The sequence below is a fragment of the Pelodiscus sinensis genome, chromosome 6, assembly GCF_049634645.1.
Source record: "Pelodiscus sinensis isolate JC-2024 chromosome 6, ASM4963464v1, whole genome shotgun sequence".
Lineage (NCBI taxonomy): Eukaryota > Metazoa > Chordata > Testudines > Trionychidae > Pelodiscus > Pelodiscus sinensis.
In genome coordinates this window covers 30,529,841-30,818,198 of record NC_134716.1, presented here as the reverse complement: position 1 = coordinate 30,818,198, position 288,358 = coordinate 30,529,841, and the positions used below count along the sequence as shown (strand labels likewise).

Sequence of the window (288,358 nt, the reverse complement as noted above, 5' to 3'; positions counted from 1 at the left end):
CGTGAGGAGTTGGCCACAGGGTAACTTCTTCAACAGCGCACATTTCTTTAATCCAGACAAGTGCTGAGGGAGATGGGGGCACTATCAACAACAGTGTTAAAGGACGCAGAAATGCTGTTCTCAGTGGGGTTGGAGTGATTCAGTAGTGCTACTTTGCATCAACACTGGCTTGAGATCAGATAACCGGTCACAAAACAGCATGTCGTCAGGTTCCATTTCAAATTCTGAGGTAAAAAGCAGTCTTATGATTGTAAAGATAACCCTCCAAATGTGAACCTGGGGAGAGGCCAGTGGTCAAGATGTAAGCAATCATTCTTTTAATGTAATTATCTGGTGAGCTGGCCGTTCAGTTTATTTACGGATTTTAAAAACGTGCATCTTCATGCTGTGCTGCAATATATAACAATAGTGTGTGGGAGTTTTTTATTGTAGTCTGTCAGATTTTTCTATGTCCTTTCACTATCATTTCCTTGCTTTGAAGTGCCTAGATTTTGTAAAAGACGTCACTGAGCAACTTTAAATGTTTTCTTTAAAATATAGGTCTGGTTTAAAAAGCTTAATTGACACGTGTCATTTTAGGGGAAAATTCCATCAACCACGGGACAAATAACAGACACTTATTTTCCACACTCCGTCTCTCATTGTCTTCCCCATTCTTGCTTAGTATCCTAGAACTCTCTTTACTGTTTCAGGTATCACGGGCTGGTTTGCTAGTCATATGCATACAAAGAAATTATTAAGGTAGCATTAAAAGTTGCCTAGTGTTTTTCATGCCCTTCCAGAACAGAAAAGTGTCATCCCTAAAACTCAAGTGTTGCAAAGCCAGGACAGTCCCATTACTTATCCCTACAATCATTAAAATTAAAAGAAAAATAAGCTCAAAATGTTAGGAAAAAGCAGGAAATTGACAAATCTTAGGCTCAACTCTTATTTGGTGTTAAGGTGACACTGCCCAAAAACACAGCCATGAAGACTTTACTGTGTCCACATAAGAATGGAAATAGGAATTGTGAATATAACCAAATCTGCCAATGTGGGGGGCGGAGGGGGGGGGGGGGGAGAGGAGGAGGGAGGAAGGGAGCAATTGGCCTGGGTCCTGGTGAATCCAAGAGGCCCAGGGCTCTGGCTGCGGCTGCCACTGCTGCTGCTACTGTGGCCCTTTAAATCACTGCCAGAGCTCCAGGCCGAACGCTCTGAGTAGCACTAAAGGCTGGTGGGGAAGGGGGACGCGTCATGCTCCAGGCAGCACTGAAGCCAGCTGCCCTCAGCCCCACCAGTAGCGTGGGGACAGGTGTCCCTCCCCCCCCCCAAAACACACACATTGCCCATGAGCCTGCAGAGGCTGTCAGTTCCTTTGAATGTAACCCTCCCTTTTCCCAACATATATAACTAACAGGAATGAATAGGATCTTATATTTAATTATTAAAGAACATCACAACCAACCTCTGTAAACCTTTGACAGGAAGAATCTCCTTCTGTAAACACTTATGCATCAGTGGTCCCATTGCCTTCAATGGGACTATATACCAGTGTAAAGTAAAATATGTGCATAATTCTAGAAAGCAGAACAAATTAAAGGATGTTAGGGGTTCTCTATATTGGGACACTCAGAAAAATTAGTCCAAATTAATTTTTAATGTGGATTAGTTAAACTGTATTAACCCCCCTGTGTGGATAGTTTTATTCAGAATTGAAGTGGCCTTAATTTGATTTAGAGGAAAAAGTGAATTAAAATCAATTGAATTAAGTATTAAAAAGTGAATTTATGGGACCAGATTCTGGCATCCCTATTCTGATTAGTAGCATCTTACTCAATTTACTGTGTTGGAGGAGGTACGAGTCAGTGTTATTAAGACTGCTAGAAACCACCTCCTGGATTTTAGTCTACATATTACTGAAGCTACAATGTTCGTGTACCTTAGTAATAGAACGGGGAAGAGAAGTGACACTGGTGGATTCCATTTCTGACTCTGCCACAAATTTTCTGTCTGATTTTGAGCAAGTGCACATAGCCTATATATGCCTTAGTTGCAACATTTATCCCACAGATTTCATTTGTCAATGTTTTTTTAAGGACCTTGGCTTTTGACCACAGAAGGCATCATAGAAGTTAAATCAGTTTTATTATATATGAAAGATACCTCATAGTGACAGATTTCCAGTAATAATTGCATTTATTAAGAGGACATTAGAAAGGGTGCCAACTCATTGGCTGACTAATATTTAGGAGACACAAGTCTCACTATCAAAAATATCATGGGCTCAGCACCTTAGTATCTACCAGACTGATCCTGTATCCAGCTACTTATGGTAAAACCAATGGGACTATATAAAAAGACACTACTCAAAGTGGGAAAGGGGGCAGAGCATGGCCGTCAGGGCATAATATTCAATATGATGGAACAACCCAGAATTTATTAGGCAATTGTTGCATACACACAAGCAATAATTTTCTAAAAAGTGCCAATATATTGAAGAACAGTTATATGTAGTCACTTTGCTCCAGTAGTTGAAACTCAGCATTGTCTGAAATTCAGCATATTCATTCATTCACAGTCCTCCCTGTGGATTTCCCAGCAAACTTCACACCATCCTATGTGCTGTTGTCTTTCAGTGCTGTTGTATTTTCAGTACTCCACCATCCTTAGTATGCTAAGGTCAGGTAGGCAAGCGACTTGGCTGGCACTGTAATGCTCATGAAAATGTATTATTGTTATTATTATTGCATGCATTCCTAAGGTGCCCATTATTAATTTAACATTTATATGATACAATAACTTTAGATAATGTTTAAGACATAATGCCAAAGATCTTCCAGTCCAACTCTTATTTATCTGCAGCATTGCACCTTTGTTCTCCATACGCCAGACTGATTTTTCCATTGTTCATGCTTGCAGATACCTTTGACAGACAAGAACCTTGTTGGTCTGTTTAAGATGCTGAATTGTGATGATCATTGTCATTTTTGTAATTATTCCTCAGCTTTCCTATTTCAATGTGTCTTTGATGGGGTGCATAAAGCAGTGCTTCTTGCCTGGTATTCTCAGCTGTTGATAGTTATTGTGGAGTCCTGATTAATCCTCCCTGCTCTCTCGCACAGAAGCGGTTGCATTCTAATACAGCCTTTATTATTTTGCAGCAGATCCCACACTTCTCCATGCAAAAAATGTATAAATCAAGGAAGAAATATTGGAGCTGTAAAAAATGTAAGACTATGAATATTTCATCATTGTACATTTTATTTCCCTGACTCCTCTGGTTCTCCAAAATCTTGTTAGCTTATTTATGGGTGTACTGTTCATTTGGGATACCTAATTCTTTATAGGGGGGTCTAGCCAAACTTCCAGATCCAGTTTCTGGTCTGGATTATATTTGAAAGTAGTTATTTTAGCTTCTGACTCCAGATGTAAGGTCAAATCCATCTGTTTGTCTCACTGGAAAACTTACAACATGCACCAGCACTGTAACTGTGTTCATTCTCAAATCTTGCAAAACAATTTGTAACCATAGTTTGGATAAACTCTGTCTCATGTTTTATTATTTTTTTCAGCTATCTACCCTATTTTTGTTTAGCTGAAGTAGGCCTTTGCAGGCTTCTTTTCTTGACAATGAAAATCATATTGCACAATTATCTTCACTCCCAGGCCCATCATGAGTGATTTGCATGAACCAGCTTGCCTTGCAAAAAGTTGCAGCAAAGCCTTTATTTTATTTATAATAACATTCCTATTAATGGCCAGGGATTCCTAGTCCCAATTTAATGGGAGGTTACAGCCTCATTCATACCACAGGGTGTAATAGATACAAGCATAACTTTTGGTTCAGTCTGCAAAAACAATGTCAATTATATCTCTTCGGTAATGAACAATGTTGCTGTTTCTTTTACTCTATGGTCATCAGCTTAATAGCAGCCTTTGGGACTTGTAATTTCTGGCTGTAAACCCTTCTTTGGGGTGTATGATGAAATGCTGCCAGATCAGTTTCAACAGCTGTGAGAAAACATCTCGATTGAAATATTGCTTTTAATATTATATTGGGATAGATTCTTCTCTTAGTTACACTTTAATATAAATCTGGAGTAACTCAGCTGGGTGAGTGGAACTATTCTATATTTATCCCTCTTGAACTGAGAGAAGAATATAGTCCACTGTCTTTGTCCAGCATGGATAGCCAACCTATGTATAAGTGTGTGTGCATGCATTTGTGCACGTGTATGCATCCACACAGCCTGCATGTTGACAATCTTTACTTGGGCAGATCCATTCACTACATCCCCAGAGTCTCCCCTCCTTCACAAATATGGAAATGATTAAACATCCCTCTAAGAATGCTAGATGAGGGGAAAATGAAAAAACAACAATTAAATCAAAAGAGAAGGCAGCTATACCAGGTTACTTTTTAAGAGGTAGAAGGATCCTTGAATAAAGCATTCTGAGTGATTCTTCAGAACCTATTTATTTTGATAGCCAAGACAAATATCACACCTTATTTCTAATATTTGAAAAGCTGGGTCACATAAAATGATGGATTAATAAAACCAAGGGCACAATAGTAGAGAGAAAATATAGTATGGGGAATGATGTCAGTACTACTCCAAAGGAGAAAGAGAAGCTGGAATGGAAATAGAAAGAAAGTGCATGATAGTAACCCTATGTGGAAAAATCCTGCTTGCTGTTTACTCTAAATATTAATTAATGTTCAGCAAACTCTTTGTTGATAGCAGTGCTTCATTGATAGTTATCTGCAGACAATTTGAATTTCTTTTTGTTAAAACCTATACTATGGGAATAACTGAGTAACAGGTAAAATGTACTGTATGTACCAATATAATTACTGGTAATAATATCCAGCATGCATTTATGTTCTCCCTCCTCATAGTGAATATGATTAAGTTAATCCAGTACTTTCTGCTTGAACTGTTATCATACCCAAAGCAGTTGTAAAATACATTATCAGCTCTGGGTGTGCTGATAGAAAATCTACTGTAGAGTTCACTTATAGGAATATATCACTTTGTGGGTGATGTAAATACCGAAGGAACTGCAACACAGGCACCTGTCACACTGTCAGAATCATACCTAATTCAGAGTGGTGTGTTTTAAAATATTAGGTATACAAAGCAATCATTAGGCACCATTGTGATTTAACCCTATGAAATGTAACACAGAGTAAGAATGCTAACAGAAAAGATTTATATTATTATTATCTTTCAAAACTCCCCAACATGGCTTATCACTCATATAGTATCTTCAAATGCCATCCTGACATTGTATAATATGTTATGCATATGCAATAATGAATTGGCAGGAAAAGCTCATCTTAAACTAAAACTCACAAGACATGGGGCCAGATTTAGATCTGGTCACTCTGTAAATGCACAAGGAGTTTATGTTCCAATATATCTGTTAGTCTGTAAGGTGCCACAAGACTTCTCGTTGTTCTTGAAGATTCAGACTAACATGGCTAACCCTCTGATACAAGGAGGGGAAGGTGCTCAGGGACAGGGGACTGTGTGCTTAGGAAGGAAAGCAGGCCCAGTTCCACTCTTGTGCTTTTATCAGGGCCAGCTGCCTGCAGCAAAGCAGATGAGGGAAATCTATGCCCTCTTGCTCTCCAGCAGAGCGAGCCTCACCTCAGGAAGGACATGCTCTGCGCCCTGTGTTGTGGCCAGTTGTCAGGCCAATATGAGCTGCCTAGGGGTCCCTAAGAGAAAAAGTAGCAGGGCTGTCAGGCCACCATTACTGGCGTGATTTGATTCCTTCCACATGACCCTAAGGTGTGAACCCTCCACTAGACTGTCACACACAATACTGGAGGGAATACCAGGGGACAAGCACGGGGTCAATCAGAGTGCAGGCCAGGAGTGACATTTGGCCTAGGCTTTCAATTTAGACATTTATTAAAAGTTCTTCCACAGAAAAAGGCTAGAAAAGCTAGGATTGCCAGATACCTTCACAAAAAATACCGAACATGGCCAAAGTTGTTGAGAAAAAAAAATGCACAAAAAGAGTTACTGCACCTTTAAATCCCCACGCTCCACCCGCTCACCCCTCCACTGCCAAACACGGCAGGGGAGGAATGTCCCAAGCACCGTTCCATCTGAGAAAAACAGAAAATACTGGACATTTTACATGTCCGGTATTTTCTGGGTTTTTTTACCGGACAGAGGCCGCAAATACCGGACTGTCCGGTCCACTATCGGACACCTGGCAACCCTAAGAAAAGCAAACAATTCAGATTGTGTCTCCCTCTTTTTTGTTGCATTATCTTGTTTTCATGTGTGGTAATTTTTTATTTTTATTATGGCTAGTGGCCTCAAAAGCTGGAAATGGCCCATAGCTCTTTGGACCCCTGAGAGGACCTGCACAAGCTAGTTCATTGTGGATAAGCAGAATTACCGATGAGCCACTTAAATTATTGTTTGCCTGATCCAACCATAATCTTTTTTTTTCTGGTCCTCAAACAATGCTTCAAAAAAGGAACTAGTTCTGAAAATATTTGCATTGCTGTGCCACTGCATTTATAACCATGGCAGGAGGCAAGTGTCAGTCCTTAAAATGACTTCCTTCCAAATTCATATTGCCTATTTTCTGCTATACTTGTGACATAACTTTAGCAGCTAGTTTCCAAAGTAGACTTAAGTAGGATTTAAGCACATACTTAAGGTTAAGCATGTGCTTACATGCTTTCCTAAATAGGGCCACAGTTCCAAACCCATCCCTGAAGTAAGCAGACATATCTGTATCAAAATGGAAAACGTCTGCTTTCAACAGGAAGGGATTTTAAAGCTGCTGTTCCAAATTTGCATACTAGCACTGATCTTAGCTCAAACTATTTAATAAAAAGTGGCTGCTAAAACCACAAAATGTCAAGAATGAAGTGTGGGGGTAAGAGAGCAAGACGGTAATCAGAGAGAAGTGATTTTACAGACTAAAAAGCCCAGGGGGACGGGACTGAAACCAAAGTGGAAATTACTCTGCCAGGCCAGCAGCCCTATCTCTTATAAAGCAAAGTCAATGCATGTTCATCAACTGATCTCAGGTCCTGCAGGATGGCATAGGGGAAGATGTATCTCTCAGGTAGGTAGATCCCAGGCCATTTGAGGTCAAAAGCAAAACCTTAAATTCCTTTTGTATGCCTACAGTGCAGTTGGGTGGAAGGTGTGAGGCATACCCAAACAAGCCTTAATCTAGCTACCTAGGTGCTGTGGCAGTCTGGGTTTAGCATAAGTAAACCAACTGAATTCAGGCCCAACCAGGGAGCCCAGATATTTGGACATCAGTGCTACCATCACTCCACTGCTGTTGGTACCCACGCCAGCTAAATTAAAGCTAGCTTGCGTATGCTTACATGTGCTGCAATCACACACCTCAATTACAGTGCACATATTCCCTACATTTCTAGTTCAGTTCCAAACACATGATTTAAAACCAGTGATTATCAAACTGCTTCTAATTTTTTCCTGGTCTGTTTTCCACCTTCTGAACTTAAATTACATGATGAAAGCCATCCAGCTCACTGGTGTGTCGCTATAATTCATTCATCTGCCATTTAATCACACAGTTATCCTAAGAGTGTTTCTAGTACTATCTGATATGTGGCAGCTATATTTCAGCAGTCCTAGCGCACCATATGAAAATAATCACCAGTATTAATGTCTGAAGCTCTGAGGAAGAGGTATTTCCTGTACTTAATATTTGTAGTCCATGCTAAACCAGCCATTTGTTAGCTTTCCTTTTGAGTGCTGAAATGTGTATTTACTGTACTTATGTACCAGTGTTATCTGCATCCAGTGACAATTTGACAGAATATAGATTACAGCACAGTAATCCAAGCAGAATAAGAGTAAAATTATTTCTTAGCTTCCCCAAGAAGGAAATGGTTAAATTTTTGTGTGTTCTGTGATAAAGTGCACCCAAGGTAGTGCATTAATGGGTAACTGCATAACACACTAATGTAAGCAGTTATTGGGAAATGTTTCTTATACAACAGTACTGTATTGTGGTAAGATTGCACTGTACTTAAAGTAAATACAACTGGCTTCTCTCCAGAACTTGGAGAAGGTAGTTAAATTCCAGCAGCTGCTCATTCAGCAATTGCGTCTTATAATAAATTAGAGTAAAAAAAATTCTGGGCTTTGTTTTCAAAAAGGGAAGGTGAAGGAGTAGTTTTCCCAGCTGCTCTTTGTCCTCAGAGTGGTAAGCGTCAATAAGTGGTAAAATATTAAACTGCTTTAATAATGTAAATGTGTTAATGCCCTGCATATTGTAAAATTTTAGTCCAGTAGAAATGTAATTGTTATCACACACTGTCATTATGGAGGTGTTGGACACAACTTAGTCGTTAAACTTGCAGCTAGGGTTTTTCTGGAATAAAGCGCACACACAAAAGAAATGGTGGCTAACTGAAGAGCAAGTTCAGAAATAATTGATTTGTGTGAAAGGGCGTTAATATGTATCTACAGAGGAGATGGTCTGCCAATCCTCACTCTGACCTGTTTGTTTGAATAGTGTAATATCACTTTCTGCCAGCTTTCCTCTTTCCCTCTCTTTAGGCCTCAATCCTGCAAGCTCTGTGTATGTGAGTAGCTCCATTGTATGTTTGGGACTATAGATTGTATTTTCAGTCTGGGAACATCTTCCTATATATCTTTACAGGACTTAGCACACTTGTCCCTGCAACCCGATCCACTAAAGCAGAGCCCCAGTGACTTGAGCAGGTTACTACACAAGGACAGAGGTCCATTTGCATGGCTCTAATAGCGGGACTGGGGCCTTTGAGTACTAACATAATGTAATATTTCTCCTCCTTCAAACATTTTCCTCTGAAAACATGTATACAGCATTGGGGAGGATAAGTCTATTTTTTTTAGCTAAATAAAGCAAATAGTTTCCGAAGTTTGGAATGATTTCTTTTAACATACTACACAAATTGTCGCTTGATTTTTTTTCAGCCCCTCTCAGTGAGGAATTGAACTGTTTGAAAACTTGCAAGGATTTAATTGTTGTAAAAGACAATGGATTTTAAACAAAAAGCTATTAACATTCTTCCTTATTCCTGACGCAATCTCTGTCACTGAATGTGCAGTATAATAAGACTGATTCATAGCTCATCACCTACAGGTGAGGAGAAATAAGGGGGAGCCAGGCGTACAGGGATTCTCCAAGGCGGCTTAGCTCTGTAGTGCACTCCAAGCCCTGGTCTACATTAGGGAATTATTTTGAAATAACCAGCGGCACATCCACACTACCAAGCTCATTATTTCAAAATAACGGGCTGGTTATTTGAAAATCTTTACTCCTGCTTTCCTGGGGGAGTAAAAGACAATGGATTTGCATTACTTATTAGCATTAGTGTGGCTGCTCCACTGCTGCTAATTCGACGTAATTGGCCTCCAGAGGCCTCCCAGAGCTTCACTTGTGGATACTCTGGCCACACCTTCCATCTCCACTACTCACCTTCTCCTGCGGCTTAAATCTCCAGGCTGCAGGAGAAGGGCCATGTCCTACAGCAAGAGCCAATGGAACCATCGTAGACCTCAAAGCTCCCTCAGAGCCTCCCATGGCTGCCAGCACTCCTGCAGCACCCTCAGCTGTCATTGGCCAGGGATGCAGAAGAGCTCCAGCCTGGACTGGTGTGGAGACCTTGGACCTCATCGAGGACTAGGGGGAGGAGACCAGCCTCCAGGATCTCTGCACCATGAAAAGGAATGCCAAAGTCTACTGCTAGATGGCCACCAGCCTGGCCCATAAAGGCCCCATCTGGACCCTCAACCAGGTCTGGATGAAGATTAAAGATCTCCAGCAGGCATATAACAAAGCTAGAGACCAGAGTGGACATTCCTAGGTGGCACTACCTCTGCTGCTACCACGAGCAGCTGGATGCCATCCTGGGTCACCTCTCTCCCTGTTGTTGTATAGCCTGGCCAGGACACACCTGGGGTCAGCCTACAGGATGGCAGGGTTGCAGACAAGGAGGAGGAGGAAGAGGAGGCAGGCCAGCCAGGCAACCATGCTCACCAGCCAGGACCTGCTCCTCACCCTGGAGCCAGCCCCCCACTTTCAGGATATCTCCCAGGCCTTGGATGATCCAGGGGAAGGCACTTCAGGTGAGTTCTATAATTTTCCCTATGTACACATGGGAGCAGGTAATGGACTGTGTGGGGCTGCAAGCTCCTCGCTCAGCCTACTCAGCTGGGGAGGGAGGCAGAGGTGTCACACAACAGCCTGTGCATGTGTGTGCACATGGAGCACCAGTCTGGAGGACTCTCACACAGGAAACCCTTGGTTCTTCTCATGAGGTTCCTGAAGAGGCCTGCCTTACTCCAGCCTTCATAGTGGGACACCTTCCCATGATAAGCCACCACTAAGGAGTCTGGGGTCATGGAACCACACAGCAGTGCCACACATGGCACAGGCTCATGCCTGCATTCAGGCAACATCTGCTCCCGGTGAAGTGCGGCGATGTGGAGGAGACTGATCTCGTGCATGAGAAGCTGCTGGGGGGAGGAGAAGAAGGGGACCCCAATAGCACTCTCTCTGGCAAGCTGTGTCTGCCTCTCACACATACCTCCCCCAACACAGCCCCCCTTTTCCAGCAGCCCGGGTTCTCTCTTTGGAATGCCACCAGTGCTGGACCTGGCATGTGCAGGTCATGGAAGGAAGCCAAGCCACCTCATCCTGCCTACAGGTTGTCCCCGGGCCGTGGGTGAAGTGATACACCCCAGGGTCATCTGTAACCCTGCAGGAAAGTGCCCACTGTCTAGGCAACACATGGCCTTTCTCAGACTACATCACCTTCTTCTGAACTGAGACCTTCAGTGTTGGCTCAGAGATTAGGGCTAAGCTTCATACACAGTGTCTCCTGGGATGACTGCCCTTGCAACTTTTCTTCACAGTTGGGCCAGCTGGAAGCTTGGTGTTTCCACCACTTCCCATGCCATCTACCTGACTCTGTGGGATCCCGAGGAGGAAGACAACCTGGGAGGACCTAATTAGGGAGCTGATGGCCTGGAGTTTCGGTGTCTGTACTGCTTCTCAGTGGGGAAAGGGATCTCAGTTCAGGGCCTTGGCTGGGGGAGACCAGCGGGAAAGTGTGTGGCAGTGGCCATGTCTGCACCCTGGGAGCCACCCCGGAGGGGTCATCTCTGACTGCACCCCGTCATAATCAGTACAGGGTAGAATGGAATAATGACTTCTCATGTCTGGCTCACAACACTCCTATTAATGCAAGTATCATACTGTTGACTCATATTTAGCTGGTGGTCCACTACGACCCTGTGATGGGGTGTATTAACCAGGAGAAAAGAGAACCTCCTGTCAATTATAGTATCTGTGCTAACTGAGGCTAATAGAGTGGGCTGTAAGTGTCTGATACTTAGTTTTTGATGTGATTTGGGTATTTAATATAGCAGACCACCCAGTTAATATCTTTGTTCAGTCCTTGCAAGAAGGTGTCAAATTTGCATGGGAAGGCCAGTTCCACAGTCTCTCTCTCTAGTTGGTTCCTGAAATTACTTTGCAAAAGAATGAGTACTTTTAAATCCAGTCATGAGTGCCTAGGCAGGTTGGTTAATCCTTTGTATCCATTAATCTTTTGTTGTAGAGACTGCCTAGTTAGGCACAGGGGCATTGCTGTCACCTGATGGCATATACCACATGAGAGGATGTGCAGTTGTATGAACATCTGATGTGCTGGCTCATGTGATAGTGTCACCAGTATAGATATGTGAACAGAGTTGGCAGTGGGGTTTATTGCAGGGGTGGGTTCCTGAGTGAGTATGTTTGAGGTGTGATGCATGGTTGCTGGAAAAATTTACTTCAGGTTAGGGGGTTGTCTGTAGGCAAGGATTGGCCTGTCTCCCAAGGCCTGCGAGAGTGAGGGATCGTTTTCCAGGATAGGTTGTAAATTAATAATACACAGGAGGGGTTTAAGTTAGGGGCTATAGTTGATGACTAGATTCACCAAGCCATTTTCCAACCTTCACATTATAATATAATATTTATATATAAGTAAAGTTGAGCTTTATATCCCCAGTTCACTTATCATAACTGAAACAAATAGGTTTAATTTGTTCAGTTTAGCTCTACCCTATAACTTTTCACTAAATGATTTGGACTCAGTAGGGATAATTTCACAGATGAGGACAATGGGCCAAACACCTTTGAAATCACTGGAGTTGCATCTGTTTACCATAGGCCTAAGTCTATCCCATAATGTTTATCAACATTTTCCAAGTGTCAGTAGCTCTGGGCAACTGGATGACTCAGAAATCTCTCTCTCTCTCTTTGGCTATGTCTAGACTACATCCCTTTCTCAAAAAAGGGATGTAAATTAGACACTTCAAAATTGCAAATGAAGCTGGGATTTAAATTTTCTTTTCTGAAAGATCCTGTACTCCTGAAAAAATGGAGGTCAAGACACACACACACACCCCTTTCTCCCCTTCCCCCACCCCTTTAGCTATCTGTCCATTTATAAAATGCCAGTTGCTCTGGTACCTGAGCACCATCAGCTAAGCTATGCTCTACACTACCAGTTTATTTCAAAATAATAACTCCTGAAATAACTATTTTGAAATAGTGCGTTCGCATTACAGGGAATCCTTGAAATTAGTCTGAGGTAGGCTGTCTTAATGTGGATGCACTACCTTGACTTAGAGCCCTAGGAAGCACTGGGGAGTAATTACTTTGTATGACTTTGGGGAGTAGTTATCATATATATAGTAGCCCAATGTCTGTGACTCTGTAACGCTGAAATGCTGGCTGTTCCCTCTGGGCAGTGCTGTTGCCTCAGTCACTTCCTTCACCTCTTGCCATGGTGCTCGGCTGACTTCTGTGCCACTCAGCCAGGCTGCTGCGGGGGAGCAAGCAGCGCAAGTGGCCATTTGGGTGCTGCACTGCTTGCGCTGCTTGCTCCCCTGTGGCAGCCCGGCTGAACAGCGCAGAAGTCAGCCAAGTGCCACAGCGGGAGGCGAAGGGGGGTGGGGCAGTGACGTGCAGTGTGACAGCAGCTCCAGGCCCCACCCCCTGGTTGTGAACATCACTGCCCTGCCCCCCTTCACCTCTCTCTGTGGGGCTTGGTTGACTTCTGCGCCGCTCAGCCAGACCATCTTGCAGGAGCAAGCGGCCGTTTGGGCTCCGTGCTCCCATGCAGCACGGGGAGCACAGAGCCCAAACGGCTGTTTGGGCTCCACAGTTCCCCGAGTGAGGGGCAGGAGGGGGAGGAGAAGAGAAAGAGAGAGACGGAGAGAGAGGCAGGAGGCGGAGGAGAGGTGAAAGGGGGGGAGGCAGGAGGAAGAGGAGGAGGAGAAAGAAAGACACAGACGTGGAGAAGAGACCCAAAAATCCCGTCTTATGACGGGCTATGGCTAGTTTTGAAATAACAGCTGCTGATCATCCACACTAATCCTGTTTTGAAATAGCAATTTCAAAATAGGGGCTATTCCTCATAGAATGAGGGGTTATTATTTTGCTATAGCAAGCCTATTATTTCAAAATCATTTCAAAATAAAGGGCTTGCTGTGTGGATGCTCGCCTTGTTATTTTGAAATAAGGGAGTTATTTCGAAATAACTCTATAGTGTAGACATGCCCTTATACAGCATTTTGTTGCTGGGCTTCTATCTGAATCTAGCCCAGGTCAATGCTGTGGGTTGTTGCAATATGATAGCTCTCCAGGGACACATGAAATGAGTTTGGTAATCTCATTCCAATTTCCAACGAACATCATAAAAACACTGCTACGTGAGCTCAGATTAAATGATCATGATGGCCCCAGCTGACCTTGGTGTTTATAATTTGCATTAAAAGGCATCTTTGTTGGCAGCCGTACTAGAGAGGCCAAGACCTGACTAGACATAGAGTCTGAGGCTGAGCTTAGTATCAGAACAAGGGTAGGAGCAGTGTGCAGATGCTTACAGAGCCAGTGCCCAAGATGTAGACGGTTCTGTGGATAAAAAGGAGATTTTAGTCTGTAGGATTGGCAACCAACCCATCATCTTTCATTAACTATCAGGGTCACTAGATCTTTAATCAAATGAGTTGCCTGATTAGTCTGTTCCATGTTGTTATAGTTTGCAGAGACTTTAGGTTTTTTAAAAATGAATGCTGAGAAACACTAACCCCAAAATTTTGATTTTTCATTTTATCTAAAATTGTTTTGTCAATAATTGCCAATTAAAATCAATCTTCATAAAAATCCCATGATTTCTTGAAGAAGAAAATAAAATGTTAACATGTTCAGAGGGGATGCATATCCCATGTAGCTGGACTGGGACATGACCTGCCTGTATCCGCTTTTACTAGGTACATTGTGCTAGGGCGGAAGTGGGTCAAGATACAAGCACATACTACAAAAGCGGTGAGGAGTGCTGTGGCACCTTATAGACTAACTGAAGTGTTGGAGCATAAGCATTCATGGGCAAAGACCCACTTTGTCAGATGCATGTCTTGATAGATTTCCACTCTATACGTCTAAATGCAGTGCCTTGCATGGTGTCATGCATCTGACAAAGTGGGTCTTTGCCCATGAAAGCTTATTCTCCAACACTTCGGTTAGTCTATAAAGTGCCACAGGACTCCTCGCCGCTTTTGCAGATTCAGACTAACATGGCTACCCCTCTGATACTCGGCACATACTATTTTGTGTTTGGACCTATCTTACAGGATGATTGAATAGTTCTGACCGTTTTGAAGTCGATTTCTGCAATGTTTAATTTCAACTTTAAATGAGTTCATTACCAATGTAACCACACAGTACATTAAAAAAAAAAAACGTTTCCACCTGTTATGTTTCACCATCCGATTTAAGAGTATCTTGCATTTGATGAATTCAGTCATAAGTTTATCCTCTTCTCCATGGGCTGACGACTCAGTGGCCTTTTGGGTCAAAATACAAGATAGATTGGGCATCAGAGAATGAGAGGAACTCCGTGCTGGATCAGGGAGGGAAAGGGAAGGACATGATGGTGTGGATCCACATGGACCTCTTTAAAGCAGATTGTGGATGGCATCTCAGTATCTCCTTTCCAAACCTATGGGCTACGTCTACACTGGCCCCTTTTCCGGAAGGGGCATGTAAATTTCACTAGTCGTCGTAGGGAAATCCGCGGGGGATTTAAATATCCCCCGCGGCATTTAAATAAAAATGTCCGCCGCTTTTTTCCGGCTTTTAAAAAAGCCGGAAAAGAGCGTCTAGACTGGCCCCGAGCCTCCGGAAAAAGTGCCCTTTTCCGGAGGCTCTTATTCTTACTTTGAAGTAAGAATAAGAGCCTCCGGAAAAGGGCACTTTTTCCGGAGGCTCGGGGCCAGTCTAGACGCTCTTTTCCGGCTTTTTTAAAAGCCGGAAAAAAGCGGCGGACATTTTTATTTAAATGCCGCGGGGGATATTTAAATCCCCCGCGGATTTCCCTACGACGACTAGTGAAATTTACATGCCCCTTCCGGAAAAGGGGCCAGTGTAGACGTAGCCATGCTCTATAGTGGGAACTGTGGCCCATTTGCAAAGTAATACTGGGTTGGGTAGGAGCTGAGTATTTCATGCAAGAGGTGTTGGATTATATTTTCCCATGTCCACAGTCTATTTCCTGGGGCTTTACACACTTTTCCAAGATTTGGCCCCTGAAACTATTTCACTTCTTGGGTTTTTTTTTTAAATGTACTTTGACAGCTAATTTATAAAAATAAGGCCTTTTGTACAGTGGGAATTCACACTGATTTCAGTCCCTGGTATAGCTTTGCCAGTACAAACCCCTGCTGAAGACCTTGCAAAGCTGCTATTTGTACCTACTTGAAGAAGGCTAACTTCCACCAGGAGAAATAGCAGCTTTGCTTATATATGCCAGTCATGTGCAGTACTGGCAATCAGGACAGGTAATCAAAATGGTAATCAGGCCATTCTCCCCAGGCCTAAGACGGGGAAAATTCAGAAGTATTGTCACTGTGGTGAGTACAGAGATTTGCTTAGTTAGGAAATTGTGTCTAATGGCTAGACTACAGGACTGGGAGCAGGATTTGTAGATTCTGTTTCTCATTCTGCTGCTGATGTGCTGTATGACATTGGGCAAGTCTCTTAATCTTTGTGAACCTCATTCATATTACGCACATAGGAAACTAATACCTACCCAGGAATTAAAAGAAGAAAAATAAAGAAAAAAGTGAAACCATTAATGCCTGAGAGAGATTTCACATAAGGAATAAGTTAATATTACGACTGCACATGTTCAACACATTACTACATATATATGCTTATTAGTACACAGTGTATGGTGTACTGCATGGTATTTTATGCCCTGCAATATTATTATATACTATTATGAATCATCTTTGCTATGGTAGTGCTGAGGAATGATTCAAATACAGGACCCCCATTGTACTAGGTGTTATACAAGCATAGAGTGGTACATGGACTCTGCCCCAAAGAGCTTACAAGCTAACTGGATAAGACAGACACAGGGTGTGGGCAGAGGTATCACACTCAAAGGGAACACATGGCAAATATATTAGTTTCTCAGTTTTTTCAGGGAGGGAGGACAGTGTTTAGTCAGGAGGGGATAAACTAAGTGGAAAGAAAAATGAAGGGAGATGGGCCATTGAAGGGAAGACTGAGTGGGGGACATGGCAGGGAAGAACAGAATAAGAGGGATAGGGATGGAGTGAAGCTTGACACTGTGAGGGAGGCTTGGACAAACAGCCAATCAGCAGAGGGCAGAGAAAGTCCAGTCAGAACTGTAGAAAATTCTCTGAAAATGTCAAAAAATTTGCTTCTGCTAATTCTGGTGCTCCTACCAGCTGTCATCTGGCTGGCTCCTCTCTGCAGTTTCTCCCCAAAGCCACAGGAACTGAGAGGGGGGTTCTTAGTTTCCCAGAGTGGGTAGGGGGTGGGGGAGGGCCCTTTCCCATAAGATTCTGAATCTAAGGGTGCTACTGGGGCTGGGGGGCAGCTGGTCCTCATTTTACTCCTACCCCTCCAGTGCAGCAGTCCTTGCTTTAGTTGTTTCTGCTACTGGCTGGAGTTCCTGGCATGTGAGATTCAATCACGTTACCAAAGATACCATATGTACATAGGTATTATATGACACATACCTTCTTAAAGTGTCTTTCCTGCTATCAAGAACTGAACTCTAAGGGAAACAAATACTGTACTAGATATGACACAGTGGCTGCGTCTAGATTGGCATGATTTTCTGGAAATGCTTTTAACGGAAAAGTTTTCTGTTAAAAGCATTTTCGGAACAGAGCGTCTAGATTGGCACGGCTGCTTTTCCGCAAAAGCAAAAGCATCCGTGCCAATCTAGATGCGTTTTTCCACAAAAAAGCCCCAATCGCCATTTTCGCGATCGGGGCTTTTTTGCGGAAAACAAATCTGAGCTGTCAACACTGGCCCTTTTGTGCAAAAGCTTTGCGCAAAAGGGACTTTTGCCTGAACAGGAGCAGAATAGTATTTCCGCAAGAAGCACTGATTTCTTACAGTAGGAAGTCAGTGCTTTTGTGTAAATTCAAGCGGCCAGTGTAGACAGCTGGCAAGTTTTTCCGGAAAAGCGGCTGATTTTCCGGAAAAACTGGCCAGTCTAGACACAGCCAGTGTGAGGATACTAACAGCCCACATCCGTGGTGGTGGTGGGGGCGGTAGGGTGTGTTTCTAGTCTCAGAAACTGGTTGAGGTTAGGATGTGCTTAACTAATGCAGTTTAGCTGGCTGAGGCTGAGTCTATTAGGAAGCATCTCAGGCTAAGTTCCCAAAATCCCTAGTCACCACTTTAAAAAAACCTTAGCCATTATTTGAGACATCTTTTAAATCTGAATCTTTGTTGGGGGTGTGTTGCTGCATGCAGTATGACTATTTTGTGCCACCTCCAGCCTTGCCAGCATTTTACCTTACAGCTTGTTTGTGCATGTACTGTACGCTCCCCTGAGTACCACCTAAACTGCCACAAACAATGGAAACAAGATGAAAGAATCAGTCTACAGGTTTTCATCCGAATAGTTTGCCGGCTCAGCTTAAATAGGTTCTCAGGAGAGAGATCATAAACCAGCACTGAATGTGTTTGCCCCCAGAGCCTCTCGTGAATTTGTACCTCTGAGCTCAAACATCTCTCTTTCTCTCTATGGGCATGGAGAGGGGAGGAGACAAAAGTGGGGACATGGAAATTTGCCAGTATCTACAGCCTGATAATTTGTGTAAATATCATAAATAATGAAAATTGAGTTAAAATGTTGGTTAGCTTCACAGCCACAAGCAAACCCCAGGGCAGGTCACACTGGCAAACTAACAACTAATTATAGTGGCTATCCACTTATTGCAACTGACCACTTTAAAAAAGTGAAAACTGTTTTAAAATTTTTTTGTGCCTCATTAGTCCGCTTTTCTAAAGATGAGAAATTTGCTTTAACTGCATTGTTTTGAATCGCTGAGGGAAGAATCTATCAGCCACAAGGTGCCCTGCTGCTGAACTCAGCCAAAAAGCTGTTAATAACTCCAGCAGATGTTTCTGCTTTTGAGGCAATAGACTCCCTTGCTCTCCACTCTTCCTTTTTCAGAATCAGATGCCAATATGACAGAACTCCAGAATCCTCTGCTGCTGTTGCTAAAGAAAAAAAAATTTAACCAGCCAGTGGTAGCAGAACTTTTAGTTCTTGAGTTCAGCAAATTAGTATTCAGACTTCCAGGAGATTTACATTTAGGTGTGAAAACAAAGCAGGAAAAATTTCAAGCACATAATGGGTCTTCTAGGTGTGCCACTTTCTGAAATTTAGACCAATGTAATTGAGATCCACTTCCTTTTAATGAGAATAGTTAGTAGAATGAACATTTATACTTGCATGAAGTTTTAGGATTGGATCCTATTATTTCATTATCAATATATTCCCATTTTAAAAATCAAGAACTGTATTGCTCACAGTAATTGAAGATCAGGTTACTTGCTAATGTATTATTTGTCAATGGTTCAGCAACTGCTCATTCATTTAACATCTTGTTTAGAACACTGAATAGGTTCCATTCGATGCACAAAAAAATGTTGCAGGGTTTTTTACCACCTGGTTTTGCACGATCTGACCTTCGCAGTTCTGCAATATTAGAAGCTTGTTAAATAATAAGATAAATAATACTGTATCACTCTGCTGTACATATTGTACAGAAGCAAGTCTTGACTCTACAGTGCCTGAATAGTTCTTGTCAGCATCTCTGTGCTGTTGTGAACCTGAAATCTTAAATTAACTCTGTATTCTGTGCTTTTCCTAATGAGAAGCAGCAAGCAATCACCCCCTTTCTTTCATTTTGGAGCACAGAGATTAAAAAAACAAAACAAAAACAAAAACCCAAGCAACGCTGTGACAAGGCAGTGTGACCAAGAAAACACAAGTGCAACACATTTTATGGATAATCATCTATGCCATGGATTGCACACCCACAAGCAAAATAGCAGACTTTTGCCATTTGAAGAAGGGCAGAATGAAAGACCAAGTGCTATCTGAATAAATATTCTGTTTTTATTTTATTCTGAAAACAAACTATTCTGGATTCAGCATCACCAACTGTAGTAATTCAATATAAGAGTCCCCATTCTATAATATCATCACACTGCTGTATTAGCTGCTAAAGGTAAGATGTGTTTTCCTCATGCTTCTGTGACCAATCTGCTCCTACTTAAGTCTGTCTAAATTAGGATTTTTTTTTTCTTTCAAATGTCCCAGCCTTGCTAACACTGGTGGGAGCAAGAGTGATAGTGCTAGACTATGTTTATGCTACAGATACTACCCCGTACAGCGGCACAGCTATGGAGTAGCTATCTGGCTGTAATGTGACAGTGTAGAAAAAAGGGGTTTTTTCATTGCTTTATTTAATACACTCATCTGAGAGGCAGTAGCAAGGTCAACAGAAGGCATATATTTCAGGAGCAGATTGGGCCTTAGACAAGGCTTCTCTTCTGCCTTCTGGTGGTCTTGCCACCATTTTATATATATATATACTCTGAACAGCTGTCGGAGAGATGGTGCTTAAACACTGCTAACCTTTGAGGCCCTTTCTATGCTAGCATTCCCAACCATTGCCATACCAGGTGCAGCTGAACAGGTGTCAAAAGCAGAGCATATTCAGAATAAAGGATTGTATGGACTAATTTCACAGACAGTAACAGTCAGATAAAAAAAGAATTTACATCTTATAAACAGGACTCAATTGATAATTTTGGGCATGGTGGGCGCTCTGCTTTTCACATAGACCTGTCAGGTATTAATGGGAGCTGCCTGTGTGCCCTGAGGAAAGAACAACATATATGCATATGATATATTCTGACTTTCAAATCAGTCAGAGAGGGGCAAAGTTTAAAAATATTAAGGCCTTCAAGTTGTGGGATATATACAGAACATCTTGTACAGTAGTTTATATTGCAACCTTATGAATAATGAGATTCCTACTACGACATAAAATATGACCTTGTTATAGTCAAACTATTATTGTTTGTAAGAAGAATTAGAATGATTTAAATCATAAGTTTATAAAATGGCAGTAATCATTTTCCATTAATACAAGTGACACAACTCTTTAATGATACACATAATGCAATACAGATTACTAAAATAGCAAAATAGTCTGACCTGCATAAGTGAACCTGCACTGTCTGCAAATCAAGCTCTGGATAAACCAAAGGAGCTACAAATAACAAGTGAGTTGTGGCTCATGGTCAGTTTATTTATGAATGTTAGTACATAAATCTGGTGCCTGGAGATGTCTGGGAGCTGTATAAACATATGTCGTACATCATAAGCATCTTGCACTTTTTCTGGCAACTTGTAGTTGATGAATTCAAAAAGGCAAGCTATTCTTACTCATTTCCAACTAGAGCGAAGTTGAGAGTAGAAAGACTTCAGCACAGTTGGCTTTCTGGGCTCCAAATAGCATTTGATTAACTTCACAGTATATTAAGTCAAAATTATATGAGTGCCTGAGTGACTAGAGAAAATAACTTTATCAGTAACAAAACCAGTGATAAAATCAAAGAGAATGTTACAGCGCATCAAAAGACAATCTTTTATATTCTATTGATTTTTGCTTTTGGATCTGGTCTTGGAGAGATGACCACATAGAGTCAGATATGACTCAGAACATCAATTCACACATCATGTTACATGTGTGGGAGATGGATCCTTAAATGTTTACAGAATTTTGATGCCATCCCTCCAGAGGGGTGTTTTTCACACCAAACTGCCCTACAGAAGCACTGGAGGCAATATACCCTTCCTCTCTTTGTCCCAAGGAACTGTGGGCTTCATGTTTCAGAGAAGTAGCCATGTTAGTCTGTTTCCGCAAAATCAACAAGGAATCCGATGTCACCTCAAAGACTAACAAATATATTAGGGCATAAGATTTCACTAGATACAGCTCACTTCCTCAGATGCTTGAAGTGAAAAAAAGGCAGAGTTACAGAGATGGGAATATAACATCAATGCTAATCAGTGTTCATCTCCAACAGTGAGAAGAATGTGAGAGTATCTGAAGGGAAAATTACTTATTGTAATGAGAGAGCCTTTCTGTGTCTCTATTCAGACCTTCTGATGGTGTTAAGTTTGCACATGAATCTCAGCTCAGAAGTTTCACATATCAGTCTGGGTTCAAAGAGGTTTTGTTTTTTGTTTCGGGATTTTTTTTGGCCTACAAATGGCAACTTGCAAGTCACTTTCTGATTATGCTGAACATGCTTGCATAGAAAGCATAACATGGGAAGAATAAAACATATCTTTCTACCTATGTAGAGGTCTACATTGTGGTTGCTCAGTGACTGGCTCTACCAGATAGGAAGCTTGGTGTAAAATATATCAATTTTTATTTTTGAGAGAGAGAGAGAGAGAGAGAATGCCAGTCCTAGTATGCAGATCAGTGAAAGCCACACAATATGAGCACTTCATCTAACTGTTCTTCAGGATATTAGGCACTTTCTCCAGGAGAGCTTCTGTCCTGGACATGCTAAATTCATTCTTTGTAACAGATTAAAAAGGAATTTCTGGTTCATGTCCTCCAGGTTCTTCTGATACAATCCCTTTACCTCAGTACATAGCATAATAAGTTTCAGGTTCTATTTGAGATGCAGCAAATTAATCTGCATTGGTTTATAAAACATAATGCATAATAAAAAAAAATCTGTATTAGACTTGAGAAAATCTGCTGCTGTTACATCGGTGGCTGGATTTTTTTCTGATCTCGGTAATGACAAAAAGTTTCATCATGTGTCCTAAGAGCTCTTTATATAGCTTCATGATCACTGGCTGTAATCTGTGTATCACGGGATCTTCACTCTAGAGCATCATATCAAAGAATGCTTAATCAGAGACTTAGATGGATTTGTCAGAGCATTTTTTCAGAGGATGTAACCATTTGGAATCTATGGACATTTATCATTGACATGCTTCCTCTTAGGCATTCATATGGCAGCAACCTAGAAAACACCAGCATTTTACAGGTGAAACTGTATAATCAGCTTTGTTCCTGCTGTTTATTTCTGAAACTGATTTAAAAGGTTGTGTTGGACTGAAGTGGTGCTAAATGAGCTTCATTTCCAGCCCAGAACTTGCTGAAATCTATGCTTCTGATGAGACACTTCAAAACTTCTAGTTAAGACCCTCTAAACTGAACACTGAGAGTGGCGCCGGTTGGTGCTGGTACTCCTTGGTCATGAGAAATAAGGGAAGCTAACGGGATCATTTGCTCCTGTCAGCTTCTCTCTGTGAAGATGGTGCCAAGTTTGGCTTAAGGTAAGCCAACTCCAGCTACATATTTTACGTAGGTGGAGTTGCGTACTGTAGTAAAGTCAGTCCCACTCCTGGGTCCCAGACCCCAGTTCTGCCCACTAGCCCACAGTTTAGGTGCCACAGTACAAGTCTCATTCACCTTTTTCAGTGTATGGCCTTCTGTTCCTCGGCAAAACAGCAGAGTGTTGGGGATGATTCCCTGGGCCAGTCGGGGCTGAGTAAACAGTTCTCCTCTGGCCTCATGGGGTAAAGGGAACCTCCAAATATCCCCTGTTGGAGTCCCTCACCTCCCCCTGCAGTCTTTGGCAGGGCTGATGTTGTTCTGCTCAGCTTCTCTGAATCTCCTTATCGGTTGCTGGTTCCTCTCCACCTCCACTCTCCAAACTCCTTCTCCACTCTCCCCTACCCTTCCCCACAGGAAAGAGGTCATGTGGCAGCCTGAATCAGCTCACCTGGCTCTTAACTGATTTATGGCAGCCAGGGCCATTGCTGTTTATTTTTAAGAGCTGCCTCTCTCCCCTTCTATCAAGCCCTTTAACCTGCCCTGTCACAGAACCTTAACCCGGCCTTCCAGGTCTAGTGTAGACCTGGCTTTTGTGGATCTGCTGTACGGCAGGCTGCCCCTTTAAAATGCCACCTCCGCACCTTTCAAAGGGGAAGCCATGGAGCCCAGGGTCAGCTGATCCCAGGTTCCGAGGAAATGCCACGCGTAGCCCAGGGTCAGCTGGGAGTCCCCAGCTGACCCCAGGCTCCATGGCTGCCCCTCTGAAAGGCGAGGAAGCTGCAATTTCCAAGGGGAAGCCACTGCACAGCTGATCTCAGCTGTGTGGCGGCTGCCCTTTTGCAACTGCTGCATTCGTCCTTTCAAAGGTGCAGTGGAGCTTGGGGTCAACAGGGACTCCCCAACTGATAGGCTCTGCACGGCACTTCTAGCGGGGGGGGTCTTGTTCATTTCAAAGGAGGAATGGGGAAGTGCCTATCGACTAACCAATGGAAATTCCATCGACTAGTTGACAAGTCAATTAACCACATTTTAACATCCTTATTCTGCACTAAAGGGTGATACCAGGACAAATTTCTATACAATGCAGTTTAATGCCTCGGTGTTTTATCTTTTTTAAGGGGAACCTGTCCTGAGATCAGATACCCACAGTTAAATCAGAAACAAACCAACCAACACAAAAAAGTAATCGCTTTTGTAGCACGTGACTCAAAAGAATTACACTAACATTTTTTAAAATAAAACATTTTATTGTTAGGATTCCTTGGGGACCCTGGTCTTTCAGTAGAAATATGAAATGTGCCTTGTGCCACATCAGAAAAGTGAACTTTAGGCAAAAATGAATTTCAGGCAACAGGATGGCTAAAAGGCTCATTTTGGGTCTGTAAAACTGGACAACTCCTCTTTGCACAACTTGAACACACAAAGGAAAACATCATGAGCAGTTATAATACTAAAGATACAATATGGTACCTAGACAAATATGTACTGAATGATTTGGGCCTGATCCGAATCTCATCAAAGTCAAGGGATGTCCCAAAATCAGGGGAAAAGATTCTCTTTTCACTCACACCAGTATAATTCCATTGACACTAGTGTAAGAAGAGAATCAGACCCCTCATTAGGAGTTGAATTGGGCCCTATATTTATACATATATTTTTGTACAGGTTGTTGTGACGGATTTTTGCGGGTGCGAGCGCCTCGCTCCCTCCCCTTTCAGCTCCCGAGCAAGTCTGGGGAGGGGCGGGGCCCAGCGAACCCACCATCTGGGCTTGCCTCCCCGGCCCCTACCCGGAGTCCTAGGGTTGGCGTCCGGGTGAGGGGGCGATCACCCCTCTGCCCCTAACGGCTGAGGGGGGTCGGCGGCCCCTCCGTCGGACCCCTCCTCCTCCTCTGACTTGAGGAAGGGGGTCGCAGTGTCGTCCCAGGGCCTGACCTTGGACCAATGTCCTCCTGCGGTCCGGGCCACGCGGGTTTAAGGCTTGAGGGGAATTGCTTGTAGCTAGCAATGAGGAGGTAAGGGGACTGGGGGACCCGGGCCCTCCCTCACCTCCGGGTCTCAGCCCGAGGCCCTAAGTGGAGGTTGGCGACCAGCTGTCGCCCTCCACGGCGGACGGGGCTGCTGCCCTCAACTCGTCCGCCCACGGGCACCAAAAGGGCCCCGCCTCGGGCTCCTTCCACTCCCCACTGACTTGCCCCGGTGGTGGAACAAGGCTGGGGTCACTCACCATGCCGAAGTCGTCGGGCGCGTTCTAAGGCGAGCCGCCAACTGCCGAGCCCGTCTCTCCTCGTCGCCCGGGGGGCCGTGGGCTTGGTATTCCTGGACGGCAGGACGCCTGCCGCTGCCCTTCCCCCCCTCCTGCCGTGTCGTCCCTGGCCTTTGTGGTCGCTGGGGGATGACGTCTGTGCGGGGAGCCCCGCCCCCGCGGCGTCCCTGCCCCCACGCCTGCACCGACGTGCTCCCGTGCCCCGCGTTGGAGCGTAAGCTGGGGCGGCAGAGCCGGCCGCTTCCCCGCAGCCCGCGTTCTGCCCCGCCTCTCGCTCCCAGTTCCTGCCGGCAATGCCGGGTGCCCGAACCCCGGTGCTGCCACGCTGGTGCGCTCGCCGCCCGCGGCGGCCACTTTTCCAACGGGGGGGGCTCTCTCCCGGCCGCCAGTGCGGACCCCGCTGGGTCCGTCACACACCTCCCCCCCTTGGAGGGGTGGGTCCCGGGGGTTGGTTGTTCCCCTATCTGGGAAAAAAAGTCTGCATTTTGGTGGGTAATCCCTGGCCGGTGTGCCACGTCAAAGCAGTACGGCTGTAGAGCCAAGTACCACCGCATTATACGTGCATTTGTCTCTTTCATTGAATTTAACCAAACTAAGGGTGCGTGGTCAGTCACCAACTTAAATTTATTCCCCCATAAATAGTACCGTAGTGCGTCAATCGCCCAGTTCACCGCAAGTGCTTCCTTTTCAATCGTGGCGTAGGCCTGCTCAGCGGGTGACAGCTTTCGACTGAGGTATAGGACCAGCTGATCTCCGCCCTGCTCTTCTTGGGCTAGCACCGCCCCGAGTCCCACCTCTGAGGCATCTGTATAAAGGATAAAAGGTTTATCAAAGTCCAGCTGCCTCAGTACCGGAGCCGAGGCCAGTTTTTCTTTTAAAGTTTGGAAAGCGAGCTCGGCCTGGGGGTTCCACCGCACCCTAGCCGGTTCTGTATTCTTTACCAGTTCGGTCAGGGGGGTAGTCAAGGAAGCAAACTGCGGCACAAATCATCTGTAGTAGCCTGCCAGCCCCAAGAACTGGCGGATCTGTTTTTTTGTTGTCGGGGTCGGGTAGTCTTTCAGGGCTTGTACTTTGCTATAGATTGGCTTCAATTTTCCCCGCCCCACCATGTAGCCCAGATAAGAGACTTCCCGTTGCACAAAGTGGCATTTGTTGGGGTTGGCCGTGAGGCCCGCCTTACCCAAAGTTGTCAGTACTGCTTCAATGTGGCTTAGATGGTCCCTCCACGCCCGGCTGTAGATGACAATATCATCTATGTAGGCGGCGGCGTACTCCTGGTGGGGTGCCAGAACTTGGTCCATCACTCGCTGGAAGGTCGCGGCCGCCCCGTGAAGTCCAAAAGGCATGGTTCGAAACTGGAACAGTCCAAAGGGTGTTGAGAAGGCTGTCTTTTCCCGGGCCGGGGGGTCCAGCGGGATTTGCCAGTAGCCCTTTGACAGGTCCAAAGTTGTTATATAAACCGCCTGCCCCAGCCGTTCCAGTAGCTCGTCCACCCTTGGCATCGGGTAGGCATCGAACCGGGATACGGCGTTTACCTTCCTAAAGTCTATACAGAACCGGGTTGACCTGTCGGATTTAGGGACCAGGACGATCGGGCTGCGCCACTCGCTGGCCGATTCCTCTATCACCCCCCACCACTGCATTAGTTGTAACTCCCGCTTGACCGTGTCCCACACCTTCTGGAGGAGGGGGCGGAGGGGCTCGCGCACACTTCGGCCCTCTTCGGTGATGATCCGGTGTAGCCCCACGGTCGTACGGCCCGGCCTCGTTGTGAGGGTCCCCCGGTGTCGCTGGAGGATCTCTCTTAGCTGTTCCTGTTGTGGGGGTGTCAGTTCGGGGTCCCATGGGGGCTCTGGCTGTTCCTCTTCTTCCTCCCCTCGGGGCCCCAGGTCATCTCCCTGAGAGGGTGGTGCTATCAACAGGGTCTCTCGGGGTACCCATTTCTTCAGCAAGTTGATGTGGAAAAGCTGTGTTCCTTGCCTGCTTCCTGATAACTTCACCTCGTAGTCGACCTCCCCCACCCTTTTAACTACCTCAAAAGGTCCCTGCCACTGCGCTAGCAGTTTGGACTGTGTCGTGGGGAGGAGTAACATGACTCGGTCCCTCGGTTGAAAGTTTCGCTGACGGGCGTGGGCGTCATAGTACCTTGTTTGGCGCTTCTAGGTCTCTTCCAGGTTTAATCGGGTGTACTCGCCCAGCCGACTCAATTTCTCCCGTAGCTGGGTGATGTACTTGACTGTTCCCCGTCCGGTGGCCGACGACTGTTCCCAGCCTTCCCTCAGGAGGTCCAGGATCCCTCGGGGTTGCCGGCCGTACAGCAGCTCGAATGGTGAAAAACCTGTGGAGGACTGAGGGACTTCCCGCACCGCAAATAGGAGGCTGGGGAGCATCAGGTCCCACCCCCGGGGGTCTTCCTGTATGAACCGGTGCAGCATGCCCTTAAGTGTCTGGTTAAACCGTTCCACCAGGCCGTCCGTTTGGGAGTGGTAAACCGAAGTCTGTAGCCGTTTGATTTTCAACATCCTACAGAGTTCTTTAATGACTCGAGATGTCACATTTGGTCCCTGGTCGGTGAGGATTGCCTGGGGTAGCCCCACTCGCGAGAAGATCTGCAAGAGTTCGTGGGCCAGGGTCGGGGCCTTTGTATTTCAGAGGGGCACTGCCTCCGGGTAGCGGGTGGCGTAGTCTATCACCACCATGATGAAGCGGTGCCCCCTCCCCGAAGGTTCTAAAGGTCCGACCAGGTCCATGGCTATCCGCTCGAACGGGACTGTTACCACGGGGAGAGGTACCAAGGGGGCCCTCGGCACCCTAGCCGGGGCGGTTTTCTGGCACTCGGGGCAGGATGCACAAAAATCCTGTACGGCTCGGAAGACCCCTGGCCAATAGAACCGCTGTAGGACCCGGTCCAGTGTTTTTTTGCACCCCAGGTGTCCCGCCCAGGGGTTAGCGTGTCCCAGTTCTAATACCTCCCGGCGGAATCGGGTGGGGTCCACCAGTTGCCTCCGCTCCTCCCCCCCCCTTTTTCTATCGTGACCCGGTATAACCGATCTTCCCATACCTGGAATGAGGTCCTTGAGTTGGTCCGCTCGAGTCTTGCTCCGTCCCTCCTGGCGCGACAGCTTGGTCCCAGGCGTTCTGCAGGGAGGGATCCATCCTCTGCTCCGTCATGAAATCAGGCTCTGTTCCTAACTCCAGACAGATTGCCCCCCCGCGGGGCTCCCTGCCCTGCCCCCGATCTCGGGACTCCGCTGTACGTCCCTGGGGCGTCGGGGGGGGGGTCCAACTCTGCAGCAGGGCCCCAAATCCGGGCCAGTCTCGTCCTATAAGGAGGGGGTAGGGCAGGGCTTTCCCCAGCTTCCATAGTAGATCCTGGCCGCCCGCTGTCAGGTGGACTTGGGCGGTGGGGTATGCGCGGATGTCCTCATGGACGCAGTGCATCCAGACGGGTTCTCCCTCCGGTTGGCTGTGGGGGACGAGGTTAGCCCTAATGAGCGTCACCGACGACCCGGAATCTACCAGAGCCCTAACAGGTCGCCCTTCCACCAACACCTCCCGGATGATGCGGTCCCCTGCGCCAGTTGTCTTCGCCTCGGCACCGGCGGGTCCCCCTTGGTTCAGAGTGCAGTCCATCATGGGGCAGTCCCATTTAAAATGGCCCTCCTTCCCGCACTGGAAGCAGGGTCCCCGGGGTCCCACTCGGGCCTCCCTCTGGGCCCGCTCCGGCGGCTCTTCCTCGTCGGTTTTCTCCGGACGCTGATGTGGCCAGACCGGGGCTAAGCAAGGGACATTATCCCGCCCTCAGCGTACCCCGGGGTGGGGGGGTTCCTGCACTACGGGTTTTCCCGAGGGCCGGGGTCCTCCTGCCTTTGGGCCCGGCAGTACTTCTCGCCGGCCACCACTCTCTTCTCATTCGGCCAGGAGATGGGCCTCCATCAGGGTCACTGCCTCGTGGAGGGTTGTGGGCTGGTTCCTTCGGACCCACCGCAGTCCGTCCCGGGGTAATATGTGCACAAACTGCTCCAGTTCTACCATTTCGGTGACTTGGACCCCCGTCTTTTGTTCCGGCTCCAGCAGTCGCCTGTGGTCTGTCCCCCGTCTTGAACCCCTCTTGCCGGAACTTTTGTCGGCGGGTCTCAGGGGAGTGTCCCATTTGGTCCAGTATTGCTTCTCGTACCTTGCAATAGTTCAGGGCATCCATGATCGCTAGGCTGCGGTAAGCCAGCTGGGCGGGCCCACTCAAATAGGGGGCCAGCAGGGTGGCCCACTGTTCTGGCGGCCACTGGCTGCCGCCGCCACCCTCTCGAAAGTGGTGAGGAAAGCTTCAGGGTCATCCTGGGGACCCAGCTTGCTGAGGCGAAGGGGAAGATTGGGTCCTTCCCCGGATCCTCCTGGTCCCCCGGTGGTTGTCCTCCATCGCCTCTCCGCGGTCTGCCGCCACTGATCCTGTTGGGCGGCCATCTCCTGAATTAGTTGTCTTTGTTGCTCTTGAAATTGGCTCGTCAGTTGCTGGACCAGCTGCGCCTGTCGTTCCTGCTGCACCTGGTTCTGCTGACGTTGGTTCCCTTCGAACCATTCCAGAAATTGCCGGGGCTCCATTGTTCCTTCCAGCTCAGTGGGGGACTCTGGGGAAATTGCCCGGTTTTCCCGATCTTGCTCGTCTGTGGGAAACAATGTTTATGCCCACATTCTCCACCAGTGGGACGGATTTTTGCGGGTGCAAGCTCCTCGCTCCCTCCCCCTTCAGCTCCCGAGCAAGTCTGGGGAGGGGCGGGGCCCAGCAAACCCACCGTCTGGGCTTGCCTCCCCGGCCCCTACCCGGAGTCCTAGGGTTGGCGTCCGATCACCCCTCTGCCCCTAACGGCTGAGGGGGGTCGGCGGCCCCTCCGTCGGACCCCTCCTCCTCCTCTGACTTGAGGAAGGGGGTCGCAGTGTCGTCGCGGGGCCTGACCTTGGACCAATGTCCTCCTGCGGTCCGGGCCACGCAGGTTTAAGGCTTGAGGGGAATTGCTTGTAGCTAGCAATGAGGGGGTAAGCAGAGTGGGGGACCCGGGCCCTCCCTCACCTCCGGGTCCCAGCCCGAGGCCCTAAGTGGAGGTGGGCGACCAGCTGTCGCCCTCCACGGAGGACGTGCCCCGCCTTGGAGCGTAAGCCGGGGTGGCAGAGCCGGCCGCTTCCCCGCCGCCCGCGTTCTGCCCCGCTTCCCGCTCCCAGTCCCTGCCGGCAATGCCGGGTGCCCGAACCCCGGTGCTGCCGCGCTGGTGTGCTCGCTGCCTGCGGCGGCTGCTTTTCCGGCCGAGGGGGGGGGGCTCTCTCTCCCGGCCGCCAGTGCGGACCCCACTGGGTCCGTCACAGTTGTACCTCCCTTACCTAGAACTCCCTGGTTCAGCAATATACGTGGTCTGGTATGGATCACGATAGTTCCTGGACCACAGCGCCTGGGAAAAGGGAGGTCTGGCAGTGGGGCAGGAGTGTGTTATGGGGCACCAACAGCCCAGTGGGGGAGGGGAGAGGTGGAGGAGGAAGGGGTGGCACAGTAGGGAGTTCTGGCCCCAGCAGCAGCTGTGGAACTCCAGCCCCAGCAGTGGCCAGGGAACTCTGTCTGCAGCTGTGGAGCTCCGGCCCTGGCTCTGACCCTCCACCCCAGCCCTGGCTGCAGAACTCCAGCCCCAGTTGTGGAACGAAGTGGCTGCAGAGCTCTGTCCTGGTTGCAGAGCTCTGGCTGTGATGCTCTGCCCGGGCAGCAGTGGAGCTGGCAGCATTTAGTGAGCCCCAGGAGGCTGGGGCAGCAGAGGGGACAAGATAGAGCCCTAACCTGGTGTCAGCACAGTCCAAAAGGGGAGGGACCTTCCCTGGTCTGGCAAATCCCCTCATTTGGGTGCCAAGGATGCCAGACCAGCAAGGTCCAACCTGTACTGTATATTCAAAAGAGTTTTTCACACAATTAGCCATTGGAGTTCCTGTTTTTCTCAGTGTGGAACTGCTTCATTTGGATTCCACCTCTACGAAGTTTTATCCATATGTTTATCTTTACACACTACGATTAATGATACTGAAGTCAAATGGACTATTCAGTGCACAAAGTTAAGTATGTGCTCAAGTCTCCGCAGGACTGTGGCATTAGTGAAGTGCTTCCCACTTGGAAACCCAGTCTAAAAAGGCAGACTAGAACTAAGAAAATTCCAATCCCATCATTAACCACTGGAAATTAGGGTATTCCAAAACATCTGCAGAAAGGGATCTAGGGGTCATAGTAGATCACAAGCTAAATGTGAGTCAACAGTGTGACACTTGCAAAAAAGCAAACATGATTCTGGGATGCATTAACAGGAGTGTTATGAGCAAGGCACAAGAAGTCATTCTTCCGCTCTACACTGCACTGATTAGGCCTCAACTGCAGTATTGTGTCTAGTTCTGGGCACCACATTTTAGGAAAGATGTGGAGAAGGCCCAGAGAAGAGCAACAAGAATGATTAAAGGTCTAGAAAACATGACCTATGAGGCAAGATTGAAAGAACTGGGTTTGTTTAATTTGGAAAAGAGAAGACTGAGCGAAGACATGATAATAGCTTTCAAGTACCTTAAAAGGGTGTTACAAGAAGGAGGGAGAAAAAATATTCTCCTTAACCTCTGATGACTGGTCAAGAAGTAATGGGCTTAAATTGCAGCAATGGAGGTTTAGGTTAGCCACTAGGAAAAACTTTCTGTCAGGGTGGTTAAGCACTGAAATAAAACACCCAGCGAGGCTGTGGAATCTCCATCACTGGAAATATTTAAGAGCAGGTTAGACAGACACCTGTCACGGTTTATCTATATGGTTCTTGGTCCTGCCATGAGGGCAGGGGACTGGATTTGTTGACCTCCTAAGGTCCCTTCCAGTCCTAGTATTCTATGGGTACGTCTAGACTACCGGGTTTTGTCGACAGAAGTTTTGTCGACAGTATCTGTCGACAAAACTTCTGTCGACAAAGAGCGTCCAGACACATTGAGTTCTGTCGACAAAGCAAGCTGCTTTGTCGACAGAACCCTGTAGTCTAGACGCAACCCTACAGGCAATAACACCTTCTGTCGACAGAACTCTGTCGACAGAAGGTGTTATGCCTCGTAAAATGAGTGTGACGGGGCAGGGGCGCCCCGCACTGAGATGACCCGGCCGACCGCGTATGCGGCGGTTCTCGAAGGTCAGGCCGGGAGCCCCGAGTGGGGCGCGCCACGAACAGCCGCCCGTGCGGCCCCTGCACGCCCCGCCAACCGCTGTGTCAGCTATTCGGCGGCGGCGGCCTTCCGGCTAGAAATGCCGGAGGATCCCAGGGAGGCAGCCAGGCGGATGACACCATCGCGCTACTCTGGCCGCCGACGGGAGACATCACCACGCCACGCCGGGTGGGGCCGCGGCAGCGGAGCAGATCCGGGGGATTTAAACGCCGCCGGCAGGGAAGGAGGGGGAAGCAGGCCACGAATGGCCTCCCTCCCCGGGGACGTTAGGTGGAGGGGCCCGAAGCCAAAGGGGTAAGCCTTGCTCAGCAGGGTGAACCGGAGTGGGGAGAGGAAGCAGCCCAGGGCGGGCGAAGGGAGCCTGCGGGCTGACGAGTTGCGGCTACAGCCCCGTCAGCCAGACCGGACGAAGGTTCTGTCTGAGTCCTTAGGGCCCTGGGCTGGGGTCCATGAGAGGGGGCGGGCCCGGACCCCCCTCTCCCCACCAGGAGGAAACCGTGCAGCCGACATTTCGGGGAGACCCGGCAAGTTAATGACCTGATTAGTTGGGACGCACATAGGCGACCGCGAGGAGGGGTTTGAACTAACAACCCCGTGGGTGTTGGGAAGGGGAAGTACCCCGTAACAAAGAGGGAGGGGTACCCCACTACAATGAGGTGTACCAGCGTCGACAAAACTGCTGAGTTCTGTCGACGTTATGTCGACAGAACTCAGCGGTAGTGTAGACGCTGGTATAGACTCAGTAGTCTAGACACACCCTATGATTTTTTAAATGCAAGTTCCATTATTAACATAGAAAATGAAAGGTGAGTTTAAAAGACACTTAATAAAAGAAGATCTTCTGTGTGAGGAGGTTGTACCCATTATGGTTTCAGCAAGAGCTAAGATTATCAGCTCAGAAATTATTAGAACAAAATCAGCTGATTGTTTGTTTATTTTGCAGACTTCTTCAAGTTTGTCACTTTGACAGCACTTAAGCCAATATTTTCCTAGTAGGGTACCCAAAATTAAGCAGTGAAGTCCATATTTAAGATCCTATCCTGCAAAAAATTGCACACATGCTTAACATTACATAAATCACTTCCATAAGAAGTAGTAAAGTCTGGTGGATAGGTTACAGGACTGGGCTCAGGAAACATGCATTCCATTCCCAGCTCTGCCACCAACTTACTGTGTCACTCTGGGTGAGTCACTTCACCTCCCTGTGCTATTGATTCTCTCATACTATTTTTGTTCTGTGTATTTCAGTTGAAATCTCTTTGAAGCAGGGACAATCTCTTACTGTGCATTTGGACAGTGCCTAGCCCAATAAGCTGAGGTCTCTAAGTGCTACTGTAATATAAGCAAGAGAAAATAATAATACATTAACATGCATAAGTGTTTGCAGGCGCAGGCTGTCATGCACTGAAATTACTGAAATGAGACAAGAGTACTGATTTCCACTGATTTCAATGGAACTTCTGGGTGTTCAGCACTTTTGACAATCAGGCAACTTATTCATATGCCTAAGTAAGGATTTCAGGGACAAACTTAAGGCCTTCTTAATTCAATGTAGTGACTAGAATATTATATTGTGCTTCAGTTTTCCTTTAACTATGTCCACAGACACACAAGTTGGCCATTGGTTTAACCTCTGCGATGTAAATTCGAGTTTGCCTCTTCAAGCCACTCCAATAGCCTGCATTATAGCTGACATTATCAGGAGTGCTGACCAGCACCCAGTAACTAAGGGGTTAACTAATATCTCCTGTATCTAGCCAGGTATCGGGTGGTCAGCCAATAACAATGCAGGTAGGAATTTCAAACTGGAAGAGAGGGGTTTTCTCTCTTCTTTGAGAGGGAGAGCAGTTTCTCCCAACTATTGAGAGAGATGGGAGACACTTCTCTCTCCAATAACTGACTTCTTACAATGCGTAAGTAGGGAAAAGATTAGGTAGTCTGTCAGGATTTATAGTTTTCCTTGGTTGGCGATTTGGAAATAATGTCTGAACTTGTTAAGTGGTTTTTTTTTTTCCTTTTGCAACTAAGTCTTTAGCCCAGGGACTTTCCCTGATTATATCAATTGGTGGCTCTTTCCATCTAGCCACTTACTATGCTTGCAACTGTAGTTTTGTTTTGATAATAAATTATTGTTTCTTTTTTCTAATTAACCGATATGAGTTGATTCTTGTGTCCTGGAAGGTCTGTCTGTGTATCTGCACGCCTAAGGGGTGAGCTACCAGAGACTGCAGCTTGTTTTTCTCTCTTCTCTTTCAAGCTCTTTTGGGGAAAAATAGCTTGGGGTACCCTTGCAGTTGGTTTCAAGTGTTCCCACCATTTGTGGGTTCAAAAGTATTTCATGGTGGCAGCGGATTCCTCAAAATTGGGGTATTAGGATGGGGGGGGCAGGGCATTTTTGTGCCTGTTAGAGGCAAGGTTTTGGAGTGCTCTTGCGGGTCCCCAACTTCTGAATTCATCGTGCCAGAGTGGGGAACAGCCTTGACAAAAGCTGAATATGCTCCTGAGGGATACATATTTGTGTAACAGAAAGATTTGGTATACACCCAATCTTGGCAAATAATTGGCAACAAATAAAAAAATTAACTTGTATTTTGATTCTCAGGATTCAGATTTCCTCAAATGTATTTATAATTCAGCATGATTGGATGGGAACAGAAGCACTTCCAATGCAAATACCAGTGCATGAATTAAAATATGTGGTGTGGCAAGGGCCCCTCTTCCCCAAGCCACCACTGGGTAGGCCTCCTCCTCCTAGCCCCAGCGGTTGGGGTTTTGCAGCAGGTAGGGAGCCCAGCCAGGTGCCCTCAGGCTCCCTCCCTAGGGCTATGTCTACACTTGCGGCTTCTTGTGCGAATAATATGCAAATGAGGCTAAGCATGGAATATCACTGAGTCTCATTTGCATACCTAATGAGCCACCATTTTTCTCAGAAGAGGCTCTTGCACAAGAAGGAGCGTTTACACTGCCCCTTCTTGCTCAAGAAAAACCCTCTTGCGCAATGCCGTTCTTCTTGAAAAGTAATAGGTGTAACGGCATTGCGCAACAGGGTTTTTCTTTCACAAGAAGGGGCAGTGTAGACGCTCCTTCTTGCACAAGAGCCTCTTCTAAGAAAAATGGTGGCTCATTAGGTATGCAAATGAGGCTCGGCAATATTCCACGCTTAGCCTCATTTGCATATTACTCACGCAAGAAGCCGCGAGTGTAGACATAGCCTAGTGCTGATTCAAATTGTTCACTCCAATTTCTTCCTCTCTGTCTCTCCTCCACCACCTTCCTTTCATCCTCTCACTCTTCCCCTCCCCAGCCTCCAACTGCTGAGGCTTTTAAAGGCCCTCAGTCAACCAGCAGAGAAGTCAGCTGGCCCCAGTTTGCCTGAGCCAGCTGCATCTAATTAGACTGCAGTTCTCTGCTTCTTCTTACAGGGGTTTTTACCCTTTTGGGCTGCATTTTCCCCTCTCTGCAGCAGCTCCCTGGCCTGACCCTGTCACAGTGGGTTCCAGGAACACTTGCGCATACATTTTTCTTTCTAAAATTTCTTGCCAATGGTCTTCAATTTGCATGAAAATTTGCAGAAAAGTTTGTTCTCAGATAGAACATACACATGTTTGAAATGAGTAAGATGAAAAATATGCATTTGTTGCAGAAATTATTCAGTTCTAGTGAACAAAAAGTTAAGCATCCTTGAAAGTCTTTAGAGATTAAGTAAAGGAACTTGCCTACTGTAAAATCTCACACTAACTGGTGAGGAGAGACAAATCTTTTCCAGTTCTGCATGACACTTATGCCTGCTACTCATTAGATGGACTTGCACATTGAGTATGTCACTATAGCAAAACACTACCACAGTGACTATGCCAGAAATGTTAGGCCCTTCTCTGAAGGATTGTATTGATTTTGCACTCTTGGGTGATTAAGAGGCATTAAAAGTGTTATAGCAGAGTGGTCATTAAAGCCTTGTCTACACTACAAAATTTTCAGAAAATGTTTGTGGACACCCAAAAGGCAACAAAACAAAAATCACCAACGACTGTTCACATTTGCTCCCTCTGTCAACAGATCATGTCCAGCTGGGGGCACCATCGTTGACAGCGTGAGCGATGCACTGTGAGTATGTATCCCACAATGCAATGTTGTAAAAAGATAAGGTTTAAATGGCTGCACATTTTGGGATTCCCTCTGAGTTCTCCCACAGCCTCCTCAGCTGTCAAGAGTGGCACCATGAATAGCTTTGTGAGGGTATGTCTACACTACAAAGTTAATTCGAACTAACAGCTGTTAGTTCGAATTAACTTTAATAGGGCCTACACATACAAACCACTAATTTGAATTTAAATCAAACTAACGGAGCGCTTAATTCAAACTAGGTAAACCTCATTCTACGAGAAGTAACGCCTAGTTAGAATTAAATAGTTCAAATTAAGGGCTGTGTAGCTACTTAATTTGAACTAGTTGGAAGCTAGACCTTCCCAACTTGCCCTGGTGGCCACTCTGGGCCAAACCAGGGAAACTCTTCTGCCCCGCTCCCAGCCCTGGAGCCCTTAAAGGGGCACAATCTGGCTACAGTGCTTGTGCCAGTTGCAAGCGTGCCAGCACCCATCCAGCAGACCCTGCACCTGGCACAGCATGAGCCAGCCACCCGCTGCCACCTAGCCCTCCGCCTCTTCCCAGGACCAGGCTGGCAGCTCCCAGGAGCCTGCCTGGGGCTGCAAGAGGCGGTTGCCCGCCTGGTCTAGTGCGGAGATCGTGGACCTCATCAAGGTTTGTGGGGAGGCCTCCAACATCCACGATCTCCACACTAGCCACAGGAACATGGCCATCTACAGCCTCATGGCTGACAGGCTGGCCACCAGAGGCAACATGCAGACCCAGGAGTAGGTCCGCTGCAAGATTAAAGACCTGCGGCAGGCCTACTCCAGGGCCTCCCAACCAGGGGCCAACCTGGAGGCCTGCCCTCATTATGAGGCCCTGAACCGCATCCTGGGGGCTCACGCAGTCCATGCCCCCTGGGTGGTGATCGACCCCAGGGCAGAGGGGGAGGAGGATGCAGAGAGCCAGGAGCCTGCAAGGAGCCTGCCCAGGACCCAGGATCCCCGAGGCATCCCACAGAACACAGTTGTGTCGTCCGAGGTCGGGGAGGGCTCCACATGTGAGTGCCATCATGCTTCCCTTATGTGTATGTGGGCGTGGGGGGAGAGGGAGCCCAGGGACCGTGCACCTGGGCCCACCATGGAGCAGCAGCTGGGTGTCATGCAGGGGCCCTGGCCCGTTCCCCACACACCGACCTCCACACACACTCTCCAGGGGGAGAGGCAAGGGGCTGATGTGCACCAGATGGTGCCAGGCAGCCTCCAGTCATTGCCGGCAGGCTTGCAGCAGCAAGTCCAAAAACTGGAGCTGCATGCCCAAGGCGAGCTCTGGCTCCATGGTGCCAACTGCGGCGGCTTCCCCAATGGGAGCCACCGACACAGGCAGGCGGAGAGGAAAACGCTTTTCTGTCCCTCGGCGAGGTAGGCAAGCAAGCGGAAAAGCTGAGTACCGGCTGTCCAGGGGGGTCCCTTTAAGCACGAACCTCAGATAACCTCAGACAGCAGCCACACAAAGCAACTACTGACCTGATGCCCTGTTGGAACCGTTTTCAGCTGCCCTTAAATGCAACCCAGCGTCCAATCAGTGTGGACGCGCTATTTCGAATTAGCAAAAAGCTAATTCGAATTAGTTTTTGGGTCTAGATGCATTATTTCGAATTAGCTTATTTCGAATTAACTAATTGGAAATAAGTTAGTTCAAATTAGCGCTGTAGTGTAGACATACCCTGAGATCTCGGTGCTGAGGAATGTCAAAGCAGCACAGCAGTCTGTCCCCATCCTCCTATGTCTATGTTCCTGGTGTAGCCCAGAAGGTTAGCAGTCCAATGATCTGCTCTTTGTTCCCCAAACAGAGCAACACACTCAGCTGTTAGATACTTCCTGGAGCTTTGAAAGGGAAGGTGTACAAGCCTGCAGGGCAGCAGAGATCTGGCGTTGTGGGATACTGGAGGAAGCCAGTTCTGTTGACAAAACAAAGAGCAGTGTCTATGACACTGGCTATTTGTGACAATAAAGGAAAGAGAAAAGAAAATATCTGTGGTAGGGATGGAAGGGTGTGTCTAGACTACATGCCTCCTTCGACGGAGGCATATAGATTAGCCAGATCGGAAGAGGGAAATGAAGCCGCGATTAAAATAATCGCGGCTTCATTTAAATTTAAATGGCTGCCCCGATCTGCCGATCAGCTGTTTGTCGGCAGATCGGGGGAGTCTGGACGCGATGCCCCGACAAAGAAGCCTTTCTTCATCGACACAGGTAAGCCTCGTGAAACCAGGTTTACCTGTGTCGATGAAGAAAGGCTTCTTTGTCGGGGCATCGCGTCCAGACTCCCCCGATCTGCCGACAAACAGCTGATCGGCAGATCGGGGCAGCCATTTAAATTTAAATGAAGCCGCGATTATTTTAATCGCGGCTTCATTTCCCTCTTCCGATCTGGCTAATCTACATGCCTCCGTCGAAGGAGGCATGTAGTCTAGACACACCCGAAATTTCGTGTTGCTGAAACGGCATTTTTCCTGACAAAAGTCACCTTGCAGTGCTTTTGATGTCACTTTTTTGTCACCAAAAGGAGGTTTTGGTGACAATTCTTGGTAGCATAGACAAGGCCTGAGACTAGGGGTGAAAGGAACTTAAATTTCTTACAGGTACTGTCCTATTGCAACCCGAATCCCTGTCAACTTTTTAAATAATTCCCTGCTAGCTTTTGCTGCAGCTCAGCCAGTTCTTGTGAGAGCTGTGCACAAGAGCATACCCCGGCTATGTCTAGACTACATCGGTCTATCGGAAAAAGGTACAGAAAATGCACTCCGCAATTTGCATACCTTTTTCAGAAGAGGCTTTTCCAAAATTTGGCCCATCTGCATTGGGCCAAATTTCAGAAAAGCCTCTTCTTTTGGAAGTGCCCTTCTTCCTCGTGGAAGGAGGAAGACAGGGCTTCTGAAAGAGCGTGTCTGCTTTTCCGCAAAAAGAAGCAGAAGAGCAGATGTGTTCCATGGAAGTCTAGACGTAGCCCCCCTATTCTTGATGGAGCTATGCACCTGAGTGCACACCCTCACTTTCACTTCTGCCTGAACCTGCATTTGAGTCATGATCAACTATCTTTCTCTTCCCCTCTCTTGTCACCCCTGTTTGTCACTCACCTTCTCCTCTGACATAGTCCTCGTCTCCTTACATCTGCAACCCTGGGCCACATTTTGATCAGTGACACCAGTGTCACTGACATCAGAAACTGGCTCTGAGCCTCTATATTTTTCTCTCCTCTTCGTGATTTGCCTTTTTCTGTTTCTCTTAAAACTCTCTTCATTGCAGCTTCCAACGCTTTGCAGGTATCCTTGACTACAGCTCACATTCCCCAGTGTCTGGCCAGCTGGAGCAGCTCCTGGTATGACATAATCTGAACCTAAAGCAGGTGGTCAATCAGCAAAAGAGTGATTTGCTGGCTCACAACAGAGGTGACTCACTCATTATTTGGTCTCTTATTTTTAGGCTTATGCCAAGAGCAGCTGTGATTGACAGAAGACAGTGGATCATGAGTGACAGTCAAAGGTATCGATTGAAAACTAAAATTGATTTCCCTAGCCCAGGACAAATAATCAGATTTGTCTGATCAGCAATTCAGTTGCCATGCCAAATGGGCACAAACTGACACTGCAGTCACAATAGTTTGGAGGTCTGTTGGAACTTTTTAATGCAAAAATTATTGTAGCTGGAAGGTACGCAACAATTTCCATGCAATTTAAAAGAAAATCGTCTCATAGTTTGACCTACCTTTAAAGTAGTTACTTGTACAATATTGTAATTGTAAAAATGAGCTTCTTCAGTTATTTAGAAGCCAGTTTTATATAGGGTCTACCCATATACCAAGCTGTTATATACATAATTATCTGAATTACCTTTAGTATTATTGTTTATATTTAGACTCTAACACCATCAACCTACAAACACTTACCATGTATGTGTGAAGTTATTCAAAAAGGTGTTTGTGGGATAGTTAAGAACAGAACTCATTTATTTTCATTATTCTGTCCTGGGAGGTTTGGAATAGACAAATACCTTACTAAAATGGAAATAGATGTGAGACATCCACAGAATTTAAAACCACAAATTCTTTCTTAACAATGGGAAACAATTTTGATCTATGGGCTAAATGTCTTGAAAATATTCCTTTGCAGCTGAAGCAGAGTTTTTGCTAACTCTACCCTTAATTGCACAAGTGAAGAAAATAAAATGTAAAACATACGTCATAATCTGTTACTTCATTTGTTGGAAGGGGCCATATTGGGGCGCACTCTACAACTATCTGGTGTAAAAACACTCTCTGCCCAATAGCAACATAGTTCATGCAATTAAGGCTGTTATCAAGAAGACATTTGTCAGGAAGATATCAACAAAGGTCTGGTGTCTCTGGTGGTTAGCACACAGGACTCAGGATGGATTTTTTGTTTCTATGCCTATCTCTGACTTCTTGAGTCCCCTTAAAGAGTTACTTAATCCCTCTGTGCCTTAAAAATTGGAATCATACCCATCAACCTCACAGGGATTTGTGGGTTTAATTAATGCTGTAAAGGTAAAGCACTTTGAGTGCCTTGGTTGAATGGCATTCTGTAGCTACAAGTATTATTTTTGACAAACTGTATACACAAAGAGACACTTAGGGAACCACGTTCACCCATACTGGAAATGGCAAATTTCACCTTCTTGTTGCCCTATAAATGTGTGAAAGAAGACCATTGCTAGGACCTGAACAGACATGCATAAGTAGTCTTACTTGTAATGGCACCTAAGCTAGATTCTGTTGTATTGTATACAGATTCTTGAACTGTACTCATAACAGTGCTCTCTGAGCACCTTCCAGTAGTATATTAAGCTACAGAACTAACATCAGTTGCAAATTGTTTGTTCTTTCATCCTTTCACTACAGGGAAAAGTGTATGCTGTGTATTAGATTGTTTTGTAGGTTATCTTTGTTTGGAGGATTTGTATGGTTTAATTGAAGGTTTTTGGTTTTTGTTTTTGAGGGGGAGGAGGAGTTTTTAAAAATATGCCTGTTATGCATTTATGTTATACATCGCAGGATCCAAAAAATGCAGCTTGCACTTGGAGCAGGAGGTGGTGAAGTTTGTGATGGTCCTTAGCTCCTTTGGGAATTCATTCCACAGTCACAGACCACCCCTCAGGAAAGTACTGTCTCTTCTATAGATGAGAGCTATCCAGAGGTGAAAGTAAGGTGATGTGTCCCAGAGCTCTGCTACTGTAAGGAGCCAGCAAGTGGAGGGGAACTCTGCTGCATGAGGAAGAGGCACAGCATGCTCTCAGCCAGGCTCCCAGGGCTCTCCTACAGGCTGGAGCAGGCTGCAGCAGTATGCTAAGCATCAGGCAGCCAGGCAGGTCAAGGGGACTGGCTGGAGGTGCACTGTAGAATGTGTGTGCACTCCTAGGTGGGCTCCCGGTAAGGCACCCAGGTTCCAGTCTGTGCTTCCCCTCTCTGGTTGTGCTGGCTGGATGCTGGGCAGCGCAGGAACATGAGCAGCATGGGGCAGGAACCTATCTACCAGCTGGGTAACCCAGCCATACCAGGACTTCTCCAGGCCAGCCCTGAGCCCCCCCCTTTTGCCCCTAGTCTTGGACTGCCCCACCTCTGAACTTCCTCTACAGACTAACCCCTCAGCTTATCTAGACTTGCTAAATCAAACTCTGGCGAGCTTCCATGTAGTGAAGACAAACCATAGTATCCAGAAATGATGTTTCTAAAAGTACATATATCTAAGGAGTTATTATAAAAATATTAAATGTTGTTATAGAAAAATTAATGGACCAATTACATAGCAAAATAGAGGACAGATGGACATATAGATATTTGATTACCATTTATTCGATACTCAGAAGTACTTACATTCATCTGGGAAAACCCCCCAGCACACCTGTCCAAAGTATTTTTTATATACTAACATTTGATAGACATGCCTGTTGTGTTAAATGTGCTATCAGAGATTTCACTTGGCTTAATGAAATAACTAGAAACTACATATATAGTTGTTGTAATGATGCTCATTCTGCAATGACATCCTGACGCACAGAGTTCTGATGAATACATTACTGTATGTCTCTTTAAACAAAAGATCACTATTGAAATGATTATTGTTTTGTAGCTGATATTTACATGGCTAAGATTTGTAAACCAATTAATTAATACATCCTAAATAAATAAATAGTTTTTTAAAAATCTATCCTTCTCTTATTTGTATTGATGTTAACAGGCACCACTATATTTAAATCTCTAGTTGACAAAGCCCTTTCCAACATCTAACCACAATCTGTTCTTAGTCTATTTTAGTTCATGGCAATGAGTCATGCTCTTATCTTTTAACCTAAACAAATTAATTCCAGGGTCTTTGTATAACACCCCCATCCCCTTAGATATTTGCATGTTATAATTAAGATACTGTGTCATCTCCCCTTCATACCTCACAGGAACGATGTTGCCCTTTTCTAAAATTTCTCCCAATACTTGAATGATCTTTTAAAAACTTGAGGACACAACTGTATTATGAAACAAACTTACAATGTATTTTCCCAGATCTGTTTTCTGGCCCGTTTTTGAATAGGTTCATAGCTTCATTTCATTGTTGCTGCCCTTGGCAGTCTAATTTACACATAACGGACTAAAATCTTCACTAAAGCCAACTAAGCCAGGAATCTTAGAGTCAGGCATTTCCAGGAATCAGTAACATTCTCAAATATGAGAGGTTTTCCCCTAACAGTATCTACCTTACTCAAACTAGGAAAAGCAAGAAAATCCTTTCTTCTCATAGTAAAGCACTAAATATAATCCTGACAGTTTCTAATAGAACCATTTAAAAATACCTACAGTTGTCTAGCTTCATCTTGCTGTTTTTTGTGTGTTATGGATTCAAAGTGGGTTATTTCACAGTTGTACAAACTAAGGACCAGATTCTGCAAATTCAGCCCCAACAAAGTGTAATAATCCATGTACCTGCAATACTAAGAACAGTTTTTGCACTAAACTGTTGCTCTGATACTACTCTACTATATTCTAAAAAGGGGCATTTCCATGCCTTCACCACAACATTGTTCTTTCCCTTATATATAACTAGAAGACTTACCTGGTATTGCTTGGGTCCTTCAGGTCAAGGGGCTGTGAGTGTAGGGTCTGCAGGAATCAGGGCAGGGGGTTGAGAATATGGTGAGGGGGCTCAAGGCAAGAGGCTGGCGGTAAGGGGGTGAGAAGGATCTCAGGGAAGGGGGCTGAGGTGGAGGTGGGGCTGGCCCAAAGCAGTTGTGGAGTGAGTGGCTTGCCCACCGGCTGCTCCTTGCAGATGGAGCACTTGCTGCCCCCTGTGGTTATTCAAGGGTATAAATGTCCCCCTGTGCATGCTGCCTACCTGCTATCATTTGTGTGTATAACTATCATATCCCTCCCTTTCCATTTAATGAGAAACAATTGCATTCCATGCACCTGCCATTGTCTTGACACAACCAAATCCTCACCTTAGTTGAAGGTAGGATAAGAAGAAGATGCATCCCAAATTTGGTGGTTGTAGCTCCTACCATTTAACAGGAGTTTTTGAACAAACGGACTCACAGATGGCTAGACAAACTCTCTAAAATATATAGTAGATAAACAATATACAAGAACCTTCCTCAGATGTGCTTGTAATACAGAACTTTCTTTCTTTCTTTCTTTCTTTCTTTCTTTCTTTCTTTCTTTCTTTCTTTCTTTCTTTCTCCTCAGTTTCGATTATTTCCATCAGTTTCTGCCATTTATTTTGTTTTTCTACTTGTTTGTTCAGGCTTGTGAGTGTCCATGTGTGTTTCAAAACTTCTCCTTTTTCCTCAGTGGATAGCTTTACACTGAGTAAAGACACAGACTCTGATGAATGTTTGACTCTAAACATTAAAATGGTGAGAGGAGAACAAACACAAAATGATGGCTTACACCAGAGTGGTTAACTCCTGAAGATTATAATATCTTGTATTCGTGTAACACTTCACAAATATTTTTATTTATTGAGCACAATCAGCACATGTGTTACCATACAAGATAGTAGAGGAAGAACCAGTCCTTTCCCCAAGACATTCTACCTAGAAGAGAAGAAAAAGTTCATGCACTAATTAATCAACACAAAACCCACAAAGAGGTAAAGTAGTAGTATTCAAATGTTATTCATGATGAGAGTGAAGCAGACAGCTCAGTGATTTTTCCAAATGCATTGCTGAGACTCTGGCTATAGGAAGAGTTGCACTGGTTTAACTAAAAGTGTGAAGTGATATAGTTAAACCAGTGTAACCCCTCTACAGTTCTATGCTTATATATTTTTTATGTGCGAGGGATCCATAAGTAAGCAAACTTTACCTCTTAACATAAATTATTTTTCTTGAGATGGTTTGGGGAGAACGTGCCAATAAATCTTCCAAAATTTCTGGTCTATCTTTGATTTATTGTAGTGTCCACAATGAAAAAAGATGGTGAGGTTGGAAGATGGTAAACAAATCCCTAGTGTTGGTTCAAAAAATTCTTGGAAAGAAGGTTTCTTTGTAGTTCGCCACTTATTGATCTAGGTTATAGAGTGCCTGTCACCATAGTATATGATGGTCTCCCAAAATGATAAGGTGTATACACAAAGATAGCTTTATCTCATCCTCTTCTCTCCAGTCAGCAGGATCTGAAGAAATTTTCCCCCTCTAGTGTCACTATTGTTCCCAGTGAGAGTATATCCCATCCTTTGGTGCTGTAGGCTAAGTAGAAGAAAATATACACTTAACAGGCATCTGTTGCATCTGTATCATTTGAAAGGACCAACCTCACACTGTCTGGGAAACCTGTGTTATATAATAATTACTGTGCCATCTTGGTCAAAGGTTATATAGTATGCGTCTGACTTAACGAGGTTTATACCTGGGATAAATTTAGCAGCATGCCACAGAACAAGAAACAATATTCTTTTCGATCTGACCAAACTTTTAAGTGAATGACAAGCACTAGACAATAAGGTGAACTTACATTGTTAGATAATACTAGTTCCATTTTGGAAGCTACCATCAGAAATATTTAATAACAGTAACAATGACATGCGCAGTGTTGTTAGGTACAGATCTGACTATGTAAATGGCTTCATGTTTGAAAGCCAGAGAAGCACAATGTAGAGAAAAACCACAGATAAGAAACTATACAAGGACAAAAACAAGTGTTGAAAACCCAGTCATTAAACCTAGATGAGCAAACATGCATAGCACATGACTCCCAAAGGCAGCTTAGAAGAAGGGAGAAATGTATGTAAAACAAAAGTGCAGTTCATGGCATGTTCTAGTGCTCCTAGTGTGCAACAATCCATCTAGTTTGTGATTGTTTGGTCACCCTGATGTGCTGAACAGTTACAAAACTGCCACATATCAGGAGGCCAAGTCATTTGTAACTTTGATCTATGAAGATTTAAGAGTATGTCATCCTTTCCAAAGTGACAATAGCCACTTTGTGCAAGTAAGTCCATCTCATTTTATAATTCTGAATTGCAAATTGATGTATTTAATTCAAACATTACTTGCGTGATTCTCTCTTCCCTGGCACTGTTTGGACCCCTTTGAACTTAGGAATAGCTCAGGGGAGGAGTAGGTCTTCAGTGTCCATTGCTGTCTTGAATATGTTTAGTCATCATATACATTGTAGGCATATGGAAAAAATGCATTGTGTTTTCTTCACTCCTGATCTTGTGTACTTTTTCTGTCCTATGGGCAAACTGTGTACCCTGGAAATTTTTAAGTCTTCCATTGTTGCAGTACAATCAGTGAAACTCCACTAGTGCTAGCAAAAGTGGGAGCCTGAGTGTTAACCAAGCACCCGCTTTTAATTGCTGTGTCTTCTAGCACTTCTCAGTGCCGTGTTAGAAGACACAGTGATTGTGTGTGGCCTGACACATTAGTACTCCCACTGCTGCCAGCCTACGTGCTAGAACAATGGTGGGAGTCCGCCCAAAAATTGCCAATATATGAAGAAGAGTTGTGTTTATCCCACTAAGAAAGAAGTGTTTGACCTTTTCTTCCTATTATGCATTGGTGTCAGCTAGATAGAAGTTTTCTGAATTAAGTTTTTGCCTGTCTGGCACCTTAAACAAATTTTTTTGAGATCTGCTCATTAAGTCTGGGGAGTTGTGAGAGAGTGGAATTACCTAATCATAATTAGAAGAAAGTAGAACTCAGTAAAAATGAAACAAATGATAACTGGGTGCCAGCTATGAACCAAAATATCATTTGGTAACTCACAGCAAAAAATTAATTAATGCACCTTCCAAACTCATTGGGCCAAAATGATACAGTAGTGATGATTTGGTCACAGAGCAAAATTCAAGCCTGATGCAAATATGTGAAACTTCTTTGGAGTAGGGCTGGTTGAAAATTTTACATTGAAATTATTTTTATGAGACGTATCTGACTTCCAAGAAAAGTATCAGTTGTTTTTTTTATCAGAATCAAAATGTGATTTGGATGTTGCCTCGGGTCCTCATTTTTCTCTATGGGCTGGCTCCTAATTTAGCTTCATCTCCTGTGATGCAATATGGCTGAATCTCATTATGTACTTTCACCTCAACAAAAAGTGCATCATCAGAGATTCTGCCTAACCAGTAAGACCAGCCTATATCAGAGAATAGGAGCATGAGGTACGCCAACTACAACTCCAATGAGTACCAAAGTGGCATTTTGGAACTGAATTATATCAGGTTTTGGCCAAAACATTGCATTTTTTGTTTTATTATATTTTACTATCCTAACAGTCAAAACTTTCTATGGAAAAAAAATTCTGACCATCTTCACATTGAAGTCAATGGCATTGCACAAGCTTACAGCAGGTCTAGATTCACAGTTTTTAATAGGCTTACCACTTCCATGAGAACTAATCTTTTATGGTGAAGAGAGACTCTTTCCTCTAGAACTGATGACCCACTTGAAAAAAATAGTGTTATTTGTAACCAAATTAAAGGACACGAAAAAGCAAGTTGCAGTCAGACAGTACCTCTGAAGTTGATTGTGTAGCAAGTTTTTCCAGGCTATTTTAAACTCAGTGACTATGAACATCAACTTTAAGACTACAAGCAAGAGTCAGAAATCTCAATTTCCAAAGGCCAAATTTTAATTTCTCCTGCTAGGGGTTTGCCTACATACAAACTTACAACTGAAAATAACTAAATCAATTTTAATTCATGCCTTTTTCAGTTGTTTATAATCTGAAATAAGTGTCCACACACAGACTTGAAAGAAAATGACAAAAAGTGTGAATTAAACACATTTAGGTAGTTTGGTGCTATGTTGTGTGAAGACAGGCCCTCAGTTTTGCTTGTTCCTTCTTAGTCACTGGGAGCTAGTCTATCCTATAGAGAAGATCAAAGCTGCTGCAATTGATCTTCTGGGGTTCGAATTAGCGGGTCTAGCGAAGCCACACTAATTCAAACTGAGAGGTGCGACCATCGGTGCTGGTATTTCTGCTCCTCACAAGGAGTAAGGGAACTCCTCAGAAGCGTGTGCTCCCATTGACCTTCTCCTATGAGGATGCTCCAAAACACAATTTAAGATACTTAGACTCCAGCTATCTAATTAACATAGCTGGAGTTACATCTCTTAAGTTGACTTTCCCCTTTAGTGTAGACCAGGCCTGGGAGCAGCGTTAGGCCATGTCAACAATACAAACTTTGGCTGCCTTAAGTTACAGCAACATAAAGCCACTGCAGTTAGTATATCATTTGGGCACATCCCTGCTTGGCTCCTAGCTTTAGCTCTCAGGAGTTCTTGTGCTGATCCATAGTGCAAGCATGCCATCGGTAGGAAGAGTTTGGCAACATGTTTGGGATAGGTATCTATGTGTTATCCACTGTCTTGTAAATATTTGAGGCAGGCAGCAATGCAGCCATTGCGAGCAATGGTGGTGTTTAGGGAGGTGACATCCAGAATGGCAAGCAGAGGTTTTTGAAGGAAATTTGTTAACGTTGCAGTTTCTGGAGAATGCTGGTAGTAGTATCATGGAGAAAGCTGGTCTTTTGTTTGGTGCATGATTTCAGGATGGTTTCTATACTTCTCTACATTCCTTTTGTAAGCATGCCACTGCCAGATATGATGAGTCTGCCTGCTTTCCTGAACTTGTGTCTTATGCGACTCATGTAGAAACTCATTGGCATCATGGCATGGGTTCATGGTGGATGAGGTTGTAGAGGTTCTCTTGGAGTTGTTTGGGGGAGTATTTGATGATATTCTTAAATTTCTAGATAAACTGTGGTGTGTGTCTTCTTTGAGTTCTTTAAATAGGTAGTATCAGAATTGTCAGCTGACCTTATAAACATAGACACAATGGTTGAGGACCGTGATGGAGTGCCCCTCCCAACTGGTTTGATCACTATCTGGTGATTGGATTTTAGGCACTGAATAGCACTGAAGAGATTGTGATGTTTATGAAAGATTTCAGTCAATTTTTTCCTTGATGCTATCAATGTAAGGATCAAGAGTGCAATTTTGTCTACTGGGGGTATTCAGGCAGATGACTCTTTTCTCTTATGACTATTTATGGAGATATGGCAATTGTGAGTACAGATGTTAAAACAGGTAGTCAGGTAAACGGTTACCTGGTAAGCATTAGCCTTAATGGGTGATTCTTACCCGTTAACCAGTACTTGGAAGCAGCCTCCCCCCCCCCAAAGTATGCCAGTAGAAGCAGCCATAGCAGCCCCTGAAGGGGGGCCAGGAGCTGCAGTGGCAGTCCCCATGGAAAGGGCAGTGGCCCCCATGGTGGGGTGGCCAGGAGCAGCCAGGTTCGAGCAGCCCCAGACCACACCTCCTTCAATTTGTTAACCGCAGTGCCAGCACTGCGTTTACCCATTTAACCAATTAAATGGGATTTTACATCCCTAATTGTGAGTGTGTCATCACTGTTGTGAAAGAATTCTTTGAGGTAGAGTTGTCAGAAGAATTAATTCTCCTCATTAGTATACTGGAGTCCCCATTGTCTCAAATAAAATCCGCTACGGCATGAATTCCAGCAAACAAAAGTAATCCATGCATTTACCCCTAACATCATTTGAACATTTTATTGTGCCTGGAAGATTAATTTCATATTATTTGCCCTCTCTGTATTTTTTTTAAGAGAAAGGTACAGCTATTTGTTTTGATTTCTGCTGAGTCCAAGGCCAATGCAGGTGAGCTGTCTTGTATGTGAGCTCTTCTCCCCTAGGCAAGCCTTTTCTCATCTTCACAGATAAAGAGCAGAATGTATGCATGCACATTTGCCCTGAATAAAACAAGAGACTGTATAGTGGGGGTGAGGGATAGGCAAAACATCAGTCCATTGCATCTGTACTGCTGTGAACACAAATAGCACCTCACAGGGGTGCTATTTTTGTTATCTCTAAAATGCTGGGTTGTAAATCATGGTCAGACACAAAAGCCAAGACTTTGATGTCCCCTTCTAATTAGATTAAAATAAAGTTATCAACATGTACATCTCTTGGACAGTTTATCCTGCCTAATCATAGCTTTACATTTGCATTCTGTACTACCATTTCACTAATTTTGTTCCCAAGTAAGTTTTTTCCATATAGGCCATTTTGAAGCTTATGACAACAATACCCACTTCTTTTTCATAAGGAACAACCTTTTTATTGGTTACTTGAAGCTTAATACTGATTCTCTTTGGTGCAGTTATTTTTTTATCATTTTCATACTTAGTTAAGAATAACTTAGGAGCTGAAGATCATGGAGAAAATAATAAGAATAAGTGATAATTAGTATTGTATACCCAGAATAATAATCCGGCCATTACAGATCTCAGCAAAAGTCAACCCATGTAAATAATGCCTGTCACTTAATCCAGATGGAGCATTTGGTGCTGTCACGTTGTTTCAGGTTCTTAACTACTACAGCTGGTTGCTAAGATCAGTAAAGGTCCTGCATTTCAAACACCATTGCTCAGAAATAGTCTGTACTTTTGAGAGCGAAATTTCTCTGAACATGAGATTTTACTCCAGGACAGAAAATAAAATCCCCATCAAAATGGTTGCACTGTACTTGGAATGACTAATTCAGTCTACCACATTATACAATAAGTAATAAATCATAAGTCATTTACTACTATCATGCTTGAATATAGCCAAATAATATCAGCTTTAATTTTAATAATCAAGCATCCACACTAGTCAAGAATTAAAATAATAGGTCTAACAATTTAACAAACAAGTAACTTTTTAATCTATTCACAAAACAGCAATTTTCTCTAGAAATATTGTGATAGATTTGTAGTTTTGCATTAGACTGCAGACAGGTAATTATGGGGAAGGGGAGACAACCACTACATAAAATTATTTCATCCCCACATAAGTGAGCAACTATACTGCAAGTTTTAAGGGTGAAAGGTAGGCAGAGAAAGGGAGTTAACACAACTACAAAATTTACTCTTCCTATTCCTAAAAACCAGATTCACCCCCAATTTCTCCCCAAACACAGTTGCAGTCTTTTTACATGCAGATTACATCTGATGAATAGTTTAATAGTTTTTCCCAGACCAATGACAAAACACAATCTCGGGTCATCTTGAAGGAATAGTTAGCAAAGAATAGTATATCACGGCTGGTGCTAGATCTTCATTAACAGGCATTTGGAAGTTGAAAGCCCAACTGACTGACAGATTTAGCTGGAATGTTCTCTGCAGCCTTCCTCTTTTCACAAATGGAAGGCCTCTGATCACAGATTAGGAAGGGAATAAAAAGTTTCAGCATGCATGACAATGCCCAGGGGGGCCTTTTAAAAACAAACAAATACCAGGTACAACAAGCAGCCTTCTGATCTCTCCTCCCCCTCTGTCTCGGCAGACGTGCACTGGCAGGCACAGGCAGCGTTAAATTCCAGCACCTTCTTCACCTACCCCCAAACTACTATGCTCACTATTGCTACTACACAATCCCCGTCTCCCCCACTGGGGCCCGTCAGTCTGTTCGGCTGCGACCCAAACACACGCCAGGAGCCCAAGCGAGGGGGACCGGGTCAAGAAACTCAGCCTGCAGCCGCCGTCTACCCCTGCACACCCATCCAGCCAGGCACAAACAGAGGGGGGACTGTATGGAGCACATTTATAGCCACACACGCGCATCTCGCTCCCCACGACCACATTCTTGTGCATCTCCTCCTCCTCTGGGGGCAGGCAGAGTGGCAGAGCCCGGCCGCCAATGCGCTCGGCCTTTCTGCAGGCGGGGCGGGCGCTCTGTCGGCGAGGAGCCACTGGCGGAGGCGCTTCCTGAGCGGTGGTGTCGGGCTGGGGAGGAGGAAGCAGGGGGCGGAGCCAGGGGCAGGAGTTTAGGAAGAGGAGGGAATGGCTGTCATCAATGAAGTCATATTCATAATCTAGCCCCTCTCTCTGTGGCGCTGTACTCTGGGTGACTCGGAGGGAGAGAGGGGAGCCCTCCCGCACGCCACACTTCTGGAGCCAGGTAAATCTCCCTGCTGACTCCCCTCTCGCCCCGGGGCTGCCCTGCAGCCGGCTGCTCACGCACTCGCAACCTGCACCATTCGCCCGTCGCCTTTGGTGGTGTTTACTGGTGGCACACGCACGCACGGAGCCCCCTTCCCCAAGACACGCGTCTCTCCCGGCCCCGGAGGCCGGGCACGGCCCTCTCCCCCCCGCGGGGAGAGAAGAAAGTTTAGGCGCCGATAATGGGGGACATTGCAATTACAAATAAAGGAACCCGGCGCCTGACTCCGGAGTCAGCTGCGCCGCGCCGAGGGGCTGGCAGAGGAGGGCACCGGGGACGCTCCTCGCCAGCGATGTGTTTTAAAAGGAGGCGACTGGCGAGCCGAGCCAGCCGTAAATAACAGTCACCAGCTGCTCTCGCAACCTTGGCGAGGGCCGCGGCTGAAGCGAGCCTTTGCAAAGGGCTCCGGGCAGAGACAGAAATAGACCCCGAGAAGCAACAGCCCCCCTGGAGGAGCAGCTTGGGGCCGGGGCGGCTGGACGGGGCTCCGCTTCCTCTCCCCGTCGGCGGCTCGGGCTGTGTTTTGGAGGGGAGATTGTGCCCCTTTTTCCGCCTCCCGGCAGCGGCATGCAGGGGGGTGAATTTGGTGCATGTGGCGGCGCTGCTGAGTGGTGCATGTTGAAGTTCACTGTGTCCTGCCCTGGGGAAGGGGGGGGGGGGGGAGTCGCGTTGCAGTTGGTAGGTGTTTTGCGGGGGGGGGGGGTCGCCCTTTGTGGGGGGTCCTTTTCTTAACGTAAATATTGAAAAGACGTCGCTGAGGAAGGGGGGAGGAGAAAAACGGGAGGGTGTGTGTGTGTGTGTGTGTGTGTGTGTGGCGGGGGGGGAGGGTGCTCGTTAGAGTAGCAGCGGTAACCAGCAAAGCCAAGGAGGCCATGATCCGGATAATCTCCCTGTCTGACTGTCACAAACATTACCCCCCCCCCCCCCCCGGGAGGGCGGGGAGAAGACAGAGGAAAGGAAGGTGGGGGCCGGGACTTCACGAGCCGGGGCTGCAGGTCCTGTTGGCTCACAGTTTAGTCACCGGGTCTCTATGCAATTACAAACAACACACCGACGCTTTTAGTCAGTCGCTCCTCTTCTGCTGTAAAGGTGTCGCGATTCACTTCCTAAAATAGCTTCTCTCCCTCCCCTTTGCCTGCAACCTCCCCCCCCCCCCCCTTGCAGCAGGCTAGGAAGCAGAGAGTGGCAGAAACGCTTCCAATTTTTATAATCACCTTCAAAGCAAACAAAAAACCATTTTATTTCCGGTATGCACCGAAAAATCTGTCAGTCATGGGGGGGGGGGGGTGTAGTAGGGGATTGAACATAGCCTAGATTTGTGTTGTGTGTGGAAAAAGGAGTCTCATCTCCGCACCTTGGGAGGGGCATTTTTTGGTTGCAAAAAAAAGTTTTCTGTTGATGATTAAGTGAAGAGGAGGAGAAGAGGGGGGCTTGCAGCAAATGTTGCAGTTTGTTACTGGTCGCTGTGCGTTTGAGTGAGTCTGGTGGAGGAGGCGGGCAGCTTGAGCTAGCTTCTCTGTGTCTGCTTGGAGAGAGGAAGAGGCGAGGTTTAGTGGTGGTTGGGGATTTTTTTTTTCCCTGTGTGTGTGATCAGCAGCGGAGAATCAGGAAGTCACAGCCGCCAAATACAGACTCTCGCTCTCTCTCACACACAGACATGTTTGATCAGCATGACATGATGACGGAGGGAAGAAGGGGAGAGACAGGCCTAGCTTTGCGGTGAAACATGCTCTCAGTCCCTGCATCTGGCTTCTAAACCACCTTGTGCGTGCCTAGATTTGTTGTTTGCCTGCCACTTCATTAAGGTAAAGGTCTCTTAACCCACCAAGCGAAAGCTCTGCAGCCATTGCTCTGTAAAGTAAGAGAAGGAAATGGAGCTGGCTCGTGCGAAATGGATTTTTAGCTTCTGTCGATCGGTCTAAAACTTTCCAGAAAGGGAGGAGGAAAAAATATGTCTCTGCTAAATGTGCTTGCTCGTGTTTGTGTCTTTTCTGTGTGTGTGTGTGTGACTTGAAGCACCAGGGTGTGTTGTAGATAAAAACTTGAGGCCTATGCAAAACTCCCGGAAGATTCTCTATGGGGTATTAAAAGCATATGCTTAAGATTTAATGAAGAAATCCGAGTCAGAAAACTTCCATTCACTAGCTGCCTCAAGATCTTGGGCTAGGGAATAGTTCAGTTTGGATTCCCTTTCATATTTTTAATCAGTAGTTTGAATGTGTGTACAATACTTGCTGTTTTCTCCCCCTCTCCAGTTTGATTAAAACCTATTTGAAAGCTTACTTTGCAAACAGAGGAGAGGAAATTTATAATGTTCTTGTTTTGGTTTCTCCAAACAGAATGATAGTTTAGCTACAAATACTACAGACTAGCAAAAAGATATTGGTGAATTAGGTTTTCACTGCAATAAATAATTAGGTTGACATAAATTAATGCCACTATTATTAAATGCGTATTTTGATTAAATCTTTGTAGATTGTATTTGATCTGGTTTTCCTTTTTGCTTGCAGTTTTACCCTTCCTTTTTACTAATGAAGATTTGCAAATGTTTGAGAGGATTCCATTCTTTTCTTATAATTATTTTGATTAAGATTTTAGCTAACTCTCTGTGCAAATTACTAACCAGTTAGATACAAAGGTTTGAAAATTATAGCACTGAGGTTAAAATTAAATACTGAGGTTAATTTTTTTATTAAAAAAGCACATTCCAGGTATATCATGTATAGCATTGTTTTCTTTCCATTAAAACACAACAACAACAATGTTGCTTCAGTATCCTTTAGTTACAGCCACTAACCCTGGAGGTCTGGAGCTGGACAATGAATGTTAAGCCAGAATTCCATTCCTTTGGTAGTATATACCAATTACACGTTAGGAGGAGGGGCAGCTTTTGTTGAGTGAGTTAGTGTATTGTTATGCAAATCAAGGCACACTTTCTCTTTGGGAACCTAATTGCCCTATTATTCTCATTGACTTTTTTCTGAGTCCTTTTGTTAATCAAAGAAAAAAATGGTGTACCAAAAGGACAAGATTACAGAATAGTTTTATGTCCATATGTAATACATCAGCAGTATGAGCAAAAAGATCTTACAATTAATGAGCATTTTTAAATAAATTCAAAGTTAGGAATATCATGTAACACATGTGGACTTGACAGAAGTGAAGGTAATGCTTTGTTAAATACAGTATGTCTCTTATGAGTTATGTCCCAGCTTCAGGAAAAGCATTACTATGGTGTTTCATAGAAAATATGCACCACAAGAATGTGTTCAAAGCACTCTTAGATCTTTTTCTTTTATTCGTTTCTAAAATGGTCTTTGAGCATTTCTCGTCAAGTCTGAAAAGTACTTTGACCAATGCCTGAGCTTGAGATTGACAAGAAAAAAGTGACCCAGCTAGCACTTTTATATTGTGAATGTTGGAATTCTATTTAATATATTCTTGACAGAATTGTAACTAAAATTAACATCTGCAAATGTCTTATTTTTCAGTTTTTGTTTGATGTTAAGATCAGAAGGTGCACAGTAGTAACTTTTATAAAAAAGCCTGCACTCTTTCTCAAATTATAGTCCCTATTGATGTAATCCCTTTTTACAGGGGAATTGTCACTAGAGAGCAAATGAGACTGCCTTCCACGAATCATTAAAATGCTTTCTGTGTATTTTTTGATGCTATTGATGATGATTGTGCATACAGAAAGCCTCCTAGACCTCTGCTCAATGTCTTTTTTTCTGATTTCTCTACTGAAGTGATAAATACAGGATTGTGACCTAGAGATAACTTGTAATGAAAATGGTGGCAGGCAAACTCTGGTTAACGATAAAATAGAGGATGGGAAAATGAGGGAGCAAATCCCCATTTTAACACACAAGTTTAGTAGTTTGCAAACATGAGGTGACAATGACATTGGGATGTGAATGGAATATTTTTGTTTGATACTTTTAAAGGCCCCTCTTCACATTCAAAAGTCTCTTTTACTCCTCCATCATCTTCTTTCTTATTTTGTAGGATAGAAAAGGCCTTTTGCGAAACAGGTTTCTGAAGGCTAGTGTATCTACCTGTAATTTTAACAATAGATTTGGGAAAGTACACAATCTATGTCTTCACCGGGAAAAATGGGTGAATACTTAATCTGAGTTAGCTAGTTCTCGGTAAAAGCTCAGCAAAGACTAAAAAGTTTGTTGAGTACCTAACTTGTGAAAATTACAAACTGCCTTGTCTTCACTTGACTTTGTTTTCACAGAAGAAAAAAAGGTTATGTTTAACTCAAGTTAGGAAATTCAAGTCAAAATCCTAATGAAGACCAGGCAGTTTGTAATTTTCACATGAGTTGTTTTCCCTCACCTCTATTGATGGCTCATTTCTTCAGAATCTGACAAAGGACATTCAATAACAGTGATGAATCTGTATAGAAAAGGTCATAGTATAGTAACTTAATCCTTAACCAATCAGCAAAGCCTTCAGTCCCCTTAAGCCAGGAGGGTGGAGAACCTAAAGCCTGGGGGCCACATGTGGCCCCCGGCTTGCCTGGATCTGGCCTCTGAGGATTGGGGCTCCCCCCCAGAATTGGGATGCCTATGGTGCTTCTGCCCCCCCCCCCCGCCATCCCTTTGGGGGGTTGGAGCACACAAAATCTACTAGCCTGGGTCCCCCTAACCTCTGCTGTGTGGGGGGATTGTGAGGAGCATCTTTCTGCTTCTCAGTCCTGGGCCGCATCAGTGAGGGTTTTTTTTTTTGTTTGTTTTTCACTTCTCACTTGTGTGTGACCCAGGATGTTAAATTGAGGGAATTTTCATCAACTACTTGATTAGTCGATAAGGGGGGAAACTGCAGAGCTGCAGCGGGGTTAGCTCCTGGCCTGGGAGCCAGCCCCTCTGCGGCTCTACTTTTTACATGCATTAAGAGTCACCAGGCTCTTAATACATTTAAAAAGCAGACACGAGCCAGGAATTAGATGTCCCAGCTCACTCCCAGTCCCCCCACTATGCCTCTGTCTTTTAAATGTATTAAGAGTTTCCGGGCTTAAAATCTGGTACCCACCTAGCACCATCTCTGAGAGGCAGGGGAGGCAGAGGTACAGTGGAGGGGACCGGGAGTGAACCGGGACAGCTGATTCCTGGCTCACTCCCAGTCCTCCCTCTTCCCTCCGCTGTGCTTCTGCTTTTTAAATGTATTAAAAGTGCGGTGGCTCTTAATACATTTAATAAGCAGAGGCGCATCTTCTGGGACCTGGTACAAGCCAGGACACCTGTGCCTCCTCTGTCCCCTTGGAGATAATGCTGGGGGGGAATCAGCTTTTAAGCCGGCTCCCCCCCAGCACTGGCCCCTACTCTCTTCCTTGCTGCCTCTCTCTGATAAAGGGTGGGAAGGGGAAGCGACTACTCGAGTCGCTACTCGACTACCCAATAAGCATATGCTTATCGGGTAGTCGACTGGTTCACTAGTTGCTTACATCCCTAGTGCGGCCCTGACTCATTTTTGTGTGGGTCAGCAGCCCTCGACCCAAAAACATTCCCCACCCCTGCCCTAAGTACAGTATAATCCACATGTGTATCACTGAAGAGTGCTACTAACTTCACATGCAGACTTTTTGTGGAGAGGACTTGATCTTAGAATCAGGCTAGGCAGTTAAGTTGACTTATTTCTGCCGGCAGCTTCACTACTTGCTGGATCAACGGGCAGAGATCAATCCAGTAGGAGTTGATTTATTGCATCTAGTATAGATGTGATAAATCCATAGCTGAGCTCTCTCCTGTTAACTCAAGTACTCCACCAAAATGAGAGTAAGTGTAGTCAATGGGAGAGTGTCAGCTGTTGACTTACCACAGGATCTTTACTGCAGTAAGCAGACCTGAGTGTGCTGATTTCAGCTATGTTATTCACATAGATGAAGTTGTGTAACTTAGTTTGACAGCCCGTGGTAGTGTAGACAAGGTCTAGCTCCTCTAGTTTGTACTTCAGACTGCAAGTTGTCTTCCAGAAGTGCTCTCTGTCATGAATTACTTAAATACAGCATCTTCCCGACTTACGAACCAGTTACGGACCAAGCAGTAGGTCCGTTTCGTTCGTAAGTCAGACCCCATAGAGTTACACACGACCGCGCTGTTTGTAAGCGCAGATCGCGTTTGTAACTCAGGGTCCGCCATTTAGACAGCTTCGGTCATAACTGCGAATGGTTCTAAGTCGACTGTTCGCAACTCGGGGACCGGCAATATAAGAAGCCAGCTCATCAGCTGGCATAAATGTGTTCCATTGGTATAAATGGAATTACTTTTGTTTACAGGGAAGCTGGTGATGCACTCTTGTATTGCTTTCAGTATAACAAACTATCATGATTTTCTGTTGTAGCTGTTTAAAACTCCCGCTGGCTGTGACTTCATTTGGGAGATGGTTTGATTGGTCATCATTTCCCTATAGAATGTTGTGACATCATAACATTGTGAGACTGCCTGGCATGGGTGGTTGGTATGGTAAGCGGGAGAAGGCACTGCCTTCCCACACCGCCAACCTGGCCCCACCTACACTGTGCCTCCAGGACACCTGCTGTAGGCATATTGAAGGTGGAGTGTGGCTGCCCCTAGCATCCACCTTCCTTGTGCTCCATAGCCAGGGAAGCTGGTGATGCACTCTGCCAGCCCTCTTCAGGGCTGGGGAGCCTGGGGGTGTGCCGCTGGCCCTCCCCGTGCTCCAGGGCTGAGGAGGCTGGAGACACACGCTGCTGGCTCTCCCTGTGCTCCAGAACTGGGGAGGCTGGGGCAAGTGCGACCTGTCCTCCTTGTGGTGTTGGGCTCAGGGAGGCTGGTGCCATGTGCCACCTGGCCTCCCTGTGGTGCTAGGGTTGGTAAGGCTGGGGCTGTGTGCTGCTCCATCTCCTTTGGTGCTTGGCTCCTATGGCGAGGGGGCGGGGAGGGAAAGCAAGGCCCAGGCAGAAGAGGTAGGGCTGGGAGCAGGTCTGGGGGCTTGCCCTATATTCAACCATTGCCCATGTACTGCTGACACTCAGTTTGGTACAGCCTTTCCATGAGTCTTTCTTTGCTTTTCCAAATCTGGCTGAGACCCAGTCTGGGTTGACTGGAGAAGATCAATTTTCTGTTGTTGGTGAAGGGCAGAGTATATCTGTTCCATGAAAAAGTGGTCTGTAGTTTCTGAGATCTTTAGAGACTCCTGCTATTCTTGGATTTCCTGGTCACAACAGTGGCTTGTTCTGCCTATTTCATTTGTTTCTGCCAGTTTTCCCTCTAAGATTTTCCATCTATGATTAGAGTGAGTTTTGTCTTGTGCTTCAACATTGAGGTCATGTGCTCTTCAGATGTGTGCCACCGTGGCACCCACCAGTGGTGCTGCTCCCTGAGAGACTTTTCCAGCAAAGACACCCTGAACCCTGCTCCCAGGTAGCACCTCCCCCCACCTTGTGGGGAGAAAGTGAGATGTGCTCGCCAACCCCCCCCCCCAGTAGCGCCTCTCCTGGGGCAGCCTGTAAGCAGGGCAGGGACTGCCCCAGGATGCTGGCTGTGAGTCCCCACCTGGGGCAGAGGGAAGCTGCTGACAGCGTCCTGTGTTTGCAGGGAGTGAGGTGCTAGGGGTGGGGCAGTGACGTGGGGCGCCGGGTGAGGGGGAAGACTGCAGGGAATGGGGAGAACAAGGGGCTTTGAAAGGGGAAAGAAAGGTGCAGGAGCAGGCAAAGAAGGTTGCAGGGGGCCTGAACCCCAGGAGCAGCTGCACCACAGTCTGGCCCTGGCCGTGACCCCAGCCCCAGGAGCAGCCGCACTGCAGCCCGCCTCCTGCTTTGACAGCCCCCCGCCATGCAGCCTGCTCAGAGAGCAGCCCGGCAGCCACTATGCAGCCCTGACCATGGCTCCAGACCTGGCAAAGGGCTGGAGCTGGCCCTTGGAGCAGCCCCGGGCCCCAGAGCGGCCCCAGAGCAGCCCCAGCTCCTGGAACAGCCACCTGCCAAGTAGGGATGTTAGGTACTATGTAATTGAATAATCGTGTAACCACACAGCTTAACATCAGTTACATGATTATTCTATAGTGTCCAGAGGTGGGGCCAGCAGCCAGTGCACTCCTGGACCCACTCCCGCAGAACTCCCTGCCATCCAGCACTGCTACTTGTGATACTGAGGGGGCAGCCCTTGTCTGCGGGGGGGAAAGGGGGAGTCCGCTCCCCATGGACAGGGGCTGCGCTAGAATCCCACGGAGTAGCCTGTGTCTGCGGCAAACCGGGACCCGCAGCGGACAGATGCTGCTCCGCAGCAGCCTCCCCTATCTCCCCCTACCACACTGCTGCCTCTTATAGGGGTAAGGCAGATGGCTATGTGGGATCTGGTGATTGTGGGGAGCTGGCTTAAAAGATGGCTCCCCACAGGCACTGACTCCTGCCTCTGTGGGCGGAAGGAATGTGTGTGATTGACAGGATTAACCAATAAGCCCCAGGCTTATCAGTTAATCATGTAGTCGATTACATGTTCACATGCCTACTGCTGAGCAGCCCAGGCCCTGCGCGCAGGTTCTTGCCATGTGGCCCCGGCCCCCAGAGTGGCTGCCCACCACACAACCCTCGCCCTGGCCCCCAGTGCAGCCTTGGCTCTGGGAACAGCTGCCCACCATGAGGCTCCAATCCACGGAGTATCCATGGATGCCAGAACAGCCGCCCACCACGTGGCCCCTGCATCCAGAGCAGCCCGGGCACCTGGAGCAGCCCTGGCTGCCATGGCACTTGCGCCATGCAGCTGCAGCTGTTGGAACAGCCATGGCCCCTGGAACAGCCTCCTGCCATGCAGCTCTGGCTGCTGAAGCAGCAGGGCAGCCACTAGGCAGCCCTGGCTGTAGCTCCAACCCTAAAGGGCCATCCGCTCAGAGCACCTGCGGGACTGGAGCAGCCCTGCCTAGGGTGGATGGGGGGATGCTCCAGCCCCTACCAATTAACCATAACTGCTAAGCCTCATCCTGTTAAGGGTGAGGCTTACCTATTAATGGGCTAACCTTTTACATCCTTTGTTGAGAGCTATTTGTGACTTTCATTGTGGACTATTTATCTTAATGTGGTGCTCTATGCATGATGTGTGCTCAGTTAGTACTAAGGGTGTTTAAACATCAAGTGCCATTGAAACTCTTACATTGTTCTTTATGTATTGGTTAGTAGCACCCAAGAACACTGGTGACAGTGCCAACCACATGCCTCCTCATAGCTAGAGTTGTCTCTGCTGTGCCCTGCACTTGTGTTACCCTAAAGTAGGGCTCCTGCAACAAACTCCATAGTCTCTTGATGTTTTCTTAAATTAACAAAGTTCTCAAAAACACACCCACAATCTTCTACTTAGGCTTAAGTTGGGCTCAGGTTTCCTGAGGAACTGTCTTTCCTTCAGGGATCACTACAGGAGACCCTCTTTCTATGTAGTGTCACTCTGAAGTTCTCTCACTGCAGGAGCTCCCTTCCTTCTGGCTTCCTGCTGCCTTTTTTATTTGAGATCACCTGATTCAACGTAGCTGTCCTATAATTGGGGCTAGGGTTGTGAACAGGTAACTGGTTAACTGTTTACTCAGAAGCATCACTCTTACCCGGTGATGCTTACTGGGTAACGGTTAACTGGTTCCCCTGGAGCAGACCTCTGCCCGTAGCCTGCCACAGGGCCCGCAGCTGGGGCCAGGAACCTGCAGTCAGCCCAATGTGAGACTGGGAGTGGGAGCCCCGCACACTGGGGGCTGCTCCAGCTGGTGTGGAGTGGTCCCCTGCCTGGATCCCGCTTAGTTGGTTAACTGATTAAGTGTTAGGTTAACCTAATGTTTAACTAGTTAACTGATTTATCGGGATTTTACGGCTGATGTAGCCCTTGGACAGAGGTAGTCAATGGGCATACTACAAGCCAAATCCAGATTGCCTTTTAAACAGATCCCTAAATCTTTTTATTTACCTATTATTTTTCTGGACTTTACTTATACCTTAACGAAGAAATTTGGACCTGGACGAAAAATAATTGACTATCTCTGTCTGTGCTTTCCCAGCCTTCTTGTTACAATCTGCATGAGTGAAGTCTTCTGGATGCACATAAAGCAGAAGTGTCAAACGTTTTGTGATCAAGGTATTTGTCCGGCCCTGGTAACTTGTGAACATCCTACAGAATACAAGCATTCTGTTCCCCAGGCAACACTGCCTGTTACCAAAAAGGCTGTAGGATCTGGCTACAGAACCGGCAGATCCCCAGGAGGGCTTCGCCTAATCTCTAGGTCCCTACCAAATTCTCCATGGTGAAAAATGTGTCAGGGACCATGAAATCTGGTCTCTACTGTGAAATCTGTTTTTTTTGTGTACTTTTAACCTATACATAGTACAGATTTCATAGGTGAGAGCAATAGTCTCAAACTGTATGGTTAGAGTGGCAGCAGCTAGCAGCACCCCTCCAGCAGCAGCACAGAAGTAAGGGTGGCAATACTCTATCATGCTACCCTTATTTCTGTACTGCAGCTGATAGTAGCACTGCATTCAAAGAGGGGCTCCAAACCAGCAGCTGCTGCTCTCTGGCCACCCAGCTCTGAAGGCAGTGCTGCTACCAGCAACAGTGCAGATGTAAGGGTGGCAATACGGTGACAGTCCCTTCCACCCCACAATAATCTTGCCAGTTGTCCACCCCCCACAACTTGCTTTTGGGTCAGAACCCCTCCAGCTACAACGCTGTGAAATTTCAAATTTAAATATCTGAAATAATACAATTTTTTTATTTTTAAAATCCTGTGACTGTGAAGTTGACCAAAATGAACTGTGAATTTGGTAGGACCCTACTCACCTCCCATCCTCATTTAGCTTAACAGGAGCCATACTGACATGAGCTCCTTCCTGTATCTTGCCTATGGTGTGGCAGATACAGATAATGTAAGATTAAAAGGGAGGATAGCATGCATCTCTAGGGTGAGACCAGTCACCACCTGCTTCCCAGTATAGACTGCAAACACAGAAAAGGAAATATATATTTGTGGGAAGGAAAGCCAGATTGCTTTCTCCCTCAGTCCATGAACATAAGTTTGCCACGTGCCATTCTCTCTTCTTCTATACGCAAGGGAAACTTCATCTCCAGCACACACATGAATACAGGAACTAGGGGTCACCAAATGAAATTAACAGGTTTAAAACAAATTGCACAATGCGGTCAACCTGTGGAACTCCTCGCCAGGGGATGTTATGAAGGTCAAGACTAGCAGGGTTCAAGAAAAAGCTAGATATAGTCATGAAGGATAAGTCCGTCAATGGCTGTTAGTTAGGATGGACAAGGATGGTGTTCCTAGCCTCTGTTTGTCAGAAGCTGGGACTGTGCAACAGGGAATGGATCACCTGTCCTGTTGATTCCCTCTGGGGCACCTGGCATTGGCACTGTGAGAAGATAGAATACAGAAGTAATGGACCTTTGGTCTGACCTAGTAGGACTGTTCTTATATAGACACACCAGAGCCCTTCCTGATTCTGCTGCGGTCTATGCAGTTTAGTACTTCCTTGGTAAAAGGCAGGGGGGCTGGCACGAGGGAGGGGAAAGGAGTCTGGGAGCAAAGCTAATACTGGGGGGCTCTGTGGACGGGGCTAGTACTGGGGAGCGCTGAGGGGTGGGCAGTTCTAAGAGGTGGGGGGCTGACATTGGGGGGCACTGAGGCATTCGGGGTGGGGATCTGGCACTGGAGGATTCATAGTAGTGGGGTCTGCTATGGGGGCAGAGCTGGTGCTCGCGGGCTCTGGGGACAGGGCTAATATTGGGATCTGGGGGCTGGCACTGGAGGGTCTGGTGGTGGGGAGCTCTAAAGGGCAGGGGCCTGGCACTGAGGCACTTGGGGTGAGGGACTGGCACTGGGGGGGATGAGTGCAGGGGACTCTGGGGTCAATGGTTGGCACTGGAAGGCTAAGGGGGCCAAAAACCCAGCCCCTAGAACTGCTGCAAACAGCTAGCTTCAGCTGTGGCAGCTGCCTGCCATATGACAACTGCTAGAGCTGAAGCTGGCTGTTTGTGGCGGCTTTGGGGGCTGGGGTTTTTGGCAGAGTGGTAATATTTTATTTGCATATTTGGATATTCATTATTTAAATGCAAATGAATATGCAAATGTGCAAATTAAATGTTACCTGCACGCCAAAAGTTTGTGCATGGGTTTGCTGGTCCACAGTATAAAAAAGGTTGGGAGCCACTGGAGTACGGCATGTGGGATTCACTTATGTAGTGATTGTTTTTTACAGCTTAGGCAGTTGGTACTCCATTAGAAATTAATATTAAATCTTCTAAGTTCTCTTACATGAACTTTTTAATGTACATATAAATAATCTTACAATTTACATGCAGCTGTATCTGAAGCCAATTAATTTTTATGAAAACTCAAAATTAAGTTTGAAATAAATGTGAATATAAAGGGAGTGCTTGAAATAGGGATGTAAGGATGTAATAGTATAGTTGATGAACCGATAAGCAAAAGCTCATAGCTTAGTGGTACAGACTACACAAGTTTCCTCTGCCAGTAAATTTTTTAGTAGGCTGGCCAGCAGCCTGGCTTATGCTGGGTCCAGGACCTGCCTCTACTGTGGGTCTGCATTTAAAATGTATTAGGAGCCAGGTGGGCAGGCAGCCCGGCTCAGTTCCAGCTCACTCTGGGTCTGGGAGCTCAGACCACCCCCTTGACAGGGGCTGTTGTCCGCAATGGGGAGCCAGTCTGCAATGGGGAGCTGGTTTTTAAACTGATATTGACCATTTCCTGCCTGGCAGCCCACTCTGCTGCCTCTTACAGAGCTGCAGCAGCATAGGGGGGCAGAAGGCTCCCCAGGAGTGGGGCCAGAGCATACTAGCTGCCAACCCCATCCCAGGGGATTATAGAATAGTCAACTAACCTGTAAGAATTCATGAGATTAATTGACTGTTCAATTAATTGATATTTAACATCCCCAGTTTGATATCCTATTTAATGGAAAAAGTTTAGGTACAAGTAATGCATGAGATACTGGATCTCAGGATGCTGTGCAAGGAAAATATTTATGGCACTTTTACATTGATTGCATAGTTTCTGTTAAATGCAGCGTAATCATGGTAGTGGTGCTGCTGCTGCTAGGTAGTAGCTTGTTAAAATGTGTCTGACATGCATGGTATAGGGACACAACCATAAAAAGGTCCTAATGCTGCATATTTCAGCATGGTGGATATCCCTTATACAAACTCCTTTTGCTGTGTGGAAATATCTTTGGTGCCAAGAACAATCTTATTGCAAGCCTCTAAGAAGCTGTATACAGCTGTGATCATTTACAAACATGATTCTTTTTGTGGACATGCCATGGGATTATAGAGGGACTAATTAGACCCTGTGGTGTTCTGTTGTTATCTTTTGTTTTGAACAGTAAAGCTTCAGAGATATCACTATGTCTCACTCTGCAAGGAGTGGGCTCCCAAGGTAGTTTATTTTAAGTAAGTTCAACAGCACTTGTTCCAATCTGTTGTCTTGTATTAAAGTAGAGAAATAAATAATAAAACATAACACTAGAGAGTTTATAAATAAAAGCTTGTAAAAACAACTCCTGACAACACCGAAATAAAGGGGAGAAATAGGGGAGTGCTCTCAGTGTAACAGACCTCTTTCTTATTTGCAATATTTGGTTTTATGAACTCAATGAAGTTTACAGTCCTAACAATCTTGCTCCAACAAACTAATTTCTTGTGCACAGAACAGAATAGGGAACAGCCAGAAGTGTAACCTTCCCCTCTTGCTTTGCTCAAGGCCTCCTGTCTAACGTAACTGTAGGATAATCTTCTTATGTCCATTCAGTCCTTAGGATCCCAACTAGCAGAAAACAATAGCGAAGTCAATTATGATTTAGAGCTGCCCTCTAGTAACTGGCTTGAGACACCTGAACAGCTACTTAAGGGTCTCAAAATCAATTTACCTTAGGGCCAGTGCCAATCCTCAAATCCTCCCAGGGGTCCTCCTCCTCTGGCAGGCCTCTTGGGTTCTCTGCATGTACTCCTCTTCCCCCGGGCATCTCCCAGCCCCTCCTCTTCCCATGCGTCTGGTGGCCCCACCTGACACGTCCAGCTGATTAACCCTCTTCCCCCTCGAGGAGAGGCTCATGCTACCCACCCTCCCACACACTCAGTAGGACTAGAGCACCTCCCAGCTGCTAGGTCCACATCACTGCCGGCATGTCCCTGTGATCTGGGGCAAGTGTGTGCAGAGCCATCCTGGCCATAGGATAGTTCGGGGCAGCTGCTCCAAACATCCTATCGATGGGACAGTCCCCCATGCTCAAGTTAGCCCATGGGTGAAGCAGAGCGACCAAGCTGATCTGGGAGATAGCTGCTGAGTGGAACAGGCTGCTGTGTCACTCCACTTCCCCACAGCTGCAGTGAGTGCAGGGTCCTGACACTGTTGCCAGCCTGCACCAGGTCTTCCCTCCCCCCTCCGGTAATCCTCGAGGCTGCATCCCTTGGGGGAGTGGGCTTGAGGGTGGGGGTATGACGTGGGGGAAGAAGGCAGAGCAGCAGTGCAGGAAGAGAGCAAAGTAGGGTCTGGGCTTGGGGAAGGGTACAAACTTTTTTCCCCTCATCCCCAGCTGCCTGATTGTGAAACTGCTTCCGCTATCGTGAGTTTGAGACTCCTGCGCTAGAGTGTAAGGAGATTGTGCTAGATCGGTGATTCCCAACTTTTTTTCCTATGGAGGAACCTCTGAAATAATTTTTCATATCCCAAGGAACCCCTACCTTAGATACAAACTGACCAAAACAAAACAAAGAGGCAGTTGGTAGCGTACAAAGATTACTCCAATATTGCCAATTGCCCGACAAAAATTCTGACGATATTTTGAGGGATATTGTTCGTGGTATTTCAAAATTTGTATTTATTTATTCCACGATTTCTTGTGGAACCCCTGATGATGGTCTGTGGAACCCCAGGGTTCTGCAGAGCCCTGGTTGGGAAACAGTGTGCTAGATGCTAGTTTGCATGTCTTTGACTCTAGACCTGGGAGATGACCCATTATCAGTCTTGTGATCCATCACTCTTTCTCCAGAACTTCATTGACTCCACTATATTTTAGTGCCATGCAGTAAAACAAAAGCACCTGATTTAAAAATGAGGCATTGTTTTTTGTTGTAGTCTTAGATAAGTTAATTACTACTTCTTGGCAAACCAGCAGGGAATGCCCTAATTATTTCCTTTCATTGACTTAGATGACATCCATGTCCTTATATTACAACAGGTTTTCACTAAAAGTTCTAAATGTTAGACCCTGAAGTGTGAGAGACAATGTATGATCCCAGATTATATCCTGCTATGTTTTGTTTTGTTAAGTACACAGATATAAATAAAATAGTTGGCTCTCCAGTAAGTTTGAAGGCCTCTAATTTTTTCTCTGGGCTCTTGTTATTTTTTAAGTCAGTTGAGCTGAAGTCTCATGGTTTCTGACATCAGCAGAACCCCTCGAATGAATTACAACTGTTTGCTCCAGAGCAGTCTGTCCTTTGTGAATTGCACTTGATATTGCTATTGCATATGAAGGTAATAAAGGTCTTAAATTAACGTCTTGTGGGGTTTTTTAAATTGTAAAATGAAACAATTATTCTACATTATTTTCAAAATTAAGCATGTCATTCCAATCAACTGCGAGGCATATAATGAGAGATTTTCAAAAGATATATGTGAATTAGGTGCCTAAAGACTTGTATTCCTTAGCACTCACTTCAGTAGAATTTAGGTTGCTCAGCTATGTGAACAAATCACCCCTCCCCCCACCAAGTGATATAAATTACATCGACCTAAGCATCAGTGTGTATAGTGCAATTTCTGGCCGACATAGCCTGCTGCTCAGGAAGATAAAGTTACTATGCTGACGGGAGGGATGTAGCAATTCTTCTATAGACTAGCCTTAGTTGTACATTTCAGTTATTTTCCCAAAGAAAAGTTGATTCTTACAGGTCAGTAACCATTCAGACATGTCGATTGACAACTAAGTGTGGTCTTTACACTTAATTTGGTGCATTTTACTAATCTGGAGGATAAATCTATATACAGTGTAGCTGGGCAATTGTTTCATAACTTGATATTTATTTTACAAGTTTTATCCTTGTTGGAAAATAGTGAATGGTACAGTCTCTGGTAAATCACTGTAAATAAAAAGTTAATCATTTTGTGTAAAACTCAAAATTAGAATTTCCATCCGAATAATTTAAAACACATATTTTTAGTTAAATAAAAGAATCTTTAAATGTGCTGGATTTCATAAGAAGAAAATTTATGAAAATGTTTTTTGCAATTAAAATTAGCTGATTTATTAAACAAAACTTACCTGTAGTTTGTGAATTGAATTGATTGTTTCTGTTCACCCTGTCCTTGAAAACTTGGAACTAATGGATCTCATCCTTTCACACACAGCTTTTATTTATAAATTGGAAGAAGAAAACAAGCTCTCTTAAATTTTCAATTTCTACTTGGTTACTTAACTTTTGAAAGAACTAGCCATTGGACTGAGTTAATTGAATAAACTAAAAGAAATACTCTGCATCTGCAGAAGAGGCTGCTGCTGTCAGAAGCTGATTTTAGCTCTTCAACAAATTCTGGTTATGGGTCCTTAGCCAAGGACTTTGACTGGTTGAGTAGTTGTACTTTTTAAAAATGTTGACAGCAAATGTGCACTACTTTACATTTTTGTATTTAAAGGGCTGTACTAACTAGATTATGAGCTTAGGCCTTAACATTGTCAAATTAAAATTCAGTTTTAAATAGGTTAATTTTAATAAAACTAATTTAAATAAATAAAATTCAAATTTTAATAAAAAATTCGGGATAAAAATCAGCCTTGCTTCTGTAGATGATATATAAATATATCCAGAATCTGCAAAATATGTCTCATTCCTCTAGTCTTCCACGGTCTTTTTGAAGGACAGGAGAATTGATCTGTCATGCTAAGGATCATTAAAGCATTTTTTTTGCTAATGATAAGTCACCTATGTCTGTGATGCTAGTAAAAAAAAAAAAAAAAAAAGTTTTATCAGGCATAGTTGCTTACTGACTCTGCTCCACTAGCCCTCATGTTATGTAAGATATAATGTTTTCTTTCTTTTTGAAATTAGAGCTGCTCTGTTGATTGGAAGAAAAACGGAATATAGATGTCCACACCAACAGATCCGGGCGCAATGCCTCATCCTGGCCCTTCTCCAGGGCCAGGGCCATCACCTGGACCAATTCTAGGACCTAGTCCAGGACCAGGACCCTCTCCTGGTTCAGTACACAGCATGATGGGACCGAGTCCTGGACCCCCGAGTGTCCCACATCCTATGTCTAGCATGGGGCCCACTGACTATCCACAGGAGGGCATGCACCAAATGCACAAGGTAATAGTGTCTCGGAATATATCTGCTGATAAAAACATACTTTTATACTGTCAGTCCCTGTCACCTTGTATTCTAATTTGTGGCTCACCAATGAAACTACCAGCTAAAAACTGATTCCATCTTTATTATTGGAGATGATGCATGATTCAGATTGCAAAGAACATGTTTTTGTTTTTATTTTTTTAGACATCAGTTCAAGCCTGCCATTGCTGGCAGTTAGACAGATCATCACTAGACATGAAAACTGCTCACATTTTGACATGGTAGTCCTCACTAGAAAATAAATATGTAACATCACAAGGCCAGTGTGGCAATCTTTATAATTATACCACACATTACATCTTAGGACAGATTTCTTTTCTAAAAGTCCATTTGTAAATATTCTATTTCCATGGTGCATTTTAATGAATTTTTCCCCTTTTTGTTTTATTATTACAGAAGGAAACTTCATGAACATGGAATTCTTGCCTCTTAAAGGCTTATGCTAACATAACTTCCACACTGATGAATTTTTTTTGGTTTCCAAGTTCAGTTCCATAAGTTACATTATTGAAACTCTTGAATGTATGTGTAACTTAAAGCAGGTGATTAGTCTGATCTCAGTGGGACTTGTGTGCTTATAGTTTTGCATGTGCTTAAATACCTTGCTCAGTCATTGCTATCTGAAAATATTTGTGTCTGGGATTTCTTCCTGAAACTTTCTTCCATGTGTTCCAATCTCTAATGAAGCAGCAAAGTTATTCTGGCACTAGGGTTGCAAAAAGTTTCACCTGTCAGGATTAGTTTCCCCTGTAGATACCCTATATCTTGTTCTGTAAAATATTTTAAGCATGAATTATTTTGGTGACTGTTTCTGAGGAGAATTAGAATTGTTGTGCTCCCAATTATGGGTTGATAGAATAGTTTTCAAATTACAGCTTAAAAAGTTACCCTTTTAAAAATAAATTTAAAAAAATTCCCACTTTAGAAGTGGAAACTTCTTGAGCTGGCCCAGTTTCCATTTCTGGATGTACAGGTTCTACCTCTGTAGTCCAGAATTCCATAGTCTGGCAAAATCTGTGGTCCTGAATCCCCATTGGTGCTCCTATGCTGGAGCTCTCATGGGAAAAGCAGGGTCCCATGCTCAGCAGCTCCTCACTTACCCTCCCAGAGCTTCTGGGGTGCTGCAGATAGCTCACTTGTGGCACTCAAGCTCAGGGAGGGATGGGGAGGAGTAGGGATGCAAGTTGCTCAGGGAAAGAGGCAGGATAGCTGTGAAACACCGGGCCAGGAGTGCAGCCCGGTGGCCATAAGGGTCGGTGCATTCCTGGTCCCTGACTGAGGGGCTCTGCAGCCATCCTGTCTCTTCCTCCAAGTGCTCCCTCCAGTCCCTGCTTGGTCACTGCTGGCCCCTCTGCTGTCTCTGGAGGGGAACCCTGCTGTGCCAGCAGCAGAGAGGCCAGCATTGACCTACCCTGGCCCAGCAGATTCTTGGGTTCAAGACTGGTCATTTGAAGCTAAGTTATCAGCTTTCATACTGACTGAATCACTGTCCATGAGGGTGCCATTTAAAATTATCAGCAGGACAATGACATTGGCTAACACCTTTGACATAAAAAAACTATCATTAAGACATTCATGACACAAACATGGGGTGGAGCGAAGCCTGGGGAAAGGGCCATGTGCAGTTTAAGAGCATGGCAGGTCACAGGTTGCTGGGATGCCCTTGTTTGTAAACACTTCTGAAATCTTAATGTTTGAAGAGGCAAACTGGTCTAGGGCTCAGTCGGTTCAGTGCTTACATTTCATGCACATAAAGCTTGAAGCTTTAAATTAACTGAACTCCAATCCAGTTTCTCTCCACAAATATCTCACTGCTGACAGTATTATGTCTGTAGTGTCAATGGTTGCCCTTCTCTGTCAGTGCCCTACTGAACACCAAAGAGCTGCTGGTGCTTGGACTTAGCCTCCCCCCATCTCTGACTGCTGCTTGTCTCCTGAGAGATCCTGAGGCTCACAAAAGCACAGAAGCATCTGTATAGTGCATCAGAAGAGCAGCTACACAGACTCTATTTCTGTAACATTTTTTAGTGCACAGTGTATGTCTAACTTTAAAATTCCCCCTTACTTCCCTGGTAGGGCCTTTCAGAATGCCTGGAAGAGCATTCACTACACAAACTCCATGTTCTCCTCTTCTGTAGAACTCAAGAACTTCACAGGAGAGGAAGTTATCTTCTGTTTTTTCCCCTGTGGACCACAGTAGCAGATCTGCTGTTCTGAGCATCTTTAGGATTGTCTTTGCTCAAAAATGTTATTGAGTTTGATCATGATTTTGGAGAATCTAGATAGCTGACACAGTGGTGACTAGTTGGCATAGACTGGGATAATATTTTCAGAAGCATCTAAGATTCATTTTCCAAAAGTGACTTAGGCACTAGGGAGATGTTGAGGATATCAGAACAGTCTTTGCTGCTTAATCTGAGCTATCATAAGCCTGCTAGCTTTGGTAACAATAGCAAAACACAGATAGTACTGCATAGGCTTCAGCATTATTAGTATAAGCACATCATGTCTCCTGGCTACACAGTTGGGTCACTAACCTGTTCTGAAGCTTTCACTGTTTTCACTGTTACCCATGCTGGCTAGATTTGAGCTAGTTTGGGGTAGGCTAGCCCAAACACAGCTCTAGATTTATGCACATACCCTGAGTCTCATTGCAAGCCAGTGAGATTTAGGCTTCTTAGGCTTTGAGGACCAGGAGTGAAATTTCCAAAATAATATCATATCCAGCATTTTGCCAGCTCATTCAGCATAATGTCACCTACTCATGATACACAATATCAACCACTCCTGATTTGTAAGCTAACACGACTCTTTGCACTTATGCTCAAATGCAACAGTGTGTTATTAGTGAGAAAAAATGCCATAGAAGTGTGGTGCTGGAGAATGTGTGACTGGCCTATCCATGTGTGGAAGTTTAAAAAAAAAAAAAAAACAACCCCAAAAAAATACCTGTAAAAATGCAGTTCCCATTTGGACATGTCATTAACTTACAGTGAATAACATACAAAATTTAAAAAGAATGTATTACAATACATGTTAATATTTATCAGTTATTTAAATTGGTGTTAATAAAGTATAACTCTTAACATTCATATATTTAACATTGCTGATGTGAAGATGACAGTTGTACATCCTATCAACTGGAATCCTGCCTACAAAAAAAGTACTATTTCATAGAATCAAAATCCTAGGGCTTGAAGACACCTCTGGAGGTCATCAAGTCCAACCCCCTGCCCAAAGCAAGACCAACCCCAACTAAATCATCATTTATATTTCTATAAATCAATCATATACAATGCATATAATACTTATGGTTAAGATTGATACAATAAATTAACTTTTCTGGAACAGTGAGTCAAAACCAACTTATTATGGTCAACCTTGAAGATTCAGAGCTCTGGAAAAATGAAATGGATTCTCCTTTGGCTCATATACAATCAACAAAATTGTTGGCAGAGACCCAGTTGCCAGGGCTACGTGTGCATCCCCATTGTCCTCCAGTTATGCCCTCAATTATTCCAGTGCAATTACATTGATGTCACGTATGTAACAACAATATTTGGCCTACAGAAATGTTATTTGCTAGTAATGGTGTATAAATAGAAATAACCCAGCTTTTCTCTCAGATCGCAGACTGAGGTTGCAGGTCTAGCAGTTAGGAGAGAGAAAAAGTTTTGTAAACTAAGGAGATTTGATCTTTAAGTAATTGTGATGAAATGCAAGTTGGGAATTAATGTGGTTACTTAAACATACAATAAAGGCAGTGTAGTTAAAGTACACATTCAACAAGCTTAGCTATTGCCTAAAATATGAGTCCTGCATATGGGAATGTCATATGGCCTTGCATGTAACTGAGGTCTCCCTCAGTTTTCCAAAAGCATAATTTATGACACACAGCCCATCTACACAAACATTTATTTATACAGAAAAATGGAAAGTGATTGTTTAAAATGGATCATTTAATAAAGGCCTTTATTTTCTATGATAATGAGTACTTTAAGTGAAATATTATCTCTACTCCCCAAAATGCAGAATAGCACTATTACATTGTTATAAGATGTTCTCTTCTCCCCAACAAATTCCTTGTGGGAAAAAGAGTATATAATTTAATAGGTATGGGACCAGTAGGAGTGAGGTAGGGTTAGAGATCTTTTCTCTAAGATTTTTTTTTAACCATTATGTGGAGTTGGTTATATTCTTGCTATGTAACTATACAATGATTCTATAGAAAAGATATGTAACTCTACTTAATTTTCGTAGACCCCCTCTTGGGTTTTGCTCCTGTTACATTTTCTAGGGCTTTTTTAATGGTTGTTCTATAAAGAGAAGCTGTCAGATTTAATATTATACTTAAGCAGACATTTTTCATTTAAGTTAGGAATACCATAATTGAAATTAATCTTTTACAAATGTTCATGCTGTTTAACTTTTCATAGCTTGCACAATTAAAAAAAAATAGACCAATCAGGTTAATTTGTGTTGGTAGTCAGTTTCTAGTGAATTTTGCTTTTATAATGCTTGGGTTGCTCATACTCACTCAGGGCAAACTCTGTCATTTATAGACTTTTTCCCCCCCACAACTGTATTTAAAAGTTGTGGAAATATTTGCATTTGCCTTGGATTTTGTAAAAGCTTTTTTTACAAAATAAATAAATAAATAAAATCTTTGGGTCATTTTGCTCCAAAAGCATCTTTTTATGTATGAAGGTGCTTTGCAGTTCCACAAGTGAATCTCTCACTTCATAATTGATGCAGAGACGTTCTGGTGTTACATTTATTTCTCTCCTGGTAACTACCAATCCTCTCTTCCTGTGTTTTAGTACTTTTTTCAAAATTGGGGACTGGGGAGGGAACCGCCTCAAAGGGCCCTTGCCTCTTCTGTCTCTTCTAACTGACCTACCAACTGTCACGGAACTTTCCTTTCTCATGCTTGTTAGTATAATGCAGTGTAATCACTCCAGTAACGCCAGAGTGTATGCTGTAATGGACCCAAGTGTTGCAGATGAGACCAGTTTCCAGTATAAATTACCCTGTGTCCACCTGAAAAGCTGGGACTAGAGCTTTGATCCTTCCGCTTCAAAACAATGTGGCTCAAATTCAACCATGGTGTGACTCGGACTCTAATGTATTTGCACTAGAGATGAATTTGTCCCTAACTTTAATGTCAATATAGCAACTGTATGTAGCATTTGGACTACCTGGATCTAAAACTGTCCTCTGCAGGGTTGATGAATTGCCCAAAACCAGAAGAGAGTGTCCCATAGCATGGGGAAAGACTGCATGTTCAGAATAGATAGGGGCTTTTGTTTTTTCCCTCTTCTGCTAGAAATAGCCCAAACTGAGTTTTTTAGACTTAAACATTACTTGAAATTTTCCCTGAGCTTTTTAATGAAAAACAGCTTTAAGTACCAATTTTCTCCAAGAGATATTTGCCTCATTCAAAATGAAGAGATGTGCTTTATATTGAACAAAACTTATTTACCTTCTCCTGTTTCCTTTTGTCATTTTTTAAATTCCTATTTTCAGGCAAGGGTAATTTCTGTGAAAATGTATGTGAAATGAAAGTGGCTTCATTTGCTTTGCATTTTTTGGGTGGAAAATATAGCTATTTTTGTCCAGCTCTATTAAAAACAGTGTTTATAAAGTAGATTTTCTATAAAGACAAACTCACCCCTTGTCTTTTTCTTTCCTTTTCCTCTTTATAGCTTTAAAGCACTGTTTTCCTACAGACAACTGAAAAAGAATGTTCCCCTCAGGCTAATTTTTCCAAAATTAAGGGGGAAAATTACCCACCAAAACGTATGTGTTTTGAGAGTTAAAAATTGCACATGGCAAGTGCTGCATTTCGGGTGGCTCCTACAAGAATTACAGTTTAGCCTCATTGAGGAAAGAGAGTCTTGCTCTCTGCTTCTGGGTGGGGAGGCCAGAACAAGGTGCCAATCTTTTCCTTGCTTGCCACAAGCCCTGCACATACTGTTAATGATTGGATACATCTTTTTGCGTGGTGACCTGCCAGGTTTCCTGTTTTCAAGGGTCTAATTTTATTCCTAAGACCCTTATCTCTGATTTGGCCTTGTTTCCATGACAAAACGTAAAAAAAGATGAATTTTTCGCTTTGATTCTCCCATGCTAGTCTCTCCCCCCAATCTCTCTGACCTTTAGTTGACTTCCTAGCCTTGGCCAGTTTGAAATGGGGCCACCATCCGCACCCTCCAAATAGAGGTGAGGAGTGTTGTGGAGTGGAGAGTGAGTGACAGGGATTCTTGAGGATGTGGCCAATTTGAATGTGGCCAAGAGGAGTTTGTTTCCTGCAGGGGAATCTTTATATACAAGGAAAAATGGTATTTGATTATTCTGTTATAGCACTGACTGAAAGGAAGCGAATGGGTTACAGCAACTAGTCTTAGTCCATCCTGAGCTGCAGAGTGTACTTTCATAAGTGGCTTTTTTTCAGCTTTATAGGACTACCTGGATCAACTGTCTGATTGGATGGTACCAAATACTGCTTGCCCTTCAGTTTGTAGGACTTGAAACTGCCCAAGTGGCTCAATGAGGACTTGAAAAGGGGGAGAGAAGGAGAGGTAGAGAGCAGTCTTTCAAAAACCAACATCCCAGAGTCCTGCTATTATTTGCAATAGGAAGATGTAGAGCAGGTGTCCCAAACTCAGTTTACCTTAGGGCTAGTGCCAGTCCTCAAATCCTCCTAGCAGGCCCCTCTGGCAGGGCTCTGGGGGTATCGCTGTGCATTCCCCTTCCCCATGGTGCATGTCCCGACCATGCCTGCTGGCCTGTGCGTTCTTTCCCACCCCACGCATCCCCCAGTCCCACCTGTCTCCTCCCCAGGCAATTTAAAACCCATTGGGGCCCCCTGCCACCATCACTGGCAGTGCAGTCAGGCTAGAGTGGTTTTTGGCTGCTAGCTCCATGCTGCTGGCATGTCCCTGTGGCCTAGGAGAGGTGTGTACTGAGCTATCCCATCCATCGGTGTAAATTGAGAAACTATTTACTCATTTTGTGAAACTGACTTGATATCAGTGTTGCCGATTCTCTTAATTTGATTTCAGGCTTCCTGATAATTGGGGCTTTTTCTTTTTTCCTGGAAAGCTCCAGCCATGTCCTCGCACTAGGATCCCTGCCTGGGGTAACTGAGTGTGAAATCCACTGTCCCCGCCCCGCTGGCTGCAGAAACATCTCAGTGGGGGTGGCTCCTTGGGTAGTGTGGTTTGCATTGTGGTGGAGGCAGATAGCATGGCTTCCCGGACCAAGCAGCTCCCTCTGTATCCGGGACTATGTGGGTCCTGGGGGCTTGAGTGCTGCAGAGAGCTGTTGTGTACTGTCTCCCTTCCCTCACCCCGTAGGCCAGCTGTTGTGCAGGCCTGATTAAAAACTTTTCTAAAATACTTTGCAGTCCACATTGGGGAAGTGCTCAAGCTGTATATGGCCCACAGTCCAAAAATCTGAGACCCCTGGTGTAGAGATTTTTACTTATTTTAGTCTATGTTTTATATATTTGGGTAAGCTTTTAACTTCTCTTGTCTAGTATGAAAGTTCATAAAGCAATATCTGTGTATAAATCTCTCTTTAATTTTGCAGTCTATTGATGGCTTGCATGAAAAAGGAATGGTTGAAGACATGCATTGTAGCTCCATGAAGAGTGCAAGTTTGAGACCACCTCACCCTGGAATGGGCCCACCGCAGAGTCCAATGGACCAGCATAGCCAAGGTTGATGCATATTATTCTTGTGATGTGTTTTGCAGCTGCCTACAAGACATTCAGAGCCATCACTCCCTTGTGATAGGTTTCCAAGTTTTCTTTTGGTCAGTTTTGGCATGATGAATTGAGAGCTTTGGAAAACTGTTTAAAATTCTTGCTTCCTTGAGTGTCCATTTGAGATGCCTACTGGCGTCTAGTGGTTATGATTTGGTCCTAGCACTTGAGAGGCTTGGGTTCAATTCTCTGCTTCCCCCACTGCTTTCTGTGTCACTGTAAGCATGTCCCTAAAGCTCTGTACTTCACCTCCCCCTCTGTAAAGTATGGCAGTAGTACCTTCCTACTTCAGTGAGACTAGGAGCTGCTAGGGGAATGTACAATATCTGAGAGAGATACTGGAGTAGCTTTTAATACTTACCAAATGATAGGCAAGAGCTGGATATAAGCAGTTTTAATACCTACCAAATTCTGAAAAGATCTGGATAAAGGCAGTTGCCAGGAAACCTGTGCCCAGCAACAGGCATGTAAGAGGGAAGTTAGCTTCACTCAAGACCTGCAGAGTCACTGCATTGCGAGTTGTGCTGGAGAAAAGGCCAAGGGTTAGAAAACATGGTTGATGTGTTTTGTGCACACACTTCTAACCTGGCAGTAGTCCTTTTCCTGAATATCCCGGGAACTGTGTTTGATCAGAAAGTGGGTTCACTCCTGTGGGATTTTTTTTGTAGTGCTCATGAAATTGTTGCTGGGGGGGGTGTGTGGAAGCAGCATTTTGTTTTTTTCTCAGTGTTTGGCCTCATAACTTTTGATTTTAGGGCCTTTTAGTGTGATTTTCTCAGTTCCTCCGTTACCATCAACTTGTAGCAGAGAAACGAGTCTGCTTACACGTTAAAGGGGGAGGTATTATATAAACAGCTGTGATTTAGTGTAGCTTTGCATATCATAGGCCCTTAGCTGCTTAATACTGTGTCATATAACTACTAGTATTTAAATAGCATCTCAAGATCAGGATTGGGGCCCCCCAGCATGCTAAGTTGATATACAAACATAAGAGATGATCCCTGTGGTGAAATGGTTACAGCCTAAATGAGAAAGGCAAAGCATTGGAGAAGTGATTTATCTGAGGACTATGGGTGAGTTGAGAATAGAACTCTAGCCTCTTGCATGCTAATCCAATGTCCGGTCCACTAGACAACACTTCTCTCCCAGCTTTGCCCTTGAGTAACTGCCATATTTGGGTGCAGTCTTAGAACTTATGTATGCAGTAAGAATATATGTATTAGCTAATAACAGTTCATCCAGAAGTTGAGTTGCAAGTAGCCGGTTAAGTTAGATTTAGTCTGGAATCCTCTCAGACAGAGATCCAAACTTGCAAACCACATAGACACTCATTTAAATACGGATATGTTGAAGTCAATAGAACTTCTTGTGTTTACTGTTTAAATATTTGTAAGTTTTCTTATGGGATCCCAATCATTGGAGGTTTTAAAGTACAGATTGGACCTCTTGAGGATGGTCTGCGTTTGCTTAGTTCTTTCTTAGCCCAGGTGCTGGACTTTGATGACTTCTTGAGGTCCTTTCCAGTCTTACATTTGAGTACATGGTCCTAATACCAAATGGTTTAACTGATCTGAAGGTTGTCCACTTTCATTGTACTTTCCTCTGAGGGCATTTTAAGAGTGCTGCAACACGTGTGTCAACTTTCCTTCATCATTTTCTACTTCTGGTCTCTGAGGCTACGTCTACACTGCAATGCTATTTCGGGATACCAGAGTATAATGGGCTTGCTATTTTGATGTCCCCGTAAACCTCATTCCACAAGAAGTAAGGAACGTTTCAGAATAGCGGGTTATTTCGAAATTTGGTGCTGTGTTGTGAAATAGGCTATTTCGAAATAAGATTGAAATAAGATACACAATTTGTGTAGCTCAAATTGCATATCTTATTTCGAGCTATGCTGCAGTGTAGACGCCCCCTGAAATACCACAGGCCACCCACTCCTGGCATCATGTGACCTGATTGTTTTACTCAAAATGTCCATTGAAGTTAGTGGGCATTCTAGCTGTGCATGGAACTGCTTGACGAGATAGCTTCTTTGCCATTTGTAATGCTCTTAGGTGTAAATTATCTGAACCATTAATGTTCACTTCTCCTAACAAATCTTGGAAGACTGGGGAAGTTCTAGGAGAATAGAAAAATGCTTGTCATACTGATATTTAAGAGAGGGTAAACAAAATGAACCCAGGGTAATTATAGGCAGGTTAACCTGACATTGATGCTGTGCAAAACCATGGAGAGGCTGATCTGGATTACAAACTATTAAAAGTGTGTAGCATAATTAATGTCAACATGTTTTTATGGAAAATAGGTGTTGTGAGAGGAGATGATAATTTTGGTTTCATTCCACATGACTATTAAATAAAACTATACAAAAATAAAAATTAGTTAATTGCAAGCTCATAAAAAATTTTATATGTAAGCCTGTGCTTTGGTTTTCCTTAGCCTCTGAGTGTGAGAAGCTATGAGTGGGTAATGGGATGCATCACTCAATGAGTATCTTGTCTGTTTACTTCCTCTGAAGCAGCTGACCTTGTTTACTGTTGGAAGACAGGATATTGAGCTAGATAGAGCATTGATATTGGTCTGACTACTGATGGGTATTTGTCCTCTAATACAGAGTTTCTCAACCTTTTTTTTTTTTATAAAGTACCCCTTTAAAAAAAAAATTATAAGTTCCCCAGTACCTACAGTTTTCAGACACAATTTTTTTTCATCATTGTGACACATTTGTTTAAACAACTTAATTGTAGCTGGGCAGGCGATGAAATTTTTGGGTGTAAAAAGTACAAAAATAATAAAGCACTGTAAAACTTAAAACAAAAATTCAGTTTTCTCCAAATTTCAGTTGTGCCGATGTACTCCCCAGACTTCTCTCAAGGACCCCTAAGGGTACTCGTACCACTGGTTGAGAAACACTGCTCTAAAACAGAGGTTCTCCAACTGTGGTACGTAGATCACAGGTCTTAGGTTAGTTTCTCTAAAGCACGCACCTGAGCAGTCACACATGAGACAATGAAGGACTGCCCACCTAATTAGTAGCTGTCCAGTGTGGCTCCACTAATTAAGAACCAGAACCCTGACATTTAAGGTGAGGTGGTGGCCTTGGGGGGAGGAGGGGATAGAAGGTAGGAGGGAGAGAGGCAGTGGAAGGAATTTATGAAGTTCAGGGCTGTGAAGGCCAGAAAATGAAGCGATTTTTCCCTAGCTCCAGAGCCACTGGGGAGAGAGGGCCCTTCTTCCCAACCTCAGCTCTGTGGGTGTTGTGCAGAGACCCCTACTGATTAGCTAATTAATTGCAACTTAACATCCCTAATCAGTAGTTGATGGAATTTCCATCAACTACTTGATTAGTCGATAAAGGGAGGGGAGAGCGCTTGCTACTCCCACTGTATCTCTGCAGTTTAAATGTCGAAGGAGCTGGTTAAAAAAAGTGTTAAAAGTATTAATTAGTAAGGGATTTTTTTTTTAAATCCAAAGTGTTTGCAATACAGGAAGCCCTCATGATTCATAGAATCGCTAATCACAGTTCTGTGTATTTGTGGGGTCCCCTATCCTGTCCGAGCATGGAGGCTTGGAGCCATAAGGAACTCACCAAGGCTCCTGGCCTCCACAGTGAGTTCCCTGCACAGGAGCTCACCGCAGGGGCCTGGAGCCATGGTCCCCAGTATTTGTGCATTTGCCATTCGAGGTGGATGTGAATGGTGAGAATTTCCTGTAGTTAGCTAATGGTAGAAACAACGTTTGGAAAGATCATTAAGTGGTCTACTGGGATCCTCAGCAATTTTCAAGTTGTCTGTGGAAAAAAAAGTTTGAAAACCAATGTTCTAATGGATTATTTCTAGTGGAGTCTCTGAGTGAGCTTTTCTCAGCCCACTGCTATTCACCATCTTCATCGATGATCTGGAAGAAAATATTATTTCTAGTAAAATTTACATGCCATGAAAATAGAGGAATGATAAATAATGATGGAGAGAGATTACTGATAAAGGCCAACCTGAATTGCTTGGTAAGGCAAGCTTATTTGAACATGTGATCTTGCACTTGTGTGTCTAAATCTAGGAATAAAGCATGTCACTGTGGGGCAGGGGCGGGCAGAAGGGCCTCTGTGGGCTGGATCTGGCCCGCCAAATGGGTTGATCCAGCCCATGGAAGTCCTGCCACTCCGCCACCCCCAGGCCAATCAGGGCATGGGGGCGGGAGGAAGTACACAAAGTCTCTTCCCACCCTGCAAGGGGCTCGACACGTAGAGTCAACCACTAGTCAGCCTTGCAGGGTGGGAGCAGACTTTGTGTGCTTCCCGCCCCCAGACCCTGATTGACCTGGGAGCAGGGTGGGAGAGTGTGCGAAGTCTCCTCCGACCGCCGGGGGCAGGCGCTGAGAGAGAACCACCTGTTGTTCAGCACAGCTGGTGGTTCTCACTGAAGCGTGGGGCAGGGCCAAAGATTTCACGTTCTCCCCCACCCCCAGACCAATTAAGGTCTTCCACGAGGCCCTGTCCCTTCCAGGAAGGCCTGGGGCAGCTTTAAAAATTTCTGAAGTGGCCCCCGGTCAAAAATTATTGGCCACTCCTGCTGTAGGGGATATGAGGCCTGGGGGAACTGTATTCTAGAATAAAGTGATATCGAAAAGGAATTGGTGATGGTAGGCACCCACTTGAAAGAGAACTCATATGATTCTGTAGCTAAGTAGAGGGCACAATCAATCCTTGGATATCTAAGCATGGAGTATAAAGGAGGAGGTGTGTCTTTACATACAATATTGGTGTGACTGTTACATGAATAATATGTCCCAATTCCAAAATCAGCATTTCAAAAATGATGTTGAGAAAATGGCAAAAGTTCAGAAAGGAGCTAGAAAAATAAGCTGAAGGCTGAAAAACATGCCTTTATGTTTGGAAGAAACTTAAGTTACGTTAGCTATGAGAAAGTTAAGAGGTGACTTGACCACAGTCTACAGGTACTTTCCTGGGAAAGAGATTTATTGTACCTGATGGCTCTTTAATTTACTGGAAAAAGGCATAATAAGATTCAGGAGTTGAAAACAAAAACTAGACAAATTCATACTGTAAGTAGGATTGGCACACTGTAGTTTTTTCAACTCTGATGTGTCATTGATTTGTAAGCTTTCTTCTTTTTTTTTCAATTTTTTTTTACAGTTGTGGGAAGTTAGGGGGGCTAAATTATTTAATAGCAGATGAGTTTAAAAAAGGAAGTGCTTTCACTGTTTAGATACAATATGTCAATATTACAAGTCAACTATACAAAGTAAATAACCTTAAATCAGAGCTAACTTCTTAAGCAGATTTTTTTTGGCTTATCAGTTCATTTTTGTCAATGGAAATGTCAATTTGTGTGTATATTGAAGTTAAAGTTTACTGACATTCACTAATAAATCTAAATGTTCCAAACCTAACTATAAATAAGGCAAAAAGAAAGAACAGTGAGGGTAATGAACCATTGGAAGATCTTGTGCAAGGATAAAATGGATTTGACATTACTTAGTCTTTAAATTAAGGCATGAGTGTCACTTAGAAATACTCTGTAGCCCATACAGAAGGCATGGGATTGGAAAAATTATAGGATGAGGTTTTTAGTCTGTGTATGCCTGAGGTACAACTAAAGTTATGGTCCCTTCTGGCCTTAAAATCTATAACCACAAACTGGGAGTATTAAAGAGTAAGTAGTCAGACACAGGCATGTACCATATGCTTAAGTTTTTGAAAGGAAAAAATAGATTTATCCAATGCTCCCTTCTTACAATTACTGTATTTGTTGAGAGCAAGTGCTGATAGATACATAGGATGTGATGAAGTGGTGGACAACTTGCAACCCATCAGGATTCTATGAGGCTACGTCTAGACTGGCCCCTTCTCCGGAATAGTCATGCAAAGCAGGTAAGTCAGAATAGGGAAATCCACGGGGGATTTAAATATCCCCGCGGGATTTAAATAAACATGTCCGCCACTTTTTTTCTGGCTTGGGGACATGTTTATTTAAATCCCGTGGGGGATATTTAAATCCCCCGCGGATTTCACTATTCTGACTTACCTGCTTTGCATGACTATTCCGGAGAAGGAGCCAGTCTAGACGTAGCCTGAGTGTACTGAGAGACATTTTGTTTACTGTTGCCCACAAGTAGGGTTGGCAGATTCCACTGGTTTCTGTCTGTGTAGTTTTTTTCCTACTGGTCAGTTTCAGCAGTGGCTGAATCAGGATGCCTGGGGCAGAGCAGCTGGGGTGCTGCTGGGTTGGTCCAGTAGCGCCGAGGAGCGGTGCTACTGGAGCAACCCAGCAGCACCCCAGCTGCTCTGCCCCAGGCGTCCCTAAGTCAGCCGCTGCTGAAACTGACCAGCGCTGACTACAGGAAGCCCAAGGCAGAGTTGCTCTGCCCCAGGCTTCCTGGAATCAGCTGCTGATCAGTTTCAGCAGCAGCTGACTTGGGGAAGCTTGGGGTTCTTAAGTTGAATCTGTATGTAAGTCAGAACTGGCAGTCAGTTTCAGCAGCGGCTGAATCTGGACGCCAGTTCCGACTTACAAACAGATTCAACTTAAGAACAAACCTACAGTCCCTATCTTGTACGTAACCCGGGGACTGCCTGTATACATATGCAGGAAGACAGAAACATAACAGGTCACTTTCATGTGTAACTGTGGCAATTACATATTCAATGCAAGCATGTAATTGCATGCGCAGTCTTGAACGGAAGTCCAGAGTATTTACTGGCCAGCAAAGATTATTGTAAAGCAGTTTGGTACAGTATCATGGGAGTAACTTTTCTTACAATAGGAAAGAAGGAAAACTGTCATTTGGCTTTTGATTTGCTCATCAAAAATACACATTCTAAAAAGCTAAATCTGCAGCTACTTTGACATTGGCTGATAAAACCTGTACGCTATCACAAAGGCATTTGCTCTTCTGTTTTTTTTTTTAACTAAACATAATTACAAAAATAAGTTATGCAGATTCATTATTTAGGTTCTGTTTTTCCTTAGATTTAGTGGAATGCTAGTCATGCAGAAAGAATCTCTCACTAGCTGAGACAGATTGTCACAGTTTTAATTCAGTCATACTGTGATAAGATGATTTTACAAAAATCTGACATTAATTTGGTGGGAAAAATGATTATTGAATTGGTATCCTTTTCTCCCACAGTTTCCCCTTCTTTCCCTGATATCAGAAGTTAAATTTGTTTCCTTAGTATTGTAGGAACTTATTGTGCTTGCATCATGCTTCCGTTTACTCTTAGTAGCTTTGTTTTGTTCTATTTAACATATTGATGCACTTTTTTGCTTCATATTAAATGAAATTATAAAAATAGCTACATTTAACTGAATTTGGACTGCATTAACAACTTTCAGACAGTATGTGATGTAAGCAGACAGTATTAATATTGACATTAGATGTACTGTGTTTTGCTGCTGTTTGTTAAACTGCTAAGCAAAGCAATGTACAGAATCAAATTTAAGACATCCCAGTCCTACCTCTTCTCTACACTTTTCCTCTCAAGAGGCAGGGGAAACCCTGAAGACTACAAGAGAACTCAAATGTTTTAGTTTTTGGAAAAGGAAAAAAGTAAAAAAGCTAAGAATGGACTGAAACATACAAACTCTGCTTCATGCCTTGGATTTTTCAAGGTCATAAACAAAATTATCACGGTATCAGTGACAGCTCGGCCAGTTGAAGAGAATATTTTTCAAGTGCCCTGCCTCATGGCTGATTAAATAACTCAAGTGAAAACATAAGCACTGTGACATTTTGACATTTCCCAAGGGATACATGATGAATCACTACTGTCTTCTTATAGTGCAAGGGAGCCTTGTTTGTGGGTACTGGAAGGAGGTGCCCAAAGCTGTCACCTGCTGGCAATAAAAGGTTCCCATTCCAGACTCTCAAGCCTGGGTTTTTCCCTGTGCAGGTTAGCAGTTTGCACACTCCAGCCCCTGGACTTGCTAAATGAGTCCTTGAGTCTGAGCAGAGGTAACCTGTAGCTAAGTCTGTGGAGTTAGTTAGCTCCTTGATTTCTGCTCTGGCCCTTGGGTTACAGGTTCCTCTCGCTTATTTGTACAACACTCTTCATTACACTTGGGTGCCCAGTACCTTATATTATGTACACAGATTTGCTACCTCCATGGAAGCAGAGCTTCTGCCTGTCCTCTCTCCTGCTGCCGAGTTCACTAGCTTTAAATCCTTAGCACACATCACTTAGCCATGCTTATCATAAACCCAAAGAGACCTTTATTTGGCAGATGTTAGGATGAAAATAGAAGTATAAGGATTGGACTGTGAACACTTGGATGGGGTGGATGGAAAGAGGTCAGTTGTTCCTACTCTTGATGAAGTTAGCTTTGAGAACCACTTCCAGCAGCTTTATAACAATATTTTATGTTCTATAACCCTTAAAATATTTTCTGCACAAATTGCAATAGCCATGACAACCAGCAAGTTCCCAGCTTGTGGCAGAAACCATCCATGGCCCCCCTTCAGTGAAATACCATGAAAATGGTTTTCGCAGGGGAATCACACCTGTCTGGGTTTGCCTAGCAAAGTTCCTGGGGATAGACTTGTAATTGTGTAGTTCCTGTGTGTTGCCACCTACATCACAAGTACCAAAGGATTTCTCAGATGCTAAGTCTTTATATTTCTTGTCACCACACATAACTTGCTGGCCTTTTTGTTCTTCTAAATCTACTCAGATTTAGGTTAACTCACGCCGTTCACCAAATTACCTGCACTTCAGAGAATATTGATATTCACCAGCCCAACTGTTCTTAAATTAGCTGCATTTTCTTTTGTGACCCTTTTATGGCTTATATAGAAGAGATCCATTAGGTCACTTTATCCATCTGCCTCCCAATGCAAGATTTTCCTCTAGAGTATATTACTCCAGTCATAATTTTTAATGATCCATGCATTTGGGACTTCCACTCCTGTCCTTCAGAGTTAGTGCTAGTATACTGGCCACATTCCAGTTGGGAAAACTTTATATGTTGCTGACCAAAAATTCTCCTTGTAGCTTTGGTTGGCTAAGGCATTCTGCACCACATGTTCTAAGTGGTTAGATGCTATTGCTGGGCATTGTGAAACATTTTTCTGATGCGGGTGTGTGAAATGTAATTCATCCTAAATTAACCCTTTATTTGAAGTTAATCCCATTTACTTACCTAGATCAACACCCTCTTTTCTATGAGCCTTGTCTGAGGTTTTGTGTGTGTGAGTGTGTGTGTGTGAAAGCGACGAGGAGTCCTGTGGCACCTTATAGACTAACTGAAGTGTAGGAGTATAAGCTTTCGTGGGCAAAGACCCACTTCATCAGATGCATGTGTGTGAAAAGTCTGTCATTTCTGTAGAACTGATGCGGTTATCTCAGAGATAGTCATGATGGGAGGTAGGGATGTAAGTGACTAATCGACTGCTCAACTGTCTGATAAGCAAATGCTTATTGGATAGTTGACACACTAGTGAACTAGTCGCTTCCACACCCTTGCTTCCTCTGTCACAGAGAGGCAGCAAGGTGTGTGTGTGGGGGGGGGGGAGAAGCAAGGGGTGCTGGAAAGCAAGCAGCTCTGGCTCTGTGTGTGTGTGTGGGGGGGGGGAAGGGGTGCAGCGTTGGCCAAATTTGAAATGTATAAGAGTCCCCAACGGGGGCTCTTATACATTTCAAAGGGGACTTGCCTGCCTGGGGTCAGTGGGGGACTCCCTGCTGGCCCCAGGCTCCACATAGCATGCCAGCTTTGAAATGCACAAGAGCTCCCACTGGGACTCTTGTACATTTCAAAGGCGGAATGTGGAAGTTCTTATTGACTAATCAAATAGTTGAAGGAAATCCCATCGACTATTTGATTAGTTAATTAATCAAAATGTAACCTCCCTAATGGGAGGATTAGTGTGAAGGTGGTGAAAATGCTTCTGGGCCCATGTTATGTGGATAACAAAATGGTAACAATATTCACCTTTGCCACAATTAGTGGAGCTGCACAGTTGTTAGTATGACAGTGGGAAGGAAACTGTAAGAAAACTAATTTGATACAGAGTCAGCCCTTTCCGAATTTCTTCCTTCCTCTGGCATTAGCTCCTGTCACATTTCTGCAGATACCTGTTGTATTTTTCTTTCACTTGTAATGTAGATAAGCTATTCAGATCCTTTCCTCAGTCTGTTTCTCTGGTCTGTTACATTTATTTGTATAACTACATTGCTGTTAATCAGACATAAGTATGGTGCATTGATTTTTGAATTGGTAATTTAAATCAGGAGCCAGGAAATCATTGGTTTTTTTTTAAAAAAATCTTGCTTTGTATATTTTTACTTTACTTATTTACCAAGAATGGTTCATTCTCATTTGTTGATATAACTGTTTAAAAGAGATTGATTTGAAACCAACCATTGCCTGTACATTAGATTTGGTTTTTGATAAGCAGCAAGATACATTGCAGCCATATGTAGTTATTTAAATGAAGTTTAATATGCATGTATTCAGAGTCTTAACGTTTACATTTTTAAATAATTGTTAAATGGTGAATGAGGCTTTTTATTTACTTAGAATGTTTTTACTCAGGGTTTGTGTCAAGCTGCTTTTGAATAGAAACTGGAATTCAGTTAAAATGCATTTTAAAATTGTTTTTTTTTTTTTCTTTAAATGTACTGATACATAAGAAAAAATGTTCAGGAAGGCAGTTTAGCCAAACCTGGTTTGCGCTTAGAAGTAACCAATTTATTAAACAAAGGAAATGTAGCAGTTTGACTGCTTGCTGCCTCCTGAGCACCCCTGCCAGGGGTCGTTCCACCTTTACTTCCTTTTCATCCAGGTCCCTTTGAGAATTCTCTCTTTAGTGACCGTCTATGCTCAAATCCTTTGATTCACTCTTCACCAGTTCTCCTCAGGCTGGCAAGAGAGTTTGTCAAAAATAGAACTCAGGAGTTCAAAACAAAGGCATCTTCTCTTCATTAACTCCCACTCATAATGGGTACGTCTAGACTACAGGCTTTTGTTGACAGAGGCTTTGTCAACAGTATCTGTCGACAAATCCTCTGTCGACAAAGAGCGTGTAGATTACAGCCAGTTCTGTCGACAAAGCAAGCAGCTTTTTCGACAGAGTCTCTAGATGCTCTCTTTTGAAAAAGCATAGTGTGGATGCAATAGACAGAACTCTGTCGACAAAAGGTGTTATTCCTTGTAGAATGAGGTTTACTACCGTTGACAAAACTTCTGCGTTCTGTCGACTTAATGTCAACAGAACTCGGCAGTAGTGTAAACGCAGGTATAGTTTTGTCGACAGAAGTCCACTTTTGTCGACAAAACCCTGTAGTCTAGTCACACCCTATGGGTTTTACCTGACTAGGGCTCTAAAAGTGTCAGACTTGGTTCTCATAGCTGCTTCTTCCACTCGCTCCACACAGTGTCCTACTAGCTTGCCCTAGTGTCCTAATGAGCTCCTTGTCACAGTGTCCTAGTGAGCTTGCCCTACTAGCTCCTTGACCGCTTGCTTCCAACCATCTATCCCCCTTCTGGCTTTCTCCTACCTTTTTATATTGGTTTATATTGGAACCAGCTGATTCTGCTCTCAGGTAGACTTAGTCCCAGGCATTCCAGCCTATAGGCAAAGCACCCTGTTACATGAAATATTCACAGTAGTTAGAGAATTGGCAAATTGTTTTTGGTCACCAGAGCCAGATTTTCAAAGGCATTTAATGCTTAAAGATTCAGGTAGGAGCCTGGTGGGATTTTCAAAAATGCATTATTAGGGTAAGAGCATCACTCCCATGAAGTCAAAAAACGCTGCCAGCCATTGTTTTGCACATGGGAAAGCTGGTGCTTAGTGTCACCTTTCCACTTTGCAGAGATGATCTGAGATATAAATAAATACTATTTGTACAGTGCAATCAAAATCCGTTCTGTCAGAGGTGGAAGTAGAATATGTGTGTTCTGCCTTCTTTCCCCAGTCCTGGACTTTTTCTACCAGATCTTTCACAGAGTACTAGCACCTTCCATGGTTTTTTCAAAAGTTAACATTTTCGTTCAGAAATGGCTCTTATGATTTCTCCAATATGCAGCTAGTGAAGGATATTGAGCATTATTTAGTCAAACGTCAGCCATTAATCAGCATAAACTGGAGCAATTGTATCTATTTAAAGAAGGGTGGTTTAGGGCTTGTCTAAACTGGCAAGTTACTGCACTGAAACTTTCTCGTTCACGAGTGTGAAAAATCATCCCCCTGAGCACAGTGAGGGTACATCTGCACTGTGAGCTAAAGTTGTTAATTGCGTAGCCAAAGTCAAATAGCTTAACTTGGTATTAGGCACTGTCTACACAGCAGGAAGTCGAAAGAGGAACACTTTTCCTTCGACTTCCCTTACTCCTTGTGAAATGAGTTACAGAAGTCAGAATAATAACGGGCTTGCTTTGTAGACACACACTCTGTTATTCTGAAATAACATGAGTCATTTTGAAATAACACAGCAGTGTAGACATGCCCTAAATTTCAGCACAGTAGCTTGCCGGTGCAGACAGGCACCCTGCATTGGAAGCTAAACCCCTTGTGGAGATGGTTTTCCTAATGTGCTGATGCCACAACCACATTGTTGCATTAAAGTGCTGCTGCAGCATTACTTTAATGCTACAAGTGTGGACAAAGCCATACTGTTTTTATAGCTGTCTCGGTCATTGCTTCTTTTCAGGGGAGATGTATATTAAGGATGTCAAGTATTGGGTAATTGACTAATGGAATAGTCAAAGAATTTTTGCATCGACTATTTGTTTAATTGACAAGGTGTCTCTGCCTTTGAAGTGTAGCAACAAGCCCTTTGGCGCTACACTTCAAAGGTGAAAGCGATGAAGCCTGAGATCAGCTCGGGACTCGTCTGCTGACCCCGGGCTCCAAATGGCACTGCTGTTTTGAAACTCTGCGGGGAGGCCAGTGTTGGGTTCCTTGCTGCATTTCAAAATGGCAGTGCCACTTGGAGCCTAGGGTCAGCGAAGGAGTCCCCCGCTGATCCCAGGCTCCATGTGGTGCTGCCACTTTGAAATGCCCCAAGGAACCTGGTGCCGGGCTCCCCTCATCATTCAAAGTGGCAGCGCCGCACAGAGCAGCTGATCCTGGGCTCCATGTGGTGCTGCCGTTTTGAAGTATCTCTTCTTCTCCCCCCTTGTTGCCTCTATCTAATAGAGGCAGCAAAAGGGCGGGGTAAATGACTAGTTGACTAGTCCTTCACAGCCCTAATATGTATACATCAAAACAAACATTGTGCAGTCTGTATAAACTGTAGAATAGACAAACTTCAGAAATCCTTTCTTATGAAAATTTTCCCTAGCTATTCAGTTAGCCAGTTCGCTGTCATGATGGTTGGAGGTACTGTGTTTATGATAGCAGTTTGATTTTAGATGCCTTATCCAAAAATGGATATTATTTAAAAAAAAAAACATGATACATGTCTCAGGAATAGTTCTGGTAGCCTTCTGGTTATCCCAAGAAACTCCAGATCATCTTTTCTGTTTTCACAAAAAATATGGTTGCTGTAATAACTAATATGAAAATATGTACGATTTGAGTATTTGTAAAGGTAGCAAATTCTGTGGCTTATAAGACTTGATTAACTGGAAAAGTAAATTTGTGATCCTCCCAACTGTTCCAGGTTATATGTCTCCTCATCCATCTCCTTTGGGAGCACCTGAACATGTGTCCAGCCCAATGTCTGGAGGAGGCCCAACTCCACCTCATATGCCACCAAGTCAGCCAGCACCCATGATACCCGGAGACTCGCAGGTTATAAGCCAGCCCAGCAGAGGTCCTTCACCTTTTAGCCCTGTCCAGCTGCACCAGCTCCGGGCTCAAATTCTAGCTTACAAAATGTTAGCTCGAGGCCAGCCTTTACCTGAAAACCTGCAACTTGCTGTTCAAGGGAAGAGGACGCTGCCTGGGATTCAACAGCAACAGGCTCCTGCTAACTACAGCAGACCACCTGGTAAGTAAATGTGGGCATAAAACCCGGGTCATAGTCTTCCATCAATTATACCAATGCCAAACTATCCACATGGGGGTGGTGTGTGTATGCATGTGAGGGCCAGATTCTGGCCTCAGCATGAACAATGAGCTTCACCTTTATAAAAGTTGAATTCAGAGTGGAATAAAACCAATGCTTTAAAAAAAACACTGTACACTTGGAATCAAGATAATTTAAAAAATGATGGAAAGGTATTTTTATGTAGTTCAGGTGCCCCAAGTACCCTCTACATTTTTGTGGTGTTAAAAAAATAATTTCAGTTTTACTATTCTCTTTCAAGTACTTTTATTCCACCCTTATTGATGTACATAAAAATTGACTAAAAAAACTTAGGAGAAATTGACTCTAAGGTAAATGCACTAAGTAAATTGAAAAATACAACCTTTTTTTGGTTATAGTGATCTTAGATGATGTTTAATGAACACTTTTTAGAAGCATGCTTTTTGTTTCTTAAACGATGAACCTTTAAACTTGAGGCCAAAAAAAACCCAACCCAAGAACCCTTAGAATTTTTTAACCGGTGTTTGCTTAATTTTGTCAGGTTTGGAGTGTGTTTTTTGTTTTGTTCGTAATTCATATTCTTCTTCAAGTGATTACTCATGTTCATTCTAATATAGGTATGCGTGCGCAGTGTGCACGTGCCGTCGGAGACTTTTTCCTCAGCAGTACCCTTAGGGCTAGCAGGGAGCCCCTGGAGTGGCACTGGTATATCGGCCCATATATATGCCTGCTGGTCCCCTCACCCACTCAGTTCCTTCTTACCACGGTGACAGTCATTGGAACAACCCTCAGCTTGTCTTTGAGTTGTTCTCCTTACTGCTCTTCTCCTTTGCTAGCAATCATTTGTTAAGTACCTGTTAATTTAGTTAAAGACTTTCATTTGTAGTTTTCTTTTTACCCCTCTGCGACGTGCCCTGCAAGAAGTGCAATAAGTCTATGCTGTGTGGTGACCCACACTCATCGTGTTTGAAGTGCCTGGGAGAATCACACATTACTGACGCGTGCAAGATTTGTAAGGCGTTCAAGCCCAGAACCAAATGAGAGCGCGAGTTGTGACTCAAGGCGCTCCTGATGGAGGTGGCACTCTGGCTGGCACCGGCTCCGGCACCATCACAGGACTCAGCACTGAGCTCCAATAGCGCATCGGCCTCAGTGCGACAGCTTGTACCTCACAGAGCCAGATGTCTCTCCCAGTTGCTGGTACTGATACGGAAGAGGAGGCCTAATAGGGGTTGGTCCCTGCCCAGACACGCCTCCATTTGCTTTAAAGTGGGGCACACGGCGCCAGCCAGTCCAGAGCCCGGCTTTTTAGGTCGGGTGACTACTCTTCCCACTGGAGGGATGTGAGTCCTTCAGAGGATCTCCTAGACCCATCCACCTTGGAGGCCTTGGAGGCAGCAAGGGTCCTTACAGACTCTTCTCCCTTCCCTCCACCAACTCCGGCACCCTCAAGACGGTATGGGGTTGCCCAGGACTGCTCCCCTCCTAGGGTGCCTGGCGAAACGGCGCATGAGGTGCGGCAGAGCCATATGGCACACGTGGCACCACCCCTGGCACTGGCAACAGATCTGGCACTGGACACGATGTGGGTTACTCGCCCAGCACTGCTTCCAACCCCCGGCACCGCGGCACTTACCTTCAGGGACCCCGTCTCGGCGATGCCTCCTCCTCCTCCGCCCCGGCACCGCGGCAAACTGAAAGCCATGTCTCGGCACGCCGCAGGACAAACAATATCGGATCGGCACTGCCATGGTCCGCCTTGGAGTACTCCTCTGATTCCAATGTGGAGTCTGCATGGCCTTCACGGGGCTCCCGATCCCATTCATGGCACTGCTTCTGCTCCTGGCACCGGTCCCGGCACCGTACTTTCCCGCATCGGTACCAACAGCTGTGGGCTCAGCCGATCCCTGTACTGATGGTCCAGCAGACGTGGCCGGTCTAGCAGATGTGGCCAGTCCAGCCACCCAGGCAGTGGCCTTTTTGGACTCCCTGCACCCTCCATGCCCTCCATGGATGCCAGGGCCCACCAAGACCTCCTCCGCCCAAAGTCTGGGAGTCCAGGCAGGACAAGGTCTCTGAGGACTTGGACCCAACCGTTAACATCTTGCACGCAGCCACTCCCTCCAGAGTGGCGTTGCTGATCAACATGACGGTAGCCAAGATTTCGGCAGCCTTGTGGCAAACCCCGGTGTCCATCCTGCCCACCAATAAACATGCAGAACGGATGTATTTTGTCCCTCAGGAGGATAGCGAACACCTCTTCTCCCACCCTCCCCCAGGTTCTTTAGTAGTTCAGGCGGTCAACCAGAAGGAGAGGTAGGGTCAGCCTGCAGCCACCCCTAAGAATAGTGAGGCTAAAAAGACCAACTTACTGGGCAGAAAGGTCTACACATCCGGGGGCATCCAATACCGAATTGCCAGCCAACAAGTCCTTCTGTCCAGATATGTCTCCAACACCTGGGCGTCAATGGACGAGTTTACGGACTTGTTCCCCAGAGACTCCCATGTGGAGTATAAGTCCCGTCAAGAAGGGGAAAGTAATTTCCCAAACGGCGTTAAAAGCAGCACTCAATGTGGGTGATGTGGCTTCACGAGTCATGGCCATCGGAGTGGTCCTGCATTGCAATTCATGGCTCCAGGGCTCCGGAGTGCCACTGGAAATCCAAAACACTTTACAGGACCTCCCTTTCGAAGGCACGTAGCTCTTATCTGAGCAAACTGACCAGCAGCTGCATGGCCTGGAGGACACAAGAGCCACATTAAAGTCCTTGGGTGGCAGGTTTTTGTAGAACCAGAGGCGGTCGTATACCAACAGGAACGTTCCTAGACTGCCTCCACAGGGCCCACGTCCCGACTTTACCCGACGTAGGGGCAGGGGTAATAATGGTAGGAACAATAGGCACCACCCTCGCCCATCCCTGGATTCTAACCAGAGACCCCCCCCCCCCCAATAAGACAAGGGTTTTGACGGGACCCCGAGGGCTCCTTACCAGTCTCCCCGTTACCCTTCTGGGACCATTTATCTTGTTTCCTCCAGGCCTGGCGCTCTGTTACATCGGACCGATGGGTTCTGCAGATAGTGGAAATGGATTATGTAATCCCTTCCCAACCCCCTATCTTATCCCTTTTCAGGAACCCCTCTCATGAGCCTCTGTTTCAGGAGGAGGCTCTCCACCTTCTCAACTTGGGGACGGTGGAATGAGTTCCCCTCCAATTTCAAAACAGGGGTTTTTATTCCCGCTACTTTCTGGTCCCAGAAGCAAAAGGGTGCCTTCTCCCAATCCTGGACCTCAGAGTTTTAAACCTCTTCATCATCAAGACAAAATTCAAAATGGTGCCTCTGGCATCCATCATTCCTTCCCTAACCCCCGGGGACTGGTACACCGCCCTCGACTTAAAAGACACTTATTTTCATGTTTCAGTCACCCCTTTCCACCGAAGGTTTCTGTGATTCACTATGGGCCAGGACCGCTACCAATTCACGGCCCTTCCCTTTGGGTCTTCACCAAATGTATGGTAGTGGGGGCCGCCAAGCTGAGAAAAAGGGGAGTCCAAATGCTCCCTTATTTGGACGATTGGCTCCTCCGGGGGAAGTCGGAAACCCAGGTGAGAGACCATATCACCATAGTTCGTGAACTTTTTCAAGAACTAGGTCTTCTTTTAACCCTGGACAAATCCACTTTAACTCCTACCCCGACAATAGAATTCATTTGTTCGACCCTGAATTCCTGGTCTCAGAGAGCGTCTCTACCCAGCTCCTGCTTTCTCACGCTATAGTCGGCAGTCAGGTTACTCCAGAACTTTCCAGCCTGGGCTTGTATGCGTCTACTGGGCTTCATGGCCTCCTGCACTTATGTAGTGCAACATGCCAGACTATGCATGAACCCACTTCAGATGTGGCTATTGCGAGTCCACAACCTGGCCATCCACTCCTGGACAGAGTGTTAACCGTCCCCGCCCTGTCTTCCTTGCGCTGGAGTGGTGGACCCATCGAGCGGAAGTCTGTGCAGGGGTCCCATTCTCTCGGTCAGTCCTGTTCATCCGACTGGTCACAGACGTGTCGGACACGGGTTGGGGAGCCCACCTGGGAGAGCTGCACACTCAAGGTACGTGGTCCCCCCACAATACCTCCCTGCATATCAACGTCAGGGAACTCAGGGCGGTCCGACTGCCCTGTGCGGTTTTCTTTCCCCACCTGAGGGGCAAGACTGTCCTCATCCTGTCAGACAACACGACAGTGGTGGCCTATATAAACAGGGCGGGGCTCGTTCACCTCGCCTGTGATAGGAGGCAATCAGCCTATGGGAACTCTGCATCGGGGCAGGTATCCATCCGATGGCCTCGTATCTCTCCCGGGCTCACAGAACATCCTAGCGGATAGATTGAGCAGATTGTTTGTGAGCTATGAGTGGTCCCTGCATTGGGACGTTGCTCAATCCATCTTCCACGTGTGGGGGTTTCCCAATCTGGATCTGTTCGCCACAGAGCAGAACACGAAGTGCCCCCACTACTGCTCCCTCATGGGACAGGAACGGGAGTTCCTAGAGGACGCTCTCCTCCTCTGGCCGCAAGGCCTGCTGTACGCCTTCCTGCCCTTCCCACTAGTCCACAGGGTCCTGTTGAAAGTGCGGGAGTTCAGGGCATCATTAATTCTAATCTCCCCAGCGTGGCCCAGACAGCATTGGTTTTCGACTCTCCTCAACCTCTCATGTGAGAGGCCCATAACCCTCCCACTAGTCTCAGGCCTGATATCCCCAGACTCGGGCAGGCTTCACCACCCAGACCTATGGTCCCTCCACTTGACAGCATGGAAGTTCCATGGTTAACGGCAGAGGAGCTCCAGTGCTCTCAATGAGTCCAAAAAGTCCTTCTGGGTAGCAGAAAACCTTCCACTAGAACTATGTACCTCGCTAAGTGGAAGCAGTTTTGCTGTTGGGCTTCTCAGAAGGGGGTACACCTGAGGTGGGCACCAGTCCCCTTGATCCTGGATTACCTGTTGGACCTTAGGCTCCAGCATCTGTCTTCCTCTTCTGTTAAGGTCAGCCTAGTGGCCATTTCATCCTTCCACCCCGGGGAAGAGGGGAAAACGCTATTTGCCAACCCTATGGTTAACAGTTTCCTAAAAGGAATGGACAGACTCGATCGACATGTCCGGCAACCCGTTCTCCAGTGGGACCTAAACCTGGTACTATCCAAACTTATGGGGCCCTCGTTCGAACTGCTAGCCACATGCTCCCTCCTTCACCTATCTTATAAGGTGTCCCCCCTAGTGGCAATCACATCCGCGAGGTGGGTGTCTGAGCTTAGGATGCTGACATCAGATCCCCCTACACAGTATTTTTCAAGGACAAGGTTCATCTCCTCCCTCACCTCAGCCTTTCTGCCGAAGGTCGTTTCTGCATTCCACACTTCCCAAGATATTTTTCTACCAGTTTTTTACCCGAAACTGCATGCATCGGGGAAAGAGCAAGCTTTACACACATTAGATGTCAGCAGGGCGCTAACCTTTTATTTAGACAGGACCAAACTGTTCTGAAAATCACCACAACTTTTTGTAGCCATCACGGAATGCATGAGAGGCCAACCTGTATCCACTCAGTGCATTGCCTCATGGACAACTGCCTATATCAGGGAGTGCTACCCTTAGAGCACACTCCATGAGAGCTGTGGCAGCTTTCACCGCTTTTGCAGTGCAGGTTCCCATCCTGGACATCTGTAGGGCGGCCACATGGTCCTCGGTCCACATGTTTGCCAACTATTATGTGCTGTCCCATCAGGCCAGAGAGGATGCTGCCTTAGGTAGGGCTGTCTTTAACTCCTCCTTGGTTTCAAGATCCGGTCCTCCATCTAGTTAGGTTCTGCTTTGGAGTCACCTATATTGGAATGCACATGAGCAATCACTGGAAGAAGAAAGAACGGTTACTTATCTCGTAACTGTGATTCTTCAAGATGTGTTGCCCATGTCCATTCCAAATCCCCGTCCACCGCCCTTTATCTGGAATATGCCAGTAAGAAGGAACAGTGTGTGTGAGGGGATCAGCAGGGGTATATATGGGCCGATATACCAGTGCCACTCCAGGGGGCTCCCTGCTGGCCCTAAGGGTACTGCTGAGGGAAAAGTCTCCGACGACGTGTGCACGCTGTGCGCACACAAATATATTTGAATGGACATGAGCAACACATCTCAAAGAATCACAGTTACGAGGTAAGTAACGGTTCTTTCAGAAAAAGTGTGTAGTGATGGTCCATCATCAAGACCCTCCCTTCCCGTCCTCATCACCCGAAAAAAAAAAGTTATCTGTTTATGCGAATTTGTTCATACTAGCTATATGCCGAGACGTAATGATGCCATGTGAAAAGAAAATTTCAAATTATTTAGAGACAGTTTTAAATATAATTTATGTATTGCTTTTGTGTCTCTTGTAACCAGAGTCTATGAACATTTAATCTGTGTTTTTAAAGTTATTCTCCTCCTGCTGTTTATTACACACATGAAGAAGTAATCCTCTGTTGTGACATCATAGTGTCTCCTAAATGAGGATTATGATTTTAAGCTGGGAAAAAGAAGCAAGAATGGATTTTACACTATGCATATTTTTAAAGAGTTAAAGATTTCCATGAACTCTGTTGATGAGCTATATTCTTGTTTGCTTTAAGTGCTAGTCACTTAAAATTGATCCCAAACAACTTTTCTTTAGTCAAAATCTGGGAGTTAAAATGATCCTATTTTTCTTGTTAATAACAGTGTTAATAACTCTGCTGGTCCCTGTAATTCAATGTACATGGCGGTGTCTTCCAGGTTTTTTTTTTTTTTTTTTTGAGAGACTTGATTTAAATTCGCTTAATTACATTTATTTTTCACACAGCAGAATCCACTTAAATCTGTATTTAATGCCCAAACTGTATTTGCATAAATAGACTTGTATGCCAGAAAGTGAAGTGATTTCTGAATGCAGAGAAATACTGTGTATTTTAGTAAGTTTCTTTCCTCTGTTAAGTTCTAGGTATTGGGGTGCATTCAATTACTGGTCCCGCAACTGGGCCAGGACCTGCTTCAGGAGTGCCAGGACATGCAGCTGCCATGACCCCGAAATCTTGGACAGAAGGTAGAAGAGAGCACAGCAATAATTTCGTACTACATAGATAAGTTTAAACTGCGTAGGCAGGGCTTGGAGAGTAGGGACAGAAAAGGAGGTGTGAGGAGATAAAAAGGCATAAGGAAGACATAGTGTAACCTTTATTTTATCTTGCACGTATATATCAAGGAGTGGTCTACAAATGATCAGACCGTGAATGATTGAGGCAGATGAAATTATTGCTGCAGTTAGGCATCCTGAACATGAAACCTTGCTCTACAATCAGAATGAAATAGATAAGCTGCTTGAGGGACAAGCATAAAACCTAATAAATAGGCAGTTACATTCTGAGCATGCTTAAATGCAGTGAGCCTTTCTGACTTTTTCTGGATGCTATAAATAAAAGTTTTCACATAATGAATAAAACGAGGCTTGATTTTTTTAAAAACAAAATTACACTAAATTTTAAAGTACAAATTGGGTTTCAAGGAATAGAGAACAACATTATGTACTAGATAATTTCTTTTATAGTCTGACCTTCTGGGAAATAATTTAAAAACTGTTGGGTTATTTTTGTTACCTCCCTCTACTGCAGGAAAAGATGCAAGGTGAAAGGACAAATTTAGTATCAGTTCAATAGTAAATGCTCCTTTGGAACATTTTTGTTCAAAGATTATTTTTTTTAATACAATCACTTACATGGTGCAGATTTCTCCTATTAAGAAGGTCCTTATTTTGTCAGTGCTTAAAGAGAATTAAATCTTGGAGGAAATGGGGACTAAATGATGGTTTGCTATCTCTAAAAGAAATGTCGTTGGATGACACTTATTGCTGTTTTAAAAAAGCCATGAAATACTACTTTCTAATCAGGTGTAGCATTATGCTCCACTGAGTACTCCAACAAACTGGTACCATATAACCTTGGATAGGATGATGAAGATAAAAATAATTTTATTTTTAATATTAGTAAAATCAGGAATGTTTCTATCAAGGGCTCCCTAAGAAACTTTGATTGGTGTACAGAGATATTAGATGGAAGTTTTTGTGTTGATAATCTTTCTATTTCTTTTAAAATTTGTATTTTTTGAACGAAAACCACCTTAATATGTATTTTTACAATAGCTTTTTTTTGAGGGCATGGGGAAAGATATGCCTATGTACAATATTTGTTGTGGATTTTTATTTGGAGTTTTGTCTTTTTGAAGTCTATGCTGGCCTGCCTTAGTTTTATGACATCACTAAGAGATCCTGAAAATTGAGAAAACAGTGTTTTGAAGTCCTGAAATATCAGGCTTGACATGATGCCAAACCTACATTTCAAAAACTTATGTCCATGATTTTTTTGCCCAGAGTGAAGACGTTTAAGTGGCAGCTGATGAGCTCTGAAGATGAGCCATCTTCTCCAAATGGATTTCAGATCCTGGGTCTGAAGTAAACTGATTCTGAGACTGTGGACAGATTCTGAAATTGTATTTCATCAATTAAATTATTATATACTAACCTCCTTCAAAAACAGTGACAGCTTTGTCGTTGCAGTTATCTATAGTTCCCAGTGTCTCTATCATCTCCATGAAATCAGTAACTGCTTGTCCATGTACAGAAGGCCACAAGCAGCAGCACTTTCCTACCTTATCTCTGTTGGATGCTACTTTTGTGTTAAGTGACGCATTTAATTTTCGAAATAAGGAGAGTGAGAAATTTTAGAAGAAAAATCAAGCACCCAATACTTGAAATACTTATTTACTTATATTACTATATTAGTCTGGTTTTTTTAAAGTGTAATTTTAAAAGTACATTTAAAATATTTAAAAGTATATAAAAGTGGACATTTTAATAAAATAAATACTGCCAACTTTTTTTCCGTAAGAGCTGCGGAAAGGATCTTGCTCATGGCCTGGCCAAATTCCACTCCTGGGCGTATTTTCATATTGGAATTGGAGATAGTGCCCATGTAAGAGAGCAGAGTTTGGCCCTCTGCCTAGATCTACCCAGTGCTAGAAATATTTTGCTGATACAAATTCTATGTTTTAAAAAATCTAAATGAAAATATAGCTCTAATAATTGTCACTTGCAGTTACTATTTTTGGGTTACTCTCTGTAATTTCTACTATCATATAGTTTTCCTCTATGGGAATTGAAGCCTATCTCAGGGTACGTCTACACTACTGTTTTTCTGTAATAACGGCCGTTATTCTGAAAAAACAGTACTGGTGTCCACAGTGCAATTGCGTTATTTCATCTTTGTCTAAATAACTGGTGGCTTTTTTCTGACAATGGTAAACCTCATTCCACAAAGAATAAGCCCTTTTCCGAAAAACCTTTTTTGAAAAAGGGTGTGTGTAGACACTCTACTGCTGCTGTGTTGAAGTAGCTCCTCGCCAGGCCATTCCAGTTATTCCTCACCAGTGCCTCCTGGGGCTCTAAGTCGAGATAGCGCGTCCACATTAGGGGAGCTTGCCTCGGACTAATGTTCACGCTTCCCTGTAGTGTGGATGCTCTATTTCAAAATAAGCTTTTCTGGAAGATATCTTCCAGAAAAACTTATTCTGAAAGAAGCTTGCAGTAGTCTGTTCTTTTGTTAACTTTGAAAGTTTGTCTCAGGTGCCTACCTGCAGGGTTTTTTGTTCAAAATCAAGCTGCTCTGTTTATCACATGGCCATATTACTTATTTTGCAGGTCAAGGACCAGATATGAATGTTGCCACTACACCACAAAAGCTTGCTGTACCACCTCCTAGTGGAAGGCCTTCACCTGCCCCCCCTGCTGCCCAGCCTTCTGCAGCCATGCCTGGTCCTTCTGTACCACAGCCAACTCCGGGGCAGCCATCACCTATTGTCCAGCTGCAGCAAAAACAGAACCGTATTAGCCCCATACAGAAACCACAAGGATTGGATCCTGTTGAAATACTCCAGGAGCGTGAATACAGGTAAGCAGGGTATTTATGAGACTTAAACCACAGGTTCTGTGTTGTATTTCTGGACGCCAGCTGGTCTCTGTTGCAATTATAGCTCATAATGTTCATAATTAAAATAATTCTTTTGAGAGGGGCCATAGTGAAAAGTAATATAGGGACATCAAATTAAAGGGTGATTCTAAAGTTTATTTTAAATATAAACATGTACTCAAGTGCTTTGCTGGATCAGAATGGAGAGGACTGAGGTTATGAAACTAAAATCCTTAGAATCAACATAGAAGCTATTTTTGCTAAGATTGTCAGTTACAAAAAGTGTTCAGAACTAGGGATATAAAATTTCGATTAATTAGCTAATCAAATAGTCAGTGCAATTTACGTCGGCTATTAGATTTATCGATATGGGCGCCTCCGCCTTTGAAGTGTAGCAACAGCCCCAGGGCTGTTGCCGCTCTTCAAAGGCGAAAGTGCTGTGGGGAGCATGGGGCCAGCAGGGGACTCAAGCAGTCCCCTGCTGGCCCTGTGCTCCTGAGGTGTTTCCAAGAATCAGCACCACATGGAGCCTGGGTTCAGCTGAGGAGTACCCAGCTGACCCCGGGCTCCATGCAACACTGCCACTTTGAAATGCTGCAGGGAGCCCGGTGTCAGGCTCCATGCAGCATTTCAATGCAGCAGCGCTGCATAGAGCCCGGGTCAGCAAGGAGTCCCAGCAGGCCCCGAGCTCCACATGGCACTGCTGTTTTGAAGCACTTGCACCGCTTTCCCCCTCTCCCTGCCGCTGCCTCTGTGATAGAGGCAACAAGATAAGGAGGGGGGTGGGGGGAGGGGAGAGTCAACTAGTTGACTAGTCGTTCACATCCCTATTCAGAATTATTAACAAACAAAAAAAAGACAGCTGGAATTCTGCAGTGGTGGAGGGGAGAGTCTTAAATGCCAAGGACTCAAGTATATCTTCCAATAAGTGGGCATCAGGTCCAAGCGATTTCACTAGAAAGGAACAAAGTATGACAGGTGAAATGTTAAAATAAAAATTAGTAGGGCCAGTATGGAAGTCAAAGGAAAAAAATAGCCAAATAAAAAACAGGAATTTTGTCCAGTGGAACATGGGTTGGCTGATCTGCCAGGGAGTAAAGGGAACACACAAACAAGTCAAAATAAAAATGGAAAAAAAAAAAAAGAACAAAAAATGAGGTCCTCGTGTCCTTACTTAGGCATATAAAAGTATCCTGACAAAAAAGTGCTGAGTACCCAATACTAGCTGTTATAATAGCATATCACTTTCATATGCTATTATAATAATACTTAATTATTATTATTTACTTATTTGTGTTACTGTAGCAGCTATGAACCCCAGTCATGGACCAGAACCCAGTTATACTAGGTGGTATCCACATATGTAATAAAAATTGTCCTCTGCTCCTAGAGCTTATACATTCAGACTAGAGACGACAGGTGCAGATAGACTGACAAACGGGCATACCAGGAAATGGTGTGAAAGTATTGATCAGTGCAATAGGGCAGGTTTCTTCAGGGCCTACTTAGGGTTAAGGAAAAACATCACTTAGGGAAGATGGTCATACAGGTGCCCTTTTCAGAGGAGTTGCACCCTCTTTTTAAACCTCTCTTATTGGTCACTGTCAGTGACAGGCTACAGACTAGATATTCCATTTGTCTGGTCTAGAATGGCAATGCCTATGTTCCAGTTACTGAAAAGGTAAAGGCTAAGCAAATAGAAGCAAAAGGCAAGCTCATCTCCTGGAAGGCAGGTTCTAATGACATTGTTCCAGGAATATACTCAAGCTTTACAGATGTCTGAGGGAGGATGATTGAGATTACCTTTTAGAGAATATGAAATGTTTAGCGGCAGTGGGCTAGGAAGGGGGACTAGTGAGTGGATGAGGTACCCAAAACGAAATGATCTGGATCTATTGCTCTGTTTAGAAGAGACCATTATAGTGTGGGAAACTTAATTTTATCCAGAGTCATAACACCTCGTTTGTGATGACGCTCCAGGGATTTGCTTTGTCCCAAGCTTTGTTTTCTGAGAGAAACGTTGATCAAATAGCCCGTTTTTGGTTAGCAAGACTATGTGATTACAGTACCCAGAGCAAAACTAGAAAATAGTGCAGAGATGGGGAAGGTCTTACCTGGGAATATCTTACAAAGGACAGTATCATTCATTCTTGCTTGATTCTGCATCATTGCATTTTAACTGCCTTGAAGGCTGTTTAGAGGTACTTGAGTATGCTGTATATATGCTTGTAAGACAGAACTGCCCTGTCAGCTAAGAGTTATGATGCTGCTCAAAGATCTACTTAATATCTGTAGTACTTTGCATAATTTGACATACTTGTAATACTAAGCAAAAAGTATCTTGCTAATGATTAAGAACAGACCCTAAAGGCATACTCTGTACTGCTTTTGAAACTATTTTTTCAAGCCATGATCTAGCAAAACAGTCAAACTTTTGCTTAAATTAATGCAGCAATTAGGTGTTTTGCTGTATTGAGTCCATAGTCACTAGCATAGTTTTTACCTTAACTTGGAACGGCCTTACCTGTTTCATTGTGTAAGGTTATTGTAGTGTAACAGCATTTTCAGAAAACATAGATGTTACACAAAGGCTAATACATTTTAACTTTTGTACATATGGAAGGGGATATAACTATGATGTGAGCTAGAAATCCTATGAGCCAGTGCCACACATGCTTGCATATACCAGAGATGGTGCCCCTGAGCCTTGATCTGTTAACTGCTTCTTCCAAGAGCAGGGATGTATTCAAATAGGGATCTACAGGAGAACATAGCTATTCTTTTCACTGAGTTAGGCTATGTCTACACTACAAAGAAAAGTCAGAAAAAGATTCGTAAATTGTGGTTCACGATTTGCGTATCTTTTCCCACTTTTCTTCTGCAAGGGGGCTTTTCTGACATTTGATGGGTCTACACGGGGCCAAAGGTCGGAAAAAACCCTCTTTCAGAATATCCCTTCTTCCTCGTAGAATGAGGTTTACAGGGATGCTGAAAAAATGTGTCTGCTTTTTTGTTCCTTGGATGCAGCAGAGCTTTTCTAGGATACCATCCCGGAAAAGCTCTACAGTATAGACATAGCCTTAATTTAGAATTAGAATGTGTATCTCTTATCAGTGCATCAATCAATCGTCTCTACTTAGAGTCGTGCATAGTGTTCTTTGGGTTCAAACCATGCCTCTTTGTGCTGCATAGTCAGGACCCCAGAAGGACCTCAGAGGCATTGTGATTTGTGAAATCCCTAGTGTGAATGGGAAGACATGAAGCTGGCACAAATTAGGAAGGGTGTGTGTGTGTATTCTCCCCTATTTACTGCCTTTGGGGAGGCTCCTGGTTTTAGCTCCACACAGTTGTTTAATTACAGTCTTATTCCTTGCATGCTGAACTCTGTGCAAGGGGTAGAGTGTGTGTTAGGAACCTTGAAAAACTATGTAGACTATGAAAAACTTAAAAAATATCGTCTATAGCATCTTAAAGACTAACAAAACATGTAGATGGTATCATGAGCTTTCGTGGGCACAACCCACTTCTTCAGGTGCATCTTATCTATTGTTAGGCTGCCTAGTTTGAAATACCCTCACTTTGTGATCTTCTGCACAAGCTGCTGCAAAGATGTTTTTGTAGGTATTCGGAGAAAGCTTGAGGGTACGCTGCTTTGAATAAGGAAAGATTGGAAAGCAAAGGGTTTGTTTGTTTGTTTTGTTTGTTTGTTTTGTTTTTTGGCAGACTGGCTGAGTTGTGGGGTTTTTTTGTTTTTGTTTTTTTTAATGTTGCTGGGGTTTTTATTTTGTTGTATTAATTACATCTGAGGATGCCTACTACTTTCTATAGGGCATTTAATTATTTAAGTAAACACAAAATAAAAGATGGGCATCTTAATGGCAACTTAAGAACTTAACTAATACTTAAGTATTAGGTCCAACTTTTTTCTACTGGTAATTTTGATCTAGTTAAAGTGCACATGTCTTTTTGCACAATGGGAGCAGGACTTGACAGCTGCAGTTAAGGTAATATATGATTCTGAAATGGTCATGTATTTAGTTTGGTATTTTTGTGGAAGTTGGAGCAAAACTAATTTATCCATTTTTTTTTGGTTGTAAGAGAATGAAAAAATATGTCTTGCCACGTCTTTAATAGTTCTGTACTCCAAACATTAAGTGTCAAAATTTAAAATTGTCGTATATCCCTACTTGTAGAAAAATATTTGAATATTTCAGTAGATATGTGCCTTGGGTGTAATCAAGTTAGAAGCTTTGAAAATGGCCTACTGTGTATGTGCAGTAGCCTCAGGTACAGATGGGATCTGCTGGCTTAGGTTGTGGAGTGTAGTAATAAGGAGTGCCATACTGTACAAGCATGCATGGCTAATATAACTGCCTCATGAAAAGTGACTTGAAAATTTGTGTGGGCAGTGCACCTCAGCACACGTGCACTCTGTAAGAAGTCGATGGAATGGTTTTGTAGACCTCCAAACTTGCACAGGATGGGATTTCTGTTGCTGCACACATCTTTTTCCTGATGTGAGTGCTTAATGGTTCAGCCAATAGTTAATATAAACTTTTTATGGATGTTATAAAGATGAAACATTCCTGTAATATTTTCTGTTACATTGAAGAAATTTCTCTCATTCGCTCAGTGACTGGAATTCCTCTGTCTTGGACTTATTTTAGAATAGAAAGTTATACAATTGATCTGACAGTTCATCAGAGTAGGCACTTAAAGGTGTAGCATCACGTTCTTCTCCATTAGCCATTTCTTAAATGGCCCACTACAGGTGGAGGAGCAGTAATAGATTCATTAACATATTCTTGAGATTGAAGAAGCCTTGAACCTGACGACATATAAATGGGAAACTTTCTACTTTTAATAGATTTCCCCTGCCTCCCCCCTCCACCCCTGCCAAGAACCACATTTTCACATTAAAAGGTTTTGGCTTAAATCAACAACAACAACAAATTAAGAGTTAATGTTGCCACTGAATTCACTTGGTTGTGCCTAGCAGCTATTGCAGCCTATGTTGCTGTGAAATTAGGAGGTATAATTGTTGTTAATCCCTATGTGATTAATGGTAGATTAAAATAAACTTGGATATTTAAAATATCCATCACTATAAAAAGTTTAAATTACTACTATGTGTTGAACTGTGCAATTTGCTGTGCTACTTGAAAAATGGCCAAAGTAGTAAATTCATGACATGCTTTTATAAAACTCCATTTTAATACTTTCTTGGAAATAAAGTGCTGCTTTAATCTTAATGAATATGTCCTAAAACTAATAATGTGTTGTGTAATTTAATGTTATTCCACTAGGTGGAATGACTCTCCTACGTATCAGCATTAATTAAAAAAATTTACACTTTACAGCATTTTAAATTTATGATCACTGCAAACCATGTGAAATTGATTCCTTTTATTATCTGAAAATGGTTTCCCTTTTATAAAGCTTTCTTGCTTGCTGCCTGGCATCCATTTCATACGCTTGCAGTGCTCTGTCATAATTTCTGCAGTTACCCACAATCAGTGAAGGAGCGGTAAATATCACCTGCTTTGCAAGGTGATCTTCAGTTTGAAATTCAATAGCTGTGTTTTGTGTGGCTAAAGATAAAATGATGAACTGCAAAGATTAATTAAATATATCCTTTAATAGGGTTAGTGACATAGACATCAACTTTGGGTGTTCCGGGGGCTGGAGCACCCATGGGGGAAAAGTTAGCAGGTGCTCAGCACCCAAGATGGCTAGGCAACCCCTTCCACTCAGCTCATCTCACCTGTTAGCGGCCCTGATGATCAACTTAACTCCTCTCCCTCCCTCTGAGTGCCTCCTGTCTACTGCAAAGAGCTGTTTCCTGGCATTCAGGATACTCTGAGAGGGAGGTGTGCAGTGTGTTTGGGGGGAGGAGGTGGAGAAGATGCAGGGCATGGGTGGGACATTGGGGAAAAGGGTGTGGTGGGAGCGGAGCAGGTATGGAGCTGGGGGAAAGGTGGGGCACAGGCTTGGGAGAAAGTGTAGGGTAGGGGTTGAGGCAGAGCTGGGGGTCAAGCATGCCCTAACTTTGGGGTGGGCAATAATTTTCACAGGTGGGCGGGCCACTCAATTAATTTTGGTACGTGGCGGGTCATGGGATCAAAGGAGCAGGGTTGAGGACTAGCCTTCCCCCCAGAGTTGGCTTTGAAGTAAAAATGCAGCAAAGGGCTCGCAAATTCTGGCCCAGCTGCTACCACATTCCCTGGCAGCCGCCTAGGACTACTGCAGCTATTTAAAGGGCTCATAGCTCTGAACCCTGCTGGGGTAGCGCCATGACTGCGAGCCCTTTAAATTGCAAAGCAATTCTGGGCAGCTCCCATGAAGCCTTGTAGTAGCGGGGCTGGGAGCTGCAAGCCCTTTAAATAGCAACAATTAAAAAGGCTCTGGGCTCCAGCCCCTGCTGGGGTAGTGCCATGACCAGGAGCTGTGGGCCATTTAAATAGGATCCTGCTGCCTGAGCCACCGCCTGGAAATTCAGTGGCATGGGCAGCAGGATATAAACAGAAAACAGCCAGATGCAGTCTGCGGGCTGGATCAAAATGTTAGGCAGGTCAGATCCAGCCCCTGGGCCACATCTTGCCCATCCCTGCTCTAATGGGAAAGTAGGTGCCTGTGGTTAATAAGTCCTTCACACTCTTGAAAAATGCTGTTTTCTACTTGACCTTCTATTCTGACTGAATGACTTAGAAGCCTTTAGCATTGTTGCTCAAAGAGAGAAACAGTCTAACATATTTTATCAACTTGAAAGATTAGAAGATGAGCATGATCCAGAAAAATCTAAGTGTAATTTAAAAATCATACATTCTTTAAGTGAAAACTGGTTATCTATAAAAAGATAATATTGCTATAGATAGAAAAATATTTTCCAGCAAACTGCTACATTTTAAGCTGTTTGGCTGCTGTTTCTTATTCCTTGTAAAATACATACTCTTTAAAAGTTTTAGCACTGTTGATAAATTAGAGACATTTAAATTATTTGAAAGTTGTTTGGAAAACCCCACTGAAAACCAGATACTTTTTCTAATTATGTAATCGGTCTTTATCAGCTTGCAAATACCTTCTTTTTCTTTCTTTTTTTCTTTTTCTCTTCACTACTACGTGTTGGGAAAAGCCCTGGCTTTCATTGTGAACAGTTCAGTGAAAATCTTTTAAACATTAAGCGGACAACATTAGAATATTCAAAGACTGGGATAGACGATGATGAAAATATTATAACATTAATTTATATAAAGGCACACCGTATCTGCTGTAAGTTTAGACTGTTCAGTTCTTAACCCATTTGTCTATACAGAACATATTACAATAGGAGCAGGCTCAGAGAACAGCAAAGAAAATGATCAGCACATGTCCAAACACCTCTTTTACATGTGGGGTGCAGCTAACAAGTACCTGGGGGCTGATCCTGCAGCTTCAAACTAAGCAGGAGTTTTTCCATTGACTTCAGGAAACATAGGATCAAGTCTTTAGCCCTCATCGATACAAACAACACTGATCAAATGCCTTACTAAGTCGAAGAAGTCATTTGGGGAGATGTCACTGCACCTATAGCAAAAGCCATATCGACTTCAAAGAATAGGATTTTGCTTTAACTGTTTCATAGATGATTGCCTCAACAGAAACATTCCAGCTATTTTAGAACTGAGAGATTGAGGAAAAACCATAGCTGTGGTCTGGGCTCATCAGTATGTGGACAAGCACCATGCACCTGTATACATCTCAGAACTCTAGGCCTGGTCTGCTCTAGGAAATTAAGTCAATATTGGTTGGGGAAAATCCACACTTCTAGGCAATGCATTTAAACCAGGGATATCCAAACTCTGACCTGCAGCCTGTGTCAGGCTGGTCAGATAGTTTACTTTAGGTCATGATTCCTGCTGGGGAGCAGGATCAGGATCTTGCCCTGCACTGGTGCTTCAGTCTGGGAACAGGGTTGTAGGCTTACCCCATTCCATGTGTACGATGGGAACTATGGCTAACTGGAGCAGCAGGGGTGGCCTTGGTAGATGGGGTAGAGCACCGAGCCACCTGGTTGCACCTCTGCATAGGAGCTGGAGGTGTGATGTGCTACTGCTTCCGGGAGCTGCTTAAAGTAAACCCCACCCTGACTCCTGCCCTGATCCCCTCTGAACCTTTCAAGCCCAATCCAGAGCACTTTCCTGCACCCCAAATCCCTCATCCCTAGTCTCGTCTCCAGCCAGAGCTCTCACCCTTCCTGCATTCCAGCCTCCAATTTTGTGAGCATTCATGGCCCACCATACCATTTTCATATTGAGATGTGACCTTTAGGCCAAAAAGTTTGCCCACCTCTGAATGAAGCTAACTTAAGCCCTGGAGTAGACAGCGCTAGGTCGGTGAGAGAATCCTCCCATTGACCAACTTATTGCCTCTTGGGGAGGTGGCTTGCCTATCTGTCAGCATAGTCCCTGAAGTGTGACAGTCAGCATTTTAAACATAGACAAGCCCTAAGTCTCTTTATGCATCTATCGGCTGCTATTCTATATGGATGTGCAGTAGCTAAATCTTCATTTTTAAGGGCAGGAGATAGGAAAGCCACTAGGTTTGTCCAGTTGTTTTGCAGCTGTAACAGCAGTGAAATTCCCTCGCAGTCACTAAATCCAGTTATAGAAAATGTGGATTTCTGTAGTGTCCTATAGCTACTTGAAAGAACAAAATCTACCGGTGTTATTTTCTGAACAAATAACTCTCCTATAGGAATCATAAACTTCTCCGCTGGACCTGAACAAATATCTGTTGCCGTTAATGGAAGTCTTTCTTGCCAGAATAGTAACACCTCTTGATTTACTGTTCAATCTGTATGAAAAACCTGCTGACCTAATTCTGCTTCAATTTTCTGTGCTCTTGAGAACACTAAATGAGTCTCCTGAAGTTATGCAGTATTACAGCCTTTTTTTTGTTTCAGGAAGTTTCAAATCATGTTTCTGTATATCAGATTACCTACTGTATTCTGTTGAATATTGAGGAAAAAATAGTATGTAGAGGAGCAATGCTTAAAATACAGATAAAAAGCACAAAAATCCTCACTTCTGAGTGTGATCCTTTTGGTATCTGGAAATTCTTATGTACTCCAGCCTCTTCTGAGGGGTTGACCCAAATATATCCATGTGTAATATGATTCCTAATTTTCTCTGCAACATCCAGCTTTTCCACCATTGCTGCACTAACTGGAAACTTCTTTAAGGAATGTACCTGTAGTGATGATTTGCGCAGCTTTTTCCTAGGGCCAATTTAATTTCACATGCCCTCAGTCAGCATTTGTATGATTCTAAACCATTTCTGAGAGGTCAGTATGCAGGCTGTCCTGTGGAGAGAAGATAACCCCAGTCCTTTTTCACTGTAGATGCTTGGGGCCAGGTGAGAAGCACCTTTCCCAAGGTTTGTATGCCCCCTGCGCTCCTCATCCAGAATGAGGAATACAGCAAACTGTGTATTTCCCCCTTACTTCCTGAGGAATGGGAACAGACAGCCATGATCCTGTATCGGGGAGGGGGAGGCTAGGGCTCCCACTACCCTCCCTGAAGGACATCTGAGGTGTGAGAAGCTTGGGGCTGGGCAGTCCCAGACCAGGGGGAGGGTGGAAGGTTTGAGGTGTTCCTAGCTCTTACTAATGTTTAGGAGGAGTTCTTGAACAAATGTACAAACAGACATACAAGTTCTCTCTCAAATATAGAATAGACATATAAATAGTGTTTTATAGTACTAAAAATGAGATTGTCCAAGCCAGCTATTATGTGATATATTCTCTCTCTCTCTCTCTCTCAAAAAAAAAAAAGTGAGAGCAGATTTATTTTGACTTTTTTTAAAAGATATTAGCAATGTTTGTGTTGAATACACATCATCAGGATATTTTTTCCTTAAAAAGCCTTAATAAAAAAATGTGTATTTTTGTTTGTTTTGAAATGCTTAAGTTTCATGGAAACTGAGGCCTGCAGAAAATTAACCTGTCAATATTCCAGTCCTGATGCCATTAGAGTGTCTGGTAAAACTTGCACTGACTTGGGTGACATCAGAATCAGAGCTAGTTCTTTGCCTTTTTATATCAGTGTGCCTGTAAAGTATGATGCATCAAGCTGATTGCACCTCTTATTGCAGATTGTGGTCCAAAGTATTTAATGACTGGATCACTTAGAATTTATTCATAAATTCTTACTTGGTATTGACTATAATCCATTTTTATCCAGTTATAAGAATTCCATGGTTGAAATTACACTGAAGTTAGACAGAATTGCATTTACAATTGCTTTGAGTATTCCTAGCCTCCATTTGTCAGAAGATGGGAATGGGCAACAAGTGATGGATTACTAGATGGTTACCTGTTCTGTCCATTCCCTCCAAAGCACCTGGTATTAGCCCCTGTCGGAAGACAAGATAGTGGGCTGGATGGACCTTTGGTCTGCTCCTCCAGTGTGGTCATTCTTATGTATCATTTTGGAGCAGGGGTGATGTGGAATAGGACTGAGTGGTGTGTGTGTGGCTTTAAAAAGCCTAAGTTACAATTGTCTTTTTAGGTGTAAGGAGTTCACTAGTTTGTGACATAGCTAATATCTTTAACATTTTGCTTTGTTAGTAAATTCATTTATCAGCTTTCAAACTGCTCTGTTAATGCTGTTGTCAATTTCTTTCTTGTGTTGTGCTGTGCAGGAGAGAAGATGAGTGACAGTATAGGTTTGGCTGTGAGTCTGTTATCCTTTTATTAGGAGGGAGTAGGATCAGCCTTTTCATTTGTATAATGAAATTTCCAGCAGTATGTATGTCACATGTAGCATTAGTAGACTAAATAAATACTCCATGGTTTTGTAAAAAATCGGTAGAGAAATTTTCTTCTCTGGCTTCTGTTGTTGATTCGATTGAATTTTATTGCAGATTGTGGCCCAAAATGTTTTAACGACTGGCCCACTTAGAATTCATTCAGAAATTCTTACTGCTTATTGGTTATAATCCATTTTTATCTATTTGTGAAAATTCCGTGGTTAAAATGACTGACGTTAGACAGCATTATATTGCAAAAGGGCCAGAAAAGCCAAAAGGAGCGTTAAACCACACATACATAAAGTGATTAAAAATAGCACCGGGGGAGGGGGAATCCATGTTTGCTTGTCATTGACTGCCTGATCAAATATGCTGAGTTATAAGTAAAACAAAACATACCATTTTACAAAGATTATATAACTACTAGCAGAATTTAGAATTTGAAAGTGAAGCTGTGTTCTTTCTGGGTTGTACACCATGGTTGGTCTTTAAAGAATTTGTAACTGGAAATTAATTACTCATGCTGTGGAGGCTGAGTGAGCCAGAATAGAATCCAGCTTGCACTCCAATGGCAACAGTTTGCTTAAACAATAAAAAAGTGGCAACTTAAACTTTGCCAGTAGCATAGGCACATAGGATTTTGATTACTAACAAGAAACAGTTCTGTTAAATAAGAATGTTCCGTTATTACACAAACTTTATTCTGACTGCAGTCACACTTTAGAGACCTAAAATAATACCCAATCATGTTATAACTTTTTTTTCTTAGTGCTTAACAAACGTCTCTGTCAACACAAAATGCTTGAAAGCATGAGCAGAATAAATTTTCAGAGGTGCTGTTCCTATACAACTAGTAGCTAAAATTAAGGGGAGGAGGGAAGAGACTCTTCGTTGTTTGGTATCAAGGGTATTCCTGCAGAGTAAATGTAAGCCTGATTTCCTTTCCATTCCTAGAAGTGCATGTTAATTCAGAATAGATGAGTAGTATAAATTGATTGTCTGTCTGAGATCTATTGCTGATGTTGCCATATAATATTGATAACTACTGACGGATCTCTCCTGATATCTTTCCCACATCCTTTCTCACCTTAGACTTCAGGCTCGAATTGCTCACAGAATCCAGGAACTGGAGAATTTACCTGGCTCTTTGCCTCCTGATCTGCGAACCAAAGCTACAGTTGAGCTAAAGGCACTTAGGTTACTGAATTTTCAGCGTCAGGTAATGCCTTTTGCTGAAGGGAAGTTTTTGTAGTAATCACAAGCAAAAGTGATCTTCTGCACAGTAGACGTTTACAGAAGACTGAGTTGAAAGAGAAATGTCAGTATTTGAGCAAATGTAACTGAAAAATGCTATTCATAGACACATTAAACTTATGTGATCAGTACCTTCTATTTCCTTTATTATTGAAGATGCATGTGTTCTCTCTCTCTCCCCCCTCCCCCTCTGCCCCATTTAATCCTGCAGTGTAATCCTTATAATCCCAGATTTATGGTCTAGTCTTTGAGGGAGGTCATGGGAATGGCACAAATCAAGGTAAAATAGGAGAACCGGATATGCTGAAAGTCCACAACTCCTTGTTCATATACAGATCACAATCAATATCTCTTTTGATAGTCTCCAAAACCTACTGAATCATATTTTTTAAGAACCAATTTCATGATATCACGGATATGTGTGTATGCACGATTACTGTGTGTTCCTCAGAGTGGTCCCTATTTTCAAAAGGCCTGTGTTAGCGTGCAGCCGCCAAGAAAAAAGTATGCCCAGATCTCGGGTGCAGGCATAGCATCAGAAGTTTGCAAAGGGCCAGACTCCCGAGAACCTTGCCATTTGACTCTGCCAGCTGGCCTGAGAGAAGTAGAGGTGTCATTTGGCTACTCTTGATCCAGCCTCTATTGAAAATCTTTGGGACTAGCACAGTTTAGTAGTAGGTGTACCATGCTGTGTGTAGGCTCCTTCCCATTGCCTTAATGATTCCTTTATGGGAGGGCCTTGTCTGAGGCCAGTTCCAAGAAGCAGCATGCTATTCATACTATGCATTTAGAACTGTATAGCCATGTCCCTCTCAGCTTTGGTAATTCCCTGCTCTTTCTTTCTCACGCACACGCATTCCCCCATCCCCATAGTTCCGTATCTGACATTGAAAATGAATGTCCTGTGGATGTGCAGGGGAGTCAGCCACATTCAGTACGGGGTGTCATCACTATAAGTCACCCCGGTAGAGGTTGGTTCTGCACTAGCATCGTTGACGCTTCTGGGAACTGTTTTAAGTCCTCCCATTGCCCGCTCTTCTGTTGCACACAAAAAAAGACCAGTTTGCACAAATGGAAGTCAGCTGCGGGAAAAAAAATGTCCTGCTTTATGTCCTTTCACTATATGTCCATGGTTTTTTGACTGTATCTTGAATGTATAGTGGGGGATATCCTATATCAGATTTTAAAAAGCTTGCAAGTCATTGTTCTGCTAATCTCTGTTAAGATCTTGGTTGGGCCCTTCCATGCAAGCAGGATAATCATTTTTAACACCAACTTGTGATGGAGGAAGCAGTGTTATATCTGCCATGTTTGACCCTTAATATCAGACACCCCACTTGTGGAGCTGCTATGTAAGTGGAGTTCATACCTCTGCATAGAAAGAGGAAGATCCTACAAAGAATGAAGAGCTTTTTAGAAGGACATTCACTTTCTTTGCTGCAACTGAGGCTTGCAAGATCCAGATTTTCAGTACCACAGGGTTCAAGGGAGAAGCAGGATTGAAGAGCTCAGAAAAAGTTAATTTTCTACCATCGTATATTGTATTGGTGACTAAAATTCTTCTGTGTGTGCAGAATGGTGGGGTTTTTTTAAGTTTGTCTCTCCTTGCTGGTAGCTAAGACAAGAGGTCGTGGCCTGCATGCGTCGTGACACAACACTGGAGACAGCACTGAACTCCAAAGCTTACAAACGCAGCAAGCGCCAGACTCTGAGGGAAGCCCGCATGACAGAAAAGCTTGAGAAACAGCAGAAAATAGAACAGGAGAGAAAACGCAGACAGAAGCACCAGGTATTTTAATCTCTGCTATTCCAAAATTAATGAATTCCAGATACAGAAAAATGCCATCAAATGAAATGTTAGACTTTGCTTTACTTGGTCAGTAATCATGGTGTAAGCAAGCAGAAGAATCCAGAATTTGGGTGTTTGTAGTTTTAAATCCTGTATTCTGTCTATTAGACTAGGAGTCTCAACTGAATTAATATTTTTGTTCTCTAGGAATATCTGAACAGCATATTGCAGCATGCTAAAGATTTTAAAGAATACCACCGGTCCGTGGCTGGGAAAATTCAGAAACTTTCTAAAGCTGTGGCAACTTGGCATGCCAACACTGAACGTGAGCAGAAGAAAGAAACTGAGCGAATTGAGAAAGAAAGAATGAGAAGGCTGATGGTAAGGGGTCTTTTGGTAAAATGTCAAATCTGACATGCTCTATGAGAGTAATTCTAATGATGTGAGAATGGTAGGGGGTGTTATGTAGCATGTTTTTAAGACTATTGGAAAGGCTTAGGAAAGACGAAATTCTTGGGTTCCCAGGGATTAGAAAGGTCACTATGTAAGTTACTTTGGAAATGGGCATTGTTCAAACATTGCTGCAAATACTGAATGTTGTACTTTTCAAATTTCACTGCCAAACACCTTTAGACTGAGATCAAATTCAGTATCCATTTAATACCGGACATATGCTCTCAAGGACCCATAAACTTCCATTGCAGCATACAAGCTCTCTAATCAATTAGATTTTAACTAGGATGAGTCTAAATGTGCGTGGGAGATTAGTTGTTTGTGTTTTATAGTGGTGAAAGTGACATTATTTATTTGACTTTGTTCACTTCGACCCATATTTTACTTTTGTTTATGGAATCAAATAATATTTTAACTATACTGCCACCCCTGTACATATTTGTCAAGTCTCATTATTAGCAATCTGCTCATGACTGTGTAGCTGCTGTTTTGTAATTTCCATTAAATCGCCTAATCTTTCTAAGGCTATGTCTGTACTGTAGCCTTCTTGCAGAAAAGCATATTCAAATGAAGCTCGGTGTGGAATATCGCCGTGCTTCATTTGCATAAGTAATGAGCAGCCGTTTTTGTGCAAGAGGCTTTTGCGCAAAAACGAGCAGTGTAGACGGATCCTTTTTGTGCAAAAACCCCCTCTTGCGCAAGAGCCGTTCTTCCTGAGGAGCAAGAGGGGGTTTTTGCACAGAAAGGAGCCATCTACATGTTGTTTTTTTGCACAAAAGCCTCTTGCACAAAACTGGCTGCTCATTACTTATGCAAATGAAGTGCGGCGATATTCCACACCGCGTTTTATTTGCGTATATGTTTTGCCGCAAGAAGGCTACAGTATAACGTAGCCTAATTTATATTTCAAAGTTTCTTACAACGGTGCAAGTATATTGCAAAGTTTTTTTATTATATTCACCTCATGAAGACCATCTATGTTCTAACTTTGTCATCATAGTCGCACTAATAACTTATACCTTAATTTTTTTTTGCAGTATTCATCAGGAATTTAGTTTGATTATGATTTATGTGCCAAAGAAGAAATTTGCTGTGTAAATTACTTTGTAGAGAAGCTAAAGAATAAAAACAGGTGTTTCATTCAGTAGCAGTAACCTTCTCCCCTCTCTTCATATTATATCCTCTAGCCCACTCTGGCTTTTTAAAATATAAGTATTTAAGCAGTCATGATAAATAAAATATTTTCTGGGAATTAGTGACTGCATCTAATTTCAGCTGACCATTGTTATAGTCCAAAGAAAACTAGCAGCAAGAATATCTCTCTTCTTCTCTCCCTCTTCTCACTATCTGCAATTAATACCAATCATAGTTTCTTTTGAGAAAGTAGTAGGTGACAGTGGATAGCTGTGTGACAATGTCTCTTCATAGTATGATTGAACTGATTGGCAGTCGTATCTAAATTAGGAAATACCTAGTGTTTTTATAATATCGTAATCAACACATTTTAACAAAGAAAATTTTATACCAGATTTTGCACCTAACATCAACAAGAGGTTGTGTTTAGAGGTTTGTTAGCTGGTCATGATTATCATTTCAGAGTAGACTAATATTTTCTTTTTAATATTGGTAGAAACCTGGTAACTTTATGGTCTAATTCTATTTAACAATAGGATTCACTGCCGTCTAACAACAGTAGAGTGTCTGGAAAACTAGTTATTCTCAGTTTTACAAGCATTTGAGTGATACACTTCCCTTAAGGCACAACACTAGCGAAAGAGCAAGTAAGTGTCTCATTTGGGTGCAGATATGGGACAAAGCCTCAGCCCTTGTCCAAAATCTGTCACTACCAACTATAGAGCCAGTGTAGATTGGTTTTAAATAACTAATGGAAAAATACAAGTACATGCAAAATACAAATGAAGGATTTGCAAAGGAAGAGAATAAATCTTTTGGCTCTGAGGCCTTTTTCAAGGTTATATGCCATATCTCTCTATATATGGATGTTTTATGTTTACATTATAGAGATCCTTCAGACTAGCAGTAATTAGAAACAATTACAAGTAATGTAGCTGCTCAAACTTTTGCCATGTTAATTATCAGCAATACACATGTAAATGAAAAAGGTACTCTTGCTGTTTTTAAAAACATTTTTACATATTAGGTGAACAAGCTAATGTGAAATCAGAGTTTTTATGTTAGGAGTACCTAGGTCCAAAGTCTTTGCTAATAAAAGTAAAGTACAGTGTGCCATCAGACATACCCAGTCTTCCTCTTTGCAGTCTTCTACAAGGGTGTGAGTTTCCAGCATTTTGTCCTTTCTGGCCCATCTTTCTTAGAAGATCCTCACTTTATCCTAAAAAGTGGGAGTAAAAGCCATTTCTAATATAATTCTGTACTTCCATTGCTAATGGTGGTGTTTCTTCTCTAAAATGTTTATAGCTTGAATGTTGTTTTCTCGGTGTTGATAGGCTGAAGATGAAGAAGGCTACCGTAAGTTGATTGACCAGAAGAAAGATAGACGTCTAGCATACCTGCTGCAGCAGACAGATGAATATGTGGCCAATCTGACTAATCTGGTGTGGGAGCACAAGCAAGCACAAGCTGCCAAAGAGAAGAAAAAGAGGAGGAGAAGAAAGAAGGCAAGTAAATAACGGAGCTACAACTAATGCCTTTTCCCTCCCTTAATAAATCACTTTTGTTCATAGGTTCCAAGGCCAGAAGACACCATTGTGGTGATTTTCTCTGATTTTCTACATAACACAGGCCATAAAACTTCCCCAAAATAATTCCTTTTGAAATAGAACCCATATTTTTGTAAAACATTCAGTCTTGATTTAAAAAATTGTCACTGATGGAGAATCCACAATTTTTGGTAATATGTTCCCATGGTAAATGACTCTCATTATTAAAAATACACATATTTCCAGTCTAAATTTGTATAGCTTGGGCTTCTAGCCTTTGGATCGTGTTACACCTTTTCCTGAAAGATTGAAAAGCCCATCATTAAATATTAAATACCTAATATAGGTACTTGTAAACTGGAAATGAAATTAATAGGCAGCAGGTTTGTTTGTTTTTAAAGAAAATATTTTTTCACACAATTACACAGGCAACCTTGAACTCCTTGTGAGAGTATGTTATGAAGTCCAGAACTACAAAAGGGTTAAAAAAGAGAGAGATAAATTCATGGAGGACAGGTCCATCAATGGCTATTAGCCAGGATGGGCAGGGATGGTGTCACTAGCCTCTGTTTGCTGGGAATGGGTGACATGGGAGGAATCACTTGTTCATTCCCTCTGGGGCACCTGGCATTGGCCACTGTCAGAAGACAGGATACTGGGCTAGATGGCCTTTGGTCTGACTCAGAATGGCCATTTTTATGTTCTTCATCAAGTCACCCACCCCAGAACCTTCTCTGTTAGCTGAACTCTGCACTGGTCTTATAACATTTCAAGAAAGTTCATAAACATCAAAAACAAAATTACTAACATTAAGTGAATATAATTTTTTGTTCCAAAAGTATAAGAAATGTGGTTTATGCCATACAAATACTGAATTAGCCCTTTAAGTGTCATTTTAATATCAAAATGAATAATTCCATCAAATAGAAGGGGGAAAAGATTAGAAAATTGCAGTCGGTTATAAACTTGATTTATTGATAAACATTTAACAGGCAAGAATTAGCCAACCTACTGCCGATTAGCAATAAAGTGTATGTCTCTTAAATTCTGTAGATTGGGAAGTTGAGAGAAGGGCTCTCTTATGCCAACAGAAATTGGTCCAATAAAAAAATATTAGCTTACCCACCTTGTCTCTGCTAAGCAGTTGCATTAACAGATAATTTGTCATAGTGAACTAATAGACCATTAATATATCAAATCAGGTGTGCTGGCTTTAGCAATGGATAACGTGCTTCACAGATGCACTGAAAATACCCCATGAGTCACTTGCTAATTGTTCAGTGTTTCACCTAGTGGCACAAAAAAAGGAATATTCCTTCTGGACATCTGAAGTTAGCCAGTTTGACCTCTGAAAAAGTTATCTTAAACCTTCCAATTCTGAGATCAGTAGAGGCCTATATATATTTGACAGAGCCAGCAGCCAGAGCCACAGAGAGAGAGAGAGATCGAGACCATTTTGTATAGTCTGGACATAGTGTTGTTTTCTATCTGCATTTTTACCATTTGTATAAGCCTTTTTAGAATTCACTTTGGATATGAAACTTTTATTTGTCACAGTGGGTATGGCTGGGAGTTAAGCAATATTATTTAGTTAAAAATAATTCTGCAAGTGAAGTCATTAAATAGTAGTTTTGGTATTTTCATGACCCCTAAACTCCTTTCATACTTTGAAGTATGTTTCCCGTTGCTCTGTATTCTCATTGTATAAGTCTACTTCATATAAGAGAGAAGAAATAATGGCTCAGAACTTTTATTTGCTTGTTACGCATGAACAAAGAACACACCTGCCAATTTTCCTGTCATTTTAACCTTTGCAGAATTTGAAATGTTTACTTATGTTTCTCCACATAGAGTAAAAGCATGCTAGAGATGAAAATGGTTAACCACATTCCTGGTAAGCATCCCCCTTACTGGGTGATGCTTGCTGGATAAGTGATTAACCTGTGGCCTGAATGGGCTAGAGCAGCCCCTTGCCATGCTGCTGGTTAACTGACCGACACCGCCCACTTGCTGGTGGCATGGTGCGGCTGGCTTAGTCCAGTCCAAGCAGCCCTCCGTTTGTGGCACCATGTGGCTGGCCCAGCCCAAGCAGCTCCTCCACTCACGACGCAGTGTGACAGGCCTAGCCCCTCCCAAGCAGCCTCTGCCCATAGTGCAGCAGGCTTGGCCTGGCCTGGCTGTAGCAGCCTGCAGGCTGGTGGGCCCAGCTGGGCTGCACCACACAGCAGGGGAAGGACTGCTCCATCCCTACTAAATACAGTAACAAATAACAACATGCAATAATTGGACAATATTAAGGACAACACACCTCAAAAGTAACCTTTCCTCCCCTCCCAAAAAAGTCAGCTGTGGCTCTGTAAGCACATGTTTCTAATTTAAAAAGGGCTCACGGCACACCAAAATGAAGAAGCAGTAGCTTAAAAAAATGAGATTTTGGGGGTATTTGGTGTATCATAATGGCAAGAGCAGCATTTGATTGTAACACAGCTAATTCTCCCCGCAGATATCACATAGCATCAGTGTGCTCAGCTTAAACACTGGTATAAAAATATATTCCCTAGTATTTCTGTTGACACTCGCTTGTGTCATTTGTATCTGTGAATAGACCTATTGCAGTATTTTCTTAGAATAAGTCTGTGCTCAGATGAAAGCATCTTCTGGTGATGTCAGTGCATGCATAAGTCTCTAATGCTGAAAGATTGTGTCCAGACAGATCATAAATATCTAATGTAATGTGTTTTGCCCAACTCAACATATAAAAACAGCAGTAAAATGCGTGCTTTACTCTGATCTTCTTCAACCTCTTAATGCTAGTGAGCTGTGCCATCTAGAGAGAGGTGAATGCTAATAAATACGGCTGTGTGCGTACTTTGATTTATTATTCTGATTTCATTTGTTACTTAAGATTGACCCACAGCCATCCACTGAGTTTTCATTGTGTGTCTTAGTCACATACTTTGGACACCTCTGTTCTTATATCAGTTAATCCATTGAAAATATGGTTTAATCAATTAAAAACACAATTAAGTGTTCCATTCTAAATAGGAGCAAGACAAGAGTCTTTAGGCTTGCTCCCAAGGGTGAACACTGATGAAGTGGATGGTGCAGAAGTACCTCTCCTTTTTAGCCTCACTGTTTATAATTAGGAAATGAAGCCTATTTACCCAAGAGACCAGAGTGGGTTATAAAGAATCAATTTTGTCTCTTGAGTAAATAGGGGTGGTTTGTTTTTCCGTTTCTAATTTTGCACTTACCAGAACAGCTTCTTTTGAATTGCTCTAGTGTTTTGAAGAAATGAAGAAACTGGGCCACTCACTTTTTTCATAGGTGTCCAAGATTTTTCATGTTCTATAGATAATGTGTACTGTGCAAGTGGTAGGGGAAAAGACAGGAGGGCTGTGTCTACATTGGCACCCCTTTCCGGAAAAGGGATGCTAATGTAGACTTCGGAATAGCAAAATCCATGGGGGATTTAAATATCCCCCGCGGCATTTGCATTTATATGGCTGCCGCTTTTTTCCGGCTTGGGGATAAGCCGGAGAAAAGCGCCAGTCTAGACACGATTCTCCAGAAAATAAGCCCTTTTCCGGAGGATCTCTTATTCCTACTTGAAAAGGGCTTATTTTCCGGAGAATCACGTCTAAACTGGCGCTTTTCTCCAGCTTATCCCCAAGCCGGAAAAAAGCGGCAGCCATGTAAATGCAAATGCCGCAGGGGATATTTAAATCCCCCGCGGATTTTGCTATTCCGAAGTCTACATTAGCATCCCTTTTCCGGAAAGGGGTGCCAATGTAGACACAGCCGAGAAGTTCCTGACGCCATCCTTTATCTGTCAAAATTATAAAAAATAAAAACTGAATTTTCCAAGTTTACATATATTTATTAAGAAAGCTAAAATCCTCGTAGAAAGGTAAGCAATGCTTGCAATCAAAGTCTGTCTCCCTCCGCTTTAGTTTGTCAAACATATCTGAATAGTATAACAGATTTTGTCATTGCTGATGATTGTTGCTTAAACAGACCAGCTGATAAACAAAGTATTTTATTTAATAAAGCTTAGGAAACTATTTTTTTCTTAAAACTATCCTGACAAAGGCAGCAATCAGCAATTTGTTCATTCATATGTCAGATCATTCTGCAATAATTTAGGTAAAGGAAGGACATTGTAAAGATGTTCATTGTAACAGCATCACACTCATCCTACCTGTAACTAGTGCTGCTAACTGTGGATATAGCATTTTGTCAGCCTCAGTTTTAGTTCTTCCTCTGTTGAGGAATGGTACACTTGGGAAACAGATAATGAAATATTTTACTACTAGTTAAGTATTGCCAGGGATGTTTGGAAACATGTATTCCAGGAGTCTGAATGTAATGTAAAAGAATTAGGCATAGAGCAAAGCCTTTGAAAATGTAGATCTGACCTACATCCACTGCTGCACACTCTTCTGAAGTTCATGCCTTGAGGATAGATCCAAAATGGCATACTGCCAAACAAAAGGCTATAGAACGCAGGGAACCTAGCACTGGCAGGCTTGACCAAAAGTAGCAATTTGAAGATGGAGTGGGTGAACATAGTAATCAGAGGGACAGATCAACTTTAAATGTTTTCCTAAAAATTAGATTCTTTTTTTTTTAGCCCACATTACCATCTAAACACACACATTACTTCAATATGGTGCTAGCCTACAAAGATTGACTGTCAAAATAGCCCATTTTAATTAAAAAGATCTTTTCCCTGTGTGTTTTAGGTCAAATCTGCTTTCTGTAGTGACCAAGTAAAATTACATTCCTGTTAGCAGTGCAAAGCCAACTCTGCAACAGAAGGGGGAGCTGGATTCTGTGTCTTCTCACACACCACAAATAGAATAGTTAGCCAAGTGCAGGGGCAAATCAGGCCTTTCAGTTGTCCTCCCGCTGCCCTGGTGCATTAAGAGGGGTAGCCTAAGGCATGATTTGACTCTCAGAATGCTATTACAGGGTGTCATACATGGGATGAATAGATTCCAGTTTGACTTAAAAGTAGGGATGTGAAAATGTAACTGTTTACACGGATAACACAGCCCCTTCCTTCCTGCCCCCTCTCATTCTGCTGCCTCTGAGGCAGGAGCCGGTGTGCGCAAGGAGTCGGTTCAAGCACCGGCTCCCATCTGTTCCCCCAGCCCCGTGTAACTTGTAACCACTGAATTTTTTTACCGGTTACACGATTACATAATTAAACACATTTTCTCACACAAGTGAGAAACAAAAAAAAACCCCAAACCCCTCACTGATGTGGCCCCCAACTGAGAAGGAGAAAGACACTCCCCACATTCCTTTCACACATCAGAGCCTGGTGGTGAGGGAGGATAGGCTAGTAAATGTAATGTGCTCTAGCCCTGTGAGGAGGCTGGAACACCATTGTGGGCTTCCCAATATGGGGGGGGGAGCCCCGAGCCTCAGGGGCAAGATCCAGGCAAGCCGGGGGCTACATCCGGCCTCCTGGCCTTAGGTTCCCCACTCCTGTTGTAAACTGAGTAATTGATCTGGAATTAGAGACATAATTAACAGGAACCTCACAATAACTTTTCTAGTCACTTTTCAAACGGAAAAAACCTCTTGCTGAAATCCCAGCATGGAAGCCAAAGCTATTTTATGAACATCAAAACATATAAAAATAATTGTATAGTTCCTGCTTGGTTATACTCACCTTAATTTGAACGTAATGTTTGTGTGTGTTCTCATTTCAGAAGGCAGAAGAGAATGCGGAGGGAATGGGATCTGATCTTGGCCCTGACGGAGAGGTAAACATTTTAAAAGCCTTTTTCTCAAAGGAGTGGATCCTATTAAATAAATCACATTATTCGTTGCTTGTTATTAAATATCAAGGAGACAGATTTCACAACCCTTACTTGCCGTAGTAGTGCCATTGACTTCAAAGGACAAAGTTCAATGGAACTACTTGCATTGGTAAGAGTTGTAAGATCAGGGTCATGTGTATTTGCAGATACAGTTTATGAATATGCATTGTCACAATTTTTAATATTTCACAGTATAAGTGAATTGTGTTTGGAACTCTTATGCTGTAGAATTATGATGAGAATTATGATGAGTATATCATCCAAGGAGGAGCTGGTCATTTTAAATAAAATGAACATCAAAATGTAAAATTATCTCTTTTTTTGAGAATTTAATTTCTTATAAAGCGAATTGATTTCCTGTAAATTTGCTGGCTTATACTGGTGATAATAGATTAATCTGTATCCTAGACTTGAGGTCTATCCATTCAGGTATGTAGGTCATGTAACAGAAGGGATTTAGAGTGACAGAGGATGTGCTGTTCTCTAATTTTTTCCAACCACGTGCAGAATTTTTCCATCCACGTGCAGAATATTTTTATGCACACTGAGGCATGTGCAAATGTGCACCACCAATAGAAACAAAATTACCTGTGGTCGTTCTACTAATTAGGTGGGCGGCATTTGAATCTCTCCTGAGCAGCAGCGCAAACGCAACCACTTATAGGGAACACTAGCTCTGTCTGTAATTTTCTTCTTAAATCATGTCCGTAAGTGCCTTAAAAGGTCTATTTTTATAGGAGGAGAAAATATATCCAGATTATCTCCTTTTTAAAAAAAGATCTGATGCCAAGTCTCTGGAGTATGTTTTTTGTTGTTGTATCTCTGAATAGTCTGAAAATGCTTGTGCACACATACATGTAAAAGTGGATTTCTTGAGATTGAAGCCTTTATATAGTACAGTTTATTTGTCAGATATAGTTATAAACATAGCACATTATATAATATCAGTAGGAAATGAGCATAGATCGGACAAGCATAGATCGGGCTCCTTTGTCTATCAGAAATAATTGCAAGTGAAAATGTTCTTTGGACACAACTCTTGAGAGGCAGTAAATAATTTCTGGTTCCATAGTCTCCTCATTCTGTTCAATTTAATATTGGAATATGTATTTGGATGCTACTTGTGATATTGGGAAGTAGTATGGGCCAGAGGGCTGATCAAGCAACTTCTGTGGTTTTCAGTTTCTTTGTTTTTCATATTTGTTTTTGTTTGAAGCTTTAACTTTTGTAAACTGTTGTTTTTTGTTTTCGTTGTCCCTATGGGAAAGAAAGTTCAGCCTTATAGTGTGACATTGGTTTTCATTTTTAGCCCATTGATGAGAGCAGTCAGATGAGTGACCTTCCAGTCAAAGTAACTCACACTGAAACAGGCAAAGTTCTTCTTGGGCCAGAAGCTCCAAAAGCAAGTCAGCTGGATGCTTGGTTAGAAATGAATCCTGGGTAAGTAAGTTAAATTATCAAGATTTTTAATAACTACTTCTGTTGATATTTGTAACTGTGACCAGGTCAGTCCCCCTCCTGGGACCCTGGCCTCTGTTCCATCCACAAGCCGGGGGGGGGGGGGGCCTTCTCTTGCTGCGTTTTTAGCCCTGGGCCAGTCATAGCTGAGTAGCGAGCCCTCTCCTAGTCCCGTGGGGATAGGGAGCCATTCAACACTCCCTGCTCAAGCCCCTCACCTCCCCCTGTAGCCTTTAGCAGGGCTGGAGGTTCCTTCTGTTCCACTTCTCTGAGTCTCCTTACCCCTGAGTTGTTTGCTCCTTCTTCATTCTCTCTCACCCTCCTTCTGCCCTAGGGGAGGCTTTTAAAGAGGCCCTGTGGCGGCCTAATTCAACTCACCTGGTCCTTAATTAGTTTGCAGCTGCCCTGTCTCAGCTGCCCCTTTTCCCTTTTAACAGGCTTTTTACCCTTCCCTGTCACAGTAACAAAAAAAACCAATGTTTCATTACCTACTCTTGTTTTATATAATTTATTCAGCTCTTTATAACAAAATATTTGGAAATGAATTAAATCTGACTGTTTTACCCCCTAAACTCCTATCCTTCTGTCTTCCTGAACCAGCTATGAAGTGGCGCCAAGATCAGATAGTGAGGAGGAGAGTGACTCTGAATATGAGGAGGAGGTATGTGTACAACTTACTTCAAGTCTGATAGCATATGAGGGGGTAAAAATCTCATAAAGTAAAGGAACAATAAACGTTAAAACTACTGGAGGGTCTATAATACCAAGAAAAAGCCTTTAGTGCAGTGAGTTTCAAACTTTTTTTTCTCACGACCCAAATGAAGAAAATTGTTGATGCCCAGCACTGAGCACAATTATATTTTTTTTGCTAGAATGTGGGCTCCATGGTTGGGCCAGGAATGAAGGGTTTGGGGTGCAAGAGTAGGCTCAGGCAGGAAATTGGGCACCACAGTCAGCAGAATAGTGGGGATCCTAAGGCTGACCTGCCTGTCCTGGCACCTAAGACCACACTGTGCCTTGGAAGCAGCCGGTGGCAGGCCAGAGTCCTAGGCAGAGGTACACAAGCAGCCCAGTGTGCTGCTCTCACATGCAGGTACTGTCCTCCCCAACTCCCATTGGCTGGTTCCCAGGCAATGGGAGTGTGAAACCAGTACTCAGGGAGCAGTGAATGGACCCCTGCGGCCCCTTGCCTAGGATTTGGACCCACTGCTGGCCACTTCTGGGGTGCAGTGTGGTCCATGGAATCCAGCACTAGTCAACTGGTCAGCCTACAGCAAAGCGACCCTTTCTGATCTGGGATTCTCTGGTCTGGCAACATTCATGATCTGGTAGGAGAGCTTTGACCGGAGAGTCTTGGCTGCAGAGGTTGTGGTCTGGGAGCAGAGCTGGTCTGGCAGACGGCAGCCTATGGGGCCAGCGTCCAGGAGCTGAGTTCTGCCAGCAAGAGACAGGGAGCCCCATGCTTAGCAGCCTGCCAGGGACAGGGAGCCCTGCTGGCAGCCAGGGACTGTGGAGGGCAGCAGGCAGGCCGGGGGGAATCCCTGGAAAGCCCAAAGGCCTGACTTCCCCTGGTTGGGCAAACTCCCTTGTTTGGGATGGTTGAGGTCCTCAAGGTGCTAGACCAGGGAGGTCCAACCTGTACGAGGGAAGTTAACTATTTGATTACTTGATAGTTAACTAACTGCATGAATTCTTAGTTGACTATTCTGTAGTCTCTGGGGTGGGGCTGGCAGCCAGTGCAATCTGGCCCCACTCCTGGGGAGCCACCTGCCACCCTGCACTACTCTAATAGAGGCAGCAGTGCGGGGTGCCTAATGGGAGCCAGTCCACAAGGGGAGCCAGTTTAAAAAACAGCTACCTGTGTTGACCAGCTGCCTGCCACCCTGCACTACTGCCTCCCCGGGTGGGGGAGAAGCAACTAGTGAAGTAGTGACTTGACTAGTTGCTTACAGCCATATTCAGTACTAGGGTTGCTAGCCAGTAAGTCAACTGGTGTATCCACTTCTCGCTTCCCCCCTGCCCTGCCTCTATGAGAGGCAGCCGGAGGGGAATAGTAGCCAGTGCTGGGGGGAGCCACCTTAAAAGCTGGTTCCCCCACAGCACTGTTGTGCCGGCCTCAGCAACCTGCGCCCCCTGCTGCCTCTATCAGAGACATTGGGGGGTGGGGAATAGGGGAGACTGCTGCAAAGCAGCTTCTGCCTGCAGTAGGTCAAGGCTCAGTGTGTATGGAGGCTGCTGTCATCAAGCAGCCCGTTTGTGGCAGCCCGGGCTAGCTGCGCACAGGAGCTGCTCCAACAGCAGTCCCTGTCCATGGCCAGCCCTGTCCGCCGCTGTTGGACTCAGTGCGAGCTGGGACCAAGCAATTCTGGCTCACATTGGTCCAGAACACTCTTACTACATTTAAAATGCAGAGCTGCAGTGCGGGTGGCTCCTGAGGCTGGCACGAACCAGGACTGCTCAGTCTGGGCTGGAGCCAGCTTCTATGACTACCCCCACTGTGCCTCTGCAGAGCGGTCCTTATCGACTACTCATGTAGCCGATACAAATTGTATCGACTACACGATTAGCCAGATAACTGCAATTTAACATTTTTAATCAGTACCTCCCAATAGTGGGCCTTGTGCGTAGTGTAGATACAGATGTAGAATTAGATAGGCTCTTCCACTCTCTATGTAGAAAAGGATTTGTCTACAATTTTGGTACAGTTTAATGGCAAGTAGAAAGAAGGGAAGAAATCATTCTAAAAGTAGTTTGCCTACAGGAGGCATAAGGATATTTGCTTTTACAGATAAGAACTGTTGTTACTAAATAGCATTACGTCAAAGGGAACATAGATTCTTGGAGAAACCACAATAAGATCTGAAAATCTTCCAGTCTGTTTATCAGCGTATGCAATATTAATTGGAAAAAAGGTCAAGTAATAAATAAGGAACAAAAAGTTTAATTTATTTTAAACAATTTTAATAAAACCACTAAAACAGCTCAGATCTAGTGGATCTTGTCAGTTTGATTGGCTTTGAATCTTCAGTATGTTTTCTGCTCAAGGAACTGGAAAAGGAGATATTACAAATATGAGGGAATTAAAATGGGAAAAATTGTTTTCTGAGTTTTGCATTGAACCTTTGTTTACTTACATCATAGCAAGAGAATTGCAGTTGACAGAAGATATGTCAGTAATTCTTTTTTGTTAGGATTTCTTTTCGTAATATAGCAGTGTCCATTGAAAACTGTTGATAAAAACCTGAGTGAAGTCTGATTGATATGACCAAAAAATGTTGTTTACCTATTTTTCTATCTCCTCTCCTGTTTTTCTGATTACTCTGTAGGATGATGATGAGGAATCAAGTAGACTAGAAGCAGATGAAAAAATACTCCTGGATCCAAACAGTGAAGAGGTTTCTGAAAAAGATGCTAAGCAGATCATTGAGTGAGTATACACTAGCAAGCCTTCTTTGTGGGTAGTAGCTAGATTTTTTACAACTTCTCTTTAACTTTAGTTATGTTACCTATTTTTATTAATAGTGCTTCAGGAAATGAAGAGGATTCAGTGCACTAAACACAGTGGTGTAGTGTGAAAAACATAATAGCTCTGCATTATATATCTTCCAGGACAGCCAAACAAGATGTGGATGATGAATACAGTATGCAATATAGTGCTAGAGGGTCTCAGTCCTCCTACTATACAGTTGCTCATGCAATCTCAGAGAGGGTGGAGAAACAGTCTGCTCTTCTTATTAATGGAACACTAAAACATTATCAGGTAAGAAACCTATAGTTGGGTTTCCTTCTGAAGCTGTAAAAACCAATTTATGGCAGGCTAGAATCCTGCAGTTAACTCTTGCTTTATACATGATTTTTGAACTGTTGCATAACGATGGCCAGGTATTTGTATAATATGCTTTTATTGAGAAAAGTGTGTTAACATAAACTTTTAAATATTGTATTATATGTGAGGAAGAGACGTAGGAATGAAAACTTTGATCTCCTAAGGTGGATCAGATTTGTGTTGCACTGAATCACAAGTTAGCCATTTGGGTAGAAAATGATCTTTGTTGGGGGAAAAAAGATAGTATTCTGCCTTCCCATTGGAAATGATTCTTATCACGTGGATAATAACATCAACTCTTAAGTGTAGCTGAAAATATCCTCTATATTGGAGAACAGTAGCGATCAAGTTTGGGTTTATACAACTTTCTATAAAATGCTACCCTAATATTTTAGTGCACTAATCTGTTGAATCCAGAAACTTATTTATTCTGGATGTCGGTGGCTTGGCTGTGGAGAGACTCATGGTCTGAGGATAGGACTAGGAGTTGGGAATCTCTGCATTGCCTATGGCTACTGACTCCCTCTGGCTCCTGAAAAATCATTTGTGGCTTGATTTTTTTGAGGCACTGCAAATTGGCAGTTCTGTAGTAGATTACTGAGAGCTGCAGGGACTCAGCATTATTTTCCATCTGACTACTAAGCTCTTCCTCAGTTTCCTTACCTGAAAAATGGAGAATACTACTTTCTTATCTAAAGAACAAAGATGATGTGAAGATGCTTTTCTTTTTAAGTGCTCATCAAACACTTGAAGGAAGAGCAACCTGAATTCTTATACACCCTGATTTTTCAGTGATCAACTTTGCAACCCAACATTTTTTATTGTAAGTTTTTGGATATGATTTTTCTAAGTTTTTTTTTTTTAATGCAAATTAAAAATCCAGAAATCCCAGCATGCCAAATTGGGGCCCAGATCCATAGCACAGACCTCTACTGCTTGAGTTAATGATGTCAGTGATAGAGAATAACACCCTACCCGGACTGCTATGTGGAACAGCATGAGTAGGGGATGAGGCACTCTTTGCCAGTGAGTTTCACTGGTAATAGGTGACAGTAGAGAAATGGTGAGAAAATGGAAAGAGAAAAGTGCCTTAGTGGATATGGAGCCCCTCTCTGAACTACTCTGCTCCCATCAATTTTTAGTGTCCCCTCTCCAGAGTATGGAAAATGGTAAAGCTTCTTAAAGAAGCGGTTGTAAGAATTTTTAATGTGGACAACACAATATATTTTTCTGTACAGGCAGTCCCTGAGTTATGCGGATCCGACTTATGTTGGATCCGCACTTACGAACGGGGCTTTTCTCGCCCCGGAGGATGCAGCTGGCGGGACCGCCCTGACGCGCCGAGGTCCCGCCGCCCTTGTCCTCCGGGGCGAGAAAAGCTGCTCCACATCTCCCTGGTCTGCTGGGGGGTGGGGGCACCAGCAGACCAGGGAGACGCGGAGCAAAGCCGCGGGGGACCCAGGCGGCAGGAGCGCCCAGACACGCCGCGGTCCCGCCTGGGTCCTCGGTGGCTTTGTTCCGCATCTACCTGGTCTGCAGACCAGGGAGACGCGGAGCAAAGCCGCGGAGGACTCAGGCGGTGGGACCGTGGCGCGTCTCCATGGTCTGCTGGGGGGGGGGGGGGGGGGGGCACAGCTAGTGCGCGTCCCCCCCCCCCCCCCCCCCCCCCGGCAGACCAGGCTTTTCTCGGGACGCCTTTGGTAGAGCAGCTGGGGCGCTGCCGGTTGGTCCCGCAGCGCCGCTCCTCGGCGCTACTGGACCAACCCGGCAGCACCCCAGCTGCTCTACCCCAGGAGTCCTGATTCAGCCGCTGCTGAAACTGACCAGCGGCTGACTACAGGAAGCCCGAGGCAGAGTTGCTCTGCCCCGGGCTTCCTGGAATCAGCCGCTGATCAGTTTCAGCAGCAGCTAACTTGGGGACACCTGGGGTAGAGCACCTGGGGTGATGCCGGGTTGGTCCCCGCAGCACTGAGGTGCGGCACTGCGGAGACCTACCCGGCAGTGCCCCAGCTGCTCTGTCCCAGGCGTCCAGATTCAGCTGCTGTTGAAACTGATCAGCAGCTGATTCCAGGAAGCCCGGGGCAGAGAAACTCTGCCTCGGGCTTCTTGTAGTCAGCCGCTGATCAGTTTCAGCAGCGGCTGAGTCTGGATGCCAGTTCCGACTTAAGTACAAATTCGACTTAAGTACAAACCTACAGTCCCTATCTTGTACGTAACCCGGGGACTGCCTGTAATCTCATTCTTGCATATATTTCAGCCTGAACTAGGGATGTTAAATAACGATTAATTTACTAGTCGAGTAGTTGATGGAATTTCCATCAACTACTCGACTAGTCAATAGGCACTTCTACATTCCTCCTGTTGGGGCACTTGTACATTTCAAAGGAGGAATTTGGAACTCTGTGTGCAGCCTGGGGCCAGCAGAGAGTCCCGCTGACTCTGGTCTGTATGTGGGTGCTAGCTTTGAAATGTACAAGAGTCCCCAGCAGGGGCTTTTGTGCATTTAAAAGCAGAAGCGCCCTCATGGAGCCTGGGGTCAGCGGGATACTGACCCCAGGCTCCATGCTGCACTGCCGCTTTGAAATGTCACACACAGCCCGGGGTCAGCTGGGACTCCCTAGCTGATCCTGGGCTCTGCACGGCATTTCCCCAGAACTGGGGGTCGGCTGGGGTCTCCCCAGATGATCTCAGGTTCCACGGAAATTACAAAGCGGCAGCACCGCACGGAGTATGGGTATGGACTCCATGTGGCGCTGCCACTTTGAAGTACTCTCTCTCCCCCCACTTCCCCTTTGTTCCCTCTATCTGATAGAGGCAGCAAAGAGGGGGTGGGATAGACTAGTCCTTAACATCCTTAGCCTGAACAGTTCAAATTTGACTAAGCTATAAATAGAATACTTTGAAACTCTTTATTTTTTAATAATTTTTCATTTTATTCTTTTGGGAGTTTGATTTTTTTTTAATCTATTTTTTTGCCATGTGGTAGGGGAGTTGGGTCCTGCCCAGGGGAGAGAAGAGTGAGAGGCCTTGTGGGTTTGTTTTCAAAATGAGCCCTCCTTACACTCATGTTGCAGCAACAGATCCTGTTTTGTGGGTCTAGGCCGGGCTTCCTACCATAGGCACCAACTCCATGGACGCTCCCAGTTTCCCCCTCCCTTTCAATGCCTCCTGCCACTGGCAGCCCTGCAGATCAACTCCTGCCTTTTCCTCTAGTGCCTGCCACAATCAGCTGTTCGAGAGCAGGCTGGAAGCACTGTCAGAGGGGGAGGAGCATGGAGAGGAGGAGGAGCAGGGCCTTGAGGGAAGGAGTAGAGCGGGGATGTGGTATAGGATTGAGCAAGAGTTTGGGCACCCCTCAGAGAAAAGCAAGCCGACTCCTGTGCTCCATATTACAGGCATTGTAACATGGAGCACAGGGTCTCCATACTAGTCAAGATTGGCCTGAATACCCTTGTGCTAAGGTGACATGGGGCAACTAGTCCAAATCTTAGTGTGTAGCATTGTGACTTGGTGAATGCTGCTCATTTAAATTTGGCACAACTGCTTCTCTGTCATCATATGGAGGAATGGCCAGGACAAACCTGAGTGGTGCTTTGACTGTGTGTCCTAAGCCACAACAGCAAGAGTAGAGAGCCAAGCCCAACCCATAGACACTACCTGTAAGTGAGTTTTGCAGGCTTTTTTCTTCTTATGTTTTTCTTTTTGTGTTCTTTTACATTTGCTAAAAAAACAGATCTCTAGTTGTAAGCAAATGAAAAACAGTCTTTTAAGGGCAAGTGTTAGGCCACTTCATCTGCAGGCATTGCTACCAGCTGTGCCTAAAATATAAAAAGCTGCAGCTTGCACAGAATAGAACTGGTCCATATTGGAACTAAATATCAGCAGTGACTTTCATGCGGATATGGGATATTACATGCATATATTTATTTATTTATGTGCTAGTGTTTCCTGGTGCATCCACTGTTGAAGGAAACTAAGCACCAAAGCAGTAAGTGAAGTGAAAGCCGTAGTTCAGTAATACTAGGATTAATTACCTATGCAGCTCTCAGATAATTGAAGCGATTATTCTTCATTTCAGCTCCAAGGCCTGGAATGGATGGTTTCACTTTATAATAACAATTTGAATGGAATTTTAGCTGATGAAATGGGTCTAGGAAAGACCATACAGACTATTGCACTCATCACTTATCTGATGGAGCACAAAAGACTCAATGGCCCCTATCTCATCATTGTTCCCCTTTCGTAAGTAAAGAAACTCATTGCACTGTTATCTTTCTATGCATTGCAAATTGGCTCATTAGCATCACTGCACTTGTTTTTCCGGTTAATGGTGATATGAAACACCCAGTGGGACTACATTGACTATATATTCTGAATATGGCTTTTTTTGATTATTTTGCCACACTGATTGGCTAGCATTTTGAGGATGAAATAAGGGATCTTTCGAAAAAGGCTTTATTTTTCGAAAGATCAGCTTCTAGACTACCGCTTTTTTCCAACAAAGCTCCGTGCCGAAAAAAAGCGGCAGCCATTTTTATGCTAATGAAGCGCAGGAGATTTAAATCCCCGCTTCATTAGCAATTGCGATACGTCTAATTTACATCCCTTTTCCGAAAAAGGGATGTAGTCTAGACATAGCCAAAGAGAAATGCATAATTGGGGAGGGCCCTGTTACTAGAACAGTTTCTAAAGGGAAGGAAGTGTTGTTGTCAATTTCAAGAGTACAGTGGAAACTTGAAACCATGTTTTTAAAGTACTTGATATTGCCCTTTTAAAAATTTTATAAAGGGAAAGGGCTGAGATCTAAGATATTTTACCAGTTCTCTCAACCATTATATAAGACCATTCAGTGTGTTAGTACAGTTGAAATCACGTTGTACAAAAATGAAGGTACATAAGTGGCTGACACAACAGTGGTGCTAGGCGTTAGTAACATCATCACAAGTGAATGGCACTGATGCATTTTACCTTGGACATTGTGGCACTATATCTGAGAATTTGCACAGTCTGCTTGTCACAGCTAAGCTGCATGAGATGACAGAGAGGTATGTAAAAGGTTAACTGGTGAACTGGTAAGCCTCACCCTTAATGGATGAGGGTTACTGGTTCTGGTTAACTGATGGGGCTGGAGCAGCTCTCTGTCTGCCCTGGATAGGGAGGCTGCTCCAGCCCTACATTACCCGCAGGAGCAGCCCCCTGTCCATGGCAGGCCTGGTCAGCTGTCCTCCAACTCCCCCACCCCCACAGGTTACATGCTGACAGCCCTTGCTGGCTCTGCTCCTGGGGAGTGGAGCAGGGCCAGCAACAGAGCCCCCTTTCCAGTAACGGGACCAGCAGAGGCTGCTGGCTTCATTGCGGGCTCTGCAGTATAATATTGCAGTATAATGCAATATAATATATAATGCAGTATAATACTGTAGATCCGGTAGCACATGTAACCACTATGATATTTAGTGGTTACATGTTTAAATTTTTAACTGCATTTTTACATCCTTAATAACAGATATGTCTTTTCTGGGAAGATCCATCTCTTCTAACTTTTTTACTATGTGTGTTAACATTAACCTAAAGTTAAGCATATGCCTAAGTGCTTTGCTGAATTGGGGCCAAAACAAACTTCTAAATGTGACTTGAAAAACATTTTTTTCCAAATCAATTCTCCCCTCACCTCTAAAATGAAGATGGCTCATATAGGATAGCAAAATGTGCATCTTTCTACTAATATTCAAGCTACATGTTCAAGGCAAAGTAAGAAATGTTTTGGGGACTCAGCTTTCATTGTGAAAGAGGTGTTTCAGTGACAAAGTTATAAATAATACCTTGGATTTTAAACAGATAATTAGATATTACACTAGATTGTTAATATTCTTAATTTCTTACTTAGGACTTTATCCAACTGGACATATGAATTTGACAAATGGGCTCCTTCTGTGGTGAAAATTTCTTACAAGGTTTGATTTGCTTCCTCTGTGTGTATAAAACTAAGAGTGAAAAACAGACCCTTTCCTCCTCATTTCCCAAGCTCAGCTGTAAACTCTATTTGCCTGTAAAGTTTTGTCATGTACATCATGTACTAAATAGTGACAGTTAATCATCCCAAGAAGATTACTATAATAAACCATAATTACTTTCAGATAGTGAAATTCAGAAGAAAATTGTTAATTATCATATTGCAAGATTTCTGATGAGAGTAATACAAATGATAAATAAGACACATTTTATACATTGCTGAATACTTTTGTGTTAGGCTGCTGCATTTCCAGTTGTTCCTATAAATTCAAGTAGTTACCAAGGAGACTAGCTTGACTTCTGCTACTTCCATATAAACAGAGTTTTGCAGTCCAGCTGCTAGTTTCCTGGTTTGAGGTTACTATAATTTTTATCTTCTCTTCTCCCTCCCGTGGTCTTCACTGAGGAAACCATTCTGAAGGCATCTAGAACATGTCAATACATTGTTTGATTTTTGCTTTGTAGTACACTCATACAAACATCTATTCTCTGCTTATCTATGAATGTAAGAAATAGCAGCGGACTATAAACAATTATTTTCTTCATCCTTTATTTTATTTTCTCTTTTTAGGGTACACCTGCCATGCGTCGTTCACTTGTTCCTCAGCTTCGAAGTGGAAAATTTAATGTTCTTTTAACTACTTATGAGTACATAATAAAGGACAAACACATTCTTGCTAAGGTAAACATTGATTTCTGTAACCTCTTTACTGCAAATCCTCCTCCATGTCATCAAACTGTGTCTTGCATGAAACTTTTATTATGTTGTCCATAGAAATATAGGTCTGGAAGGTGGGAATTCAGTAAGTCGTCTAGTCTAGACCCCCTTCTCTGAAGGCTGAACTAAATGTTATCTAGACTATCCCTGACAAATGTTTGTCTAACCCTTTCTTTATAAGCTCCAATGATGGAGAGTCCACAACTTCCTTAGATAATTTTTCCAGTGCTTAATGACATGTACAGTTAGGAAGTTTTTCCTAATGTTTAACTTAAATCGCCCTTGTGGCAATTTAAGACCATTATTTCTTATCCCGTCCTTAGTGAATAAATGAACCATGCATCATTCTCCTTTCTGTAACAACTTTTTACATATTTAAGTCTTTTATATCTCTCCCTCCCCTTCTCCAAATTTTCTCCAAACTCAATAAACCCCCCCTTTTTTTTTCATTCTTTCTACTTAAGTCATGTTTTCTAGACCTTTAATCATTTTTGTTGCATTCCTTTGAACTTTCTCCAATTTGTCCACCTCTTTCCTGATGTGTGGTCCCAGAGTGTCCAGGAGAGGGTTTGTTAAGTGCCGAGTAGAGTGGGAGAATTACTTTTTGTGTCTTGCTAATATATTACAGAATGATGTTCACTTTATCCAGCAGTGTTAGCAATGGTTGACCCATATTTAGTTTGTGACCCACTGTAGCTCCCAGATCATTTTCTACGGTATGCCTTCCCAGGCAGTTATTTCCCATTTTGTATTTGTGCAGTTGATTATTTCTTCCTAAGTGTAGTACTTTGCATTCGTCCATACTGAATTGCACCCTGTTTAACTTAGAGCAGTGGTCACCAACCAGTAGATCGGGATCTACCGGTAGATCTTAGAGCCTCTGACAAGTGATCCTGACTGGATGGCTGGGAGACTATTTGCTCTTAATACATTTAATAGGAAGAGCCACAGCGGGGTTAGCTCCTGGGGCCAGGAGCTAACCCTGCTGTGGCTCACCTGCTTATCGACCAGTCGATAGAAAATCCATCGACTAGTCAATAAATTTAGTTTAATCAAGTAAACATCCCTAGTTCTCCAAAGTGTTATTGTCAGCATACTTTTTAAGTGTACTTTCTATGCCACTATTCAAGTCATTTTTGAAAATATTGAATAGAACCAGACCCAGGATAGATCCCTGTAAAACCCCACTTGATGTGACTAAAGTTTTCCTTCTTGAGTTTGTCTTTATTCTGCTGCTTTTCATCCAACTATTCCTTAGAATCATGAACTCATTTCATAATCTTTTCACCCAAGCTGCCTTCCACTAGGTTCTCAACTAGTTCTTCCCTGGATCAAATCCAGAATGACCTCTTCCCTAATCTCTATCTCCATGTGAACAGATGTCTGGATAGCTACTCTCTGAGCTCCTCCCTTGGAAGCAGGGAGCTCCAGAAGTTGCTCAGATGGCCCTTCTCCCACAAGTCAACTGAGCTCCTTGCCTGCACTGGAGCTCTGAGCCTCTATGCAGGGCTTATTAAAGGGCTGCACAGCCACACAGCTTACAAAGAGAACTTATATCATGACCAAGTTTTGTGTGTTAGGTGATTTTATTAGTTGTTTTAAAAAAGCCGTGTCCACCTCTTTTTTTCTTAAGTCGTCTGTAGTAGTCCCATATCATGACATCCTCCTCCTTTTTTACCCTTTTTATACTTATCCAGAGGTGTAATCATATTTGTTCCTCTGTTTTGTAAAGCAGAGTCCCTGGTTCTTTTTTGCCAGACTGAAATCTTAGGATGTTCATCTAACTATGCACTCCCCATTTACAATTGCAATTCTCAGTCCAGTCTTTTCTTCCTGAGAACAGCAGTGATTTTCAAGCTATGGCTTGCTGTTCTGGGGTCTTATCAATGACACAAACTCGTCAAACCACAGTAAAATATGATCTTTTCTACTCTTTGTAATAGAATTTATCCTGATCTTCAATCTATGATCTGTGCTATTCTAGTTCTGTATTTCTGGTCAAAGACTGATTACACTATTACATTTCTGATTGTGTGGTGGTTTTTATTTGTGATCAGATAATAACTTATGCCTTACATTTGATATCCAGAAAACTACATTATCCAAGGATTCAGTTTTCATAGTTCAAATAAGTATTATTATTATTGTTGTTTAAAAACTCTCACACTGACATGTGAGTATTGATTCCTCAGTGGAAGTGGATTTATTTTTCAAGTGTGTAGCCAATATATAACAAGTACTATCAATATACATCAAGCCGACCAAAAAGATGCATGACTGCCTCATTGGGAGACCCAGTGATCTTACTGCTTCCCCTTTCCCTTCCTCTTTAGGGATTTGGGACAAAATTCATCAGGGATGGTACTTGGTCCTGCTATGAAGGCAGGGGACTGGACTCGATGACCTTTCAAGGTCCCTTCCAGTTCTAGGAGATAGGCAATCTCCATTAATTTATTTAATTAATTAATTTACTTTTTTGTGTGTTTAAGACTCTGACTTGTCATGTTAAATGTAGGTTATATGCCTTTTGGAGAATAGATGCTGCCTTGACTCATTTGGGGGGCACCTGGTACATCTCTGAATGCAGGAAAAAATAATTAATACTAAATCCCAACAGTTTGTTTTGTGTCTGCAGCATTTTTCTATCCCCCAGTTTTTTCCCACTCATGTTCTTTTTCTTCAGCTCTTAGGATGTAGGTGGTTCATAGGTATCTAGGTTTCAACATCTGCTCTGACTCTGCATTCAATCTTTCACAGTGGAAGCTGACATTTCCTTGGATGACATCCATTGCTGGCTTCCTCTGCGAAGTTGCAGTGTCTGAAATAGCCTCGGTTACTTTGTCCTGCTTTGTGTTGCAATGGTAGAAAAGAATTTTGTGTGTCTGAAACCCTGTAGGTACTGGGGGTACTTTTTTTTTTTTTTTTTTTAAATAAAGTTGAGAAACACTGCCGTAGGTCACTACTGCCTGGATAACACTACACTGGACTCTGATACACAACAAGAACTACTCTTACAGCTAAAATAGCCAAGATCTGACAACTTCAGTCTCTCTCTCCTGTTTAATGTTGGTAGCAAGCACTTAACACTGATTCTGGCAGTGTCTCATCACCATGTCAAAGGTTTGCTTTTCCCTGAGTTCATTAACTTATCCAGAATTTTTTCCTGTTGCAGATTCGATGGAAGTATATGATAGTAGATGAAGGCCATCGAATGAAGAACCATCACTGCAAGCTGACTCAGGTCTTGAACACCCACTACGTGGCCCCTAGACGGATTCTGTTGACTGGGACACCATTGCAGAACAAGTTGCCTGAACTTTGGGCTCTCCTTAACTTCCTCCTCCCCACCATTTTCAAGAGCTGCAGCACCTTTGAACAGTGGTTTAATGCTCCATTTGCCATGACTGGAGAAAGGGTAATGAGACATTTTACTTAAATTTATCAGACAAACACTAGGGGTGCATCTGCACTGCACCCTTAGCTCAAAATAAGCTATGCCATAGCTTATTTTAAGTGTATTTCCAAAATAGCTTATTTCGTAATACTGTCTACACAGCACTGTCTACACAGTACCAAATTTCGAAATAAATTGCTATTCTGAAATGTCCCTTAATCCTTGTGGAATGAGGTTTACAGGGACATCAGAATAGTGTGCCCATATTTCAGAAGATATTTCAAAATAACGGGCCCGCTGTCGAGACATGGAATAGCTATTTCAGGATACCGGAAGTATCCCAAAATAGCGCCGCAGTGTAGATGTATCCTAGAATGAAAACATAATGAAGCCCATCATAAAGGAGTAGTGTCTGAATTCTCCCTGGTAGTCACAGAATTATCATCCTAATGTAATTGTCACCTTCATTACAGCTTTACAGTTTTTTACTTAAATTTCTCCTTCTGGACTCAGACTCCTTTTTTAATGATAAAATACAGGAGTTCAGCATGGGGTAAATATTACACTTGTATTTGTAATGAAGTATATTCTCCCACATAGTCCCAATATGACACAGTTCATAGATTTATTTTGTGGTAACTCTTAAAATTGCATTTGTGAAGGTGGACTTAAATGAAGAAGAGACTATTTTGATCATCAGACGTCTCCACAAAGTGTTACGGCCTTTCTTGCTGAGGAGATTGAAGAAAGAGGTTGAATCTCAACTGCCAGAAAAGGTTTGTTGTGGGAGGATTTCATTAAAAACTTGTTTTCCAGTGTTTAGGATTTTCGTACTTAAAAGAAAAATGTTCAAGCACCGTACAATGTAGCTGTTTGGGTTATCCTACAGAAGGAGACTTCCCAAAGGCACTAGTTAATTTTTAAGAAAACTCTTTATTTAAGGTTTCCCTTTGCAATGCAGAGTGAGGTTGCTGGAGGGTTTCTGTATGCTCAATCTTTCATCTAAATCCAAAGTTTGACAATTTTTGCTAAAATATCAATATTAAAGTCTGACAGCTTAAATGTAACATTGCCTGCTAAAACTGGTTTACATAAAATGTTTATTTCCACAGTATTGATATTCAGGGTATCAATAAATATCAGCCTTACACTGATAACAGGGTCAGCTTTTGCCTCCTTTACTCTCTTGATCAGTACTTTTTTCTCTATGGTAGTTGCACTGAAATAATTGAAACTCATGAAGTACCATCTTAGTAAGGGAAACAAATATTTTGATTCCAACACTATGTTTTGTGATATTTTTTTGAATCTTACACACAGCTTTTAACCAGGACGTCATCCATCTCAGACTTTCTCAGAGCCAGATAAATAAAAAAATAAAAAAAAGCAACTTGACATATATGAAGAGACATATATAAATCCTCTAGATTATTTTACTATTATATAGAAGTGCAAGTGGCAATGTTTAAACCAGCATGGGGAACCTCAAGCCCAGGGGCCAGATGCAGCCCTCAGGTTCCTGGATCCAGCCCCTGAAGCTTAGGCCCCTCCCCAGCACTGGGAAGCCCATGCTGGTGCTCTAGCCCCTCTGCTGCCCTCATGGGGGCTAGAGCACACAAATCTATTAGGCTAGGTCCCCCCTAGGCTCTGGTATGCGAGGGGGATGTGGAGAGTGTCTTTTTCCTTTTCAGTGAGGGTTTTTTCCCACTTCACAGACGCCAACTGATTTTTCTGTTGGTCAGTGACCCCTGACCCAAAAAAGGTTCCCTACCGGTGATTTAAACGCTGTTACAGTCCAAAACTAATGTTAAAGGATGCAGGAATCAAACTATTGGTGCCTTTCTGATACACCAAGCTCATGCCAAATGCTGATGCTAGTTCTGTCCTTTGAATTATAAACAGCTAAAACTTAAACCTAAAAAGTAATGTATTGCTAAAGAAAATACTTACTCTTGACTTGCTCTTTCCTTACATTTCTTCCATCAGTGTGAATGAGCAGATGATTGAAATAGACACACATTCTGCTTTCTAAAGCACATTCAGGAGTCAAATCAATGGAGGAGAGAGATACAGAAAAAGAAACAGCATTGCACTATTAAATGAACTTTGAAAACAATTTTTGCTGTTTCTGCATTACATAAAATGTATGTGGAAGATAGCAGAGAACATGTGACAACCAAACTTCACAACTGTTTTCAATTTCTGACCTAGGGTATGTCTAGACTACATGCCTCTGCCGACAGAGGCATGTAAAATAGGCTACCCGACATAGTCAATGAAGCAGGGATTTAAATATCCCCGGCTTCATTAAAATAAAAATGGCCGCCGCGCTGTGCCGGCTCTGCTGATCGTTGGCACAGCGCGCGAGTCAAGACACGGATCGGTTGACGGGAAGCCTTTGTTGACCACTCCTGTAAGCCTCGTTTCACGAGGCATAAGGGAGCAGCCGACAAAAGCTTCTCCTGTTGACCGATCCGCGTCTTGACTCGCACGCTGTTCCGACAATCAGCTGAGCCGGCACAGCGCAGCGGCTATTTTTATTTTAATGAAGCCAGGGATATTTAAATCCCCGCTTCATTGACTATGTCGGGTAGCCTATTTTACATGAGTCTGTTGGCAGAGGCATGTAGTCTAGACATACCCCTAGTGTCTTAAATACCTTATTGATAAGACACAGTTAGCCTGGACTAAATTACAGAATATTTGGATGGCTTTGTTTCTTTTGAAATATTATGTGACTCAATTGAATTAGAATGTGAATCTTAGCCTCTTACAATTAAAATACCAAGGGCATTTAAAGGTAAAAGATAAATCCTCCATTTACTTACTTGTTTACTTTCTCACACACAGAAAACTAAGCAGCACTGTGCTGGAAGTGGATCTCACCCCAGCTCCTGGGAAGTAGAGAAGTCACAGGCAGTTCCTGTATAAGGCTTCCTATGCTATGTGCAACTTGTAAATATAAGGATGTGATTTAGAGGAAATTCCATCCAAGTTATCTGTTGTATTGTACGGGGAATGAGAGAGCCCTAGGATCTGGAAGCCAGCCTACAGCCAGGGCAAACTGTGTGCCAGGTAGTCTGGGAGCATTAGGGAATCTTGAATTAAAACTCATTTTGCTTGCCTAGTTTAGTGTGACTGTCTAGCACAAACTTCTCTAGGCCAAGGTAAAGCTGCTAGGTGGGGTTCTCCTGCTTACATCGTTTTCCCGTCTCATAGGCAAATGGATGAATTAATCAAATCAAAACAGAACATGAAGATTTTGGAAAGGTCTTTCTGTTAATTTTCTTTGTTTTTCTGCCAGTAGCTCATGTTTTAAATGTGAGGGGGTCCTTGCGTACTGTGGGCCCAGTTCTGTTCTCACTTAAGCACATGGAAAAACTAGCAGGATAGGGCCTTGGTTCCAAAATCATCAGCAATATGAAGGCTTCATGTTTGGTTGGTAGATAAATTTCTTAGAACATTTATTTTAGTAGGTGTTATGTTAATTACAAGAAATGGGCAAAGTCTTTATGGATCTGTGGCTACTAAATGGGGCTTTCCAGTGATGTGCAAGGATGGAGAAGATGTTTCAGGGATCCTCTTCCACTCCATTCTGTGGCTGTCAAATGATCTTTGTCTAATTAGAGTAAAATGCAAACAGCACGCATGCTGGAAGATAAATAGGTGTGAGCCACAGCAATCAAATCCAAATGAAGGTTGTGGGGGGAGAAAAAGTCTGGGGGTTTAATTCATCCCACTGTAAGCAGAAAGTACTGCTGTAAAATTCAGCTCTGACTTCAAATACAGAGACCTTTGACTCCATAGTTAAACCCAGAACAATTAGAATATGTAGGGAGGATATTTTGTTGCATGATTTTTGTTGTGAGACTGTATGAACATTGACATGAATCAGCATTTTGAAGATATAAAGCAGCTGAAAGTGCTCAGTAGTATTTTATTTACTTAGTCATATAATATACATCTTCAGTTAAGTCTTGTGAACTTTATTGACATTTTGCCCTTCTCCTTCCCAACATACGGTGTTCATACCAGCCTTCTTTACAAAATGTTTATTCATTTTAGCTTAGAACATATTTAGATTTGAGACTTGAACAAATTGCTATCAGTATAATCCCATTATTTAAATTTTAATTGCAGTTCAGATTTCTTCTCGTTGACTATCAGCGAGAGCCACTGAATTCAGTAGCTTTTCTAAAAGAGTGGAAGTGATAAAATGCTTAAATATGTTTGTTATGGGGAGTTGTGGTTGTATCCCCCTATTAAAAAATTCAAATTCAGTGTGGTACATTAGACTTGTTGACACAAGACAGCTAATGACAGTTCCATCTTGTCTGACAGGCTCTTGGTACAGAAGTGACTAAATGAATATTCAGTTCCCTCTATTCTGTGACCTCATCCTCCTGATTCTCTGAGCTGAAAATAACCTAATCATTTTTTAATCAGTTTACTAAACATTAGGTGGCTTGCTGATTTACTTTTAATCACATCCTGCAAGATTTCTAGCCATAAATATGGCTTTGTGTGTGTATTAGATTTTTAGTCTAATTATTAAAAACACAAAGAGCATATACCAGTGCCAGATTTTATGCATGAATTCTTTTGTAGAAAAATGTGTGTGTTTCAAATTATATAGGGGAAAAACTCCTTATATTACTAGCTTTGATGTAGGGATGTAAAATTTCGATTATTTCATTAATCAAATAGTCAAATAGCAATTTGTATCGAATATTCGATTGGTCAATGAGGATGCTTCCACTTTCAAGTGTAGCAACAGCCCTAGGGAAAAGGCAAAAGCGCTGTGGGGAGCACGGGGCCAGCGGGGGACTGCTTGAGTCCCCCGTTGGCCCTGTGCTCCCCGCGGCGCTTCAAAGCGGCAGCGCCACATGGAGCCTGGGGTCAGTGACGGAGTCCCCAGCTGACCCCAGGCTCCATGTGGCACTGCCGGTTTGAAATGCCACGTGCAGCGGTGGCTATCTGGGAATCCCAGGCTGCACACGGCATTTCAGAACAGCAGCGCTGCATGGAGCCTGGGGTCAGCTGGGGACCCTAGGCTCCACAAGGTGTTGCCATTTTGACAACACCGTGTGCAGACCAGGCTCCCAGCTGGCCCTGGAATGTAGCATTTCAAAGCGGCAGCGCCGCATGGACACTGGGGTCTGGCCCCAGGCTCCACACACCGCTGTCGCTTTGAAGCACCCCTCCTCTTCTCCATCCCCCCCTTGCTGCCTCTTTCTGATAGAGGCAACAAGGGTGGAGGAAGTGACTTGTTGACTAGTCATTCGCATCCCTACTTTGAGGCTGATACTTGATCAGAGCAAACTAAAGACAAGTTAATTCATCCCAGATGGTAGATGAGTTGAATTTTTGGGATAACTCCATACTTTCCTAGAATTGTAAATAGTTCACTTGTTCTCATATGAATGTTTAGAAAAGAAAATGCATATGTTAGTAAATGGCATGATAATTAAGGATGAATGTGACTCTCATTGGTTTTTTACAGGTATACAGCCACAACTGATCTTTAAAAAATGTTTTGCAAGTGTAATAGAGGAAATTCAGAAGTTATTGGCCATTCCATTTGACAACTCTTTTATAATTATAGAAAGAGAAAGTACAAAAATCTCTCTCTTTGGTTGTTTTGCTCAACATGCTGAGAGAAACGAAACAATTTACAGTCGATATGGAACCCAAAGACAAACCTTGGAGATAACCATTGCATTGAATGAATCTGGATTCCAAAAGTGTGGGTGTCCACTTTACAATTCATTTTGTCTCCTTTGGAGATAAAAGATGCTGCTGGGTTACCAGTGTTCTTAAGAGGGGAAAGTCCTGCAGTTAAATCATTCTAACATCATTATAGCTTGGCAAAACTCCGTGCTCCATTTACCTCTTGCTAATTTTTTTTTCTTTTGGCTAGGTTGAATATGTGATCAAATGTGATATGTCTGCTCTTCAGAAGATTCTCTACCGCCATATGCAAGCAAAAGGAATCCTCCTCACAGATGGCTCTGAGAAAGACAAGAAGGTACAAAGGGAACTATAATACTTACCAACTCATTATGGTGGTGTTTTTAGTAAATTCTTGGCTGCTCACACCAGCCTGCTCATTAAAGAAAAAAAGGAATTTTTAGGGACTATCCTACTGCAGATGGGTCAGTTGGGAAAATTGTTTTCCTACAACTGAAATGTTTGTGCAAACAAAAAAAGCCTTCATTTTCCATTTACAATGCAAAATCTGATCTTGTTTTTGACTATATAGTTTTAAAGATGCACTTCTGGGTACACTGTTACCAAAACCTCCCGAAAAGGCTGCAACCTAATAGGGTATCCTAACTAAAATAACTGGGTTTGTGGCACCATTGACTGCATCAGATTATTTCTCAGAAATGCTGAAAAGCACTCCTCCTGATTCTCAGGCTTTGTCCAGTCAGTGTTTTCCTCCCCATCCATTTTCCGGTAGTAGTTTCCCTTCCCCATCCAAGAATCACCAGCCTTTGTTTGCTATCTGTAGAGCATTTTTTTTTCTTAGAACCATGTATTGTTCTTGTGGTTGACAGAGAAGCAGATAGATTCAGGTAACTGCCAAAGGAATGCCTTGTAGGACTGAAAAGCAGCTGAACAGAATTGTGCCCTACTACAGTAAAACTCCATTAGTCCGGCATCCAATGCTCCGGGACTCCTGATGGTCCGGCACCATCAGGAACCTGGAAGTGCTGGGGCAGCCGGACAGGCTTCCCCCATTCAGCTGCTGCTGAAACTGACCAGCAGCTGAATCGGGGAAGCCGGGAGCAGAGCAGCTGGGGTGTGCCGGGTTGGTCCCGCAGCGCTGAGGTGCGGTGCTACAGGACCAACCCGACAGCACCCCAGCTGCTTTGTCCCAGGCTTCGGGATTCAGACGCTGCTGAAACTGACCAGCAGCGTCAGTTTCACCAGCAGGCTGAATCCGGATGCCTGGGGCAGAGCAGCTGGGGTGCTGCCGGGTTGGTCCTGTAGCGCCGCCCCTCGGGGCTGCGGGACCAACCCAGCAAGACACCAGCTGCTCTGCCCCAGGGGTCCCCGATTCAGCCGCTGCTGAAACAGATCAGAGGCTGATTCCAGGAAGCCCGGGGCAGAGCAGCTCTGCCCCGGGCTTCCTGAAATTAGCCGCTGATCTGTTTCAGCAGCGGCTGAATCAGGGACCCCTGGGGCAGAGCAGCTGGGGTCCTGCCGGGTTGGTCCCGCAGCGCCGTCCTTTGGCGCTGCGGGACCAATCCAGCAGCACTCCAGCTGCTCTGCCCCAGGCATCCCCAAGAGGAGCTGGGGTGCTGCCGGGTTGGTCCCGCAGCCCCGAGGGGCAGCGCTAGGGGACCAACTGGGCAGTACCCCAGCTGCTCTGTCCCAGGCGTTCCCAAGAGCAGCTGGGGTCTTGCCGGGTTGGTCCCGCAGCGCCAAGGAGCAGCGCTACAAGACCAACCCGGCAGCACCTCAGCTGCTCTGCCCCAGGCATCCGGATTCAGCCTGCATCCCCTCCCATCCCACTCCAGACCCTTCATAGTCCCCCACTTCTGATAGTCCGGCATATCTGATAATCCGGCACCCCCTGGGTCCTAAAGGTGCCGGATTATCGGAAGTTTACTGTAATAGGGTTTAGACATCACACAGTCTATGTGGCCTAGATGACAGACAAGCATTGCCTCCCAATTTAACCACTCTAATTAGATACAAACCCCAGGCTCCAGTACACTTCCATGGCTTGCTTCCACATATTTTTCTATTCTCCGCCCCTCCCCTTCCCTCTCTTCCCCACACACACTCACAGTGGACAACCAACTTCATTTTACTACAGTGCTTCTGCTCAGCATTTCCTGTGCAATTCTGACACATCCTTACATGAGATGGACTTTGATTTGGTATAGAATGTCTCCCTAAAAATATTTTTTAAAAATCTTCAATAAAATAGTGATTTAGTTTTCCCATTTGACTTGTATTTTTTCCTCACTTAGGGAAAAGGTGGAGCAAAAACTCTTATGAACACTATCATGCAATTGAGAAAGATATGCAATCACCCATATATGTTTCAGCATATTGAGGTAAGGCTATCATGTTCAGTTTGCTTGGTCTTTTCTAGCCTGGTCCCAGCTGATCCTGGGTTCTGGGGAAATGCTGCGCGGAACCCACAGTCAGCTGGGGAGTCCCTAGCTTATCCCAGGCTCCGCTGCAGAGTCCCCAGTGGACCCTGGCCTCTGTGTGGCATTTCAAAGCAGCAGTACAATATGGAGCCAAGGGTCAGCAGGGGACTCCCTCGCTGACCCTGGGCTCCATGAGGGTGCTTTTACTTTAAAATGCAAGAGCTCCTGCTGGGGACTTCTGTACATTTCAAAGCTGGCACGCCATGTGCAGCCTGGAGTCAGCAGGACTTCCTGCTGGCCCTGGGCTGCACACGGAGTTCTGCATTCCTTCTTTGAAATGTACAAGAGCTCAAGCTGTGGATGTGCTTATCGACTAGTCGACTAGTAAATTAACCGACATTTAACATCCTTAATCTTCACATGACTTATGAGGGTCTTGTTCTTTTGGGAACCATCATCTTCTAAAAGGGATTTCTGTGTTCAGCATCACTCCAAGACTGCATTCCATTAGTTATATGTAGTGTATATGTGAACTTGCCAAAAAGGTGAAATATAAGTTTTGGTTTTAAATGCTCTCACATTGGAATCTCACTATTTCTGTTAATTTGTCCTAAGGTGCATCACAAGAGGTAGTCTTTCCCCATTGTTTAACAAAAATTTAACAAAAAATGCTACCAGACCATTTGTTGAAAAATGTAATAGTCATGCAGCAGTAAGGTGTCTCATTACCGAGCCTTTGTTGTTTTTACAAAACATAAATGGACTAGTCTGTTATGAAGACTAGTATTATGAATAATTAAAATGAAGCTGTAGTTCACAAAGTAAATGAACAAAGTACATCTTGTGATAAATTATCAGTGTGATTTTTTTTATTTTTTTTTGCTCACTTGCTAATTCACAAAATTCAATAATTTGCAAATGGGTCTCCAAGTAATTAGTGCAAATTAAGTTCTACTGTAGCTGTAATCTGGTAAAGTGCACACTGAGGGAAATCATGCCTACCAGTGATGCATTTTAAGCAACAGTGGGAAATTATAGTATATTTGCACCGTAAGGCAGACTCCACGGTGTGTGGGTGGCAATGAGACTTGAACCTCAGCGTTCAACAGATAATTTCTCATTACAAACATAATTGGTCTTGGATTATTGTATAATCTCAGTGTCTAATAATCCATTTATATTATTTGTAGGAGTCCTTTGCTGAACACTTGGGCTATTCAAGTGGTGTTATCAATGGGTAAATCTTTTTTTTCTTCATTGTATATTTATAATGAAACTACCAGGTAGGGTGCTTTACATTCGTTTCAAGAGTCATATTATAAAAATTAAGCAGTTTGCAAAACAAATTCAGTCTTAGAAATAATGTACTTTAGTTCCCTAAGCAATGAAAAGCTTTGTACTGTAATGGTTCTTCATGTCATCTGGAGTTATGCAGTCCCAAAGGTTTCTGCTTATTCCAAAGAAGTCTTTCCTTCTTGGTAGCAGCAATTTAAAGTGGCGTTTGTACTAGTGTAGTAATTCGAGATTTCCTAGGCTCCAATCCTAGGCTTTTATGACTGTCAGGGCAGGCTCAAAGTCTACACCAACATTTAGGTAAGAAGCAGTGTTTTTCTTTTGCTGATTTTAAAGAAGCTTCAAGTTTTGATGGAATTTAGCCTGGCAAAAGATGAAGAGGCACTCCTCATGGCAAGGAGTGTGTGTAATTTCTATTGAGGTCAGACAAGTGATTGGGAGTAGGATCTCTTCCTCCACAGAAATCTCTAAGATTGAGTAGGGTGGAAAGCATTTCTTCTCCTTGCTGTGTATGCATCCAAAGGTTCTTTTTTGAGTATGTGTCACTGTGGATCTTCTAAAGTTGTAGTATGCCCGAGGAATGTAAAATTGGAGTTTTGTTGAATAGCTGTGTCCATGTGCTTCCCTGTATGAAGGCATGAGCAGTGGGGCTGCCATGACCCTCCATTAGTTTTCTTACCATCCATGGCAGCAAGACAGGACCTTCAAATGTCCAACCCACTAGTTCTTAGCTCAGGTTAAACTTCAGTGTTTTCCATAGACTTCAGAACTGCTTCTAATCTACTGTATTTAACTCCCATGAACTAATCCAACCTATTGGGACCAAACTCCTACTGGTCATACCATCTTGTACCAGGCTCCATATTATGACAGATTTAAAACATGCACGCTTCAAAACCTATCCATGCTGCAATGGCCTAATACCATGATGAATGGACATAGTAGAGTTTGCAGACTAGCACAGAGAAGACCGCACTGAGGAATATTCCAACATCAGAGTTGATCACAGCATTAACATTGAAGCCAGAACTAACACCTCTGTTGTTATCAGTCACAGAGAGAGGGCTGCATTATGGTAGAAGCTTGAAAGGAGCTCAGTATCCTCTCATAAGAGCAAATGTCTAAGCCTCTGGAGAGGAGTCCACCAATCCTTGCCCTGTGTTGAAGGCTATGGGGAAGGAGCTGCTCATGATGCAACAAACTCCACTGGCCCCAGTGATGCAGCCCCCCCCCCTCCCCCCCCTTGAACCCAACCTCAGTGGAGAGGATAGGACTGCAACAGACCCTGGGCCACTAGTGCTACTGAGTCATCAACATCCTTCCACTGACAGCACCTTACATGTTGGCACTATCCCAAGAAGAGGTCTGTTCGTCCACAATTCAGGACACATCCTTCCCATCATCAGATAGAGAGCCCTCTCCCTTGAAGTCCACAAACTTACAGGCTTCTCCTGCAAATCTCTACCTTGATCAGTCATCTAGGCTGGCTGACACCCAATAAAACAGCCATACTCCTTTGGTATGTCAGCATGGCCCTGCTTTTGTAGCAGAGGAAAGGTGGAACCTGCCTGTGTAGGCAAGGAAGCAAAGGAAGATCTCTCTCCCTAAGTGGCATTGCTGCTACCAACTTCTCGCTACCAGGAAGAGCCAGATTCAGGAGCAGAGCAACATCAGTGCTGTCTCACACTGAAGAGTATCTGCTCTTCATCGACAGATGAGGAGGTATCTGTGGTACTGGTGCAAGAAAACTTTAAAGCATTCCTGTAGTTCCTTGTGCTGATTACTGAAACTCTGGAGATTTAGGCATGAATCATCCTGGAGGAATTCCATAATCTGTTAGACATCGTGTCAACCAGTCCTGAACAAGGAATTTGCTGGGCCAAGGAAGGTTCCCTGCCACTGGCCCACCAGCCTGCTGCATCTCCCTGCTGCCAGCTCTGCTTCTAGTCACTGGCCCCCTATCTCTCCCAGCTGTGTTGCCAGCTGGCTCCTTCCCAGCTGTGGGGCTACATGCCATACTGCCAGCCTCCCATCCCCAGGGGGTGATTGGCTGCACTGAAGTGCTCCGGCTATGTTATTGGCTCCCCTTGCCATGGAGTTCCCAGCTGTGCTGCCAGACCCCTTGATCAGCTCTCAGTCACACCACCAGACTCCTGCATTCTCTGATTCAGGAATGTTGCCAGACCAAAGAGACCCAGTTTAGGGAGGTTCAAACTGTAGCATCTTACACATTGCTGGTGAATTTGACTTATGACTGCAGACTTGTCAGTGACTGAAAGCAGATGCATCAAACATTTAGGGCATGTCTACACAGCAGGGCAGAAGATGAATTAAACTACACAAATTGAGCTACATCAATTGCATAGCTTAATTTGACTTTTGTGGAAATAGATTAATTTGACTTTTGGCGCTGTCTATACAGCAGGAAGTCGAAGGAAGAACACGCTTCCTCTGACTTCCCTTACCCCATGTGAAATGAGGGTTGCAGGAGCTGGAGCAAGAAGTCCTCCAGCTCGACATTATTTCCAAGTAATGGCTGCTGTGTAGACACGCACTTTGTTTTTTCAAAATAAGGTCAGTTATTCCAAAGTAACGCTGCTGTGTAGACACACACTTATTTTCCTATGAAACTGTTTTATCTAATATAGAATTAACTGTTGCTTGTAGAGTACTGTATTTATATAAAGGAAGTTACTAGACATGGCTGACATTTTAATGCGTTTTGAATTTTTAAAAAAGGGAAACTTTTTTCCAAAAATTCATGTAATTCTTCCCACACCTTTATTTTTTAATAAAACCAATTCTAGAAGAAATATATTAGGATATTTGCATTAATTCAGTAACAATTTTAGAGAGAGTAGAGTACTGTTAGTTCTGCTTTGCCAGAGTTAAGGAATGTTTCCAACTCAACATCTGCCAGCATTATTAGAAATATGGTTTTAAAAGTAGACTTGTTAATGTTTTTTATTGTGTTGATTTATTTTTCTCTCCAACAGAGCCGAGCTTTATCGGGCCTCAGGGAAGTTTGAATTACTTGATCGTATTCTACCAAAGTTGCGAGCCACTAATCACCGTGTGCTTCTCTTCTGTCAAATGACATCCCTCATGACCATTATGGAAGACTATTTTGCTTTTCGAAATTTCCTTTATCTTCGCCTTGATGGTAAGTTGAGAGAGGAAACAAAGCACAAATGCTAAAGTGGGAGGTAGTGTGATTCAGTGGATAGGGCACTGCCATTGAGGAGACTTGCGTTCTCTACCTGGTTCTGCTTCACACCTTACCGTGTTCATTTGGACACATCATTTCACCACTTTTTGCATCTTTTTCTCTTCCTACCCTTTGTTTTATCTGTTTGGATTGTTAGATACTGTTTTTATAGTTCACAACACAAAAGGGTATTAGTCTTTCCCAGGGCCTTTATGCGCAAGCCTAATAATAAAATATTAAAATATTTAGTATGTATGCACTCAAAATACTACACTTTGAACATATTTGAGGCCAGTACCACAATGCAGTTAATCCAGGGATCTAGGTCTTGTCCCATTCACTATTTTTCAGATAAGATGTAAAATGAAAATCTTCTTCACCCCTTGTCAAAAATGAAATCCCTATAGCAATTTCCAATGTTCCCTCTATTTTTTTTCTAATCCTGTGAGAAATAAATTGTTACATACACCAAGGCATAGGGGGGAGGGATAGCTCAGTGGTTTGAGCATTGGCCTGCTAAACCCATGGTTGTAAGTTCAATCCTTGCAGAGGCCATTTAGGGATTTGGGACAAAAATTTGTCAGGGATGGTACTTAGTCCTGCTGTGAAGGCAGGGGACTGGACTTGATGATCTTTCAAGGTCCCTTGCAGTTCTAGGAGATAGGCAATCTCCAATAATAGATGTGTACCACCAGTAAAAACACATGCTGCTGGCTGTGGGCACTCAGCTGAATGGTACCTGAATCTCTCCTGGGTAGCCTCCCAAGCACTCAGCTTACAAGGAACACTTGTGTTGACTCCACTGTTTTGCCCAAATTCCAATTGAAGTAATCACTTTCTACTTCCTTAAATTCCATTCCTGTTTTCCCACAGGGATTGCTGTATTTTTGTGACAGGTAAAATGATACCTGGATAACTTTAACTTATAGGCTAGTTGGGAAAGTTAATTTGTTAATGTCTGTGAGCGTTTTATGATCCTTGAATGAAGGCTGTTACAGTAATGTAATGTAGTAGTATTAAAAGGATATAAAACTAAAAATTGCCTCTCTTATCCCACTCAGGGGATGAAATGCATAATACCCTTAGAATTTGAAAGATGCTTTCTTTGTCGACAGCATATGACACTATTCAGGATCTTTAGAGTGACCTTCAGCCTTCTGCAGTAGTAACAAACTCTGTCTCTTACTAACAAGTTGAGTGTTAGCTTTTCTTTATTTCCAGTGTCAAATGTGATAGTATTTAATGCAGTGTTGTTGTAGCTATGTTGGGCTCAGGATTTAGAGTGAGTGGGTAGGATGTAGTATCTTTTGTTCTTCTCACTATTCCAATAAATGGTTACTTAACCCATCTTGTCTCCCTAATATTTAGTGGGACAGTGTTCAGTTAAATAAAATATCCAGAAAAATATAGTAATTGTAGGAAAATATAATGAAAAATGCAAACTGTGCTTAAGTTACTGATGGGATGGCTGAGGACAAGTTGAACTGAGGTTTGCATCCCAGATGCTTCCTTATCAGCTTGGGCTCGTCTACACTGGCCCCTTTTCCGGAAGGGGCATGTAAATTTCAGCAGTAAACTTCAAAGTAGGAATAAGAGCCTCCGGAAAAGGGCGCTTTTTCCGGAGGATCGGGGCCAGTGTAGACGCTCTTTTCCGGCTTTTTTAAAAGCCGGAAAAAAGCGGCGGACATTTTTATTTAAATGCCGCGGGGGATATTTAAATCCCCCGCGGATTTCCCTACGACGACTGGTGAAATTTACATGCCCCTTCCGGAAAAGGGGCCAGTTTAGACGTAGCCCTTGTGTTTTTTCCAGATTCCTTCTGTACAAGTGCTTTGCATGCTCTTTCTTTGCCTGTTTTTTCAGGTACAACAAAATCAGAAGATCGTGCTGCTTTGCTGAAGAAGTTCAATGAACCTGCATCACAGTTCTTTATCTTCTTGTTGAGCACAAGGGCAGGAGGCCTGGGCCTGAATCTTCAGGCTGCTGATACTGTCATTATCTTTGACAGTGACTGGAATCCTCACCAGGTTATTTTTATTTCCTTATTAATGCTGCAGTGTACAAAGAATTGGATATGCGTTGGGGGCCTCCTGTTTTAATTTGAGAAATTTAATAGTGAAACAAATAGACTGTACTTCCAAGTGCCACTTTGGTAAAGAATCAGGCACCAGACTACTACTTGTAAATAATTACTTGTTTTAAAGCAGTAAAGTGGTCTGGTATCTCTGTCTGCCAGGGAGCCCCATTTCAGAGCTCTGTGGATTCTGTTGTCTACTACCCTAGTGTAGCTTTCCTCATCCTTTCAGTCAGAGCTAATAAAGTGCTCCCTTTGGAGCATATGAATGTCAGTCTTTTAAACAATAGAAATGTGGCAGTAGAGTAGTGCAAAGCGTTTCCCAAGAGGCAAAGTGCTATATGTTCACAGCAATGTTGTAATTTCATAATAAGGGTGGCATAAAAGAGTCCTCTTATGTTTTTCTCTGACATGGCAAGAGACCCCGATCATACCCAGTTATTTACTCCAGTAGCTTATACACAGGCCCAGTTCCTTATTTCTTGCAAGGTAGATCCTGCCCTTTGCAGACCTTCTTAAATCCCTTCTCATAGGGGATCAAAAGGAAAGTTATATGTTTAGCACATCTGATAATAGCTTCTTCCCAGAATCCGTCTAAGGGGGGAAAAGGCCAGCAGTAACCTTACTTCCAAGGCCACCTGCATAGTGGCTTTTTAGGAGTCATTCTGGCTGGGTTTCAGAATCAGGCTCACTCTATCAGGCTTACCCTAGAAGTTCACAGCATTCCCTGTAGGGTCAGAGTGGAAGTCTCCTCCTGGATGGGAGTTACCCTAAGGCTTCATTCCAGCAGTCTTCTCTTCAGGGTGATCTCTCACCACAGCTGACTGCAGTTTCCTCGTTTTTAAAGTTTTAAAGTCCCCCTCCCTACCAGATGTGATTAATTGAGGCTAGAGCAGGGGTGGGCAAAAGCCTGTCAGCAAGCCAGATCCAGCCCACCCTGCTCTTTGATCTGGCCCATGCAGCAGTTCTAGGCCCCTCCCCCTAATGTGTTGCTCTGGAGCCGGGGACTCGGCGAGCCCTTTCAACTGCAACCACAGCCATGGGGAAAGCACGAGCCCTTTAAATAGAAGCAGTTGAAAGGGCTTGCGTGCCCTGGCTCGTAGGCAACGTGCTAGCGGCACCAGCGACTCGTGTGAGCCCTTCAAATAGAAGTAGTTGAAAGGGCTTGCAGCTCCCAGCCCCACTGCTAGTGCATAGCTTGGGAGCCAGGGACGTGCGAGTCCTTCTATTTAAAGGTCTTGTGCCATCCCCACAGCTGTCAGGCAATGGCAGCCATGGGGAAGATGCGAACCCTTTTAATAGAAGCCATTGAAAGGGCTCGTGCGACCTTGGCTCCTAGGCAGGGAAGGCGCGAGCCCTTTAAATAGAATCAGTTGAAAGTGGGAATGTAAGCGACTAGTGACTCAACTAGTTGCTTCTCCTCCTCCCCTCTTTTCCCCGGCTTCCTCTGTTAGAGGTAGCAAGGGTGTGGATCAGGATCCAGTACTGGAGGGAGCCAGATTTAAAGCCTGTTCCCCCAGCACCATCTCTGTAGGGAGAAGGGGCAGGGGAACAGCAGGGAACTGGCAGCGCTCTGCCTTTGAAATGTAGCAAGAGAAGTTACAATTGTAACTTGCTACATTTCAAAAGCAAAGTGCCAGGAGCCTGGGGCAGCTGGAGACTCAAACAGTGCCCGGCTGGCCCTGCACTCCCTGCTTTTGAAATGTACAAGCCCTGTGCTTCTTGCGGCACTTCTGCCTTTGAAATGCAGCAAGAGACTCTTGCTATATTTCAAAGGTTGAGGTGCCCTTATCGACTAATCAAATAGTCCATGCATATTACATCAATTATTTGATTAGTTGATTAATCTAAATTTAACATCCTTAGTTGAAAGGTCTCTTGTGTTCTGGCTCCCAGGCAATACAGTAGCAGCGAGGCCAGGAGCCGCGAACCCTTTTAATAGCAGGAGTTGAAAGGGCTTGCAGCTCCAGCCCCCCGCTCATGTGACGCCTGGGAGCACAGGGGAGGTCTGAGCCTTTTCAACTCCTGCTATTTAAATGCCCTGCCCCTTCCACCTGAGGCCCTGCCCCTTCCTGGATGACCCTCAACCACTTGAAACATTTTTTAAGTGGCCCTCCTTTAAAAAACTATTGCCCACCCCTGGGCTAGAGCAATGGGACTGGCATGTACAATGTACAATTAACTACTCGAAGTGCCCATGCAGAACAAAGTGATGAGGTTCCTTGAGAAAGGCTGACAAGATTTTGTTTGTTTAAAACTTTAAAAGAGCACTATCACAAATGTACAATGGTCAGGATTATCAGACACATCTAGATCCTGAATGGGAACGTGAAACAGTTCACAGCTTGTGAGTCTCGGTTTAAGGACTGTGAAAACAATGCAATATATACTGTATAGTGTTTCACACTTCCATTGAGTTAGTTGTGTGATATAGTACCGTTTATTGTATGTGCAGTAGCCAGGTAGCAAACAGCAAATATTATTTTGCTGGAGTGCCAAGTGAACAAACTGCTAAATTGTGAAGTACATTCGATTTTTTGCTTTTCTCCTGAGAATGGGAGCAATTTGTTAGCTTTAATGAGGCATGTTCTAAAAAGAAGATACTAATAATATTCATTAGAGCCAGGCAGAGCACTTGTAGGAATGGAAGCTTCCACTTTCCTGTCTTGACATTCCCAGTCTATAAATGAATTGTATGAATGTGTTCATACTGTGACCTTATGTTCACTTTTTTCCACTATTGGCTGCAAATACATCTTTAACATTAATAGACTGTTTTGATTTAAAGTATATACAGCAAAACTATCCAGGTAGGGCTTTGTGATTGCAGTCTTGAAGAGCTTTACTGAAAAAGGCTGATTTTAAAAATGCTTATAATCTTTATTTTAAGAGGCCTAATTCATGTAAAATAACATGATATTGTGATAGTACAATGGCTGCTCTTTATGATTAACTGTCCTGCTTTAGCATTGTTTGTATCTGACTCTGCTGAAGTAAGATTTTGCATTCTGAAAAGCTATTAGGATTGCAGTGTGCATCTTTATAGAATCCTAAGTAAATAATTATCCTCAACTTTTGACCTTCTGTGTTCTTCCTTGACTGTGACTTGTGAGTAAAGATTGCCAGTCAAAAGGCTACTTTAGAGATGCTGACAAATAGCTGCTAAAAATAAAAACTAATATTAGACCACGAAATTCATATCATTTGAATTCAAATTTAAATAACTTGAACCTAGGTTTATGAAGGCAAAAGGTTTGTGTTCTAAGTCAGTGTTTCTCAACCTTTTTTTTTTTATAAAGAACCCATTTATCAAACAAAAAATTATAAGTACCCCAAGTATCTACAGTTTTCATACACACACATTTTTTTTTTCTACCATCGCAACACATTTGTTTAAACAACTTAATCGTAGCCGGGTAGGCAATGAAAATTTTGGGTGTAAAAAGTACAAAAATAATAAAGCACTGTAAAACTTAAAACAAAAATTCAGTTTTCTCCAAATTTCAGTTGTGTTGACGTACCCCCCTCCCTCCCCCCAGACTTCTCTCAAGTACCCCTAAGGGTACTCGTACCACTGGTTGAGAAACACTGATTTAAGTCAATGCATCACTTTAGTCATCACTGTTTGCTTACTAACATTCATAATATTCTATTTGAGATACAAAATTCATGCCTGTATTTCACCCTCTCATCTTTCAGCCTTTATTTTTGCACCCAAAATGTGGGGCAGGTAGAGCATTGTTTTGTTCAGGGTTTTGATTCAGACCCATTTCTACATGTGTATTTTATTCTCATAGACATTTTAAAAGATAATAGTTTTCTTTGACCAGAAAGCTGGTTTGCACAGCAAACAGATACATTGCCTTATGTACAATGTTTTTTTCTCAAACAGGATTTGCAGGCACAAGACAGAGCTCACCGAATTGGTCAGCAGAATGAGGTTCGAGTCCTGAGGCTGTGCACTGTAAATAGTGTGGAGGAGAAGATACTTGCTGCTGCCAAATATAAACTGAACGTGGATCAGAAAGTTATTCAGGCTGGCATGTTCGATCAGAAATCTTCAAGCCATGAACGGAGGGCTTTCCTACAAGCTATATTGGAACACGAGGAAGAAAATGAGGTACTATAGTTGGATATTGTTTAAGAACTCAAAAAAAGAGGAAAGACTGTTTTCAAAGTAAATTGACTAGAATATAAGAAGATTCAAAAAATTCAAAAAAACCAGGCCCAGTTTGCAAGTGTGGCTTCCTGATACTGCAATTAGGTGGTCAAATGATCTTGTGGCACTCTTAATACTAATCAGGGCACCTCAGTTCAGAATTAGATTGTAACTTGTACTCATTCCCCTCCTTCACGAATTCTGGGAAATGGACGCCCCATAACTTCAGGCTAAGCCTTTCAAATATAGGTGTCTAAATCCATACTTATTTGCCTAAATAATCTGATTTTCAGAAGTGCTGAGCGCCCAGCAACTTTGCAGGTTTCTGAATACAGTTGTTTCTGTCTTTTATGCTCCTGAATGGAATTAACAAACCCTACCTTCTTGTGTTTCCAGGGTGAGCCAGCAGAATAGCTCTTCTTTCTGCAGGCCACTGAAGTGTGATACCATGTCTCATTGAATCTTCAGTATTCCAGGACATTTTGTAAAAGTCCTTGTCAATGGATTGCTGCAAAAAGTTTCCAACACTTTACCTTTAATTGACAGAAATATAATAGTAAATTAGAAGAAAGTTGCCACTGCCTTCATCCCCTTTTGGAGTTGTGGCAACAGAATAGAGATAAGCTTTTTCCTCCATTCCACTGGATATAAGGCACTTTTTCGGATCATTCCATTCTGAAGTGACTTCTTCACTGCCAAAAAAAGCCCACAAACACACAAGCAAACAAAAACAACCTACATAATCAGAAACTTTAGTTCTCTAAAAGCATAGTTTGTCCCTTTAAATATTTGCACTAGCTTCTGAGTATAGGTTGTACTTGAGTAAAGAGCATCTCCTATAGCCTCTGCTTTCATTAACATGCAAATATGGTTCTCCATGAGGCCTCCTTAGTTCTCAGAGGTCAGGTAAATTACTTCTTCAATAATTAGACTTTGTTTAATAAACTTGTCAATGGTACATTGACTATGTTCCATTTAGAAAAAAGCTGGTATGTCATGAAGCAGTAGTGCATTTTTTTGTGCGGGTTGTCAACAAATGTTTTACATAACAAATATGAAAGGGATCTCACAAATAATGTTGCTTTGATTAATAATCCTTCTCCCCCATTTTAACGCAAAAATGCAAATGGTTTAACTCACAGTGAAGTAACAATATAGTTATCACCCGTCAATAGCATCCACCAAAGAAGCTAAAAGTAATGTGAGTAGCAAAAACTGAAACCAATAGAAATCTTACATTAGGGGATTGGGTTTTGCTGCACAGCTAGCATTCAGGGTCCCTGGACATGCTTGCTTTGACAACAAATCATTGAAACAACAAATTAAATAAAAATATCTGTATTTATCATCAAGCACAGTTGTGCACAACTCTGTTCTAGATTTACATGCAGTATCTCTCAGTTATTTTTTTAAACTAATACTAGAAAATGACTTTCAGCAATTAATAAGTCTCAGAGGGGTAGCCATGTTAGTCTGTATCTTCAAAAACTAGGAGTCCTGTGGCACCTTAAAGACTAACGGATTTATTTAGGCATAAACTTTTGTGAGTAAAACCTTCTTCATCGGGTGCATTGGCATGGAAATACTAGAAGATACTATATAGCTTCACACAATAAAATTTTAAAAATTAAGTTATGAATTGCAAAAACAACAAGGAGCTGTGGCATCTTAAAAACTAACAGTTTTGCTACACTTGCCTTCTTTTACTAACAGAACATTATTCTTTTAATTATCAGTCCACCCCTGTTCAGGATCCTATGTATAATGGGCTTATTCTAAAGCCTTATTATTTTTGAGATTTGAGACAAGTCAGCAGAGTTTTGTGCGTGTGCGTGTGTGTGAGAGAGCTTTTTCACTATCACACTATACATACATATGTTTTCTCATGATGTTAACTTCTCAGATGTCATGTAATAGTAATTATTAATGCATCATATGCAACTGTTTTAATATTTCTCAAAAAGCTGATAAGCTTAATAGTAAAACTGAGATTTGTAAAGCACTCAGAACAGCAAGTCTGATAGCAGGGAGATTAGAACTTCTTGGGCTCTTACGGTGCGTCTGCTTATGGTGCATTCCACGAGGAGTAACGGTAGTTCGAATTAGAGAACCTAATTTGAACTACCTACTCCGTGCCACGTGTAGCCGTGGGCACGGAGTCCGCACTAAGGGGGATTTAAAAATGGCGGTGCCCGGCAAGATGCAAATGAAGCCCGGGATATTTAAATCCCGGGCTTCATTTGCAACTTCGAATGCCTACATTAGCCACCCTAGTTCGAACTAGGGTGGCAGTGTAGACATACCCTTACAGGTTTACCTCTGCATCTTCTCTTTATTTTGTCTTCTGATTCTTTTTGGGTATGTCTACATTACCCCGCTAGTTCGAACTAGCGGGGTAATGTATGCATACCGAACGTGCAAATGAAGCCCGGGATTTGAATTTCCCGGGCTTTATTTGCATAAGCGGGGAGCCGCCATTTTTAAATCCCCACTGGTTCGAACCCCGTGTAGCACGGCTACACGGGGCTCGAACTAGGTAGTTCGGACTAGGATTCCTATTCCGAACTACCGGTACACCTCGTTCCATCGTAGATATTGGGATAGAGAGTACGCTTATTAAGTTTGCAGATGATACCAAACTGGGTGGGGTTGCAACTTCTTTGGAGGATAGGGACATAATTCAAAATGACCGTAGCAAGTTAGAGAAATGGTCAGAGGTAAACAGGGTGAGGTTTAATAAAGAGAAATGCAAAGTGCTCCACTTAGGAAGGAACAATCAGTTCCATACATACAAGATGGGAAGCGACTGTCTAGGAAGGAGCATGGCGGAAAGGGATCTAGGGGTCATAGTGGACCACAAGTTGAATATGAGTCAACAGTGTGATGCTGTTGCAAAAAAAGCAAATATGATTCTAGGTTGTATCAACAGGTGTGTTGTAAGCAAAACTCGTGAAGTCATTCTGCCGCTCTACTCTGCACTAGTTAGGCCTCAGCTGGAGTACTGTGTCCAGTTCTGGGCGCCACATTTCAAGAAAGATGTGGAGAAATTGGAAAGGGTACAGAGAAGAGCGACAAGAATGATTAAAGGTTTAGAGAACATGACCTATGAAGCCAGGCTTCATGAACTGGGCTTGTTTAGTTTGGAAAAAAGAAGATTAAGGGGGGACATGATAGTGGTTTTCAAATATCTAAAAGGGTGTCACAAGGAGGAAGGAGAAAATTTGTTCCTCTTGGTTACTGAGAACAGGACAAGGAGTAATGGGCTTAAAGTGCAGCAGGGGAGGTTTAGATTGGACATTAGGAAAAAATTCCTAACTGTCAGGGTGGTCAAATATTGGAATAAATTGCCAAGGGAGGTGGTGGAATCTCCCTCTCTGGAGATATTTAAGAACAGGTTAGATAGACATCTGTCATGGATGGTGTAGACAGAGCTTGGTCCTGCCTTGAGGGCGGGGGGCTGGACTCGATGACCTCTCGAGGTCCCTTCCAGTCCTATTATTCTATGATTCTATGATTCTGCTGCTGTCAGTGGTGCTGCATTCAGAGCCAGGTTTTGGTTCATCCTCGTATTGGTAATCGGAGATTTTTAGCCCAGCGCTGCCTTCTCGCACTGAGCATGCACAGCAGCCATCTTGCACTGTTTTAGCCTTTAGCTGCGTACATGGCGTGAGTCTCCCTAGGTTCCTTTTCTACTTTCCTTGGCAAAAGATGGAGTTTCTAGCAGTGTTTTCCTCTGCTAAGAAAAGAGAGGAAATATTAGTCACCTGTTCTTAGGTTTAGTCTGTTTAGTGTTTAGTAGTTAGTTGGTTTTTTTAAGTTACTCCATGGTTTTTTTCCTTGTCTCTCTTTTTCCCTGACTCCACGTTCTCTGTCCTGGTTCAGTATTATGCCAGGCTCCCTTGGCTTTAAAAAATGTGATTTCTGCAGAGAATCAGTGCCTGCCTCCGATAGGCACACTTTGTGTATAAAGTGTCTATGGAAAAGACATGTGTCACAGAAATGCCCACATTGTCAAAGCATGACTGTCAGGGCTCGGAAAGACCGGGAGATGAGGCTTAAAAAACCGCCAGAATCCAAGACGACTGCCCCCTTGAAACCTGTAACACCAAGAAAAAGGGCTAATTCATCGCCCATGTGAGATTTGCGTAAGTTCCATCCAGCATGCTCCTGGCCAGTTGTGCCGTTGACGTCATGTGCCGCGCACTTTCCGGTGCAATCAATATTCAGCATGGTCCATAAGCAAAAGATGGCACCGATGAAAGGTGCCGAGTTGAAACTGAAAAGAAAGGGCAACACTCTGGCATCGACAGCACCCACAAATATGCTGCCGCCGCTGGTGACAAAGAACATGAAGGCACCACAATCAGCAGAATCTCGGCGCCCAAGCATTCCTCGGCATCACAGCCCAGACCGCATGAACCAGAGTCCTGGCGCTGATGGATAGAATGCCTTTGCACTCTCCTTGGTTTGAGAAACCTAGTTCGCACCGGTGTGCATCAGAAAATGTCTCATTCTCCCCCACCTTGTCATCAAAGAGTCACTTTTTGCCCCTGCACTCATCACCAATGGGTTTAGGGAGCTCTTGGTGCTCAAGTAGGCACAGACCACCATGCCACCATCCTCAGTATCTTTGGTTCAGTTACCCATGGCTGTATCCACCTCAACAACACCAACCTCAGTGGCCACCGTGGGAACCATGGAGCCAGAATCATTCTTGACCACCTCATCAGCACCAAGCTTGTCAGACAACTGTGGCTACTCTGACATGCACAGTGGCAAAGTCTCCTCCACAGACTGCTCAGTCCTCTCCAACCCATCCTCCACCCCGATCATTAGCCACAATTCAAACTGATCCTGGAGAGGAGGACGATGACCTACCTCAATCAGATTCAGATCGTCTGTCTCCACAACAGCAATCCTCGTCCTCTCCCAGTGAAACAGTGTTTCCGTCCTCTTCTTCTCCTCCCGCCAATGACCTGAAACAATTTCAGAAATTATTCAAAAGAGTAGCGCACTTGCAAGACGTAGCCCTACAAGAGGTGCAAGAAAAGCAGCATAAACTGCTAAAATTTGTACAACCCACCACATCTTCCAAGATTGCACTACCCATAAATGAAGACATTATGGAGCCATCGGAAGCCATATGGCAAATGCCTGCCTCTATTCCACCCACCAACCATAAAGCTGATAGAAAATACTCTGTCCCAGCTAAAGGCGTGGATTTTTTTTTTCTCTCACCTCCAGCCAAATTCTTTGGTTCTAGATTCTGTCCATCACCGATATAGATCACCACAGTTCAAATCAACACCTCAGGACAAGGAACACAAAAGGAAAAGAGGAAAGTCTATTCATCAGCTACGCTTCAGTTTAGAATCTCTAATTACACTGCCCCCCTGGCTAATTACGACTACTCTAATTACACCAGGCTTCAGAAGCTGCTCAGTGACCTCCCAGAACAAAAAGGGGCCATGACTGCAGTCCATCCTGGAAGAGGGCCAGTCCAATGCCTGCATGGCACGCCAAGTTTTGAGAAACATAACAGATATGGTGGCCCTATGAACCACAATGGTGATCATTATGTGCCGAACTTCTTGACTGCAGTCATCCGGTGTTCCCAGGGAACTGCAAACCAAAGTTGGAGGACTTGGCCCTTGACAGGGCTTAGCTTTTCGTGGCCAAAACTGATGAAGTACTCCACTCAATGAAAGTTTTGCACACAACCCTCCGGACACTTGGAATGTGTATGCCGCCCAATAGGAGGAGGAGATACACCCCATGCCTGAGAACATGGGACGCCTCAGTGAAAGGCTACATCTAGATTGCAGGCTTCTTTCAGAAGAAGTTTTTCTGAAAGAGATCTTCCAAAAAAATTACTTCTGAAAGAGAGCGAAGCCATATCGAAAAAGTGATCTGCTTTTTCGAAAGATAGCGTCCACACTGCATGGACGCTATCTCACATTTAAGCTGTGATTACTGTGAATAGAGTGGCCATCAGGACACCTGTGCTTTTTCCTCTTTCCTCTTCTTTCAAAAGAACTCCCTCTTCCCCGTCCACATGTGCCTTTTTCGGAAAGAGCTCTTTAGGAAAAAGGCTTCTTTCTCATAGAAATAGGTTTACCAATGTCAGAAAAACCCCTCTGTTTGATTTTTTTTCTCTTGAAAAAATGTGATTGCAGTGTGGACGCAAGTGAAGATTTTTCTGAAAAATGGCCGTTTTTCCAAAAAAAAATCTGTAGTGTAGACATAGCCAAAGAGAGCCCAGGAAGGGAAATACTAGTTTAAGTACTTTTGGGTATAAACAAGTTATTGGGAAAAGCAAAAGGGACTGAGGTTGGTATGCTGTGCTTCAAAAAGGCATGCTCTGGTTGCTGTCCTTCCACACTGTTACAGTATTATCTGGAAAATATACAGGTAACAGATGTTTTAATAAGAACCCAAACTACAGTCCAATACTTAACAGTAGCAGTTGTATAGGTACTTAAAGTGGTTTTCAACCTGTAGTCAACAAATCCTGGGGGTCTGCGGACCATCTCTAAAGTGTCTGTCAAAGGTGACTATGAAAATAAAGTTTCAGATCCCAGAAAATATGTTCAATTATTCAAATCAATCAAAAGTATGTGAATACCTCCACCTACAGGTCAAAACCTAGAAGTGGTGGTGTTACCATAGAAGACCATAGCATAGTGCCCTTTTTCACGCTGCCTTAAATGCTATGCCAAATGTACAATATTTATAGTTTAATTACGTTGAGTCAGTTTTCAGTCTAAGACTCTGAGGCATGGATCTGCGGATCACAGGTTGATTTTCCAAAGGCGTCTGCACTTCCTCAATTTCTTTAGAGGTCCACAAATGGGAAAAAAAAAACCAGATTGAAACCACAGATTTAGAAAATAACATTTGAGTTAGACATCAACTTTAACTTTTCTCTTTTTAGTACTGTACTGAATGTTTCCCTGTGGGTACATACCTCAGACTTCCAAAGTAAATACCTTGTCATAAATCATAGCAAGCTTTAAATTTAAATTTTCTACATTTCTCAGTCAGTGTATAATAATCCTTTAAAATTCTGGTCTTAACTGTTTTCATCAAATTTTAACCATGCCCATGCCCAGGCCCATTGTGCTACCTTAAAAATATATCAAATGAACATAAGGTTATATCGTTAAACACTCCAAAGACAAGAAATACTTAAACTCTGCCACTTCTGCATATTCATTTCAATAGGTAGTAAATTTTGAAAAACAGTGTGTGATCATATAATTCAGGGGTTGAATTATATGATCACACACTGTTTTTCAAAATTTACTACATATATTCATACAACTTCTTCCACAGTCTGAAATATATTGAACTCAGTGACACTCCTCCCATGCATAAAATTGCACATGTGCCGAAGTGTTGGCAGGACTAGGGCCTAGCTAAGATGTAGTCTGGGAATTCTTAGAAACAGCATTGAAAATCTTATCTTTGGAAAACTTCCATCAAATGTAGCATATGTCATGTAAGTACCATTTACTGTATAATTCCTTTGTAAATTACTTTAATGGATTCTCTTTCTGTCATACACAGAATATACCCAATGCATCTTATAGTTCTGTATATCTGTGGTCACAGGGGATGAGAGAGGAACTACAATAAAATTAAACAAAACTTTGAAAAATAATACGTCATTGTAGAATTCAAAATTATTGTAACGTAGAAACATGGAAGCAGAATTATGGTTTGTCTGGTCTGTTTTGATTTTTGAGTGTAAAACCATGCAACTTTATAGTTCGCTTAATATAGCGCTTGCTTTGTATGCATGGTTGGGTTTTTTGTTACGTGTTTTGTGAATTTTTTTTAAACTTTCAAACGTCTCTTATCTTGCCCTATACCCCTTTATGGGTGGCATCTCCGAGGACACTTATTCATTGATGCGTCAGAAACTCACCCAAATCTGGGACAATGAAGGTTATGTATGCTATGTATCTCATTAACCATGTAAACTGATATTTGTAAGTCCGAGGTGGGGAACCTAAAGTCTGAGGGCTGGATGCAGCCCCTGGCTTGCTTGGATCTTGTCTCCCCCCCCGCCCCTCCAAGGGCTTGTCTTAGGGCTCTCTCCACACACATCCCCCCCAAGCATCAGGGAGCTTGCACTGGCACTTCAACCCCTCCCTCCCCCCATCCTCCCACGGGGCTGGAGCGCACAAAATCGGCTCTGGTATATGTGAGGAGATGTGGGGAATGTCTTTCTCTGCAGTTGGGGGCCATATCAGTGAGGATTTTTTTTATTTTTTTGTTTCTCACTTGTGTGCAGAACTAGCAACTGATTTTTCTGTGGGTCAGTGGCTCCTGACCCAGGGTGTAAATCATAACCCAAGCTTGACCCCAGATGTCTAGTGCAATCAGTTTTTAAACGTTACTTTTGAAAGCTAGTATGTTGACAGCTCTTGGGAATGACACCCTTTCTCTGGAGAACAGATATAGCATGGGCTGGGGCAGTGGACGCTTCCTTCATAGTTCTCTGCAAATGTTCTTCCAGTCTGACTCTGAGGAGCCATCCACCTGTAAAAAGGTAAACTGGGCTCCAGGTCTGTTCAGTCTGTGTCTTCTCCTCTGAGACTGCTATTAAAGTTGCTAGTTCTGATGTGCAGACTTGTCATCCAGTAAGCGGACTTAAAATATCAATGCCTTTCACAATAATAAATATATTTCGAGTGGGAATTGAGCACTGATCATGCGAAAGTAGGTGTTGTGACTGTACATAAATAATACATTTTGAATGGAATGCTGGATTCTAGATTTATTTTGCCAGTGAACGGAGTTTGGGTTTTGTATGTGTGTATTAAGGAACTTCTTTGTCAAGTAGCAGAAGGCAAAACTTTAGGTTACAGCTTATGCTGTGGCATTGGGTCAGAGAAATAAAGCTTGGCCAATTCCTTTTGCTGTGATTAGCAATATTGTTATATTAGAATTCTCCTCCTTCACCCTTGATAATGTGCAAAGAGAGCGTGGGAGAGAAGTGGCATTTTGAGGGGGCGGGATTTCCAGGAAGAGAATTCTATATTTTAGCAAAAGGAAATGTATTCATTAAGTGAAAAAATGAGCTAACAACAAGCTGTGCTTGTGACCCAGGAAAACCACAAACCAAAATTTCCTGGTTGCACATTTGCTCATCTCTTCATACTTTGCTTATGAAGGCGGTAATAAGGCCCAATTGCATTTTTGATCAGCTCAAGCCTCAGAGTCGCCAATCAGCTAGAGGCTCTCAGTTTTAGCTTTCATTTGAGTGTTTCACATGTGTCATCCTTGGGGAGAAAGAAGGTCACGGCAGCACTGACCTGGTAGGAACTGTTGCGTCAGATAAGCCACTGCTTTGCATGTCCATATATCTTTTTCTCTCTGTCACTAGGAAGAAGATGAAGTTCCTGATGACGAGACTCTGAATCAGATGATTGCGCGACGTGAAGAGGAGTTTGATCTCTTCATGGTAAGGGCACTATCGTGATTAATGGTATAGCTTTTTCCATAATCTCTTCCTGTAAACACTTTGTTGCTAGAGCTGCTATTCTTTTGGCGTTTAAACTATAGAATGGTGTTGTGGGAGAGGAAGGAGCATGTACTGATTTTTGCTCCCTAGTTGATTGAGAATGTAATCTCCATGGAAAATGGAGCAGCTTCGCTGGATGACTACAAAGGGGTAAGTCCTGAAGAATGGTAAAGTGGTAATGCAGTAATGTCCACTGTATTCTAAATCATACACAAGAGGGGCAAGAGGATTCAGAGTTAGCTTGGAAGAATTAAGTGCATATCAGTCGGTCAGTATTTCTGGCTCTGATTTTTTGAGACTGTGTTCCATTTTTAAATGACTCTTCTTCTGTTGTTCTATACCAGGTTGCTAGCAGGGGAAAACACAATAGTTTAACTAATGGTATATTAGAGGCTTATGGTGGTAGTCATTAGTTAGGATCATCATAGGATCAGTTTGGCTTGTCTTCACAGAGAAAGTATAGCAATTCTTTAAGCAGGACTAGATGATACAGAGATCCAAATGCCAGCATCTGGTCTGCTTTAGCACTTCCATCATTGTTAGTAGCAGGGAAGCAGCACTACTAGGAGAATTGCTAAGAAGTTCTGCATAAGCACACTGATTGGATTGGCCAGTTTGTGAGCATCCTAATCAGAGTTTGCTGAAGGAGCTTTCACACGGTCACATGCAAGGGCCTGGCAGAATCCCAGACCCCGTGTGCATATAACCCCTGGAGCACATACCCAAAAGGGGGAAGTGTGAAGGTGGAATAGTTGCCCAACATACCCAGAAAGCTGGGAAGGAATGGAGTAGCTTGAGAGACAGTCCCTGGGGTAGTATACCTGCACATCACCTCTCGGGGATCAAGAATGTGCCTTCAAGCTCAGCCTGTACACAAGTGTGAATCATCACTTGTACCAAACTTCAGATGGCAGAGGCAACATTTCGCTTGTGCGGCAATGTACCATTTTGCTAATAAACTGCAACCGCAGCCCTGCTGTGTTCTACTGAACGTTACCTGAAAGCACCAGTGAGCATTACTTCTTGTTCCCAGATGATTCAATAATGACTAGCTCCTCCTCCTCTTTGGTACTGGAGGATTTCAAAGCATACCAGGCCTTTTCCCATTATGTGGCTGCTTCCATGGGCATTCAAGCAGAATTCCTGCAAAAGAACACATATATTATTAGATATCCTGCATCTTATGTTCTTATCTATCTGCCCCCGGCAGAGATGCCCTATTAATGATGCACTCCTTGAGCCTAATAAAGTCCTTCAGAGAACGCCAGCTTTGTTACACTGGCAGAAAATTACTTCAAAAACTGCTACTCCACTCCGGTGCAGAGATGTATTCCAGTGCTACTCCCATCCAGCCCCAAATTCCCTGGTTGTAGCAGACCTGGCAGGGCAGTGTGAAGTCCATTAAAAGATAAGGACTCTAAACAAATGGACCCGATGGGCAATAAGGTTTATACCTCCTTTTCCTTACAAATGCAGATAGCTAACCAGCAGGCATTGCTGTCCAAGTATGACTTTAAGAACTGGATGGCTCTCTGTTTCCAGACCAGCTGCCCGAAACACAGAGAGGAATTTTGGGTATATATTACCATTTGCTTGGTGTCCAAGACTTCCCTACAGTCCATGCTTGATGTCACGTGTACTTTGGCCAGAGTGATGGCCTGGGTGGTGACCATGAGAATGGTTTCCTGGCTGAAAAATTCAGTCATTCCTCCTAATGTGCAGCAGGCTATAGAGGATTTGCCTTTTGATAGACAAGCATTGTAATGGGAAAGATGGACAAGACTGCACTCCTTCAAGGACTCAAAGGCTACCATTCAATCCTATACATGCTGGTGGTGCAGAGTCACCATTATGGTAGTCAACAGCAGTTATAGTATTGTTTGCATCACATATTTGAGCAGCCTCTCTCTCCCCTGAGATAATGCAACTCCCTCAGAAAAGAGCATTGATCTTCTAGAGCAAGACAGTTTGGTCCAGGGTTCAGACAGTCCATGCACTCTCCCAATGCCATTTTGACTCCTTGATCCAGAGTAGTATTCCAGTTCTTGCTACTTTCTCCCCATCTACTCCATTTGGGCACAGGCAATGTGCTTTCAAATGCTTGGGGCTCACTCACCACGCACAGCTGCGTCCTAAGCTACGTAAGATCATGCTATGCCATCCAATTCTTTTTTCATCACTCCCTTCACTCTTCCTCACTATTCCTTTTTCAGGGACTCTTCTCACAACATACTGCTCCAGGAGCAGGTTTCTTTCTACTGGCTTTTGGAGTACAGGAGGAGGTTCCACCAAAAAAACCAGGGCCACTTCTGTTTCCAGTAATTTCTGGTACCCAAATCCCAGGAAAGAATAAGACCCACATCAACCTTTTCGGTCTCAACAAATATGACATACCAGAGGTTCTGAATGGTTACTCTATTGACTGTTCTCCCTGTGTGGTCCCTGAATGACTGGTTTGCTGCTCTGGACTTCCAGGATGCCTACTTTCATGTGGTGATTTTCCTGGGCCACAAAAATTTCTTTGACTCATCATAACAGTGTACTATTGTCAGTATATGGTGCTTCCATTCGTCCTTGCGTTTGGTAAGAACCCCAGGAATAGAAACATGGTCAGATCAGGCAGAAAGGAATCCACATCTTCCAATTTTTGGAAGACCAATTATTGAAGGATAGTTACAATGAGGAAGTTCTTCCTCATGTCAGTCCTACACTACATTTGCTCAGCTCTCTGGCTCTCATTCAAAACACTGCATGGCTTTGCTGGACCCCCCCAGCAGACCAGGGAGACCGGGAGAAGCTTTTCTCGCACCGGAGGACATGGGTGGTGACCCGCCGCCCATGAGCTCCAGGGCGAGAAAAGCCCCGTTCATAAGTGCGGATCCGACATAAGTCGGATCCACGTAAGTCGGGGACTGCCTGTACTGTGTACAGATATGGTCTCCTCACCTCAAAAAAGATATTTTGGCCTTGGAAAGGGTTCAGAAAAGGGCAACTAACATGATTAGGGGTTTGGAACGGGTCCCATATGAGGAGAGGTTAAAGAGACTGGGACTTTTCAGTTTAGAAAAGAGGAGACTGAGGGGGAATATGATAGAGGTCTATAAAATCATGAGTGGTGTGGAGAGGGCGGATAAAGAAAAGTTATTTATTAGTTCCCTAAATAGAAGAACTAGAGGACACCAAATGAAATTAATGGGTAGCAGGTTTAAAACTAATAAAAGAAAGTTCTTCTTCACACAGCGTGTTGTCAACTTGTGGAACTCCTTGCCAGAGGAGGCTGTGAAGTCTAGGACTATAATAGAGTTTAAAGAGAAGCTAGATAATTTCATGGAGGTTAGGTCCATAAAAGGCTATTAGCCAGGGGATAAAATGGTATCCTTGGCCTCTGTTTGTCAGGATGGCAGGAGACCAATCGCTTGTTCATTGTCTTCGGTCCACCTTCTCAGGGGCACCTGGTGCTGGCCACTGTCAGCAGACAGGATACTGGGCTAGAAGGACCTTTGGTCTGACCGAGTACGGCCGTTCTTATGTTCTTATGTTAATGGTTCATAAATGTATGTATGCTTGTGAGGCACATAAATTGACTCACCATTGTCTGCTGTGGAATGCTGTTGACATTGGTGGTATACAATATTTATTTTTATTAAACAATACAAGCCTTTAATACTGCATGGGTGCACTTACACTGTACTCATAGCTTGAAATAATACACGCAACTTCAGCTACGCAAATTGCATATCTTATTTCGATCTAATTTTGAAATAGCTTATTTCAAAATTTGGCACTATCTACACAGTGCCAAATTTCAAAATAAATTGCTATTCTAAAATGTCCCTTAACCCTCGTGGAATGAGGGTTACAGGGATTTTGGAATAGCAAGCTCATTATTTTGAAATATATTTCAAAATAATGGGCTGGTTCAAAAAACACGGAATAGCTATTTTGGGATATTTCCAGTATCCCAAAATAGTGCCGCAGTCTAGATGTACCTTATATGAGTTACTGTGCCAAAAAAGCTGTACCTCAAAAGTTCAGTTTGTTCCCCATATTTATTTTTATGTAGAAAAGAACAATTTCTACTCAAAGATTTTGATAGAGGCTCATTAATTTAGCATATGTTTTTCTTTAAATGTTTTAAGTTATAAGATTAGATCAACATATTTTGTATTGAATTCAGATTTCATTTAAACAAGTTAATTTAAAAAAAGAAAAACTTAACTTTTTTGGTTTTGTTATTTAAATTAGAATAAATTATTATTTCAATAATAACAATCAAATCCCCTTTTTAAAAAAATGATCAATTTTTATCTGCTCTGAAGGAGAGTAAGGAGCTGACACTAAAAAGTCTAGAAATGAAGTTAACACATCCTTCCAAACCACAGGATATAAAAGTAGCTAAGGCAAGTGTTAGTGAATAAGAAATATTTTAATAGTTAATAAAGTAAGTTACTGTAGACAGACATTGATATGCAGTTCTAGTCTGAAAGTTATGCTTATATTAGCATTGGCAATAAGGGTTCTATATTTGCTTTCTCTGAAATTTCAAGACCAGGTGTTCTCTGTTAACAAGTAAAAAGTTTTTTTGTTTGTATCTGCCAGCCCTATACACTCTGCCTTGGGATCTCAGTGGAATTGGGGAGTTTGATTGTCACGCATCATCACCAATAATAAAGATTATTCTTTCACTGATACCTGTGCATTCCTGTTCCCTTCAGTGAGGTTGCCCAGGTTGTAAGTGGAATTTAACATACTATTAAATTGATACATAAGAAGGAATAGAATTTAGCTGCCTGTCTCAGCTGAGCTAAGAGATATAGAAGGTAGTAATGTATTTAAGTCATGAAAGTGAGCAAACTGAAAACAGATGGGAGTTGATTGATTTAGCAAGAAGACACCATTCGTACACTGGATTTTCAGATAACTGTTCTTTACCCAAAATCCTCACATGCAGCTGAAGAGCATGCAAAACTGCTCAGGAAAGGATATGCAAAAGTGGCTTTTGCTTCTCTGATTAGGACTAATTGTGTGTCTGGCCAGCGCACCACAGCATATCTCCAAAGAACCTGAAGGGGCTGATATGACAGCTAGTGATCAGTGAGATGTGAAGAAACTGTAGCCACATTATTTTCCTGGCCTTGCTTCCTGTGCTGGCAGTGATGCAGAAGGGTGTAGAAGCTGGTTAGCAAACCAAATGAGTCTACTGCCCTTATGTGGTTCTCTTATCAATTACACTACAGCGCATCTGTGACTAGCCACATTACAACATCCCAGTATCAGGCCTTCATGTTGAAAATATTCTTTTGAACTATTATTAATGAAGAATAGTGAATAGGTTTACATCATAGTCTCTTAAAATGGCCAAGTCTATAGCAGTAGAAAACAAGGTACTGTATCTGTATCTGAGATATTCAGGATGCCTAAATTCTTCCTGTCTCCACACCATTTCTGCAGACACAGAAAACCTTTCCTTACTCAGAAATACTTCTCCATAGGATACACTCACTGTACCAAGTCTGTATTATTATTTCGATATGGTACGATAATCAATGGAGTGACTTTCCTCTTTTTATCACATAATTATATTCTTTTCGAATCTTTTCAACACTGTATTGCACACATGCAGCATTGCATGCCCAGAAGCTGAATTCTGAACAGACCCACCTCTTGGGTCTTTTGAGATTTACTATAAGCTTTCCCACACCACCTGGATCTCCTAGTCAGTAGCGCCAAGTCAAGAAGTACTGCACTTAATCCTCTTTCAGTGTTCAGTGTAAGATTTATAGCCAGATGTCAAGGAAAATGGTTGCCTCATGTTTGAAAGGTAGTAATAAATTGAAATTCTTTCTTGCTTTTAGGTCATTACTTATAATTCTGCCAAAGGTACTTAAAGGTGACTTGTGCATAATAAAAAGAAATTCCAGCATTTTGTCAAGTTTCTTTTCCAATGTGGAATTAGATATTAAAGAAATTGCCTAGGCAGTGGTTCATAACCTGGAGTTTATGGCCAGCATCAGACATCAGACAGAAATCTTTTTTATTAAAAAAAAGATAATGCCAAAGTCCTGTTGCTTTTGTGGGTGTACCGTTTCAATAAATAAATGTATCCTCTCATGCAGTACTCATTGGAGTGCTGTCCAGCATGCAAGACAAATGTCTGTGAAACTAAAAACTCTACATTCTCTACCTTTCAGGTTACTATCAATAAGCGCTTATCCAGGGTCACCTTCCGTTCTTTCCAGTTATTTAACATTCAAAATAACTATCATCCTTCACTTCTTTTTCCTCTGTCTCCTTTCTCATCCACACACCACAACTGTTCCTAAAGCTGGTCAAAACCTACCTTGAATTTATGGAGGAGAAATGACACAGAGGGGAGTGTAAGTTTTTTACCTAAGCTGGAGTAACTCTGACCACTTTAAATGCTTTCAAGCACATCTGTCCCCTGAATCAACAAAGAAAGAATTATGTGTTTTCCCTCTCTTTTGCTATATGTGTAGTGATAATTAGCAGTTGTGAATATTGTGAGCAATCCCTAAACCTCATCTATTACTGACTTTTCTTCTCACTTGCTGCAGGTGATAGCACCTATATTTTCTGGTTGCACCACTAGCAAGAAGAGGAAAATAATTTTCAGTTGAGAGGTGTGCTACTGAAATGTTTATTAGTGTGTTGCAACAAATCTAAACAAAATAAGGGAAAATATAAATTTGTTTTTAGTTGAAGTATATATAAAGCCATGTCTAGAACTATTTTTAAATTTAAGTAACACCTAATCTAAAATCAACCTTTGAAAAGGACCCAAAAAGTTTGAGTTGATACTTTAGTTGTGTTACTTTAATTAATTTTCCTTCTCAAAACTACAGTATCCGTGTATTGTTTCCTTATGCTAAAAATACGTAGTTGTTCATTCCAGATGAGAACTATTCCCTGTGGCTATGTCTGTACTTGCACCCTAATTCAATCTAGGGATGCAAATGTAGGCCATCAAAAGAGTCAATGAAGCGGGGATTTAAATATCCCGCGCTTCATTAGCATGATCTCACCGGTGCATTACTCCGATCAACAGCTGTGTTGAAAGTGAAAGTGTGCGCCGGGACGCAATAATTTGAACCAAACTCCTCCTCATTTTTTGAGTAACGTTAGTTTGAACCAAAGGGTTTGGTTAGAACTAATGCGTCCCGGTGTGCACTTTCACTTTCGAAACAGCTGTTGATCTGAGTAACGTGCTGGCGAGATCATGCTAATGAAGCACAGGATATTTAAATCCCCGTTTCATTGACTCTTTCGAATGCCTACATTTGCATCCCTAGTTCGAATTAGGGTTCAAGTGTAGACATACCCCGTGTTGCTCACTTTTAGGACCAACACAGTTGTAATATAAAAGGAATAGACTGCCTATTGTATAGGTGAGCGGTATAAGGTGTTTTTTAAGCTGATGGTTTTAGACCTTGATCATGCAAACAAGTGCATACTTAACTTTAGTTACATGGAAGTATTTTCAGTATAGGTGCCTGAATCACTACGTTAGTTTCAGGCATCATTCAGGTGGCAGTGGGTGCATCTGTATAACCTCTGTATAGTACCAGAGTTATAGTAAACCATGGTAGAACAGTTAATTGTTTTATCTGTCTGTCACTGACATATTGGAAGATTTGACCATAGGTGTCCCGGTAATACAAGGCCATTTCTGAGTAGTTTTGGGGGAAACAGAATCCCCCTTTGCAGTCTTTTGTAGTCAGGCTCATTGAGAGTGGCTTAACTTTTTGCCTCTCACATTTTCCCTCAGGAAAGGAGCATAATTAATATGTATTTTAACTTAGCCTTTCAATCCATGTCTTGCAAATAGCAAATCAAACACTTCTACAAGGGTAAAAATTAATTATTTAAAGGATGCTGATGTATGCAACTTTTGGGAATAGTGTACTTTACTAATCCTTGCTACTAAGCAATCAAAACAAGCCTGTTTGAGGCCTTTTCTCTCATTATAACTGTACATTCATTACCAGACCTGCTAAGAATTGAAACCAGTTCTAAGTTGCCAGTTCTTTAATACAGAAATTGTTGCATTTCAAAAGAGGAATAGAAAAGTCTGTGTAAAGCAGAGTTATATCTAAAATCAATGCAATGTAGGTGGTTCAAGACAACAGCATGACTGCTTGTGCTTTGGTTATCCCAGAGGTGTGAAAGGATGAGGCTCTTCAATTTGCACTAGATATATGATAGTGCATAGCCACAACAGGAGTAAAAATGGATTGTTTATGAGTAAAAAGGCTTGTAACTAATCTGACCACAGCTATAACTGTTTTTCAGTGTTACATTTTGGCCATTTTTAGCTTTTTGTTAATTGGTTTTTCAAAATATGAAGTCCAAACTTTTTCAACCACCTAATGGTCACCTACTTAGTTTACAGGAATTGGGACTTCAAATCCCATATGCAACTTTGAAAATCTCAGCTGTAATGTCTACTCCACTTTATGGAATAATTGTTTGGCAAGTATGAAAATAATCCAGTCGTTTCTTTTAAGTCATTAAAAAAAATAGCGTTGCAACACAAACTTTTTAGTAGCATAATCCGATAGGTTTTAGGTATTTAAATTTGTCGTTGATGCTACAAGTGGCTAGCATTCTAGCTCTGATAACAAAAAGACAAGGTGTACTCTGAGTAAGACTGAGGTATAAGAACTTGTTTATTCTAATTTCACCTATTGCAGCTTTCAACAAAGTTTTCCCCTTCAGTAAAGTAAGAATAACATCTCAAACAGTTGTTATCAAATAATTCTAGTGTTTGTAAGTCACTTATATCCGTGATAAGATTGGAAAATATATGCAAAAGAAGAGAAGCATTTTAAACAGTAACTATCCCACTACCACGGCCTGGTTTTTATGGGTGCTAAATATCTGCTCCTCCGATTACTTCAATGAGAACTGTGGGCTCTCAGTACCTCAGAAATAGAAGCCACTGTATAATAACAAACCTGATTAGAAGATTCATGATCAGTTGTCATGAACAATTATTCCTCCTTAATAATACACTATAGGGCTGTGTCTACATTGGCACCCCTTTCCGGAAAACGGATGCTAATGAGACCAGTCGGAATTGCAAATGCCACGGGGGATTTAAATATCCCCCGCAACATTTGCATGAACATGTAGGAATACTACTTTCAAGTAGGAATAAGGGATCTTCCGGAAAAGGGCTTATTTTCCTCAAGATCCCGTCTAGACGGGCGCTTTTCTCCGGCAAAACCCCGAGCCGGAAAAAAGCAGCAGCCATGTTCATGCAAATGCCACGGGGGATATTTAAATCCCCCGCGGCATTTGCAATTCCGACTGGTCTCATTAGCATCCCTTTTCCGGAAAGGGGTGCCAATGTGTAGACACAGCCTAGCAGTGTGGAGAATTGGGGAGAAAATGTAGTCAGTCTGATTTTAAAAGAACATTATGTAAAATTTCATACAGTATTAAATGCCCAGTTTCCCTTCATGGTGTTAATTACTATATTGACTGCCCTTGCAGCGTATGGACATGGATCGCCGCAGAGAAGATGCCCGAAATCCTAAGCGCAAGCCTCGCTTGATGGAGGAGGATGAGCTTCCCTCTTGGATTATTAAAGACGATGCTGAAGTAGAGAGGCTCACATGTGAGGAAGAAGAAGAAAAAATATTTGGGAGAGGGTCTCGTCAGCGCAGGGATGTGGACTACAGCGATGCTCTCACAGAGAAACAGTGGCTCAGGGTATGTCACATTTTTCCTTTCTGATAGCTGCTATTTGTTGGTTTGGCAAGGGGTGGGCATGGAGGTAGGATTTGTCAATAAAAATGATAAATTTGGAGAGTTGGAGTTAGAGTAATGTGTCTGTAGACTGAAAGTTGCACAAATCGATTTGTAATAGTTAAGGTCATTTACTCTTATGAAGTTCAGTTGCTGGAGCCAGGCACTATTGCTACATCTGGAATTAGTGTTGTTCTCTGTGTTGCAAATATTCTTTTGATACAGAGCTAGATCTTCGTCTCTCACATACAATTGTAAAGTTTCAGTGATACAGATGCTTTTTCATGTTGTCTAACAAGCATGGATTACTGCATTCTGAGCTGGGAAAAAATAAGAACCAAAAACACGCTGACCTTTATTAGAAATCCAGAAAACAAGGGAAAAGTTCTCACACTTCTTTCATTCCCACATGTCTGTGCATTTCCTGGTTTCAGTGAGAGCAGAAAACTTCCAAAAGAACCTAACTGCAAGATTTGCAGGCAAGAGAATCTTGGCTCAAGAATCCAAACTTAGCTGATTATTCACACCAAACTTCTGGTTCTGTTGAGGCTTCCCTATCATCCTGTGCTGACACCTAATAATCCTTTGTGAATAGAGCTTTTCAGTAGGTTATTTGTCTGCGGCGGTAGGGAGTTGATGTTTAATCTGCAGAAAGTGTTTCCATAACCATGTAAGAGACTTTTAGCATTTGTTTCTCAACTAGAATTTCCAGAAAGGGATGATAAATGTATATCTTTTTAGTCAGCAATTTGCACATACACAAATACTGTGTACTTGAGTAAGAAGGCTGTGATCTATTAAGGTATTACAATTGTATATCACTGTGACTGAAGAGAGCAGCAATGGACACTGCAAATGTGAGCATATATTCAAATGTGAGCATATATTCTAAAGCTAACCAATTAGTGAGAGTGCATAGCGGAAAGAGAGATCGTGGTGTACAATCACGAGGTAGGTACATGGCAGACACTGCTGACCTACATGGCCTCCATCCAAACATGGATGCTTTTAGCTAGAGTTTGTTTACAAGAACACTTAGTTCACAGCAAGCTAGTGTGTGAATCTATCCCAAAGCTCGTGTGCTGTGCACTTACTATCCATGTGGATCCTGCTGATGTGTTTCAGAGGACTAGATCAAAGCACTCTAACAAACAGTATGTGTTAGCACGGTCCATGCACACAGTCAGTCTATGGCGGACTAGTGCACATCAAAGTTTTCAGTAAACTGTTCATTTAGACAAACCCCTAATCTGCATTATGAGGCATGAAGCTAAAGAGCAGAGCCAAATCAGAACTGGTGTGCAAAGAGGATGTAAGTTAAAGCCATTGCTAAATGAGTGTAAATCTAGGCAGTTTAAGAGAATCTAGCAGAGTTTGCACATTCAGAGGTTAGAGGAAGGTGTACATAATGTCAGCTTAGGCTCCATTCAGATTCACCCAGTTTCATTTCATCCTAGGAGTGCTCTTGTCACTGCTAATGATTTCTTGACTATTCTAACTACTGTATTCTGTAGTGATATAAAATCCCGATCAATCAGTTAACCAGTTAAATGTTAAATTAACCCAAAGTTTAACTGGTTCACAATCTATGTGGGATTCCCGTCCCCAGGCCCACACGGGGCAGGCTTCCAGGTCCTGCTCCCAGTCCCAGCTGCCAATCTCATGGTTGGACTGCTGGCTGGTGGCCCCGTGCAGGGGGCATAGTAGGTTGGAGCAGCCCTCTGCAACTGGGGAACCGGTTAGGGTTGCCTGATAAGCATCACCGGTAACTGGTTAACCAGTTCCTGTTCACACACCTATTATGGTATTGCATAACACTTGTGCACCTGCTGCACAGTAAGGCAACCTTGACTTCAGGTGGGTATTGGGGAATTGAATAATCTGACATTTGGTCCATTTTACTAGATGTTTTGATTTGACTGTTTACAATTTATCATGTGGGGAATAGCAGAGGAGAGAGCTGTGTTGTCTTCTCCATTCAATTTTGCCTTTATTTGACCAGAAAGTTTCCTACATCTGGAGTACCTAAGGGATTACAGAAGATGAAATCTATAAATGTATACAATTGTCAGACTTTATAATTAGCTTTACCCCAACACATTTCCATTATAACATGATCTCCTGAACACTGGACAGAAATTTTAGATCTACCGTTTATTGCTAATTAGAATTTATAAACAATAAACTGCTTTAAAGTAACACTTAGGCCTTCCAAAAATACACACAATCCAGTAAATTCTAAATTTAGAAAGACATTTTGTCTTTAATTCATACCATTCTTACCTCTCACAGATCTGCTACAATAAATACTTCAGCCTGCTTGCCATATGAGGGCAGAACTAGACCTGTCAACCACTGGCAGCTACAGAATGCCCCATATTTCCCTCCATTGATCTGCTTCACAGAGGGTCAGTGGCTCCCTAAGATCACCCTTATTTTATATTAGGTTGAGTAAGGGTTTATTGTTATGTGGGAACTTTGTAGATGTTCCTTTTACATTTAGTCATAATAAGAAATTTTAAGGTATTATTTTGTAGCCAGCGGCCAGTAGCCATTTTGTAGCTAGGGCTCTTAGATTGATCTTGTAGCGGTTTTCATTAGGCAATAGAGATTTCCTCAGTGGGGTGTCTGCCTTATGTTCATTATTTGTTCCAATTTAGGCTATCGGCTAATCTAATCCTAATGGAGATTTGATTTATCCAAGCTTTGTTGGTGGCCAAGAAGTTGTGTTATAGGAGATAAGATAGATATCTGCAAAATTAGGCAAAAGTTGTTGTATGCAGAACGATCCATCTCACACGCTATAGATGAATCTTTGCTGATTTCCATTAGTCCTTGTTCCTCTCCCCCTTCTTTATTACATGCCTAAGGTTTTTATATCAAAGGTCAGAGACTTGCTGAATATTTATTTAATAGACAGATAAGTGATTATTTGCCCAGAGGGCTGGAAGAAAATTGCATTCCAAACTAAATGGTGTGCTCTGTGGCAGTGTTCCCTCTAAGAGTTTCCATCCATGAGCAGAATGAGTTTTGTTTTGTGCACCAATATTGAGGTCATGTGCGCATGTTCGGATGTGTGCCACTGTGGCACCCAACTTATAAACCTCTCCCTTTCCCCTCTGCTGTCATGTCTTCCATCCTCCCCTCGCCCCATCTTCTTCCCTGCTGCTCCCCTCCACCCCTCACCCTCCTCTGCTGTCCTGGCGTCTGCCCTTCTCAGTCCTGGGACCTGCACTCCTCCCCATCCTCTATGGCCCCTACACCTGCCCTTCCCTTCCTCCCTGGCCAACCCCTCCTCAAGCCCCCCTTTGATCAGCTGTAGCTGCCCCTCTACACACCTGCTCTGCCCTCTGGTGCACTCCCCTCCATGTGTCTGTGCTCCTGCTTCACCCCAATGATCCCCCTAGCACTCGCACCTTCCTGATTTCTGTATATTTAGTTCTCATTTAACATTCTTCCGGCAGAAAGGAATATTGAACAATATGTTGCCCTCCCTCTGGTGGAAAGTGCTGCAAGTCTTCACCCATTATGGTTCTATTGATAGCAGGTTGAGAGAGGAAATTAAGCTAGCCTCTGGCTTGCAATTTTGTATGGAGCCTGAATAGTTGTTTATATTACATGTACTGAAGTCAAGCTGTAGTTGAAAGAAATTCCATTGAGAAATTCCATTTAATTCCAGAAATTAAAAGAAAAAAGGTGTCCTGACCAGTGTTCCCTCTAATATTTTCTTTTGGGCGGGTTGAAATTTCTTGTGTACCACCAATATTGAGGATTTATGAGGATGTGCAGTGTGTCCCTGTACAAACAAAAAACCTAGATATAAATATATATATTTTAAAGAGTCCATAAGTATGGAAGACAATATATTGAAACAAGGAACATTAGAATGAGAACTAAACATGCAGGAATCAGGAACTTCCAGCCCCAGGAGCAGCCGTGCCGCAGCCCTGACTTCAGCTCTAGCACACAGGGCAGCTGCCAGCCACACCAGGCAGCCACCACACGGCCATGGCCCCCCTCTCCAGCCCTAGGAACACCAGAGAGCTTCCCAGCTCAGCTCTCACTTCCCCACCAAGCCCACCACTACCACCAGCTTATCTTTTTCCAATGGTAGGACAGTGGACCTAAGTAGTACAGGACTGTAGGCATACTGCTGCACAGCTCTGCTAAGGAGGTGGGCGGGACTTATATTCTTTCTACACATCCGTGCAAGTGTGCACCCTGGAGGGAACTGTGGTCCTGACTAAGGATGTTAACTAGCGATTAATTTACTAGTCAAGTAGTCGATGGATTTTCCATTGACTAATCGATAAGCACTTCTGCATTCCGCTTTTGAAATGTACAAGAACCCCAGTGGGGGCTCTTGTGCATTTCAAAGTTGGAACCTCATGTGGAACCCAGGGCCAACGGGAAGTCCCACTGACTCCGAGCTGCACACGGGCGCTTCTGCTTTGAAATGCCCAAGAGCCCCAGTAGGCAGCGTGCACTGAGCCTGGGGTCATCTGGGGAGTCGCCAGCTGATTCCAGCCTCCAAGCTGCTTTGAAATGCCATGCAGAGCCTGGGGTCAGTTGGGGAGTGTGCAGTTGATCCTGGGCTCCACCAAGCATTTCAAAGCAGCAGCACCGCTTGGAGCCCAGGATCAGCTGGGGACTCCCCAGCTGGCCCCAAGCTCTGTGCAGTGCTGCTGCTTTTAAGTATCCCCCTCTTCTGCCCCTCTTCCACTACTTGCTGCCTCTTATCTGATAGAGGCGGAGGGGGGGAGAGGACGAGTGACTAGTCAACTATCCTGTTGACTAGTCCTTTATATCGCTAGTCCTGACTGCTACTTCCAAGTTACAATTAAATTAAAACTAATGATACTCTTTAGATGAAGGGTGCTTTAGAGGAAGGGAGCTTTCTTTCTTTAAACAGTCTTTTAGAAAATAGTTTGAAACATGAATGAAAGCCAGAGTAATTTACCAGTTTATTGTTAAGCAAATAAACTGTCCTTACTCTGCTGGCTATCTTTTGCATTAAGTAATTTGAGGAAGTATCAAAAGTAAAAGTGTTGTCTGAACTTAAACACTCCTTGAAATACTCCTTTGTATTTAGGATGGGTTCTCAGGAAACAGATTCATAGTCCCAGAAACGGATTTTGTGGTGGGAAGTCATGAAAGGGAAAATTCTGAGTGGCTATTTAGGAGAAACAAAAAGCAGTAAAACATCTTATGGCTTGTCAATGAGATACTTTTTGGTTTGTTTTTAAAGAATATCTTAAATATTACCGTAGTTTCTATTGGTGCCCTAAATACATTCTCCTCTAGTAAACATTAGGCTAATAATGTGACAGATGTGTAATAGGGCACACCTTTATGCAAGGCAGAGATAGGTTAATGAGCTAGTCAGTAAAGGCCCAATTAACCAAACTTAAGACACCTGGAGCAGGAAGCAAACAAAAGTAAGAGGTCCAAACCACCCTTGCAGTTGGAAGGAAGGAAGTAAGTAAGTACAGATGTGGAGGGCTTAGTGAGAGAGAAGGCTGATTAGGGGCAAGAATGCGAAGACCTAGTGCCTAGCAGATGTTTGAGAGCAAGAGGAGTGTTTAAGTTTGCGTTGTTGCATAGTTGTTTTTGACTTTAGGGGCCACAGAAGAGTAGAGCAGTTAGAGGCCTACTTGGAGAGTTAAATCTGTGCAAACCCAAAGAGAAATTGATGCTGAGTGGCTGCTACACTGCCCAACACTACAGGGAGGTGCTTGGATAAGGACTGTTCTATAAGAAACATCCTCTGGTAATTTTAAACACAGCATTGAGAGAAGCCATGTTGAGGACCTTAAACAAAATAAGTTGCATACTGTTAAAACAAGGTTTTTCAGACAGCTTGTTTTGCTAGATTGAGTTGCTAAAGGCCAGCTAAAGGGCCAGCCAACATGAACTGAAAGTACAGGTTCTCTTAACTAAAAGTTCTTCATTTTGTTTTTGTTTTTTGTTTTTGTTTTTCCCGCCTCCAGGCAAAATTTTGGAATGTTCAGTTATCTGAGCCTGCAGTTTAGGTAACTGGGATGGCATTGCTTAAACTGAAATTCAGAACAGCTACTGAAACAGTGAGGCTTAAATTGTTAAACCTTTCCCAGACTTCCGCAAAAAGAGAAAATCCTCTTTTAAAGACTTAAAAGCACAAAGATGGACTAGTATTTTGGGATTATCAGAAAAAAGCACACTTAAAAATAGATTTCCAGAATGTGTTCAAAACTTTTTAAAAAAAAATCTCTTCACTAACAGCATCTTTCTGCTTGAGAGAGATGCTAGGTGTAGAGCACTGGAAATTACAATCTGTCTGCAGAATAACAGTACAGGCAGTAGCAATGTAAACTTCCCCACTCTGCTAATGAGCAGTACTGGAGGGTTACCTCCTTCTCTGTATCATTGTATCCTTTTTCTCTGAGAGGTTCCCTCTCTTGTACCCTGCAAATATGACTGCTATCTAAAGTAGTAAAATTCTCAAATCTTTCCAAAGATAAAACAAATCTTATCAATAATGTTAAGATGTAATCAAAATTGAGACTAACATCTTAGAAGTGGAGCAGTTAAAACTAATTAGTGTTGGATATTCATTTTAGTTAACTTTCTATTATACATATTGAGACATCACAAGATGGATCTCAAAGTGTTAGTAGCTTCTCCTACTAGGTTGTCATCATGTTGTGCTTTCTCTTCCTCTAAGACACCCCATTTAAGCTACTGCTTAAGCCATTGAGCTGTGGTATCTTAGGGCCTCTGTCTATTCTTCAGCCGGAAACTGCCTGGACTAATTGTAAACTGGTAGGATCTTTTGGATGCTTACTTCTCCCGGTAAAGAAATGAGATCTACTGTGAGTCTGTGTTCCTTATTGATACTTGCAACAGTAGAAAGGGCCTGGCACTATGGAACTTGCTGTCTGACTCCTAGAAAATGACCTTGCTGTGGCTAAGCTCCTAATTTCACATCATGGGCCCTGAGCTTCTGGGTAACAAGAGGTTGAGTATTATCTCTCCCCATTTGAGAACAGCAACTCCCAGTTTAATTGCTTGCCACAGTTGCTCACTACAGCTCACAGTCTAACACTTTAACTTCAAGACCAAGCCAAACACTGATTTATCTACTTTCAACATTGGCATAGCAGGGACAGGAAAGGGAGAGGAAAATATTTTAGCAGAGGAGAGCAACAGCTTCTGCAGGCCCCCAGGGAAGGGGTGTATCTGGGGGGAAGAGTAGCCAGCCTTCAGTGCCACCCAGAATGCAGCATCCCCACCCCCAATCCCTGAGAACCACCCAGAGTGGCACACTAGCAGCATTTTAAAAGGATTGGGACTCTCAGCCACTGCAGCATTACTGGCATCCATGAGCTCCAGGCTCTTTTGAATCACTGCAGCCTGGTGATTTAAAGTCTCTCCTCTTGTGGCAGGAGTTTACCTCCCTCAGACTTCTGGAGCCCAAAGGCTACATCTACACTGGCATGTTCTCACACCAAAACTCTTTGGTGGAAGAGTTCTTCTGCAAAAACTCTTTGGCTGCGTCTAGACTGGCAAGTTTTTCCGCAAGCACGCGCTTGTGCACAAAAACTTGCCAGCTGTCTACACTGGCCGCTTGATTTTGTGCAAAAGCACTGATGTTCTGCTGTCCAAAATCAGTGCTGCTTGCGCAAATGCTTTGACTTTCCCGTTCAGGCAAAAGCCCTTTTCCGGAAATGTATTTGCGCAAGAGGGCCAGTGTAGACAGCTAAAAACTGTTTTGCGCAAAAAAAGGCCCAATGGCGAAGATTGCAATCAGGGCTTTCTTGTGCAAAACCGCATCTAGATTGGCACAGACGTTTTTCTGCAAAAAGTGCTTTAGCGGAAAAGCGTCCGTGCCAATATAGATGCTCTTTTCCGCAAATGCTTTTAACAGAAAAACTTTTCCGTTAAAAGCATTTGCGGAAAATCATGCCAGTCTAGACGTAGCCTTCCAGAAGAGAGCATCTACACTGGCATGTACTTTTGCGCAAGAGCATCCATGCCAGTGTAGATGCTCTCTTGCACAAGAAAGCTCCGATGGCCATTTTAACCATAGGGCTTTCTTGCGCAAGAAATTCATGTTGCCTGTCTACACTGGCCTCTTGCGCAAGAACAGCTGTGCAAAAGGGCTTATTCCTGAGCGGGAGCATCAGAGTTCTGACGCAAGAAGCCCTGATCTCATACATAAGAACGTCAGTTTACTCGTGCAAGAACAGTCAAACGTTCTGTTCCCCAGGCAGGGCTTTCCCTTCCCTCTGCACCTGCAGGAGTCCCTCCTAGTACCTGACAGCATCTCTACTCTCCAGCAGTGCATACTATTAAAGAGAAGGCTTTTAATGAGTTCCAGCCAGTGCTCGATTGGCTCCAGGTGTTGCAATCAAACCAAACTGTCTCATTTGGTTCTAGCAGGTTCTTGATTGCCTCCACGGGGGACTCAATTAATCTGGAGTAGACTTTGTTTGATTACCAAGGAATAGGGTTGCCAGATGGTTGAACCAAAAATACCAAACACTCCCCTCTCTTACCCCCCCCCCCAAAAAAAGAGGGAAAAATTCTGTTGAGGAAAAAAAGGGGGGGGGGTGCCAAAGTTGTTGAACGCAAAAAATAATTATTATAATAATAATAATAAAAAACATTAAAACAGCATGGCCCCTTTCAGAGTGAGTGCAGAGTTAGAATACGGATAGGAACAGGGGAGTGGTTGAGCACTAAGACCCAGGGAAGGCATTGCTTCTCCCTTGGTCTTTAGGCTTTTTTGCTGGTGGCCATTTTGTGTTCTTGTTCAAGCCAGAACTTAGCTTCCCTGCGGAACCAGGTAAGCAAGGAGGCGGAGGGCTGGGGGTGTTGGAGGCTGGGGGCTGGGCCCGGGCCCAGGCCCAGGCGCTAGGGTTACCAGGTATCTGATATTTTCACCTCCTGGCTGGGGAGAAAAAAAAATCAGAAAATACTGGACATTTTAGGTGTCCGGTATTTTCTAATTTTTTTTTTTTTTTTTACTGGACAGGAGGCGTAAATACCAGACTGTCCAGGTCAATACCGGACACCTGGCAACCCTACCAGGGAAACAGGGACTTGTTTATTAACCTGAGGTTAATATACCTATGGTCTGTTACTTTCTTGTAGCCATCTGACCTGACCCCTTGTTACTATTACAATTAAGTGGTTACGTTAATTCTTCTCTTACTATTTCCTCTTTGAGAATGAAATCGGCCACTGAATTTAAATTCAGTATTTTCAATAGGTGGTTAAAAATCCACTGTTATACATTGACCTTCAGCTAGAGGGTGTGTTGGCCTTTACAAAACCATGTTAGACAAAACCAAAATACTGAACATTTAAGGCCCTGATCTAGCAATCACTTATGTGGGCATGTGACTTTACTCACAAGAATAACCCTTACTTATTTAATAGCACTTCTCAGGCTTTCAAGTAACCATGTGCATAATTGTTTAGAGCAAAAAGGGGGTTAATATTTAATCTATATTAAAAACTTTCTCTTCATGGTAAGGATGTTAAAGAGCGGGTATTTGTCTAATCGCATAGTCAATACAGTTTGTATTGACTATATGTTTAGTCGATAAGGGGAGGCACTCTGCAGAGCCACAGTGGAGGTAGCTCTTGAAGCTGGCACAAGCCGGGACTTGGCAGTCCTGGCTTGCACCAGTTCTGGGACCGCTGCAGCTCTGTCTTTTAAATGTAGTAAGATCCACCTGCCTTTTAAATGCAGCCAGAGCCACATGCGGGTTGGTCCAATTTCCATCCCACCCCACAATCATCTGCTCCCCCCCTCCCACTGCCTCTGATAGAGAGGCAGCAAGGGGTGGGGAATGTCAGTAGTGGACTAATCAACTGCTCTTTTACATCCCTACGCATGGCATAAAATATTTGTCACTTCAAAGCAAAATGCTTCAGTGCTTGTAAGGAAAATTATTTAGATTTTCAATACACTATTAGAGTTATTGTGAGCTTTTATGTACACAAGCCAAATTGGAGCGGGGGGGATTTTAAAGTCAGATTTTAATTTCAATTTAGACACCCATTGGTGGAATTAAAAAAAAATCCAAGCAAACAAAACCATCAGAGAAACACAAATCCTGTTATCTTGAAAGAAAACTGCAAATCCTGATGGTGGAGATAGCTGAAATACTTCAATCAGGCTGTCTTGATTTCTGAAAGTTGAACATACCTGGAAGAAGGTTATGCGGGTTACAGATATAGCTTATGCATTTGCTTACCAATAGTATCTTTGTGAAGGAAACCACTCTCCACCCACTACAGTGGTGGGCAATAACTGGCCCACAGGCTGGACACAGTTGACTAGCCCTAGAGAACTTTATTTATTTACTAGCACATCCACGAGTATAGCCTCTTGCAGCTCCTGCTGCCAGTGGATCGCTGTTCCTGTCCAATGGGAGCTGCAGGAAATGGTGCAGACTGAAATATCACTTCCTGTAGCTCCCATTAGCTGTGACCAATGGGAGCTGAAAGCGACTGTATCTGTGTACGTGCCAGTAAATAAAGCACCAGTGGCTAACCCTGGCATATGATGTCTGTCCCAGGGACCACTTGTTGTCCACTCCTGCAGTACAGTTTGGGAAGGAAAATTCTTAAGTAATTCCTTTATCTGAGATATCTTTGCTCAGTTTTGCTTAACCACAAAATGGTGGGGTCATCAGTAGAAGCAAGAAAAGCCCAGGTTCATCCACTAAAACTTTATTGGTGGTTGAATTAAAGCATCATTTTACTCCTAGCAAAATCAACCTGTTTTAGTCATTGCAGGATGCCTTCCAACCACAAAGGCAATATAGGTGAAATTCACTTAAAATAATTTTTTCACTCCTTATGTGAACCTTAGAAGTTTGTTCATAATACATGCAACAGGATATTTTATGGAGGTTATGTTGTGTGGTTGTGCTGGCATATGGTGATTTTCTATGGTCACTACTCCTTCACTTGGTTTATTAATATAGTGCTATATATGTAAATAGAATTTTTCAAACACTTAAGTACAAGGGCACTTACCCCAAGGAATTAACAAGTGATTCAGAAATACACAATTATGTTAAGCACAGAAAAGGGTGCAGACACCATTTGGGGGAGCAAGTAACCAAAATGGATTTTAAAGAGAAGGAAGCCATTTGGCACATACGAAGCAGAAGACACCATCAGGCATTAGGGATGTAACATTCTGTTTATTTAGTTAACCTGTTAAATTTTAAGTTTAACTGGTTAGCCAATTAAGCAGGATCCTGACAACTACACCAGCCCCACAGGGTTGCCAGCTGCTGGCTCTGAGAAACTGTTGGGGCTGCTGCTCTCAGCCTTCCCTACCCCACAGTGGCCAATTACCTATTCACATCCCTGTCAGGCATAGAAGACAACGTGAATAAAGACCTAAATGGAGAGAGGAAGGAGAAGGGGCGTATAGCGGGAATGAGTTGAGATGTCAGCACTACGAAAGCTGCGCAGGTCATGGAAAATAAGACAGATGATACAAACTCGATGTGGAAAAACAGAGGTCATCTTAAATTTTGGCATAGAACATTCCCATAGAAAGGGTCCTTTCCCTTCTTCCTATTGCAAATTGATAACGGGAGTCCTGTTTTCTGAAGAAATAACTTATTGTTCAGTATCTTCATGCCTGATGCTGATATTAGTCAGGCTGTTTTGGAGTAAGGAGTCTTTATTTTTAAGACATGGTCATAATTGCTTAGTATTTCTATTAGGAATGTGAAAATGTAACTGTGTAAAAGGCTGACCGATTATCTTGGGCTTATCGTTTAATGTTCATGGTTACATGCAGGCTTCTAGTATGCATGGGGGAGCCAGCTTAAATGCCAGCTCCTCACGCGCCAGCTTTGAGAGAGCTGACTGCTGCCCTGCATGTAACTGTGTAACCGCTGAACATTGCAGGGTTACATGGTTACTTAATTACATGCTTTTTAACATCTCAAATCTGTATACCAATAGGTGGTGCAATACATGGATAAGCATTCTCTCTTTTTATGAAGGATTTTACTCTTTAAACTCAGTAGGTCTTAAGTTCCTACCTCCTTTATTATCTGTTATCTGATTATTGAACTATACTTTAAATATCTATTTTGGGTACCTCCTCTGAAACACTGTCCTGGTTGATGTTTCGTTTACTGTTGGAATACACCAAAGTATGTAATCCTTGTATAGCTGGGGGTTTTTTGGCTTGCATGCTCTTTTTTATTGTGTTTAAAACATTAGAAATTAGAAAACTTACAGAAAAACAGTGGAAGCCAGTGAAGGGTTTCATGTGGGTATTTCTCCATTAATATCCCATTTTCTTATACTTTTTCTTCTTATGCTCAGTTCAAAAACCTAGAATTTCTTATTGATTGAAGCCTAGAATCATAGCAGGTTCGTGATGGACCTCTGAAAAAGTTGTAATTTTTAGCTTTTATTTAAAAAATAATGTTCTCTGAAGAGTTTCTCTAGTTATTAGACTGCAGTGCGCACATCCCATGAAGGGGGTCATGTTCTGGCTAGTAATGGTTTCCCTTGGATTAGATCATCCTACTGGCATCTTAGAGGTTGTTGTGACTATTTCCAAACAAAGCCACCCACAAATGAGAAAAGAAGTTTTTAGTGGTGTGAGAAGCAAACAAAAAAAATACCATAAGCATCACCTTAAGACGACAGCAGAAGCAAAATCTATGGGACCAGTCAATCATTGGTATATCCATATTAGGAATAAAAGGTTTCCCCTGTGTTTCTGGGATAGTTATTTTTTGGGAGGGAGGGGAAGTGGTAGGAGGGGGCATGAGGACTTGACTGTTTTTCTGTTTTGCCTGTCCTTTGGTACACTTTCAGTGAATATATTTAGCTGCACAATTAATGTTCTAGCATAGCAACAGGATTTCTTATGTGGTTTTTAGAGATGTTGGACACTGATGTATGGAGGGAAATGAGCCAAATAGAGCAATACTATCAAGTGAGGCCTGTCATTGACCAGGCAAAGTCATTTTTGCATAGATTAAACTTATAGGAAAGTTAAAGAAATTAAATATATGTAATAGAATTGTTTATTAATGTGCTTGCAAAAGAGAAGTAAAAGAACAGTTTTAAATATGTAGGATTTCAACTTCGAACATTATTCATTTTACTGAATAATTACCATATATAGTAAATTTGAATCAGAAATTCATAAAGTTTCCATTACTCTTTCCGTAATTAATTTGAATTATTTTGTGATTTGTAACAGTAAAATTTTCTTTGCACTAAAATAAGTTGAATAGGCAATTCGATTTTAATTTTGTTAGAAATTATTTTAATGAACTCTAATCATAATAGTCATGAGTTTTTTTTTTTAATGGAAAAACACAAAAAATAATTTAAGCCTTTCACCCAGCATGTTCCAGTGTAAAAAGTAGTGCATTCAGCTAATTTAAGTGTCAGGATTGCTTATGAAAAATTTGGTATCTATAGGTAATCGTGAAGTATGACTTTATTTTGCACAAACAAATTCACAAATAAACTCTTTAAAATATATAGTAGATTCCTGAAAGATACTGATAGAGTTGAGGGGGAATGAGGTGGGACATTCGAAGAGAGATTTGTTCCCTTTGGTTTTCTCGTGTAATCAAAAAAGGATGATCAATGTGTTCAGCATTATCAAGGCGTCTTAACACCATGGCACTAAGCCATGATTGAAATAGACATTTGCAGGTTCCTATCATTGCAGGTTTTCTGTGACACTTTATTTTCTAGTAACTGCCTAATGGTGGTCTCAGAGCAAAGGAAGTTACTATATATCTTGATCCATGACAAATCTCTTACGAGATTGTGCCCTTTAATGATGAAAGTGATTGGAAGTCAGAGCTACTGAGTTTTTATCTAACTCTGCCTTTGATTAATTGTGTGACCTCAGTCAAGTTACTGGATCTGTGTTTCACATAAAATTAATCTAACTACTATCGAAAATTAATGCTCTAAGTTTTAATTAATTTATATGGTGCTTTGAGAGTTTTTCGTGAACCAGTGCTATTAAGTGCAAAGCATTTAGTATTTTATTGTATGTCATTACTCCACCTTGTTTGAAGACACAACTATTTGTTTAATGTAATATCTTCAATACTCTCCCTATAATGTATATTTGTTTTTTACATATTTAAATATTCTAATATTTGTTTGATGTGTGCATCTTATTACAGCAGTATTCCCTTGAATATTATGGGAGTGACCTAAAGAAGGAGACTATTACTATGTAAGGATCAGGAGGGCTATATGTATTACTGACTTTTGGTGCCATAATTAAGTGAAGTGTGTATTCATTTTTCTCAGTACAGTTCACATTTTCCAGATTCTAAACTCAGTGAATGTTGAGGATATATCCATAATGTACATATTCTCCAAAAGGATGAAACAAAATGTAAACTGGTTTGATCTTCCATATTTTACTTGTATGCTGTTCCCACAAAAACAGATTAAGAAATGCCTTTCTTAATCAGAGAAAAGAGATTTTAAACCGTATTGGCCAGGCCATATTGTGGGGCAGGCCCTCTCTGGTAGCATTCACTTCAGTCTGATTGTCTTCAGAAAACACTGAGCTGTATCTGGCCAAACTTTTCTCCATTAAGGACCATTTCAAGTTTTGTTTTCCCTTTCATCCATTTTCAATGTCCACCTCATCATAGCTCCTCCGGATTCTGGTGCCTGGGCAATATCAGGGTCTTGGTTCCCAAGCGAGGAAATGTTTCTTGCCTTAATATATATAATAAGTATGCAATGAACCAATGAATGCACTGTGGAAATGCAATGCCTGTTGTAATAAGTGCATGGTTAGTAACAGTGAAAGGTTTTTCTTCAGTTTGAGCCCAGCCTCACAATTTCTATTGGCTTCACTGAGAAGTGAGGGCACTGTGTACCATTCAGGAGGTGCTCAGCTCTTTGCAGAATTGGGCTCTACATGAGCTTGGTGCAGCTTTCTTTTAAGATAATAGGGCCCAAGCTTAATTGGAGTTACACATCTCTTTTTCTTTAGGCAAGGAAAGTGTTAAACTCTTATTTGTACACTATTTTCCTGACTCTCTTTCTACTTACCTCACTAATCCAGAGGCAGTTGAGCATGGGAGATGTCTTTGTGCTGTGTCTTGCACTCTTGCGCAACACGTCATCAGTCAAAAACTGGGGATTTGCTTCTGGGATTTGTTTCATTACCGTGCTGGTAAAGGTTTGGAAGGGCATTCTGTTTGGTGTGGAGCTCTAGCCCTATGTAGTAAGGATTCTAGCACAGAGCTCAGTCAGCTGTACTGGTTTAATCAATTTGTCATAATTCATATATAATATATATTTTAAAGATACATCTGATATTTGACTTGCATGTAGTTGTATTCAACTTTTTTGGTCAACCTAGTCATAATTTTAGCTTTGAATTTTACTGTCTAGTCCATGGTATTAATTTACCTTTTGTAAATTAATGTTAAAGTTAGCTGTCACTTGTACATAACTAAAGTATTTAACTGTTCTTAGTGTAACACTGGTTTCCTGGTGCAAGCACTACAGTCTTAAATTAAGAAAAACTGTATCTGAATTTGCATGTGTTTGCACATGATTTTGAGAGCTAATTTTAATAACAGATTTATACATAGTACTGAAGTACAGTTTTTTTTAATATTCATTTGCAGATTTGTGCTGTACTAGCAATTAATTCACTGTCATTTGTCTGCTAATCACAGATTTACAGAGCATATAAGAGCAAATGTCAGTTTACTTATTTGTGTTAATTTTTTGTTTTTGATAGAATCAAAATATATCTTTAAATATACTGAACTATCCCTTGTTTATTACCCTTTATATCAGCCCTTCAAAAGTAACAATAGATACCTTACTTACATTTGCGCCTTTAATTGCAGCTCAGGGTATGTGGAGGCTCTGGGATGGAAGTATAGCTTTTGTTTGGGGGGTTTTAAAAGCAAAAAAAAGTATTGGTAAACAACGTCCTATTTTTAGTAGAAAAATATTTATTTAAAACAAATATCCATTTTCTAAAGCAAACTAAATTAGAATATTTACCTCAGTTTAAATTCAGAATAGTTTTCAGAGTAATCTCAGTAAGCAGAACCTCTCTGTTCATAAGAGAACAATATAATTTCATTGTGTAACAAGTGCAGTTTTACAATGCACACATTTTTAAATTGCATTTTTCAGTTTTGCGGTCAGCATTTTAATTACTGCAAGAATCAGTAACTGCCCAGCTAAAAATCTATTTGGATGCCTGGAATAATAAGGGTGAAATATGATAAGTAGTTGTCAATATTAAAGCAGACTGAAGGAAGAAGGCTTCGGGCCTTGTAGGTAGAATGAAACAGCAGATTTGAGTATCCACAATTCTTTCAGTATTAAATTTTCAGTAAAATAAAATTACTTGTATATGAAAACATAGCCTTTCCCCAGCTCTCTTTTTTTTCCTGATCAGCTGATGAAGAGACTAGCAGCTCGCTGCTTTGCTGGCTTGTTAATTTTATCCCCACTAACTGTGATTTCCGATAGCCGGCCTGCTGATAGTGGTAAGGTAAATATCCTTTTTCATTGCCGTCTTGAAGATTCAGTAGAACTACATCACAGGCATGTGTAGGTGTGTAACACATCAAAAGCTGGTGTTCTCAGTGTTTCTGTGTGCAACTGAGTGCTTAAGGAGAGCAATGACATTAACTGTTGACAGCCTTGCATGCTGTATTTATTATTAGCATTTCTAGCTTCCAAGATTTACGGAGAAATTTCCTTTTCATAATCTTCGCTAGCTGCAGTGGTATATAGTGGTTGTCCTGCTTTAGCCAAATGAATATTAATGAATTTGTGTGCAGATTTTTTTCCCTTCCTTTTTCTTTCTAACTCCTCTGATCAAGCCTCCTTCATAATGGTTATCTGAACGCTGTGGAAGGATGATGGAAATTGTCTTTTGATTATTAAGGCCTAGTTTCAGGCTGTCCCTCAGGATTCTGTGTTCATGTTTGTTCTATGGATTTGCACATCGGAGGATGCATAGGAAACAGATTTTGAAATCCCACTGACATTTTTAACATGCCAGGTTGTTTTGTGTTGTGCACCAGGTTTTGTTCACAAAACGATTTTCAAGAGACATAGTACACAAGTGAAAGAAATTATGTCTGGGCTGTAATCACTCTTTTTATATTGATTGTTATACTCACATGATCATAAATATTAGCCATGTTTGGTGCTGTGGAAAAATGAAGGTAATTGCCTTATGATTAGAGCTCTTTCAGCTACAAGAAAGGATTGATTAGCATTTGCATGTACTCAAGGCAATATTGAGAGGCAAGAGAGACAAATATCAACATCAGTTATGTTCTGAGAGAGCATTAATCCTATAGCCTAATTTTAAGATTTTGAATATATTTTTCTGCAGTCTCTCTTTATACTTTCTTATTAATTTCAATTTTCTTATAAACAATTTGTGTTTGGGTATTTTGGGATTGTTTCTTTCCTTGCCTTCCTTTTGGGGGTTTGCGTTCTGGGAGGCTTTGAGTTTTTGTCAAAGGCAAAAAAAAGTTCATCTTCTTGTTTTATCGCATGGATCTGTTGTTAGTATATGAGCAGGTTTCCTTTGTACCTGGTTTGTTTTCGGAGACACTTTATTATCTCTGTGCATAGTGCTGCTGGCTCTGGTTAAAAGCACACGTTTGCAGGTAATTGGAAGTAGTGTTTATTGTTTGTGACTGTGCTTTTGTTTTTATATTTCCATGCCATGGTACAAGTACTCTTTACTATAAAACATTGTATTGTTACTGCTGCTGCCTCTTCACTTGTTATTATACTAAATGAAAATTACACAACATTTTTTAAACTGTTTTAACTGTTAGGTAATTTGTAAATTAATTTGAAAACTCTTTTGGAAGAAAAGGATGAATCTAATGTGCTCCAACTTTAAAATGAATGTGTACTGTGTTACTTCCTACATTGGAACCTAATGTGGACTGTCCTGTCTGCAAACATGCACATTAACATCTTTTTTAGCACATAATTTGTTCGTTTTAGTAACAGTTAATGCACGTGTACTTACTAGTGTAGTGCCACAGGCCCTCAGAGATAAGGACTTTTAACTTGCAAAGTGGAACTGAGGGTTCAGTTTAATATGAACCCATTTGGGGTGAAGGTATTTTTATAGTTATTTGGAGTTTGTGTCTTATTGCCACTCACTGGGTTTTTTTTTTCTGTTGAACTCTTGTTTGTAAATAAACTTAATGTGTTGAATTGTCTACATATGGCTGATCTTTTAAATGGAGGGTTTTTTCTTTGCATGTTTGATTTTTAAAAATATAATTTTTCTGAATCCATGGTTGTCAGGCAATCGAAGACGGCAATTTGGAAGAAATGGAAGAGGAAGTCCGGCTTAAAAAACGAAAGAGACGAAGAAATGTGGATAAGGATTCTGGGAAGGAAGAAGGTGAGAAGGCAAAGAAGAGAAGAGGCAGACCTCCTGCAGAAAAATTGTCACCCAACCCACCTAAACTGACAAAACAGATGAACGCCATTATCGATACTGTGATAAACTACAAGGACAGGTGAGCCCTGAATTTTGTAGATTGGTTGTCCCCCCTCCCCTCCCCCCCCCCCCCAATCTTTTTAGGGTTGCCGACTAACCATTTCTGGGGTTTAATGGTGTTTTGTTTTTTAACTTGAAATAAAAATTATCTCACTTTGGGGGGCTGGTCTTGCAAGTCTTCCATGTACATAATTTCCATTGGTACACCACGGACTTGTTGAGAATCTAATTTACAAGACAGATATATAACCTCTTTGTGTTCAGAAATGCCACAGCCCTGTGCAAGAGAAGTATTTCTTAGTACAATAATCTCCATTAATCAAATGTAGATAATCCCAACAACACCGTATAGTTTTGTTTGAATCAAACAGCACAAGCCAGGTACAAAATATTCTCATTTTCTAGACTCTATTTACACCCCTGACATTCTCCGTCCTCTTAATTTCTGTTTCAGCCTTAACTTTCTGACTCCTATCCGAAGCCATGGGCTCTAAAGAAGAGTCTTCCTGATGGCTGAGACTATTCCTTTAGCCTAATGGAGCCTCTTGCCTTAATGACTTCAGCTATAAAACTTTGAAACATGTAGCTACTGTTTTATAAGTACAAGTTTTCATGTAGGCCCTTGAAACTATTGTCTAGGGGTATGTCTACACTACCTCGCTAGTTCGAACTAGCGGGGTAGTGTAGGCATACCGCACTTGCAAATGAAGCCCGGGATTTGAATTTCCCGGGCTTCATTTGCATAAACTGGGCGCCGCCATTTTTAAATCCCTGTTCGTTCGAACCCCGTGCCGCGCGGCTACACGCGGCACGAACTAGGTAGTTCGGACTAGGCTTCCGATAGAATCCACGGCCCTGAGTTTGACATTCTGCCATCTTGCTCAATGCCTGGGAAGAATTAGGTATCTAGGAATTGGACACACAAAAAAACAGCATGTTGAGCAGGGAGCTACTTAAGCTAGCCAATAGGAAATGTTGATGGGAGGTCTATGAGCAAAAGCCCACTCTTCAAAGGAGTTAGAGGCCTATCTCCATTTGGGATTCACAGCCATGAATCTTCTTCTGCAGGTAGGTGTGTATCCTCTTTCTCAGGAAAAACAATGAATAAAATCTTACCATCACACCTATAACCCTTAGCCTAGTAAATAGCATACTCATCCAGGGTGTGGGAAATCCAGGTTCAGTCCCTCCTCTACCTGAAATATAGCAGGGATTTGAATCCACATCTCTTAGCTTGTGAGGTATGGGATATTCTTGGGTGAAGCCATTCTACTGGGCTGAAAAATGACTAGCTCAGTTATTGAAGCATATCCTCAGTTATAGAAGACAAAAGGTTGTCAAATAAAGAATAATTGCTGTGCAGTAGAACAGCTTCAACAGGAAAGACTGAGAGAAACCCATCCCAGAATATCCCATAGCCTTGTGATGGGAATGCCCACTGAGTCCAGTACTGATCACACTGGCGTTAGCACAGGTTGTTTCCATGTCATTGGCATTTCAGGCATCATTGGACTTGCTCTGCCTCTCTGTCTCAACTCTCCAATAATTCAGGAGCATTCAGTGGCCATGGCTTTTTGTGTTGAGTCGGTGGTGACCTCTGGATTGGTCAAAGAAATCTGTCATCAGCACCACCTTTCACACTGTCTAAGCTTTTAGTGCAGAATTGAAGACAGCTGCCTCCTCAGTTCTGAGGGCCCCATTGGCATCTTTGGTACCAGTGATGATTTTGGTGCAGACCACATCTGTGGGATCATTACCACCAGCAACTTTGATGTACTGGGTGTGTGCACACCTGAGTGCAATATGCAGCAGCCCCCACACTTGAAAGAACAGTAATTATAGTACAGATAGGTAACTGGTTTTTTAGAATGGCAATGTGCAGTTAATGATGAATCTGCCACTATTTCATCATCATTCGTTATCCTACATGGTTAGCATTATACTTCTAGCTTTAATATTATCCCCTTATATTTGCAAAAATATATAGGAAAGAGTCCAGAATAAAATAAAATAAAAGTCAATTTCTTATCCAAAGCGTTCATTTTCAGCATATTATAATGCTAGTGTTCGATAAAAATATTTGAAAAAATAACAAAACAAAACAAAAAACCCTGTAAATGTTAATTCTGTTTGAGGTAGTTAATGAAGTTAAAAATATAAGGTTTATTTAAACATGTATAAACTAGGGATGTGAATATATAACTGTATAAATGGTTAACCGATAAGCCTGGGCTTATTGGTTAACGTTCATGGTTACACAGGCTTCCTGCCCAGCTCCTTGGGAGTCGGCTTGCTGCCTCTGTTTCAGAAGCAGCAGACTGGGGTGGCAGCTGGTTCCCTGTGAATGGCACACACCATCTCCTGGGGATTCAGCTGTGTGTGTGTGTGTGTGTGTGTGTGTGTGTGTGTGTGTGTGTGTGTGTGTGTGTGTGTGTGTGTGTGTGTGTGTGTGTAACTGCTGAATTTTTCAACAGTAATACGTTTACACAATTACCAACATTTTAACATCCCTAGTATAGACTTTGCCACATTTTAATAAACACATTCATAAACTATATAGGACAATATTCATTGAAATATTCCTCTGTTCCACTAGTACATGCCATAACTTAAAAGACCAGATTGTATTCATTTCAAAATCTTAACTAAACATACAGTATACAATTATATAGATATGTCCAACACCATATTTCCACTATGGGCCAAAGAGAGGAGCAAAGTTAAGACTGGTGGTGTAACTCATTAAAGATTATAGCAAATGAGGGAGATTTACATGTCAGGAAGGAACAGGCTGGATTCTGTGGCAGGTTATTTCTGGACAGTACAATGTAAAAGGATTTTTTAAGATGTAGAATATTTTTAAAGAAAATGTGATAGAACTTTAGAGTGTTGGCAGGACCCATTGAAACACAGTTTCAGAATTAAGCCTTTTACACATATTTTTGTTTGTGAATATAGTAAATGAATATTTTTTTAAACATCTGGGGTGTAGTGTTGTTGATACATTAAGTGATCTGAATACTTGGACCATCAGGTGTAGTTCTGCTTTTATAACAATCAGACATAGTTTTAAGGCTACAGTATGATCGCAGTTTATTATCCAGTGGATAACTATTCTCATAAAATTACCCATTTTATTTAACCTGCTGAATCACCTTTGGCAATTTTAGCTCAGAAGAATTTATCTGAACCTGCATTGGAGTTCTTCTTCTTCTTCGAGTGTTTGCTTATGTTGATTCCATTGTAGATGTGCACATGCCCACTAGTGTTCCCTCTAAGGTTTTCCATCCATGGAGTACATTTTGTCTTGTGCATCAATATTGAGGTCATGTGTGCATGTTCGGATGTGTGCCACTGTGGCATCGAAGTTATAGACCTCTCCATTTCCCCCTCTGCTGCCATGTCTCCCATCCTCCCTTAGCCCCATCTGCTCCCCTATTGCCTACTGCTGTCCCCTACCCCTCACTCTCCTCTGCTGTCCTGTCTCCTGCCCTTCTCATTCCCTTAAGTCTTCCTGGGACCTGCACTCCCATCCTCTATGACCCCTGCACCTGCCCTTCCCTTTTCCCTCTCCTCGAAATCCCCTTCCCATCCTCTCTCCTAACACTTCCCTCTACCCACCTATCCTGCCTCTCTCCTCTGCCCTCTGGTGCCCATCCCTCCCCTCTACATCCCTCACCACATCTGCCCTTCTGTTTCACCCCCAGAATCACTCTCTGGCACTTGCACCTTCTCTTACCTCCTATGCTCTCCTGGTGCCTCCTCCTTCCCTCACTGACCCTGCCCCCCTTGCCCATTTTCTCTCTGGTGCCCACCCCTTCACCATCCTCTGCCCCAGTTCTCATCACGCCCCCTCTGCGCCCTCACACATAACTTGCTCCATTCCCTGCCTTCCTCATGCCCACCCCTCTTTCAACCCCTCTTCTCCCAACACCCACTCTTCCCCTCTCCTCTTCCTTCTTCTTGCCCCGTCCATCTCCTCTCCCTGCATCACTCTGTCCCCTCCCCACTCCCACTGATACCTTCCCATTCCCCCCACCCCTGTTCCTTCTGCCCTTTCCCTTCATTTTCTCCTTTTGGTCCCCTGGCATTTGTCTCTTCACCGTGCCTCTTGGTGCCTTGCCCTTTCTTCTCCTGCTCTGGCCCCCTCCTCTCAGCACAAGCCCCTTCCTCTCCTCACCCCCAACCTTCCTGTTAGTTCTTCCTTCTCTTATCTTCTTCCATACTGGCACCCGCACCTGCCGGGCAGGGCAACATGTCGGGCATCTGCCGTCTGTGCTGGAGCTGGAGCCTGGGTTGCAGTGCTATTTTTAGTACTGCGGTCGCAGCCCCATCAGCCTCAGCCTCAGCTGCTCCCAGGGACTGGGCCTCTCAGCGAGCCACTGCCAGGACTGGAGCCGCGGCCACAGTGCTCCGTCTCCAGCTCCAACAGCTCCCACACAGGCCTTGTGGTGGCTGCCCAGCTGCTCCTGTAGTGGTCAGTCACCCTCCATACAGCCCCACACTCGGGAGCAACTGGGACCTCCACTGTGCAGCTCTCCTGAGGGGATGGACAGGAATGAAATTCTTGGTGCATGCCCGCACAGGCACACATCTTATAGGGAACCCTGGTGCCCATGTGCCTGGTCATCCTAGATTTTTGCCTTAGTAGTACAGACCGGTAAGTCTAACTTCAGTACCGGGCAAATTAGTCAAAACAATAGTAAAGAATAAAATTGTGAAGCATGTAGAAGAACATAATTTGTTGGACAATAGTCAACATGGTTTCTGTAAAGGGAAATCCTGTCTTACAAATCTATTAGAGTTCTTTGAAGGGGTTAACAAACATGCGGATAAGGGGGATCCAGTAGATATAGTATACTTGGATTTTCAGAAAGCCTTTGACAAGGTCCCTCACCAAAGGCTCTTGTGTAAATTACATGGCCATGGGAAGGTCCTTTTTTGGATTGAGAACTGGTTAAAAGACAGGAAACAAACGGTAGGAATAAATGGTAAATTTTCAGATTGGAGAGGGGTAACTAGTGGTGTCCCTCAAGGATCAGTCCTGGGACCAATCCTTTTCAACTTATTCATAAATGATCTGGAGAAAGGGGTAAGCAGTGAGGTAGTAAAGTTTGCAGATGATACAAAAGTGTTTAGGATAGTCAAGACGGAAGCAGACTGTGAGGGACTCCAAGAAGATCTCACCAAACTCAGTGATTGGGCAACAAAATGGCAAATGAAATGTAATGTGGATAAGTGTAAAGTAATGCACATCGGGGAAAAATAACCCCAACTATACGTACAGTATGATGGGGGGCTAATTTGGCTACAACAAATCAGGAAAGAGATCTTGGAGTTATCGTGGACAGTTCTCTGAAAACTTCCACGCAGTATGCAGCGACGGTCAAAAAGGCAAATAGGATGCTAGGAATTATTAGGAAAGGGATAGAAAATAAGTGCCAGAATATCTTACTGCCCCTGTATAAAACTATGGTACGCCCACATATTGAATACTGCGTACAGATGTGGTCTCCTCACCTCAAAAAAGATATTTTGGCCTTGGAATGGGTTCAGTAAAGGGCAACTAAAATGATTAGGGGTTTGGAACTTGTCCCATATGAGGAGAGGCTAAAGCGACTGGGACTTTTCAGTTTAGAAAAGAGGAGACTGAGGGGATATGATAGAGGTCTATAAAATCATGAGTGGTGTGGAGAGGGCTGATAAAGAAAAGTTATTTATTAGTTCCCTAAATAGAAGAACTAGAGGGACACCAAATGAAATTAATGGGTAGCAGGTTTAAAACTAATAAAAGAAAGTTCTTCTTCACACAGCGTGTAGTCAACCTGTGGAACTCCTTGCCAGAGGAGGCTGTGAAGGCTAGGACTATAATAGAGTTTAAAGAGAAGCTGGATAAATTCATGGAGGTTAGGTCCATAAAAGGCTATTAGCCAGGGGATAAAATGGTGTCCTTGGCCTCTGTTTGTCAGAGACTGGAGAGAGATGGCAGGAGACAAATCGCTTGATCATTGTCTTCGGTCCACCCTCTCTGGGGCACTTGGTGCTGGCCGCTGTCGGCAGACAGGATACTGGGCTAGAAGGACCTTTGGTCTGACCCAGTACGGCCATTCTTATGTTCTAGTATCCATAGGGCTGGCTGTGTCACCCCCTTCAATGCCGTACTCCTGCATTGGTATGTCAAGTAATGCCAGCCCTATGCCCTCTGAGTTAATTCTTACCTCACATAGTGGTCAGTTGGAGTGCCTTTAATTGCTTGTCAAGGATTGTGGTTTTCTTATGTTGAACTTTGTGCCTTTAGGCTTTGTCCATAGTTACTTTTTGTGAACTCCAACTCTGCCTCCAAGTATTCTGCCTGTCAGTTTCCTACAATGGAATCGACATGAGCAAGCACTCAAAGAAAAAACCGTTAACCACCTTCTCGTAAGTATTAGTCTTTGAGATGTGTTGCTCATGTCTATTCCATTACCCACTTTTCCGTCCCTCTTTTGGAGTTATTCGCAAGAAGGAATCAAGAGGGCATAGGGCCAACAGCACCTGATATGCCAGCACATGACTGCAGTGCTCAAGGGGTAACTCAGCCAGCCCTATAGATACCACTGAGGCAAAAATTTCTGACTACACATCTGGGTACATGGACACCTACAATGGAATTAACATGAGCAATATTTATAAAAAGGTGGGTAACAGTTTTTCTCATTGCACTGGACAGTGTATAATGAGAAACTTTGGGTCAAAATCATAGCTGGGGGAGAGTAGTCTCCCAACTATTAAAGAATAATCGGCTGTTCCCATTAACTACTTTGAGCTATTTGTTGAAATGTGAAAATGATAGGAAGTGGTCACAGGACTGTGTGTTGCATTGTTTTTAGTTTTTTAGCAGCAGCTTTTAAGATAAGATGTGGTGTTATGGACTTATTAACCAACTTGTTTGAAAAGCATGTTCCTCTCTCTGATTTTGTCTTCATACCATCTCTATCTCTACTAAGGAGGATATTTAAGGTCTGTTTTGCTTTCTAAAGGAAAGCATTGGTCTCTATGGGGGACAGGCTAATTGGGTAGCTGATTTTAATATTAACTCCATTTAATCTCCTGGGTTTGAGCATTCCTTACCTTTTGAGAGAAAGTGCTTGGACAGGGAGAAGTGTAGAAGAGCTTATGCCAGGGCATCATATAACAGGAAACCACACTGCACATAAGCTGCATGTTGCATGCATAATCTGTTGTACCAGGTGAAGAAACCCTAGATATATTGGTGACAGTTCCTTTTTCTTTCCCTTCTTCTCCTGGCCTCAATGTGGACAGTGAAGGGCTACCATCTTCCAACTAGTCAGACATGAAAATAAATGTCACCCCTCGCCTTGTTCCTGCTCTAGGGATGTTAAATCTCAATTAATCAACTAATCAAGTAGTCTATGAAATTTCCCTCGACTAGTTGATAATGGAGGCACTCGCTATCCTGCTGCGTCTCTCCCTTTGAAATGTACAAAAGCCGTTCATGGTTGGGACTGGCACCAGCAGGGAGTGCTTCATTCCCTGCCCGCGCTGTTTCCCCACTGAGCACCTGTCTCTCCTATCCACCTGCAGATAGTGCTAGGGGGAACCGGCTCCTGCTCCCTCCTGCTTGCTGCTTCTCTCTCTGATAGCTGAGGGGGAAGCAACTAGTTGAGTCACTTCTCGACTAGTGGCTTATATCCCTATCCTGCTCCTTTTCCCTAATCCATACTTCCTTTAGTCCAGTGTTTAACTTGCGTTAGGGCTAAGCCCCAGCACCTATAGACCTTCGGGCTTGCTGTATCAGTTATGAATGTAGAAAAATTGCTCGAGTCCCTGCACTTCTTTTGTTACAAATTAAGCACTGCTTTGTCTGTACTGTATCTGATTGGTTGGGATCCCCCCAGATTCTGTCAGACACCCCAGAGCTAAGATAAAGGAATGATCTTTGGTGTCCCCCACTACCCGGTGTTTTCACTGCTCCTCCACCTTGTACATTTTAATACATTTTAAGAGAGTTAAGTTACAAGATAGTGTCATCCACATTCTAGATAAGGGAGAAGACGGTTAAAATCCTTATTTCACAGACACTGCCTTCCATTTCTGAATGTTCAGTTCTTCTCCATCAAGATACAAATGTTAACATTTGCATGCAGATACCTGTTTAAGCAAATAGTGTTTACATACACAAACTCCATCTGTACATGTAGGGATCAAAGTAAATTTGTCTCTCTTTACCTCGCTGGTCCTGGCTCCCTCCAGCTGTTTTTAGGATATGAATATGCTGTATTAGAAACTGATAGCTACGAAAGAGAGTGACTCCTTTAAAATATGAAATACAAATCAGTTTACTTATTACTCTGAATAGATTTGGCAAATGACAAATCTTTAATACTGGGAATGGAAAAGTTATATCCCAAAGAGAAAGCAAGTTGTTCACTTGGAGTAGAGCTTTCCTGGAGTGGTTTTGAAATGGACATGCTGATAATATCTTGTTTTTATTGAGATAGAAAATAATTGTTAGCTTTAAATCTAAAGTGCTGATGTTTTCTTCAGTACTAAAACTTGGGTTTGCACTGACCCAGACCATTCTCTAATCCTTCTTTCCTCTTCTTGTCACTCATAATCCCTGTGGGACAACACTCAGCTTCAGCTCCTAACTCCCAAGACTGCTAGTCAAATACTCCACCTGCCGTTCAGATTCTCAGTGTCCCCCTTTATTTTTTAAACTGAAAACTCTAGGCTTGTCATCTGGCCTTAAATTCCTCAGTGCTGGGTCACAAGATGAGTTTATCTTGTTTTGTGTCTCTGGATGGGAAGTTCAGAGGAATATAAGCCCTTTCTTAGTCCATGGTTCAGAGAAAGCTCCTCAGCTATAGTCAGGTTGTAGCCTCATCCTGTTGAACTTTGATAAATTTAAGTGATAACTACTTAAAATAACCCTTCCGTTGAACACACCCCAGCACTTTTCAGCTGTTCATTGGATTGTTTATATGTTTAAGTATCCTCAAGTGGTTGAAAAAATGTTTTAGGTCATTAAGGCAAAATGAAGGTGATGGTGATGTTTGGCTTTTCATCATTATTAATTTCATGGAACAGGCCAAGACTAGGTGTTCATATGATGTATGTAAACCATTTTGGAAAAGGGTGAGAGAAAAGAGGGCAGTTTTCTGCCATATCCACACATATATCGTTCCTTAGTTTATTTAGTGATAGTTAAGCGTATGCACTTCCTGTGACTTCTTGGAAACAGTTTCCACTTCAGCATTTGCTGTCTACATTAATTGGCTTCAGCGATTCCTTCCCTGATTCCCAATCTCTGCCTATATAACTACTGGATTTTGAGATGGGCACTATTAACCTCTGGCTGGCATGTAAATAGAAGATAGCATGTTTACTTCAAATGATATCAAGCATTCAGGCTTGTCTATGCAATAAAGGAGTTGGTGTTATTTTATAAAAGTGATTTGTTTTTTAAATAATGCATGGATTAATAACTGGCAGGCTAATTCCAGTTTCCAGTCTACAACTCTTTTTTTGTGGCTGAGTTCTACAAACCTGTTTTTGAGAGGGTTATGGAATGGAAATACGAACACAAATTATACCATTCAGGCTTCTGTAATTTCTTAAATCCCTTCCCTTAGCACCTATTGTAAATAATTAATTGTGTCTTTTGACCTGGTATGCTTCAAACCAAATGCCCTCTTCATAATTTTCTATCATCAGTGGTCCATTCTGGCAGGGAAAGAGTTCTCTGCCTTTCTGTTTATGGGAAGAGGTTTAGCAGAGCTTAAATGGAAATACAATTCTTTAAGCTGGATAATAGCTGTACCACAGTAGTAAAGGGACACTATCAAATCCTATTTAAATACCAGTTTGTTTTTTAAGCTGTTCTCCATTTTCACAATATCTTTGTTGTGAAATTTGAAAATACTGTTCTTATCCCTACTAACTTACGTTTTGCTTGGCATATACTGTTCCTTTTTCTTTTAGGTGTTTACTTTAGTGTTTAGTTATAGTTGGGTTTTCTGGGTTTTGCTCTGCCATATTCCTCTCTCTCTCTCTTTTTAAATGAAGTTGAAGGCATTATGCATTTGTTCTCCCTGCTTTGTTTCCAGTGTTTGCGTGCTTGTTGAAAAGTCCTAAAGACTAGCTAGTGAAAACAGTAGGTTAAGTGATGGTTGGGAGAAATGGAAAACCCACTTGTCAGGATCAACTGTGTGATTCACAGCAGATTCCTTCCTTCACAGATTCACAGGTGGATGTCTAACATGATTCAGTAAGGACTAAGAGAAGTTATATCAGTGATAAATTCCCTTTCTCTTACTATACACCTTCCTAGAAACTAACCTTAAGAAGTCCAAAAGCAACACTTACCCCACACTTAACACAGCAGGCCTTGGGAGGCACATTGGAGGGTTCTCTGTTAAGGCAATAGAAATGATCAGGTCTTCTGGTGTTTAGGATTTTTGGAGATGTACAGAACCTTCTCCCATACAGAATATAGAGTAACTGTTTGTTATTTCCAAGAGGAGTACTTGGACGAAAGCATCCCACCATCTCCTGTTTCAAGATACCGGTGATACCGTTTTGATGTTTTGTTTTCTATTTTAGCTGCTGCTACATAACCCATCAAAGGACCACAAAACACATGAGATGTTCAGTGGAAGTTGTAGGCAAATGTTGACGAGAGAATTCTTTGTTTACAAAGTACTACATTTACATAATAATAACACAAAACTTGGAAAAAATTTCATCCACAGAACACAAAGTAAATCCTGTTTTGTACTTTAGCTTCTGCAGTGTGTGCCCATAAATCGTTTTCCATTATCCAAGCCTAAACATGGCTCTAAAGCGGAAACTAACCCAGAGCAGGCAGCAACCTGACTACCCGTGGTAATCCACAGCTCTTTTCTTTCGTTAATGGGTTTAGAGTGAAAAATCTGGCATCCAGTCTCAAATAAATTACAAAATAACTAAGTATCAGTTGCTTTAGCTTACTTCTATCTTTCTATGCTTCTCTTAACCACCCTGTTCTCCCTAAAGTGAGCTGCTGTTCTCCTCTTCAGCTAGCTGTTGAGCTTGCATGTCCATTGAGTTCTCTCTAATATGTTTTGGGCTTTCTGACCAAAAACCAGTTGTCTGAAACCCTGTTTTTTTCCAAAGGAAACTACATGTCTCCCAAATCCTCTGTGTAAACAAGGCAGTACTGTAACAGACTGCAGTATTTTCCATCTAAAATAGTTCCCATTTGAAAAAATCTGTATTTTAAAATAGTTAGAAAAGTGGAGTTATTCAACTATACAGTTATGGCTCATGTAAGCAAGCTACATTTTCAGGTAAGTGTTATAAGTGTTTGTGCTCCTCAAACCCACTAAGCCCCATGTTCTTTGCTGTAGATGCAGGATTTAATATCTCTAATTACTATTTCCTTTGGATATAAATGGCTTTGAGTTGCCCCGAACTTTGTCATCCCAGAAGTGAATCAATGGCACCTACCTGGACCGTACGTTCTGCCAAACCAAAATAAGAGTAGCAGGACTGAGAATTTGAACATTTTAATTACGGAGATGAGTGATGTGAGTAGTGTACAAATACTCCCCTCTGGCTTTATGCATAATATAATTCTAATAATGTTATTGGTCCCCTGACAGAGTACTAAAAAACAGATATCTTATCCAACGGAGCTTGCTAGAGATGTAGTAGGAAGCTAGCAGTGATCTGGGTTATTCTGACTCCTTTAAATACAACCCACCTACTATAGTGTCATATTTTGAATATATGAAGCTTGCCTTACAAATGTTTGGGTCCAGTTATCATTAAAAGAAACAAAATGTGAGGTAGCTTTTTGTTTTTGTTGTGGTGTTTTTGCTTTGTGTCTCTTCCCTCCTCCCCCAAACAACCACACGCAGAGAATATTATTATTTCTTTAAATTGACACTCGTTAAAGAAATGTCTTATTTGAGTTGTCCTGTGCTTATGTGTGCATGTGTGTCAAATTCCAGCTACTATAACTTGCACTGAAGTCAGTGGAGTTAAGGTTGAACAAATTTACTTTTGGTGTTTTTGGAAATACTGTAAAGTAAGAAAGGTACATACACAACTCCACCATCTCCTTTTTCTAATTTTATAGTTCAAGTGGGAAACTCTGCATGGACATAATTGTCATGGAAGACAGGTACTTTTATTTGATTGGGAACAGATTGAAGGAAAAAACTAAAAATGGTTATTTAGAAATCACTTTGAAAAACACTTCATGGGAATCTATGATAAATATCATTTAATACATTCCTACTTTTTTATTACCTTTTCTTGATACACTCTGCATAGCCTGAGCAGGGCTAGGCAGAGCCTCAGCGCACTGTTCTCAAGCTACTGCTGGGGCAGTTTGCATGAAGGAGATTCTTAGTGAAATGTGCACAATGAAATCCACTAAATATATTGTGACAGGGAATAAAATAAACCTTCCACCCTGCACCTGTGGTGTCTGCTGGCAATTTTCACTGAATTGTACTGTATCATATTCTGCAAATTCTAAATATTCATTTAGAGATTCCCCCTCCCCCTCCTTTGCAAATATATAGTTATCAATTGTAAAACCAAGCTCCCGCTATTGACCTCAAGCAGAAGCCTGAGGTGTGATGAGAGATGCCCTTCGGCCATCCATCAAGGCTCCTGGTGCTCCGTCATACCTTATTAGGGGTCTGAAGGATGAAGTGAGGCTCTTCTGGCACTTCCATTATGATCCCTCTACCCTTTGGCCCTGTTCATGGAAGGACGCTTGGTACCACTCTTCCCTACTCCTCAAATCCATGCTGAGGCTCAGTGAAAGGGAGTCCTTCCTACACCCGATCTTGGACACCGTTGCAGCGCTACTGCTTTGTTATTTGTAAATAACCTCTTTCAGGGCTTAGGGAGAGTGTATATGAGAGCAATACTAACATACTTGTGCTCGAGTCAGGATGTACAACTGACCACCTACCCATAGTGAAATTTGCACAAGTGCTGTCAAGTGTACAAACTTAAAAACACAGTGAATAAAACTAGTTTATTTCAGTACTAATAATATAGAGGTTTCTTGTGCTAATAGTAGGGATATAATGAATTAGAAATGCATTGATTGCCACAGTTGCTGGTTTCCAGTTTTCACCCTGTTGAAACTTGGCAGGACTCTGAACAGCAGCACAAGTGCATTGTTGCTGTCTGTCTGCCGATGTTGAAAGATTGCACTGCACTGGTTTCTGCTCTTTTCACATTTAAAATGTTTTCTTGCAACCATAAGGTCTAGAAGGTGTTTTTTAATTGAAAGTAGAATGGGGGACACTCACAAAGGAAAGCTTTCTACTTATTATGGGCAAGTGGATTTTTAAAGCAATGGGCCATGAGACAGACCTTTTCCACGTAGGCCTCATTCTCTTTGCCACTTGTTACTTACATAACTGTGAGAGGATGATCCTTGAGCTAATCTATCCTTGGATGAAGAATTATATGTGTAAAATATTTAGGTTTTTAGTGTTTTAGAGGGATTTTTTTTAAAGTGTGTGGAAGGAGTGGTGTCAAATTACACTTTCTTGTACCAGTTAGCTGATAATAGGACAACTATAAGAGTTGATACTCCTAATTTATACCAGTGTAAATGTGAGCCGGAATTTTCCCATGTGTCAATTGCATCTTTTGATTGGAACACTCTTCTATTCCAGCAATGATCCTGCCAGTTTTGCCAGGAGGTGGATGGAAAATAGGCTATCCGTACCATTGCTGTTTATAAGTTAATGCCTATTACGCCCGCTGGCGTGTAGAGCAGCAATGAAGGTTCTCCATTTTTGTTTGTCTTTGGCCATTTTGCTATTTATAGCTATTAATATATTAATAGATCGCTACATATTTTTTTTCCTGCTGCCTAAAACGAGTTAAACTGTGATCTTCAGAACTGGAAAAATGGATATTCCAACTCTCTGCCACACTAACTGCCTTGAGTAGCTAAAAGCTGGTCACATCTGTTACTAGATTATGTAAGTTAAGTGATGTTCCATTACAAAAAGTGTATATAAAATCTCTGAAATGTGTTGTCAACAAGAAGTAACTACAGCTTTAGAGCAATTTTTCTCTCTTTTTAACATTGCCTTGGCAAAGGTTGCAGATCAGTATGTCGTAACAAACAAACAAAAATGAGAATCTGAAACTCTGCCTTTGGCCACTATTTTACATTTTAATGATGAGCTTGTTATTGACATTGACTGTCCTTGAAGAAAAACAGAGAGGCTGCAGGTCCATGTTACAGGCAAATTAGCTTTTGGAGGGGCTTGCTAAAGACATCAAGTGTTTTTGTTTCTTCTGCTTTTGTCAGATTGTAACAGGGTATTTTGTTCATTTACTAGTTGGTACAGAAATTGTTAGCAGCCACTTGCTAGAGAAGGAGATGCATAGAAACCAGGGATTGACTCTAATTACTAGAGTCTGCTATAGTACACTTCTATTGCACATCAATCCCAGGCTCCTGGGATTGATGATTAGCCTGTGTGCATCTGGCATAGGTGAGTGCAGGACTGTAGTTGTCATTTTAATTATGTTCCCTTCTCTCTGGAGACTGTTTACCACATTTACCAAGTCTGATATGAAAGTTGGAGTGTGGACTCCTGCTTGTGCTGTGGACTCTTCTTTTGTCTGGTACTTGATAAATATTTTAGAACTGCCACTTTTTTATTTTCAAAAAGTTAAAATTTGCTTGTGGCACACTAGTTTTAGCACAGGACTCCACTTAGGGAGAGAAAAAACTTTTTTGTTTAAATTGAAAGACTTTATGCATGTTACTTCTGGAACTTCCTTGAATTACCTGTTTTTGAGTGAATTATAGCTATTTTGTAATGTGAGCAGCCTATCAGAATCACCAGTGCAGGGTTATGAAACTTTCAAATACATGACACAAACCACTTTGTCTGCTCATCCAGATGTTCAAATGATAATGCAAGTTAATAGAAATAGCACTTCCTGATTCAGTAACAGATGAAAGAACACTGTTTATTGGGAAAGTCAAATCAGTCCAGAAGTGAATAATTAAAACATCTTTCACAAAAATGTGTCTCTTTCTCTGGACTAATGCATGGAGTTTATAAAATACAGAGGAGCACTTCTATCATTAAGTATTTCATAAGAACAGCTTCTCTATGCACAAAGCTACACTTGAAAGGGACCTGTAATTAGCACATTGTGCTGCATGTTGGTGGTCTGCCCAGGGTACAGTGCAAGCATGCAGGACTCTTTCATTCTGCAGCTATAAACAAAACTTGATAGTTGTCTTGTTCTGTCACGACATGTGAAATTCTCCAAAGAAAAATATGAGCATTTTCAATGTTTTTGTTTTCCTATCTGGTTTTCTCAACTTCAAATATCTGAAATGTTGAGTTGTTTTATAGGTCAATACATTTTTATTTCTGTCTCCCATATCAAAAAAGGGACATTGCCTGTTCTTTTTGGCAATATACTGCCAAGACAAGTAAACTGACACAATATCTGCAAATATATACAGGTTGGACCTCATATTGTCTGGACTTCTGTAGTCTGGCAGCATAGACGGTATGGCATCCCGATGGTGCTGCCAGGCTGGAGCACTCACAGGAAAAAGCCAGGCCATGCTCAGCAAATCCTCCCTGCCTTCCCGAGGGGCTGGCCCTGACTGCAAGGCTCCGCAGCTGCACTTCCTCATCCCATGAGCACCCCTGCCCAGTCCCCAATCAGTCAGTGCAAGCCCCTTTGCTGTCACCAGAGCAGAGCCCCACAGCCGGTGATAGCAGAGGGCTGTCATTGACCTCCCCAGGTCCAACAGATTCCTTAGTTTGGGAATGAAGCGAAGTTAGTCTCCTCCCAAGACAAATAAAAATAAAACAACCAGCGAGCAAAATGGCTTTTAAAAATCTGAGTTTATTCTCTAATGGTGTATAATTTATATTTGTGTATCCACATGGATAAAAATGGATGGTCTAGTGCCGTAGTAGTGAACTATCACTCCTTTCTGTCACAGTTGATTCTTGTTAATTTATGCTGGTCCCTGCTTCCTGTTCAGCATGTAGCCTGCTAGTTGCTAGGCAACCAGGAGTGATTTACTGCACAGGCTTTTTATGTGGAAGCTGTCCTGGTTATTATTTTTAATTATAAAAGTGGGGGATATGGATTAAAACGGGAATCTGGCATTCGTAATTAATAATTTTCTTCCAGCATATCCACAGCACAGCCATTTGAGACTTCTCTAGAAAAGAAATGTTTTGTATTGTATTCTAACCCTATCCATTTATGGTATGAATATACATGCACAGAGGGAATAGGAGAGGGAATCCTTTTGTGAGAAAGGTTCAGTAAAAAATGGTAAAACTCCGAGCTTTCACTGATCTAGGTAGACTAAATCAGATGTTAGTCTTTTGTATCTGCTACATATTTCATTGCTTAATGTTTTTCCTATTCACAGCTTCACATAATTTGAAGTAATTAGCTGTGCCAAATTACATAGGAATTCAGTGTTTGTATGAATTTTTAGCTTGACAAATGACCAAAGCCATAGATAAAATTCTACCCCTGCCTATTTTTTAATATTGGATTTAGTTTTACTATTTAGTTTCATAATTAAAGATAGTAAGGCTATGTATTTACTTATGGAGCCATGACACAATAAATACAACTATGATATCATTGGTATTACAGGAACCTGGTGGGATGGGACGCACGATTGGAATGTTGGTATGGAAGGGTACGGCTTGCTCAGGAAGGACAGACAGGGAAAAAAGGGAGGAGGGGTTGCCTTGTATATTAAAAATGTACACACTTGGACTGAAGTGGAGATGAACATAGGAGATAGCTGTGTAGAGAGTCTCTGGGTTAAGCTAAAAGGGGTAAAAAATGAGGGTGATGTCATGCTAGAAGTCTACTACAGGCCACCTAGCCAGGTGGAAGAGGTGGATGAGGCCTTTTTTAAACAATTAACAAAACTATCCAAAGCCCAAGATTTGGTGGTGATGGGGGACTTCAACTATCCAGACATATGTTGGGAAACTAACACAGCGGGGCACAGGCTATCCAATAAGTTTCTGGACTGCATTGGAGATAACTTTCTGTTTCAGAAGGTTGAAAAAGCTACCAGAGGAGAAGCTGTTCTGGATTTGATTTTAACAAATAGGGAGGAACTAGTTGAGAACTTGAAAGTGGAAGACAGTATGGGGGACAGTGATCATGAAATAATAGAGTTCATGATCTTAAGGAAAGGTAGAAGGGAGACCAGCACAATTGAGGTAATGGATTTCAGGAAGGCAGATTTTGATAAGCTCAGAGAACTTGTAGGTAAGGTCCCATGGGAAGCATGACTGAAGGGAAAAACAACTGAGGAGAGTTGAAAGTATTTCAAAGGGACGTTGTTAAGGGCCCAAAAGCAAACAATTCCGCTGTGTAGGAAAGATAGAAAATACGGCAAAAGACCAACTTGGCTTAACAAGGAGATCTTGCATGATCTCAAAATAAAAAAGGAGTCCTATAAAAAATGGAAACTAGGACAACTAACAAAGGATGAATATAGGCAAGCAACACGGGAATGCAGGGGCAAGATTAGAAAGGCAAAGGCACAAAATGAGATCAAACTAGCTACAGGCATAAAGGGAAACAAGAAGACCTTTTATAAATACATTAGAAGCAAGAGGAAGACCAAGGACAAGTAGGCCCACTGCTCAGTGAGGAAGGAGAAGCAGTAACAGGAAACTTGGAAATGGCAGAGATGCTCAATGACTTCTTTGTTTCGGTCTTCACTGAGAAGTCTGGAGGTGTTCCTAACGTAGTGAATACAAGCGGAGAGAGGGTAAGTTTAGAAGATAGGATACACAAAGAACAAGTTAAAAATCACTTAGGAAAGTTAGATGTCAGCAAGTCACCAGGTCCTGATGAAATGCATCCCAGGATACTCAAGGAGCTGATAGAGGAGGTATCTGAGCCTTTAGCTATGATCTTTGAAAAATCATGGAAGACGGGAGATTCCAGAAGACTGGAAAAGGGCAAATATTGTGCCCATCTATAAAAAGGGGAATAAGAACAACCCAGGAAACTACAGACCGGTCAGTTTAACGTCTGTCCCAGGGAAGATAATGGAGCAGGTAATTAAGGAAATCGTATGCAAACACTTGGAAGGTAATAAAGTGATAGGGAATAGCCAGCATGGGTTTGTGAAGAACAAGTCATGCCAAACTAATCTGATAGCTTTCTTTAATAGGATAACGAGCCTTGTAGATAAGGGAGAAGCGGTGGATGTCATATACCTAGACTTTAGTAAGGCATTTGATACGGTCTCGCATGATATTCTTATTGATAAACTAGGCAAATATAACTTAGATAGGGCCACGATAAGGTGGGTGCATAATTGGCTGGATAACCGTAGTCAGAGAGTTGTTGTTAACGGTGCTAAATCCTGCTGGAAAGGGATAACAAGTGGAGTTACGCAAGGGTCTGTTTTGGGACCCGTACTGTTCAATATCTTCATCAATGATGTAGATATTGGGATAGAGAGTACGCTTATTAAGTTTGCAGATGATACCAAACCTGGGTGGGGTTGCAACTTCTTTGGAGGATAGGGACATAATTCAAAATGACCGTAGCAAGTTAGAGAAATGGTCAGAGGTAAACAGGATGAGGTTTAATAAAGAGAAATGCAAAGTGCTCCACTTAGGAAGGAACAATCAGTTCCATACATACAAGATGGGAAGCGACTGTCTAGGAAGGAGCATGGCGGAAAGAGATCTAGGGGTCATTGTGGACCACAGTGTGATGCTGTTGCAAAAAAAGCAAATATGATTCTAGGTTGTATCAACAGGTGTGTTGTAAGCAAAACTCGTGAAGTCATTCTGCTTCTCTACTCTGCACTAGTTAGGCCTCAGCTGGAGCACTGTGTCCAGTTCTGGGCGCCACATTTCAAGAAAGATGTGGAGAAATTGGAAAGGGTACAGAGAAGAGCGACAAGAATGATTAAAGGTCTAGAGAACATGACCTATGAAGCCAGGCTTCATGAACTGGGCTTATTTAGTTTGGAAAAAAGAAGATTAAGGGGGGACATGATAGCGGTTTTCAAATATCTAAAAGGGTGTCACAAGGAGGAAGGAGAAAATTTGTTCCTCTTGGTTTCTGAGGACAGGACAAGGAGTAATGGGCTTAAAGTTCAGCAAGGGAGGTTTAGATTGGACATTAGGAAAAAATTCCTAACTGTCAGGGTGGTCAAATATTGGAATAAATTGCCAAGGGAGGTGGTGGAATCTCCCTCTCTGGAGATATTTAAGAACAGGTTAGATAGACATCTGTCAGGGATGGTGTAGATGGAGCTTGGTCCTGCCTTGAGGGCGGGGGGGCTGGACTCGATGACCTCTCGAGGTCCCTTCCAGTCCTATGATTCTATGACACAGGCTATACAGTACAGACACCAAGGGGCTTTTCTGACTTCCAGTAGTGAGAGAGAGAAGCTTGGTTTAAAATGTGAACAGAACAGATTATTTAGCAGTTTTTTGCTTTAAATATAAAGGATATCACTACAAATTGTTTTTAATTGCTGTCAGAAGTATGGTTGGGGCCAATCCACTATGAAAAGAGCTTGATACTTCACTTTGAACTCAGTGTTACATTGCTTCTTCTCAAATAGACTTTTGAAGTAGGAAGCCCCCGAAGTTTCAAACATAGCAGTGAGACTTACTCCTTCTGAGGAGCTAATCCGGGCTGTCAGTTGAGAAGAGAGTGGCTTGGAGCTACGAATTTGATTTGCCATACCTTTTAAATGACAGAACAGCGGGTATGTTTTGCTAGCAGTAATAGCTGTTTGGGTTTTTTCTGTACTTTAAAAGTCTTTATTTCACTGTATGATATAATTGTGTGGCTATGGTGAACTACAGCATCTGATGCCAATGCTACTAATTTCATTGCTGTTTTGCAACAAGGAATCTTTAGCAGCCTCTCTATTATGTAGTGTGCATGCATGTAAGAAATTAAGTGAAAAGGCCAGATTTTTAAACAGAATATAATAAGTATGTCTGTAAAATGGCACAAATCCGTTAGCTTCTGAAAATGTGTGCACACATAGAGTTACTGAAGTTACAAAGCCAGCCACTCAGAAGTTAGGAAATGCCAGCATGAAGGCTGTCTTGTGTGACTTTTAATTCAGCCACCATGTGCATATGTATTATAATAGTGCTTTTGATTATGTAAATTCATAATAGCTTGTTCTTCAGCACCGAATGTACCATGTTCAATTAATGAGTTAGCTATTCAATATTTTGTATTTATCCTCATTGTTTAATGTCTGACCCTACGCATTATTTACTGCACTCCATTCAAACCCTACTTTGAAGACAGAATTCTTAATTTCATCATCACCTTTTTGGTGGTACAAATCACTGTAGTATTGTAGTGCTTCCCAAACATAATGGATTTTCACAACACTTCTGTGAGATGAGTGGCTTGATTCTATTTTACAGATGGGGAACTTTGGCACAGATCAATTAAAATTAAAAGTACTAATTTGGAGTGCTCAGTTTGAAATGGTTGGACCGGTATAGTCAGTGGGTCGATCGCAGGCCACATCCAAAAATCATCCAGAGGCAGGGACCTGATGTGGAAAACTTTTGCCCAAATGGTTAACATAAGTAACTGAAAACAGCATCTTATAATAGGAACTATGGGGCAACCTTAATAATAGACAATGCTACTAGTGCTGCCTATAATACGCACATAGATCCAAATGGAAGCCTGTCTGCTGCTCTCTGTGGGATCCTTACCATAGTTTCATACATGTATATAAAAAATTATAAATTGTATTTCATTGTATTATTTCATGAGAATGTAGTAGTAACCCCTTAGTAAGGCATTGATCAAGCTTTTATTATAGTATCTCTAATTTCACGCGCTCTTCCTCCCCCCTCCCCCCCCCAAGTCTACAAAAACCTAAAAGTGGTAGTTTTTGGTTGGTTGGTGATGGGAAGGTGTTTGTCTACCCCCTCCCCGCCTTTGTCCTCATCAAAGAAGTCCACTTTCATTGGCTGGATCTATAAATAGCTGCAACAGGTAGAGAATTTGTGTTCATAACCATTATGAATGCATGTAATTATTTCTCCTCCCATCCCGAGTATCACAATGAGACTAGTACCCTTTAGCATGCTAAATACAGTTCAGTAGTGTTCTCGCAAAGTCAAAACAAGCCTATGGAAAAGAGTTATGCATTTTAAGATTTTCTGTTATACCTGATGTAGTATCTATATGCTTCTCAGGTAAATTGATGAAGTTCCTAATAGACTTGGTGGAGTCATGGGCTCTTTTCTCTTAATGGTATAAGACATTGTGCTTGGAATATCTCTTAGTTTTTTCTCTGTCTCAAATTCAGCATATAAAATGGGAGGGTGTCACAATACAACAACACAGGAGTATTAGGCTTGAGGAAAGCAAACTGATTTAAGAAATCTGGAACCATGTAGGAAAAATAAGCAGAGGTGAAAAACTGTTTATTCCACATCATTTCCTTAGAACATAATTTCTCTAGCCAGTGGATGCTATTCTTTCTACTCTAGTTAGATAGATGTTTAGATATCTGAATAGGTTACAGGACATCAAAGGAGGCCAGTGACCCATTATTTCAACCCCCCTCCCCCCCAACAGCTATCCTCTTCCCTGGGTCATTTCCCCCAGCTCTATGATAGAATGATTTACCGTGGACTTGTTTGACAGATTTCAGCAGAAGATTGTCCTATGGAGACTAACTGTTCCTCCCTGGCTTCACTGTCTAATAACTACAGAGGCACTAATAGATAACTTGTGATGACTTACAGCCTTGCTGCTGAAGTTTCTGAGTTTCTGGAAAATAGAAGTGAGGGTGGGTGTGAGATTCTGGGAGGTTGTGTTGATTTGCATAGGTGGTGAAAGTGTGTAGTGTGGCAAAGGGCTACATGTGCTTAGAATATTTTATGTTGCATGGTGAGGTGTTTAAATCAAGTGTGCAGTCTCCCTCTTACAGCAAAACAAATGATTAAGTGTAGAGTAAGGTTGGTGATTGATTGAGATATCACAATGGGCAGACTCTTGTAATTCTAGAGTTGCAATGACCGAGAACATAAAAAATGGATAGTTACAGATCATGAATTTGTGGTGATTGAAGTTGGTGAAGATTCTGAGAAAAAACGAATCCTTTATTTTATTTTATGGTTTGTGATCTCTGTTTTGTACATTTTCTTTCACTATAAAGCTACGGTACTTGTCTGAATTGTTTCTGTTTTTCTTAACAGTTCAGGGCGACAACTAAGTGAAGTCTTCATTCAGCTCCCATCTAGGAAAGAATTGCCAGAGTATTATGAGTTAATTAGGAAGCCAGTGGACTTCAAAAAAATAAAGGTAGGCATGTTAATTGGGAGTGGACATTTCTTCATTTTCGTTTTGGAGTTTGAAATATTGGGGTTGTCCATGTAATCTCCACCAAATTGTGACCACATTGGACATTAAAAATTTGCATATGTTATGAGGCCTAGATTTTAAATATGGAATTGCCATCTAACATTAACATGGTGGCCATCATCTGAGTGCTCCCCCCCCATAGCCAAAGATTACTCTGCAGCACCCTCCTCCCTTCCCGTGGTATCAAATATCCACCTCATGCAAAATCTCTCCTTGTATCAGGGGCCAGTTGAAGTGCACATGTTCTCCACCATCTATGGCACCCCAGGACTTCTCTCCAGATTAGCAAGCACATATTGCTATGCTCAGTCTCCTATACATAGGTTTATTTGTCCAAACATAAACACACTACAAACAAAAATAGTTCCTCAGCTCACCCTTTGTGCCAGAGGTTCACAGCCTCTCCTCTCTCAGGGTTTTCTGGTAATCCTGCTTCTTGTAGTTTTGCAATCTCAGCCAGCATCCCTTCTCATTCAGCCATCTCAGTTCCTCTTCCAGAACACCTGCACTGTTCTGGGAAATCATACTTCTAAATCTGAATCAACTGTTGGGGCAGCCATGCCATATTCAGCTGCTGTGGGGTATGTGGGGAGATAGTGTATGCAATCTTTTGAACCTCTGTGGTCATGAGGATCAACTTTGTATCCATGCCTCTACCACTCCCACGAATTCCCTCCCCATTCCCATCACGCTAGTGAGCTGAAGACACCTGCTATTAATGTTTTCTCTTACACACACAGCAGGGTGGAGGCTCTGCTGCTTTTGACTTTTCAGCTGCACTCAATAGTTGCATAGCTTTAGTTTGCTTTTGGCCCTTATATGGCTGAGAACTGTGCCCTGTTTATAGAATTTTTTTTCTAAAAATATCTGTGTCACAGAGATTTTTAATATTCATATTAGCATTCAAAATTACAACACAGTGTTAACCATCTGCCTTGTATTTTGTTTCTCTTTCTCTTCTCCATTTTAAAAACACAATAGGAAAGAATCCGTAACCATAAGTATCGTAGCCTCGGTGACTTGGAGAAAGATGTCATGTTGCTGTGTCACAATGCTCAGACATTCAACTTGGAGGGATCACAGGTCTGATGGAAACTACATATGCTTTTGTTTTAAAATTAAGCACGTGTATTTTTTTATTTATTTTCCATAGTTGTTTAGTGCTTTCTCAGTGAATTTCTATTGTTGCTGGGTGATAAGAGGTCTTATACACAGATTTATAATAGCTTGTTCTGTTTGACTTGGGTTGGACACAGAGACCCAAATTCTGTTCTGCATAGAAAGAATGCACTGCACAGAACTGGAGGCAAAAGGGCACAGAGGAGCTGGTTGTACTTCTCCAATTTTCCGTTGGCCCTGGCATAGTTTAGAGTCATTACTGGGCTATTCTAATGTTCACTAAATCCCTGTGGCCCTGTGTGATGAGGTAGACGAGGCCCCGAAGTCCCCCTGCTTGGAGGCTTGTGGCCTTGCCACATCCTGCCCAGCAAACCATAGAGAAGGCCTCAAGGCAAGCTAGAGTATTGCAAAGGAAGTGACCAATCAGTGCTCAATAAACTAGTTAAAAGAAAGCTGCTGGGCCAGAGTGAGGCTATTTCTTTTTGTAGCTCAAGCGGTGCAGACTCGGCCAGAGGGCTGGGTCACAGGAGGGCTGCTATATCAGAGTGTGCCACCCCATCACATTGGTACTAGAATTGAGGATGCCAGACAAACCCCTGGAAAAAGGGGCTTATAGAGGAGTTGGTAATTCTACCGGCCCAGCAACAGCACAGTTTGTCTGAGACCCAGAAAGCACTGATTAAAGTGCAGCAAGAGGCGCAACAAGCCACCCAAAAACAGCAGGATGTGCTCCTGGAGCTGCTTCAGCTCCAGCAACACCACCAGCAGCAGTTTCAAGAGGCAGTGTTGCTGTGGGTAATTGCCCCAGTGTCCCTGAACCCATTGAACTCAGGTCTGGGAATACCATTGGCCAGATTGGGGCCATGTGATAATACAGAGACTTATTTATAGCCTTCTGAAGGGATAGCCACAACCGCTGATTGGGAACAAACCATTTGGGCTGCCCACCTGGTGCTGTTCCTGTCTGGGGAAGCTCAGGCAGCATCTTGCACTCTGGATGATGATGGGGCAGCAGATTATTGGACTGTCAAAGCTACCATACTTGACTGCCTGGATATATCCCCAGAGACTTAGTGACATATGTTCTATTCAGAACCTTTTCCTTCAGGGTCTTGGCCACACTGGCAGCCCAAAGCCTTAAAGATTGGGCCATCTGTTGGTTATGCCCTGATGTCCATACAACCGAAGGAATTATTGATTCCACGGTCCTAGACCAAATACTTCAGAGATCACCAGCACCAATTCAAAAATGGGTTTGGAGACTTAACCCTGACTCACTTTCTGAAGCAGTCCAGAGTACCAAAGATTTCCAGCTTGCTGCTGACATAGCAAATCACGCCTGCCCAACACCTGGTGAACTGAGGGCTCAGAAGTTTCAGCTTGAGCCCAGAAGGGGTTGGCCCAGACATCTGATCCAACCAGAAAAGAAGTCCCTTTGGACCTGGCACTGGGCACTATACGTAAAAGGAACCTGCTTTCCCGTCACCATCCCTGACTTGCATCCCAGAAACCCCAAGAGCAAGAGTGCCATTTCAGGACGTTAGGGGAGGCAGTAGCCGTGTGCTCCAGGATTCAGCTTGCTTTTCATCCCGTTCCCTGAATGCTAAGGGAGTGAGGGCAAAGTGTTTGCAATTCGTGCATGCCTCTCACACCTGGCTGGTGAGCTCCCTTCACCAGCCAGATGTGAGAGGCATGCACAGATTGCAAGCACTTTCTTCTCACTCCCTCAGCGACTATGGACCAGGATGAAAAGCTAGCCTCATCCCAGCTAGCCTCATGGCTGCTGCCCTTCCCCCGCTCCCCCCACCTCCACTCCCACTCCCAAAATGGCACCCTTGCCCAAGAAGGGGTCCTACACTAGATCCACTGGGGTGATTCCCCTGTGGGAAGCTGGGACATTTCTGTCATGGAATCTGACTACCTAAGCGGTTACAGTGAGATAAGTCAGTGGAGTTCTATTTCAAGGGTCAGAGTAGACCCCTCCCTCCCCCATGGGTAGTGGCAATCAAGCTTGGAGGAACTATGCTTAATGGTCTTGTAGACTCAGGATGTGGATGCATCCTACTTCAGGAAGACCAGGTGAGGTCAACTAGCCTAGACAGACTCCTCCCTGTACATATTTCTCATATACTTGTGGAAACCTGAGTCTGCCCCAGACAACAGAGGTGGAATAGGGGGTACAGGGCCAGAGAGCTTGACTCTGAGCTGATGTGATGTGGGACCTGCCCTCACCTGTAATTTGGGGGAAACGTTGGATGGACTATTCAGCTCATGTGGGAAGGCCCAGGACAATGACCCAGGGTAAGAAGGTCTGAGTCTATCCAGGAAATAAAACAGAGGGGTTGAAAGCTGTGGTGAGGAAACTCAGAAAAGAGCCAAGAGACAGGACCAGAAGGGCCCCAATGTGTGGGGCCTGCTGAGATAAGGAAATGCCAACAGGAACTGGATGAGACTAACCTCTCCAGACAAAAAATTTTTAGATAGTCCAGACAGGAGTTGGCCAGGGTGCAGGTGAAAGCTGAAGGGAAGAGGGAACGAAACTCAGCTTTGCAGGCAGCATTGGCCCAGGCCCAGAGGGAGAAGGATCAGAGGGTTCAGCAGGATACCAAAGAAACCCAGATCAAAGTTAAGGTCTGGCAAAATGCTGTGGGGGGTCTCAGGGTAAAATACTAAGTGAGCTGGTTAGTAAAGAAGCCCACAAAGATTCACCCCATCTGGAAGAAGTGAATGAGAAGGGCTGGGATAAAAAGCAGGAGTGTAGAAAGGTTTCTAAGCTCGAGAATGCGCAGCTTACTGAAGAGCTCCAGTTTATGAAATAGAAGAAAGAGTTTGTTCGAAACACTGTGTTACTGAGAGAGACAGAAACTCTGTATCTAGGACCCCAGAGAAAAGGGCCCTGGTAGATTGGTGTATGGACAGACTACAATTAATAGCCTTATGGACAGGAATCTGGGAGAGGGAAGCCTTTTCTGACACTAGGCAAAAATGGGCTACAAGGGGAGAGTGCCTTCTATGAAACTACCACCATGCTCCCATTAAGAAGGGTAAGAGTGTAGCTGGGTGGACCAGGTCCTGAAGCCCTCTGCTGAGGGCTTGTGGTCTTGCCACACCCCTGCCCAGCAAATCATAGAGAAGTCCTTAAGGCAAGCTAGAGCAGCACAAAGGAAGCAACCAGTCAGGGCCCAGAAAGCCAGTTAAAAGGAAGCTACTGGACAAGCATGAGCAGTTCCTCTTTGGAGCTCAAGAGGTGCAAACTAAGAATGTTAAGGACTAGTCGACTATCCGCTAAGCAAATGCTTATCCAATAGTCAGTCTACTAGTCGATTTCCTGCCCTCCACCCCCCGCTGCTTCTATCTATGCCCTTTAAGTGGCTCCGTGTGGCACTGCCACTTTGAAATGTCCCAGCTTTGATCCCCAGCTCAGCTGCACTGAAAGAGGCAGCGCTGCATGGAACACAGATCAGCTGGGGAATCCCCAGCTAACTCCAGGTACTGGGGAAATGCCACACGGAACCTGCACCTGAGTCCCCCAGGCTCCATGCTAGCACTTCCACTTTGAAATGCACAAGAGCCACCACTGAGGACTCTTGTACATTTTAAAGCTGGCATCCACAGGCAGCATGGAGTCAGTGGGACTTCCCACTGGCCCTGGGCTGCATGCAGAGTACTGCATTCCTCCTTTGAAAGGAGGAACGCGGAAGTGCCTATCAACTAGTAAATTAATCATTAGTTAACATCCCTAGTGCAGACTCTGCTGGAGGGCTGGGTCACAGGAGGGCCACCATAGCAGACAGTGCAGGCACACACATTCGGCCTAACGGAGCCACTTGTGTGAGGTAAGTGCCCCACACAAGGCCTCCAGCTCCCAGCCTGCATGGGATCTTGAATTGACAGCCTCACGCAGGATTAGAAGCAGCCCTCCTTTCCTTCCCCCCGCCCCTCACTGCGGCTTCTGGCCCCATACAAGGCTGCGCAGCCCAGCATGAGATTGAAAGCTGTTCCAGCCCAGCAGGATGGAAAGGGGCCCAATTAACAAATTAAATGGGATTTTACATCCCTGATTTCTGGGTACTTAGTGCCATTAGGGATATATGCCTTGTAGTCTCCTGTACATTGCAGTAAGTTTGTGCTTTGTGGATATTCCTTTACTAGTATTGTTGGTTGTTGAAGGACATCCATTTTGAAAGACTTGTTGATGAATGCCCCCTGAATTTTTAAAGTCCTACCATCGATCACTGATGTAAATTCTATAGGTCTCTTATTTCAGGCAGGTGTAGTATGCTTCACTGATTTGTAGGTCTGTGTCCTGCCATAGTTATTCAAAACATAAATGTAAATGGTAGAAAGAATACAGAAAGTCTGAGTGACTTGTGAGATGACTGAAATACTCCATTAATCCTACGTGAGATTCCCTGATAAAACAATAAGGGCCAATTTTCTAGGAGATGGGGCTTGCTACACTAGTCAGGAAGACTTTGAACAAAAAACCAAGAGGTTGGGGGAAGGGTGAAAAGAAGGAGCAAATGTTTACTCCTTTGGAAAAAAATCAACATGTTGAACAAATTTAATCCAGACCCCAAGAAACATGAAGAGAAGAAAAATGTTAATTGGCTATATATCAGCTGTTGGATTCTGGGTAAGAGACAAGGAATTGGAATTACTCATTTGCAAGCATAAATTTGTCCGTGTTAGTATTATTGACACTACAGCTTAAACCTCTTTAGTACAGCACTCCCGGGACCTGGCCCGTGCCGAATTAGAGTCCTGACACTGGGGCTCTGCAGCTACCTCCTAGCTGTGGTCCTAGCCTAGGACAGAGAGGGACATGGACAGGGCAATGTGGGAGGGGTGCATGAAGCTTGGTCCCAGTCCTAATCTGGCTACCTAAATGCTGGACAACTGATGCAGCCTGCCCCAGAGTGTGTCAGACTAGAGAGGTTCAATCTGTAGTGAGAAGAGTTGCATGACTGAAATGTTAATCATTGGCTATTTCCTACTTAGGAAGACTCAAATGAGCAAAAAAGTATACAGAAAGGCATTCTGTTAAAATAGCATTACCTGTATCCAAGTCACTGACACCTCAGAAGCAAATTATCTTGCTCACTTATGGATCAGTGTCCTAAAGAGGAAAAGAAGATATTGATATAAATAAATATAAACTAGGGGTAAAAACCAGGGTGATATCATACTAGCGATCTATTACAGACCACCTACCCAGGTAGAAGAGGTGGATGAGGCTTTTTTTAAACTAACAAAATCATCCAAAGCACAGGATTTGGTGGTGGTGGAGGACTTCAGCTATCCAGGTATATGTTAAGAAACTAATGCAGCAAGTCACAGACTATCCAATAAGTTCTTGGACTACAATGAAGACAACTTTTTATTCTTCTTCAAGAGACGTCCCTGTGGGTGCTCCACAGTAGGTGTAGGTGCATCCCAGCGCCTCAGAGCAGATTTTTTTTTTATAGAAGTGCATTGGGGCCACGCATGCGTGGTGCACATGAGTCTACCCCCCTCCCCCCTCCTTGCGCATGTGCAACCACCCTCCCTTCAGTTCCTTTATACAGTCTGCGGCTTCAGATGGACTTCTGCAGTGCTTTTCATTCCTCAGCTGTTCTAAAGATAATTAGATAGATTTGTTTATTCCAAGTTCTTCTCCCTCATAGTTGTTAGTGTAAAGAAAAAAACCAAACCAACAAACAAACAAAAATGCCATTCACCTCAGCAGGCTCCCTTGGCCGCTTGCTAATATCACCACGAGATTGGGTCGCCCGCTTCAAATGCTGTGCAGACTGCAATGACCCTATGCTGGCCTCAGACGGCCATAACAGTGTCCACACTGCAAATTAAAAGCGCGCACACGGAGAAACAGACCTCTACTTGAAAGTGATACTAACAGAGAAGGGTAAGCGCCCTTCCTCAGATCCTGGCTCCAGGCAGACCGCCTAAATCCCCAAATAAATGGGCCACCTCACTTCCACAAAATCCGCACTCACCAAGATGGCACTCAGTTGAGAGTCAGTTGGCTAATCCTGACAGTCCGCACCTCAGTACCTATGACAGACCTTGTACCTTAGGTGCGCCCATCCATAATCGACAGGCCACACGGTGCCTGCCTCATAAAGCTCAGCATCGAGCACAGCACCGACTAGGACCGTGCCGAGTACAGCAGCGCTCCAAGAGCTCGCCATGACACTGCAGCAGCTGACAGGGCAGCCGCACAGCACCCTTCCCCCTCTCGCTACCCATAACGCCTCACTGCATGCTATACTCCTCTGGCACCACAGGTACTATCATCTTCTATAGCAGTGGTGCACAACCTGTGGGTTGCGATCCTCTTGGGGGTCATGGCTGTCTTCCTTGGGGATTGTAGCACTTTGATCTGGCTGGCTGGGGGCTGGGCCCAGCCATTGGCGGCCGCGCGGCGATTTGATCCGGCCATTGGAGTGAATGAATGAATAAAGTGAATGAATAAAGGTTGTGCACCACTGTTCTATAGCAACAGCACTTTGGCGCCTCACACTCCTACCATTAGCTACAGGGAGCACAGAGACCTGGTGATCTCTTTACCCTAAATTCTCCATTTTTGAGTAATGACAGACAACCTCATTCACCACTATCCGGTTACAAAGCGTCACCTTCCACTCTATCAACTGATGGAGTTGATGACTTAGCGGTTTTCTCACCGCATCTGTCTCCACGTACAGAGACCTCAGGACTGTCATTTAATTCTGACCAGCCCGACTTCACCAGAGCAGCCGTGGCTCTCTGGGCACCGCATTCATGGATGCCACCACCAATGCCCTCCCCACTCCATGGCATTTTTGGAACCCATGGCCTCAACATAAGAAGAGAATACACAAAATGAAGCATAAAACAAATGCGCTCTCTCCACTGATCCAGTCCCTTCAAACGGGGAGGGCGTGAAATGAAATTGATGATCATCATTCCCCGAATTCGGCATTACTTGACACAAACTCACCGTCTGGTACGGATGAGGCCATCATGCTACCATCCTCGACAACCACCAAGGAGTTCTCTTCTTTTCAGAACCTCTTTAAGAGAGTTGCAACCCATTTGAACATTCCCATGAAGGGAAGTGTAGGATGCGCAACACAAACTCTCAAATATCCTCCAGGGAACACCTTCTGCAAAATTTGCCTTGCCAATTAACTCGGCCATACTCGACGAACCTGCCAAAACTTTGTGGCAAACATCTGCCTCAATTCCACCTACCTGCAAAAAGGCAGACTGCAAGTATTATGTCCCACCAGAGGGCTCAGAATTTCTATTCACTCACCCACCACCAAACTCATTTGTAGTGGACACGGCTCAGCAGAGGAATAAGCAACAAAACGGTTCCATGCTGTGCGACAAGGACAATAAGAGACTTGACTCACTTGGGAAGAAGATGTACACATCATCTGCGCTACAAATGAGAGTCGCTAACTACGCCACACTTCTCAGCAAATACCATTTCAATAATTATGCAAAGTTCACCATCTTTATTGATGATATAACAGACAATAAGAAGGTGCAATTCAGAGTGATTGTCTCAGAGGACCAGGCAATATCATGCACAGCCACGGCAGTTGTCATGCAACAAGCCTCGTGGTTCGGTTCCCTCAAGAAATCCAACCATCCATCGAAGATCTGCCATTTGAAGGAGAGAAGCTCTTCTCATCAAAAACAAATGCAGTTCTCCACTCAGTGAAAGACTTCAGGGGACATTATGCTCTCTGGGGATCCAAACACCTGTAACAAGGAGAAGACAGTACAGATATCAACCATACTGCCAAGATTCCTGCAACCTACATACCACTACCAAAGGCAAGACCACCCACCATATCGGCAACGTGGCTGTAGTAGACAACAGCGTCGACGGCCCCAAACTAATACCTCCAACCGCCCATCCCAACCAAATAAACAAATTTGAGCCATTTGTCAAGAGACCGAAAACCATACGACCTCCTCCAGAGCTCTCAAATACTACCAAACCTTTCACTTATCGCCTGCTGCCATTTCTTGACAAATGGCACACCATCACATCTGACAAGTAGGTGATATAGATAGTATCCTTTGGATACACCATCCCTTTCCTCTGTCTTCCCCCACCCCACTCACCCACCCCATCCCTCTTCAGAGAACATTCTGCAGCAGGAGGTTTATCATCCGCTACAACTAGGAGCCATAGGGAGAGGCACAATCACAGGCTCTTTGGAAGGAAGCCATAACACTTTGGAACTGGTGCCTCACTCGCGACATCTCCATAAGCACATGCCACCTTCCCGGTGTCCTAAACACAACAGCGGATGTCCTTAGCAAAACCCTACCCCAAGACCACGAGTGGGAAATCGACAGCTCATTTCTGAGGGACATATTCACGTGATGGGAACAACCTCACATAGACTTATATGTCACCAAAGAAAAAGAAATGCCCACTGTACTGCTCCAGAGCGGGCATGGGGAACCTCTCCCTCAGAGATGCTCTCATCCTCAAATGGGACGTTCCCTTGCTCTACACATCCTCCCCCCCCTTCCCCTCCTCAACAGAGTACTCATAAAAATACAGTGAGACAAAGCAAGAGTGATCCTAATAATACCTTGTTGGCCTCGACACCATGGTTTCCCCTCCTAAACAGAATAGCCCAACACCACCCAATCGCCCTTTCGCACAGCTCGACCATCCTATCCCAACCAGGAACCGATACTCTTCACCCTCAATTTCCTACTCTTCACCTCAAAGCATGATACCTCAATGGTTCACAGGCATAGAACTCCAATGTTCACGACAGGTACAAAATGTCATCTTACACAGCAGGGCCCCTACAACAAGAAGGACATATATTAACTAGCGGACTCGTTTTACACATTCAGTGGCCTCCCGCAATACATCACCACAGAATGTCCCGCTCCCTACAATCCTAGATTACCTACTGCATCTCAAGATATCGCAACTTTCCCTGAGCCCAGAGTTCATCTGGCAGCCTTTCACACGCCAGTTGATAACACCACAGTGTTTGCACATCCTATTACTAAGCGCTTCCTAAAAGGCCTTCAGGCCCTATCCTGACATTAACGCTTCACAAGAACCATAGGATCAACACTTGGTATTGATGATGCTCCATTTGAACCCATGGCCACATGCTCTCTACTCTACCTGACCCTAAAGACAACATTCCTAGTTGCAATAATGTTGTCACATAGGGTAGGTGAGATGGCCACCCTAATGGCTGACCCACGGTTTACCAACTTTTTTAAGGATAAAGTCTCGCTGCAACTGTACCCCAAGTTCTTACCAAACTCCATCTTTCACCTAAACCAGACTATACACTTACCTGTATTCTTTCCAAAGCCTCATGCCAATGCCTTTGAAGCACAGATGCATACTCGTGATGTCAGAAGGGCACTGTCCTTCTATATCCACAGAACAAACCCTTTCAGATCATCTCCACAACTCTTCATTTCCATTGCTAATCGCAACAAGGGAAGTCACATATCATCCCAAAGATTATCTCCTTGCATTTCCAACTGCATCGCCCTATGCTATTCGCTCAACCATTTACCACCACTTACCTCCGTCCGGGCACACTCGACTAGAACAGTCGCCACCTCGGTCGCTTACCTTAGGAAGGTTCCCATTGATGACATATGCGCTGCTGCTACATGGGCATCAGAACACACCTTGGCGAAGCACTATGCACTTTCCTCCGGACCTCTCCACTACACTAGAGTAGCGAAAGCCATACTGCAAACAACTTACCTACCTGATCCGAAGTCCCTACCTCCTTAACACAAATTGTTTTTCAGTCACCTACTGTGGAGCACCTCCAGAGACGTGTCTGTCTCTCTCGAAGAGGAGGTTACTCGACTTCCTGTAACTGACGTTCTTCGACATGAGCATCCTTGGGGGTGCTCCACCACCCTCCCTTCTACTTCAAGGAAGGGGTGGGAGGGAGGGAAGAGAAGCTGTTCTCCTATGTCGGGTTCTGGATAGAGAAGGAACTGAAGGGAGGGTGGCTGCACATGCTTGGCCCCAAAGCAAAAATCTGCTCTGAGGTGCTGGGACTTACCTATTCCTACTGTGGAGCACACCTAGGGACACTCATCTCAAAGAACGTCAGTTACAGGAAGATGAGTAACCTTCTCTTTCAGAAGGTTGAAAAAGCTACTGGGGGGAAGCTGTTCTAGATTTGATTTTAATAAATAGGGAGGAACTGGTTGAGAATTTGAAAGTGGAAGGCAGCTTGGTTGAAAGTGATCATGAAATCATAGTGTTCATGATTCTAAGGAACAGTAGAAGGGAGAACAGAAAAATAGAGACAATGGGTTTCAGGAAGGCAGATTTTGGCAAGCTCAGAGCTGGTAGGTAAGGTCCCATACGAAGCAAGACTAAGAGGAAAATCAACTGAAGAGAGTTGGCAGTTTTTCAAAGGGACATTATTAAGGGCCCAAAAGCAAGCTATTCCGCTGTGTAGAAAAGATAGAAAGTATGGCAAAAGACCACTTTGTCTTAACTAGGAGATCTTGCATGATCTCAAAATCGAAAAGGAGTCATATTAAAAAGTGGAAACTAGGTCAAATTACAAAGGATGAATATAAGCAAACAACACAGGTCTGCAGGGGCAAGATTAGAAAGGCAAAGGCACAAAACGAGCTCAAACTAGCTACAGACATTAAGGGAAACAAGAAGACTTTCTATAAATATTAGAAGCAAGAGGAAGACCCAGGACAGGGTAGGCACATTGCTCAGTGAGGAGGGAGAAACAGTAACAGGGAACTTGGAAATGGCAGAGGTGCTTAATGACTTATTTGTTTTGGTCTTCACCAAGAAGTCTGATGATGAAGGAATGCCTAACATAGTGAATGCTAGTGGGAATGAGATAGGTTTAGAAGATGAAATAAAAAAGAACAAGTTAAAAATCATTTAGAAAATTTAGATGCCTGCAAGTCATCAGGGCCTGATGAAATGCATCCTAGAATACTCAAGGAGCTGATAGCTAAAGGCTCAGATACCTTCTCTATCATCTTTGAAAAATCATGGAAGACAGGAGAGATTCCAAAAGACTGGGAAAGGACAAATATAGTGCCCATCTATGAAAAGGGAAATAAGAGCTACCAGGAAGATACAGACCAGTCAGTTTAACTTCTGCAGCAGGGAATATATTGGAGCAAGTAATTAAATAATTCATCTGCAAATACCTGGAAAATAATAAGGTGATAAGTAACAGCCAGCATGGATTTGTAAAGAACAAATCATGTCAAACCAATCTGATAGCTTTCTTTGATAGGATAACGATAAGGGAGAAGCAGTGGCTGTGGTATACTTAGACTTTAGTAAGGCATTTGATACCGTCTTGCATGATATTCTTATCAATAAACTAGGCAAATACAACTTAAATGGGGCTACTGTAAGGTGGGTGCATAACTGGCTGGATAACCGTTCTCAGAGTAGTTATTAACAGTTCACAAACCTGCTGGAAGGGCATAACAAGTGGGGTTTCGCAGGGGTCTGTTTTGGGACCGATTCTGTTCAATATCTTCATCAACGATTTAGATATTGGCATAGAGAGTATGCTTATTAAGTTTGCAGATGATACCAAGCTGGGAGGGGTGGCAACTGCTTTGGAGGTTAAGGGTCATAATTAAAATGATCTGGACTAACTGCAGAAATGGTCTGAGGTAACTAGGATGAAGTTTAATAAGGGCGAATGCAAAGTACTTCACTTAGGGAAGGAACAACCAGTTTCACACATACAGAATGGGAAGCGACTGTCTAGGAAGGAGTACTGCAGAAAGGGATCTAGCAGTCATAGTGGACCACAAGCTAAATATGAGTCGACAGTGTGATGCTGTTGCAAAAAAAGCAAATATGATTCTGGGATGTAGTAACAGGAGTGTTGTGAGCAAGACACGAGAAGTAATTCTTCCACTCTGCTCTGCTCTGATTAGGCCTCAGTTGGAGTATTGTGTCCAGTTCTGGGCACCGCATTTCAAGAAAGATGTGGAGAAATTGGAGAAGGTCCAGAGAAGAGCAACAAGAATGATTAAAGGTCTAGAGAACATGACCTATGAAGCAAGACTGAAAGAATTGGGCTTGTTTAGTTTGGAAAGGAGAAGACTGAGAGGGGACATGATAGCGGTTTTCAGGTATCTAAAAGGGTGTCACAAGGAGGAGAGAGAAAAATTGTTCTTCTTGTCCTCTGAGGGATAGCACAAGAAGCAATGGGCTTCAACTGCAGCAAGGGAGGTTTAGATTGGACATTTGGATAAACTTCCTAATTGTCTGGGTGGTTAAACACTGGAATAAGTTGCCTAGGGAGGTTGTGGAATCTCCATCTCTGGAGATATTTAAGAGCAGGTTAGATAGACCTCTATCAGGGATGGTCTAGATGGTACTGGGCCCTGCCATGAGGGCAGGGGACTAAACTCGATGACCTCTCGAGGTCCCTTCCAGTTCTAATGTTCTATGATACTATGATTAAGTAATGCAAAAAGAAATAAGGTGTGCAATTAATATTTCTGTTCTGTATTTAGGCAAATAGTAGGATGTACTCATGTCATGATGATAATTAAATTCTTCCCATTTCAACAATAACTCAGGAGGATGTTAAAATGCAGCCACTAAAGTTAGATACTTTTAAATCATTGAGTCCATATAACTGGCATGTAAGAGTTTTAAAAGAGCTGGCCAGGTAGCTCCCTAGATTCTTAATGGTGACTTTCAATAAGTCTTGGAAAATTGGTGAAATAAAATTGTCACTATTTTAAAAAGTGGAATGACTTGTATAACTAAAGGCCAGTTAGCATGACATTAATCTTGGGCACAATAATGGAAGTGCTGTTACAGGACTCAAATAATACAAGAATTAAAGTCCTACAATATAATACATGCAAATCAATATTGTTTTATAAAAGATCTTGTCAAACTAACTGGATATGTGTTTTTATGAGATTCCAAATTTGGCTGATAAGATCAATAATATTGATGAAATATTAATAGAAGTTTATTCTAGAAGTTTGACATGGTACTGTCTAACATGGCACACTTTAAATGGATTAACAACTGGCTAACTGACAGGTCTCAAAATGTAAATGTAAATGGGTGATCATTACTGAGCAGATAGAGGGTGATTTGATCAGACTTTAACCACATACAGAAGTAATCGAGATTTGATAATTGAAGCCTCTTTAATCTCGGAGACACAGGTGTTAACAATAAAATGGCTGGCTATTAAAGCTAGACCTATTCAAATTCTAATTAGATCACTCATTTTTAATAATGGCAATTCTTGGAACAATTTACCAAGGCTTGAAGTGGATTATACATCACTGGAATGTTTACATTAGATCTGTGGTGTCCTACACCCTAGCCGTCCTAATGGTTCTCTCTGCCTCTCTCCCTCTGGAATGTACAGGAGCTACCCCTGGATCTTTTATATTTCAAGGGAGAGAGGCAGCAGGAACCTGCACAAGCGGGGAGCAAAGCAGTCCCTGCTGGCAGAGGTTGCCCTCTGTGCCTCTTCCTTTGAAATGTACAAGAGGCACAGGTGGCTCTTGTATATTCCAAAGGGAAAAGAGCAGCAGTGGGACCAGTGTGAGCGGGACTGTTTCAATTCCTCCTTGCGCCATTTCCCCCCTGCCTTCACTCCCCCCATGGAGACTTTTAAGACAACTCCTCTCCCCCAGCACTGGCTCATGCTCCACCCCTTGTTGCCTCTCTCTGCATTTACTTATTGGGTAGTTGACTAGTCGACTAGTCACTTACATCCCTAGATTATGATCCAGGTTGTCCTTACTACTTGTCCTCAGAACCATTTGAAGCATCAAAGCAGATATCTGTAGGTTTGGTGATGTTTTGTGCAGTGATGCAGTTCATAAACAGTAGGCGTTGTGATGGCTGCCAAAGTCTGTTCTTTGTCTTGCTCACAAATTACCTATGTCCTATAGAGAGGGACTTATTTAATAATGCAATTAACTAGAAACAAACAATGCTAAGGCTCTTAATCATTATGATTAGTAAACCCAGTACACCCCATGATACGTGTTTGTATACATAATCTTGTATTAACTTTAGTTGGGATAAATGTGTTTGCAATTCTAAAGTACCTATGAGCTATCTGAATAATCCAAGTAATATAGAAATATACATTCAGTTGTTTAATACATCACTCCTAAGGTCTGTAGAACAGCATGTATGAGTTCATTTGCAAAGATGATTATGAAGTGTTTCTTTTGCAAACTATTTAGTTTAATAATCCTCACATTCATAGATGCTCTTTGGACAAGGTTAAGATGAAAGTTGTTGGATCAAAGATGTTTAGCAGCTTTAGAAATGTTAATAGAGAAGAATTTTATGTAATAGCACTTTTTTTTAAGTCTTTGTATCAAACAGGGAGGAGAAAACAGCTTGCCACAGGTTCTTTCCGTTAGCCATCTTGGAGGTCTTAGTATCCAGGTGGTACTATTTGTCACTATTTAAGTATATTTTATACTGTAATCCAAATAATAGTTAGGGAACTTGTCTCAGAAGACTCATTCTGAATGCTTTACAAGATGGTTATAATGTAATGGAAATGTACAATACAGGCAGTCCCCGGGTTACGTACAAGATAGGGACTGTAGGTTTGTTCTTAAGTTGAATCTGTATGTAAGTCGGAACTGGCGTCCAGATTCAGCCGCTGCTGAAACTGACCGCCAGTTCTGACTTACATACAGATTCAACTTAAGAACCCGAAGTCAGCTTCTGCTGAAACTGATCAGCAGCTGATTCCAGGAAGCCCGGAGCAGAGCAACTGTGCCTTGGGCTTCCTGTAATCAGCGCTGGTCAGTTTCAGCAACGGCTGACTTGGGGACGTCTGGGGCAGAGCAGCTGGGGTGCTGCTGGGTTGCTCCAGTAGCACCGCTCCTCGGCGCTACTGGACCAACCCAGCAGCACCCCAGCTGCTCTGCCCCAGGAGTCCTGATTCAGCCGCTGCTGGTCAGTTTCAGCAGCGGCTAAATCAGGACGCCTGGGGCAGAGCAGCTGGGGTGCTGCCGGGTTGGTCCAGTAGTGCCCAGAGCAGCGCTGCGGGACCAACCGGCAGCGCCCCAGCTGCTCTGCCCCAGGGTCCACAACAAAAGCCTGGTCTGCTGGGGGGGGGCACACTAGCTGCGCCCCCCCCCCAGCAGACCAGGGACACAGGGAGCAAAGCGGCAGCGGGGGGTGCCTCGCCTCTGAAGCTTTGCTCTGGCGTGGGACCGCTTTGCTCCCGGTGCCCCTGGTTTGCTGGAGACAGTCCCAGCAGACCAGGGGCACCGGGAGCAAACCCGTAGCCGCGGCGGGTTCCCGCGCTTCTGAGGCTTTGCTCTGGCAAATTACCAGGGGACCCGCCGCTGCTGCGGGTTTGCTCGCGGTGCCCCTGGTCTGCTGGGGACCGTCTCCAGCAGACCAGGGCCACCGCAAGCAAACCCGCCGGGGCTGCGGCTTTGCTCCCGATGCCCCTGGTCTGCTGGAGACGGTCCCCAGCAGACCAGGGGCACCAGGAGCAGCTTTTCTCGCCCCGGAGGTCCAGGTGGCTGACCGTTGCCTGTGAGCTTCAGGGCGAGAGAGCCCCGTTCGTAAGTGCGGATCCGACGTAAGTCGGGGACTGCCTGTAGTTAGAATACTAATGGCTATACGCAATAAAAAGAAAAACGTTCGAGGATGGACTTTTTTCCCTCTGATTGGAAGTTTTAAATGGAATACATTGAGAGACTTACGTTTTGTGATACTGTCAGCGGGTTTCTTCATTTAGATCGTGAAAAATTCAACATCAGCATTTCTTATAAAATTCATACAACAAGCTTTATTACTTGTAGTGGTGGGGGGCACCCGCTCTGTGGGTTGGCATGGAAAATGTTCCATGCTGTGAATTTTTGATGGAGGTTGGATTTCCATTCTGACATAAGCTTGCTTTCCTGTTACAGATCTATGAGGATTCTATTGTTCTCCAGTCAGTGTTCAAGAGTGCCCGACAGAAGATTGCCAAAGAGGAAGAGAGCGAGGACGAAAGCAATGATGATGAGGAAGATGATGAGGAAGATGAGTCAGAGTCAGAATGTAAGTCCCCAGTTCAAATCTGAGAGAGGGAAGCAGGTTTCACATGGTACTCAGTCTCTTCAGTGTGTATATGGAAACTGGTTACCAGCTTTCATTCTTCCACTAGCCATTTTAATACAAGCAGTGTGTTCAAATTTGCTATAATGGTTCTCTCTTTGTTGGTCGGCTGCTCTGTTCTGGCAACGTCTCTCAGAACTGTAACAAAGACTTCAAGCATCTCTAATCATAAAACTCCCAAATCCACAAAAATTATAGAAATGTTTCTTTTTCCTACCTGTTCATATGGGACTTACCCAAACAGTGAACCAGCTTGCCTCTGACTGACCACCTTTTAGTATTTCTTTTGTGCTCTTCTTTGTTTGTTTATGTTGGTTTTAAACATATGCTCCTTGACAGACCTTCTGTTGGAAAATCCAAAGCAGAGCTGAAACTGAGCCAAAATACTTTTGGAAGACTTCCAAAATTAATAGTTAACTGCCAGCTTCTGGTGGGGACCATTATAATGGTATATCCTGTGACTCCTGCCTGCATACAAACCACTTTTTCCTCACATGTTCTAATCACAGCCCTGCTCACCATATAGGACCCTGATAATTTAAAACATGTTGCCTTAGCAACATCCAGTTACTTTACAGTACACAAGAGGAGATCATTCAGCTGTTAGGAAATGAGCTGATCTTTTGGAATCAGACCCTACTGCGCTATTCAGAAAGCCACCTATCTGAAGATGATCAATTACCCCAGCTGGTATTTATGTAATTTAAAGCAGTACTACCTGACTCTGACGAAAAGCATATATTTGCTATTCACAAGCAAGAAAAATAATTTTAAAAATAAAATGCATTCTGTTGCATAGCAGTTCTCAGAGTAATCCCAAACCCAAATGCAGCCTGCAGCCATCTTTCCCCCCCCCCCGCGCCCAAAAAAACCCCCACACTTTAATTGCAAACCGAGGATGAAGCTAATAAACTCAAAGAAACGGGTTTTTTATCAAGCTATCCTGGAAAATACAAATATAAACAATATCTCCACATCAGATATTCCAAAGGCATGATAAAGAACGCAGTGGGGAGGGATGTTTTTAGGCTGTTACAGGAGGAGAATGTTCATGAAAAGAGACATGGTGTTACAAAGCTGTGTTGGGGGCCCAGATAGCTAATTTCTATATTGAATGAGAAAAAGGAAAGAGAAGAAAATATAGTAGAACCTCATAGTTATCAGCTCCACTGGAATGGAAGTTCATAATTCTGAGATGTTCAAGACTCTGAACCACATGTTAAGGTTATTCTTTCAAAAGTTTACAACTGAACATTGACTTACTACAGCTTTGAAACTTTAGTATGCAGAAGAAAAATTCTGCTTTTAACCATCTTAGTTTGATTGAAACAAGCACAGAAATAGTTTCCTCTGTCAAATCTTTTTTTAAATGTTTCCTTTAAGAATTTACATTTAATATTATGCTTAGTATACTGTATTTCTTTGGGGGGTTTTGTGTGTGTGTGTGTGTGTGTGTGTGTGTGTGTGTGTGTGTGTGTGTGTGTGTGTTTGTTGCCTGCTTGACTATGTCCAGTTCCACATGAACTTCATAACTCTGGTGTTTGTAATGCTGAGGTTCTACTCTAAAGGCATCTGTTACATTCATGTTGATTTTTTGCAGCAAAATCTGTGAAAGTGAAAATAAAGCTGAATAAAAAGGATGAGAAAAATCGGGACAAAGGGAAAGGCAAGAAGCGACAAAGCCGGGTAAAAGCCAAGCCTGTTGTGAGCGATGATGACAGCGATGAAGATCAAGATGAAAATGTAAGTTTTAGTCACTGAGTCAGGGTCCGTCTACTTTGCAACACATCCCGAAATAGCTATCCCACATCTTCACAGCAAGCCTGTTATTTCGGGCTCACTATTCCAACGTCTCTGTAAACCTCATTCTATGACGATTAAGGGAGGTTTCAGAATAGCGCTTTATTTCAAAATTTGGCACTGTGTAGACAATGCCAAGTGACGAAATAAGTTATTTCGAAATAAGATACACAATTTTCATAGCTCAAATTACATATCTTATTTTGAGTTACAGTGCAATGTAGATGCTCCCTTTATTTGAAAATAGTTGCAGCTGTTGCCCTTCTCCCTCATTTTGCAAGTAATCACAACTTTCAATTCTTTGTGTATGGAAATATTAAGCAAACTTTTATATCAGAATTCGCTTGTGAGAGGGAGAATGAGTCACATGAATTCTAAAAAGACAAGAAATCCATAAAGTATTTGGGGTGCATCTACACAATGGCATTATTTCGGAATAACGGCTGTCTTATTCTGACTTCTGTAAACCTCATTCCATGAGGAATAACGTCTCTTCCAAAATAGCTATTTTGGAATAGCAGTAGTGTGGACGCTCCACTGCTGCTATTTCAAAATAGCTCCTCCCCAGGGCCATTCAGAGTAATTACTCTCCAGTGCCTCCTGGGCTCTAAATTGAGGTAGCATGTCCACATTAAGGAAGCCTGCCTTGGACTAATTTTGAGGCTTCCCCATAGTGTAGGCATGTTATTTCGAAATAAGCTATTTCAAAGTATTTCTTCTGGAATAGTTTATTTTGAAGTAAGCATGCAGTGTAGACATACCCTTAGACTCATATACAAAACCTCTAAAGAGGAGAAAAGAACTTTGCTGTGAATCTTGCAAAGTAGACCTTTACAACTTTTCTTTTAACTAGTCTTTGGAAATAAGAGTTAGTGCTAAATAATAAAGGCACAGGAGCTACTAACACAGGCAGTTTTTGAGCTCATTTTTCAGCTGTTCAGGCTTTCCTTTGCACTTCTAAAATGGAACAAACAAGATTTGTTCATTTTCACCTCAGCACCATTCCACCCCAAAAATGCTAAGAATTGTGAATTTACCGTAGATGTTTCCCTTCGTGCCAGCATACTAGAGCAAAATTTGCTGAACTTCTAGATTGCGGGGCAAACAGGAGGAAATAATGTTTCCAGACACTGCTTTCTCCAATACTTCCCTTCTCTGAAGAGATTTAGCCAATGAGCATGATATGTCAGGGAGCAGAAATATCAACACTGGTGCTAAGACAATCCTGATTTGTCAATTTAAGTATTATTTTTCTTCTTCCTATTGTGTTGCGTTCCAAAAAATCGCTGGCAAAGAATCTGACCTTCTTTTTTCTCTTTCTGTTCTAGGACCAGTCAGAAGCAAGTGGAAGTGATGATGAGTGATCCATAGGGTTTAATCTCTTCCCCCTTCCCGTCTGTCATTTTATACCCAGTGAATTCATTTTATCAGATAGACATTGGGTTGTTTCTGTAGTCTCATCTTCTATAGACTAGTTTTAGGATAGTGCCAGACAAACATATGATATCATGGTGTAAAAAAGGGGAAAAAATGTAACATATTGTGACCAAATGGGCCTCATAAGATTAAAAAAAAAACAAAAACAAAAAAACAAAAACAACAAGCTTTTGATGGAAAAATGTGGGTTGATAGTATATTTCTATGGGTTGGGTTTAGCTTGGTAATGGTTTGATTGTGCCTGGTTTTATCATTTGATGAGATGCTTTTGAATGGCATCAGAAAGACAAAAAATATGTCTTTTGTAGCATTGATAACCAGGAGAAGCCATGAAAAGCTGCTGGTTATTTTATTTTTCATCAGGCAATTTTCAAAGTTTTTATTTGTTCTGTGTGGTTTTTTTTTTTTTTTTTACACTGTGGTACATATATGCAACTTTGTTTAAAAGCTTATAAATGTACAGTAGTTAGCCTCTTCCCCACCTTGTCCATATACATTTTTCCACTTTATGCTCTATCTCCAGAAAAAATATTTCAAATTCTATAAAATGTATGTCTACTGTAAACTTTGCTTTTCTCTCTTTCTTGATTTTTAAAAAAGTTGGATTGAAAAATGCTATTGAATATTGCAGTCTATATAGTGTAATGGATGGCTTCTTTCATCAATCTGATCTTCTATGTTACCAATGTGGATTATCACCTTTTTCCCTAAAGTGTACTTAATCTTTGCTTTCTTTGCACAATGTCTTTGGTTGCAAGTCATAAGCCTGAGGCAAATAAAATTCCAGTAATTTTGAAGAATGTGGTGATGGTGCTTTCATAATAAAGAAGTAATTTAGCTGTGTAAGTAGGTGCCTCTTGTTATGCATGTAGGAGACCGTGAAAAATACCTCTTTACTATGGTTGTCCCTGGTATTTAGACCTAAGCTATTCTATTCTAAACAGGTAATAATAAGAGCACTTCCTTGCTTTAGCCAGAAATATCCATATAAAGAATTACAAGACAAGAGCTACTTAAAAACCATAACTTACAGCATCTATGCAACTCAAAATGTTAACTGGAACTTGAGTGATAAAGTTTGTAGTCTACTGCTGTCAGCCGACGGTCAGGGCAGTGAGTCCCTTATGACCGGCTGAAGTTCTTTTAAATTGTGCTTGGTTTTGTTACAGCAACTGAAGGAGTCAGGTTAAAGCTTAAACAGTTACTATTTTATTGTTACAGGGTAAACTTAGTTGTTAAATGCTACTGCTGTGTTACAGATAACACAGCCACTACAAAGGACAGGACAGAAATTATACTAATAAGTTACTTACAGGTACCATGAAACCCTTTTGGTTCTCTGAGCTCTTATTAAATGCATGCAAAATACACATAGCAGGTATATATTTTTACCCCTGCGTTCCAGACTTGGCATGGCCAGCGTTTTTCTCTCAATCCCTCGGGAAGAAGTAGGGCGAGGTTGGGCGTCCCACAGTCCTCGGGAGACAATCAATACCTGCCAGCAGGTATAGATGATTGGAGCTCAGATGGGGTGGGCTGCTGAACCTCTTTTATACCCCTTGGGTCATGTAGGCTTCTTCCTGGTCTCAAGTGGCCAATTAGGAAAAATGGCTTTGAACACCAAGTTTCCCATGAAGGGTGCAAAGCATAATTTACACCTGGGAAAATGCAGACAATGGGCACCTCTGGTATGTGATGGGCGAAGATTCCTCTCCTGGGACAGTGCAGGCGTGTCAATTACTGGTACTAGCCATCAGGGCGACGGGAGGCCCCGGGTCATCAGCTAGCCCGTTTACTGTCTGGTTTCTGTTTATGGTAGAATCAGGGACAGGCAGCACACCTGCGTTCCCAGGGCATCAAAGGCTGACTGCCTTTCTCTTGCTCTCTGGGGGAGGAGGGGACGGACAAGATGGGGTTCGTGGAAAAACAAGATGGGGTTTGTGTCTGGCTACAACTGCCCAATAAAATAAACATTCTTTTTGCTTTCTTTTAGAAAATGTCCCTGTGTCTAGAGGGAGCAAATATAATTTGTAGACTTCCTAGGAGATCAATCTAGCCATTGATATCTCTTTATTTTCATCACTGTATACCACATGGAGATTTCAGCTTTTGCTTTACAAGTCTAATATTTATTGGGATATGATGAGGGATTGGGAATTCACATTATGGTTAATTGTAATACTTGCAGCCAATCAGTTGTCACTTCCTATGAAAACCCCAGCTGCTGAAGATTTGAAAATATGAAAAGCTCCACACCTGGAATTTGATACAGTGAAGTTCTCTAAATTTACTTGAACCCTTGGTCTCTCATTTTTTATGCTACCTTCCAAATGTCATTTAAAGATTGTATGTTGAACTCTGGGAAGGACTGAAACCGTTACCTCTCCTTACCCTGTCTACACACTTCTACTCAGAAGAGGTCAGAGCCTGCAGAAGAGGAATTTGAGACAGTCCCAATGGTTCTGACAGGTGTATCATCATCATCACCTCATGACCTCAGGCAGGTACCAGTTGCTTTGGTGTAGAGGGTGGCAGCTAACCTTCAAACTCCTCTTGAGGAGGTCTACAGCACTTAGTATAGTCTTTTGGGCACTGCACTCCTCTGGCCCTAGTAGGGTGGCTTTCCCAGGCTATGTCTAGACTACAGAGTTTTTTCGAAAAAAGTAGCCTTTTTTTAAAAAAAACTTCACCTGCGTCTAGACTGCTGTCGCGTTCTTTCGAAATTAAATCGAAAGAATGCAGTGGTATTCTTGACAGCGGTAAACCTCATTTTACGAGAAAACGCCTTTTTTTGAAAGAGCTCTTTCAAAAAAAAGCGTTCTTGAATGCAAACAGAGCTTTTTCGAAAGAGAGCGTCCAGATTTCCTGGGTGCTCTCTTTCGAAAAAGTGATCTGCTTTTTTGAAAATCTTGTGGATGTCTAGACGATCTCTTTTGAAAGAAGCTTTTTTGAAAGAGCTCTTTTGAAAAAGCTTCTTTCAGAAGAGGCTTGTAGTCTAGATGTACCCCCTAGTGAACAAGGTAATTTTGGAATCTTCCAGTGTTATATAGTACACCCGTCTCTTGTGCCTTTACCCTGAGAAGACCTGAAAAATAATATTTGATGCCAGCCAGAAGAACAGAGTTCTTTATTTACCCACTCAGAGCCCAACTTCATAGTGATGCAGATAGCTACAGAAAAATCCAGGATAAAGGACCATAAGCACTTCTGCAAATGGTTAGGGTGCCTGTAGACACGTCCCTTGCCGACCGCGGGGAGAGGGGGGTCCGGGCCCGCCCCCTCTCACGGACCCCAGCCCAGGGCCCTAAGGACACGGACTCATCTGCTGTCCAGTCCAGCTGGCGGGGCGATCCGCCGTAACTCGCCAGCCCACAGGCTCCCTTTGCCTGCCCTGGGCTACTTCCTCTCTCCGCGGTCAGATCCCCTTGCCTCCAGGCTCACCTCTTTGCCTTGGGTTCCATCCGCTGTTGGGCCTCAGCGAGAGGCCCCTTCCTCTTCCCTCCCCTCTCTGCAGCATCTCCGGGAGTTTAAATCCCCGCGCAGACTCCCAGACCGCGGGATCCCACCCCTTCCGGTGTGGCCCTGCTTCCGGTCCGGCGTTGCTCCTCCCCGCGTCGGCGCCCAGCCGGCCAGCGGTGCATGGGTGTTCGGCCGGGGCAGCCGCCCGGGAACAGCTGCCGCATAGCCGGTAAGCCAGCCCCTGCGTCACTCGGCCTGCGTCACGTGGTGCGTCTGACGCCGCTACCCCGCCCCCTCGCACGGGGGCTGCCAGATAAGCGGCTGCCGGCGGGACTGGAGTGCGGGGCGCCTCCACCCCATCACAGTGCCAAACACCTTGATCTTCTGGTGAAGAAAGTATTTTTGGAATGGCCCTCCAGTTTAGAATTACCAATCACCATTGCTGTTCCAAATTTGTAGAATTCAAAAATGAATTTCCCCAGGAAGACAGGGCTCATTTCCAAGCCCTCATTGATGAGGACGATCTGGTTGTTGAGACATCACTCCTGACAGCAGTGGATACGTCCATATTGCATCTAGTTACAGGGTGTAAATCATGACATCACTTTTTGGGGTTCCCTATGGAAGTTTATAATACCACAATGGACTTGCCCTTTGAATCTAATCTCTTTGGTGAGAAGACCAATGAATTGCTATGTTCTCTTAAGGACCCTAGGACTAGCCCTCTGCTCTGGAGGCATCTACACCTTAGCCTTGAAATAAAAACACATATGTAAAGGTCCAGAGCCCATTCTTCACAGTCTTTTTATCACCAGTGCCATTACAAACTGTCATGAAAACAAGAAAGGATGTAAAAACTCATTTATGCATTTTTCTCCATCTCTACTGCTGCAACTCAACCCCACCTATGAATGTCTTTTGCTGGGATGCTCGACACCGCATACCAGTTTGTATGCCGCACCATACTGCCCTTCAAATTTTTGGTGGTCATCTTGCCCACTTTGCACACAACTGGATGATGCAGTAACAGACAAATAAGTGCTAGAGATCTTCCATTTTGGCTACAGATTCAAGTTTGTCACCTTCCAACTACAGCCCCTCTTCCTGATCCTTTCTTGGGGACCATACTCAGGAAATCTTTCATCAAGAGACTGACTCTCCTGCAATGAGCGGCATCCTATCACAACCCCTTATTTCATAGTTTCCAAGAACAGAGATTGGAGATCAATTCTTGAGTTACACCAACTAAATATCTTTATTCAGGAACAAATTTTTGCCTGGTATCATGGTGCACTATAACAGGTTGGTCTGGAGGCACCGCTGAGAGGGTCAAATCAGGGCAAACTGCTTAGAACCAGGTTGACTTACAGTCCAACACTGGAGTCCTCGTAAGGCACAGAGCACTTCAGCTGCCATGCTAGCCAGCAAGAAGTCTCATAAGCAATCCCCTTAGACACTCTAGCTTTTACCTGTTCCACAACTAGCACCACACTTTACCCAGGTGAGAGATTATAAAACCAATCTCACTGACTCCAAATAGGTTCTCCTAGTCCCAAAGGACCAGCCACAGTCCCAAGTCAGTGTATACCTCAGGCCTTACCCAAAAGACCATGCTTTACCAATCCTTTAGAATCTAAAGGTTTATTAATAAAAAGAAAGAAAAGGTTGAGAGTAAGATTGTTAAAGAGAACACATTACATATATCAATCACCAAGTTCTTGATGCAGGTTCTTAACAGAGATGTAACGAACTGCTAGCTTAAAAGTCTCTGTGTACATCCTAGGTTAGGACATGTCATCAGATCCTTTCCTGCTCTCCATTCATAGCAGGGCTGCTTCTGAAGTCAAGAGCAGGATTGAAGACAAAGATGGAGGTACACTCAGGATACTTTTAAAATCTTGCCTATACAAAGGAAAATCCATTGTTCTCCTGAGTGATGGTACCTCCCAAACTGGAGCTGATCGCATGATCAAGTGACCTGTCCATATCCTCTTAAGCAAGCAGCCATGGTGTGCCTGCTGGTCTGCAGGTTCCCCTCAGGCTATTGGCAGACTTGAAAGCTATTGTCCATGCAGCATCGCTATTTAACAGAGCTATCCACTCAATAAACTATTCCTCCCAATAGGTGTTCGACGCCTATTGCTGTATCCCAGACAGAGAACATTTAAAATATAAGTACAGAGTCCATATTCATAACTTTACATGCAAAAATCATACAAGTATAAGAAGAGCATAGACAGAATCAGTTAAGCATAAGCTTTCATTAGACACCTCACTGTTATGAAGCGAATCCATAATCCTGTTTGGCCATGCCCCTGTGAGTTGACAATGTGGAATACAGAGAGGGACCATATAGCTCAAAGAACTTCCAGTTACAAGGGATCTGCATTTCACACACTGAGTTTGAAGAAAAACATATAATTATTGCTGGCATTTTAAACCATTATTATATCCCCTTTGGGATTGGTCTTACTCATTTTTCTGGGGACTTGAGCTCACACTTTTCCCAGCATGTTCTTTTTCTTCCTTACCTCTCCATTTTTCTATGCAAGCCCCATTATCTTCTTTTTAGTTCCTGACCTTTTTCTCTGTAATCTTCTAATCATATCAGTAAATTAGTTATTAAATTAGTTTTCCCAGTTTTTCTTGGGATAACATAATCAAATATTACATCCGTAGTTCCTTTATAGAAAAGGGGAAAAGCAAATCTGATTTGAATATGTAGTAAACAAAAACCTCATGCTTAATGAGTTAGTGCCCACTCTTCCTAGAATAGCCCTTTTCCAATATGAAATCAAGACACACAAAGCAAATTTGCTTTTACATACAATAGCCCAGAAAAGCAGGAAGTTAACCCATTTCCTGCCTGAATTACCATATCTAACATGAAACAAACCTTTTAAATAAAACTGGAAGCAATTTGGCTTGGGCACTGTGGGAGGCAAGCAAAGTGAAAGAACTGCTCGGAGGTTAGCTTGGTGCATCTTCTCCCATGGGAGCTAGACAGTGTTGTAAGTGGGTCAGATGAATAACATTTCTAAGACTTTAATATATTTCAGGTCCTAGATTAATATTCCTCTAGCATTGTTTCTCTAGCACCTTCTCAAAGAAACAATGAATATGCAAACCCACTTGCTTTAATGCATGTAAACATATTCCTCTTTATATATGTCCAGCCACATGTACAACATCTTGATTATTTTTCATGCTTTTCATACCTATTTGCTACAATCATTTTCTCTGTCACTATATCCTTTTTTAGACTACAAGGATTCCTACCTCCCCAAAGTATAATCACCATTGTCCCTGACTGTAGCTAGCAATATATGTTGTTGTTCAGGCAGTGAGACATGACAAGGTGTGTCTCCGATAATACTGTGACACCTTGCATGCAGTGTGAGGCACAAGACACAGCTGATGCAGCAATACACCCCAAAATGGTGTGCAATTAGTAGGCCATTGGTGCATGCTTCAGATTCCTTTGCTTCACGTTATCAGCTGCCTCAGAAATGAAGCAATAGCTTTATTCACACTGTAGGCTCAGGTGTAATTTACTGCTCATAGCGTATGGTTCATTCATGGGGAAAAAATTGAAAATCTTCTAAATTGAGGAGGGGGAGTGCACTCTTGACTGTACATAATCATTACAGCCTTTTGGTTTGGGTTTTTATTTTGTGTAAAATCTCCCGGCACTTTCATTGTTTAAAAAAAATTGAAAATTGGTGAAAACTAAAAGGGCGAGTGGCTGGCTGGTGGAATGGAGGATAGAAGGGGAAAGATGCCCAGTGCTCACAGGAGGGACGGGGTGGGGATGAGCCTCCTGCTCCCTGAGGCGAGCAATTGGGTGGTCTCCCTGATCATCTCACTAAAGCCGACAGAATGGTGCTGAAAAGCCAGGATCCGGAGGGGGCTGTCTGCTTCAGGGAAAGCAGATGAGGGCTTCTCACCTGGCTCCCAGTTAGCTGGGTGAAGGGAGAGTGGAATGGGCAGAAAGTCCCTCTCATATGCCAGAACCCAGCTCCCAGACTCCTGCTCTCCCACTATACGGCAGCCACCCACTGGCAGTTACCCACAGAGGCGTTGTGCTGTCCAGCAGAGACTCTGCGTGGGGAGCTGAGCCCGAATTCAGCTTAAAATCTGCAAACCCCAAATATTTGCTTCCTCAAAACCTGGCAACGTTTTGGAGAAATTTGATAAAAACTGAACACTGGGGGCCTTCAAAATGACAGGATCAAAGCAAACAGTAGAGGCAAAGGTTTATAGGAGGAATTTTAAAGTTATGTTTTTCCTCCCCAATGTGCATCCTCTGCTGATCTAATTTTTGAAATTCCTAAAAAATATACCTCCCCCCCCTTTCAGATCCGTAGCATTTATTGTGGGTCACTCCAAAGGTCCAGCTAGCCCAGTATCCTGTCTTCCCACCATGGCCAATGTCAGGTGCTCTAGAGGGAATGAACAGAACAGGTAGTCATCAAGTGATCCATTTCCTATCTCATCTTTTTCCATCCTGATGTTTCCATCCTGATGTTCCTGCCCACCCAACGCTCCATAGTTAGACCCTTTTTGCTAGCTAAACCTTCCATCTCCACCAGGGCCTGGTTTTTCTGTATCATTCAGCACCTCCACACAGACCGTATGCTTGTGAGAGAAGTCTCTGGTCATGGGCAGTTAAATCCTAACTCCCCAGATCAGGATTTTCCTGAGACTTGTGACTCAGAAGAGGTGGAACCTAGGCATGAGCAGGTTGAGTATTCAGAACCTTTGCAGTCATTTAGCTCGTACTTAACAATTAAAGAATGTTTCCATTTTTATGGCCCTAATACTGCTCCAAGATGTTGAGGATCAATAGTGCAAAAGACAAGAGTACACAAACAACCTGCAAAATCACCTTTCTGATGATCAGCAGACACTGTGAGTGGAATGAACACCTTACAGGCACGAGGGCTGCGAAAGCAAATCAAACATGTGGTGTTGACACTTGGACCTCTCCTATTTCTTCATCCACCACTGCTGGGACAAACTGTCGCTCACATCACAGGATTATTTCATCCAGATGCTGCTGCAATCTATGCCCCCAGGTAAAGTCATCTCCCCTTTTCTGTCTTATTGCTTGTCCTGCTGGCTGTCTCTGTTCATTTCATTGTAGGATGCAGTAACAATAACCCTCTTCTATCCTCCTGTGTTTACTTCCTGCCTCTTTACTTACATGTACGTTTGTCGGGATTTTGATTAGCTGAGTCAGAAGGGAAAGTGCTAGGGTTTACAAATAAACTACTCTCTTTGTTTCCTAGCTTTCATTAGAGGTGGGGACTGTCTTTTCCATTGCAGGATGAGAGAAGACCATGATAAATTCAGTTGCCTGTTAGAAATTTCCCTACTTTGATGAATTTTTCCATAACTGACTTAGCCAAAAGAACATCTTAAAGATGCTGTTAGAACAACTTTTGAACAATCTATTTACATATTCCAGTGATACTGCTTTTTGAAGCTAGGCAGGAGTTGGACCAGAACATAATGTCCATTATATTATAGTGTACACACAGACATACTATAGCTCACTGAGTTTTGGATTAGGAACAAGGTTCAACAGAATTCTCAACCTAGTTCTGACTCTGTTGCTGAATAAGATAATTTATCTTGTGCCTCACATTCTCAGAACGCCAACCTCTTAGGTTTGTTGAGAGTATTAACTAGTTAATGTTTGTTTTGCATTAGTATTAATTTATCAGTTAACTGTTTGATCCATGGATCCACATACTGGAGATAAAGCAAATAGAACTCTGCTCAGCTTGAAGACTGCAAATTATTTTTTCACACAGCCTGATACTATGCTGGTTGTAGAAGAATGACCCATAAGGAGTACATATAGGAATCCTGCAGCCCTCAAAGGAGCCAATGAGTCTGTTTGGAACACCACGGCTTGAAGAAATAGATTTCAATGGTAACTTGTTCCAAACCTTGAGAACTAGTGACTGAATATACATTAGATATTCAAGGCCACTATTTTATATAGCATCAGGGATCATTCACTGTTGTTGCTTTATTTTATCTACTATTGTGTTTGGCCCTCCCAAATAATCTGCTGTGCTGCATTTTTTCCCAAATCTAAATGTGGCATCCAGACAGTAAGTGTTATATCCTCCTATAAACAGAAGGAGACAAGAAAACTAAACCCCTTATAATTAAAATGGCTCCCTAATATGCCAATATCTTCCTGGGCCACCTTGAGGAAGAATCTGGAAAAATGTGCCACAAAATCAACAATATACATAACGTACATTGATGATATTTTCATCTTCTGGACAGATTATTTAAACTTCTTCTTAGATTCCTACCACAACTTCAATAACACTTGCCCATTCATCAAACTCACTCTAGGACATTCCAACATCAACTTCCTGGACACCATGATTAGCTTCAATATTGGAACCCTACAAATGACTATTTCAGAGAAAAGCCATGGATCACAACACATACCTTCACAGATCCAGTGACCACCCCAGACATGCCAAGAAATTATAGTTATCTATAGCCAGGCACTCAGAAACCACAGAATATGCTCTGAAGAGAATGTCCAAGACATTTATCTTAATGCACGTAAGCCTGTCTGGACACTAAAAACCATGGATTTAATAAAGATACTGGCCTTTATGGCTTATTACAATTTTTAACACAGTCTACTTTACTGCCTGCTAACCCTAAGCACCCACTTCATTTTAAGTAGTCACTTGTGGGATGCGTGAACCACATATGCTTAACAAATGCTTGACAGTCTGTCCCATTATATACTTAGCTTAGGCATACTGGTCACCTGCAGACGTGAGGAAAAGCTCTGTAAAACTCAAAAGCTTGTTGCTTCCATGAAATAAATTGTTCCAATAAAAGATATTACCTCACACGCTTTGTGTGTCTCGTATCCTGAGACCCACACAGCTACAACAACACTGCAAGCAAACAAGCTATAGACAGACAGCTAGATAGTGACGTCCACTACAAAGGAGATAAAACTGGCTGAGTTCTCCAGTTCATTTTTTTTTCTCAGCAGGTGCAATAGTCTCTGGCTAAGCTCAATTTAAATCAGATTTTATTCCATAATTTTCTTTTACAATTCATGTTACATTGATAGGATTCTCCCTTTAGGGATTGTTGTTCTTTTCTCTCTCGTTCTATTAATTGAAATCAGAGACACATAGGGTAAATCTGATACTTTCAACAGCACAGTAGGTGTGTTTTTGTCAGACATATCTTCTGACACATCAAGGGGTGTTAGACTCTCTTTGTTCTTCTGGAAATTAAACAGCTAATATTGCAAAATGTTCAGCGCTGCCTCACACAACATCTAGAGTCATGAGTCCTTTTAACAGTCCACTGAATGGAAGAGGAGGAAGAAAAAGTGTCTCCCTATTTGCCATTCACGTCACATTTCTCGTTTTCTGAGACCAGCATGTATTGCTCTTAGCAGTAATAGCTTTCTGTTTGATGTAACCCCAGTGAGACTTGAGCACTCTTATGTCTCTAGAAGAGTCTTTCAACGATCATAAAGTCAAGGGACGATGCAGTGTAGCTGAGTATGTCTGACACACTGCAGAGGCACATAGAACTCCTAAGTGCTCCTGTCAGTATATATAAATGTTTAGAAACTGTAATAAAAATAACTCTTTAAAGCTTTGCAGAGCATTACAATTGCATATGAGGGACACTCTCATCAAAATATGACCTCCTTAACAACCTTACTGTATAGCCACTCTGGATAAATTTACACAGACATTGCTGAATCTAGAAAGGTGGGACCTGGTTCTCTTACAGACTTCCTGTGTGTCCTTGGACAAGTCATCTAATTTGTCCTCTTCCTCATTTCCCCAATTGTAAATGGGTTTAATACTTCTCTATCTCACAAGGGTGTTGCAAGAGTCTTCTTACCATATGTGCATCATGCCTTAGGTGGCAGGTGACCAGGATTCATTATCAGATTTCGTCTCATTAGCTTCACAGACTTGGGATGGTTACTGATAGGGAGTATGACATGAATGCTGATCCATTCAAGAGTAGAATCAAGGAATGACTGTTAGGGATATTCTGATAATGAGGTCTATATAAGCATCTAGATAAATAGAGAGAAGCAGCTTCACTGGGAATGACCAGCAAGAAATATAGTCTGATAGATTGCACTAACATGTCGTGGTACTGTTGTTTCCCTTTGAAATGGAAAGCTTATTGAAAATGTTATGGTGAGGCAACTTTTGTAACTTAGAGAGTTGTCTAACTTTTTTTATTCCTCCTTTTGCCTTTACTAGAGAAGAATAGCTGCAACTTCCTCCCTGGGCTGAACAGTAGACAGATATTCAGGATTCACTTAAATACATTAGAAATCTTTGATACCACTGGCCCTATTGCATTGGTAATTCACTGACTGGGGTCTTGAGTGACACCCATACATAACATGGGAATATGATATATACATATGGCAGACTGTACCCTTATGTTCACCACTTTTACAAGACCATGACAAATTCTGTATTAAGGGGATGCCTTGTAAGCTATCATTTGAAAACTCATAATCTACTGAACATTATTGTCCTTGTAAATAGTGTGTAGGAATATCGTATGTTAAGTTAGAAGAATATACTGTATGACATTACTAAGACATGCTTCATGTTATAAAAGCAGCCCAGCTCAATTCCTCAGAGACAAAATGTTAGCCTGCAACATCTCATCCAGGTGTCAATATACTCAAGTGGACTATTCCCGGGTTAAAAAGCCACTTTCGGTAGGAAGACTGGTGAGAGTGAGAAATTTACATCTTGGCAGACCAACTTGCTGTCACTTGAACCCCAGATGGAGATGACACTCAGAGAGGAGGGGAAGATATAAAAATGAGGAATAGAGGACACAAATCATCCATTTCCATTCATCTATAATCATGGCATCAACACCATTTGAAAGTCAAAAGGAGCATCAATGAACTGGGGGAGGGGTCATGGCCGAAATATCCATCCAGACTGCTGTGATCATGTGGTGAGCAAAACCTTTTTGCTTTAAAATCATTGGCTGCGACTAGACTGGCATGATTTTGCGGAAATACTTTTAACGGAAAAGTTTTTCCGTTAAAAGTATTTCTGCAAAAGCGTGTCTAGATTGGCATGGATGCTTTTGCGCAAAAAGTGCTTTTGAGCAAAAGCATCTGTGGCCAGTCTAGATGCGATTTTGCGCAAGAAAACCCCGATCGCCATTTTAGCCATCGGGGCTTTTTTGCGCAAAACAGTTCTTCCCTATCTACACTGGTCCTCTTGGGCAAGTATTCTTGCGCAAGAGGGCTTTTTCCTGAGCGGGAGCATGAAAGTATTTGTGCAAGAAGCACTGATTTTGTATATTACTACGTCAGTGCTCTTGCGCAAATTCAAGCAGCCAGTGTAGACAGCTGGCAAGTTTTTGCCAGTCTGGATGCACCCATTTAGCTTGCTGAGTCAGGAATTAGTTTGCATTTTGCCTTTTATTTCATTGTAACCAATTCTGATTTTATGCCTCATTTCTTGTAAACACTTAAAATCTATCTTTCTGTAGTTAATACACTTGTTTTATCTAAATAAATGTGTGCAGACTAAAGAGTCTGGAAACTCCATTTTGGGATAATAGCATTTGTGTATATAATTTTCTATTAATGAAATGACTGACTTTCTGTGAGCTAGTGCTGCACAGATGGAAACAGCATGGCAATACAAGGCACACATTTCTAGGGACAGGTTTGGGACTGGGAATTTGTTGGCATCACTCTGTAATACAGTTCAAGAGAAATTGGCTAGAGCACTTATATCAGTCAGCGGGGAGTGATTTTTGCAAGCTAGAAGCTGCATGAATAGGCCAGGAGTGGTTGTTCTCACTGCCAAGCAGTGTGAAAGGCAACCTAGGTTGGAGAATTGAGGGGACACAGCTGTTCAACAGTCTAGATGGTACCCTTGGGAATGTCACAACGTGATAAATTGCACAAGCATGTGATTTATTAGGAGACATGTGAAATAAGGCTTTTACTCACTTTTGACCACATCACCTGCCCTCTGTTCACCAGCTGTTAAGCCATGTATTTAATTGACCATTCCAAACACCTGCACAACTTCTAAGATCTGCCTTTAAAAAGATTCATCTGGCTAGAGAAAAGTTGCCCCCTTCCCCTTCAACAATTGCACTCACTCTTAATGTCACCACTCGAAAACTTTATACCACACCATTTTGTATTGCAATAATTTGTAATCCAGTGCTAGTAATGCATCCCATCATGCTCCTTATTGCCATGTCTAATCCCACTGAGTTCAATGAGACGACTCATGGGCTACGTCTAGATTAGCATGATTTTCCGCAAATGCTTTTAACGGAAAAGTTTTTCCATTAAAAGCATTTGCAGAAAAGAGTGTCTAGATTGGCACGGACACTTTTCCACAAAAGCACTTTTTGCAGAAAAGCGTCCGTGCCAATCTAGGTGCGGTTTTGTGCAAGAAAGCCCCGATCGCCATTTTCGCCATCGGGGTTTTTTTTGCACAAAACAGTTTTTAGCTGTTTACACTGGCCCTCTTGCGCAAAAACATTTCCAGAAAAGGGCTTTGCCCGAACAGGAACATCAAAGCATTTGCGTAAGAAGCACTGATTTCGGACAGTAGAACGTCAGTGCTTTTACGCAAAATCAAGCGGCCAGTGTAGACAGCTGGCAAGTTTTTGCGCAAAAGCAATTGCTTTTGCGGAAAAACTTGCCAGTCTAGACGCAGCCATGTAGTACACATCATGACCAGTTGCATTTGCACCAGTAATTGCTTTGGTTAGCTGCTTCGGCTGCACTTAGTACTCAAAAGTGACTGATTCCTCAAAAGGCGTGAAAGTTGACATCATTACATACTCGTGATATCAGTAGGTAATGGAGAGCTGATTATTGCTTTGTTGGACATATTAATACATATATAGGGTGTATTTAAAAAAGAGGAGGAAACTAGAAAATGTATGTGAGGTATTCTTATCCAAAGTGATATTTTTATTTTCAGATATGGGGTAAAAAATTATGTTTATGGGGGCAATATTCACTGTCTTTATAAAGGTCACACATTCAGTCGCTATTGCATTTTTATATTCAATGGTTTGGGCCCATTTTCTTCTAATATTCCAGAAAAGACCCAGTCTGCTTTGCTGCCTTCTGCCTGACTCAGAAATGCTCAGGATTCCATATTAAGGGTTATAATTTAGTGAATTGTGTCAAAAGAAGTATCCTATCAGTTGTTTCTTAAATTATATCTGTTTTTTCAGAGAGTGTACATTGTCTTTAAGACTTTACAAGGCAGGGGTAATGTGACCTTTTCAGAACAGGTCCTGAGGGGCTTTTCAACTAAAACAAAAATCAATAAGCCAGGAATGAGTGGGAAGTTTTAAAAAATACAATATTACAACTGTAATAGCATATCTGCTTACATGACTGAGAACCCTGTTTCTAATCTGTATTGAAGCATTTCAATCTCTCTCTAAAGCTCTGATTTATTTCCTACCAATGATGGGTTTAATAAGCATTCTTTCCCTGATCTCTGAAGAATCCTGTTAATTTCCAAAGTGACTAATGAGAATCTCCTTATGACAGGATGCTGGCTTGAAAACCCTGAGCCAAACCTCTATCACACCAGCTCCCATGAGGAAGGTTAATGGGAACCGGCTGAGGCAGCCCAACCCCTAACTGATTGCGGAAGGTAGCTGCTGGTTTCATTAGCCAAGGGACTACATAAGGCTGTCAGGAAGGAGGTATGGGATGGAGGAGGAAAGGTTGAATCCAAGAAGTCCTGGGTTATACATCCCCTGCTAGTTGCAAAAACTAGCACTCACACGAAGGTGCAGGTTTGAAGCTCTGTATATAAGGTGGTGGGAATTGACTGTCAAAGTCTGAAGGGTCCACTTTGGCCTGTGCTACACTCCTCTTGCCACATAATCATGTGTTTTCTGCATTGGAGAAAGGAGCTCTGTTATCACAGTGAGGGTGGGGCTAAGGAGGCATAAATCCATCAGGGCAGGCAGATCAGGTAGCACATGCTGTTGGATAGCCCAACATGAATTCCAAAGCTTTGGGGGCTCCAAGCTGAGAGACTGACAGATAAAATTAATGCAAAATAAAAGCTAGGGACATGTTTATTCAGGTGTCTGTAGCGCATGCATAGAGTACTGAAGAGAAAAAAATTCAAACAATGTATTTGCTTGTGTAAGATGCCAGATTGACTTGAAATCTTGTTTGTTCACTGGTGGGTATCACGCGGGTAGTCAAGCAATAAGCTTCTCCAGGGCATTTTATCAGAGACTCATATCTGACCTGGAGAAACCACACCTATAAAATAAGAGTAGAACTTACCCTGTGCCCCTTTCATCTCTGCTTTTTGACTTCCAGGGCTGTCTCCATCATTGGTGAGGCTGCTCTTTCACTAGAAGCTGCAATTTTGCTGCTAAGTTAGATGCCCAGTGGAAATAACTTGTCTGTATTACTTGAGCTCAACTTTTGTCCAATCTAACTTGAATCTAACTGGCAACCTGTAAGTCGTGGATTTCATAGCTTATTGCTAGTCCTCTGAGCTACCTGTTCTCCTGTTTTAGTATTTATGGAACAATCGTTTCCTCCAGTTCTCAGCCACATGGCTGCTTTCACACTGACATTGCTAGTGATGTAGCATGGCAAAGTCTGGACTTCACTATCTCAAATGGAAAGATTTCCACAGTACTGGAAGCAATAAGAATTGCTTGGGAGAGATGAATGGAGGGTCGCTCATGCTTATGTTGGAAAAGAAAAGAAGAAAAATGGAATACATTCAAATCTTTATTTCTTCCATGAAACTGACCGACTATAATCCCCCAAAATAAATAAATACATATATATAAGTGTGTGTGTGTGTGTGTGTGTGTGTATATATATATATATATATATATATATATATATATATATATATATATATAAAAGGAATTTCTGCCATATTTAGACATTGTTATAGTGGGATCTCTTTTTTATACTTTTCTATTAATCTTTTGATCCTTTGTGAAGTTTGCACAGTGGTCTTAGACAAACAACACGGCAGAATCATGATGTAGAAGTGGAGCTATTAGTTATTTGAATCACATCGCACCTGAGCAGCTAAGCCATGTGGGTTTTTTTCTTTTTTGGGGATTTATCATTTGTTAAGAGAGCCATATGTAAGTTTTTTAACCAACTGTGTTTAGGCAAGATTCAGACTTTTGGCCTAACTGAATTCTAATAGTTTGCCCAGCCAACCCATGCCAGATAATTGTTCCAGAACACAATTCTCACTCACCCCAAACCTTGTAAATCTGAACACACACTCAGAGCTGGAGTAATTCACATCAGGATCCAAATCTTGCAGTTGGCTTCTGTTTCTAAAACAGCCTGGTCCAAAACTCCAGCTGTGAACATGTCCAAAGTTTGTTCAGCCTTTGATAGCATTAACAGAATTGTTCAAAGGGTTAGAAAAAACATTCCTGGAAAAGCACTGCTCTCCAGTCTCTATTGGAAGGAACAGAAAGAAGAAATTATTATAGTTTTGACAGGAAAATATAAACAAGTCTCAAATAGGAAGCTGGCTTGTGTGTTTTCCTATTAATATTTTAAGATTCTCCTTCTCATATGTACCCGATTATAGAATCATTCTGATTATAGAACCATTCTGCTCCACTTCTACATCTTGATACAGTGCCAGGTAGACAACTCTGCTGTGTTGTTTGTCTAAGACCACTGTGCAAACCTGATAAAAGTTCAAAAGATTAACAGAAAAGTGTAAGAAAGAAATCCAGCTATAGTAATGCCTAAAAGTTGCTGAAGTCCCTTTTCATGTTATAGTGTACATTTATTTTGGGGGATTATAGCTGGCCAGTTTCATGGAAGAAGTAAAAGATTTGAATGTATTCCATCTTTTAGATCTTTTATAGGGAGATATAGTCCCTTTGTGGTTCCCCTTTAATTTTTTTCTTCCACCCATTGCTCTCCTTTGATTTCCCTTCTCAGTCTCTCATAGACTTTTTACAGATGTCAAAATCTTGGCTAATGCTGTGTATTGATCTGCTTTTCTCTCTCAGCTGTAGGAGCCAATTGGTAACAAGGTGCTGGTTCAGTGTGTCAGGTTTTCCCAAGAAGCCAGAAATTCTTTGCTGCTCCATAGCCCAGGGAGATGTGATACTGAGATCAATAGGGCAGACAGTTCAGTTTCTTAATGCAATCATACTAAAGCCCTGAAGTCATCTTACTACAGACTATCAGAGACACAGAAAAAACAGTAGAATCTTTGCAGAACTGCAAAAACATGACGGGAATAAGCACTAGAAAATGTGGACTAAACCGCAAGTGTCAGCCTGCAAGGAAAGAAATTATATTTACAACATTTCAGTTACTTTATATACACTGGAAAGCAACCGTGATATTTTTCTGTCACCCTGCTCAGCATTTCACTTGTATGGTTTACCCTCTTCTCTCACCCTTCATCTGGTTTTTAATTGGTTTTAGGTTGTGCATTCTGCAGAGCACGGAGTGTTTCTTCCTACATGTTTGTATAGCACGGGGGAGGGGCGCTAACCCTGATTGGATGTTACCAGACTATAAAAAGAATAAATACGAGAAACACATTTTACCTGCAGTGAGCAATGATTGCCTCTTTGGGGATGGGGACTCTCTTTTTGTTTTGCATTTGTACAGCACCTATCATAAAGGAGTCATGATCATTATTAGGGTTCATAGGTACAAGTGCTATGTTCATACTAACCGCCATTTGCAAATCTCCCCCACAACTTGTAACAATAGCCTAACTAAAATCCTTCTCCGGAAGCTCAAAATTCTTCGTTTTTCTTTATCCTATTACAGGTTGAACCGCTAAAATCCAGGACTCTCTGGTTTGGCAACATCCATGGTCCAGGACTGTTCCTTGTCCAGGACTGGCATAGTGGGGGCTGGAGGCAGTGGGTTGGCGACACAGGGCATGGCTCCAGCAGGCAGCAGAGCCTACAGCCGGTGAGGAAGCCTTGACCTCCCGTGGTCCAGCAAACTCTGTGGTGCTGGACCAGGGAGGTCCAACCTTTACTGAGTTCTACACACATGCATGTGCAGCCCTACAGTGGCAATTGTGTCATTTCTTACTATTTGAGTGCATGAAAGTATGAAACCATATTCTGAATCCCAGTATACTCCAACACCTGAAAACCCTATTTTATAAGGAGGCTTATAAAATAGGTTTAGCCGAAAAGGACTTTTACAGATTAGTAGTCTTTTTTCTCCCTTTAAATCATTACACCCATAATAAACTTCTCTGTGTGCATGTTGTTGTGTGTGTGTGTGTGTGTGTGTGTGTGTGTGTGTGTGTGTGTGTGTGTGTGTGTGTATTTTCCTCGCTTCTGAAAATAAAGTACTACTGAGTCAAATTGCAGTTGTGGTTGTCTATCTAAACTGATCAAGGAGGGAAAGGAAGAATAGCAGTCTGTATGAAGAATGGAAGGTTTTATTTTATAACCTCATTAATTTTGTTTTATAAAGTTCCCGTAACAAAAGACATATAACACCACTGCTTTCATAAGACCCAGTTGCCAGTCTAAAAAAGCAACACTAGACCTGAGCTGAGCCTGAGGTGGTAGAGATGAGCTTTGTAGAACATTGATACCACTTCTCTTTGGATTTGGCCAGTCTTCATCTTTCACTTTACCATGCTGATCTTGATTGACTGATTGTATCGTTCATTTTTGTATTTATATTTATATAAAGGCAGGAAACCAAACAATAGGGGCTACTGCCAGACATCTGGACACCCTGATTTACCACCCAACATGACTGCTGGAAACATCTAACACTGAACAGGAGTAAGGATCAAGCCCAGGCTGAAAGTCTTTCCAGATGGAGAAAAAAAGATTCTTAGAACTATTGTTAAGGTAAGATATTGCATGTAATGAGTTTCTTAGTTTATTAGGCTTAGCTGGCATTTGTAAAGTGGGGGGGGACGGGTGCTGGGAGCCATTGAACCAAACTGTAAACCCTGTATATAACGGAAATAACTTCAGCTCAGACGGTGCTGCAGGCAGCACCTCCCACATCCCTAGTTCCAACACCTATGAGACCTTATAGTCTCGGCTGGATGTGGCATGATAAAGATTACCCTCCTCTGTCCCTACAGCAGGCTTACACAAAATAACATTCTGCAGTTGTTTTTGCACAATTCAGATTAGGTTTTTAAAATGTTGTTAGACTGGTATAAGCATATGAATCACTGTTGATAGGAATGGGAGATAGAATGATATTATTGGATCGGGTAGGGTATTCCAGGCATGGGGAACAATGCAGGAACTGATGCCAAGATGCTGGTAGGAACTGAATGCCTTGGGTCAGATGTTTCTTCAGCATAAATCCAGAACTGAATCATTTCACACCAATGCGGTTTAACTGTATAAGGTCTGTCAGGTCCTCTCCTCCTCTCAGTCCCTGTAGAACGTCACCAGATTTTGTGCTTCTTCTGGTTCTTGATTCTGGTTAATTCCTGGTACATGGCTGTTTCAGCCATTCCTGGAGCTCCAAGGAAGCCCCTTTCAAGGAGAGCATCAAACCGGTAAAGTATCATTGGATCAGCTACAATACAGCATGAGGGTGTTTTGTACATACACATGTACTGAGGAAAGAGAGAAGCTGGAAGAGAATTGCTCAGCACATTGATCACAGAAAACTAGACCAAAATAGGTTTCTCCTATATGTAATAGATTCAAGAAGTGTTTATTTTGCATGTGTGTTTTGATGCCTGACTGAGCAATTTATACACTGATTTTGACAGCTACATGCCATGGTAGATGAAAGTACAGAAAATCTGCCATGCTTGTGTTTGTTATTGTTTGCCAGTGGTACATTTCCATTAGCATTTGTGGAGGAGTTACAAGTTTTGAATGGGGGAAAGTAAATTGTATTTGATATTTTAAATCTCTGATGTTTGATGCGGTATAGTCTCCTCTAGATATCTATTTAAGGACAAAGGCACTTTATTTTGTCAGGGTGAGCATCTGCAAATATCCTACCATAATAAGGGTATTTGTTTCACTTTTAACCACACCAGCAGCAGAGCTGGAACACAAAATGGCCAATCAGAGTGGAACTCGACCAAAAAAAAAAAATATCCCAGAAGTGCAGTGCCCTCTGGTAATTGGCAACCACCCTGCTCACCTATCACTGCTCACCTATCTGATTTCCTAAGAAGGGTATCCAGTGCACAGTCTGCACTTTATCTTGAGACCTAGAGCTAGGAATCATAATAAGTCACTACCCATCTCAGAAGGTGTAGATGTGATTGGATCCAACCACTGAATCCCTACAGACTGTTCTCTGCCCATCAACCGGGTCTGGACTAGGTTGACACACATCCTTTAGCTAGACCTACTATCTTGACTGAAAGACTTCAGATGATGGAAAAGCCGCCACCATCTTAGGTGAATTGTTCCTCAGGAAAATTACCCTTGTATTAAACTGTGTGCCTTTCTTCTAGACTGAATTTGTGTAACTGCTGCATCTAGGCAGTGGATCTATTGATTCCTTTTTCTTGCAGACAAAGGAGCTGACATCTGTTCTAATTTATGCTCACCCGAAACACCTCTGGCTCAGGATTTTGGAGCGTAGAAAGGTGCCTTAAAGTCACTTTGTTACTGTCCTCCTAAGTTGCGCTGTGAGCTCTTTCTCCACAGCTAAGGATCTTGGACAATACATTGACCCCTTTTTTTTTCAGTAATGTACCATGCATGAGAAGAGCACTTAATAAAGGCTCCTTCCCACTTCTGTAAAATGCCTAATTTTTAGAGCATTTATGGAGTAAATTACCAAGTGCTGAACTCGATGAATAAATGAGGGGTACTTTAAACAGACTGGGCCTAGGAAAGCCCATGCTTCCAAAAGCAGCCTAATTTTCAGTCATTTTGACTGACAGCAGACATTTAAGGCCAGATTTTCACAAGTATTTCCGCATCTAAAGATGCGTACAGGCACTCAGCTCTCAGTGGTTTCCAAAGAAGTTAGGTACCTTACATGCCTAGGCACTTAATGGGATTTTTGAAATGTCTAGGCAGGTCAGTTACCTAACACCCTTTGCAATCAGTGAGTAATGCTTAGGCACCTCAATTCCTTTTGACAATCCCACCCTTAAGGCCTGATTCTGAGAAATGCTGGATGCTACCAACTCCAGCTGAAGTCCATGGGAGCTACAAGGGCTCAGTACCTGAATAAAAAACAGGCTGCAGGTGTCTAATGCTCAGGACCCAGAACATGAGGATTCCAACATTTGTGGATTCTTTTGAAAAAAATGGCCTCACCACAGTTTCCTAGAGCCTTGCTTTGTCTACACCGTGAAGGTTTGGTGACAAGAGTGGTGTCGACGTGCAAAAGTCGCCAAAAGTAAAAATCAGTCAAACTGTTTTTTCTGCCTCCTATTGTTGACATTTCATGGCCGCATTACTAGCACCCTGTCGACAGAGCAAAGCAATGTGGGTAAGCATCCCACAGTGCAGTGTTGTGAGAAGGCAGAGCTGATCCCTGTGCTTCTTAGGATTCCTTCGCAGCTCTGTGAGCTCTTGGTGCTGAGGAATGTCAAAACAGCACAGCTGTCTCTCCCACCATCCCCTTGCAGCAGCAGTCTGCCAGCCACTCTGTTCCTAGTGGAGGTGCAGGGTGGAACATAAGCACTCCAATGATTTTTTCTTTCTTTGATCCCCAAACGGAGCAATTTGCTCAGGCTGCGTATAGACTGTGTGGTTTTTCTGGGATACCAGAGGTATCCCAGAAAAACTCCACCACATCCAGATAATGCGTCTGCTCTTCTGCAAGCCCTGTCTTTCTCCTTTCATGAGGAAGAAGGGCTCTTCTGAAAGAGGAGGATTGTCCAAAATTTGGCCCCAGATAGACGGGCCAAATTTTGGAAAAGCCTCTTCTGAAAAAAATATCAGAAAAAGGTATGCAAATTGTGGTGCACATTTTGCATACGTTTTCCCAATACATAACTGTAGTCTAGAAATCGCCTCAGCTGTCAGATACTTCTGGGAGCTTTGAAAGGGAGGAGGGTGCATGCCTACAGGGCAGCAGAGATCACAAAACACTGAACAGAGCCCTCAGCACAGGCATTGTGGAATACTGGCAGAAGCCATTCTCCATAAAATGAACAGCAGGGTCCACACTGGCTCTTTGTCAACAATAAAGGGAAGGGAAAAGACAAAAGTCTCCTGCATGAGTGGAAGTTTTTTGTCACCAAAATTGGGTGTGTTTCCCAACAAAAGTCGCATTGCAGTGTAAATGCTCTCACTGTTTTGTCACCAAAAAGCAGTTTTTGGTGACAAAACATGCCAGTGTAGAAAAGGTCTAAGCATTACAGATGTAAGGCCAGCATATACATGCACCTCATGCATACAGAGATCCCTACTCCTCGGTAACTGTTTTAATCACGCCTCTATTTGCAAGCTAAAGGTCACCAGTCATGCTGAAAACACATTAACTTGATGCATTTTATGTTTATTGGTGTTTTGGGTCCAATTTATAAATCAAGTTAATTCAAATGCTTGCAAGTAATTTATCTGTATGACACATCCAGGTAAAACAAGTCGGGCAGAGGAACTGATCTCCTTCTTTTAGTATCTCTTGTCCAGTGATGGAAATTCCATCGACTATTCGATTAGTTAATTAATCTAAATGTAACAAACCTATCCCAAAGCTAGTGATTATTCCAGTATCTAAATTTACCTAGCCAGCACAAAACAGTTTCTATAACACCTTACTGGTTACTCATCAGCCAAGAAGCAGTTTCTTTAAGGCAGCCAAGCCTTAGACCTCCGCCCAGACACCCAAATCAAATACAATGAGGATTACTGAGAATCTTATTCATCATATAAGAAAATTCTATCAATACCAAACGATCAGACACATTAACCTCCCAACTTAATGAATACTTGGTATCTTACCCAAATATAGCCAATTCTTATTAATAAAACTAAAATGTATATAAAAAATTACTGGTTAAAAGATCAGTCTATGTACAGATCAGAATACAGGCCAGAGATGAGTTTCACAGTAGAGATGGGGAGCTGTATAGAGTTCATTCAGAATTAGTCCATACATTATAGGGCAATGTTCCTATTCAGGGTGATCCACATGGAACTGGAGATATCAGTCTTATTGCTCAAGCTTTTGCTGCATAAAGCATCAAGTAGTGCTAAGATAAAAAGGATCAGATCCCAAGAGTCTTTAATACAGTTTCAGGTCTTCTCTTTACAGCACAGTCTTTAGCCAAACATTGGGCCATCATCCTGACTCTGAAACAGATCTATTTCCTAAGCATCACACATGATTAGCTACAGTGATTATTATAACCAGGCAATTACCTGTTTTCCACCATTCACAGATGATTTGCTATGTACTTCAAAGATAAACTATTGCAGTGATATCACTATTCATTGTTTTTTAAGTTTTTACTATATTTACAGTTCATTTAAATATTAAGATTTCCTTTTGATCTCTGAATTAGCAGCATACAGCATAAACAGGAGCTATTTAGTTACATTATTAATCTCCAACATTATATAGGTGAAAACACAAACGTTATCTACTGTTATTTCCCTAAAGGTTGAATTTGGGTCACTTATCCTGCAAGATGCTTAACCCTTTCTAGCCATATGTCGCACTCCAGTTTATACTTAGAGGACTCGTCTAGACTACGCTGAAGTTTTGAAAGTGGATATGCAAATTCTGCAGGAATTTGCATATCTTCTTCCGATCTCGGAAGAAGTAGTTGGAACGTGGTTTTTTCGGCAACCCCACCTTTTTCGAAAAGCTGCTTTTCCTCAAAAAATGAGGTTTATGCGGTTTTTTGCCACACATCTTGGAGCTCTGGTTTATTTGTTCCTCCATTATGACCTCTAAATCCTTTTCTGTCACTGCTTTGCAGGATACATTCCTGCATTCTGTATGTATGGCCGGCATTCTTTGTTCCTAGATGCTCTTGCATTTGTCTATATTGAAATACATTTTGTTTGAATGGGCCCAGTTTATCAGGTGACCCAGATCACTCGCTGTTAGTGTACAATTCCACCAAACTTTGTGTCATCTACAGCAATACTCTGCAGAGTTCTGTTTTGTTTTTATAATTTCTCCCAGAACATTGATGGAATATGATGAATAGTGTCAGGCCTAGGACCAACTCCTGCATAGCTGATCAGGGGGGAAAAAACAGTTTGTAGATGATGACTTTTTGAGCTCTATCAGTGGTCCATCCTTAGTTCATTTAACATGCTTTATTTTCACTATCATAAACAAAACAAAGAGGAGCACCAGAGAAATTTGTCTTGTGTTTTAGGCTATTTTCATTAAAGCCATAACTTTTGTACAGTCTTTTAAATGTAAAATAGATGCATTCTGAGAAGTGGAGCTAAATAATAAAGCAGATTCCTTGTTGGAGTGTAGCTCTGTTGGAGCCAGCTAAGTTATACCAGGGATGAAATAGGCTCACAGAGTTCAATGTACAACCCCAACGTCATATGCTGCCATCTCACAGAATAGTGGATGGGAAATATTTAGTTCAATACTATTTTCAATACTATTATAATCATTTGAATTCACAACATTAATGGAATTGCTATTAGTAGATGGTGAAAAATAGTAGCTACTCTGATGATCAGAATATAATTTGAATCCATTTGCATACCACACTCCTATCTATTAAAACAACATTTCATGCATAACCTTTGGATGATGCCACGTCTATGAAAAAATCTATTTTTACTAGGATTTACTGAGCTGGTTCAACTGATAGCCCTGTTGTCTGATGCTTACTGTTCTCTGTCTTCCCCCAGCTGCACTAGAATCTGTCAGAAAACTGATTCTATTTTAAGTTACTGTAGCTGTAAATATAGTCACTGGATAACTTAGGATCTGTGTCTTATACTTTGAAAATAAATAATTTCTGCTTTTCCTTTGTGTTCATCTAGCATGTTCTATTAACATCTTCTAAATATGTCCAGAAAGTTTAATAATTTGACAGTGTATAATAGCTAAAAGAGATCTTTCTTTTTTGGTACAGTCTCTAATTTGAAGGCCAATCCTGCTCCCATCTAAATATAATGAGAACTTTACCATTTATTCCAAGGGGAACAGGTTGGTCAATAGGAGTTGCCTATGAGTATCACAAAGCAGGATGGCACCAAAGAATGTCATTTACCATTTACAAGTCTTGACCTCCTCTCCAGCACTCCCCTCCCCTCCCGCCATGGCCCCCCGGAACATTCCACGTGCATAATTTAGGCTCACTGCTCTCTCCCAAGTATTTCACTGCAAGAGAAGAAGCTTTAAACAACACCCAGGGCTCACCGGAGCTCTGTTAGCAGCGGCTTTCCAATGCATCCTGCAGGTTCCTAAAACCAGCTGCTATAATCCTAACTTGCTCCTTCAAGGCTGGCATTGTAGCAGCAAGGGACTGCAGCATGTATTCTGCCACTGAAGTGAAATGGGGCCAGCTGCTATACATTACTATACATCGCTATACGTTGCTCCTGGGGGTTTCTTTTCTAGCCCTGCTCTTTTCTGTCAGTGCCACTAGACTTAATTGCCTGGAATTGTTAAAGTGATGCTAGATTGGCAAAACCCTCTTGGCAAACAAGCTCTCAGATTGCTGTTAAAGCTCTCTGAGGTCCCTTTCAGCCATGAGTGTTCAGCTAATTAATAGATGTTTAAATACACAATAACTCTATATATGAAAAGGAAAAAGTCCACAGGAGAACTTGGTGCTTGATGTATGGCTTTGCAAATGCAGCCCACCTAATTTGCTTTGGTATCTTGGGGAACAACAGTGCTGGAACTTAACCCCTTATTTGCATGATACAGGCAAATTGTTCATTTAAAGAAGTTATCAACTGTGGCAGCAAACTGGTAACACACTAAAACAATATGAAAAAGATACAAATGAAAATCTCTCTTGGCTGTGTTGGGCAGCTGCTCCTCCTGTTTGCATATGGAGTCTCGTACAGCAGTTTCTTGCCTTTATGCTGCCTACATGACTCATCTTCCCAGGAGAGACTGCTTCCTAGGATCTCATGTGGGTTTGTAGTTGTGAGCCCCAAAGTGTGCACCAAAATGCATCAAATTTAGGCAGCCTCTGAGTTCTGCTCAGACTGTCATAAATTGTGGCTGGCATTTAACTAAAAAGACTGTTCATCTTGGTGTGGGGAGAGAGGTTAGGGTTGGCTCAGTGGTCTCCAACCTTTTTAAGCACAAGGTCACTTTGAATGTGAGGGCAATCCAGGATCTACCTCAAACCCAAATGATTTTGCTCCACCTCCTTTGTGCCCTTCTCCACAGCCCCGTCCTCGCTCGCTCCATCTTTCCTCCCTCCTCCATCCTTCCTCCCTTTCATCAGTCAGGGGCAGAGGATTGGGGTGCTGTGTCTAGTCTTGGGCTAAGGGATTTGAAGTGTGAGAAGGGCTCTGAGCTGAGCCTGGGGCAGAAGTTGGAGTGTAGGAGGGGGTTCGTGGTAAGGCTCTGTAAGGGCGTTTGGGTCTAGGAGTGCTCAGGGCTAGGGCAGGGGCTTGGAATGCAGGAGGGGATAAATTACTGGGACAGGGATTTGGGATCCAGGCTCCAGCTGGACACTGCTTACCACAGGTGGCTCCTGTGTGGTGGTGCAGTAGGGCTAAGCTGGCCCTGCACCACTCTCAAAAGCAGCTAGCAAACTCCCTACATCCCAAACCCTGTTGTGCCACCCACCCTCATTCTGTGGAGATAGAATACAGGGTGGGAGAGAGGAACAGCTCCAAGGCAAAGGGCAGGAGTTGCACAGCATTGGGGGCGGGGAGGAGCAGCTGAAGTGCTGTGCTTGATAGCTTCTTGGCCAAACCAGTTAAGATCACCTGTCAGTAGGGTTGCCAGATGGTTGAAACAAAAATACCAAACACCCCCCCCTCCCGAAAAAAAGGGGGGGAGACCAAAGTTGCTGAGCGAAAAAAAAAAAAAAAAAAAAGGACTCCAAGGACATATTAAGCAAAAAAAAAAAAATTAAAATAAAGCAGCATTAAAACAAAACAGCATGTCCCCTTTAAGAGTGAGTGCAGGGATAGGAACAGGGGAGCGGTTGAGCACTAAGACCCAGGGAAGCATTGCTTCCCCTAGGTCTTTTGGCCGGCAGCCATTTTGTGCAGGGAGCCTTGGGGAACCAGGTAAGCATGGGGGATGGGGTCGGGGGGATGGGGCTGTTGGGAGCCGGGGGGGCTTGGGAAGGGGGGGGGGAGGCTGGGCACTGAGTGGTTGTAGGGTTGCCAAGTGCCTGGCATTTTCACCTCCTGGCCGGGGAAAAATTCAGAAAATACTGGACATTTTAGGTGTCCGGTGTTCTCTGAATTTTTTTTACCAGACAGAAGCTGAAAATACCGGACTGTCCAGGTGAATACCTGGCAACCCTACCTGTCAGAGGCTTCAGGATATACCAGTAGATCCCTAGCTACTGGCTGGTGACCACTGGATTAGCTGAAAGCAAGATCCAGAGCTGAAGGGAGAAAATGTGATTTCAAATTGCCAAGGCAGAAAGTTTACTATGTGTCTTGAGAATAAAGTCCCTTTCAGACTCCCATAGATTGTAAGGAAGGTTGCCACTTACCTCCTGGTAAGGCACAGCTCTTGGTGAGGTTAACATCAGCCTCACACCAGCGTAGGGCAAGACAGTTGGGCTATGTCTACACTACCATGTTATTTTGAAATAAGGGTATGTCTACACTACCCCCCTAGTTCGAACTAGGGGGGTAATGTATGCATACCGAACTTGCTAATGAAGCCCAGGATTTGAATTTCCCGGGCTTTATTAGCTTAAAGCCCGCTCCGCCATTTTTAAAAGCCGGCTTGTTCGAACCCCGTGCCGCGTGTAGCCACGCGGCACGGGCTAGATAGTTCGGACTATGTAGCCATTCCGATCTATCTAGCCCGTGCCGCGTGTAGCCGCGCGGCACGGGGTTCGAACAAGCCGGCTTTTAAAAATGGCGGAGCCGGCTTTATGCTAATGAAGCCCGGGAAATTCAAATCCCGGGCTTCATTAGCAAGTTCGGTATGCATACATTACCCCCCTAGTTCGAACTAGGGGGGTAGTGTAGACATACCCTAAGTTATTTTGAAATAACTCCCGAAATAACTATTTCAAAATAAGCTTATTCCTCTTCACAAGCAAGAATTATTATTTAGAAATAACAGGCTTGGTACTGTGGATGCCTGCCTTGTTATTTTTAAATGAGGAGAGTTATTTCAAAATAACTCCCCAGTGTAGACATGCTCTTGGACACATCATAAAAATTGTTCCTTGACATCACCCCTTCAAGCAGAGGTGGTTGAATTAGAAAATTTAGATTATCTACTGTCCTCACTCCAACTCTTCTGTAGGCTAGGAGCAGGGAGTTTACAGAGATTAATATCAACAACCCTTCAGGACAGAAGTAGCAGAGGCTGTAACAGTCGGATCATGGGGGCATGGGTGCTTTTGCATGCTTTGCACTGCCTCTGTGTACAGGCCTGTCTTGGGCCTCAATCCTGAATCCCTGCACTCTGATGAAGCCCAGTTGAAGTGGACGAGGCTCTGAAAAGATACTGATGTCGGAATCCATCAGGACAGACCAGCTGGCAGGACTGGGCCTATAAAGGTCCCTATCTTTCTAAGTACTGAATTCTTAAACAGCTCCTTTCTCAGGGTATTGGGCTAGAGAAAGAAAGGAGAGATTTCATTTCCAAATTTTGCATCTGTGCTACATGAACACACTGGGGTCTTTTTGTAGCAGGTGCTGCAATAAGAGTCTCCAAAATCACATTGAAATTTGAATTTAGTTTTCAATTGTAGAAGATTTTTAAGTTTTAAAAAGAGAATGTTGTGGTGCATGAAGTAGAGTAACGTTTATTGGTAGCACTGATGATGGGTATAAAACAATGGATATTTAATCCATCCCTGGCTTCATGGTTTGGAAAGGCTTTTAAATACCAGTTGAGCTCAAAACATCAACATTACTGCACATCACAGACTAGAGAAATTTCCCTAGTAAGCAGGGTAGTTGAGAAGTGTAATTTATTAATCTTTATAAAGTTCTTTGAGATCACAAGTGAAGATATTTAAATAATCAGCATTTCTATATTTAGTATGAAGCCCATGGGGGACGGGAATGCGAATAATGAAGGATATGATATTGTTCCCTGCCTTTAAGTCAGGAGGGCTGTGTCTACACTGGGCCACTTATTCTGGAAAATCAGCCGCTTTTCCGGAATAAGCTGCGAGCTGTCTACACTGGCCCTTGAATTTCCGGAAAAGCAACGATGCTCTACTGTACAAAATCAGCCGCTATTCCGGAAAAACTATTCTGCTCTCGCTCAGGCATAAGTCCTTATTCCAGAACACTGTTCCGGAAAAGGGCCAGTGTAGACAGCCCAGTAGTCTTTTCCGGAAAAAAGCCCCGATAGCGAAAATGGCGATCGGGGCTCTTTTCCGGAAAAGCGCGTCTACATTGGCCACAGATGCTTTTCCGGAAAAAGGGCTTTTCCAGAAAAGCAGCCTGCCAATGTAGACGCTCCTTTTCTGGAAAAACTGAAAACAGAATAGTATTCTGTTTTAAGCAGTTCCGGAAATTCATGCCAGTGTAGACACAACCTAGATGTACAGTGGTTTAACATAAAACTTTAATTGTGCAGGATAACTAAATATCTCAGTAATTACAGTTTTCCTGAGTTATTTCCTATCCTAGTTTTTTGTTTCATTTTATAATTTAAACACCCATCCTCAGCTCTAGACATTTTAATAAATGTTTGAAAAAGACAAAATATAGCTCAATTACAGGGAACATTGCAAATGCTGAGGTACGGCATCCCAAGGTGAAACTGGAAAATGTTAACCATGACCACTATAGTCAATGTTATTAGAGCTGGTTCAGAGTAAGTTGCATCCAAGACCAGAGGACTTTCTCTTTAGAGACGATAAAACCTCTGAATGTCCATCCTTAAAAATGATTTTGTGTCACATGTCATCTAAATTCTTCTCATGCTGTTGCTTTGTGCTGCTAGCACCTAGCAAATCTTCTAGTCTCCTACTTTAATTTAAAAAAATACATGATGTGGCTTCTGAGAAGATGATGCAGAGCTTAAATGTGCCCTCGACATAGTAGAAAGATGCAGCTCATTCAAAGAATGTATTATACCCCTATTACTACAGGTTGCATACCATGTATTCAGGGGAACCCTCTTAATTCTCAAAGTGACACCTTGGCAACCCTCTTAAAGTCTCCCATGAAAAGTGAAAATCAATTCATTTTTCTTTTCTATTTTCAGTTAAAGTCACTGTGATGTCTCTGGATATATAGTTTTGTTTCTCACGTTGTGCATAAGGTGACACTGCAGCTAGAGGTTGTTGCCGACTGCACTGCGGTGTGATAGCACTAACAAAATATCAGCTGTTTTGTGAAGCCACTTAAAAACCTCGTAATAACATTTTTTTTAAATGGCCGCAAATATAAACTTGGTCTGCTTCCATCTACTCAATTGAATGATTTTTTAGGAGGAAAAACTGAAGTCTTGTGAGCCTGGAAGCTTGCCTTTGATTCATGCATTTGGGCAAACCCTCCAGACAGTAGGTCAAAGGGCCTGATTTGCTGCTTTCTTACACTGTTATGACTCCATTGACTGTAGCGGAGTTGCTCTTTATTGAAACCATTGTAAATCAGTGCAGACTGAGGCCCAAAGAATCTATTTCTCCATATAGAGAAACCTTTTTAGCATAACACATAATCTGGATGATTTTTTTTTAAGAATACACAATGATATTTTTATTTTGAGGGAGGGGTAGGAATTACTAGACATTCAGGTCCAGGTTCAGCAGTCACTGGGACTTAACCCTGTGTTGAAAGGAAAACATGCTCCAGTGCTTTGCCGAACAGGGACTTCAGTATGTATTTGATTAATAGGACAAAAGTGCTCATTGTACCATATTTAACGCACGTTGGCCACTGTCGTTCACAGAATTCTTATTCATATGAGTTAAAAATTACTGAGAATTACTGCGGAAGTGGATTATTGGGGTCACATTCTGCAAGATGATGCTGAGTGCTTTCATCTTCCATTAGTTTCAGTGGCATCTGAGAGTGCTCCGCACCTTTCTAGTTGGAAGTTTATTTCAACCCAGTCTGTCCTGAATTCTATCAGTCTCGTGACACCCCCATGAAACATGACGGTTGGTGCAGCAGTGCTAGATCCTAGCTTGTGCCCAGCGATGACTGACCCAATTAGTTTTGGCATCTGAGCGTCTTAAAAATTTGGTGGTCAGAAGTGGTTAGTGAAATAATGTGAAACTAAAGTTAATTCTCCATAGCTTTATTTGTTCTTTCATCCATCTCTCTTCTTGTCAGAGGTTCTCTTTTACTTACCATCTCCTCCTCAAAACCAACCTTATTCTCTGCCTACTATATATTCTCTCTCACTTTCTGCATCAAACTTTGTGAATATTTGTATCACCCCATATTTTCAAAGTGCTTTACAACATTGACTAGTTGCCCCCCGCAGCATAATACAGTATCTTTTCCTGTCTCTATTATTATATTCACTATAATTCTGCCCCTCACCCCATATTAGTCCTACCATACTATATCATATTGGTAGCTTTGGTAGTTAGTAGAAGTCAAGGGGAAGAATATGTGCGCCTCAGTCCCTTCCATATCATAATCTACGCATCTCTGTATGTTTATCTTTATTATTCAACCTGTCCATGATATTGTAACATTCATTTTTCATTTCACATCTGCATGTTATATTCTTTGACTCTTTCTCTTCCTATTTTGGTATTTTACCTCTCTATGGGCACGTCTACACAGAAGCATTACAGGCAGTCCCCGGGTTACGTACAAGATAGGGACTGTAGGTTTGTTCTTAAGTTGAATCTGTATGTAAGTCGGAACTGGCGTCCAGATTCAGCCGCTGCTGAAACTGATCAGTTTCAACAGCGGCTGAATCTGGACACCAGTTCTGACTTACATACAGATTCAACTTAAGAACCCCAGGCATCCCCAAGTCAGCTGCTGCTGAAACTGATCAGCGGCTGATTCCAGGAAGCCCGGGGCAGGGGCTTCCTGTAGTCAGCCACTGGTCAGTTTCAGCAGCGGCTGACTTGGGGACGCCTGGGGCAGAGCAGCTGGGGTGCTGCTGGGTTGGTCCAGTAGCGCCGCCGCTCCTCGGCGCTACTGGACCAACCCAGCAGCACCCAAGCTGCTCTGCCCCAGGCGTCCTGATTCAGCCGCTGCTGAATCTGACCAGCAGTGGCTGAATCAGGACGCCTGGGGCAGAACAGCTGGGGTGCTGCCCGGTTGGTCCAGTAGCGCCCAGAGCGGCGCTACGGGACCAACTGGCAGCGCCCCAGCTGCTGTACCACAGGTGTCCGGAGCAAAGCCACGGAGCACAGGGGCAGCGGGACAGCCCAGACGCGCCGTGGCTGTCCTGCTGCCCTCGGGCTCCGTGGCTTTGCTCTGCTTTGCTCCCCGTCCCCCTGGTCTGCAGACCAGGGGGACGGGGAGCAAAGCAGAGGAACACGCGGGCAGCGGACAGCCCAGACGCGTCTGGGCTGTCCGCTGCCCGCTGCCCGCATGCTCCGCAGCTTTGCTCTGCTTTGCCCCCCGTCCCCCTGGTCTGCAGACCAGGGGGAGGGGGGGGGGGCAAAACAGAGCCAAGCCGCGGAGCGGGTGGGCAGCGGACAGCCCTGTCCGCTGCCCACGTGTTCTGCTGCTTTGCTTCCTCTCCCTGGTCTGCTGGAGACCAGGGAGAGGAACGGCCCCGTTCGTAACTGCGGATCCGACATAAGTCGGATCCGCGTAACTCGGGGACTGCCTGTATTTCAAAATAAGCATGCCATATAGACATAGGCTATCTGTGCCTGCTGCTATTCTAAAGTCTTTTCTAGCTCTGTTTCATTTCCAAATATTGTGTTGCTGGAGTCCATTTCGGGTGACCCCAAAAATGTAAGCAGACATTTATTTTGTGATTGTTCTAGGTAAAATGTGTTGCCTGATCTGTCCTGAAGACTTCACAGACTGTTCTGTGATTCTCTGTCATTCATAAGCGAACAATCATCTCCCCTCGAGAGTCTCTAGGGCCAAACAGTCCAATCAGTGGGTCTAATTCTCCTCTGGGTGATGCTACCGATTCACTGTATGGACCACAGTGCCATTGTTCCTGAGGGCTATTTCCGGCAGATCTGTGGCCCTCTGCAAAGCAAGTCCACCCCTGACTGAAAGAACTAAGATTCAGCGTGTGACCCTCCTCCTGCCGCATGAGCCTGGGGAAAAAGAAGGGGTCCAGAAGTCTGGGTGTATGAATGAGAGGGTCTCTACTGGAGAAGGAGGGATGGACTTGTGATGTGCCCCAGCCAAGGACACCATACTCATTGAGGCAAGCCAGTTCCCTGGAGAGCAAAAATAATTTTCATCACCGAGCTCTGTCCGTACAAGGCCGCATGTTCTGCACACCACACAACACAAGGCCATAAGCAGCACACATCACAGGAGTGCTGGCAGGCTCCCTGCTGCTGTGACTTTGGCAGCACCGCTTTAATGGTCACCTGGTGATCTAATGGTTAATCTAGCCCTGCTCTTAACAGCTACGTGCATCTCAAAGCCCACAAGTGTCCCTGAAAATGATTACAAACCCTCTTTCTTTCCATGAATGTCTTAGTCCCTTCTCCCCTCCTGATGAAAGAACTGACTCTTTATTGCATGGCTCTCTGGAGACAATGATAGTTTGATAAGGCGCCCCAGTGCTGAGAGAATAACTTTATTGTTGTTTAGCTGTGAGCTTTGAAATGATGATTTAACGCAGAAAGGACAAGTCAGCCTTAGTGCCAAACCACCAAGATGATAGATGTGCAATAAAATTGAAATTTATTTTGTCTCTTTAAGTGCTGTATTTAATTGTCACTAATAATGCTGTGACTCATACTTACAGCTGTTGTGGAGAGGTTTCTCTCTGATAAAAGGAAGCTAATTAAATTAGCCAGAAGGACATTGCAACATACTTACACTCCTGGACATACAGTTTATCTCAGCACTGTCAGCAGTTCCAGTGGCGCTCAGGTGCATATGGAGGCTCTGCAGACACTTTTCTGCTGCAGCAAGGAGACTTGTATCTGAGGAAAGCCCCTTCCCCTTATCTTTGACTGGCCTACAGTGGAAAGGGGTAGAACTGAAGAAATAAGGCAAGCAGGAAGTGCTAAGTGGGGAAAGTTGCCAAATTCTCACTCATGCTGCAGAAGAGCTCCCACTAAATATAGGAGGTGAAGATGAAGTTATATTGCTCTTGACACTACCTTTATCTTCTATCTGTTGTTACCCAAGGTTTCAGAACCCAAAGAAGTGATAAAGTTACTGTTTCTTGCCAGGCACTGCCTAGAATAAATCAATGGGGATCCAGCCCATTTGTCTTCTAAATTATTGGTATAACCCAGAGCACTTTCATCTGAAACTAGTTTTTATTAGATTTCAGGCATTTTTACATTATCACCATAGGATTAAAGCATTTAAAACATTTATAGCTACTCAAGCTTTATTGGACTGGTCCAAAGGAAATTCTTTAACTATGAAAAAATTGGGAAACTTCACACAAAGCATATAACCTATAGTGACTCCCATAGTTACTCCTAATAAGCCTCCAATTCTTCCACTTCCAGCAGAACTACTCATTATCTCACCATTTCTTGTCATAACAGTAGTATAACTCACTTGTCCAAGGTGTCAGAGACACCAAGACCAAGGTTGGCCATCCAAACATTCTTTCAATTCTCACAGCACGTTCACTTCTTAGCCCAGCCCCACATTTTGATAGCAAAACCTGAAAAGTGCAGTTATTTGGCTTTGCCCCTCAAGGCCTAAGATTTTGCAGTCTGTGTGATGTTTGATTTTCAGCTGGCCGTGGCAGAACATATAAAATTGCTGACTACAATATGATTAAATTCTGGAGTAATATGCAGAAATGTCAAATGGTAAGATAACACTCTTCCATCTTCTGACAACTGCCTACCTAGTATGATGGTCCTTGGAACAGGTGATTAACAAGCTTTTATGTAAGTGCCAAAGACGTGCCCCAGTTGTGTATGAGAGGAAAAGATAAAACTCCTGTCCCAAGGAGCTTACAATCTAAAAGATAAACACGGATAAGACAAGACACACTTGGGAGACACAGAAAAAGTTGTTAAGCTAGCGCACCCCCTAACCCACACTCTTCAACTAGGTAACCTTGGGGAGGAAAGACATTTGATTAACCTTGACATAGTGTTTATGGGCTTTGTGATGGGAGATATTCTTCATGAGGAAGTTGGATGAGAACAGGTCAGGTTGGAAATGAGATGCCTGTCTTCATTTGTAAGGTAGCAGAAAAGAAGACAGGAGAGGAAAAAGAAAATGAAAAAAATGACAGTGCTGATGAGCTGCCTTTAGGGGCAAGGAAGGATAGAATAAGAAATGAGATTCAGAAAGGGAGGGCCTTGAAGATAAAGATGAAAAGCTTAAACATTAGGTAGCTGACAAAGGGATCAAATGAAGGAAAAGTGGTGTCTTGGGTGGGTGGGTAAGATAATTTTAGCACCTGAGCTTTGGATGGATTGCAGGGAAATATTGGGAAGGCCAAAGAGGAGGAGGCTGCAGTAACTAAACTGGTAAATTACCATGGACAAGTGTCTTAGCAGCTGGGGAAAGGGTAGGATTTTCAAAATGTGGAGAAAGATGCAGCAGAACTTAAGTCTTCATACATGGGAGAAGGAGAAAGAGGAATCAAAGATAATGACAGTGGCTGCTCTACTAACAACACTTGGATGATGTGTTACATGGGCAGACCAGACAGAGAATGAATTGATTAGAGAGTGGGGAGGGGCAGAGTCATCAGGCATGGAGGAGTGGGGTTAAAGGCAGGGTTCCCTGGTTAGATTGCACACATTAGATGTGTAGCAAAAGGGTCAGCGTGGCAACTTTGAATCTGTGGTTGGGTGTATATGGTGTGTTTGAAACTGTGGGCAAGGAAAGGTCTTTATCCAGCATGTAAAATACCTAATTTTCACTCTAGATGACTTTTATTTCAGATTAAAGAAATAAAAAAACCAACCTTTCATGAGAGCACAGTGATTTCCTTTGTAACTTTCTGCATGTGAAATGAAACACAAAATGGCAGATGCCTCAAAGACTGCCTTGCAGCAGGCAGAGACCCCATTACATTTACTCGTGCAATGCACAGGAACAAGAAAGGAGTTTATAGTCACTTAGATTGATTGGCCTTCTGCACTGTCCATCAAGTTCCTTGCTCAGACTATATGAATCATTATCAAACCTTTGTTACAGACTCAGTTTTCAACTTGTAGTGCCATACAAGGCCATTCTTCCCTGGCACAAGTGCTATATTGTTGCTGGTAGGAGCTGTTTGTGGATTGAGGGCACAAAATGGTCCGTAGTTAGGGAAGCTATTGGGAATTACACTGGTTGACTAACTGAAGAACAGAACATGCAAATGGCCATGGCCCCTTAAAATTCCTTTAGGAAAAGGGAAATAACAGTGTTGATTATTCTAAAACTAGATAACAAAAGCATCCCCAGAGCAGCCTTTGAATGCTGTTTCCCATCTGTGGTCAGATTCTAATTAAAAAGACAAACAGTCATTCACCAAGATGTTTGCATTTATTTCTGACTTAATCATGGTAATTTAGAAAAAAATGGGGCCCATAATGCAAAGGCTGGTCTGTAGCTGCTTATTTAGCTGTTAGCAAGTAATGTTGAAGTGATTAACTGAGGATATAGTATTAAGACTAACCAATAGAGGATTTACCTTCTGAAACAGGTGGGGGGGGGAGGGGTTTGAGAGAGAGAATCAACTTCAGAGTTTAAAGGGGACATGTAATGGCTGACTGTGAGACAAGAAATTATTTTACAGGAAGAAATGCTAGTTGCCATGGTTTCAAGAGACAGAAACTCCAAGGTCATTCCCTGAAAATCCTTCACTACTGATCTCAGCAGAGAGAGACGACTCCTCCCCCCATAACTATGAATATGGACCTTCAGTCCGCATCAGTCAAACTGTGCTGAGATTGTCACTGCTTCTCTGATAAGAGAATAATGTGAAATGCCTGAAAACCAAGCAACCATACCACCCATAGACTTTCAGTGTCTGCAATTTTCCCAAGTAAATTATGCAGTTTTGGATCTTTTAATATGTCTGGCTAGGTTTTCCAGTAATCTGTTTCCTTTCCCAGCGAGGGGTACTATGAGCTGAGACCAAGAAATTTTCATCTGAGGGCAGAGAGGGTCTGATCCAAAGCCTACTAAAATATGAAGGTATCATTTTCTTTTATTACAATGTGCTTTAAACTGAGCCTAAAGTTGCTTCAATGTATTAAAATATTTCATCTTCTATTTTCTTGGGCATCACACAAACAGAAAGGAAGTTGCAATCTCTATGTTGATCTAAGACAGGCACAAATTAAAGAGGTATGAATGAGGATAGAGTTTCTTTTTGCTTGTTAACAAATACTTTTTTTCTTCCATAAAAAATTAGAATGGTTGGTTGTTTTTCTTCCTTCTCTCCCCCCAGGGAGAAGACAAACTCTTCAACAGAAAAAAATTATCATGTTTATTTCATGACACTTTATTGGCTGTTACCACTTCTTCTAAACAATATGGCTGTGTCTATACTGGCCAGTTTTTCTGGAAAATCAGCCGCTTTTCCGGAAAAACTTGCCAGCTGTCTACACTGGCCACTTGAATTTCCGCAAGAACTCTGACGATCTTATGTAAGAAATCAGTGCTTCTTGCGGAAATACTATGCTGCTCCCGTTTGGGCAAAAGTCCTTTTGCGCAAAAGCTTTTGCACAAAAGGGCTAGTGTAGACAGCTGAGATTTGTTTTGTGCAAAAAAGCCCTGATCGCGAAAATGGCAATCGGGGTTTTTTTGCGGAAAAGCGCGTCTAGATTGGCACAGACGCTTTTCCACAAAAAGTGCTTTTGCGGAAAAGCATCCGGGCCAATCTAGACACGCTGTTCGGAAAATGCTTTTAACAGAAAACTTTTCCGTTAAAAGCATTTCCGGAAAATCATGCCAGTCTAGACATAGCCTATCAGTACTTTGTTGTGTGTGTGTGTGTGTGTGTGTGTGTGTGTGTTTAAAAGCACATAGATATTTCTAAGGCTAAATGCTCATTAAAGCTGTTTTTGCAAGAACATATGCATGGGTAAGCCTCTGTGTCCATGCAGAGCCTCACTGAAATCATTCTAACCCCTAAACTACTTTTGGGAAAGTGGCAGCAGAAACACTACATTTCCCCACCTCCTTGGATTTGTCATCATGAAAAGACAAGCCCCTCACCTTCTAAGGACTTGCCACTGTAAAATAGGAACACTATTGGCAATAGTATTCTTGTATTTAACACAAAGGAATTTTGTTCTAATATCAGTACAGAGTGGGAAGGCAGATGCTTCTAATGTCTTCTAATGTCTTGTGACTTATTTCTGCAAATGTGTGACATCTGACGAAGTGGGTCTTTGCCCACGAAAGCTTATGCTCCTACACTTCAGTTAGCCTATAAGGTGCCACAAGACTCCTCGTCGCTTTTGCAGATTCAGACTAACACGGCTACCCCTCTGATATTTGATGTGTGAAAGATTGTGTCAATGTTCAGTGGCAGGACTCATGCCCTCATAGTCACCCACTCCTGTCACTCACTCTGCTAGCCATGAAGTAAGGAGAAGATTTGGTGGCTGCTTTCAGTCCTAAGTGCCTTAGTTGCTAAGGTAGGGCACAGGAAGGAGTTGCTTACCTCTAAGAGGTTCCACAGGAGTCCTCCTCTCTGTCTCTCTTAATTAATTATTTTATGGATCATCGGTGTGGTAGTGCTATTTATTCTTCCTTCAAGACTTGGGAGTGATTCCTCAGTAGGCTATGGTGATTGTGGCTGGTAATAGTACAGGGAGATTCGTGGGGTTTGAGATGAGACCCATATAAGAGTCCAATGCAGAAGACATGTTGAAGTGGTGAGTGGTCCACTGATGCCTTCTCTCATGGCTGTCAGCCCTCATCTCTGAGGCTTAGCAGCACAGAGCGGCAACCTGGTGCTGAGATGTCATAGTGTATATGTTGAATCTGAGAAATCAAGCAGAGACCAGCAATATGTATCTTCTGCAAGAAACAAAAGAGGTGACTGAATTCTAATATGACCAGCACAAGTTAGAAGTCTGAAAGTTCAGATCTTATTACTTTTCCTCTATAAATTTGGTACCCCAGAAGACCTGCGCCTCCCTCAAAGAAACAAACAAACAAACAAAAAAGAAGTAGAAAGAGGAAGTTGCGTGAATGAAGGAGAGCTGAGGAAAGTAACAGCAATCAAAACCAATATATCTGTCTGGATTCAAGTCCCCGCACATTAGTCAAAATCTATTTTTACCACTTTCCAGACTCTAGCCACAGCTCAAGTTACTGGACAGCTTTCCATTAAAAATAACAATTGACAATGACCTGAACCTGACAGATTAGTAGTTGTGTTTTCTTTAAAATCAACCGCTCCTGGAATCAACCACACCAAATAATAACCAATTTATTGATGTCTAACCAGCTGATAATTCCCCATTCTTGATTTGCAGTTGTTTTTGGGAGAGAGGGAAGAAGAAAGGAGGAAGAACAACAATCCAGAAGTTTCCCAAGTAGATGCTTTAAGGCAGTTGCAGCTCTGTCTCTATTTTTTGAAACAACTCTACAGTCAGGAAACTTGCTATTGAGGTACTAACACAGAGGCTATTCCAACCTGTAGTAGTCCCCCAATTGATCCCTAGTTTATTTTCCAATATAGACCACAGCTCCCCAGTATCTCTACCAAATCTTTACATGCTGTTCTACCCTGAAAACTACCAAATGATCGCCACTTACAGGCTAAAGAACTGAAACTCTGATGGACCAGATTTCCCCTAAAAGTAAGAGACCACGTTGTACTTTTTAGTCTGTACATGCAAGCAAGAAAAAGATCCTTCTTCCAGCCTTCATTCCACTACAGACTGGAGACCTGCATTCACCAATACCCTCATTAATTGTATCCCCTATTCACCATAAATTAGATACAGGCCAGAAATCTATTCGTACCACTACCTTGTCCAGATTAGCTTTCTTAATAATGGCAGTATCAAGCCCTCACCATAGTGTCCAGACAATAGGAAGGCTCCTACTGCACTTTATGCCGTCCCTGACTCTTCTCCCTTTTCAGGGTAAAAACAGGGGTGGGATTGTGTGGAGGGGGGCTGGGTACTAGTTTTGCAAGTCTGTAAATAGTGTTAGTATTACACATTTAAAAAAAATCAAAAGCCTCAAAACAATTGTTAGTTCATTAGTGTTACTGTGTGGAATAGACAACAGCCTGCAACTTATGGAGGAAGGCTGGCACAATGTCAAGACAGTCTCCTGCTAATAAATCTTCTGTAATAAATAAGAACGTTTTCAATTTCTGCTCCCTGTGTCAGTAACAGCCATTGTTCAGACCAAACTGAATTGTATAAGCAAATACATGTGCCAGAGAGGGGGAGGAGAAAATACTGACGTCTAACTGCCTTGTGTCCTTTCAGAACAAGTGTGTAACTTCCCCTCGCTCTTGATGAATGAAAGTTAAAGCAGTTAAATATAGTTTGTGAGTAAACATCCATAATTATGGGTTCAGCCTTTCTTCTCCATTGTTTCTTTACTACAGTTTTACCCAGCAATGCTACCGTTGATTTTCATATTCCAGAAAACAATCTTAATCCTCCTTTGGTTTATGGTGAAGTATATTGGAAGTAATGCTAAGAGTCAGTGGAATGTAAGGTGGGGATGTGAGGAGAATCAGACTCTATCCGTTTTGCATATCTTATGTGAACCTTTAATTCAGATCCTTGAATGTTTTTTTAATAGGCTGAAATTCTCTATTATAGAGCTGAGCTGGGTTTTTTTGGCTTTTTTTATCCCAGAACTGTAGGTTTCTGGGCAGCTATTATAATTCCCTTCCCTGCCCCCAGTTTCAACCAATCTTAAAGTCACTGTTCTGTCTTCTAATGTTTGGGCTTTTACGAATTATAGGCCTGACAGAATTAACTTACAATGAGTGGGAGTCTGAATTCAAGTTCTCTGGATAAGCTATTGCTCAGAGAAAAAGAGATCCTCTTCTACATTAGGCATCCAGACCCCATAACGATGGGCAGAGCATAGACATATAGCTAGAAGAATGAGAATGCGGAGGTTATGTTTCAAGACTTGTTTCTCTAATAACTCCGTAGCATTGCGTAAACATTCTTTCCCCAACTGGTACAGTTTATTGTTGTACCTGATTTGTCTCATAGTTTGGGCCTATATTTCAGGCGTTACATTCCTATTTCTGCTTAGTGGCTGGTCTGGAAGAGGTGGGAAAGAGGAAGTCATTTTCATGGTTTTCTGATTCTGGGACCAACAGGCAATGGTTCGGTCCAAGCTTCAATACCAGCTACTAACTTACATTGCATGCCAGTGGCCCCACATAGGGCAGCCAGGGATCTGCCAGATAAAGAGTTGCCCTGACCATGTCTCCTTTTCTCCAGCCATGCACCTTACACCGGGAATTAGAGGAAGAAGAAAAAGATAATAAGAGTGGCTCTGGTTGCCGGATACCAATAAAGGATCCCCTTTATTAAGTGGAATGCTCCACTAGCCAGTAATGTCAGGTTGCACAACACAGAATTAATGGCCCAGGTTCTGTCTTGGACTTCTTCAGCCTGCTGAGATGTCTTGGTCACCAAGGCTTTTAAATTTATACTTATCTTCCATAATAGAACTCAAAGGTGTCCATTCTGGCCATTCTCCAGTATTTCTTTCAGTGGAAGAGAGACTCCATGATTTGTTGCATTTGGAGGTTCATGTAGTGCTGAAGAGGGTGAAGGACCTTTTATAAACATACATTACTTAGTCATGGTTCCTGTAGCAGAGGTGGGGAACCTAAGGCCTAAGGGCTGGATGTGGCTCCCGGCTTGTCCGGATCCAGCCCCTAAGGGTCAGGGCTCCCCCCAGTGTTGAGGGGCCTGCACTACCACTCCAGTGCCCCCACCATCCCCACACGGGGCTGGAGCACATAAAATCTACTAGATTGGGCCCCCTTAGGCTCTGTTGTTCAAGAGGAATGTGGGGACTGTCTTTCTCCTTCTCAGTCATGTCAAAGAGAGTTTAGTTATTTTTGCTTCTCACTTGTGTATGGCCCCTGACTGATTTTTCTGTGGGTCAGCAGCTCCTGACCCAGAAAAGGTTTCCCACCCCTGCCCAATGGCCAACATATTTTCTGGTTGTATTTCTGAAAGGCCATAACTGTCTTATCACCTTTACAGCAATTTTACACTTTTTACACTCTCCTTCTTTGCCTTTTAACTGATTTACAGGCCAAATCAATTTTGCCATTGAGGGCCCTCTTGGATGCATTCCTTGTGACAGGCCACTTGATCAGAATTAAAGACACTGTACCTAACTCTACAAGGATTGATATTTTGTTCTTCTCCATCTGCTCTTCTTTCTCCCAGGACAAAGCCTTGGCCAGTGTAAGGACTCAAGGATTAAATCACTATAGAAAATGTTAAATTAGTGTCTTAAAAAGATTTCATGCGCTGTTTAAATTTTAGGTACATAACATAGGGGTTGTGATACTGGATCAGACAAATAGCTTATGGAGTCCCAACTGTGTCAGTACCAGATGTTTCATTCAAAGGAAGTCCCTATAATAAATAATTATGCAATAACAATCTTATTAGGAAAGTTTCTTGCTAATTCTAGGTAGGTAGTGACTTACCTTATGCTCAGTACTATACGTATGTACATTTTTATCATTCCTTGTGCATAACAGAAGATATTCACACTTATTCATATACATTCCAAAACCTTCTTGAGACTCATGGCCTTAATGTGACAGTGAGTTCTAGAGGTAAATTACACATTTTTTTCAAAAGTCCTGTTATCACTTTTTAATTTGTTGCCTTTTAATTGTATTGGTTGACCCTGGGTCATCTTTGAGAGACATTAAATAGGTGCGTCCTGCTCAAAATAATTCATTAATTTGTAGTCTCTATTTTGTTACATCTCATTTTTTCCTCTCCAAACTAACCCCAATATTTTTAATCCCTGCTCACATGAAAATCTTTCTGGAACTCTATTTTCATTTCTCTTCTCTGGTCCTTTCCTTTTCACCTTTTATCTTTTTTTGAAATAGAGCTATGCTAAGCCTGACTGCAGTATTTAAAGGGAGGGCATGCCATCTTCCCCATTCCTCTTTGATTTTGAGTTTTAATAAATGACTTTATTGACAGTAAATCAATAATAGCTTTAAGATGAGCATAGGGAACAACAAACTCTAGCAATGCACACTGCTAATTACCATTATCTCAGTGCCTAAATCCAGCCAGCTAATTCCTGACCTGCATGGGAAACAAAAGGTCCCAACAGAAGGTCATTAGGAGCAAGTAAAAGTCTATAAACAAGCAGCATTCCCTCTCTGGACCTCTCCCCAAATCCAAACAAATCAACCAATCAAAATCCCTCAAACAATAAATCAAGAAAAAAATCATCACCTCAGACTTTCCTTCAAACTCTACAGGGAGAGGGGTTTACTTCATTAGTCATAAGTGAAGCAGCAGGCAGACAACTGTAGGAAAGAGATCTTTATTGAACAAGCATAAGCCACTCAGGTGTTCTGAGAGGCTCACGCTTATCTAGTAGCATCCTAAGCAAGCTCATGTCCTGCATCCTTGTTGCCGCAACAAACCTTGTCTCTCCTGAAGCCTGGCCCTCTTTCCCTAGTCCTGTTCAACACACCACAGGAGGGACAGTATCAGACAGCAAAGTGGAGCATTCCAAAGGAACGAATCCTCAATCCCCCAAAATCATGCAGTTGGAGGATTTTTTAATTTGGTTCTAAATGTTGAGGGTGTTTAACCTTTAGGGTGCTCCATTTCATGCTTTTTCTGCAATCCTGAGATCTAGAATTTTACTTTTTTTAATGAAAGCTGATTCTTATGCATTCTCTCTCTTTCAGCAGCTGGAATTTCATAACCAAATGCCAAATATTGCCAGGTTCACCATAAAACCCCAGGAGTTGGCAATACTGGGAGATCACTAGATAAAGTTGCCATCCCTACCCTTTCTCTTCCCTTTTCTTAAAATATCTTGTTTAAATTTTTAATTGCCAAGAGCAGAAGTTTTCACTGAGTTGTCCAGGATAATGCTAAGTGACCCAGACCCTCAAGGGCTGTAAATCAGCATAGCTCTGTTGAAGTAAATGCAAGGAAAATCCCCAACTACCCTATTAGTGCTCTTGCCTGAACATCAAAGTCGCCCAAAGATGGGGTGGGGTGATTGATCTAACCTTTTATCTTAATATTTGCATTTTAATGGTTTCATTTATTCTTAATTATACCTTTCCTAAGGCTAAAGCTTGTCTAAAGCTTTCCATAGGACTGTTGTCACAGAATTTGTGAACTAATCTCACTGTTCACTGACTGTACACTGATTGATTGTGCATTGATATGTGTGTAGAGGAAGCTGACTTCTGTAATAGCCACTGCGAGTATTTCTTTGCCTGGGGAAAAGTAGCAAATCTTGGGGCTCCTGTGTCCATATCTACATGACACTTGCTTTGTTTTTCCCCAAACCCTTTTCCTTGTTTGTTCTCCCAGTTTTCTCCATCTCTGCCCTCTGTTGCTTTCAGCCTTCTTCCTCATAGAATCCATGAGAGTAGAGTCTTAGCCTAAAACAAGTCCTTCATTAAGAGAGTAGTGGGGACCTCACCTGATGCCTCACTTTTCAGAGATTTAATAGGGTTTCTTATGATTCCTGTTAGGGTATGTCTACACTAGTCCCGTAGTTCGAACTAGGGAGGCTAATGAGGGCAACCAAAATAGCAAATGAAGCACGGGATTTAAATATCCCACGCTTCATTAGCATGTTCCCGGGCGGTTGCCATTTTGGAAATTGACTAGCCCGGAATAACTGCCCACGTCTACAAGTGGCAGTGAAATGGGAGTTTGAAGTAAAGCCCTTAATTTGAATTAGCTGTTAAACCTCATTCCAGAAGGAATAACAGCTAATTCGAGTTAGGGCTTTACTTCGAACTCCCGTTTCACTGTCACGTGTAAGCACGGGCAATTATTCCGGGCTAGTCAATTTCCAAAATGGCGACCGCCCGGGAACATGCTACTGAAGTGTGGGATATTTAAATCTCATGCTTCATTTGAAATTTTGGTCACCCTCATTAGCCTCCCTAGTTCGAACTAGGGGGCTAGTGTAGACATACCCTTAGAAAATGTTGGCTCCTTTTAAAGCCTCACAGATTATATGGAGTTATCCCATGTCTTTCCCACCTTTTAGCAGCTTTGGCTAGAAAGATGATGATGTTTCAAATTCCCTCAAACTGTAAAAAGGGTATCTTAATTAGTGGACACAATTTTCCACTGGCCTTAGACACGCTGAAACTCTTATATGAGCAATCTAGCATACATCTTTTCATCCCCCTTTGATGGGGTTTTAAAATTTCAGGTTTTGAGATGACATAAGATTTCTAGCGCTACTCTGTTCTGCCGACAACTCCAGAGGCAAAGTGAGCTTGAATAACTAATGCTCGGCTATAAAAACCACAGGAGAATACTAGACAAGGTCTGAATATAGAAAACCATGTCACTCTGTATAAATGTTAACAACTCAGTCATCTGTGCTGGAGAAAGTTCACCAGGGTCATGCACTAGCTTGCAAGGTTCATGTTCTCCCTTTCCATAATAACAAATTTGTATTTAACTCTGCAGGGCATGGCAGGGAAAAGATTTATTATATGTGTAATATTAAGTTTGAAAAATCAAGCACTCAGGAGTACTCAGAGAAAAGATTGAAAGATCCCTTGTGTTTATGCCTCTACTATAGTATTGTTAATGAACAATAATTTATCAGTTAATATATATAACACAAGCTAGCTAGAATTTCTTTCATGAATTTGAACACACTTACTACACTATAGTGCAGGCCTTCTTATCTGCTGTCTTGCTTTGATTATGCCTGTCATTGAAATGTACAAAATAAGCCAAAATTGAAGGCTCAGTATTTTGTGTTCAGAAAAGTGAAATTATCTGAAGTCTGAGACTCTCCTGTTTTGATCTTAGATTTGAGAACACTGATCACAGGGGCTTGGCTTGCCTTTTGCTTTTGAATGGGTTGCAGAAGTAGGGAGCGGCTTTTGTACCCTCTCTCTATGCACACACTGTCCTATTGCAATCATGCAACAATCTGGCCCATAACTAATATAGCCTTATTTAGTACATTAAACCCAAAGGGAAGCCTCCAGGAAAGAGCCTATTCTATATTCTCCTCTTCCCATTAATTATTGTGATGATTTTGGATTAAGATGTTACGTGTTCAAAATGTCAGGGAAAAAATTGGCGAGCAGCCAGTTTAGAACACACAAGTACCTTAACATATGAACAAAATAGAAGAACTTGACAGAAAATCCCACCTGCTAGAGACGGGGAAAATAGAAATAAAAAAAGTCAGTTGTGCAATAAATTCATTGCGCAAGCCCTCAGTTTAATGCTGCTGAGAGCATTAGCTGTGTTTATCAGCTTCCCTCTAAGTATCGGATCTGTTTAATTTAATACTTTCCTACTCGTCTAGAGAAGCCAGTGTTTGGTTCTGCTTTATTACTACTCCATGAAATATTAATGTTGCAGCAGTCTAGAGCAAGGAGCCATGCCAGCAATATGACTGCTGACAGGGGACCATCGGTGACTAAAACGAACAATCAGTTCACCGAAAGGGCTGATCGGAATGGAAGCTCCTGCTCGTTCTGGGGAAATAGGGTAATCAGAAAAATGTTGCCTGGTGATTCATCTTTAACAAACATTTAAAAAATACCTTCCTCTCTCCAAAGGTTAGTGGATGTGAAAATGCCTTGATTTATTTCTGAATTCCTGGGGCCAGATTCTGATCCACTACATTAAATTGTACCTAATTTTTTTTAGTAGAGCCAGTTAAAGCAATGGGACTGCTTTTTAGGGTCTATCAACTCCCATTGTAAATCCCAGTGGGAGTAGACATGTGCTATGGCTTTGCTTATTTCACTTAAAGCTGACTCTAGAATACTTCATTCAGACAATGCCTCAACAGGAGATCAATGACGCAAACATTCCCTTTCCTATTGTTTAAGTATAGTGTTTTACAAGTTCAGTTCAGTGAACCATTACGATACTAGAATTAAGTGTACTTATGTAGTTGTGACAGTTCTATTAGCATGGTCCATCCCTGTGCAGTGCCAGGCACTCCCATTAATAGCCCTATTGCCCATTAACGGCCCTATTGCATCCATTTCTATCTTCAGACTGATTTTGGGCCCAATTCTATACTGTCTTGCACCAGTTTTATGCTGGTGTGACTAGTAGAACCTCCTTCCCTCCCCCGCCCCCCTTCTGGCATAAAACTGGTTTAACACAATGGAGAATTAGAGTTTAAGGCACCAATCTTACAAGCCTCACACTTGTGTGCAAACATGATTGGACTGAAAATGTGGATCAGTTTGAATATCTTTTTTTTAAAATCTGAAATGTAACTGATTTCTGAAGATATTTTGGTGCTAAAATATACTTAATTTGCAGACCATCAATGTGCAGTTCAGATCAGGTCTGCAGATATTTCACATGCAAGATGCATGGTCTTGTAACATTTCTTTACAAATGACTAAAAAGGAAAGTATTGAACCAGGAAAGTTTAAAAATCCACTGAAGTGCATAATTTATTTTCACAGGTGCATCAATAATCCAAGCTTAGCAGATTTATGCTCTGCAAATTATCCAGGAGTTTAATGAAACAAAATTTGGGATCCTTTCTGAAATTTGAAAAGTCAACTTAGTACTGGTAAAAGTATCAGATTAATAGCTGAGAGAACTCAGTTTATCCCTTTATTCAAAAGGCAGGTAATCCATTGTCCACCTTGCCAATAAGACTCAGTTGAGCTCTGGATCAGACAGAGACATGTGCTGGTTTGAAGGGAAAATAAGGCAGCAAGAGAATTACACACACACACTGTTTTACAGCCCATTTAGGGACAGATAAAAGTAGTGTAATCAGGGTCTGAATCAATGCTTTCATTACAGCCAGCTGGAATGGGAAAAAAATCCTGGGTGAGTTTATATAAATACAGTTTGCCCCTGCTTTCCTTAGATGTGTTAGATATTTGGCTGTTACAATGGCGTTTTGCTCATTGTAATCACTTTGGCTGGTGTTAGATCTCAAATTGTGTTAATATTAATTGCAATGTCTGTAATTATTGGGGGAATGCAAAAGAAGAAAACCTGTGCTTAACCTACCACAAACTCTCAGTGTAGAGAATGAGATTCTGGGCGTGAGCACGTAAATACAGTTCACTCAGTTTGCTTAGGCCTGCTAGATATTCAACTGTTACAGTGGTGTTTTGCCCGTTGTAACCAACTTGGCTGTTGTGGGGTCAGGAATTGTGAGATATGATCACCAATGCTTGCAGTTGTTGTGGGAATGCAGAAAAATCAGACTGTGTTTAACTCAGTTAAAAGGAGAGACCCCGTCAGTATAAATACACTTGGATGGACAGAGGCTTGGCTTCCAGAGCCATCTGAGATTAAGCTGGGGAGGGAGGCCTCTGAGTCAGCAGGCTGCATGCCTTCCAGGTGTAAGCTGTAAGACTGGTTCAACCTGTTTTTCCCCACTGTTTCAATGATGGAGTTAAAGAAAGGTTCCATAAGGAGTCTCTTGTTTTTAAATTTACTCCAGTGGATGTTGGAATCTCTTGTTGCTGGATTGTGCATTTGGCTAAGAGCTGAAATCACTCAGAGCTGAAATGACTAGGTGTGGCCCATAGCCAAATCCACCGCAAGCTAGTGGAAGATGTGGCGAGCAGCATGATGAGCAGCCAGCAGGATGGCAATGGGGAGGTGTAAGGAGCAGCCAGCAGAGCGGCGGCAGTGAGGGGCAACAAATGGCCAGCAGAGAGAAACCCCTAGATATTGAATCCAGCCTGGCTG

At 42.8% G+C, this 288,358-nt stretch overlaps 1 protein-coding gene across 5 annotated transcripts; it reads left to right on the top strand.

The window, feature by feature from the left end:
• Positions 1-51,629: 51,629 nt before the first annotated feature.
• SMARCA2 (SWI/SNF related BAF chromatin remodeling complex subunit ATPase 2) lies at positions 51,630-239,620 on the top strand. 5 transcript variants are annotated; one of them, XM_075931662.1, is made up of 36 exons: positions 51,630-51,789; positions 53,487-53,636; positions 67,213-67,335; positions 68,907-69,167; positions 76,803-76,932; positions 90,605-90,934; positions 97,972-98,079; positions 100,726-100,975; positions 112,874-113,000; positions 114,651-114,824; positions 115,032-115,205; positions 117,746-117,916; positions 123,682-123,735; positions 125,102-125,232; positions 125,851-125,911; positions 128,577-128,677; positions 128,860-129,010; positions 133,155-133,318; positions 134,961-135,027; positions 135,657-135,767; positions 138,976-139,218; positions 139,860-139,973; positions 145,118-145,225; positions 147,183-147,269; positions 148,499-148,545; positions 151,598-151,764; positions 153,673-153,836; positions 157,776-158,003; positions 167,437-167,514; positions 177,091-177,309; positions 195,691-195,908; positions 218,161-218,266; positions 219,308-219,409; positions 235,394-235,526; positions 237,184-237,326; positions 238,712-239,620. In XM_075931662.1, exons 4-36 carry the CDS (start codon positions 68,943-68,945, stop codon positions 238,745-238,747), a joined length of 4,722 nt encoding a protein of 1,573 aa, XP_075787777.1. In that variant the 5' UTR covers positions 51,630-51,789; positions 53,487-53,636; positions 67,213-67,335; positions 68,907-68,942; the 3' UTR covers positions 238,748-239,620. The 5 variants fall into 5 exon arrangements, with proteins under 5 accessions (XP_075787777.1, XP_025043915.2, XP_075787776.1 ...); XM_025188130.2 differs by lacking the exon at positions 67,213-67,335; XM_075931661.1 differs by lacking the exons at positions 53,487-53,636; positions 67,213-67,335 and having other exon boundaries at positions 51,632-51,789.
• The last annotated feature ends 48,738 nt before the right edge of the window (positions 239,621-288,358 follow it).

Bases quoted from the DNA above. Each gene is read 5' to 3' on its own strand.
- SMARCA2 (XM_025188130.2), top strand. From the start codon at position 68,943: ATGTCCACACCAACAGATCCGGGCGCAATGCCTCATCCTGGCCCTTCT. The intron at 69,168-76,802 runs GTAATAGTGTCT...TTAATTTTGCAG, and splicing joins GCATGCACCAAATGCACAAG to TCTATTGATGGCTTGCATGA. The intron at 177,310-195,690 runs GTATGTCACATT...CATGGTTGTCAG, and splicing joins CAGAGAAACAGTGGCTCAGG to GCAATCGAAGACGGCAATTT.